This window comes from Catharus ustulatus, chromosome 10 (genome assembly GCF_009819885.2).
Source record: "Catharus ustulatus isolate bCatUst1 chromosome 10, bCatUst1.pri.v2, whole genome shotgun sequence".
NCBI classification, from domain to species: Eukaryota; Metazoa; Chordata; class Aves; order Passeriformes; family Turdidae; genus Catharus; species Catharus ustulatus.
In genome coordinates this window covers 8,909,513-9,197,870 of record NC_046230.1, presented here as the reverse complement: position 1 = coordinate 9,197,870, position 288,358 = coordinate 8,909,513, and the positions used below count along the sequence as shown (strand labels likewise).

The 288,358-nt window shown below is 44.0% G+C and overlaps 4 protein-coding genes and 2 long non-coding RNA genes across 9 annotated transcripts; 5 read left to right on the top strand and 1 right to left on the bottom strand.

Annotated features, from left to right (window-relative positions):
* Nucleotides 1-56,763: 56,763 nt before the first annotated feature.
* SERPINE2 (serpin family E member 2) lies at nt 56,764-80,158 on the top strand. Of its 2 annotated transcripts, XM_033069077.1 has the most exons (10): nt 56,764-56,813; nt 69,921-70,195; nt 71,401-71,520; nt 72,664-72,891; nt 73,946-74,143; nt 76,556-76,754; nt 76,894-76,994; nt 77,999-78,085; nt 78,637-78,720; nt 79,490-80,158. In XM_033069077.1, exons 2-10 carry the CDS (start codon nt 69,940-69,942, stop codon nt 79,525-79,527), a joined length of 1,311 nt encoding a protein of 436 aa, XP_032924968.1. In that variant the 5' UTR covers nt 56,764-56,813; nt 69,921-69,939; the 3' UTR covers nt 79,528-80,158. The 2 variants fall into 2 exon arrangements, with proteins under 2 accessions (XP_032924968.1, XP_032924969.1); XM_033069078.2 differs by lacking the exon at nt 71,401-71,520.
* Nucleotides 80,159-85,556: 5,398 nt separating this feature from the next.
* On the top strand, nt 85,557-110,550 carry WDFY1 (WD repeat and FYVE domain containing 1). 2 transcript variants are annotated; one of them, XM_033068716.1, is made up of 12 exons: nt 85,557-85,638; nt 93,395-93,462; nt 94,166-94,239; nt 95,441-95,495; nt 96,813-96,963; nt 99,394-99,506; nt 101,829-101,955; nt 103,476-103,581; nt 104,943-105,044; nt 105,786-105,916; nt 106,872-106,980; nt 107,682-110,550. In XM_033068716.1, the coding sequence occupies exons 2-12, from the start codon at nt 93,456-93,458 to the stop codon at nt 107,739-107,741; spliced, it is 1,035 nt and encodes a 344-aa protein (XP_032924607.1). In that variant the 5' UTR covers nt 85,557-85,638; nt 93,395-93,455; the 3' UTR covers nt 107,742-110,550. The 2 variants fall into 2 exon arrangements, with proteins under 2 accessions (XP_032924607.1, XP_032924606.1); XM_033068715.1 differs by lacking the exon at nt 85,557-85,638 and adding an exon at nt 87,235-87,458.
* A 6,468-nt stretch (nt 110,551-117,018) lies between these two features.
* On the top strand, nt 117,019-133,634 carry AP1S3 (adaptor related protein complex 1 subunit sigma 3). Its single transcript, XM_033068813.1, has 4 exons — nt 117,019-117,095; nt 131,079-131,187; nt 132,131-132,268; nt 133,185-133,634. The coding sequence occupies exons 1-4, from the start codon at nt 117,079-117,081 to the stop codon at nt 133,218-133,220; spliced, it is 300 nt and encodes a 99-aa protein (XP_032924704.1). The 5' UTR covers nt 117,019-117,078; the 3' UTR covers nt 133,221-133,634.
* Nucleotides 133,635-138,437: 4,803 nt separating this feature from the next.
* Nucleotides 138,438-157,452, top strand: LOC117001091. The gene is made up of 4 exons (XR_004418915.1): nt 138,438-138,578; nt 148,943-149,075; nt 149,485-149,591; nt 157,342-157,452. It is a non-coding gene; the product is annotated as an uncharacterized LOC117001091 (long non-coding RNA).
* A 10,175-nt stretch (nt 157,453-167,627) lies between these two features.
* On the top strand, nt 167,628-173,438 carry SCG2 (secretogranin II). Of its 2 annotated transcripts, none has more exons than XM_033068997.1 (2): nt 167,628-167,723; nt 171,090-173,438. In XM_033068997.1, exon 2 carries the CDS (start codon nt 171,104-171,106, stop codon nt 172,970-172,972), a length of 1,869 nt encoding a protein of 622 aa, XP_032924888.1. In that variant the 5' UTR covers nt 167,628-167,723; nt 171,090-171,103; the 3' UTR covers nt 172,973-173,438. The 2 variants fall into 2 exon arrangements, with proteins under 2 accessions (XP_032924888.1, XP_032924889.1); XM_033068998.2 differs by lacking the exon at nt 167,628-167,723 and adding an exon at nt 168,988-169,270.
* A 4,070-nt stretch (nt 173,439-177,508) lies between these two features.
* LOC117000875 lies at nt 177,509-185,777 on the bottom strand. Its single transcript, XR_004418864.1, has 3 exons — nt 185,656-185,777; nt 179,106-179,296; nt 177,509-178,519 (listed from the first exon to the last, which is right to left on the bottom strand). It is a non-coding gene; the product is annotated as an uncharacterized LOC117000875 (long non-coding RNA).
* Between the last annotated feature and the right edge of the window lie 102,581 nt (nt 185,778-288,358).

The following is a 288,358-nucleotide window of genomic DNA, read 5'->3' as shown; positions in this document are numbered from 1 at the left end:
TTCTTCCTTAATCCTTCTTTCATACACTTCAAAACTTTGCATTAACAGTTTGTTTTTGTTGGGCATGGCCTTGATAAGTGAGTTCTTTGAGCAATTGCCAATTCATGGGCCATTGTTCAGTGATAATGAGCTGGCTTAACATAAATTCAACAGCATGCCAAGACTCTACACCTGAACAGGCATCCAGAGGTTGGAACCCTGTCTGATATTTGAAAAAAAACAAACCCAAACCATTATTGTTTAGAAAGAAAGATGAGAACAAGTAGGAAGAGGATGAATGCAGAGGTATGGTGTACATGCAAGCTGCAGTGATCTCAGGTACTCAGGCTGGATTCTCTGCTTTCCTGCGCTGCACCATCACTCCCTGTTTCAGCCTTTAGAATTCCTCTTTGTCAGGCATGTGTTGAAACAATGACAGCGCCTTTATTTGGAGATGCTGGGGGCTGAGAACGGCTCTGTGGAGGCTGGTCAGTGGTGGGTGGAAGGGAGAGAAGCCTCAGCACCTGCAGGAGGAGGAGAAGGGGCTTTTGGATGGCAGTGGAGACATTGTTCTTGCTTGGAGCAATGATGAGATATTCACTGCATCTTTCTTCCATCTGAAGTAGGAGTTGAGAGGCCAGCTAGACTAAAGCTAATTGGTGAATCTGGGCACTCACAGACAACAGAGTATCTTGGAGGGATGTGCATAGTGGGAACAGAAATAACTAATGGCTGGTTTTATCTCCATTTTCCTTACATTAATTGAACTACTTCTGTCTTTTTTTTTTTTTTTTTTTTTTATTACCCTGTCTTTGGAGGTGCTTACTGCTACAGGCTGCTGGAAGATCTTGGGAAAAGGATGGTCCTACTGTTCCACCCTTCCCCTAGCCAAGAAGTGGCTGTTCCACTTGTGTACTGTGCAGTGCCTTGGATTCCAGACCCTGAGCTATCTTTGCTGTGCTCATCTCCTGTGGGTTTAGGTCAGCCTGCCTTTCAGAAGTCACACAGCTGCAGTAGGTTTGCCTCATCCTTCAGGTGCTCTGGTGCTGAGGAAGCCCCACATCCACCCAGGGGTTCCCTTCTCAGTGTGCAGGTGGGGAGGGCTCATTCCCAGGCTCCTGTCAGTGACAGAAAACAGATGCTGGTCCAGCAGCACTGGGTGTTGGAAACACTGAGGCTGGCCCTGCTCACATGCTGCCCTGCAGAGTTGGGTACTGCTGGTTCTGCAAAGCATGACTGGAACTGATTTTGTTTGTTGCTCACAGTAATTTTCTCCTGGGGTCATAGATTAGGCAGTTTTGGTTTGCTCTTTTCCCAGTTTGGTTTTAATTAGTATTTGACCTCCTCACTGCTGGTTCTCTTCTGCACTTGCTGCATTGTAGTCATTTTGCTCTGGGCTGTTTTCTGAGAAAAACTAGGACATACTCAGTGCCTTTGGTAGATGTTATGCCTGGAAGGTGGCCCAGTGCTGTAAGAAGTGCTCCTGACTGAGAAATGGGAGCCAAGAACTAAAGAGTTATGATAGTGTTCCAGTTAAAACATGGGAGTAGCTCGCAGCATTTCAAAGTGGCTTAGCCTGTGTCATCACGGTACCGACAGAAAGGTGAGTCCAGAGCACTGCTTGGGTACATGATCCCTCAGACTAGGAGCTGTCAGTGACAGCCTGAAGCCACCCTTTCTCTCTGCCCATACCCTCAGCTGGTCTGGCTGGCAGTCAGGCCAGCCCTGCTCTGCAGGATGGAGCAGAGGACATCTCTGCAGGCTCTGTGCTCAGGGACAAGGCAGTCCTGGGTTCTCCTAACGGGTGCAGGCTCAGCTCCGATGTTCTGCTCTGCTTGGTGTGTCCCTGTTGGTTCAAATCTCTTCCAAGAGTGTTTCCCATGGTGATAAGATCTCAGGGCACAATCTCAGCTGCAAGAAGTGAATTTATCCTGGCATCTTTGAGAAGCCTGTGGTGCCAGCAGCAGCCAGTGGCTCTCCTGGGAGGGCAGTGGGACCTGCCTGGAGTGGGCCATTCCTGCAGGCAGGAACTCCTAATGAGCATGGAAATGGGACAGGACACAGCATTTTAAATCCTCACCCGGGTTATGTAGAAGGTAAACAAATACTGTTTCTCTTAGCCCATGTTCAGAGGGTGTGAGCTCAGTCCCTCCAAATCAGATTTTATGGGATATCCAGCAGCTTAGGGCAAAGGCAATGGTGAAGAGAACCCTGGGTGGAGATACCTGCTTTTTTAAGTGGGATTTGGTACAGGTGATGTTTTTGCCTAAATCAGCCAAGTCCCCATGTGCTTTTGTCAGTGTGATTTCTCTTGGCAAGAGCTGGGTCCTCTGCTGTGTTTGTGAAGTTCTGCATTTAACGGGGCGGTGACTTGCTGGTGATACTGCTCTGTGATGGGTGAATACTGGAATTTTAGTGTCTAGTGCTGAACAGGCATAAACTTGCTATTTTGTCAGCATGACTTCCTTTTTATTGTATTTGTGCATTAAATCTAACAAACAATGGAGAGCCTCACACTGTGCTGTGGAAATGTTCTGTACTGTGGAAATGCTTCTATTCTCTGTCTTGTGCTTTCAGACATTTTTGAGATTGCTTTGTTACCTAGAAGCATCAAAGTTCCCCTATAAATTGATGCATATCCCAACTTTAGAACACTTGGATATGAATTAGCTTGTTATCTATCTTAAGAAAGGATTTCAGAACCACAAACATGGTCAGAATCATCCAGTTTAATCCAGAGTTTTGCTTGACCAAGCAGATGTTTTCTGTGTGTTCAGCAGAAGAGGGGTCAAACCCTGTATCTGAGCCTACTATTTCTGGCAAAAACACTGATGTTTTTAATCCTTTTTGAACAAGACTCTTCTGAGAACTTATTTTGATTTATTAACCTGGTTGTTTGAACACAGAGAAACAATCTGGAGCTGCGACCTTGATTCAGGAAAGTGTGTGCTCAAGTGTTTTTGCTCTGAATCCCTCCAGGCTCAGTCCAAAGGGTGTGAAGGAGCCTGATGAGCACAGCAAAGCTCTTCAGAGACACAGGTCAGCTTCTCCTCTGAGGGTTTGGGTATGGTTGGCTCTTCTGGGCTGTATGGGGTAGTGGGGCCTGCCCCATGCAGCTCCCCAAGGAGGTCTGCTGGAGGGCTCTGCTGGGATCCACAGACCCTGCATGGCTGAGCAATCCAGTGCCATGTGTGCTCCCAGCTCTGGAGCAGTGCTGACACAGGCTGAGCTGGCCTGCAGACCATGACAAGCCATGACGTCTGCAGTGCCCACTGGCAGGGTTCTCTTATTGACAACAGCTGGGCTTGGGGATGTCACCCATGCAGCTGCATTAAATAATCTCCTCTCTCTCAGGACAGGAAATCTCCTCTTCCCACGTGCTTTGGGAACGTGTGGTGACACAGCATGAGTGCAGCTCCTGCTCCCCGTTTGGATTCTGCCCATAGCAGAACTCATGGTGTCCCCAGCATGGGCACTGCCCAGACACGTCCCAGAGGGGGACACCCCAGCCTTGCAGGGAAATGTGCATCTCCAGTGAGTGGCAGGAGGAAAAATGCCTTTCCCGATTTCCATGGAGCCCCGCAGCCGGAGTGACGAGGCAGCACTCATCTGGCCCTGGGACCTCCCTTCCTGTTACTCACACAGCTCCTGACTAATTCACACATTTCTGGCCAACGATTTTCCAGCGTCACTGCCTCAAAGAAGGCACTCCTGACAAAAATGGCTGGGTTTCAAGGGGTGACAGGGAGCCCCTGCTGCCAGAGTCAAACATGCAATTGCCGGCCTACGTTTTCTTTATAATTGCAAACTCCATAAGCGTTTCGCTGTGATTGGAACTTTTTAATCCCATGAGCTGATCTGAGCGTGCTGCAAATAGGCTGGAGTGGGCCAGGATCAGCAGCAGAGGGTTCCCAGCCCGAGGTGGAGCTGTCCCTGCAGGGTGGATGGCAGTGCCACTGCTGCTGACAGAGCTGTGACGCACTGGGTGTCTGTGTGATTGCAGCTTCTCCTGCAACATGGGTGTTGGGAAAGGAAACCCATGGAAACAGCAAGGGCATCCAACAAACAGCCTTGCACACGACAAGCTTGTCCATTGTCCATTTAGTCAGAGATGGCAGCAGTTCAGGGCCAGGATCACCCCGCCCACCTCGCAGCGCTGCTCTCCGCTGATGATGACCAGATGTTCAGGCACATCTGACTAACCTCTGCTTCACCAGCTCAGGCTCTTCCTGTGCTGTGTGCCAAAGCCAGAGCTCACGCCTGAGATGGAGGGCCTCTGTGGGACACGGGGGCTTGGAGATGTTTTCAAAGCCCCAAGGTTGTTTGTATAAATATTGGAAAGCTGTTTCAAGCGACTTGCGCTGTGTTTTGAATGCTGTTCACTTCTGGGCTTTGAAAATGTGTCAGATGTAGGCATTGGTAAAAACCCAGCACTGTGAGTGACACTGGAGTGAAACCTGGGGATGGGGAAGGAGAGAATTAAAACAACTTAGCTCACACTACTTGTCTTACGTCTTGAATACATTTCTCTCCCTCTCTTTTGCAGAGAAATCTCAGTGGGCACCACTGTATCTCAGTCATTAGCCAATGATTTTGTGTGCTGACTTAAGGAAAATTAAATTTTCTTTCCCAAAACACACACTTTAACTGTATTTTTAATTTTGGGGTCATATACCATAGTTTTTAATGATCATTTTTGGCTTATCCTCATGTGGCTTTGTTAGCTCAAGAAAGCCTTTTTCTTCATGAAGCCTGTCTCCAAGACAAGTTCCAGGGTCTGTGGGTGAAGTCCTGAGAGGCAGCAGGTCTTGTGGACTGTTCTTTTCATTTCCAACTGAGAACAGCAGGACTGGCTGGTCAGTGCCACAGGGACAATTGGCACCCATGGCTCCCAGTGACAATGAGTTATTGCCCAGGTGAGTGTTTCTGGAAATTCTACCCAGGATTGCTCTGCCAGCTGAAGTGGCTCTGGAGGGGGATTCACACCCAGGCTTGGGTTCATCTCTGCTCCAGTCTGGTCTGTCTAGTGGGCAGGACTGAGAGAACTCAGCTGGATGGAGGCTCACAAGATCTGGGATGAGCACTGCATTTCACACCTTGGCTGCCCTGTAGTCAGCACACAGCAGCACAGCACCATTGGCTTGGGCACAGCGTTTGTCAGGGAAATTTCTCTTTCAATCCATAAATGGAGGGAATTTGTCAGATTAATTCTGTTTTCATGGATTCCATGGTGCCTACTGCAGCCTCTTTGAAGTGATAGTTTGTCTTGGTGTTCCTTTGACAATTGCTCAATGTGCAGGTGCCTCTTGGATATCTTCACTGAAAACCCAGGATGTTTTAGTACAAAATTCCAATGCCTAAATTCCCCCTGAAGTCCCTAAATCACATACTCATCTGGAAAATCCTCATATATTTCAACTTTATTCTACTTTCTCCCCTGGCCACTCCATTTTATTCTTTTGTCCCTGTCACAACAATGCTCACAGGAGGTAGGGAAGGCTTGTCTGTAAGTGTGCCTGAAAACTCAGATACTGCACAGGCACTCCATAACAGCACCAGAAATTACTTCCCTTCCTATTAAGTGCTAATAGAGACAATTTTGGGGTGTTTTTTGAACCTCCACCTGTTTTCTAGACTTGCAGCCTGCATAGCTACGGCTCATTTCCAGCATGGGAGAGCCACATCCAGGAGCTCAGACTATGATGAGCAGAACCCTCTGCTGCTCCAGCTGATTCTCTTGGGAGATGAAGATCAGCACAATGAAGCTGGCTGGTGTCTCCAGGTCAGCCAAGGAAAAGGATTCAGCAGGTCAGTAAGTAGCTGTCTGTTAGACAAACCTGGGGTGGAGATCTTCGTGGTGAAGGATGAATCATGAACTTGTGGACTACCTGGTGTTCTTGTTTAAGAAAACAAACAATTTGTGCCCAATCTGGACAGTGACTTTTTGATCAGGGCTTGTTCTAAGCCAGTGATGACAGCATGTGTCATCTGGGTTGTTATAAAAGATTCTACATTCAGTTGATCTCTGTTAATAGTCTGCCTACTCATCTGCTAGAACAGACACGATAGTAAACGCCTTGTGCCATTTCCCTGGAATTTCACACAGCAGTGCCTGCACTGGTGGCTTGCACAGTGTGTCCCAAATCCAACCATAGAAGCCATGTGCTGCTGCTGACAGATGCCAGCAGGATTGCAGGGCAGGCTGCTGCTCTCCTGGCAAGCTCTTTTGGGCTCCTTGGTCTCTGCACAGCCCCACCCCAACAGGCCAGGGGATGCTGCTCGGGTACAAAGTGCTGTACAGGACAGGGGGACCCAAGGGGGACCAGAACTGTGGCCTCTGCCACCTTCCTTAGCAACACCCAGCCTGTGCCCTGAGCCATGCAGGGCAGAGCAAAGCCAGCCTCCTGTTCTCAGGCAGTGATTTTGTGTGGCCCAAAACACCCACATTGTGCAATGCCAAAGCCTGCAGACAGCACAAGGAAAGGGAATTTCCATACACTTTTTCTGCAGACTGATCCCTGTTCCTTTGGGATGGATAAAGCTGTTGTAGGTGTCCCCAGCCTTGTACCTGCTCTAGCAGAGGGGAATGGAGCCATCAGTACCTGTTTGGTTTCCACTGACTCCTGAATTTATCTGTGCCCTGTGGAGAAGGAGTCCTTTGTGCATCTCCAGAGCTGATCATGGTAGGATGAGGAATTAGCTTTGCTCTTTACTCCCAGGCAGTTTCTGCATGTGGGCAGAGGGAAGGCAGGTTTGGGGAGTGCTCATCCCTCCTCAGGCTTGTGCTGGATGCTGCTGCAGCCCTGTCACAGGGTGGTGTCACACACAGCCCTCCATCTCTGCCTGCCTGTCTATCCTAAGAAGATTCCCTTAGTACTGACTGTAAAAACCAGGAAGCACTGGGGTTTTATAGCTTGGCAGACATGGAAGCTGGGGTTTGACTGCTGTGCCATGAGGGGACAGCATGTCCTCCCTTTCACTGCCTAAAATAGGTGGATTTGAGCACTATAATGGATTAGGCACTGTGGGTGTTTAAACTTTCAGGATGATTGATCACCTCTCACAGAGAGGCAGATGGTATGGTGATGAGTTCCAGATCCTTTCAACTGAGCATCTCTGAGGAAAGTGTTGTGGACCAGGCTGGGGGGAGGCTGCTCTCAATTTAATTTAAACAAAAAAAACCCAACAACGTAGGATTTCAAATCGAATCCTCTTAGCTCATAAACGATAACTCTAAAAATTGACCAGGTTTACAATTAACTGCCTGAGCCCCTCTAGTATGTGAGCCAGGTGAAAGGGCCTTGGTTCACAGCCCCACAAAGGCTTGGGTGGGGTGGACTTTGCTGTGGTCTCAGCCCAGTGCTGCTGCATGGCCCCTGAAGGGAGCCCAGCTCTCCTCCCAGCCTCAGGGCCCTGCTCCTGGGCTCTGCCAACAGCTCCTGCATTAAATGCACTGTTTGGATCACCCTACTTGGAGACTTTTGATCCCTGGAGTAGAAATGTGCTTTCCAACCCACCTAAAATACTCAGTGGCTGTACTGGAACCATCAGTAGCCCCATAGCAGGGCTGATGCCCAGTGAGCCACCATGGGTCTTTATCAGTGCAACTACGGAGCAAAGCTCAGCAGCTTCCCCAGCATGCCCAGTTCTCTGCTAACCTCAGCTCTCAGGGGAGGACTGGTTAGGAAGAGTCATTTGCCTTCTTGCTTCCTGGCATAATTTTACCACTTCTCAGCATGTGTGCTGTGGGCCAGAGGAACCCCTTCCTCTGAAAGGTGGTTCCCCCCAAGCATTCCCTGGGGCTCAGTGCAGAAACATCTGTCTCTGTGTCAGGGGCTGCATCTCCACGCTCCTCTTGGTCCCCACCATTTGTTGGGGAGGCTGGGAAATCACACATTGGCTTCAGTTCACAAACCATGAACTGTATGGGCATTTGAGGAGCCAGTTAGTTTTTCGAAGGCAGTTTCTGGGCTTTAGGGTGATGTAAATTTTCTCTGTAAGCCAGTTGGCAGCAGTGCCTGGGTAAAAGCCCATGCTGTGTCACTCTTCCTTGAAGTGCTCTCCCAGCTCTGTGCCTGTTTGGGCTGTCTGGCTTGACTTCTGCAATTAGTGAAAGGTTATTGTAGGTTTAAAATGTTGCCTGCTTTGGCAGTATCTGCAGTCCCTTAAGGCAAGGATGCCTGTTTATTGTTATAACACTGCCTAAGCACAACACAGAGAAGTCCCTGTAGGAAAGAGTATTTCAGTGAAGTAGATTTTTTTTTGTAAAAAAACCCGAAGTTTTGGCTGGCCTCTCAAACCTAAATGCCATTGGAAACTAATACTAAGTTTATTTTTTCCTACATAAATCACGTCTCAGGGCTTTTGTTATTCTGCTCTCATCCTGCCGTATCTTCCCAGCGCTGATAAGGAGCACTTAGCTGCTGTCCCAGATGCCCAGGGGTGAGCAGAGCTCCTGGGGCTGCTGGCAGGATTCCCAGGGCCTGGGTGAGCTCCTGCTGCTGGGTGATCCACGGCCACCCCTGCCGTGCCAGCAGCCCGGGGTGCAGGGCTGCTTTGCCAGCGCTGGTGGCTCCACTCTGCCAGCACCTTCTGCACTGTGCTGCCCAGGCCTGTCTGCAAACGGTGTGCCAGCACCCTGTGGGGCTGGGGAAAGGCAGGGCAAGTCACCAAATGGCTTTCCAGCAGCCCCTGTGGCCTGCCACCCAGCCTGCTCACAGCACCTGGGTGCCTGCCTCTGCTGGTGGTCTGCTGGGAGCCACTGCATCCCAGACTTGGGAACAGCTCCTCTGGGACGCAGTCCTTTTAAGACTAAACACCCAGCCACCAGATAAGCATCTCCAAAAGGAAGAATTTCCATTGTGGGATGGGCTTTCATATGAATTAAAATAAGCAAATGCCTTGAAATCTATTTTGGGCTGTTGTTCAGAGGAACTGGAATATCCAGTTCAGTATGACAATCACTGCATCCCTCAGCACAAAGCTAGGGATAGTTGGGAAGCAAGAGCCTGTCAGGCTGTTTCAAGGGTTCGAATACTTATGATTTTTATAAGACAGAACAACATCATATATATATATATATATATATATATGTATAAAATATATCGGTTGTTTGTGTTTTTCCCTCCAGCACACATCCTTGAAGCTTTCCTGGCACTGCGCTATGGCTGTGCAGAGGAGGAGCCAGCCCAGCCTTCCTGTGTGCCCTCCTTCACACACTTTGATGTGAAGATGCTAAATGACAGGAGAAGTCAGTCCTCCTCCCACTGTGCCCAGCTGGGTGCAGGCAGCAATCCTGCTGCTCGCAGGGAGGACTCCTGCTCTGCTGGGCTCCAAAGCGTTCGCTCGTTCCTGATTAAGCCAGGCAGTTCTGGATCACTGTGATAATGTGGGATTAATTCAGAGGACTTTCTCCAGCTCACTATAGAAGACACTGGAGCATGGTTCTGATCCATCCCTACTGTTCCCCAGCAGGGCACTCGCAGGTGAAAGGGAAATTTCTGTGATGGGAATGCCTGCCTGCACAGCCTGCACTGCCTGCTGCCAGCAGCTACTGAGCTTTCCCAGGGATCTGGCACACGATGAACTGGAAAAATTTCTGCTTTCACTCCTGAACCCCCCAACCCCCTCCCTGCCCAATCCAGCATGCATAATTTAGCAGGAATAATGAGCCAGCTCATCACATTGCTGTGATACCCCAGCTGATGAAGTGGCCCATGGTCCGTGCAGCTAACGGCGCATCCTGTGCCAGCTGCAGGCTCAATGTCTTGGCTTTTACCGAGAGCTCAGAAACTTCCAGGGGTATTTATTTCAGTTTTCTCTTTGCATTGTTGTGAATTTCACCTCTCTTGATGTTCCTGTCAATATTCCAATTTTCACTTTTTTGTCAGTAAGGAGCAAATCAGGTCCCTAAAACTTCACAGGAGTTATGGTTTCAAAGCAATTGTTTGTTAGACTATGAACAGAATACTCATGGTACAGGTTTATCTTGCAGAAGGAAAAGAATCAGGCTTAAGTATCTCTGTGTGCTTTATCTGCTGTACTTTCCCTTTTGTGCTTTGTAACTACTATATGAGATTCTAATATTATATAAAATTCATCTTTTTCAGAGGAAAAGATGAAATAGCTGTGTAAATTCTGAACTCTACTGGTTTCTTTTTCCTGCCTTGTTAAATGGCAACTGTGGGAATGATCCTTATTGAGGATGAGGCTTTAATAGGAGTATTTATTGCACCAATATTTTTCTAAATGCATGAAGTGGAACTTACACTTAAATTATCATTTGATTAAAAGTGGGATTATGTGAGCTCACAGTTATGACCTTTCTGTGAGGATAATTTCTTTCTCAGGTCTCTGAAGGGAAGCTGGGAGGAACCCTCCTGTAGTTAGCAGGGTCACAGTGTTATTGTAAACCTCCTATCATTTTGAAACGGTCTTGGGACAATAGTTATTGGAAATACAGTGCTGATACATGCCTGTAAAGTTGCCCACCCTTATGCTGGGCTGCAAAAATCCGTTGTTTTTTTTTTTTTTTGGTAAAGGTGAATCTGAATATTGTGAGTTTTAAACACTTTTTATAGGAGTCTTAAGAAAGAATTTTAAACCTCTCCACCAGCACTCTGCTGGGCAGGAGTTTCCTGTAGTCCTCTTGACAAAGCCCTACCCCTGCACTGCTTCTCCTGTGCTGTTTTAGGAACCTCCCCACATTGTGCTGTTTTAGGAACCTGCCCACCTTTTGCCCCTTTGGGCATGTTGTTTACTAATGCTGTGCTGAGTGGATGCTGTGAAGCCTGTTGAGCCACTAGAACAAGGAACAGCTGCTCTGCATTCTTTGGCCTCTCTGCTCTCAGAGGTGTTGTTTGTCTCCAGGCTCTGTTTAGATGCCATCTTCAGAGCTTCTTCTCTGCCTGAGAAGACCCTGTAGATAGATCCCTGGATCTCTGGATTTGCCCACTCAGCAGTACAGGTGCCTTGTGTGCCCCAGGTCACCAAAGAGAGCTTCACTGCTTTGTGCTGGGAATTGAGGGGTCCTTCACCACTGTGCTCACTGTGCCTGCAACCCCAGCAGGTCCCTGTGTCCTGCAATGGTTCATCACCCACAGGACCAGCTGGCACTCGCAGGCAGCTGGCAGTGTGTACCCTTGCACCTTTCATCCACAGCTCACTGTCTAGGGATGGAGCTCATGGCAAGCACAAAAGCTCCCTGGGAAGATTTTGGCAGGTTACATCCTTTGGGAATTATGATTATGCCATGGGCTTTGAAATAAGTCAATTTTGATACAAATATTAAGTCTGATTGGAGAACTAAACAAAATATTTTTGGAGTAGTTATGTCAGTATTAAGCTGCTTTCCCACGTTAATACCTCCTAAACGCCCCCAACAACATATCCTTTGTCCAGAACCATCCACAGGCTGTTGCACAACATCCTTGCTCGCTGCAGATGAGCTGTATTTTCTATGGGTTTTTACTCTCTGTGGCTGCAGGGTGAGCATGCAGGAGCTGGGGCTGAGCAGAAGCCAGCCTGGCAGGGGGCTGGGACAGCAGCAGGGTGGCCGTGGTGGCCAGGGAGGGGTGTGCTGGCTCTGCCTGTGCTCACTGCTCTGGGCACACAGCAGGAGCTGTGCCTGGCAAAGGTGCTCCTGCACACTCACAGCAGCTGCTGGTTGCAGTGGCAATCACTGGCAGGGACATGGTTTGCAATGTCAAAATGACAGCTGGTGGCTGAGGCTGGGCATCAGGGAGAGCCCAGCAGGGAGAGGATGTCTCCGTGCCCTTCCAGCTGACCACCAGCTCTTTGCAATGTCCCTTGCTGTGTCCTGGGGCTCTCAGGGTTGGCTGGCAGGAGCTGCAGTTCTCTCCCTGCTGCAGTAGTTGTTCTGGGGGGTTTGCTGTGCCATGCTTTCCCCTTCCTCCTCCCTGTGGGACACAGTCCAGCACCACAGCCCCCCTCCAGTCCTAGCAGCAGCAGCCAGGAAATGAGAGGCTGGCAAGCTGCCATCCTGCAGGGTTGTGATGCTGATGAACCTAATTGTCCTGATGCTTCGGGGCCAGTGATTTCCAGATTTAGACTGTGATATCTGCTGCATTCAATCCTGTTCATAGAGGTGCTTTTGCAGGCAGGCAGCAGGCTGTGCTTGGAGTAAGCCTGTGTGGAGCTGTCTGTTCTTGAAATTATTTCCACACAGCACAAAAGCACTGGAGCGCTGGGAGCACACTGGGGCACCAGAGGCAGCCCTAGGACGTCATGCAGGCTGTGACCTCGGATGCCACTGGCACTTTTGTTCTCCTGCCAATGCCATAAAGAGTGAGGGCCATGGGCAAGGTGCAGGAGGGATCCAAGATGCCCTGCCATCACCTTCATGGTGAAGCCTGGCACAGGCAGCAGGGCCTTGTGTGCTTGCAGGAGAACACAGCCATGCCAGAGGGCTGGCCCCTCCTCTGCTCGCTGCTGGGCTGCTTGCCTGCAGGTTTGGAACATCCTTCAAGCTGGACAAAGCTCCCGGCTTGCCTCTGCTGCTGCTGGCGATGCCAAGCACGGGCAGAGCTCAGGCAGTGCAGATGGAAAGTCCAAAGGGAGTGAGCACGTGCTCTGTGCTTCCCTTCCATCCCTTCCCTTCCATCCCAGCCGCTGTGCTGCAGCTGCCAGCGCGGACAGGAGCCAGGGAGAGCCTGTGGCCCGGGAGAGGCTGAGCCGAGTTTCCACAGCCGGCTCCAGCAGGCTCTCCTCCAGCTCCAGGCTCCACTGAGGCTCCTCAGCTCTCACTTCGTTCCCAGGGTGTTGCTCAGGCACAGCCTCAGCCCCACAGGCAGAAATGCAGTTCATATGCTCTGTGTGTCCTGTTTCCTCCCCCATCCTTCTGGGGGCTGGAATCCCCGGCAGCAGAAGGCTCCAGTGTTTGTCCTGCAGGGACGGGGGTGTGCTCCTCCCTGGGTGCCATGGGCAGCTGCACTTCCACAACTCTCTGTCTTTGGGGAGATCTGCAGTGGGGATGGCTCCTCTCAACCCCCTCATCCCAGCTGTTATCCCTGTGCTGTGCTGCTCTCCTCTGCATCCCTAACTTCTCCTCAAGCCCATCTCTCCCCATGTCTGCCATGGCACAGAACATGCTCCAATTGCAGCAGATAGACACTGCAGGCTGCTGAGACCACCCTTCCATCATGTCTAAGCATTGCTCCACATCTGGATACATTTCTGCCAGCTTTTTTCACTGAGCCAAAATGAGGATTTTTCCTTTTCCTTCCTATTCCTGATGCAAACATTTCCATTAAAATCTTCTTGAAAAACTCAGGGAAACATCTAGCTTGGGGGAGAAAAAAAAATCTCAAGGTGATTGATTCCAGTTGTGCAGCTTCTACAGGCACCTGGAAAGGGGAGGTTTGGAGGCAGAGAGCAGGAGGCAGCTGTGTCTGAAGCTACCTGGGAGGGCTGAGAGCAGGGAGGGAGCAGCTGGCCAGGCACAGGGCCACCAACCAGAGCTGCCTGCATGCCAGCTGGGCTGCAACTTCAGCAGCAATTGAAGCACAGTGCTGTTGGGCTTCCCTTTCTGACCCCTGCTTTTCAGGGGGCACTCACAAGTTTAGCTGTTAGTGACAGGCAAGGCTTTGTAGAGGGAAGTCTTGTACCATAGCCCTGGCCTAAGGAGGAGGGAGCTGTGGGAGAGTGACTCAGCTGGGACAGGGGTAGAGAGATGTGAGAGACATGAGAGATGTGAGGGATGTGCTGTGTGCCTGCTGCATGCCCACATCATTCCACATCGTGGTGTAGGGTGGTTGGTTGGCTTGGGCTTGTGCCTAAAGCCATGTGAACTGATAACCAGCTGACTGCTGGAAAAGGCTGGGTGTTGGCACTGCAGAGCACCCCTCCGCACCTGCCTGGGGTCCCTGTGTCGCTCATTATCACGACATTACCATCTAGCACAGAGCTTCTCCTGCCTTCTGAACGATTCCTTTAATACCAGGCCTGATGTGAAGTAGGTCAACTGAAAAATGAGTAAATTACACTTGCAAAAATGCATTAGGAGCTGCGGTGTGCATAAATCTCACTGCCATTGAGCAGGGGTCGTAACAAATTAGAAATTAAAGTCTTAGAGAAGTTTTCCAGGCTGTGGTTGGTGAAGCAGCCTCTGGGCTCTTTGCCTGCCCCAGTGTTGCTCCTCCAGCTCACTTGGACAGCTCCAAGAGCAGCTCCCAACAAAGCTTTGTGTGTCAGACCTCCCGTCCTTTCTGCTCTTCAGGTGAGATTATTCCATAAAACCTCACTGCTTGGTGCACTCCCTATAGGAAGGATTAGTGGAGCTACCTCTAGCAGAGGGACAAGGACAGCAGACACTCCTGAAAGCCAGAACCTGCAGCTAATGTCACTGTGGTATTTGGGCACTGCTGTGGAATTGAAGTTGGGAGCCTTTGGAATCCTTTCAGCCTTGGTTACTGAAAAGCCAAACTCTCAAACTTTCAAATCTTGCTCTTTTTCTTTATAATGGGAGTGGGAAGATATTCAGAGGAAATACAGTTTCAGCAATGAAACTGTAAGCTATTTTTTACTTTATTTTTAGAGGAAAAAAGGCAAAACACCCCAAGACCCCAACCTTTCAAAGTTATAATCTGAACATACCCAGCCAGAAATGCCAGCAAATCTGTTTCCTTAAGGGTATTCTTTAGTCACCAATTAACATTTTAAAGACCAAGTCTCCAAGAAAAAAAAAAAGCAGTTTAATATAAATATGTTGGGTGAGTTCAAATGACAAATACTTTGAAATATGCATTTTAAAAAAATAATTAGTGTTTTCTTGTTCTCAGGCTTGTAGTTTCTGGGCCAAGCACCTTCAGACTGCAGAAAATCAATTCTTTTCTCTCTTCTCCACCCACTTAATTTGAACATTATTCTCTTTCCCCAGTGTGGCTCTTGTTCTGCTGTCTGCCAGGCATGCCTCCTCCTCCAAACACAGACAAAACCTGCAATGTATTTAAAAATAAATGCTTGTTATGCCCTGGCACCCATGCACATCCTGCTCTTGGGTTCCTCTGGAGGGCAAGAAGCACTTGATTTTCTTTATAACATAGTCAAGAAAATGCCTTTAAAAAGTTCCTGCCTCTGAGCTCTTTTCCAGGTGCTGCTTTTCCTGACAAAGTGCACTCTGGGCTGCCCAGGCAGGGATGGTCCTGCAGCCTGTGCTGCTGACACCAGTGAGATAAGCAAGTTTAATCACAGCGTGTCAGGGCTTGTCTGTGTTGTGCATGTGCCACTAAGGGAGGTCCTGGGTATGGCCAAGGGCACTTGGGAAGGAAGGTTTTTATTGCTGCCCAAGCCCATGTTATATTGCTTTCACCAGAGGTAATGGCATGTAGGCCTGGAAGACTTCTGTTTTACACTGCTGCTGCTGAAGCTTCTTCAAGTTTCATGGTGAGAAAATTCACCCTGGTACCCCAGCAGGGAGTGTGAAACTCCCACCTTGCTTTATTACACCCTCTGGTACAGCAGAACCAAGCTTTGAAATGGTGAGAAGCTTCTTAGCTGTCTGCATCTCCCCCTCCCTTCCCCCAGCTGCTCTGTGGTGAGTTTGCCATCCTCCTCCTCGCTGCATCAGTTTGTAACACAGGGGTGATGTGGAGTGATGCCACCACTAAATTCCTCTTTCTGACTCAGGGGGCATCCTGCACAATTGCATGGTACTGACCTATATCTTTAATTCTCCACAAAATCATTAAAAAGAAAGCTATAATAATTCTGCTTCAGGTTAAATTTTAAATGCAGGGAGGGAATTAGAGTTGTAGACAGCTATAAATTTAATTTGAAATCTTTTCTTAAATAGTTTTTTGATATCTGCCCTTGTTCTTATGCCAAAAGATGTATTTTGGGGCATAATTGTATAAACTACTGCGGGAAAGAAGGAAGGGGTAAGGCTGTCATGAGGCAGAAGTACCTCTGCATCCTCAGTGACTCAAGTAGAAGCCAAGGCCTGGCTGGCACTCCATCTCTGAGCAAACCCCACAAATCTCCAATGGGACCAGAACAGAGGCCACAAAGATGGGCATGATCCTAGGGCTGCATTCCAAATCATGTGCTGCTGCTGAGTTTTCATCCTTGTTTGCTTTGGGGGTTTTCAACCTTTTAATGGAAAGAGCACTGAGGGTTATGGGTGTGCAGGATCCTGGGAAGAAATAATCCTCCTGCCCAGGAGCTCTGCTGAGGCCTGAGCTGCAGGAGGTGCCTTTGGCCAATTGATGGAGAGGGGAAAATGAATGGGAATATTCTGTGACTTGCCAAGGCTTTGCCACAGGAATCCTTCATGGGTCTGGAGCTCCTTGGCAGAGCACAGAGCCCTCAATGCATGCACACATCACAGCAGATGGTGTGTCTGTGCATTGGAGGCATCTCCCAGAATCACTGCTGTGAGCTGACTTCAGACTGATGCTTTCCATGCTCCCCTGCTTTGGCACGGTGGGTCCTGTGCAACAGAAGAGGATTGTCCTGGGAAAGAGTGACATAATGGGGAATGGAGAAGTAACTTTGAGCAGAGCAGAATACCTGTGTGTAAAGATAAGAGATTCTGCTGCAATCAGCATGGTCAGGTGTGTGTACCACGGTCAAGTACAGGACAGCACTCTTCTGGTTTAATTTTGATTTTAGCATTTCAGACCCTGTCCCCTGCCTCACTGCCCAGCCCTGCTCTGGGCAGCATGGATAAATGAAAATAATGAATATTGGGAAAATGAAATTGGGAAAATAATGAACCTCTCCTCTAAACAGGGAGAAGGCAGGGTGGTGCAGTGCTGGTCACAGTTTGGATAAGTACTAATCTCTGTTTGCCCATTTTTCTTAGCAACCACCACTTGAAACTCATTCACCACTTCAAAGAGAGAGCAGAGACAGGCATGAAACCCTTGGGAGCACCTTTCTTTTTTGCTGTGTGCAAATTGCTGATTGCTATTATATGTTTAGTCACTTGGATTGTGCATAATGAGAAATCAGAGTAACACAAAATCAGGTACATTAATAAATACATTATTACTAGCAAAATGCATCCAGTATTTGGGTATGTGTTCTTTGGGTAAGTGTTCTTGCTTTTGCACTGGTATTTCAACAGCAATTTGTCCTCTTCAATTACTCATCATAACTGCAGTAACAGAGGATGCAGTAATGGTTGTTAATAATGGGTAAATCACTGAACAAGCTGGTGAATCCCATGTGGTTTTGTTACCTATTAGAGGTCCTCCACAAAGGACTGAGAGAGACCTGGTTCTTCTGATCCAGGTCACCAACCATCTTGTGCCTGAGCAGAGTCAGCTCTCCTTAAAATCTGACTTCTTCCATATGTCACTTCCAGCTGATCCAGAGAGAAATGCTTACAGATGCCTGAGCCGAGGAGAGCAGCAAGGGAAAGGGCATTACATGAGTCCCTCTGTCAGGAGGGTTTGTCACACTGCCAAACCCCCAGAACACTGGAGTGCACAAACCCAGTTTCTCTCTAAATCAGCTCAGTGTGCCGTGCAGAAAAGCATCTGAGAGGAAGTGTCCTTGACAGAGCAAGTACAGCTCGCTTATTTTTAATTGAAAATAACAAACCAAATGTTCTGCATGCGAGAGGAAACTCAAAATGCTGCTGCTGCAACGGGGCCAGACCTGCCTCTGGTGGAGTGGGAGCTGGTGTTGCTTTGGACTTTTGTTTTTGCCCTGTTCTGCCCTGGAGCTCCTTGCTGTGCCCCTCCCTGCACGCTGTCCTTGGTCTGGGCATTGGTGTTCCAAGGCCTTCCCCACCCCTCCTGCACTGCTTTTCTGCTCACCCTAATCCCAGCACCTTGGTGGGCAGCTCCTTCTGCCCCCTTCCCTCTCCCTGCCTGGCCTCAGATGTGCTTCACTGGCACATTTTGGTTTATGTGCCTCTTTGGAGGCAGAAGAAGAGTAAGCAGAAAAGTAGCTGTGTAAGAAGTTACCTGACTTGTCCTTTTCTGTGTGGCTTGGCTGCAGTCCCAGCTCACCAGAGCAGGCTCAGCAGTGCCTGAGCCTCCCAGGCTCTGGCATCTGCTTGGAGAGAGGTTTGCCTGTGGTAATGTGCTCAATGGCTCTCAGTCTAAGGACTGAAAAATGCAAAACACTGGAAAATCTGCAGGCCTTGGGTACTTAACTCTTTGGTGATCATGGAACAAGCAGCTAATAACTGTGAAAATATAACTGTTTCCTTTTTTATTGCTGACTTGAGAGAAGTCAAATCTGACTTCCCAGCCTCATTTTGAAAATCTGTGTAGATGACTTTTCTTGTCTGCATAAGATACTGCCATTTACTTCCCTCTTTTTCTCTATTTCAGGTTAAATATCCTGGAATTTATAGACTTCAGATTTGCTACATTAGAGAATTATCAGTTTTCATGTCCTAGCAGGGATTAATCTGTGGACACTGTCCCATGGACATACTTTCAGGGAGAATTGCTGCAGAATCATGTTGTATGTAAGTATCATTTGCAGTGAGATTTATCTCAGGTGACAGTATCTCCTGCCTGCAATATGAAAGACATCCACAGGCTTGTGTCACCAAGTAAAGGTGACAGAAAAACTAGAAAGTGCCCTCTCTACTGCCGATGTCTGGCAATGGGCATGGGGATGGCTGGGGGGAATGGGCTGTCCAGGCTTTCCTGGAGGCAGCATTTCTTCCCTGTGCATCCCTGGGCAGAGGTGGTGAGGGCATGGGGGTTGTGTCAGAACTACACACCTTGTGAGGACTTCCAGGTCTGATCAGCAATATGAATTCTGGTAGGTAATTTTTATGCCCAAAAGATACAATAATATATGTTAGAGAAGCACATTAGAGTTCCAACCCACGTACAGGTGTGCATCCCATGAACACCTTAGCTGTACTCTGTGGGAAAAGGCACAAGCTCCTCTCTGAACTCAGCTGATCTTTGCTCCTTCCTCTAGCAATCAAGTACATTGTTTAATTTTTTTGGACAGTACCCACATCACTTATGGGCACTTCATAAACACAGCTAAATCCATCCTGGCAGGCTTCATCTCTAATTTTACAATGTGGTTTTCTGTGTCAGATGACTACATTTTATCCTAACTGTTTTAACAGCAGCACCCAGCATGATTCAGGTTTATTCTCCCATCAATCAAACATGCTGTGCATTCAAAATAACCAACTCTGCTGTCTGGAGGGCTGTGCAGTGCTCCTGAAGCAGCAGGTGAGGTGCTTTAATCCGAGATTCCCATTATGAAGATGGTGCAATCAATCCATCTGACTTCTTTATACCTCTGTGTGGGTTTTTTTTCTCCTCTGTGACTAGGAGTGACTCATTGCAACTTCCCTGAACTGCTCTGGAGAAGCAGCCTGCTTATCTGTGATGCTTGTCCTGCTTCTGCTCCTCTCAGAGGGTGAGTGATGGGCAGTACCTGCCTGGCTTATCCTGAGCCTGGCTGCAGGGACAGCAGTGGTATGGAGCTGCTGGGCCCTCCCAGGAGATTGGCCTGGGCCAGCCCTGGCACTGAGGAGCTGTTGGGAGAGATGCTGCAGTTGTGGTTGGTCTCTTGGTGCTCAGAGAGCCAAAGGTTTTACTGGGATTTTTTACTGTTCTTTGCTCCCTGTGAATGCTCTCCTTTGGCAAGCAGCAATGTTCAGAAAAAACATCTGGAGCTGCTGGGTGAGAAGAAAACCGTATCAGCAATTGATTTGAATGGGAATAACAGTTGTTGATGGGAGGTCAAGGCTGTGGTACGTCATGTCTAATAGTTGTTTATCTTCCACAGTTTTTTCAGAATGTGTCCTCACTATTTTTTTAATGGAAAATCTGGGGGTGGTTCTTTCCTTTCTGCTTGTAATCTCTCAGTTTAGTTAAACCCACAAAAATGCTGAGAGAAATTGCTTAATCCCACAGAAGTCTGTCATCATCTCTCAGCTTGATACAAATTTTTGTTTGATTTTTGAGGAAACTGTTGTTTAAAGTGTTTTTTAGGCCGTGACAGAAGATGGTATCTCTGTGTGTTACGGAAATTTAATAAGTACAACTGACATGTTGCAAAACTGATGTTCTGCATGTTCAGCTTTTAGGCACAGGTCAAGGAAATGTCCTGGAGTCTGGCTCAGCAGCTCCATGTGCTGTGCCTGGGCCAGCACAGGTTTCAGCACACATCAGTCCCAGGAGTACAGGTCTGTGAGGCTCTTGCTCTCTGCTCTGTCATGCCTTTATAAACCAAAGCTCCTGCTCTCAGTGCAAGGATCAGCTTCCAGCCTTCATGGCATCAGTGCTGCCTGCTCCAAAGGAGACATTACTATGTTCTCCCTTGTTACTTCTCCTAAATTCACCTTTTTTCAAAGCTCTGTTGTGTTCTGAGTGGTTGCAGGTTTGGCAATGACCTGTCCATGCACTTGGCAGGACAATACCTGTAGCAGAACACAACAGGTTTATAGATGTATAGAGGCCCTGGCTTCCCAGAGGAGCTGTTGGTAAGAATGGGGTTTTTTTGACTAAATGTTCATGATTCAGCATCCATGACTGATCTCTGGAAGTCACCATCCTACCTGTCAAACAGTCAAGGTTTTTCCAACTCACAAGCAAAGGTTTTTTCCCAAAGTTTTTTTTTTTCCCCCATTCATTTTTTTTCCTAAAATGCTGTTGTGAACAGAGCCTTTTCATTAGATCAAGTCTGTTAATTTATTAAAAGGACAGTCTGTACTAAGTGCATAAGCACCATATCCCTTTGCTTTAGCCTTCCATTCTTCCAAAAGATCTGCTTTTTACCATGGCAGGTATTTGAATTCAAATCTAGAAATATGAGGTGATCTTGTCCTTAGCACTTACATCCTTCTGCCTGTACTTCAGACTCACAGCTGACACTGAACTGGACTTGCTATTGAGTTCCCTAGCAGCCTGAAAACATCTGGTCTCTTGTGACTAAACTCAGTAAGAAACAAAACTCACAGTTTTTTGGGGTTTTTTGGTTGGTTGGGGTTTGTTGGAGTTTTGTTTTGTTTTGTTTTTAACAAGTTTTCATACAAATTCTGAGAAAGTTCTGTACCTTTCATGTTGTGAATGTGGTCATGGACTTTCCTTGGTATAGCAGAATACCCATGTGCTTGTGTGAGAGGTTTCCCATGCTTTTCCCAGCTGCAGCTCTGATGACAGCGTGGTGTGGTGTACCAGGCTGGAAAGACACCTCCTGACTGGAAATCCTGTGTCTCTTGGTGGCAGAGGCTGTACAGAACACTGAGCTGGCTGGGAGGTTGCCCTCACTATCCTTCACTATTTCCTGAGACAAATATGTGGTTTTTGTAAAACACAGTGTTTCTTTTAAGAAAGAAAAATCCAGCACTTTATTTGGAGGAGCAGGGGAATTCGACTGTCTATCAAGGAAATCAGGAGGAGACATTTCCTCTGGGAAATGTTGCTGAGAGGCTGATCCTTGTCTGGTTTTGCAGCAGTGGCTCTGTGGCTCAGCCCAGTGGCTGAGCAGTGTCCTGTGAGTGCTCCAGAGCCCTGGCAGGTGCTGTGCCAGCAGCAGGGGCCTCTGAGCCCGTTCCACTGCTGCTCATCTCAGCAGGTACATGGGGCTGCTTCCCACAAGGAGAGTGTAAGCCCAGAATGTTCTGAGCTCCCACACTTGAAGGGAGATTGCAAAATCATGATGTTTTATGTTCTGCTTTAGAGCAAAGCCAAACAGAGTTTTCACAAATGGGAAAACCCAGGGATTCCTGAACCATCACCCGTGGCCCACCTTAAGGTGTTGTACGTCAGGCTTCATAACACAGATACACAGCGGCCCTAGAGACAGCCAAAATATTTTCCAAGGGTTGCAACAGAAATGGCCAGGGCAGATTGTTCTCCTCCTGTCATCAGCCCTGCCTCAAAGGAAGCATCAAATGAAGATAAAGCACATGGGTTTGGAGGAGAACACTTCAATATGTTGGCTAAAGAGAGCAGCACAGCTCTGCCTTCTCCTCTGCAGACTATTCCCACCTTGCAGGGCATTACAGCAATTCTCTGTATTTAATCACCACCTCTGCCCCCACGACATGGCCTTGCCTGGCACTCCCAGCTGGCTGCAGTCCCTGCCATCCTCCTGCATGGCTGGGCATGGGGGCCTGGGGCAAGTGAGGAGCAAGTGCTAAACCCTGGGTTGGAAGAGTGCAGGAACCAGAATATCACTGACTGCTTGGAAAGGTGTGGGATCAAGCAACGGCACACCTCCCTGCTCTCTGTGTGACAGGGCAGCAGGTAACAACTGAGCTTTTCTGCCCAGTGCTAAAGCAGGACATGACTCTTCACTCTTCCCTGCAGTTCTTCTGGGCTGCTGTTGTGTTGCTGAGGGTTGTGAGGTTTCACTGGAGGCTTTGCAGCACTGATGTATTCCAAACCAACCCCAAAGGTGTTTGTTACAGCTCAGAGGAGCTGGGTTACAGGATACATTTGGATTATTTTGCTTTTGTAGTAATCCTACAGCTGGGTCATAAAAGATAACAAACTTGATCCAGTGGGTGAAAAGAAGACCCCAGCATCACCCCACTCATATTCCACTTGGAGGGATGAGTAGAAATTAATCTTTGCACAGCAAATGAATTAAGCTCTCATGTGGAGCGTTAACATTAAGTTGAAGCCTTGATTTCTCTTGAAAATTCCTTAGGAAGACCAGTTGCAGACAGCTCTTAAAACTAACTTCACTTACAGCATCTTATAAAGCCATGAGATAATGAGAAACATGTCCCTTTTTCTGTATCATTCTGCCCTACTTCAGCTCCTCTCTCTTGCAAGGTCTGTCTTTTGCAGTATTTCTTAGTTTTATCTAAGGGTTTCTCCTCAAATCTGCATTGTTTCCACCCTAGTTATGTGTGGAGAAAATCTTATTCAACACAGCCTGAAAAATGAGAATAAAAAAGACTCATCTGAAGGATTTCTGACCATTTGGGTTTTAGTTTGGGTTTGGGTTTCTTGAATTGAGTTAAAGTAGTCCCAGCTTGTGCAAACTCTTGTGAAAAAAGTGCAGCCAGCATTAAATTTCACAGTCAGCAAATATCCCCTAAAAGGCTGATGGTGGGGATGGTAAAATCCTGGCAGAAGCCAACAGCAGCTCTCTATTGGTGTTTGTCCAGGGGTGCTGCTCCCTGCCCTGGGCAGTAAGAATTGGCTCCCCTCTGTCTTCCCAGTGGTGTCAGGTAAAGCCTGTGGGGCGAAAACTGAGGCAAAAGGTTCTTCTGGGGGCTCTGGTGTCAGGGGCTGAGAGGCTGAAGTGAAACACAAGATGAATCCACTGAATCATCTGCCCTGGGAACTGCCTGTACACTCACTGGCTTCTGGAAATTGTTACAGCTCTTAATTTCCCAGGACAATCCCTCCAAGCAGTTCCTGTGCCATGACAGGGAGAATTTGCTGTTAGTTTAGGCAGGAGATTAATTGCCTGTGTTTCTAATTAGCAGGGCCAGAGGTGTGACCAGGATGACCAGCCCTGGGCACCAGGGTCAGGGCACAGCAGGGATGGAGGTCATTGCTGGTGGACATCGGTCCTTGTGGCACCTTCCTGGCAAACTGCATTTACCTGGTGTTGAGAAGGGAGCAGTTCTACCCCATACCCCCCTCCTGACACCAGCTAAGGAACTGAAACTTCTGGTATCAGTTTTGGGGGGCTGCAGCTGCACCTCTGGGGGTGAGTGTTTGTTTTCAGGGCCCAAGCAATGGACTGGGCTCACCCAAAGCTGTGCATGGACAAACTCCACGGCTTTGTGCACCAAGGAGGTCATTAGCAGGAAGGAAATGAAGGGAAAATAAAACTCATGTTTTCAGAACAGATGAGAAATCCCTCTGTGATCCCTGGACCCAGGGTTGGCTGTACCCTCATGCTGAATAGGAGGAAGAAGGAATAATTTCCTTAGGTCTCTTTCTGTGCCTGTTAAATAATTAATATCTCTTTAGCTAAAGTTTGAGCACTGGAAAAACCTGGGTTGCATTTAGGCCAAACAAAACATATTTTTGCTATTAAAACACACTCTCATTTTATCTCGTCAGCCTGTGAATTTCTTGCAGACCACGCTAACATTTGCAAAAGGGAGTTTCTCTCTTTTCCATGCATGCAACTATTTATTTAGTCAAAGATAAGGGAAAGTTTCTGGACAGCACCTGACCTCACTGGAGAGTAATGTCCCATTGTGGGTATGGAGTGTAAAAACCTCTTTTAGCTTACTGCAGCTTGTGGCCCCTCGGGAACAGCAGCACCCTGAGACAGGGAGGAGGGAGCAGCTGGGGGCTGCACACCCCTGGCTGCACACCCCTGGCTGCACATCACACTGCCTGGGGACAGCTGGGGCTGGTGCTGGGCATCCCCAGCAAGAGCTGGAGCTGCCAGCAGGCAAGCCAGATGCCATGGTGGGGAGCAGAGAACCACCCTGTTTTGAGGGGCAGGAAGGAAATCTACAGCTACAGCCCATAACACCAGGGCAGCAATAAGGAAATCACTTGGACAATAACTGAGGTGCTCAGAATTAGATAAATAGTGCAGCAACTTGATTTCCAGATGTTCTGGAGTGGGTAAGAGCCCTGGTTCTCATTAGTTTTTCTGTGTGAGACTGGCACTTGCTGTCCAAATCTGAAAGCTGTGGCTGGAGACTGGCCAGAGCAGGGGTGAGGCAGGGGGAGGCTGAGCCAGCCCAGCAGCCAGGCAGGGAAGGGCAGGAAGGGCTTCCATAGAAGAAGCCTCTCCATAGGGAGCAGCCTGTGCACAGGAGTGATGCTGCCCCTCCAAGAGACCTTGGGAGATGGACGTGGCAGGGAGTGAGGGGTTGGAGCCAATGCACTGCAGAGGGGATTGGGCTATGGAAACAATCTGTTAGCATTAGATTTTATTTGGTTTGACGAAAATATTCCCATTCCACCTACCTTCCTGGTAACAGCTGGATCACCTGCAGGTTCTACAGCAGGTTGTGTTTACCAGCATCCTCCTGGCACTGTCTACTCTCACCTGTGTTCATGGCAGAAGAAGAGAGCAATGCTAAGGAGAGACCCAACCTTTAAAAGATGTGTCTCCAGGTCTCTTACTCCCAAGTCTCTGGTGGGAATATTTTCTAAGTTTTTCAGGTGTACAGCTGTTGCAGATAGCCCTTGATACCCTAGCTGCTAATTATTTAGCAAGCAAATATAGAGCTGCTCACTCCCCTCAGCCCTGGGGAAGTTGGCACAGAAGGTTCTCAGCACAGTGCAGGTAAGAATCTATCCTTCTTTTGAGTGTTGTTTTCTCCTGCAGTATTTCAGCTGGGTGCAGCCTTGACCTGCTATCCTAAACAAAGAGGTCCTGTGGTTTTCCAGCACCACTGATGAAAAGCAAAATCTGCATGGCATCCCTAGGGGGCTGGGGGAGCTGCAGCACAGTCAGAGCAGGTAAACCCAGGTTTTCCCTCTTACAGAGCACAGAGCTAATTACAGGGCAGGAGTGGGGAGCCTGCTGTGCTGCTGCAGCCCAGTGAGACCAGCAGGGCTCCCCAGGCAGGAGCTCGGGGCCATCTCGGCTCTGCTCCCCCTGGGACCCTCCCAGCTCACTGGGGACCAGCTGGGACAGGCTCAGGGCCACTGCTGTGGGCAGAGCCCGTGTGGCACAGGGTTGCTGCAGGGCTGAGGAGAGCTCTCCGTGGCTTGTGCTGCCTGCTGCTCTCAGGGAGGAACAAAGAGGGATGGTTCTTGCCCCCCCAGAGAGCCAACCTTTATCATTTTAGGGGGTTTTACTTGACTAATGGAGCTGTTCCTACCTTTATTCTTACAAGGTCAAACCATTTGTTTTCATGAGGTATGCTAATGTAATCTATTTTTCCTTCTTCCTCAGCCATCTCTTTAAAAAAAATTCTTAGATGTTTGGGGAAGTGTTGTTAGATGTATTTTTATGTGACATATTTACGCACACTGTTGCTGATCTGAATTCAGATACTGCACTACAGCAATAACTGATAGGTTGTAATGTTTATAAACGTTGCTTTGAGATTTAAATTTAAGAGACAAGCATAGGAAATAGATCTTATCACAATACACTGTAACCAAACAGAGTCCCAATAAAGAGGAATAAAGAAAACAAATTTTATATCTGGGCATTTGCATTCTCCCAGATGCTGGGTACCATCTGCCAGGATGTTTTAGCTCTAAAGTAAGCTGCAGTTTATGGCACCTATAAACCCAGTGATTTCTTCCCCTCTTCTCCTCTGCCCACGCTTTTGCAAGGGAAGGATACACACGGTAGTAACTTGGGTGAAAATTTTCTGGGAAGGACTTTGGTGGGAGAGGAGGTTTGTGTCTTCCAGAGCATTCATACTTTGGATGGAGCAAAGCTGCAAACTGTGGTTATTGTTGTGAAGAGATCCATATATATGTGACATGTATTCATGTGCAGTTCACAGGTACCAATTGCTCAGTGTTTCAATTCCAACCTTATTGCTCCATGCTTGCCACATCAAAAGGATGTATAGATTTCCTAGAATTTGAGATTTTACTGGAAAAAAGGGATGGTATTTCTTGAAATATTGAGAGGTCTTATCTAGTTTTGGTTTTGTCATGAATCCCAGGGATTCTGCACAAAGATGAGATTTATTAGAGGCTTAAGTGCACAGTTGTGTGCATTATTTCCATTGGATTGGGAGCAGATTCAAAACTGGAGAACTGGACATTCACATGGTCCAAGAACTGAAAAGCACAACTAGCACTGGGTTATTTTTTTCCCCTCTGAGTTATGCTGACAGCAGCCATTACATTAAGGCTGAAAAGATTATTTACTATATAAAGGCCATATTTTCCCTTCTTATACCAGCTTTTCTTGGCTTTCATTGCTTGGCAGTATCCCCTTAACCACTAACACCCAGAGGCGTGGAATTAAACTGGGATGAGAAATGAACATGCAGGAGAATATTGGAGATTTAAGTGGGTATGGTTCTGAGAAAACCAGTGGAAAATATGTTTACTCCAAGCATCTGTAGCACCTAATTGAAGCAGTGATATTTTCTGTAAGAACACAGGGAATAGTTTTCTGCTCTCTCTTTGGCTTTGAATTTCACTTTGAATTGATGTGACATAATCCATGGAATTATTTTCTCACAGCTGCAATGGAAACTTTCTGCCAATAGACGAGGATGTGTTAATCGGGGTGAAAAAGCTTACATTCAGTTCATCTTTGGTGCTTTCTGGAGTCTTTGTTTAGGAACTGTTGCTTCCTCCTAATTTATTGAAACCCAGTACACAGTAAAACTATTACTTTTGGACTATTAATGTTGCTATAAATTTGAATGGTAGGAAAGGGTGGCAGACTGTGATCAAAAGGAAGGTGATCTACAGCTGTGTGTGAAATAATTGCAGATACTAAATGTGGCAGAGACTGAAACCCATATTAGTGTGCCCATAAAGGATGATGTAGTGCTCCTGAGCCTGCAGTATTGGCATTGCCAAATGAATTCCCATGAATCTAATTTAGGAGAACATAAAAGAGCCTGTATCACCTTTAGGGCATCTGCAAGTGCTGCTGTTGGTACTTTGTTGTTCGTTCACACTGCTTTTCTCAGGCAGCTCTAATTGGAAGGCTGAGTCCCCCAGCAGTGAGGTGAGGGAGGGCAGCCCTGCCAGGATGGGACCAGCACTGATGTCAGCAGTGGTTCCTGGCCGGGGGAAGGCTCCTGGCACGGTGGTGTCACCCTGGGAGAGGCTGTGGAGTGTGGGAAGGCTGTGAGAGCACAGCACAGCCCTCCCTGAGCACACCTCCCTGGCCCTGTGCAGCTGCTGGGGTTGTGATTAAACACAGCTACACAGCAGTCTCAGCTCACCAGGGTCTGTCATGGTCTCGTGGTCCTCCAGTGCCATTCCAGAATAAAGAAAAGGCACTGTGTGTGTGTTTGACAGGAACACATGGGCAGCAATGTGTTCTTCTCTGTATCCTGCTTTTTTGAGGCAGTGGGGTTCTACAGCAACCATCTGTTCTAAAAGCTACAGATTTAAACAACTGAATCCTTTAGACTGTATCAATCTGTATTTGTATTGGTCATTAATCTCCCAGGCACACATCACAAAAGGCAGGTAAGCATCAGGAAGCTGCTCTGTGCCCCCATGTGCCCCTCTGTGCCTCTCTGTGCCACCATGTGCCTCTCTCTGTGCCACCCTGGTGTTCTGCAGGAGTCTCACAGCCTGTAACTCGATTCTATCCTGTCTCTTCCCACATCCTTGGACAGTTGCCCATGGCCACCAGTGACTGCCCCACCATGGGCCAAAGGAGGGAAAATAGGCTCCCACACCTCACTCATCTCTCCAGCCCTCTGTTTCCTTGCCTTTTATCACATATGCTGAAACAGGAGCTGTTTCAAAAATGTAATTACTAATTTTTTTTCCAAAATACAGATTAACATTTCTCGGGGACCTTTGAAGATGTAAATTCAACCAGATATATTTTAAAGCTCTTTGTAATCAGCATCAGAGCCCTCATGTGAGCCATATGGAGGAGCTAAGGAAGTGGGACAGGGTGGGTGACACACCAACCAGCCTCACCAGCAAGTCACACTGGAGCAGGTAAGGCAAATGGGGAGACTTGCTGGGCACTGCAGTGCACATGGTCATGGCCAGCACCACAGAGCATGACAGTGGCTGGAAAAAATAGATTTTCTCATTTAACCAACTGTATCGTTTTGCAGTCATGTTTTGGAGGTTAACAATGAACAGAGGAGGCTACTGATGCAAGTGCTTCAGAGACAGGGAGTTCATCCTGCAAAAGGGTTATTGAGAGCCCTGACTGAAAACAGCAGGGCAGTGTTTGGGCTGCACAAGCAGGGCCAGCAGTGGGCTTGGAGCAGAGGTAGATTCATGAATGTATCTGTGGGGAAAAGGGCCAGAGCAGAAATGGCCCCAGCTGCTGCAGGCAGCGCAGTGCCAGGCAGTGCCTGGCTTTCACAAGCCTCTGCAGAGCAGCAGAGAGGTAATTAATACCCCTCATTATGGGGACCACTGCCCAAACATTTCCTCTGGGAACAGTTGAAAGGGAAGCCAATGTCCCTTCCTGGACAAAGCTTAGCTCCTCGTGGCCAGCTGCCAGCCTGGCTGTGGACATGATTTTGGGAGTGAGTTCCATGGCCAGGAGCAGGTTGGTCCATCAAAGGCTCACAGCCCTTCCCACAGCAGGAGGAGCTTGGGGTCTGCTCAGTCTGGCAGAGCTGCACCTGTAGGAGAGGGGGTGGGCTGGCTCCCCTCATTCTCCCTCCCTGCCAGTGTCACCCACAGCATTTTGTGGTGGGGAAGCTTTTGGCCAAATGAGAGCAGTATGGGGCTGCTGTGAGGGTGCAGCCCACAGTAGGGTGGGAGCAGGACCCCCTGCCCATCTGAACACTTCTCTTTATTCCAGGATTAGTCCCAGCATGGCTCCTGAGGGCACTGGGAGCAGCACAGAGCTGAACTGAGCTCAGTGGGGTCTGCACTGGTGTGCACAAAGAGCAGGCTGGGGGAAGAGCTGGCACCTGACAAACACAAAGCCAGGGCTGAAAAGGAATTCAGACCTTACCTCCAGCCTCCCATGCATTCAAAACTGGCTTGGATTCCCTTCTCCATCTTAAAAGCTCCTCTAGCCCTACCTGACTCCAAGTGCAGAAAGAGCCCTGATTTCAGCACTCTTTTCCACCTCTCAGCCCTGTTGGTTGTTTTGCTCAGCAAGATTATTCTGAGTGCAAATGCTGGGCTGAGCAGGGCAGAGCTCTTGCAGCTCCCAGGTACCCTGTGGGACCTGTGCCTCCCACTCAGGTCACCACAAGGTTTGGATGCTGGGAAGGTCCTGCTGGGTCACAGCTCTTTTGGGGACAGGCTGCCCTTCCACAGCTCCACAAATACCCAAAAACTGGCGGGCATTGCTCAAAATGTGTTTTTACTGTTGCAAGTGCTGTCAGCCTTCACTGGTACCTTTTGCCTGGGCTGTGAGGGAAGTGCACAGTGTTGGGCACTAAAATAGAAAATATTTATTTAAAGAAATCAAATGTTCTAATTTCTTCTCTCTTCTGGTGGCTGTAAATTAATGGCAGTTCAGCGCTCTGCTGAAATAAGTGGAGGGGGATTGTGGGAGAGCTCTTTTTAGACAGAAATATAAATATACAGCACTTTAATTGTCACCCACTCATTTGCTTTTTAATGTGAACAAGGCTTCAGCAGGCTCCAAAGAGCATTGATACCTTCTCACTCTGCCCTGGAGCAGCCCAGGCTGGGGGCCTCAGCTTGTCCACAGGGAGGTTTTGGAGCAACTACAGGATCACTGCTCAAGGAGTCAAACAGCTCCTCCTGTGTCTGTGACTATAGCCTGGAAAAAAGGCTCACACTTGCAAAAGGGGCAAATTAGCACAGGAAATATAGGAGCCCCCTGCTCTGCTCATTTCCCAGCAGATATTACTGAGTGCTAACAACCTCCCCAGCTCCTGCACAGCAACAACCATCACATGCTGTAAGCAAAGTGGCCAGGCTTTGGGCTCTTCCCCACATCCATGGCTGGTTGTTTTTGGAAGGGGAAGAAGGGCTGCCCTGTATTTGAAGGTTTTTCAGAATCCTCTGACCTTGTCCTGCTGCCACTGATAAGTGATTGGGAGGTGTCTGGCTGATGCTGATGATTTCTGGAAGTCAGGTCCAAATATCCAAGTGCTACCCTGTATTGGAAAGGGAGCAGGACACCCCAGCAGTGCTGCTGCTGGGCTCCCCAGAGCTACTAGGCCACATTGCTCTGCTTATTTATTTACTTTGCATTAAACCCAGATTTACCTTGAGTTTTTTGTAATTTATTGTCAGGAAAATAGAAGAGTACTTCCTTCCTTTGTATTTCAGTGCAATCACCATCCTTAGCCACGTGCAGAGAGCAGAATCCTGGAGCTGTAATTGCACTGGGGACACACCATAATGCAGAATAATAACTCCATGCTGATGAGCTCCATGCCATCCTCCTTCCCAATGAAATTACTGCTGGCCTGCTCATGCTGCTTTTCCAAGTGTATGCTAAGGTTTGCAATCAATTTGAGCAACTCTCAGTTTTGATTCAAGTTGTCCTCTGAGTTATCCTACAATGAAAGGCAAAGCCAGCACAGCAAAGCAAGCATGAATCTGCAGGGCTCTCTTTAATTTTCAGTTTATCTGCAATTTAAGGGAGTAAATACAGCCATGCTGAAGATGCCTAAATACAGCTTGGAGAGCCATTGAAATCTAGGTCAGGGTTTCAGCTCTGCCTGAGGATTTCATTACATGACTTGAAGACTCTGTGCTGCTCCAGGGGCCAGGTGGAAGACACTTCTGAGCAGCGTAATGAAAGCAGGTGAGCTCCTGCATAATCAACAGCAGCTCCACTGCAGACTGCTAAACAGGTCACACAGGCCATGGCTGGGCTGGAATTGCTAAATTAGTACTGGATCTCACTGGTCAGTCCTGGTAAAGGCCTTTGGCTCTCCGGTGGCTTCAGTTTTTAACTGTGCTCCAAGGAGCACTTCCAGCATTTGCCAGCAGTAACCAAATTGCCTTCCAGGTGCTTGGAGGGAGAGATAGAGCTGTCTATCTGATAGTTGCTAACAAAATACATGATTTTGGGAGGGGAGGGAAGGACTTGCATTGACACACGTTCATTTGCTTTGCTATCCAAGTATATGACTGCTGCAGAACGTTAATCTATTCCAAAATTGAGACCCAGTCTGTGTTTGTGTTTTAAGTTAGCTTTCCAAGCAAAACATGTGAAAGGAGAACATTTAAACAGGAAGGGTTCATGGATTTTTTTTTTCCCTCATAAATTTCTGTAGGTCTTGTTGCTGCTAATTACTGGAGATCTCAGCACAAGAGCTTTTCTTTCTAGCAAACCAGCTTCTCATGTTTCCTGCCCTTCAGTTAATCAGTTATAATCTCCTCTCTGTTTGTTTATCTAACTTCCACAAAGCTAATTGACTGTTTGTGAGACATGAGTCTGCCTGAGACTGGGAGAGCAGAGTCAGTCTGTGGCACCCACAGCTCTGGCAGTGCCCACCACGCAGGGCAGCCTCTGGATGCTCCAGGAGCTGGGACTGGCCTGTGCCTCCCAGGGAGGGGGCTGGGGGGCTGGCCAGCAGCCAGCAGGGTGGGCACAGGCAGCTGCCAGGGCTGGTGACCTGCAGCTGTGCCCAAGCAAGGCAGAACCCCAGCTGGGTTAGCATCAAGTAAGGCAGGGATGTGGATGGGACCCCCTGTGATCCTCTGGTTCCTCTGGTGGCATGGGAAAAACAGATTAGAAAATGAAACATTGGGGATCTCTGTAGAAGCCTTTGTGTCTCTGTTAACTGGAGGAAGATGTTTGTGGTGAGAGCCATGAGCTTGTGTCCTGTCCAGCTCTGCTGTCCCTGTCCCCTCCCTGGCACAGCCATGCCCTTTGGAAAGCCAGGAGCAGCACAGGAGAGAGCTGCACCACAGCCCCTCACACCCTGCAGTCACCCTGCCCAGCACCCAGACCAGCTCTCCTGGGTGCCAGCAGCTCTCTGCACTGAGTGCTGCTCTCCTCACCACCGCTGCTGTGCTTCCCACCCGAGTTCCAGCTGTGTGCCCTGACAGCAGTGCCTCTGCACTCAGCCTGCTGGGGGGCTTGGTGCTCCCCGTGCTCTGTTGGATCCTCTGAGCAAGAGTTGGAGAAGGCTCTTCCCAAAATCTGTCTTTAGTTGACTGTGAGGTTCTTTTGACTGTGCGTTTTCTGCCTTCACCATGCAAGGGTAACTAAGCAGTGCTGATTTTAACGAGCTTTTTTCTTTTCTTGCTTTAAAATGGGTCCCTAAACCAATCAGACTCTGGTCCCCTTATACATTTCTGTGATGTCACATGGCTACAGGCTCGAGTGGAGAAGTCCTCCTGCCTAAGGGGAAGTCCCGAAAGGGTGGTGTCTAAAAGGTGTCTTGGTCATGCTCAAGTATGCACATTATCACTACAACAGAGACTTGGTGTTTCGGCACCTGTGCTGCCGGGAATGTGTTCTGGCATGGGAGGAACAGGCTGTAGTGCAAAGACTTAGCAGGTGCCACAATAGTTCCTGGTATGACAAACCTACCCTTTAACCTCAAGCCATGAGGCAGGTGGCACTCTGTTTCTAAAATGACTTGAGGTGTTATGCACAGTCCTATAAAAATGCAAAATGGGGCTGCTGTGTTACCTCCTGTAGTTCAAGAGGTTTGGAGCAATTGCTTCATCATTTGCTACCAAAAAAGCACTTCCCTGAAGCTGTGGCTGCCACATCTTCTTTTGCAGCAGGCTCTTTATTTTTGTGCCTATAACATTGCAGTTTATTTCCGTGGCAACGACTATAATGTGATCATTTGCATCCGTAATAACTTCACTGTTACTAGAAAAGGTAAAACTGTGATGATCTTTTGGAAAAAGTGATCTGGACCCAACTGAAATTGCAAAAAACAATACAAAAAATACAAAAAAAAAAAGGTTGATTTCTAGGGCATTAAATAATTGAGCTGAGCACATGATTTTTCTTGTGTCAGTGCTGTAGAGAGGGGAGAGCCTGCGTAAGCCGGCTGGAGAGCTCAGACTGCAGATGAGGGAACACAAACACTCTCATTTATGTTTTACTTAAGCTTTGACAACGTTGTTCTCTGTTTTCCCTTCCTCGAGGACTGCAATCACTCTTGTACTGTTTTCCTTCGCTCTGCTAAGTGATGCACAAATTGTTTCTGCGTTCCAGGTTGGTTTGTGACATCCCTGCCTGTGTTTGCACGCGGATAATGGAGATGCTGCCCTGCTCATCAGGAAAAGAGCAGCTGTCTGCTCCAGCCAGAGGGGGTGGAATGGCTATGGCTCAGCACCAGCCCCAAAACAGGGTTTGCCCCAGCACTGCCAGTCATTCAGTGGTTTTGCACATGTTTTATCTTTCACCTGTGTCCCAAATCTCAGTGCTGCCCTTCACTGAGAAGCTTAGGATGAAACATGGACTTTTCTGGGATGAGCACATTGATGAAGTAAGGTCAAAAAGCATTTCTCTTGGTTCAGATCCTAAACCAGCCACAGGGTGTCTTTCCTAGTTCTGTCTCCTCTGGGTTTTGGTTGCTTTAAATTTGTTTATATCACAGCAATTTTTTTTTTATTTTCTTGCACATACCCTTACACACACTCATGTTTAAATAAAAGAGAATCCTGCTTGTATGATGAGACACACCAACTGTCCTGATTCAAACAATCCTGTTTTGATGAGTTGATTAATTTCTATTTTAGCTACACACTTAGCAGAATTCAGGCTACTGGTAGTATAAAGCGAGCCAAGAAATGTACTCTCCATATGCTTTGAGCAACCTGGTCTCGTGAAAAGTGTCCCTGCCCAGGGCAGGGGGGTTGGAACTCAGATAGTCTTTAGGGTCCCTTCCAAGCCAGGCCACTCTGGGTGGAAGGGACCATAATTCCAGGCTTTCCTGAAAAGCTGTCCTCCATATATTAGAAGTAATCAAGCTGACACTAATAAAGCAGAGCAGGCTGTCAGAGACCTCAGTTTGGCTGCTGTAGAAATGCCAGCTAATACAGTTTTCCATGAATTAATGACTGAGAAGTTAAACTTCTCTGAGAAAGGTAAGGTCCATGAGAGCCATTTGAGCCCACACATGGTCATGAGCACTTCATCCTTGCTTGAAGCAGCTTGGTGAGCAAGTAACTCTTCTTTGTTGTGTGTGATGTGGGTTGAGATAGAATTACAAAACTAATCCTCCTTGCCTGCTGCTTTGTCTCATCATGTTTTCATAGGCCAAGAAGAACAAAAACCCCACATCCAATAATGCAAATGTGGGCTTGCCTCAGCCCTGTGTTCCCTTGCCAAAGGGGGGTGAGAGGGCTCCTTCCAGCCCCTGAATGCTCCTAGGACATCCATGATCTACACAGCAGCTGGCCTGGGTCTGCCTCTTCTCCCTGTGCCTTGCTCCTGCCCATGGTGCTCACCAACACCAGAACAAGGATTTGGCAAGTAAAGCTTATGGCTGTGTATAGATGATCTGCAATCTGATAATGAATGCACTAATTAGAACACAGTTCTGAAGGATTGTCTCTCTTTTTAAATGTCCTGTTTTTCCTGTTGCATGATATTGCAGTTCCTTAACAGCTATTGAAGTCACCACGTGACATGTGCTCCTTGTTGCTGTGTTTATTTTTTGCTTCACATTCAGAGTATTATCAATATTGATTCTCAAGAAGGTTGGTTTGCTGTTTCTAGAGAGACATGCAGATTGAGCCACTTTCCATTTAATATTAACTGAAACTCACTGGAATATTATCACCTGCATGCCAAGCAGACGCCCATCTGTGCCTAACATTGGTGGTTCAAAGTGAAAGAGTGTGCTTTTGGCAGGAGAGATACACACTGTGCAATCCTTATCAGGTCTGAATGAGAGCTGGGTGGGAAAAACCACCCTCTCTGTAACACCAGGTGCCAGTCACATCCCATTTCAGCTGTGAGTAATGGACAGCAGTGATTCACCCCACAGCTAGCCCATAAAGTCCACTCCTTACTCCCAGGGAGAAATGGGAGTGATATTTTAATAGACAAGTGTTGCTGTTGGTAAGCCCTTTCTAGGTGAGTTTAAACCCCCCTGGCTGACTCCCAGCTTTGTGCAAGCTGGCAGAGCCACTGGAGTGGTGATTTGGGGGGGACATGCTGGACAAACCACACTGACAGAATTGGGAACTGGCTACAAAACTGCACCTAAGCCAAATCCCAAAATCCAGGAGTGCTGAACTCTGCTCTCTGAGGGAAAAGGAAGAGTGACAAATGATTGTCAGGGAAGAGGAAGCCTGGTCATCTGATGCTTTTTTGATGAGAGATGGTATCAGTGCAAGCTCTCTGTTTGGGGTTTTGCTCCCCTCAATGTAAGGGTGCTCCTCTGCTTACAGGAAAGCAGCAGAGTGTTAATTTCACTGTGTCTTAATTATTCCTCTTCTGTTTTTCTACATATATGGCTGCTTTAGTGCTTTAATGCAGTATTTTCCATTAGGCAGTTCTATGCAGTACAACAAAAATAAACACACAGCAACGTGCGTAAGATTAAACTACTAAACTCACTCAAAGTACACAGTTCATAAATTAAAAGTGCTTATGCTCATACTTTATTATTGATTGCTGAGTTGATACAAGAAGAAGAACTTGCCCTTAGGAAACAAAACTCATGGTTCCTTAAGCTTTTCTTTGTCAGGAAGCCAAAAAGACAACATTAAATGGAAATGTCACCATTTGTTCTTGTCAAATGTAGTTTATTCAATTAGATCTTTTATAACTCTACTGAGTTATACAAAGGAGGTTAATATTTTTTATTGTTTTTCTTCATGCTGTGCCTCTAATACACACAGAGATAAGTTAGCCTAGTAAAATATACAGTGTAATTTGGTAATGTGTTTATTGGATTCCAGTAAATGACTATGAGAAATTATCCAAGATTTTTGCTTCTTCAACTGAAATTTTCTTTCTTCTCTCTCTCTCTTGTTTTTTCCTTTTTCTTTTTGTCTGTTTTTCATTGTTTGGGGAGGGGGTAATTATCTTGCAAATTTTCATTTCCTGAAAATGCTTCAAAAAAGAAATTCCTAGCAGCAGATTTGGGATTTTCCCCCCTGAGTTAAGAAAGAAGGAAGCAGATTTGGATTTTTTCTTTTTTTTTCCCCTGAGTTAAGAAAGAAAGACTTCCTGGAGAGCAAGGTCTTTAGGTACAGTCATGTTTTCAAAAATTTGTCTGTGGTTGTGAAACATATCTGACATCTTGCAGAATGATAAATACAAGAGCAGCCTAAGTTTACAGTAAGTAAGTAAGCCTAAGTTTACAGTTTGAAACTGTCTTATAGGGGGCTCAGATCAGTTCTGGTTTTATGGATATGGTTTAAACCAGCAAAAACATATTCCTTTTTCCAACTGGTGGCTGGAGCTCTGCTCAGCCCCAGAGGTCAGATAAATATCACCACTGATGTAAGGAAAAGAGATGGGAGCATGCAGCCAGTGCAAGGGCCAGGAGAGGAGCACAGTGGCATCACTTGTAGGTTCACTTAGCCAGTGACAGAGTTGCAGCCAAAGCAGCTGGGTTAAGCTCTGGGCACACTCACAAGCTGTGCTGAACAGGGACAACCATGTGCTGAACAGTGCTACCATGCCTTGCCACAGATGTAAAGAAGAGGAGAAGCAAGGCTGGTCAGCAGACTTGGGGCTCAGAACCACGTGTGGCCCATGGCTGCTTCCTAAAAGTACCTGTGTGCGCTTTCACTGTGAATCTACAGGAGATGACTGATTTCTTAAAGAACCAACACCCTTCCTGGAACAATTGCAACAGTTCAGAAAAGGTGAAAGTTGAGCACTGCCACCCTCTCCCTCTTGTGTAATTTGATTAGCTCATCCTCTGAGGCAGCAGGAGCTGCCATCCCCACCGTGCCAGGTTTAGGGTTTTTTCTAAGTCTTGTGTTGTATTGGGAACTGCTGTCATGTTTGAACTCAAATGAGGACATGAAACCAACTGCAGTTTGGCAAGCACACAGACTGGAGATTAATTTTTGTTCTCTGTTAATTTACCTGCCTGTGGCTTTTTGTGCTGCCCAGGATATAATCACAGCTTGCTCTGGAGATGCTAAAGATGTTTGTCTGGAGCTGGGCTGATGCTGACCGCTGGGCAGCAGCAGCAGTGCCATCTGGCTGGTCACTCCTGCCCACAGCAGGCTGGGCTGTGACGGGGACAGACCCCAGGGCCAAGGCTGCCCTTGGCTCTGCATCCCTCAGTCTGAGAGGAGCATTGGAGGAGTCTCCACAGCAGCCCTGGCTGTAAGGAACCAGTGGGGCTGACGTGCAGGAACCCTCCCATCAGCTCCCAGGCCAGCAAGGGAGCAGAAGTGCTGGAAGTGAAGGTGTGTGTGGCTCACGCCTGTGGAGCAGCCTCTGGGAGGGACGCTGCAAACTGCGGTGACTAAGGGTGGCCTGGAAGATAAATCCCGTGTAACTGAGGGTGTAGATTCATGAAACTTAATCCCATTTAAATGCCAGGCCTCCTCACATCCCACATGTGCATTCCCACCCTGTCCCCTCTCCTGCCCCAGGTGTCCCCAAGCTGTAGGTGACTCAGACCATGTTGTTCACCCAGTTCCAAGCAGATGACGTTCACTGTAGGCTCAGTTTGTGTCAGGCCATAACTATGCATGCAAGAATCTGACCTAGGAGGCTCCATCTGCCAGGGCTGCAGGAGAAATGCTGCTCTGTTTGGTCTTCACTAAGCCTTCACTTAGACTGGAATGCGTAAGAAGAAACTGGACAGCACAGAAGTGAAAAATGCTCAGGTTTGAACTGGATCCAGCAGCTCAGAAAACCACTGAGAGCTCCCCTTAGCTACTTCATGTAGGAAGCACACACAAAACCTGGAGCCCTGCACCAAGGTCCAGGAGGCAGGACTGCAAAACAAGGAGCCTTCTTTTGGAAATATCACTTGGAAGACACCAGCCAAGGATGGTTTGATGGGACTTGCTGATACATTTATACAGGTGAACAGTCTGGAGGCCAGGAAGGAGCTCTGGTTTCCAGATAAATGCCCTCTCTCACATTCACTTTATTACTGAGCACAGCTCAGTTGCATTTCCTTTACTGCTCCTTGCTCCTGTTTCAGGACAGGGATGGGAAAGGTTGGAGCGGGGCTGGGGCTCAGAGCTCGCCCAGCGCTGTGAGGGAGCATAGCCCAAAATAAACACTCTTCCACCTCTGCTCTTCTCATGCCTTCATTTTAAACAGCTTTTCCATTCCAGGTGTATCACTTCCCAGGTTTATCACCTCTCATTTCTGGAAATGAACATTCATTTTGGGAAACAAGTGGAAGAGCAGCACTCTGCCAGGGTAAGTTCCCAGTTCCCAGCAATCTGTTGCACGGGGCCTTGCTTCAGAGCACAAGATTGCTTCTCTGTGATGATTGCTTCTTCCACTCTTGTCTGATGAGCATGCTTGCAGAGTGGTAACAAAAGGTGTTACAAAACTTCTGGGACAAGCAGCAGATCAGGGAAATTTTGGGAAGACATAGGTGGGAACTGGAAATGAGAGACAGGAGAAGACTTCTGGGTTTTAATCTGTAATGCAAAAACCAAGCCAAACTAAAAAAAAAAAAAAATCCCTGCAAAACCTCAGAGAACTCAGGCCATAAAAGTATGGATAAAAGCCAAAAAACCATGGGAGTTCTTTTTCAGGCTCTCCTCCCCTGTGCTGCCCACTCTGCTCTCGCAGTGCTCACTGTGCTGCTGCTCTGCTCCCCCTGCAGTGCTGCTGAGTCCCAGTGCTGCTCCTCACCCGTGTGCAGGGGTGCTCTGTGACACACAGCCAAACGCTGCCCAGCTGGGCAATGCCCCTTCATTTCCACGTGTCCTGTCCTGCCTGCCAGCCCAGCAGAGGCACCCACACAGGATTGTGCGGGGCACCCCCCGCCAGGATGCTGGGGTGAAACCCAGATGATGCAGAGAGGCTTGGGGCTGTCAGTGCCCAGCTAACACCTCCCCACGAAAGCCTGTGGGCTCTGCAAGAGCTGCCCCTGTGCGAGGCACAGCTCCATCCCAGGCTGCAAACCAGGCAGTTCCCAGGGGACAGGGAGGGAACAAGTCACTGGCACAGACCACAGGTCCTGGCAGACCTGGAGAGAGCTGAACAGGTACTGAGCAGTGCTGGGCTCCAGACTGCACATTGATAACAGCAAAAGCCATTATCACACTAAAAAATGCATTACTTTAGGTGGCTTTACATAACAATGTCCTGACCATTGCTGAAGTCTTTAGTGAGTTCCTTCATCAGTAAACTCTGATCTTTTTTTATTATTTTTAATTCTGTACCATTTCAGAAATGTCACCCTATTTCCTGCTGTCATACAAAGTGCCTGAGGCTGTGATTGAAAAATCTTATGAAAAGACTCATATTCTGTTTCTAATCAGATGTGTTTCTGTCTTTAGAGTGCCTGCCTGTTTCTTTTTGCCTGCATGACATTTCTATTTTGATGTAACCTCTTCTTTCTCTCCCCCTGTTGCAGTGCCTCTGCCTCCATGGCCCATTTCTCCTTCACAAGTTGTTAATGTGAAAAAATTACACTGCCCCATACCTGGGCAGGTCAGCTTCAAGCACTCTGAATCACAGCTTCAGCCCATGTTTACAGCGGCTAACAAGAAAAAGTGTTTTTAAAACTGAGGATAATGGTGTATTTGCACTGTAAGAAAACCTTAGATGTAAAAATCATTATTTATTTAATAGGTACATCAAAGGATACCACTGGAGAGGGGAATTTCAAAGTTCCCCAGAATAATCAGTTTTCTGCTATTATGTGAGGGTTTTTTTTTCTCCTGACTCGATAATAATGACTAATAAAAGTGTAGTTCTCAGAAATCAATTAAAGCATTACTAGACTGAGGAAAAAAAAAAAAGGAATTGTTTCCTTAGAAGCTAGAAATCTAAGAAATCTAGTAAGCAACAGGACTGCACAGCTAATGAGAGAAAGAAAGGTCTGACTTGGAGCAGACTGCAACACTTCTGTAACCTGAGAAAGCTTTTCTCCTAGGAAGGAGGAGAAGTACCATTGGGAAAGCTCATGGCTTAATTTCCTACAGTAGTTTCCTTAATGAAATGCATAGTTAAATAAGCAGGAGCTCAGCAGTGGAAGTATCCTATAGCATCATTGTGCATTGTGCTCCACGGTACAGAAGCAGCTCTGAGGGCAGCCCTGTCCCCAGCATTGCATATTCTAGGTAGAGAGTGGCACAGAAAAGACATCCTTTGTGGATCTGCCCTTACAGATCTGTCTGAACGACTCTCTGAAGCCTCTGATGCCTGACTGTGAAACAAGGCCCCAGTTGATTAAGGAATGGCTTGGCGGAAGAATGAGGTCCTCAGTTTAAATTCAGGCTGGTTTCCGTTTTCTTAGCCCTTTCCACGGCTCACAGAGAAATCCCTCATGGTTTTTTAACCCTTTGCTCAGCCTGGCTGAGCCCTGGCAGGATGTGTGTCCCCATGGCTCTCTCTGCTGATGTTTTCCCCCAGGGTGGCAGGAGGTGTCACCAGGCAGGGCTCAGCTGGGTCCCCTCGAGCAGAGGGAGGAACCAAGGGAAAAGGCATCCAGCAGTGAAGGAAGGCTCACACAAGATGTGCTTTTTTCCATTTTCCTCATAGTACTTTCAAGTACTATCAAACACAAAGGTATATTTTCCTTTGTCCCAAATACTGTATTTTTTTAAAAATCTGTTTCAAGTGGTCCAAAGTATATGACTGAAAGCTTTTCAGAGATAATAATCTGCAGGTGTGTTCCAGCCCTGGACAGTGATGGATCTGCTGCAGAGAGTCCTTCCAAAAAAGAAAGGGGCTCCTTCTTGTGGGATGTGCGACACAGCAGGAATGAAAAGCTCAAAAGAATATTTATCGATGTACAGGTGACAAAGATAGTGTCAGTTTAATTTTAAAATCAATACAGGCATGTGATGATTTCTAATAGCAGAAAGCAAGACACATATCCCATTAGGGCTGGTGAGGTCAGGACAGGGAATGTAAGTGGGAGATTAGTTCAGGACAGGAGAAAAAGGCCAGTTTCAGAGTACAGATCCCAGCAGATGGATTTTCAGTGTGTCAGGAGGTGTAAAAAGGAGGCTTATCCTCAATGCAGTACAGTACTTTTGAGAGAATAACTCTAACAACAATAGCATATAGAGCTGTCATAAGGAATTTTTTTCTGGGCCAGCTCCAAGAAACAAGGTCTGGGCCAAAAAAAAAAAAGCCCTCCAATAACGTGTGTGATAAATACAATACTTTCTTGAACCTAGAAAGAGAAGTAGAAAGGCTGGAAAAAGCAGTATTGTGCATGATTTTTGTGGTATTTTTGTGGAAAACTGACTAACAAGCACATGATGTGCAGCTTGGTAGAGTGGGGGGAAAGTGCTAGGACAGAAACCTGAGTTTTCTGAGAAATTATTCTCACTGGCATTAAAACAAACTCAGTTTTGCAGGAGAAAAACTCAGCTGCCAGATTTCTAATGAAGAGGTAGCCATGATCAAGCCACAAAAAGCAAAGAGGCATGGCAAAGGTTTTTAAAAATGGCAACATACTGAAGAAAGTCTATATGGAATATGTTGGCTCCAACTGCAATATTGAAACAGCTGCTGAATTTCAGGCTGAAAAAGCATAAAATATTGGCAACTGGTAACATAAGCCCCAGTTCTGAAATACTTACGTGACAAGCAGAAGAGAAACTCATTAGGCAGCTGAAAATGTCACAGAACTAATTGTTTCATTTTGCTAGCTACCCTCTGTTGCATGCACATCAAAAACCACTCATAAAGATGAGGAATATTCAATTTTTTTTGTAGCAGTAGTAGACTCTGTGACATCTGAGCATCTCCATGCTCCAAATTCCTACTGTCTGGCACCACAGTAAAGAAATGTCGCTGTTCCCATTCTACAGACAGGGAGATAGATGAAAGCAAATCAAGTGATTTCCCAAAGGTTGCACTGAGAGTTTGTTCACAGGTCAGGGACTGAAACCCAAGTCCCCAAAGAACTAGCCAAATCTTTGGCCACTGGAGGGTTTTTTTTTTTCTGAGTTGTGAAATGGGTCATTGTTAATAATCCAGAATTGTTATTCTTTTACCCTTTGACAGATTTAAGGGTTTTCAGTGCCACCTCCTCGTTCTCTCGTATTTTATATAGAGCATGCTCTGCATATTTGGTTGAAAGCCAAGCGTGCCTCAGTTCCCCATCTGCTCTTTTTATGTTGCAACTTATCTCCCATCCCACCTCTGCATTGTCTCTTATGAGTGTATCTCTAATCTCAAGCAGTGTTTAGCAAACCCAGATACCAGGGTCACAGGGGTGACTGCAACAGCAGGGCCCTCATGGTGTCCACTGTGCCTCTGTGGAAAACTTGAGCAGCCCTAGGAACAGATCCCTGGGTGTTTGAGATTATTTTCAAGAACCTTCACTAAGCATTCACCAGGAATAGGGAGACAGCTGTTAACACTCCAGAAATACCAAGTGAAAGTTTGAATGCCAATCCAGAAAAGGAGTTGAAAATAAAGTAGATGATTTATCAAGGGCATATTGGAGAAGTGTGAATAGAGATGTTGTCATGATGTATCTTAAAGTGCCTGATATTCGAATGACTGCTTAGAGATTTCCAGTCAGACACAGCAAAATCCATGATAATTGCCAGTATTAAGGGAGTCTACATTAAATGGGCACCAAAAAGCAAAATGTGAACAGCATGAGGACAAGGAGATTTGTTGAGGACAATGGAATTTGACTGATTTGGTTAGGTTTGTGAATTTTTTTTTTGCTTGGTATTGGCTTTTTTTGTTTGGGGTTGTTTTTTTTTAGTTTTGATTTTGGATTTTTTTAGACATTCCAACAGAGATTTTTATACAGAATTAAGAAGATAATGGCATTTATCACCATCTCACTTGCTAGCAGTGGCAGTTCTCCCACTCTCTAGATCCAGAAAGGATGGAGCAGTGAGTGCAGGGCAGTGAGTGTGGTGGGGACTGAAGGAAGTCTCTGCTGCTCTTGTTTCCCCCACTTCATCTCTGTTGGTGTCAGAGGCAGCTGGGAGGCAGCCAGTCATACCAAGGGAATAACAACCCAAATAGCAGGAATTGGCAATAAAATATAAGAGATGCTTGGCAAGAGGGTTGTACAGAGAAGAAATGTTTTAGCCTGAGGTGTGAGGTGTGAGTTGCTGAACACAGGGTGTTTAGGAAAGATGGATGCAGAACCAAAGGAGCTGCTGGCACTGCTTGAGTGATCTGTGAGCTCGGTTTTGTCTTTGTTGCTTGGAATTGGCTTTTAGCTTCTGCTGCTCTAGTACTGCACTGTTTTGACAGCAAGGTAATAAAAGTAGGAGTCGATGCTCTGAGGGAGCTGTGTGTCCCACCAGGGAGGGCAGTCCAAGTCCATCTGGGAAGTAGCTGGCCCTGTGTGCACAGGTGCCACTTCAGTGTGCCTTGTGTGTGCCACACCAGTGCCCAGAGCTGTGGTGTGTGCCAGCAGGAAACTGGAACATGGAGTCTTGAAGGTATGAGGGTCATTACCAGAGATGTAATGTATGGTAATTTCATGATTACAAGCCGCACTGACTGTAAGCTGCATCTCCGGGTGTTGGCAAACATTTCGTTCTTTGTCCATACACAAGCCGCACCCGAGTATAAGCCGCTCTGTCCTTCGCAGCGAGGACTCGCGTGCAACAAAGTTGCCAATTAGTAACAGAATTGCGGCATGGCGGGGTTTACGGCTTGGCTCGGGCCATGAGAGCTCGGGATTGCTGACGGGGCCAGGTGGCCCAGCTCGGCGGGGCTGCTTGGGGCTGCTCGGGGCTGCTCGGTGCCGGCCGCCGCCACCGCTGGGCTCGCTCGCCCCGGCCCAGCCCAGCGCTGTGGTGGCAGGGGGGAACGGAGCCCACCGGCACCCGCGGCGGTGCTGGGAGGTGGGGATGGAGCCTGCTGGCACCCACGGCGGTGGCACGTGGGGACGGGAGCCCCCCGCCTCCCCCCAGGCCGCGGGGCCAGCAGGAGGGAGCTCCCCCGCCTCTCCCCCTCCCGTGCTGCCGGCATGGAGCCCGGCTCCACCCGCTGTGAAACAGAGTAACCAATTTGTAACAATCGCCTAAAGCTGGGTTTTACTGGCAGGTGCTCGGCACCTTGGTTTGCATTCCTGGGGTTGGAAATGTCAGAAAATTATTCGCATATTAGCCGCTCCTGAGTGTAAGCCACATTTCCGGGGTGGGAGCAAAATTTTAGTCAAAACGGTGCGGCTTGTAATCGTGAAATTACTGTACCTTGAATCTGCTTAATTACTAGCATCTCAGAATGAGTCAGTCCTAATGATCACAAAAAGAGACCAGCAAGGTTCTGTACACCTTGAATACAGTGGATGGATACTGGGCTCTGACTCTCTGTCTTTGATGCTTGGGTAATTATTTATTTCGATGCAAACTGGATTCCAAATGCTGCTGAACTGGATTTCAGTTGTCCCATGTTGCTCTGCAAGTGTGAACAGACTACTCCTGAGAGGTGAGGGAGATCTGTGGCGTTTGGTGGCTACCTGTGGGGTTCTAGGCACCAGTGTGTGAAAGGCTGGGGTCAGACCTGCTGTATTTGACTGAAACACTCAGGCTTAATAAAAATGACTCTGTTTTTCCTCTGAAAGAAAATAATATCCAGCAGGCAGTTCTCTGTTCTTGATGACAGTGAACACTCAGTACAAATGATGTAATAGTAGATTACTCAACACTTAACGTGGAGAAAAAGCTTATAAAAATTGGATATGTGAACATTTATTGAGAGAAACCACGGCAAGGTACCAGGAACTCTTCTGTGACAGAGACAGCCATCCTAAGAAAGCAAAGTCCAGAGCACCTCTGGGGTCTGTCCAGACATGATAGTGAGAAATGGTTTCTCTAGAAGCACAGGGAATCTGAAGTACTCTTGGCAGAAATGGTTGGATGTGAGATGCTGGTGCTCTGAGCTCTCTCAAAGCTACATTAGGCCTAATACCCAGCCTTTCTTTTACAAGTTACTAAAACCAGTGCTTTGATATGTTCCGTTTATTTAACACAAATGATTGTTCAACCTGAACAAATACCCAGTCTCAAGGAGCAGGCAAAAAGGCACCAGGTAGGAGCACTACCTTTGGTCTAGTGTATGAAGTAAGAAAAGCTGAATTTGCTTTATGCAGCTCTTTGCCATCTGGATTACCTTCCTGGACCTTCCTGGTAATATGACTGCCAAAAATAGCTTCCTCTGATGCCACGGGGCATGAGAATGATATCATAAGGCCAGTGCAACATAAGGTGTCTGACTCCTGTTGCTTCACACACCATGTGTGTCTTACCCTCCAGGCACAGTTAGAAGAATCCTCTGTGAGGGAACTTATCTGCAGTTATTTGAACCTGGGCAGATGTTTTACATGGCCCTCCATGACCTCTGAACCACAGAGTGCACCAAATGGACTGTAGATATTGTAGGCACTGTTACTGGAGGGAGGCACAGCCACATTCTACTGCAGAAATACAGCTCTCAATTAACCAGGAACTCATGAAGGTATACACCCTAATCCATGTATTTATGATCTTTGAGTAAGTGACTCTGGAGATAAGGTGAAACAAGCCATCACTTCTGGAGTGATCCTTTCTCCTCGAGCACTGACAGCTTTCCTGAGTGCTATCATCCCAAGGGAGGGCATTGGGGTACCACTTCAATCATTTCTGAAGCATTGTCAAGCCTGATGGGGCAAGAGCAAGCCTGAGCCAAGGATGCTGCTGCCTGTGTGGGAGCTTTCAGCTTATCCACTGAGCCCAAATGGTGCAACTGGAAAACAAAGCAGCAAAATCCTAGCTGACAAAAGTGGATGGAGGACTAGAACAAAACAAAAGCTGCATATGAAAATATAGACCATCTCAGCCCAGTTAAAAAAAAAAAAAAAAGATTTGTATGTGACAAGGCTAGTCCATACAGTGGTGGGCACAAAGAAGGCTTGGAAATTTGGATCTTGATTTATGTCCCCTCTAATAACACTGAAACACAGTGGGGAAGGCAGAGCTATCAGTCCAGCACAACAAAACCAGAAAAAGTCATGTTTGTTTTTCTTTTAGAAGGAGATGTGGAGGCAGCCTCTGGTTCACTGTGTCCTGTCTTGGTTAAGGGCTATCTTTAATCTTTGGTCTGCTGGGTTATGTGAGTTGAGATGAAAAGGTGCTGACCCAGGGAGGACCCTGAGAGAGACTTTGGTGCAGAGCTGAGGTTTTCTGAGACTGGTCCATGAGCCCACCAACTTACATGTGGTTTCAGAATGCAGACAGCACACACAGCTTGGAGACTGGAACACACCCCTAGAACTGTTATGATAGCTGTGGAAATGACAGTCACTCTGCAGCCACAGCAAGATGGATCGCTGTGGCAACATCCTCTGTTCAGGAGGGGATACTCCTGGTCCTTGGGCACCAGCCAGAGGTTCAGACTTGGGAGGGAAATGTGCTCCACCAGAGCTGTTCAGCCCCACACGATGATTCAGTGTGCCTCATTCCTTCCAGGGGGAAGCACTGGCTGCTGCAACTGTGCAGCCACCCAACTTCTGGCATGGTGAAAGGTGACCAGCCTGGGCAGGCTCAGCACCTTCCCTTGTTTTTCTTGTGGTGCTGGGATTCATGGATGGGTGCATCTGCTGAAGCCTGAGAAAGAGAAGAGTTTGTGCTGGTGCAGCAGGGAAGGGATTGGCAGAGACAATCCCGTGTGTGGCAGGGGCTGGCCTTGGCCATCTGGACAGAGTTTGAGCTGGCACTGCCACCAAAAGGGACAGAAATAAATGAAGTGGGTGGGAAGTTGTGGAGGATAACCACAGGGCAAGAGCATGGGCTGCATGTGTCCACAACACCCACACACCATGGGAATGGCACTGCTGAGGCCTGGGAACACTGCAGCATCCTGTGTGTCCCCCGCTTCCTTTGTTTGTCCCTGGTGGTGTCATTCCCTGCGAGCACTGACCTGAGCAGATGTAACATATTTAAGCTTCAGTCCAGCTGTATGTATAAAGAAATGTCTTCTGTGGCTAAAGGTGCTCGTTCTGTTATTGGTATTGTATTGGTAAGTTCTGTTATTAGTTGTAAAAAAAAATTCTGAACCTTACTGTTTCTCTGTTTTTGAAGAGTCTCTGTCTCCCAGAGTGCTGCTGGGTTTTACCTTTTAATTACAAACAAATAAACAAACCAATCCCCAAACAATATTTATATTGTATGTTTTTATATATTTACCATGTATAGTAATACATTAAACCATTCTTATAGACTGACTGATAGTAGGTAGTTGGTCTTTTAGTCCTAAAGCACAGTAGAAACTAAACCAAATTAATTAGATTTGATGTCATCCTCTTTTTTTTTTTGGTTACATGCATACCACTCCTCTGAAGCAGACTGTTCTTGTACCTCAGAAAGCTGAGACATTAATTCTCAAATTAGTGTGGCATTATTATTAAAACAACCTCCACCATTTTCTGAAAGAATGAGTTCAAATTTTGAACCATTCAGACTACTTCTGCCTTCAGAAAATGAAATGTCACAAACTTCAGAAACTTAAGAAATTGTTAGCTTGAACTCCAGCTCCAAGAAGGAGACACAGGAAGGGACCTTTCCCATCATCTCTTAAATTAATTCTTTAAGCTGTGAACCAGTTAATCCTGTCTTTATTGTTGTAGCACAAACTGACTCAATGGGATGTCTGGACTGAACCATAGGCAAGAATCTCTCCTCCCAAGCAGAGAGGACTCCTGGGAGAAACTCATACTGGAATGCAGAAGGGAGTGGGCAAACCCAAGACACTGAGGCATCAAGTAAACCAGAGCTAGTGACTGGAGAAAGAAGCTGGTGAAAATAGAAAAAGAATGGTTCTCAATATGATGGTAAGTGCTTTTTACATATAAAACTTTCATATATATGTAAGAACCTCACCTTGCCCAGAGTTGAGTTTTTAACTGCAAAGCCCTAGAGATCTAGAGAGGTCAAAAAAAAACACAATAGAAGGCACAGAAGATGAAGATCATTAGCATGATTAGAGTTTAAGAGCAGGCAGGAAAATAAAGAGACCAGAAATATCTTGCTAAGAAGTAACAGGGTTTTCAAAGCAAGACTTGAAGTATGTTTATTAGTGAAAAGGCAAAAAACCTTTACTTTTAGACAAAGACTGCCTGATCTGCCATCTTACACATTTTAGCAATACTACCAGAGCAAGATTTCCTGTGTGTCACTTCAGCTTGCAAAGCCAGAAGCTGCCTTTGTTTAGGGAAGGGCAGGCTAACGTGAGCTGCTGGGCTTGGGCTGAGGTGTCAGATCTGGCAGCCCTGTGACGAGGGATGATCCTGCCAACAGAGAGCTGCAAGTGCCACATCTGGGGCAAGCCCTGGTGCACAAATGCAGCCAGGTTGGCTCATGCAGGAGCAAGGGACACGTGCATTGTGCCCTGGCTGCTGCTGGGTTTCCTTCCTGCCTGAGTGGCAGTGATTACAGGCTGCAGCTGCTAATTACTTCAGAGGGTGGTTGGAACCTTGGGGGAATCACAGCCACACCATCTCTCTTCTGGACTCTTTGTCCTTTTGGGGTTTACTGCTGGCTGAGCAGACTCGTGGCTTGCTTTCTCCAGCAGCAGCTGCCTGTTTCATCCAAGCAGGTTGAAATCAAAACCCTGAACACTGTTTGTCTCTACAGGCCTCTGAAAGAGAACAGTAATCAAAATCAATTTATATTCTTGGGCTGAATATCAGAACTTTTCCTCAGAGGGTACAATGTACTTGTTAGCCCCAAAAGCCACTTGAACGGGTGGATAAAACACAACAAAACAACTGCAAACAAAAAACCCACAAATTGTTAATCTGTAAATCTCTGGAGCTTTTTATTGTTTCCCTATCAATAAAATGCAGGAAATAGTCCTAAGTGCCTCACCTCTACAACTTCCCATTGTTTATCATATCAAATGTCCTTTCTTCCAGGCTTTTCAGTCTACTCCTGCAGATAGATTATGCAAACGTGTTCTACAGTTCAGCATATGGAACAGAACAGATCCAAACTCTGCTCAATCAAATGCAAAGTGCCTTCATGTGCTGCTGCTTCAGGGTGTGAGCTCTCAAAGAAGGCAATGCACTGAACTGTATTATGAACTGGCAGTATGAAAACACCCAGGTAGTCTTGGAAAAATGGTTAATCAGTAAGTATTCACTGGAATTGGCAGGCAAGCACATTTTGCAAATGCTTGTTTCATAAATATTTATTTTAAAAAATGGATTTTGGGACTTTTCAACAAAAGAGGCCATAAAACAGTGAAGAGAAACTTCAAGATTGAAATTCTTGTGTGTGTGTTGGTTTTGACTTTTTGCTTTATATTCCTTATAACCTCTTTTCTTCTTTTTCATTTTGAAAGAACTGAAGAAACTAAAATCTACAAAAACCAGTCTCAGGCAGAATGCAGAGCCAGCACCAGGTATTCAGAAGAATGAGTCAGTAATAAAGAAACCTACAGCTTGTAACCAAAGTGCCTCGAGCTGTTTGCATTGGGTTATCTTGAATAAACTACGTGTTGTGCATTTCCTGAAGAGCATGACCAAAAACTCACCGCGAGAGAATCTCCAAGTAGGTTATGGCTAAAAGCCTGACATGTTTTATGTGTCTTTATGTCTAATGTTTTATGTGTCTTTTTGGTTCATATCCAAAAGGACGTTTGTTTGTTTTTACTCATTTCTTACTCATGAAAAAAAACAAAAAACCAACAACCCAGTGACCTTAAGTGGAGTTTACAATAAAGGATTCATTTTTCATTTGTTAGAGAGCATTTCCTCTAGACTGCAGACAAATTGTTTCCTGGCACAGAAAAATCTGTATTGATGTGGTCAAGATTTAAAATTTAGTAATGTACTTCCTCTACTGGGGATGTTCTGAATTTCTTCAGTGCAGTGAATCATTCTGGTGGTGGAACCAAACTCAACTTACTTATGCTGAATGGCAAAAGAACAACAAAAACTTTCCTAAATTTGAAAATATCACTGAAAAAGAATAAAAGCACAATTGTCTTCAGCCATTATGGGCTGCCCTAATTTGAATCACATGGGAAAATGCTTTGTTAATGGCTTTCTTCTTTTACTCTTCATTTGCAACAAACCAAACCCTTTTCTTTGTTCTTTTCCTTTATGCATTGCTTTTCCATCTTTTAGAAGAAGCTGGTCCTATGGGTTAACAAAGATTTTGAAGTACTAGAGATCTGGGGTCATTTCTATAGATTTCCACAACAGCCATGGACTGACCACCTCCATTACTGTTCTGTAGAATGGGAATATTCCACTTGACCTCAGGAGGTTGTTGCTAGGAAATCTATTTATTGCTGTAAGATGTCCAGCTACCCCTGGGTTGTTCAAGGTATACATATAGTCTGTGTTTTTCCTTACAAGTCTCTGCTGCGTAGAGTTTAAGCTAATAAGTCCCGATGATGATTTATGATGAGGAATTCACTCTTAGGAGGAACAAATTTGAATAGATTTAAATACATACATGTAAAAGAAATTTGTGCAGCTTCCCAGAACTCTTTGAAATATAAATGTGAGAATTCCTTTAGGTATAGTGCTGGAAGCCTTCATGTCAGACCATATTGTCAGGTGCCAGGCAGAAGGAGCCAGCCAGCCAGACTGATTTATTCAGCTTTCTGCTGGAGGACCCCAAAGACTGCAAGCCTCTATCACTCCCAGCCATGGGACAGGAGGAGGGATGAGCTCCATTAATGCCTCCTTCAGCTTTTAAACCCTAGTAGAAGGTTTATTCCTGTGTGCTTTGGACCTACAGTCTTTTGTCTGCTTTTCTATACCAGCTTCTCCATGTTTGATATTCATTTTATTCCTCTCCTTAGAGTATTATTTACAACTGAAGAGCAGAATGTTATAGACTGCGCTGACAGGGCACTAAATATAGCAAGAGCAGGGCAGTTCCCCACTCTAATCATCTCCTTCTGCTTTTATGTAGATAGTAAATGATGGGCCACAGAGGGAATTACCATTTGTCTCTAGGAAATACATGTCAAAGGAGTTTAAGCGCTACATCCTGCCCACAGCCAGGGAAGTTAATTTAGGTTTGACGCAGCAGCGCTGGCTTTTCCTAGCACTGAGGAGCTGCAGATGAGATCTTCAGTCCTTCAGCTGAGTGCCACAGAGACCGTGCTTTTGAACAGGGTGTTTACAATGCCAAATGGCACAATTTCTAGCCTGAAGGAACAGGCAAATTTCAGCCAAAACCCGGTGCCACTCATTCACATCGTGCCCCTCGCCGACCCCGTTGCCGACACGCGTGTGTCCCGGCCTTGGGAGCAGCCCTGCCTTGGCCAGGGCTCGGCTCTGCCCCGCAGGACTGGGCCAGCCTCAAGGCTGCCATTCGCTTCCTTTGTGCCTTGGGCTCGCTCCTCTGACTTGCCTCCCTGAGCCAGCTGACTGGCCTGTGCTTTCTTCCCTCTGCCAAGTCTGCTTTGCTGCCTTCTTTCAGGTCTGGAGCTGTTCTGCTGCCTGCTCTTTTAACAGCTGTCCAAGCGCGCAGGAAGAGCTGAACCAACAGCCAAACCTCGCCAGCTCTGCTCACTTGGGTCCTAAAACTTAAATGCAGTGCGCAAAAGTTGAAGCAGCAGCGTCGTTGATGGGACTTAGCCCTAAATCCACACAAATCCAAGGTAATCTGGAAGCAGCTCACTGCTGCTTTAGTATCAGCGTGAGACGGCTTCAGCCGAGACGGGGGCTGAAGGAGCTGGGAGCTGTGTGCGTGCCTTGACAGAGAAAGTTTGTGATCTAAAGGCTTCAAAATCTGCATAATGAAAACTGCCAGAAAGTTTAGTGCAGCAGTTCTGCTTTTCCCCGTGCAGAGCTACAGGGCACAGGTTAAGGCTCAGCTCCAAGAAGAGTGAGGTATTGCAATGCAAACGAGCAGAGGAGCTGAGTGCAAGAATATCAGTTAAACTTGCTCACCAGCCTAAGGGTTCTTCATGTATTTTATCCACTGGCTGACTAATGTAAAATACAAAAGTATTCTGCCTGGCAAGCCAGGAGCAGAACTGCAGTCTCCACCCTCCCAGAGGATTATTTAAATATGAAGCTACAATGCCGTGTTCTTCCTTTCCTTCTGCCTGCTCAAATGCATCTTTAATTCTTTATTGCAAAGTAGGAAGGCAACAAAATCTCTTTTTCTTCAGAAAAGCCTGAGATAGGGTGGACAGAGACTTCTCCTGGGAACACCAGCAACTCTCCTCTTGCCTTCACTGGAATTAAAATCACATTCCCTGTGTTTTAAGTGACCACCTAACCCTGAGGCACAGGAAGAATGGGTGCTACCCTCCTCCCTAGCTGTGACTTGGAGCACAGCACCAGGTACTGTGGTATTTCTTACCTAGGCAGTCTGAGCAGTGACCAGAGTCACCCAGTGAGCCAAACCACCAGCCTGATTGTACAGGAGTGTGGGCAAGAGCAAAAGCTCAGGCTTAATCCCCCAAGGGATATGAGCTCCTCACGGTCCACTCTGGATTTAGACATTCTTTGTGAAGTCACCTTTCAGTGAGAATTCTCGTAAGCCCTCATGAATATACAAAATACAAGATGATGATAGTAGTCTATAAAACCCAAAAACTGGGCTCACTGTTTACTTCAGTAAAGGCAAAGCATTTCAGGGTTGCTCCTCCTGTGGTGCTAAAGTCACTGGCTTTGGTGATTCTGTTGTAAGCCTGCTGTGTCCCAAGGCACCAATACCTCCCAGCTAAAACACTGCAGATGAACACAATGAAAGCCAATAAAAAATGGAAGAACTGTTGATTGGATATGTTTCCTCATTTCTGACACCAGTGAAGTCAGCCTGCTTGTTTGCAGGTTGAAACAGAATGTAAACTTCTTAATCCTCAATCCCAAATTCACCTAAAATATTTAGGGCCAAATATTCCTCTTATTTACACCAGTGTAAATTTAGGGAAATTTCATCCAACTTAATGTACTGCCAGGTGGTGGATTTTGCCTCAGATCTCATTATTTTTGGGTTTTTATTTATATTCAGCCACTGTGTGTATACACAGATACAAAGCAGTAATTTTTGCCAGCAATAAGAGAGTGGAGTTTGCTATATAAATCGGTATTTCTCAGTCAATATGTTGCAACCCCTGAAGGGGTTATAAAAACCATCTGGGGGCTTGTAAAGAACTGAAAATTTTATAACAATCTAAAGCAAAGAAAATGTCATTTTTTCTACTCTCCATAGAGCAGCACCATTCTTTGGCAACCTGTCAAAACCATACATGAAACAATAAATTCTTTAGGCTTATCACTTTTACCGTATTTTTTTTTTTACTTTAGCTTTATAAAACATGGATGAATACTGGGAAGTTTCTTTTTTTTTCCCATTTTATGTAGGATTTCCTATCTGAACTGCTTGAGAGATGTTGCTTTCAAATTTTTGGCCTCAAAAGGCAGTAAATTTCTTCAAAGGCCTCCGCCTTGGTCTTCTCCTAACCTGCTTGTTAAAACTACAGGCTATTTTGTCAAGCTTAGGCTTGTTTGTGTTGGAGCCAGTTTTTCTATTTCACTGTGACTTTCTGCCTGTCAGTTTCCTCTCTCAGCCTAAATCATACAGGGAAACATCAACATTTCCCTTTGTGGGAAGAGATGTTTTGCATCAATGGAAAAATGGATGAGAGTTCCTGTATCCTCATTAGCAGTGTGGTGTACGGTTTGAAATCTGCCCTTTCTAAGGTGAGATACCATCTGAAGAACCTCTCTGCTTTTAAGTATAGCCTCACAGCACATACGGCTCGTCAGTGAATTCTGCTTTCATGTACGCATCTTTCATCTCTGTGCATAGGTACTTATCTATGAAATTAATTCTAGTAGCAACCAAGTGTGGCCCACCTAAAGGAATCAGAAAAAATTCAGAAAAAAAGGCTTATTGTTGTTTTTTTTACCCCTGACTCAGACAAGGACTGGGCAGGCAGCAGAGCTGATGAGGCTCTGAGACCTGAGTGGGGTAGGGGGAAAAGGAGGGGATGGAAGTGCTCCCCTTCTGGCAGCTGTTTGGTTGGGTGGGCAAATCTCAGGCAGCTTCACCTCAAACTCCTCTTGACTTCAGCTATTTTTGCCTGATTTCCACAAATTACTTCTTTGTTGATGCAAAGCACTTAGTAGGTGTGGTGCCTCACTCTTTCCAAAAAGCTGTTAACTGTTTAGCGGGCACAAATTTGATCACTTAAACCACTTGCTAAGGAGAAGGAACAGTGACTTCTTTGCCTGGGTGGGAGGTGGTTGCCCACAGCCAGGAACTGAATGAGCTGTGGGCGATGTGGCAACAGCTAAGGGGAGCAACTGCACTTTTGGCTTTGACTCTTCAGCTCCAGTTTCACTGGACTGGAATTGTGCTGTCCAAACTGGGTGGAATCAAAACTTGGACTATTTAATGTCATTTGCTCGGAACACAGCTTCCTTTTCCCTGTCCCATTTCTACTGAAGACAGACTACAAAGTCTGCACGGGCAGAGGCTGGGTTCAGATCCAAGCTGAGGGCAATTAGGGACTTGGGTGTTGGCTTAGGTCTTCAGGCTGTCAGACTAGAACCAGGATTCCTGCTCCAAGTTCTGAGTTCAGCTAGTCAGGGTCTAGCTCTTCTGCTACGTTTCCATAAACCAGATTGTTCCAAAATGCTCCTGAAATCATTCAGTGGTATTTTCCCATGTGGTTTTTATGATGCTGAGTAGTTGGGCAGGAGATCTAACATGGTCTGCCTTCATGCCTAAAAGAAAATGGATATCCAAGAGTTGTCTCTGCTAATATGAAAAATCATGCACAAGGTGGCTGTTGGGTATTTTTGTGGTTTTTTTGGTTTCTTAATTAATCTCTATTTTCAGTTCAGAAATGGATCTGTGTAGAAACGATGGTATAAAACATCCTGGGAAAATAAGCTAAATTTTAATTAAAACTAAAAAATCAAGCTAGCTAGTAAATAGCCTAACAAATGTCCACCTTAGCTGGTGCTGCCCATGAAGAAACCATTCCTGAACAGCCCAGCCTTCTAGCACCAGCACCTTATCTTGGCCTAATTCCCCACGCCCTGGCTGAGGCTGAGCTCCTCGCCTGTGTGCCCTGCCTTGCTGTGCCTCCTCTCTCATCCACCTTCCCATCATTTCGGTTTTGCCCAGGCACAGGGCTCCTGCACTGAGAGCCACCTTGACGGACACAAGGCTCTCCACAGAACAGACCAGCTGCCACCGCTGCTGCTCCGGCTCGTGCCAGGAGATGGGTTGTTTTGATTTTTTATCCTGAGAGGTCCAAACTCCTCAGGGAAGAAATGTGGTTTATTGCACACTCATCCTGTTTCTTCAAAGCTTAACTGTGCCATGCATGAAAAATTTTTTGGAAACCAGGAGCAGAAAAGATGACTTAACAAGGCAGTGCTGTCCACTGCCGCAACACACACTGAAGTTGTCAGCACTACTGTTTTTGTACAAAGAGTGGAAATCCCTTCTTGTGCTTCGTCAGCCGAGAAGTCCAGGGCTGTCAGTCAGTGTTAACATGTGCTTTTCCAATTTACACTTCTGTCCTGCCACACTGCTCTGTGCCTGGGCTGGAGCAGCATCTTCCCTCGGTCAGATCGCTCAGGTTCTTTGTGCAGATTAAAACCCCAGTGCCAGACAAGGGATGGAGGTCCTAGGCTGAGGCATTTCCTCATCCCTTGGCGAGGATGTGGTGCAGCGGGGAGCGCTCGGGGAGACCCGGCCGCTGGGGGTCCCTTGGCCAAAATCCGCCACCCTCCCCGCACACCACTGCCGGACAGGGCCGCATGGAGATGGCCTCGGTGGGGTCTGTCCCCTCACCACCCCTGGTGTCCTGCTCTCCTCGCCCCGTGGGCACCTCCACCGCCGCCTCGGCTTCTCCTTGTCCCCGACACGCCCTGCCAGCGGGGCTGGGGACGCTCCCAGGGCATGCCCGGGCAATGCTCCAGGGTCACACGGAGCCCGGCCCGGCCAGGTGGGCACACGGGACCCAGCCCGGCGGGCACACGGAGCCCAGCCCGGCGGGCACACGGACCCAGCCCGGCGGGCACACGGACCCAGCCCGGCGGGGCACACGGAGCCAGCCCGGGGGCACACGGAGCCCATCCCGGCGGGCACACGGAGCCCATCTAGGCGGCACACACAGCCCGGCCCGGCTCGCCCCCGCCCGCTCCGCTGCCGGCCGCGGGCAGCGCTGCCCTGGGCGGGCCCGCGGCGCGGGGCGAGGGGCGGGCGGGCGGGCGGGGCGGCCGCGGGCTCTATAAATGCCAGGCGGCGCCGCCTGCTCCGGCCGAGCGGCGCGGGGCGACGGGGCAGCGCGGCGGTGCAAGGCGGAGAGCGGCGGGGGAGGTGAGCGGGGCCGCCGGGCGGGACGGCCGCCGGGGGGACACGGCGGGGCCGCGCCCGGGAGGGGAGCGGGGCGCCGGGCGGAGCAGCCGGGGCGCCCGAAGTTTGGCTGCCGGCAGCCCGAGGCCGCGGGGGTCGCTCCGGCTCCTCGGTGTGCGTGCCCCTTACCTGCCCTCGCAAGTTTCCCAGCAGCGGTGCGTGGGCGCTGTGCCGGGAGCGGGCTCGCGGCGCGCTGAGTTTCTCGTGCGTGCCGGCTGTTGGGAAGCAGGGAGGGTTTTCCCCCGAGAGAAGCGGGGTTTGGGGCTGGCAGCCCCGGCAGCAGCATCGCCGGCGGGGGAGACGCTCCGCTCCCGGTGCGGGAGAGGCGGCACTTCCCGAGCACCGGCTGCGCTGCGAGCGCCTGCAAACTGCGAGCTGCTCCTTTGGTTCGTGCCGCTTGTCTGCTGTGAGAGAGCTTGCTGCTGTTGTGCTGGATAAAAGTAATAAATCATAACTCAGTTACTAACTGAAATTTTCTTGGCATTTCGAATGACAGGGTAACGGGGTGGAAACATTTACGGCCATTGCCCTTTGGGGAGGCAGGGGTGATACTCTGATGCTGTAACAGGATTTGGATAGGGCTGGTGGCATCACGCTGTGTGCTGAAGCGGAGAGCTGGTGAGCCAAAACTCACCTCGGCTCACTTTGGAGTGATATGGGAGCTGCTTCGTGTATCGTGTTCTGGGAGGGTTTGGAAATGCGGAGTCCTTTGTGTCCTGGTGAAAATGATGCTTGATATTTTGGCTCAGTGCTATGCAATGTTGGGAGGATCTTTACAGAAAAATACCTTTGGAGAAACTGTTGTAGTAACAAATAGGTGTTTGAATGTTGAATTTCCCATATAACTGGGGGATATCTGTTTACGGATTAGAGGCCTTAGTGTAATTTATTTCTCTCCCCCTTTCTCAGTATGCCTGTATGTGATTCTGAACATGGTTTGGTTTTTGTGGTTGTAATCGCATTCTTGGGCAACTTCCTGAAAGAGAAACCTGGTAGAATGACTTTTTTTTTCCCAATGCACTGAAAAAATACCTCTTCACTTTCTCTCTGGTGTGAACGTTTTAGTAATGTCTTGTCCCCAGCTTGCCACAGGAATTCATTAGAAACCTGACTTCGTAGGGACTGTGTACAAAATGTACGTAGGTGTAAGCAGCTGTGCTGCCGTGTATCTTTGGAGAAGCTGCAGACATCCTTGAGGAAGGTGAAAAGCAGCTGCGTGCCTGCTGAGTGCTCACACGAGTCTTTGGAGTGTGAGGTGAAGACCAATGCAAATAAAAAGCACAATTATTAAGCAGATTAATTCAACTGCTTATAAGATGTGCCAGGTTGGAGATCTAGCATTTTGTGGGGTGTGATTAAACTCATGAGAATAGCAGCTGTTTGGCACAGGAGCAAACTTTGAGTGATGAATGCTAGTCCACAGCTTTTTACAATTAAGTGCAAGTTGTATGTCAGGCAACCTATAAGAAAATTGTGTTAGTTGTGTCATCTTGAGATACTGGAAGGGCTTTGCTGTTTTATGCACTCCCCAGGTGTGAGGATGGTAGGAGAACTCCTCTTTGCTTTGATTGGTGATATGGCCATCACTATAGTCACACATGTATTTATATCTATCTATAGCTCTATGTACATCGTGTGGGAGGCAATAGAAACTCATGTCAGAACAAAAAAGAAAACAGAAACCTGCATGGGATTTTGTCTCAAGGTGTATACAGAAGTGTTAAAGCTTCTGTTTGGTGTTGTCATTGACAACCGGGAGAATAGCATGTGTTAGTGGCATGTGGAGACTTTTAGCCTGAGTGTCTAAATCACACAGGCAGAAACGTGTTCCCAACCTAGAGTTTCTTACCAGCATCTGTTAGGCAGAAAAATGTCAAGCAGGGAGCCCTGGTGGAGCAGTAACTTGCACCAGGTATTTTTAGACTAGATTGAAGTGATTGTGTCAGTATGAATACTGAAAAATAACCGCCTCACCTTACTGTTAGGAATTACGGTGGAGATGCATATAAATTGCATGTATCCACAGCAAGGGATGAGTTCAGAGGGAGCTCAGAGTAGAGATTTGTAGTGGTGGGCACAGCATCTACCTGGCTCATGCAGCTGGTTGTGGCTTTTGATCCTTGATAGGAACTACTGTGCTCATTCTTGAAAAAGCTGAGGCTAGGTGGAAGGTTTTTCTTGGAAGCTGGGGTCAGGGTTGTCTGGGCTGCTTGAATTGCTTAATCACAAGCATGCATGAAAGAGCATACTTTTGTAATACTAATTATGGGGAAATTAATTCTAATCATCAAAACATTTCCAGTCAACTTGGTTTGTTAACTGAATTCGGTGATTCTCTAGGGTTGAAGATTTTATACATGAGAAGACAAGGAAAAGATGGATAATCATGACTAATCTGTAAAGTGTTGCTAGATACAGTCATCTTTACGTGCCTCTGGGCATCTTCCTAGTCACCTGTGACATAGCTAACAAATTACGTTTTACAGCGAAGTGCTGGCTTGTAAGAACCGTGTAATTCAGTGCATCTATGCTAGCCATCTCTGCTACCAGCCACTCTTCTGAGTAAGTGTAGTGATATAAAGAATTGCCTCTTTTTGGCTTTGAAGAGCAGGTAGTGGTAGCATGGAGTAGTCAATCACCTACATATGAATTTAAAGGTTTAGGGTGAGTGTAAAGATTCAGTGTAAGTTAGGGAACTGTGAAAATAGAAGGTTTTATTATTTCTGAAGTGGGTAGCTTCTTCGTGTAAAAACTAGAAAGCTGAGTATGTGCAGCCATGTATGTTATGTGTTCAGGTGTGTCTCCTCTGTGATGATTCAAGTGGTGGGAGGAGAGCAAAAAGAGGTGGTAGCATTCTACAGCTGCAGCTACACAAATATCTAGACTGGTGTGCTATGGGGAAAAAAAGCTGTCCTGTGTTCTGCTCGATCCTGTCTGTTAAGGGACAGACTCCAGTTCATACTTCTGCAAGCAGAGCTGAGGTCTCTGCTGAAGTGAGAGCCAGTAATCATGGACTGGAAAAGTATGGGGTGGTTTTAGTGGCAGTGCTAGTATAAGCCATAGGTTCTTGAGCTGTTTATCATGGCCTTGAAATGCACTTAAATGCTAACTGAAATACTTTCTAAATCCATTAGCACCTCTCCTTGAGCAGAGTCTGTGGAAAAACATGCATTTTGGCAGCTGCTGTATCTTTTCTGTGGTTTGGTGTTCACCTTTAAAGGCCAGAAGGATGTTTTTTCCCTTCTTTTCAGGCTGAAATCAGAAGGTGCTTTATGCTGGGGTCTGATTATTATGCCACAAAGCAGTTTAAGTGAAAGCCTATTCATCTTGTGGAATTATCTCCCCGTGGTGAAAATGTCAGTTTTGCTGACCATGCTCAACCATGTGATGTAAAGTGTGGGCTTCAGGCGGTCTACTGTTGTCTTCCTGGGCTTTAGAAACAACAGCCTCAAATTCTCTTCAGTATTATGGGGCCATGAAAGCAGTTGTGGAAGGCATCAAGACTGATGGCCAGCGAGTGCTGAACTGAAGAAGCCTGTTCAAGGCTGTATATGTGTCATGGCCTTGGCATGCAGGTAGGTTGGTTTGTGAGAAATGTGTTACCAAGAGACTGTAAGCTACAGTAGTAAATCCCCCTAGAGTCTCCAGAAGCACTAGTGAGAAATGCTGGTATGTTCTAGCTCCCTTAGTTTGGCTGATGTACAGGGGATGTGAATTTATATCCATCAGCTATGTAACTTTGACCAAGCCTGCTTTTTTACTTAAATACTTTCTGTATTATTTAACAACTTGCTCTTTAAGCTTTTGTTCTTGCAGAAAGGGTGTTGAGGTATTTAGTGATGTTTCTCACTGCTGCTGAGATGGTTCTGTCATCTGGTGTGAGCTGTAAGCTTCTGCTGGCCCAGGGCTGAACAGAGATGGAGGTTTTTTGTTTGAATGGGAGAGGGGCAGTTTCCCGTTGGGTCTGACAGGTTACAGGTACAAATCCAAGAGAACTGAACATAACTAATTTTTCCTTTTGCATTCTGTTACCCTATAACTGTACATCCCTATGCGATCTAAGAAATGCTATGTAGAAGTTGGTGCACTGCTGTTAGCAGTGTGTCTCCATGTTGCTATACAGCCTCCTCTTCCAGAAGGAGTTGCTGGTGTGGCTTTCTCAGCAGTGAAACAAGCTGAGGCCTCCAGCTGCTCTGGCAGCTCAGTTGAAGAGGTTGCTTTCCCAGCTAATTGCCTGCTTCCTCTGCAGAGGTTCGTCATCTGCGTTACAGAAATAGTGATGGACTCTGTGGAGGCTCAGCCAACACAGCTCACAGCTCAGCCTACAAGCTCTCAAGCTGAACTGAATCAGACAGTTTAATATACCAGGTCACGACCTGCTCTTGGAGAATTCTTGTGCGTGGTTCGTACTCAGTTATCCCTTTTTTCACTATGGAAATTGAAGTCTTGCCTTCCCAGAAACCTGTAGTGAAGCCAGTGGGATCAGTCAGAAGTGACGTCAATTTAACAAGAAGAGTGTTTTCTCAAGTACAGCTGTAATAACTGGTAATTCTCTTATTAATTGGTTAATGTAAGTTTTCTTGCCGCTGACTGGGGAGGTCATACAGACAGCATTCCCAGCACAAAGCTTCATTTCTGCATCCTTATAGTGTCTGGGACTTCTGGTGCTTTTGTGGTTGGCTAGTTCTGCTTCTGAAGCTTTCTGGGGGGAAAAGATGAATATAAGTAAATGTCTGTGCTGTGAAGAGAAATGTGAATGTCCTTATCCTTTTTGGGGAACCCTCAAGCTAGGGCTGGAATGGCTGAGAAAAGGCCACTAAAAACTAGTATGTGACATTCCTGTGGGCCTAGGTCTGTTTCAGTGATGCTGTCCTGGATAGAGAAAATCTGTATACATATTTCATCTTAAATGTGAATAACTTGGCTACATTACACTTTAAGGGTTATATTTGTTATTTAGTGTTTTGGATAAGGTTTCTAAATTAACCTGCAAATAGGAAGTGGTTGATTGCTAATGTTGCACAGTGTGATTAATAAATAAATAAAAAGCTAGTCACTGTTAGTCTGCAGATCTCCAACCACGAGTGTAGTAAATGGTTAGAACAGTATTCCTGATCTCTCCAAGTATTTTGTCATTCAGCATCATTCCCTATGTACCAATGCTTAAGTATCAGGTTTTGGCTATCAATGGGTTTGTGTAAGTGCAAGGTTTATAAATGTCATTGTTATGAACAGAGAATACTGGAGTTACAATTCATTTTTATAGTGAAATAACTATTGACTGTATGTAACTTTAGAGATCTTCCAACATTGTTACTGCTGTAGTCTTTCCTCTTGAAGGAGGAGGGATAAGTAAAAACTTAAAATAATGCAAGTAATTCAATATTATTTGTGTTATTTTGAGTGAGGTTTCTGAAAGTCCTCTTGGGAGACTGTTTCCCCATCTTCTGTTACCAGCTGGGCATCCTTAACCCAACATGTTGGCTTTAGTTAGATGTTGTGTGGCTGATAGATCCTGCCACCTCTCTCAGCTTCCCAGGAGTAATAAAAATGTAAATAATGGAAAAATAGTATGGCTCCATGGAAAGCCTAATTTTCAGCTGTAAACCCTGACTGAACCATAGAGTGTGGAGTGATGGGAATTGGGCTTTGTAGCATTGTTTCTTAGGAAATATATGTACCTCTTTTGTAGAGTAACCTGAACCTAAAAGTTGGAGAATCTAAAGGCAAGCAATCATCTCTCCTCTACTCTGCAGCAACTTGCATGCCTTGTCAAAGCTCTGAAATATTAACCATTGGCTTGAGGACTCAATTCTGTACCTTTCATTTTCTTTATTTCCTATACAGTTGTTGTTTTTTTCTTTGCTTGACAGTTCTTTAAGTCCAAGTGTTGCAGATATTGGTGTCTTAACCCTTCTGAAGAAGACTGTATCCCAAAAGGTCTTGGCATTCAGTCTTCTCCAAGCACAGTCCCCAAGTGGCCATGGAGCCATCTCCACAAGTCTGTTTCTGCAGGATTAGAAAGATTAAAATTTACTTGGGAAAAGGAGAACCAGATTTGTTTGTGCTGCAGGACTGTAGTGGTGTGAGATTCTTGCTATCAGATGACGCCAAGATACCAGCAAAAAGTGAAAATGAATAAGGGTACTGGGTTTTCCTTTAATATTTTTTTAAGGAAAAAAATATGGCAAAATCCTAAAGCAGAGGTGGGATTTGGATGAAGGTGGTGGTGAGGTACCTGATAAGAGACCAGCCATTGTTAGTCCAGCAACCTGTGGACAATTTACTTCATAAATCTGTACTTAAACAGCCTGTTGCCAAAGAATTACTACCCTGTACCTTATTAATGGGAGCTTGCAGTGCTGTAGGCCTGCCTTTGGCTCCTACCGAGCCTGTGGTTGCATAGTGAGCATTGTTAATGTACAATAATGTGGGAACTGTGGTTCTATGAGGCCTTTCTTGCACCAAAAAAACCCATAAAAGTGGGAGCTTGAGTTGAGGCAAATGCTATGATTGTGGAACCCCTGTTCCCTCTACTGGGGTGAGTCTGGAGAAGAAGGTATAGCCTCCCCACCGTGTTGTGAAACACTGCTGTGCTCCCTCTTCTGGGGAAACTGGTTCTGCAGCATTAGTCTTGATGAGCTGACTGTCCCATGCTTGTTTCTTCATTATGTTAAAATACCCACGTAGCATTAAGGACTCCAGATCAACCAAACCACTTCTTTAATGAGGGGACACCAGTAAATTAAAAACCTAATTCTCTTTAATCTTTTTGATACCCTAAGACTTGATACTAGATCTTGGAGAATTCTGTGGAAACTATTTTAAATACAGGAATAAATAATACCTAGGAACCTTAGCGATTATAGTTGAGCCTACAGTGACAAGAGAACACATGAAATTTGAAAATGGTGGTAGAATTGTGCAGTACTATAATAGTCTCCATAAGCCCCCTGCCCTGTCAGCTGTATTTGCTTCATGAAGCAGAGCTGAATTTGGCTTTTTAGACCATGTATAAATGAGGGATCAAAGTAAAAGCAAATGATACTTAAATGCCTAGCTATGTTCTTGAAATTCTGAGTAGTGCCTCTGTAGTTGTTGTACAGTCACAACTCAGTGGTGAAGTAAACTCTGGTTTTTGCATGATGTGAAATGGATCTTTGCAATTAACTACCATGAGCCACCAGCAAATGCTGCAGAAGATATACTGGTGAGAAAAATTAGTCTGGCTTGTGAACTGGAGAACCTGGTCATGAGGCTATGGACAGTTTGAAATGAAGCTGGTCTCTCTGCACTTCAAGCTTAACATAAATTCCCAGAAAGTGGTCAGGACTCTTCATAAAGAAGCACTGAACTCTTAACTTCCTGCTCGTGTGGGAGCAGTGCTTGGACAAAGAGATGGTTCCTGTGTGGGACCAGCTGGTTTTGCAAGCTGGTGCTCTGCAGGGAAATTCCCACTTGGCAGGGGAGGCTGGTTGGACACAGCTGAACAGGCTTTCCAGAATGCACTAAAAACCTGAGAGAAATAGGAATAGCAGAAAAAGGATTACAGTTGGGAGAGGAAATCTTCAGAACCAATGCCATGCTTTTTGTATTTATGTGCAATGCTGGCTGCTGTGCCTGAAGTCAGACCAATGTCTTAAGATATAAGGTTATTTCTTTAAAAAACCCATCACTTCCAGCTTATCTCTGTGTACAGGTTATGTTTATATCTTGTTGACAGTAACTTACTCCTCTTCAGAGCAATGTGAGTACTGAGTTGTTTAAAACCTAGCACTCATCCTTTCTTGGAAACACTCTGCATATACTAAATTTTCCAGGTACTGAGTAATAATAGGAGTCGTGCGATGAAAAGGGAGAGCCAACATTCAGGATATACCAGAAAATGTGGAAGGAAGATGAAATATTTCCCAGGTCTGTTGTGTGGAAGAAGCCAGGACTTCAGCAGGCTGAACTCGGGTTCAGGATGAGGAGAGAATATTGAAGCTGAAGGCTTTGGTATGCAAGAGGCTCAGGTAAAAGGGGAGTCAGGAACACCTGTGAGGTGGGGGGAAGCCTATCAAGAGGCTGGAGAGTTTTACTGTGCTGCTAAGCAGGCATCAGCTGGAAAACAAGACCCTGCATGTGACCTTCCCACTGCAACCAGAGTGGTCTCCTTGCTTGGGAGAAACAACTGCTGTGTGTTCAGCCAGCTCCTTTAATTGGCCTGAAGTGAAGCTGCTTTCTTTCAGCTCATATGTCAATTGAAATAAGACTTTTAATAGTAGCCCAGATGACGGTGGCATGGAAACATCAACATCCCAAACTTGGAGAGGTCCCTGAATGTTTGTTCCAGGCTGACTTTCTCTGGTCACACAGGCTGCCCAGTGCCTGCCACATGGGCTCAGGGATCTGAGGTTTTTGGGTGTAATTCAGTGAGACCAGCAATGCTGTGAGGCTGCTCTTCAGTTTTAGTCCATTTAGCTGTGCTTGCTGCTGTTTGGTTACAGCTATTCACAGAAATACTGTGGGATATCTAAACTTCCTTATGCTTCATATGTCTTTAAAGAAGCTACAGAATCAATCTTGTAACTGCAAGAAGGAGATTTTTGGATTATACATTACTGCTGTTGGAGTCAGGCTTCAAAATAAAGACTTGTAGGTGTCTTATAGTGCAGTCATTACAGATATCTAAAAATCTGTGTATGGTTCATTATTTTTGTCCTCAATCCACTGCAAAATGTTCTTCAACCTCTCTGGAACAGGCCTTTTCTCCAGCTTATATTAAGTGCAAGTATTTTTTCAGATCATGTGTTTGCCTCTGATCTTGAACCAAACTAATTTCTCCCTCTTGGGAGGACTGCAGCAGCTTGAAGTTCTTCCTAAGTTAGTTTTTTGCTGTAGGATCTTCATTGTTAGCAGTATATTGTGCTTGGGGCTGAAGATGTAACTTTTTCCTGTTCCACCACATACTCTCCTAGACACAGATTAAACAGTGTGTATTAATGTAACTTTGCTTTTGTAACAAGCATTCTATAAATGCAGGCTGAAACAATCATTGTCTTTTTTGTTGATATAACTACTTCCATAATAATTTAATCCAAAAAATTTAAACTAGGTGGGTGATCTGAGTAGCTGAGCCTAGTGAGTGTTGAGTATCCTGTCCAGTATGTCAGAGTTAGTGTTTGCAGCACCAGCATGAGCTCATCCCAAGATTGGTACCTCGAAGACTTTTCGTTATCTGTCATGAAACAACACAACCACTGGTGTACATAGGGCATGCTGCTGTTTTCCTCTTCTACCTTCCCCAGAGCTCTGTGCCTCATGCAGAACTGTCTAAAAATTCTTTTGTGGCTTAGGCTAGGCTTTGCAGTTAGTTATAACTGGTAGTCCAGTGTGATGTGCAGGATTTGGGGTGGTGCTGTTCAGTGAGGCGGAGGAGGTGAGTTCTCAGTGTGCTTGCTGTGGAAATGGCATCTCTCATACAGATGATGTGACACTGATCTGTTTTGCTCAGAAACTCTAGCATTAGGGTTGAGAACTGGATTTGCCTAATAAGTTGCAATGTATGGTAACACTGGCAACGTTTCTTTGGGTTAGTGATAGTATTTCCATTGTGTCTTGAAGTTTCAAGCGTGGATGTTGTTCTTCCTGTAAGTGCTTAGTCTAAGTGGGCAACCTGCCCTAAAGAGGGACTTTTTTTGATCCAGCATCTTTCAAAAGCCCACATTTATGTAAATTAATTCGCCTATACACTTTCCTCCTTCTTAGTTAGCTGTAAAAAATATAAAGGTCATAGGCAAAGAAATGCCTAGCTTGTATTTTTGTTTGGTTTTCTGAAGCATTAGATTCAGATTTAACTATCACTAAGCTTTTAGCTTCAGTGTTATGAAAGCTTGTTGAAAGCTTGTTGATATTCTGTATAGCAGGTCAGCTGTTTTCCATCCTACACATCATACATCCTTTTGGATTTCTTCTCCCAGCGCTGTGCTTAAGCTGTTTCTTTCAGGATGGCAAATGCACTTCTTGATGCTGAACTGCATAGGAGTTGAATTTTCTGAAATTCACAATGGAAACTTTAATTACAGGGATGCCACTTCTCAAAGATGCAGTTATCTCCCCAGTCACCTGGTTAAGTTATGCATGGCCATAACAGGGCCAGGCCAAGAAGCAATTGCTCTGTAACTTGTGATGAGAAATAACTGTACTCTTTTTCTGTGCTCAGAGCACTGCATGGCTTTTTCACTTACTGAATAGGTATCTGCTAGAGAATGTGCTCCAAAACAGAGACCAGTGGTCTCAATGGTGCATCAGGAGGGAGAGGTTAGGCAAATATGGAGAAACCAGATGTGGGAGGTAATCTGTTGAAACAGAAAAAAACCAAAATTCTGCAGCAGTGGCCTTGGAAGCAGAGTTGGGTTGTTTTGACAATGCTTCACATGTCTTGGGGAAAATGCAAGGCTGTCACCCTGGGACTGTCACCAGTGAAGTAGAAACTTGGAAGACTTGCAATATATTCTGGGAAAGGCAGGAGGTTAAATGTCTGACTTCAGTTTGGCTTGTGCAGATGAAGTAGGTAAGCAACAATGAAACATTTTTATTTGATTTCAAGGTATCACTCATAGTATGCTTCTTGCCATATAATGTGTCGAGGGTAGATTGCCCTCAAAATAGCCCAGTTTTCTGTGGTTTGCTGTCAGGATCAGGTGAAGCTGCCTTGGTTTAAAACCTGGTTTTCAAATTGCAGCTCCAGCTGTGCTCTGGTTATCTGGTACTGTCCCTGTCCATCACTGTGGGACAGGCTATTGCACCAACATGAACTGTTGCTTGCTTCTAAGTGCGTCCAGTAAGACTTTGTAACAGGGCCGTGGAGTTTCTTTTTGCCAAGATACTAAGTCTGCTTAATACTGGGATTAAGAATTTGTTTAAACTACCCCTTGGGTTTCCGGGTTTGGGAGAATAGATGGTCAACCAAACCACCAAAGAAAACTTAAAAGCTAGCCCTAAACGTAACTTTTCTTGGAGTGCCTCTTCTATCAGTGTGAGAGGGAATCCTTGCCCTTAAAAACAAAACTAGAGGTCTCGAGTGGTTTGTGTTAGTATCAAAGAACACTGAAGAATATTCCTTAATGATTTTAATTATTTTTTGAAGCGTGCAAGTGTACGTCCCTGTCAGGCTGTTGGCTCTCCCCTATGACATTTTCTTGCTGTAGCTGGTGGTGAAGGGTACAACATAAACCTAGGAGTGACTCATGTAACTTGCATCAGGGGGTCACAAACCCAATCCGTGGTGCTTGGTTTTTTTTGGTTTTTTTTTCCTGTGAGTCTCATCTGCAGCTAGTCCAGTCTAAGTTCTGGACTGAGCTTGAGTAGTTGGAGTGGATGGCTGATATGAAGATCCTTTGGAAGGAATTGCACTGAAATGACTTCAGAACTGCCTGGGAGATTAGTAGGTTTAATGGAAAAGCCTTAATTATTGGGTGTGCTGTTGCCCCACTTTGTAGGACAACATTTTCACTTTTTCTTGCATAACTTAAATCAGTCCAGCAAGCTCCTTCTGGTCAGAAGCATACTTCAGTTGTGTTCAGTGGAGAAAGATGTCTAAACTTCTGCATTGTTGCATTTTCAGCATTTGACTTATTCTGCAGTGACAAACTCCAGCAAAGCCAACTTTACCCCTCAAATGGTGTAGAAGAAAGTGGAAATGCTGTATTTGTCGCTTTCAAGTGTTTTAGCACAGTTAAAGTACATGCTATTAAAAGATGATTAAACAAATCTGTACAAACACCAGCTGGTTTTCTGGTAGTCAAGTGCTCCAGCATGGTTTGAACTCGCAGCGTAGGTAGGCTGGCGATGGCACAGCTCCTTGGGCTGTGTGGGAGGAGGCTGGCAGTGACAAGGCTGTGGCTCTGCTGAGCCCCAGCACCCTGGGGCGCTGCCCCTAGAACAGTAAGTGTGCCACACTTGCTGCACAGGGGGCTCCAGGGCAGCAGAGGCCTGTTTTTGCATTTGTTATGCAAATAACACTTCATGCAGTTGTACACTTTCTGCAACCTTTCTTCTGAAGTCAGCTCAGTGAGGGAACAGGCTTCTGGCTGGTCTGGAAATGGAAGTCAGGGCTGTTAACTGTGCACATGAAACGTCTAAAATGTTGTGAGCAGGGAACATAATTTAAGGAAGTTAAAGATTATTGCATGTTTCTCTACGTATGTCTTTGCCCTAACAAAAGGTGTTGAATGCAGTTTCATGAGGAGCAAATAGAGTCCAGTAGTTACAGTGCTCAGTGTTTGACATTTGGGCTTGGCTCTCTTGGTAATCAGTTGCTGGTGGGTCCTGAACAAAATGTAGCTCCTGCTGCTGCTTGTGCTTCAGTTCTTTGTAGTTCATGGGTAATGATATTGAGCTCTGTCAGGTGTTAGACCTGCAGATGAAGATATGCCCATTTTGAATGTTAACTTCATTCTGTATCCACTAGGTGCTCTAATTTCTTAAATGGAAAAGTACAGGTTGAAATCCAAGTCCAACATTTGCATTTTAAAATCTAAAATTTTCCTCTATACTCCCGTTGTTGAGAATGGCAATTATGCAGCTAACTATTATTGTTCTAGGCAGGTGTAAATGCCCACAACAGAAGGTCCGTTTGCATATGTACATATGCTTCTGTTGATTATAGAAAATGATCTGAGATGTACTGTGCATCGCATACTAGTGGGTGAGGACCATACCACAGCACTTCTCAGCACTCGTTTACCATAAAGGGCAATCGAAATAGAATGCCAAGGCTCATTTAACTGAAACACAAAACTGTCTGAATTTGGGGGTGGTGAGAGGTAGTCTCCTAACCTGGTGGCTTTTGCCTTTTTATAAGCACTGATATCTAGCTATGTCGTGAATATCACTGCACCTAGAAACCTCTAGACCCAAAATCTTGGTAGTAGTAAGTAAACACAGGTGAGTTCCATTGCCAGAGTTTTTTGAATGGTGTGTGACACGTGTGTAAGTCTTGCCTGCTATTTAGGTAAATAAGAATTTATGTTTAAAGTGCTGTACTTGTGAAAGCTGACTTAATTTTCTCCTCTTGTTTTCTTACAGGTATCTCCAATCAGGAATCATGAACTGGCACTTTTCACTCCTCTTTGTTCTTGGGACTTTAATGTCTGTATGTTCCCAGTTCAGTTTTTATCCTCTGGAGGAGCTTAGCTCTGATGTTGGAATCCAGGTCTTCAATCAAATAGTGAAAGCTAAGCCTCAGGACAATGTTGTTGTTTCTCCTCATGGGATTGCATCAGTCCTGGGGGTGTTGCAGCTGGGAGCTGATGGCAAGACAAAGAAGCAGCTGACAACCATGATGAGATACAGTGTCAATGGTCAGTGATCCTAAGGTGGTTTTGGGTGTGTTTTGTCAGACTCTTCATGATGTATGTGATGGCTTTCAAAGTGTGGTAGATTGTATCATGCACCAATTAACTCTGCTTACCAAAGTACAAAATGGACATGCTTGAAGTTAATTGGCAATTTGAGCATGGGCATTTACATATACCCAAACTGGCTTATAAGCAACTTGGTTAATGGCTTCAAGGCCCTGGCTAGAACTCTAGAACTGTTTTTGTCCTTGTCAAATTGGTGTTCCAGAACAGGGTGGATGGTGGTCTGGTGCTAGTTCTGAGCAGGAAGGTGGCAGTGCTCTGTTTCAGGCTGTACTGAACAACCTTTGATGTGGCACTCCATAGATAACAGGGCAAGAGGCTATTTCTTGGCACCTCACTGAAAGCAGTGCAAACTAACCATATGATGGATACGTTCACTTTGCTCTTCAGTTTTGTGTGTTTCTGCTGTCAGAATCCCTGTATGTGTAGTTCTTGTAGTGCCCTCTTCTTGAAACAGCCATTTCTGCTTGCCTGTGCCTGACACTGCATGCATCTGTGTTCATATTCCTCTGCCAATGTCTGCCCCTCCAGAGGGAGTAGGCTGAAGATTCTTACAGCTTTAATTTGCATGCTATTTTTGTGAGTGTTTGCCAGCAAGACTTAACATCTTAGTGCCAGCATTCTGCCTTGCTTCCAAGAATAGAAAACCCTCCAGGAGGTAAGTGCACATTTAAATCATGAGCAGTATTGTCATTTAACATGTTGTCCTGTCTTCATTTGCTTTGCTGTTTTGGTCCTGGATTTCGAGTACAACAAAATGATTTGACACCTTAATGTCTAAATGATGTAGATTGAAATCTCTTCATGGGATAATCAGCTCTCAAGATACCTCAAATGATAATCTCATTTGAATGCTCAAAATCTAAGTACTTGCAAAAATGTTAAAGCATTTTATCAACTGTTTTTATTTGGTCTTCAGACTTCCTAATCCTGGGAGACACAGAGGTTCTCAAACACCTTAGAAGGTAGCCACTACCTGGTTAGAGACTTCTTATGGGATGTTGCCTATGTTCTTGCACAGGTTTCCCCTGCTCTTATTCGTGGCTACATTAAAGTCCTTTGGCAACTGTAGCAACTGCTTCTTTGGAAGGGTAATAGTTGAAAAGTATTTAATTTGTCTTTAGCTGTCTTTTAATGCAATTTAGCAGCTGGAAGCAAAGAGGAGAGCCAGCATCATGAGACCAGCCAGCTCTCCCCGGACCAGCAGCAAGTGCTCCGTGGACCACCAGTGGTTCACAGAATACAGTTTGAGAACCTCTGTTATGGTATGTTCTCCAAAAGAATTTACCCATAATGGAGTGAACATGTAGAAATTCATACCAGTAGTGCTGTTAAAGCATTTGTGATATATGAAACAGCAAAGCCATCTGAGGCTTTTTCTTACGTGCAGCTAAGAGAATAACTCTGAACTAATTTATTCCTTCCGTATGTCTTGTTTGTCTACGTAAGAAAGTAGGAGATATTTCTGCCCAAATTGTATTGGGAAACAGAGGAAGCCCATTAATACCAGCCACCCAAGGATGCTGTTTGATGCAATGGTTGAACATCAAGTTGCCTGCCTGGCAGTAGCTTCCCTGTGTAGACAAGCGCTTATTGATAAGGCGTAACACGGGAGAACTGGGTATAGTGAACATAGCAGTTCTTCTGTGCTGCCATATGCTTTCCCTCACACCGTGGAGGAGCTAACAAGCACTTCATACAATCTGCTTTCAGGTCCTAAGGATCTTGACTAAGCCCTGGAACCTACTACTTTCCCTTTTCCTTTTTTAGAGGCAAACTCGTGTGTTAAGCGATTAACTCCTGCTTGTAGCTGATTTAGGCCAGGAATTAGTCTTTAAGGAAACTAAGACTCAACTTGGAAGTTGATTATAAAAACCTTGAGAGCTTCCTTTATTCTCCAGTAAATGAAAAGGAAGTAAAGAAAACAATTTTTGCTTTACATTCTGAGTCTCAAGACCATTTGTAATGCAAATTCTGCGGAGCTCTCAGAGTGAGCTGCCTGACCCTTTGGCTTTTTGTCATTGTCGCAGAGCTGACAAGTAACCTGCCTTATATGATATGAAATATTTTTGGAACAGTTTCTTTCAAAGAAGAGCATGATTTGTAGCTCTACACTAATATTTGAACCTCAGTGTAATCCCAAGCACTGTCTAACAGTGTGAGCAGACAGCTAGAGGTGCAGCAAGCATCATAGAGGAGGTTCATGTTTTTGCTGAGAGACAGCAGTGTTACACAGATGAGACATCAGAAATGGGTATTTTGGAAGTCCTTTCAGATTGCTTGCTTTGGTCTTCTATTTCTAGTCGAGCACTTACTGTCTGACTTTTCATGTCATTAATAGTTGCATATAAAGTAACTGTTGGTTTATCGTGTTATTCTAAATTAAACTTGCTGTTTTTTCCAACTAGGAGTTGGTAAAGCCTTAAAGAAGATAAACAGGCTGATAGTCTCAAAAAAGAATAAAGACATTGTAACAATTGCTAATGCAGTGTTTGCAAAGAGTGGCTTTAAAATGGAAGTGCCTTTTGTTACAAGGAACAAAGAGGTGTTTCAGTGCAGTGTCAAGAGTGTGGACTTCGAGGACCCAAATGCAGCAAGTGATTCCATCAACCAGTGGGTGAAAAATGAAACAAGGGGTGAGTATTGATGAGTGCCCTTGTCCATGGCAGGGTGGTGTCTGAGACCTCCAATTCAGATGGAAATACTGAAGAAAGATAGGGAGTAGAGAAAGCTCCGTTCTGCAGCTCAAAACTCTTTTAGCTGGCACTAGTGTGATGTTTTAGAGCTGGTGGGTCAGGAAACAGCAGTCTTGTTACCCCAGCTGATGTGCCTGTGTGGTGGCCTGGAGGGATGTGTTTGGGGTGTGCCCATCTGTCCATGGGATCAGAGCAGCTTTACTCTTTGCATTCGTGTAACTGATGAGAAATCCAGGCACAAGTTGTCTTGGGGCCATGCTTTCTCAAACATAGGTGCTTTCAGGCAACTCAGATGTTTACTCAGTAAATCAGACTTATGGGAAGCTATAGGGCAGTTCAGCTTTTGCTCTGACTGCCCTAAATTGTCCTAAGATATGACCCTGTTCTTAAGACTCACATTTAGTGGAGGTTTCTTAACCCTGACCTTGACAGAACTCCTCATGCTTCAAGCCTCTTGAACCAATTGTCAAGCCTACATATGCTAAAGCCAGAGATCACATTTTGCAGAGTGTTCCCAGTCTAGGTGAACTATGTGTTTGGTACATTTTGGAGCTAAAACAAGTCCTTCTTGGTTGTGAGGAGTGTGTTAATGATGTTGGATGTGGTATTTGTGAAATGAGGCTGTCAAATTCTTTCTCGACCACATCACCAGTTTTGCATAGCAATGTTGCAAGCAGAGTGTGAATGGGGAGGTGTTCCAGCTATGAAACTATTCCATGTAGTCTTAGATCTGCTTTCATGCTGGAAAGGGTAGAGCCTTGTTAGTTGTTAAAACATCAGGCAGTTAGCAAGATATGTTTAAACTTTTGGGATAACTAGAAATACTTTTTGACAAAGAATACTGTTGACTTTATGAATTTTAAATATATTTTCCCATGAGGAGCTGGCACACTTACAGGTCAAGGGGTGTAAAGTAATACATGTGTCAGGTTCTTAAAAAAAAATGTCCAGTGTTATGACAACAAGCACTCAAGAATTCCATTATTTCTTCTAGGTATGATTGATCAAGTGGTAGCTCCAGATGATATTGAAAGCAGTTTGACCAGATTGGTTTTGGTGAATGCTGTGTATTTCAAGGGCTTATGGAAATCACGATTTCGACCTGAAAATACGAAGAAGCGCCCATTTTATGGAGCTGATGGGAAGACCTACCAGGTTCCTATGCTGTCCCAGCTGTCCATCTTCCGCTGTGGTAAGCTCAGTGACTCCCACTACCACCGACTATGGGTGTAGAATTTGCTCTTTCCTTTCAAACTGAAACGAGAGCTTCTTGTAGCTGAGATAGATGGATTGTGTTGCAGAAGTGTCTCCTGCTGCTGAGGCATGGGCAAGGTACTTAACAGTTGCCTTAAGGTTGGATGCTCTGTCAAGTATTGCCTTATCTTCTGACTTCAAAAGCGGAAGTCTGGAGTACCCAAATTGAGAAATTTACATGATAGTTAAGCTTTGCTGTAAGAAAGAAAAACACATTTATAAGGGCTGAGAATAAAGGAAGGCTGCCAACAGGCAGAGTGCTAGATGTTTACCTGATGGTGAGCTGTATTTGAGAGAGATTGGAGTAGAATCAGTTTATATTTTACTGCAGATAGAGAAATGGGACTTGCAGAATCTCCAGTCCTGTGGGAGCCAGAGGAGCTGGGTTAGTGTTGGCTCTATCTCCTGAGGTGTGAAACTGCTCTTCAGATTGAGTAACAAGTGAAAAGAAGTTCAGCAGGTTCTGCCAGACTTCCATCAGAGACTCTCAGAGCTGACACCAGCAGCTTGATGTGACTGACAATGTACTTCAGAGCTCCAGTTTGCAGCCTTATGGGGATTTTAGTGGTCAAAGATGGATGGTCCGATTAAAATCTTGTGTTGCATCCTTCTAAGAAGTGCTGCCTGGAACTTACTTCCTTCCATGTGTGCTAAATACAGTCTGAGAAATAGGCCTGAGAATGCAGCTTGCTATAAATCTAAAAGCAAGCCATGCCTAGTTTTACTGTTGGTAGTGCTCAACTATTAGTAGACTTATGTTAAAGTAAACAGCTGTGACTGTCCCAAACCTGTATATTAGACCAGATGTAATGTAATACTTTAACTGCTGAAAGTGTGAGCTGGGGGAGGTAGGAAAGCCTACTGCAGTATATACTAATTTTGAGTTTCAAAAGTTTGTAACTTAAGGTGGGTTTAGCAAGACTATTATCTTGAGGGCTTTTGTCTTCTGATGGTGGTTATAATATCCATTATGTTGTTCTGTGTTTAAGCTAGAGAAACTATTAAGGCTAGAAAGGAACAAAAGAAATACTGCTGAGTTACTCATTTGCTGAGGACTCATTGAAGTTTTTGTATCTCTGTATTTCCTAACACAGAAGGCTTCTCTTTTACCTATGCTTGCAATGAGATCTTTGAAAGTTTAAATATCTTAAGTACCTTCAGTCCCATAAACTGTCTGACTCTGAGCTCCCCTTGTGTTCAGTTTGCCTCAGTAATGATAACAGCATGTAGGAAATGAGGAAAGCAGCACTTACCTGTTGGACAGTTTGCCTTGTGTGACTGTCCTGCAGCTGACTTCTGCAACCAATATTAGATCAGTAGGCTCCAGCCTGAGAACTACTGCCATAATAAAAAGGAATAGTGAAATTGCCAACTTTGACATGATTCCTGCAAAACAGAGGTGTAATACTGCTGTTTTCGTAGCAATATGATTTTAGGGCAGATTTCATGGCCCTAGCAACAAGATTAAATTTGTACTGAAGCTGTTGATTTTCAGCTTGGGCTGACAAGTACGGATTTAGATGAAGAAAAAGGAAAGATAATAAGATCTTGCTGCTATCCTAAAAGCTTGCCTGAAAATACTGTCTGTAGGTAAACTGACAAATTTCAACATGAAACCACTATAAAAAGCATTTGCTTCCCAGCCACATGCCAGAAATCTCACAGTAAGCAAAGGGAGCTTGGAAGGGGAGAGGGTGTCTCAAAGCCAGTCTCACTGTAACTTGGATGTGTTGCTATCTCCCTCCATCTCATCTAATTGGCCTCTTGCACTTTCTCCAAGTGGCTGCTTCCCACTATTTGAAGTCAAATTGCTTCCTAATCAGATCCTTATTAAGCAAGAAAATTAAGCAAATGCAGCAGACTCCTTCAGACAGGAACCAGGAGATTTTGCAATAACTCTTGGAGGAACAAGCTTCTCTGTGAAATTGCTTCAGTTTGGAAAGAATCTGCTGCCATTCCTTGCCTTTTTTTTATTCTCAGTTCACAGTTGGTTCTGGTACAGCTGAGATCTGAAGCAGAGATCCAGCTAATTCACAGACCTAGTCACTTCTAACATAGCTGGCTTGCTGCACTGGGCTGGTGAAATCTGTCTGGGAAACAGCATGTATGTTAAATGAGTATTTGCTCTGTGGTGTCATCCTGTCTGTTTTATGTCATACTAGTATCTGTACAGAGCCCATGCCTTTTGAAGGGTTGCCCAGCAGGAAGTCTGGGACTTTAGAGTTGGTTTTGAGGTGTGGGCGCAGCTTTGCTGACAGACTCTTCTAGCAGTAGTTGTGTTAAGGTCGTGAGTTAAGGTTGTAATGGCTATGGCTCACTAGTTTATTTGGGTTTGTTTCTATTTTTCTAGGCACTACAAGTACCCCAAATGAGCTGTGGTACAACATCATTGAGCTGCCATACCACGGGGAAATGATCAGCATGCTGATTGCTCTGCCCACCGAAAGCACAACGCCGCTCTCTGCTATCATCCCCCACATCAGCACAAAAACAATAGGAAGCTGGATGACAACCATGGTAGCGAAAAGAGTGCAGGTTATTTTACCAAAGTAAGTACTTATATAATCCATTCATTCTTCAGGGAGTGTTTGGGGGTTATTTATATGTACCTCATATGATCCAGGAGAAGGAATACTTCAGGTGAATTTCCTGCATAATACTGATGTGTCCTTTTTTTGTTCCAACCAGATTTACAGCAGAAGCAGAAACAGACTTAAAGGAACCTCTGCAAGCACTTGGTATTACAGATATGTTTGACCAGTCAAAGGCAAACTTTGCAAAAATAACAAGTAAGGTTTTTTTGTTTTAATTCATGGTGGTCCTTCATAGTTTCTAGCTCTGAATAAAGTGCTGCTTTACCAGTGCAGTTGTCTGCTTTCTCTTGGCTAAGTGTTGCCATGACATTTGAACTGGTTTTATGTTGTAACCAGCCAGGCATAACTGCTTGCTTCTGTTCAGCATTGCAGTGGCTTTTTTTCCTCCCTTATCTTACATTACAGCAGTAAATCATGTTGGTCAGCTTCTTAAGGCTTTCTTTTTTTAGTATTGCAACCTGAGGGTCTTGAGCATTGTCTGAAATCTTTGGCAGGACTTAATACCATACCTTAGTCTGTAGCAAATACTGCAACTACAGTATGTAACCTTCCCTGAAGTATGTGCTTAGTGACTTTCTTGAGCTGTAAGAAAGCATGCATGAAAAATATTCACACTTCAAGGGACTGAACCAACTCAGAGCTGTAAATATTAGTATCAGAAAATGGGATGCAAACACTTTTGAACTCATGGCTGTGGAATGTGATCTTCTTTCTCATATTTGCTTTCGTTAAAATTGTGATTAGCTTTTATAGAACTGTCTAACAAAAAAGTTTACCTTGTGCTGGCTTAATTTGAAAACAAATCCTTGTGTTTTATTGAAAGCAAGGTATATTGCTAAGTGCTTTTTTTCCCTTGACATTGAGACACATGGAAGTGTAACTTAAATTCAGATACGAAATTTTTTCAGTTTCTTTAAAATTAAAATTAAAAAGGCATGTGAGCACTTCTAACTTATGCCATCAATAATAAAACTTAATAAATGGGGAGGAAGGAGGAGTAAAATAGGTTATTCCCTATTTTTGTAATGACTCACTTAGTGACTATATTCAAAGACATTGTTCTGCACTGCAGCTTTGGGATTCCAGCAGGATTGTAGCAGCTTTTAGTATTCTGAGCCATGCTGACAGAGCTGCTTAGCTACAAAGTACTTCAGGACTCAGAGTTTTACTGAAGGTGCTCTTCTCCTTGGTTGTTTCAGGAACAGAAGGTCTTCATGTATCTAATGTTCTGCAAAAGACAAAAATTGAAGTTAGTGAAGATGGAACCAAAGCCTCTGCAGCAACAAGTAAGTAATTGTACTGATAGCTGTCAGACTTGAAAAAATTTCATTAGAAGGTTATGGCACTAGGCAAAGAGAACCCACTTGGAGATCACTGTGGCAATGTGCTTGTACTCACATCAGTTAATGGTTTTATGTCATTTCTCAGTAAAATCTCAACTTGCCAGTGTTGATCACTGTAAGAAGTATTTACACGCTTACTTCTAGAGAAGTGTCTTCTCATGGCTTAGACTTTATATCAGGCCACTGATAGCATGTTTAGGCAATCCAGGTTACAAAGAGGAGTAAGCTACTACAGCCTTTGGGTGACAACCCAAGACTTCCAGCTCTCTATGGGTCTTATGTTTTTTTAAATGCTTCTTGTAAGAATATCGTGTGATGCATGTGGCTTTAAATGTCCAAGTTGGTAAGTTTTAGTCATTTGTCTGCACCTATTTAAGCCTATATAGATAGACAGACATGTGTATATATATATACAAGGAAACTTTGATAGAGTATATAATGCATTATGGTGCTTGATTTGTCTCAATCTGAGCCTTTTTTTTTTTTTTTGCCAGCTGCAATCTTAATAGCTAGGTCATCCCCTCCTTGGTTCATAGTAGACAGACCATTTGTATTTTTCATCCGGCACAATCCTACAGGTAAGTAGCATCTGTAAGTACTTTCTGGCTTAGAAATTGAGTAATCAACTATGTAATAGTGATGAAAGAAGTCTGGAGCTACTGAATAACTATTAAAAAAATCCTGCAAGTACCTTTTTATGCCTTTGGTTTTAGATTATTTTATTGGGAATTCAACTTGAACAGGGAAAAAAATACTTGTTGGCTATCAAGTTGACAGAAACAAGCATGGCAGGTTTGTGGGTATAAATGAAGAGTCTTTAACAGTCATAGATCCCTGAGTGTAGAGGAAACAGCTCTTTGTTGATAGTGAATTGGTGAATAGGACCCAGATTTCTGGACAGTCAAATAGTGGGGCAGAATAGGGGGTTGGGGATCCAGGGTGCTGCTCCAGCCTGCTATGAACATGAGTGTTCCCATGTAGTGCTCATGGCTTCTTTGCAGTATGGGCTGACTGCTGGAGCAGAATTGCCCTTCTTGGAGTGATGTGTGTGATCAATATGTCAATTAGCAGGGAACAAGGTGCTGCTGCCAGCACTGGGGGGAGAGCAGGCTGCTGGCAGCAGGCCCCAGCCCAAGGCTCCTCAGAGCATCAACAGGGCTGTGTGTCTCTAGAAATAGGAGCTGGTCACCTATCCAAACATGCACTTCCCTGGGCTCACAGACCTGAGTGAGGCTGGATAAGACTGATGAGGTGGCTTGTCTGTGCTCTGTGGATTTAATGCTTTCATGGAAAAATTTAACTCTATTTACAGATGATGGTAATCCTTGTTTTTGTTTCATCCCTCAGGTACAATCTTGTTTATGGGACAAATAAACAAACCTTGAATGTGGAAAAGACTTTCTTCAAGAAGTAAACAGGCACACCCCTGTTCTGTTAAATATTTTGTACACTACTCTTTGACTTCACTCAAGAACTAGTTTTAACCACTGACTAGGTTTTGAAACAGGAGTCGACATAGTTCTGCCTTTGTGTGGAAAATACAGATTGAAAACTACAGTATCTCTTCAAAATGTCTAAAAGATTCTCTAAACTACTGAATGGTTACCTATGCTAACAGCTTTTGAGCTTTTTCTGTATCTACTAAGAATTTTATGTATGGCTTTTTGTGAGAGGATTTTAACAAAGAATGATAAATGTTTCTATTAATGTTGGTTTCTTCTTGTGTGTGGAAAAGGTCTAATTTTGTAGATACCACCTATCAAGATTACTTTTGGTTCTTGAGTATCTTGATACCTGGATATTCTTGGTAGAAATAGAATAAAAGTTCTAGCAGTTTTTATATAGTGCATGTATCACTGAGAGTTTTAAAACTAATGTGGTGTTCAATACACATCGCATTGTCCTGTCTCATTGTAATGTAAACTTGTCATTGCTAGTATACACTTTCTATTGGATTTAAATTTTATATTTGTTTTTGTACAAAGGAAAGAAATAAAACTGCATTATGAACAGTCAGTGTTGTGGATTGTGGATGTGCTGATGGATATTGGGGTCCAGAGCACTGTGTAATTTGAGATGTACTTTTAAGATGGGTGAAAGGATGGAGATCTTTTTGTGAGACCTTTTTGTTGTGTATAGGGAGGTGTTGGTTGATGTTTTTTTGTGGTGGGGTTTGTTTGGTTGTTTGGATTTTGCTTGTTTGTTTTAGTCCTTCCTTCTGATGATGTTTTTTGAAATCATTCTGCTGTGGATGAATTTATCCATAGGTTTGGTATCTGAAGAGAAGTCTGTTTTGCTATGCCCAAGTTACTGCTGAAAAAACTGCCCCATGAGGACCATCTCAGGGCACCTTTGGGGCCTTTCCTCCTGTTTCCTGTAGTGTAGTTTGTATGGCACATGGGCATCTTTTCAAAACTCTTCCCAAAAATAAGCAGTAAATCCCTTTGGCTTGTCACAGATGGTTCTTTGTTGTACTGCTTCTGTGGCAACCAAAGGATTTGGGTGGGTGAGGTAAATCTTTGGCAGCTGTGAAGGGCACACTCACAGGGAGAAGAGGCTGCTGGTCTCAGGGGAGAAATTCCTGTAGACTCGGCTCTGGTGGAAGTAGGTGACTGTAGCGTGTATCCATAAAGTGGAGGGTGAATGAGTGTAGAGCCTCTTGGTCAGGTAAGGAACCAAGATGAAGAGAAAATGCTTCCAGCTGAAAATACCTGAATGTGTTGTGCAGGGCCAGTCCAAACCCCAGGCCAAGAGCTCATAACAGGCTGTGAGATACCGAGCCAGTCTGCTTGCCTCTCTTTTCCTGCTTGAGTTGAACACTGCAATCATCAAGGAGAATAAATCTTATAGTGTTTTAGGGGATTTATTAGCTGCCTACCACCCAATCCATGTAAGCTGGGAAAGGGGTGCTCCTGCTGCATGCTGGGGGCTAGTTCTTCTGTAATGGGTGCAGAATCTAGCATGGCCTCATTGTCTTCCTGTCTTGATGAAAAGTGAACCCTGCAGGGTGAGGAAGAAAAAAAAAAAAAGACAAAAGCAGCAACCAAAAATAACTAATTATGAGGATCATGCAACTTAAGATTCTGGTACTGAGTCGGAGAGCTCTCCTGGCTAACCCAGCCACACCTGGCTACAGTTCCTTGCATCTTGCAGACATAAGGAGCACAAGTAACAGAATAGTTATTGGGTTGTAAACAACTACAGTGACATTTGCATTGGTTTATCTTGCATCTGTCTTGGGTACGGTTTGTCCTGCGAGAATAGAGAAATGTTGCTTCACAGAAACTACAGAGCCAGGACCTGAGCTGCACTTAATTCACGCACACATTGTATTTTTTTGATTAGTGGGGTGCAAGACGTCATCTTTGGGCTCTGGAGCAGTCTGGGGCTGTATTTCAGAATAACAGCTGCTGTTTCAATATCAAAATAAAATTGCAGTATGAGAATTTTCCGGTTGCTTCTATTTAATGTTTGTGTTAAGAATTCAAATATTACAGGGTTGGCATTGAAGCTGAACTCCCACAGGACTTACACACAGCAGCACTGTCTGCTCTGGGCAGCAAGCAGGTTTGGGCCAGAAAAAAACTGCAGTGACATAAGCTTTCAGGTTTGCCTTAGCATAGTTTCTGTGTAAACAACTGTCACTCCCTTCTGTTAGTCCTGAAATAATTTGCAAAATAAGATAATTGCTTTAGAGCATGAACAGTGAGTAACTGGGTCTATTTGTATATTATTTTTCCCAAAAGTGGACAGTGAAGAGGGTGTTTTGGCTTAGGTGAACAGGATTATTTAGTCTGCTGGAGCCAGGACTACCTGGCCCAGCTGAGCTCTGAGCAAAGTGAGGGGGAATGCCACACATAGCAGATATTCCTGGTGAGCTTCAATCTTCTGCAGTACAAGGGTGAAGTATGTCGCCACTCACTAAACGGGGAGTTTAGCTGCCACTAGGCAGCACTTTTCTTTTTTTTCAGTGCTGGAAAAGAAAGGTTAAAATGCAGGCTTGAACTAAGATGCTGGTGATATTTGCCTATAAACTGGGTAAGGAACTCGGTGTGAAAGGAAATGAGTTAAGCCTTGGAACGTGAGGGTCAGGCTAGCTGCTGAAAACTTCCTCTTTAGTAGTGCTGTAAAAGCACTGTGCTCTTCCATCCTGGGAGCCGATTAATATCGAATGAGTTCAGTGTCATGTGTTAGCATTAAGGCAGTGTTTACTGTAGTTAACCTGTAGTGTGGTGGTCTGTTAGCTGCTCTTGAAAGGCTTTGGGGAGTCTGATTGCAGTCAGTGGCTGTTACATGTTAAGTTTTTTCAGAGTCATCTTGGTTTCTAGGACTGTCGAGGTAAATGCTCATGCTGCTTGGTTCAGCCTATTCTTCCTTTACTCCCAGCTGCTTCACAGTCAAACTTTGTCTTCCTGGCAAAGCTGAGATTGTTTTGGGCCCCTGAGCCCTTTGATGATTCAGGGTAGGAGGGCTGGGAAGGGACCATCTTTAAGGAGGAACAAAGACCATGAATGTACAAAGCTTAACTTACTGTAATAATGGATGGTTAACTTCAAGCAGGAGATGCAGAATTGAAGCTCTGATGGTCTCATTGTCTGTTCTTCCTGCCTGTTCTCTACAAATGCGTGTTTCTCAGTCTTTAAAAGCACAGGTAACGAATCCTTTGTAAACTTTTCTGAGGTGGAAAGCCCTGAGAGACTGGATTGCTCTTCAGCCCAGTGAGACTGGGCAGGGAATGACTGTGGAAAATGCTTGTGATTACATTTGCTTTAGCCTAGAGACTAAATAGAGAGAAAGAGTTTGGTAAACCTTGCCATACATTTCCTGAGCCAGGTATGTAATAAAGAAAGTAGTTAGTCATGAAGCAATTAACAGGTAAAATAGCAGGCTATTAATCTGCCAAACCATTTCTTAATTTTGTTTTTCTAACTTCAGAGAGCTCTAAAAAGGCTGGTTTTCTTTTACAACTTCCACATTTAATCAACACTGTTGATTTCAAATCCTATTTGCTGGACAGAGTGGAGGGAAGGGCCAGTTCCTCAGCCCGTGTAAAGGGATAACTGCTGTTCACCCTTTGGCATCACAGCACATTCCCTGCTGGCAGCCTTCTTCCGACAGCAATCTCTCTCTTAAAAACATGGCTGCATTGCCTCCCAGCAGCAACGTGGCTTAATAAAGATGAAAAAGAGCAAGAAGTTCAAATACCTCTTTTGTAAGCAACATTTTAAAACTCTCCCTTGTGCTTCAAAGAAACTAAAAGCCCTTTAGCTTAGCCCCACCAGTTTAAACCGTGTGCATTTATTAGTAATAATACCAATACCTCCTGTGGTTGAAACTTAATAATTTCCATTATTGCTGTGGTGCCAAGAAGCTGTGATGGTCTTGTAGTGGATGTGACACCTGGGAGGAGATCAGTCCCTGTCAAAGACTGTAGGGGAACCTAAAGGTAGAAGCTGTACTTGCCCTCCTCCCCGAGAGGGTGGTGCTGGTGACAAAGTGCATTACTCTCCTTGCTCTTGTTTCTGAGCTTGCTGCTATGGCCAGGTGGGCACTGTTCACTTAGTAGATGACACTTCTGTGCTGCTGCTGGAGTACTGACGGGTGTGTGTTGCCAGCTTACAGCAAGATGGCCAGCTCAGGGCTGTGCTGTCCTCTCTTTTCTTCAGATAGTGCTCAAGTTCCCAGGGATGGCAAGTTCTGCTTTCAAGGCCATGGTGAGGATAACTCGTACAGAATGGAAGAAAGATTAGACCCTGTCTGGGATGCATGTGCCATGCATTGTGCATTAATACAGTGTCATTTTCATTCCAGCAATGCTTCCAATGCACAATCAACCCTGATCCAAGGATTATCTTCCCCAAGCCTTTCTGGGTTGCTAAATCCATGGCATCTCCCTTGAACGTTGGATCTGGGTTCCTCATGCACCATGTTCCCTGTAATTAAATGTGTGAGCTCCTGAAAGGCGTTTGTGCAATACAGGGAGTGAATCAGATGATTTTTCTTTGGGGTACTGAGCACCTGGAGCCTGTGGCCATCAGTTAATTACACTGGCTGTGAGCCACCCTCTCCTAGACAGAAGGGCTGGGTTTGTCTCCTTGGATCACAGGCAGCATTTGTTTCACTCCCAGACTAATGCGTGCAGGCTGGTTTGGGACCAGAACACGTGGTGGAGAAGAGGGAAGGCAGGACTGTATCTGACCAACCTGGGCTCTTCTCCTTTCCTGAAATGGTTGAGGTAAGGACACTGCAATTGGCCTGGTGAAGGTTTTGCTGGCAGCTGTGTGCCCATGGGAAGCACTGCCCTGTGTCACCCCTGGCCCTTGTCCTGGACCGGGCTGGCTGCCAGCTGTCCCCAGCAGCAATGGGGCTTTGGGGGGATGGAGCACTATCGCTCCTTCTGAGAAGTGGTGCCACCCTCAATGCTCCACCTTGGGCTTAAAACAGCCCCCAAACCAAAACAACAACCTAAAAACCAAAGAAAAGTACCCCAAGCCCCTCTAAATCTATTCTGAAGCAAAATAATGGCATTTGAACAGTTTTGTTCTGGTTTTTGGTTTTTGTTTTTCCTGTTGGTAGCTCTTAAAGCGTCCTCTAAGCAGCAGGCTCAAGCAGAGGGGCTGAACCAGGTGGCTTTCCTGCCTGGCCAGCCTCTGCATCAGGCAGTGATCCAGCAGGAGGTTCCTCGTGTCCTCCTGTCCCCATATCCCCCTGTTCCATATCCTACTTCCCCGTGTTCCCCTCTCTGCCTGTTCCCATATCCTCCTGCCTCCCTGTACCCCTCTCCCCATATCCCATCACCATATCCTGCTGTCCCTGTACCCCTGTCCCCATTACCCCGTATCTTCTTGTCCCTCTTTCCCCCTCTCCCTCTTCTTGTCTCTGTGTCCATATCCTGCTGTCTCCCTGTCCCCATGTCCCCTTCTCCCCACATCTACGGTCCCCGTCACCCTCTTCCCATTTCCTGCTGGCCCCATCTCCCCGTCCCCAACTTCCCATATGTCTATATCCTGCTGTCCCCGTCCCCTTCTCCCTGTGTCTTCTTGTTCCTCTCTCCCCATATCTTCTTGTCCTCATCCCCATTTCCCCTGTTCATCTCCCTCTGTCCCCGTCTCTCCATACACCCACATCCCCGGTCCCCCTGTCCCTCTGTCCCAATATCTCTGTCCCTATATCCCCATATCCCACTATTCCCACATTCCCCGTGTCCCGGCGGATCCGTCCCTCAGCCGCGGGCCCGGCGCGGCCGCAGCGCCCCCTGGCGGCCCTGCGCGCACGGCGCGGGCCGGGGCCGCTCCCTCAGCCGGGGCCGGGGGCCGGGGCCGCTCCCTCAGCCGGGGCGCGGCGGGGCCCTGGCGTACCAAGCAGAAAACACCGGGGATCTGCACATCCCTCGCTCCTGCGGGACCTCCGGGGGGGGCCCAGCCAGGAGACGGAAGAGCGGGTAGAAGGATGGATGTACCTCCGAGCCGAAATACCGCCACGCGTCCTTAGCCAAGGTCAGCAGGATGATGAGTAGCAGATGATGAGGTCAGAGGGAATGTCTCATGTGATAAGAAAGGGAGGTTAAAAAGAGCTAGTAACCACTAGTCATCAAATAAAGGGTTTTAATAGTAGTTCTTGAAAGCATTTCCCTGTGGATATGCTGTCCTAGAGCTGCACGTTTGTTCAGAATTGCTGCTGTGAAGCCTCTGTATGTGGAGAGCACTGTCCTCCCCTCCTCGGGCAGAGAGCCGAACTCACTTCTGACAACCCGCAGGAGCTAAGCAGGTCAGGCTTAAAAAGCAGAGGAATAGGTGTGTACAAGTCTGACTAATAACCAGAGCATGGGGCACCAAGGTGGCTTTTGGTGTCTGCTTGGATCACAGATTATCATTCTGACTACAGGTACGCCCACTGGGCCGAGCACTGCACTGCTATGCAAAAGCACAGGGAAACCTTGCACAGCAAACGTGGTCCAGAACTGAAATACTGTTTGGAGGATTTTAGATCCAGCTATGCCAGGTGTTTTGCTTAAGTGGTCATTGCCTGTTGTCCTGACTAGGATGATTTGTTAGGCCAGCCCTGGAGTGGGCTTGTCCTCAGTGATCAAGTCAGACTGGAAATACAGAGGAAAAATAAGGAAGTGGGGAAAAACTGAGGCAAAACAGAGTGTTGATTTCACCAGATGTATCTTAAAAGCTTCAAGCTGGACCCATTCCTCCTGTGTCTGTTTCCTTTGCTGTATAGCCAATCTCCCTTACTGGCTTTCTCAGCTACAAAATTCCTCTCTTGGGGCAGGTCAGGGGAAAGATAATTGCTGTCTGCTGCCTTCCCCCAGGATTCTGGGGAAGCCTCATTCATCCTTGCTGACTGCAGGTGTGGGACATGGTCTGTGACAGCTTATCAAATAGTAAAATCCCCAGCACCCTGCTCCAGGAGGTTTGTCTGCACCTCATCTTGGAGCTCATCTCTTTGGGCTCAGGTCTGTCTGGGACATCCAGAGCACAAATAGCTTCACCCAGCTCCCAGTGAGGGTTCTCAGCTAAGCCCAGTGTGTGCTGGCTATATCCAAACGCTGCTGTTCAGATATACACCAAAAACCAAGCACCGAGGGGAAGAATTCTGCGTTGGTTACCCAGCTACGTGGCCAACATTCCCATGCAGTGAACACGGAGAAAATAACAGCACAATCCAGCTGCTTAAGAACTTATAGGATGAAGGATTACAGCTGCTTTAACAGACAGAAAGGAGCTAATGTATTTCCTGTGACTACACATCCTGCCTCAGCCCATATCCCTCCGTTAATTACTCCAGGGGGAACAGCTTTTCCTTTGCTGCCTTGCCGTGGCCCCATGCCAGCGGGGATGGGCAGCGACTGGGCTCCTTGAGCCGGGGTCACGGCGACGGCTTTTCCTGGACAGAGCCCACGGGAGAGCACAGCCAGCCCCGCGGCCCAGGCCACAGAAACCCGTGTGTGAGCGAGGGGACACGTCCCATCCCGGACAGGCGGCCGGAGCTCCCACAGCCAGATTTCCATCTCAGCTCTTCTATGACATACGGCCCCCGCCCTTCTGTTCCAGTGAATACGGCGGCGGCCCGCCCCGCCCGTGACGCCATCGGCGCGCGTGGGGCTGCGCCGCTACTCGGGACACCTCGGCCGGCGGGGCGGGGCGGCGCCGCTACACGCAGCGCTACGGGCCATGGCTGCCGAGATCCACTCGCGGCCGCAGAGCCGCCGGCCCGTGCTGCTCAGCAAGGTCGAGGGGCACCAGGACGCCGTGAGCGCCGCGCTCCTCATCCCCAAGGAGGACGGCGTCATCACGGCCGGCGAGGACAGGTGACGCGGGGCCCGCTCCCCGCCGGGCAGGGCCGGGCCGTGGGCTGGGGTGGGAGCCGGGGCAGCGGGGGCTGCTGAGGGGAATCCGTGTGTGCGCTGTGCCTTTGCCGGGGGGCGCGCAGGGACGCCGTGCCTGCAGCCGTAAGGAAATCGCGGAAGGAGCCGCCGTCCCAGGGAGGAAGGTGCCGTCAGCTGTGAGGGAGGATTGGCTCGGGCCGCCCGTGCGGGACGCGGGGCTGACTCTGTCCCGCCGGCAGAAGAAGCTGCTGTGCTCCGTGCGCGCTGCCCTGGCCCTGCCCAGCAGCTGGAAGGGCACAGCTCGCACTGTGGGTGAATGGGTCCTGCAGAGGCTGTGAGCAGAACCGGGAGTGAGGGAATATGCTTCCCTCGGCCTTCCGCTCTGCTGGCTGCAACACTTGCAGTGTGTCACTGCTTCCCCTGCCTGTCGGCAGAGTTGGAGCTGCCCGAGCTGCTCCGGTCGGAACGAGCCCGTTCTGCTCGGTGTGCAGGTCCCAGACCTGCTTCCCTCTGGCTGAGCCGCTCGGGGAGTGAGTTGGCAGATCTGAGGGGAGAGGGGTGATGAGCTGCTGAGCTCGGGTGCTTTCTGCTTGGAAGGGAAGGTGTCTTCAGAGTCTAACCCTGGTTCTCGGCGCTGGCTCGCATAGCATGTGAAAGCTCAGCCACAGAAGCTGGTAACATCATTAAGCAGTTTCTCAGATGGAAGCAAAGTGGAAATGAGGAAGTAGGTAGTACACAGGGTTGTGGCCAGCAGAGTGTGGTGAGGGGTCTGCAGTGTATAGCGAGAGATGGAATTTCACCCGTGCTATGTGGAAAGTGACTCCTAAATCTGAAAAGGGATGGGAGATGCTTCTTAAGAAACTATGGCTCCGTTTGAAAGAACGATGTTAAAAGTACAAAAGTGCATTCTTTGAGGTGTAGCCTGGTGCAGGGATAATTTTACTGTTATGCTATAAAGCTTTAGAAACTAAATTTGCATTAATATTTGCATGAATTTTTGTTTGAAAAGCTTGACCTTGTGAGAAATAGGAGGGTATGAGTGCTAAAAATCAGCAGAGCAACGGTGATCTGAACTGTGTCTTCAAGCATTTATTTTTAGGTCAAAAAGTGCAAACAGATCAGCTGTCTAGTTGGTTCATGTCATCCCTTCCTGTGAAGATGGCTTTGTGCAGTACATGTTGGATAACTGCTTTTGGACGGCAATGGGCAGCTTCCTTTCCTTCCAGTCACTTAGATGTGATTGTTTGTGTTTGTGTTCGGTTTGTTTTGATGGGCTTCCTGAAGCAGAGAAGAGGAAATAGTGATTTTTAAGACTCCATATCGGAGCTCAGCCTTCACAGAGTTTCTTGGTACAGGCTTGCAGAGGCTTGCCTGTGGCAGACAGTGCCAGCTTTTAAACTCAAGGACTAGTGCCGAAGGTTAAGCAGTCTGCATGCTTACACTGCTGATAAGAGCCAAGGATGGAGCTGCATCTTTACCTGGGCAGGTTTTGATGTCAGATACAGACCTGTTCAAGGAGAGCAGAAGCCACTGCCCATCTTTGGTGTGTGTGATTTCCAGGTGAATCTGTGGGCTTGTGGCTGAATTTGTGTCACCTGTCTCACTGTGAGAAATTACTTAAATCTTTAAACTTTCAGAAGCCATTGCACTGTATTAGCTCTAATCTGGGATACCTCCTACAGTACATCAGAGCTTTCACCTGCAGTTCGACATGTTGTCAAACAGTGCTCCCCTGTTTGCTCACTACAGGTGGGGTGTAGGTGTCAATACTGCGTAACTGATTATGCTACTGGCAGCAAAGTGCAGAGTACAAGGAGCAAAAGAGTTGCTGTGTGTGCTAAGAACAGGGCTGAAGTATTTTTTATTACATCTTAATGCAGCTAAGGCTGTCAAGTATTTCATAATAGCCAGTCAGAGGAATGTGTTTACAAGTTGGGTAGTGAGGAAAACATTGGTGCACAAACATTCTCTGGGAATGTTGTAGACTATTCTCTGATTAGAACTATGCATTGTAGTTCTTTCTGTTTTAAATTATGTTTCCTAGAATGAGAAGTAATGGTTTCATTTTTTCAGAGGATACAACAAATTTTGTAGTAGATCTGTGAATGCCAACAAAACTCTATGATTTTAAAAATAAGTTTTAAAGATGAAAAAGGAAACAAAAGTGCCTGCAGGAGACAAAGAGCTAATTTTCCAAATTGGATTTTTCAGCAGGACACTTGCCATCTGTGAAGCTTTCTCAGAACTTATCTAGAAAGGATGATTAACTCTGTGTCCCTGTTGGCATCTTGTCTGACCCTGGCTGCAAGACAATGTTGGGAATTGTTGCTGTGTGTCCGTCAGCAGACAAATAGCTGAGGCAGGAGGAGTGTTTCCAGCTGCAGCTGGGAATGCTGAGGGATGATAAGCTGTGTGCAAGACCCTAAATGCAAGATTAAATTAATGCATTTACTACAGGCTAACAGGAGCTCTGCAGTCACTGACACATTTCAAGGCTGGTGTTTGGTGACCATCAGTAGCTACTTAAAGTACAGTATTAGCTCTTGTTGGTTTTTTGCTTATGTAACTTAAATATTGGTCAAAACATGTTTTAGTTTTAGCAGAATTTTGATAAAAACTATCAGCTGTGTCTTTGAGCTTCCGTTGCACTGTGATTAAACCAGATTCCTCATGCTGTTTTGGCAACAAGGTTGATAATAGTGTGAATATTTTTGGTTTAGTTAAACTACCAGAAAGAGGCAGTATTCTGTTCTTGCTTGGAAAACAACTGTCAGTGGCTGATTCTGGGTAGGAATGCAGTTGTTGTTTTGAAGGAGTTAGGAAGATGCAGTGCTGGGAACAGGGCTGGTGTAGCTGTGAAGCAACCTGCAGCAGTGCTGGTATTGGAACAGGTTTGGATTTGACCGTTGGTCTTTCATCACTTCGTGTAGCAGGAGCACAAACACTGCTGGAACACAGCATTGTGGCTGCTCTCAAACCCCAAGGTTTTTCTCCAGCACTGTTGGGTGCTTACTCAGTCTGTAAATGAAACAGTGATTGAGAACAATAAAAACTCTTAGAAATTGGTAAGGTCACAGTCAGTGTTGCTTGAAGATGGCTTTTGAGTGTCTGTATTATATTTAAAAATCCTACGTCAAAACCCCTTGAATTGTGCTTCTATAAAGGTTCATGCTGGCCAGCTGAAAGCAGCTTCTGGTTCAATACTGAATGTTGGGGAAGTTTGGAGGTAATTTATAATCTTTTCTTTAAAAGTTTTGCTTCCTCCTGCCACTCTCAGAGACCCGAGTCTACAGTTTAAAAAAAGTCTGTATCTATCTCTGGGTACTCCTTAATGAGTTTCAGCATTTTTGCATCCTTACTGAGACTGCTGTCAAACAACCCTGTGTCTTTCTAGACCCCTAGTAAGAAATGTTTAAGGAGAAGTGACTGGTAGCCAGCTCTTCTCAGGTACTGAGCACAGGATTCTCCATTAAAGACCTAGTTTTGAAGAAGGTGCTAAAGACTCTAAAGCAGTTGTCATAACAAAGCAATTGAGTGACTGAAAGAGATTGTGGGAGCAGCATTACTGGAGGACTTCTCTAGTCCTTTAAGAACTAGTATTTCACGAATTAATTTGTCCTAACATAAGGAGATGCATCAGAAAACCAGATCTGTAGGAGGGAATCAGGGAGAAGAGGCGTTTTGGCACAGGTCACTTGCTGACTGCTATAAAACAGTATCTTCAAATTTTGCTCAGTCAGAGCTTTATATAATTAGATATAAAGCTGACAGCTTATCTTTGCAAGCATGGGGCAAGTGGAGTCTAAATCTTACTTAAACTAAAATAAGAAGCTTTCAGAAGTTAATTTTGCTAACTTGCAGCTGTTTGCTTAGGCTTGCGACTTCACTGGGGGACTGGTTTGTTGATGATCAACACAGAATTTATACTTGCATTAAATAACTTCTTAGAAAAACAAATCTTTGATTCCTTTAGTTTAGTGCAGTTAACCACAGTACTGAGAGGAAACTAAGTCTGCTTTTTAAAAATCAGCAATACATGATTTTGATCACCATGATAACTTATCATGTAATTTTTTAAAATAAAAAATACTTGCACGACTTTGCCTAGAAGTGAAAGAGTTGAATTAGTAAGGGTGAAAGCCACCATCTGAGATGTCAGAACACTTTGAGTATGATGAACCTGCTTTACAAAGCAAGGTAAAAAGCTGATAAAGGTGCATATGTGCTAACCTCTGCTATTAGGTTGACATCATTAGAATGACTTGAAAACATAGTTTTCCCCATATTTTGTGTTACCAAGAAATAGCAACTGCTTTTCTGAAGAGGTGACTTAAGTCAGGCTGTTGATTATTGTCAAGAGGAAGCTGTTAAGAGACAATCTTAATGCAAAATATTTAGTGGACTGGACTAATGTATGTATGCCCCTAAACTAGTAAAAAGGTAACTTGATATAAAAGCAGTGTATGGGGCAGTGTATGCTCAGCTGTATTGCTTTCAAGCTTTCAAAAAGTAGTACATTAAAGGGCATTATCTGCTTTACTTTTGAGTGGTCTTTTAAAGAAAAGCCTTTAAATGGATTGCAAAATTAGAATGCTGCTGTTGTATCTTGAGCAGTAAAAATTCTGAAAAGTTCTGATTGTGGTGCAAGACACTGGTCCCATCCTATGCTCTTTTCATTAAAATTCTTTACTGTTGATCCTGCATGATCTCTAATAATCAGTCCCCTAGTATTTTTCTAGAGAATTCTAAATACCAGAACTTTTATTAGCTAACAGCAAATAGAACAGCTCATCTCTGAAGCCTCTTGACAGTGTTTCCAGGTGCATATATTTACAGATCATTTAGGAATGAGGAAGTGTGATTTAAACAGTAACAAAAAGGCAAACAATGGTTTGGAGAGGAAATGTTAAGAGGACTTAATTTAACCTTAACGCTGTCTACATGTGTGCTCTTAACTTCTTGATGGTCTCTTCAGTGTGTCTGCTGTAAGAATGTTTTTAATTGACAGTAGCTTTCCACTTCCTTGCTGATAGTCTTACATCCCTCCCCCCAGGATTTGACAGTCATCAGAGTAGTATAATGCTAAATGTTCTCAAGACCACTTATAATTTTCTTCCAAGAGATGATTCTGGAAGTTTGCAAACTAAAACCAATTTTATAAAGAAGCTTAGCATGCTGTCCAAGTGGTCAGCTTTTCAGTTTGTGTTTCACTGGCTCATCAGTCCTGATCATACTTAGGGCAGAGAAGCAGTGCAAACCAACAACAACTAACATTGCTTGTCCTTTGCCTTCCTACATGAAGGATTAGAGGCATGGCTTAGAGGAAGTAATACTGAGTTAGATATGCTGTCCTCTTAATTTCTTAATATTTGGGGATGGTGATGTCTGTGATGTGCTGGTCTAGAAGATGAGGTGCTTCTGTTATTAATAGTATCTGGCTTGCTGAAGGGTGAGTTACATAGAGATGCTGTAAACATTAAAAAGTTTGGATTTCTGTAATGAAATTATTTGTGATTCTTTTTTTTTATGTATCAGACACTTAGATAGAAAGATAGAAAGTTTCTGCAATTTGAATTTGACTTATATTAACCAGAGCCAAGAAGGAGGTAAAGGGATGCAATTTGTAGCAATTTCTGAGGTGAGCTGAAGTAGCATTTCCATTTCATACTTACTGAAACTTCATGTATAAATAGTTTTGAAGAAAATTTTTCCAAATCCAAGGGTGCTTATTCTTAGTGCTAATATTCTTGTTAGAGCAGTATTTGAGTACTGTTATTTCTGTTAGCCTTGTTCCTCTGTTATATTTGAGTAGCACAAAAGCTAAGGGGAGTGGAGCTGATGCATAAGTAATGAGGTGGTTCAGATGCAAGGGGTGATGCACTTACAGCTGCCTTCTCCCTGCTCTTCCCATGACACAGGACAATCCGAGTATGGCTGAAGAGAGACAGTGGCCAGTACTGGCCCAGCATCTATCACACCATGGCTTGTAAGTACAACATGGATGTGGTGAGTGGTGGCCTGGCACAGTATAGGTTTTGTGTGTAGGAATACTTCCTTCTCATTTCCCCAAGGGCTGGATTCCCTCGATGATATTGATTTTGGGAGCTTTGTGGCAAATCTAGATAAGACTTTGGTTTGAAACTAGCTGCATGGTAAGTGAGATCTGTGGCAGTGTTCTGTCAACCACATCCTTCACCAGGTAAATCATTGTGGATCTGCAGCTGGAAGTCCCTTAAATGATGGCAAATAACTTGTCTGCCAATTAAGTGAGCTTTTCTAACTGCTAGCTGAAAGTTGAGACATAACAATACTCCCAGCTTTCCAAGGTGTACATTCTTCTCTTTCAGGGCTGCATTTGAGATAATTTTAGTGAGCTCAAGTTCTTAAGTGTAACCAGCTGTTGCTGTTAGCTCAGCTTTCAGCCTGTGTAAAATTCCTCTTGCACCTTGTGGCAGGAAATCCTGTTTGCATATGGTTCCCGTTGGTATGTCTGAGTTACAGTAGTCATGTTCCTCAGCTTCACACATGGGAATTGAACTGTCTTTCCAAGGGATCTAAGCTATGCAGACAAGTTTCTATCAAACTACTTAAATAGCTTTGTCCTGAGTGAAAGAATTGACTTTTATTAAACCCATGTGTATGCTAATACCTCTATTTAAGTACTGTAATGTGCTTTCTTTTTTTCACAGCACCATGTTCTGCCATGGCTTATCATCATGACAGCAGACGGATATTTGTTGGCCAGGATAATGGAGCAATCATGGTAAGTTGTGACTTTTCTTCTGAATGTAGGTTAGAATTGCTCAAATTGTCCATTTGTTGCTGGCAGCTGATAGTCTGTTTTCTTTCCATTCATTTTGGAATGCAGCTACTGCTAAATGGCTGAGCTTCTTGACAGTTCAGCTGAGATGTATGTGGGAGGACTGCAAAGCAAAGGTGCTTCTGGCTAGATGTGAGCCCTTGAGCCAGTAGTGCAGCAGTGGACCCAAACAATGACACTTTGCCAAGGAGTGGTTTTGAGGGGAGTACAGTAAGCTGGCCAGGGTACCCTGGTGGTGCTCTAACAGGGGTTGTGAACTGCAGTTAGTGTACCCCTGGCTAGGAGTGTGAATCTGCCTGTATGCTGTCATGCACACATCTCTAGATTTGCTTGTTTCAGATCTTTTTATGATGTAGAAATCAACACTAGCTCTAAAATTGTAAGAGGCTGGGTTCATCTATTTTCTTGCTGGGAATTCTTTCTTCTCTCTTCCTATACTCTTACTGTAATTGCTGTCCCTGTCTTGGAGAGCATACACTTGACAGAAAAGAAACTGGGTTTTATTCTTCCCCTCTTGGTAAAGGAGGGGAATCTTGTGACTCTCAGATGCTTTAATGGTTTCCTTTCTCTATGAAAATAAGGTCAAAATAATAACTGCCCCATAAGGAGCCAGGGTACTGCATGAGTGTCATAAAGAGTGATTCTACAGATAAATGCTATGAATAGCCTACAAAGAACTGCATAGAATTCTAGTGATAACTACTGGAAATTTCAAGCTGAGGCTTGAAATTAACTTAAAATTTCATTAGTCTAATGAAATTTCATAAGTCTAATGGATCAAATAGGGAACACTGTCACTCAAACCTGTCCATTGTAAAGTCAAAAACATGCAAATCCTAAGTTCTACAAGATACAGTTTTGTTTGCCTCTGCTGGGGACAAATGAGATCTTACCTCTTCCTGTAATCTCATTTCAGCAAACTCAGTTCTGAAAGGATGTTCCCTGTTGAAAATTCTGTTCACTTAAAACCTTAATTTACAGTTGGTATTTCAGTGTGCTTTGCTCTAACCCCAGAAGCTGCCCATTTTTTGTGGGATATACTGCTGCTATGCAAATTTTGGTCTGTGAGGTTGCTGCTTCTTTTTGGGTATCAATGTTGCTTACGTCACTGTGGTATCTTCTAACAATTTCACTTTGCTTTTAGGAGTTTCATATTTCTGAGGACTTTAATAAGATGAACTTTGTGAAGACCTATCCAGGTAAACTGTTAACCACTATCTACACTAACATTTGTGTAAAGGGAAGGTATCTACAATGCTTGGGAAACTGGACCCCGTCACAGATTAATCAAATCCACATATGCCTTAACTCTGACTGACCTTATAGTTGTCACTTAGTTGGGCCATAACTGCCATAAGAAAAACGTTCTGTCAGACAACTGAGACCAAGTTGTAGTCATTGTCATTAAGTCCACTACATCATTAACCTGCAAGTGTAATGAGCCAGAAGTAGTGAGCTCAGATTTTGCTCTTCTGGTGAAGTAGTTGTACACTGTGAGTTTTGGTGTAAGAGCTTTCTAAAGGTGCATTTTGGTATTTGCAATTTCTCTCCTGACTTCTTGTAATCAAGGGGCTTGGTTACTCCCAGCTCAATGTAAGAGTCCATAGCTTCTCTGTCATCCTAGGAGAACCACTGGGATGAAAAAGAGCTTATTCTTCCAATATGTGGGAAACAGGGTTTATGGGATTGTTCTGATATTTATAGAGATACTAATTTCATCATTTGTCTACACATCCTTTAGAGAAATACAAAACTCAATTGTTGATTAAAATTGGAATGTTTTAGGCCAGAAGGAAGCTCCTAAAGACTGCAGATTATGTAGCAAGACAACGTGCAGTTTGTCTTGTGACTCCCTGACACCGATAGAAGCAATGTTCGTGCTTGGGAGAAAAAGACCTTGTTCTTAAAGCAACAAAACCTCCCTTTGTCCTAAGGGAGATGATTTGACTTGCATCTTGGGGGGCAGGGGAGGCTTCTTTCTAAAGCATGCATAACTTCTTGTTTAGTGGCATTCTCAACAAAGCTGGGTAGGATTTGGTTGCTGTCACAGGAAGCAGTTTGAATGCCATGGGCTAGATATCCTTTCAGGTACTTAGAATTATGAATGTGAGCACAGCTCTCTGAGGTTAGGAAAAGATGAATTTAGTAAAGCAATTAGTTTTTACATGTGTTGCATTACTCCCAGAAGTCCTGAGCTAACTAGAGGAAGCTGAAGGTTTGCCTGTTCCTTAAACTTGGATATTTGGGCTGAACTCAGCTCCTCTGTCTCTGGGAGAAAGGCTTACATCAGCTGAGTGATGGGTTTGGTTCACTTGAGCTATTCAGAAGGCAAATGCTGAACAGAATGATAGGAACCTTTTCATTCAGCCTAGATGCAAGTATAATATAATGTTAAAAGGTCTCCTTGGGGCATTGCCTAGGTATTGTCTTTAACCTCTGTTTGTCTAAATTAGAATGGAAGTACACAGCACTTTGAGTTTTGGGGGAAAATAGCTGGAATCTCTTTCTTCTCACAGCTCACCAGAATCGAGTGTCTGCTATTACTTTCTGCCTGGCATCAGAGTGGCTTATCAGCACAGGTCATGACAAGTGTATCAGCTGGATGTGCACCAGGAGTGGGAGCATGCTGGGGAGACATTACTTCACCTCTTGGGCTTCATGTCTACAGTATCCTTTAAAAAATGATTGCTGCCCTGAAGTTGGAAGAGTATTTTGTTCTTTTACCTCAAATTGTTCCCAGCTTTTCATGTATAAAACGTAGAGGGATATCTCTTGCAAGTCTGCTAACCCTTATTCTCATTAGAAGTTTAATACCTTTATTTCTGTTAGTGCTTACTAGATAGCAGAAGAGACCTTGAGCTGCAGAAATCCCAGTCTGTACTAGTTCCTGATTTTGAGGTGTCTGTAGCATCTCGTGGCTGTAACTATCTATAGCTTGTAGACTTCCTGGGCAAGTCACTTTGGTCAACAGATGCCAGTGTGCTTTTGAGTCCTCCTAGAGCATAAAACATGAAAACCCTTTGGACTGCTTCAATTTTTTTGTCTTTGCTCAAGTTAATATTTTCTATCTTTAAGCTATCAGGTACATTGAAACTTTATTCACCAGTAGTGATTTGTGTACAGTTTGCTTTCTGTAGACTACATTTAACTGCAGCATTTGCAGTTTAGACACTCTGGTTGTCTATTCAGCTCTAAGTACTTCAGGGCATTCTTTACCCTATGTAAAATACTTACAAACCCAGTAGCATGAAAGGTAGTTCACATATCAAAGCTTTTGAAAGCAAGTTAAATACTGGAAATTCTAAAATTATTTTTAGCACTTGTTAATGGTGGCAGTTTAGATGTGGCTGGACAGTAATTGAAGGTATTGGTTGCTGTATGAGGTTTAATGGCAATAATATTTTAGAAGTAGCAAGATTCAAAAACTGAAACATTGGTCAGCAACCTCTCTTGAAAACATGAAGCCCTCTCTAGAGTGGCTGCATACCTGTATCCTGATAAGAAGCTGGGAGGAAAACTCAGTTGCCAGCTGCATGTCTGGGCTTCTGAGGTTTCCCACCTGTGCAGAAGATGGCTGATGTGACTGAAGAACTGTCAGGTTTGTACTGTTGTACTGCTGCTCTTTTTTAGAGTCTGGGGGAGTTGTGTGCCACGAAACTTTCCAGGTGCAGCTCACCTCAGCTGAGTGCAGCACAGAATAGGTTAAAGTTGATGTGTGTATTGGAGACCAACTCACAGTAGTCTGGTGAACAGACTGAGCCTCACTGAATTCTGTGGCTTCTATAGCTAATGCTATTGCAAATAATGACACAGTTTATTATTAAAATGGAGAAAATATTATGACCTTTTATATCAATATAAAAATAAATTTCCACTGAAGACTGTGACATTTGAAAATCCATTGAAATTGATCTGCCTGTGGATTTGTGTTTGGAAGAACCAGCTTGCTGGTGTGCGTACTAGGTGCTTGGCCTCCCTTTTCAGGAGGTTCCTTAGAAGTTGTTTGTTAATGATCCTATGTGTAAGCTTCTGAAAAACACAGCAGAGTGCCTATTCTTTACTGGATTAGTGGGGATAAGGCAAGCCTGAACTTCCAAGATGAAGAAAAGGTCACATGTTCGGGGAGTTAGAGGATTTGTTGAAAGCAAATTGTTTATCTCAAGATCCTGAAGGCTTAAGAGATTTTGGAATGTCATCAGATGGCAAGGTCTCTGCATTTTCACTTAGAGTGGTAGGCTTTTTGTTAGACTGTCTTTTTAAAGTTAGCCTTTTCTGTTGGATACTAGAGGCTACTTTTCTAGCTCCTGCTTGGTTTTGTGTGGTTCAAGGAGGACACCTAAGTTTATACACAGCTCTTGGGTTATGTGGTGTCAACTGCATAGGTCTTTCACAACTCTTGATTATATTCTGAATAACAAAAGTCTTCCAAAAACAGAAAATTATCTAGTTCCATTGGCTTGCCAAGCTTTGCTTTCTGGAGTTCATAGTTGCATCGTGGCAAAAACCAAGTGTTATGAGGTGTAATGCTTTTGCCCAATGTGCCACCTTGTTAATGGATCCTATGTCAGGACTTGGTGAGGCTTGTATTTCAGTGTTAGCTGACAGAATCCTTTCTGAAATTAGTTCAGTTTTCAATACCACACTCAAGGACCTGCATTGGTAAAGTGGAAAGTCCAGATAACAGGACAAGAAATTAGACAGTCTCACCTTGGCAATAGGTAGAACATTGGGAGTGCACTTCCACTGTAAGGTTAACTCACTGTGGAGGGTCAGCATCCCTGTGTCTTGGTTTTCCTCTCTTGAGGCTATAAACTACTACCATGCTGGAAAACAAAGGGTTTATTGGAGAAGGTACTAGGTAAGACTGAATGCTGCCCAATGTCCAGTGTGGTGCTCCTAATGGTTACAGAGAGCTCTGCATTGTTGAGTTTTGGCAGCTTGTAGACAAGCATGAGTATGTTCTTTAGAAGTGGTCATGCAAATATTTATCTGGTGTATTAAAGTGTTATTTTCCAATTTTTTTAGACTCTATAGCCGACTGTTTCAGTCATGTAAAATCCTCTGAACAAATGAAGCTTCTCCTTGACTGGTGTTCAGATATGATCATGAAACTCAGCATGCGTTTGTTGGTGATTATTCTGGACAGATCACTCTTCTGAAGCTTGAGCAGAATACCTGCTCAGTTATCACAACCCTCAAAGGGCATGAAGGTAAACTAACTCTTTGTCTAAAAGCCACTTGTCCTAGATACGCTACCTCTTGGTAAGTTGGGGTGAGATGTTCAGTTGCATATCTGCCTGTTAAGGGTGCATACTGGATGAGAAGCCAGTCCAGGATAGTTATCATAAGCTGTTGAAAGCTGTACTTGACTTCCTGTTAAAGAACAAACACATTCCTGCTGAAGGGAAATCTTAGCCTTATAGATACCTACAGATATTTTTATTATAGATGGAAAATAAAAGTAAACATGTGCTATGTTAAACACAAGTTATCCACTAGATGGCCACCTTTAAAAGCTTTAGTCCCCTTAACATTGGAGAACGTGCCTAGTCTAAGGCAAATGTCTCATCCTCTATAGCACAGCTGAAATCTTTTTATCAAATGAAGAATCAAGTGGCCCATAACACGATACAGAGCCACCATCTGCTGCAATGAGTAAGGCAAGATGCAAATCACAGAATAATGTGTAACTTAATACAATGCTGAGAAAAATAAACAAGACAATGCCTTTTCCCATGTGGTACTGGCAACTTCAAAATCAGCTGACCGTTTCCATGTGGGTAGGGATGAACTACTGGGTCATGAGTCTCTGACCTACTGGAAAAGGCTGCCTTGTTTAACAACTGGAAGTATAGAGTAGGCTTTGTTAAAGCTGGGTAGATTCCTGATCTACAGATGACTGTAAAATGATACAGCTGGTTTTGAATGCACAAGCCAAGTTGAGATTTTCAAGTGATAAATGTCTCCTGCTTTCAAGGAGAATTTCAGATTGTTTCTGTTTAGAGTAAAGTAATTATCTTGGCCCTAGAGACTCCTTTGCTTCTCTGTGCTTTTGCACTGGTCTGTGTTCAAATGCAACTTCTTGGTAGATGTTACAGTTAGTCTGAAAGCAGTCAGTCTGTGTGGCACTTTCTTGGAGTGTGTGTTCTGTCTCTTGAGTTGTGGTGGGCTTCCAAGCACCAACTTCAGCAGTGCTGTCTACACAGCAGCCAACTTTGGCTCATATATTTCCACATGGGAACTGTGATATTTAAAACAAGAATTGAGACCAGCATAAAAGATGATTTCAGGGACAGAAACAGATTTTTCTTCAACTGGTATAGTACTAGTTATTTAATCTTTTTTCCTTTTTAAATTTTTTTAAAGCAAATCTAACCTTTTTTTCCTCCACCATATTTGTGTAATATTGTCAAGATCTAGTAACTAAACTTAAATAGCATCTAATTCTTCTTTGAGTGCAGTTGTGTTTGACAGACTTCAAGTGTGATTTTATCTTGTTTGCTTTCTAGCTCTTGCTAAGTGTGACTGCATAAGCAAGCAGTGTTTGCTTTGCAATTTAAATAATTTCAGAGTTTGTTCTCAGCTTCCAGAATTCACCATGTATATCAGCCTCCTCTGTGTAACGCTGAGATAATACTCCAAGTTAGTGCCTTTTTGGTGCACATGCTGTTCCCAAATGGGTCAGTCTGAAAGCAGCATAGCCCTAAAGAAGGCAAAAAAACCCCAAAAACACCCAAAACAACTCTTGCTTCAGAGCATTGGGAAGAACTGATTTAGGCTCTAATTACTATTCATTGTCTTGGTTTTGGACTAAGAAGGCTTTTGATGACAACTGAGCAATGGAAGGATTCTTTGAAAGGAAGGATCTCTGAAAGGGAATAAAATGTCTCAACTTCACAACTATAGGTGGCATGAGTAACAAAATTATTCCTCTAGTCTCCTGGCTACCCTAGCATTGTGGGTATGGGTTTTGTACAAGGCTGCTACTTTCAGATGACTCATTTCTTTCTATCCCTGACTAATTCACAGTTACACTGGGCCTTCTGAAATCTAGTTTTGTAATTTAGTGAGTAGTGGCAGATTTGCTAACAGCAGTGAAGTTGTCATTTCGTTTCTTAGTCCATTTAAGGTTGTAAATGGCTGTTAGGGAGTTGCTTTACCTGAGAACACTGCGTACTGTGCTGCAAGCACTGACCAATCACCTCACTGGTTTCTGCTTGGCAAGTGTTAATACTTCCATCTTCCAAAGCTCACATAGCCTGGCAGCTCTTAAAATCACCTACTAAATCCAAGGGTCAGAGCTCAGACTTTCTGGCTTATGCTGTATCTTAGGGACATCTGTTGTATTGTGCAGTACTCCTTGCCTCTCTGTCAGGACTGCACTTTGCTGTTGGATGCTTCCTTTGCCTTAAGGCTTTCATTAAGTTACTGGAGTAAGGCAGTACCTCGTGTTTCACATTAGTGCTCCAGGAGGCCATCACTGTGTTGGGGAGCCAGTCCCTTCCATCTAACTGCAGAATGTTCTTTCCTAGGAAGCATCACTTCCCTGTGGTGGGATCCTGTCCAACGGCTGCTCTTCTCAGGTGCCTCTGACCACAGCATTATCATGTGGGATATTGGTGGAAGGAAGGGGCGAACGCTGCTGCTCCAGGGACACCAGTATGTAATGGAGCCTTATTTTTCCTACATGTCCTGTAATGAACATACAGTCCCAGGAAGACTAAATAGCGTAGCAAGATATTTGAGTCATTGTGAATAATGGTGAAAATTACTCTGCAGAACCCTGAGTACTTTGAAGGGGAAGAAGGATAATCAGTACTAGGAAAGCTTTACTGATGAATATTTTTTCTTGTTCATATTGAATATGTTCTTATTACCATGGTTTAGAAGTAACACAGAAGTAGTTTATAGAAAGAGGTAGGTAAAAAGCCTAAATCATCTGGTTTGGCCTTTATGTAAAAATTGCATGTGTCTGTATTGTAAATACTGCACTGAGTTACCTGTGAGAGCAGGGCTAGAACCTTTATGTATATGAACATATGTATATGTTCATTTTCACATACAAAATAAGCTTCAGTAGGTTCCTGTTCTCTGTCTTTCTCTCACTGAGGTGATAACTGATTGGCTGAATTACAGGAGTAGTTCTTCAACTTGAGAAAGTGTCATGTCTCCCCTCTCCTGAAGTTGAGGTAGTTGTCTGTAACAATCAACTCTTAATTTTTAGAGACCCCACACTAGCTGCTATTTTTAAATGTAGGACTCTAATTCAGTTTAACAGGCAGTTCTACTTAAAAATGCACTGGTAGTAGAGATCTTGTTTACATTTAAAGATATTTGTGTAGTGTTGTTCACCTCTTGACTAATTCCATAGATGTCTCCATCCACCTTTGATCTGATAGTCTTAGCCCTAGAACTCTTGTTAAATCTTGAGGATTTAGTCTTTAATTTTAAAGAATTAATAATAGAGTCTTGGTTACAAAAAGGTAACTGAAATCAGTAACTGGAGGATTTTATGTGTCCTGGTGAAGACTTGTAACAGGTTCTCTTCATACTGAATGGGAAAGAAAGTTCTTCTGAGAAGCAGAATGACTTTTGAATTCAGTTTAGATGTTGCAAAGCAATTTGATGCAACTCAGATTGTTTGTTTAATTTCTTAAGGCAGACTTTTGTTTTGCCATTACTTTCTTTAGGATTCAATTGTCTTATTGGTGAATGCATACTTTGCAGCTACAGCCTGACTTACTGTGATTTCTTAGAAAAAGTGGAACCTCTGCTGCTTAGTTGCATCTTGAAACAAATATTTCTCTTTATTTGTCTCTGTTTTGACAAGTGGCTCTCCTTGCCAACACAGAAGAATATTTGCACATGCACTCTGAGCCAATTGACACTCAGTTCACCATCAGGGCTTACTGCCAGCAAATGTAAATGTGGGACTGTACCTCTGGTGTTCTGGTCAGGCCTGTAAGAACACTCTCAACAACATCCTGAGATGGTAGGGTAGTGCTCAGGTGACAGCATCTGTTCACTCATCCTCAGAGCTCTACTTAGTGGACTTAGCAAACTGGAAATCAGTTTTGGGCTTCCTCAGCATCTTTATTTACAGGTATAAATCAGGGTTTACTGGGAAACCAAGGTTTGTTTAAATACCTGTGGGTAAATAGTGTGTGCTTTGTTTGCAGTGACAAGGTGCAGGCTATCTGCTACATCCAGCTGACACGGCAGCTGGTGTCTTGTTCAGCTGATGGGGGAATTGCTGTTTGGAACATGGATATCAGCCGAGAAGAGGTAAGTTCATGTCATAGGTCAAAGATTTTTTTTTCTCTTTTTCAGAGACTAATGTGGGTTTCCTTAGTCAGTTCTGCAGGCTGCTTTCCTCATGTTGTCTGACACTTTAAAGCTGAATGATATTATTGGAACCTGTTCTGTTCTAGTGCCTATCCATGCTGTCCAAGTGGGTGCCAAGGACAGGAAAAGTGCAGGAGATGCTTGGGACTGCTTAGAGTTTTATCTCAAAGAGACAACAGGTTCACTGGAAAGCCTGTGGCCTTTGCTTCTGGAACAATCTAAAGCAGTCAAACTCTTGCAGTAAAGAAACCAATGGATTGTGCTTCAATAGTCTTGAAATAAGTTCTCAACTTGTGTCAAAGCAGGTAAAGAAGTGAGAGGCAGATTTTGAAGTGCAGTTCAGAAGCAGAGGTTCAGTCCTCAGACAACATTTTTTTTAAAAGATCTCAGTACACACCAATTGACCTGGCCACATTTTCGTTCTGCATCAGTTCATATCCATGGTGGTGCAACTGAGAATGCTCTTACTTTCTTACTGTCAGCAATATAAGTGAATTGAAAAGGAAAAAATGCTGTGTTGTTCCAGCTTTCCTCGTGTCAAGTCTCAGGGAGACTTCCTCATGAGATGTATGAAGCTGTATAGAATATACATGTTCAAATTCAAATCTGTGTACTAAAAATATTGTGCCTCTCTTTCTATCTCTTACAGGGATGTTCAGTTAAAGTATCTGAGAGAGCTGAAATGTGTAAAAGCTCTATTTTCATTTGGCCTAGTCCATTTATGGGCAGAAAAGTGTGTGGGTGGGAGAAGGGATGCTTAACGAAGATGTGGGCAGGATGGAAAATGCAGATGAGTTCCTAATTATTTCAAACTGCAATCCCATGAAAGTAGAAAATATAATTCCTCATAGAATTTACTTCTGGACACCCCCTTTCTTAGAGGGGATTACTGCCTCACAACTTCTATAGTTTGGACTACACTGGTCCTTAAAAGTCATTCAGACAACCAGAGCAGCAGCCTTTGAATGCCTGCAGAGTGTTAATAAGTACTTAGTCGCGTCTAGCTAGTAACTTAGATGTTTGAATGAGTTTTGTTACTAAGGCAGTAACATAACATATTCCTGTAGGCTTAAAAAGTGTAGGAGGTGTGTAGGTAACCAATAATTGTATTCTTGAGCTTGGGGCTTTTGTGCTAAACTTTATTTGTACTATGCTTTAGGCAATTTATTGTTGTAATATCCAGAACTGAACCAGGGCATCTTTTCAAGTATGACTTGACTTGGGGTTCTTAAAACAAGCTTCCTTGACTGTTGTATGAGGGAAAACAATTCTGATTGCTTACATCTTCTGCTCTTTTCTAGGCTCCTCAATGGCTAGAAAGTGATTCCTGTCAGAAGTGTGAACAGCCTTTCTTCTGGAATATAAAGCAAATGTGGGACACAAAGACGATAGGGTTGAGACAGGTGAGATGTCTGGTTTCAGTGCTTAGCTGTACTTCAGCACTTGAACAAAATGTAAACAGGAGACCACTAAGGCTGGTAGATCTTTTCAACTCTTGGTATTTTTGCTGCTTTGATGTGAGGTATATTGAGAAGCTACAGCTTCCAGGCACTGCTAAGACATTTCCAAATTCTGCAAAAGTGTTGCATCAAACTTCTGTCACAGGTCAAACCAGGCTGTGCTAGGAGCACTCTGTTGGATTTCTCTGAATGTTCCCATTTGGAACTTGGACAGCTAATCCTCAAGTGTTGTGTAAAATGACACACAGTGCCCCTTAACTAAGCATGTAGATCTCACTCCAGGGAACCGCTAATGGCCCTGTTCTCGCTGCACCAGAATGTGAAAGCTTTCCAGGTAGTTTTCTTTAAGAAGGGACTGGACAGGCCCAAGACATTCACCTGTTTGTGGCTTCCTTAGACTGTTTTTAACTGGGTTGCTTGTTCAACCCTCTTTTTCCCCTTCTCCCAGAAGGAGCTTGCAGGAGAAGAGAGTATGGAGATAAATCCATTAATATTCCAAACAACTGTTCAGAACTCCAGAGATGTTGGTCTCTGATTGAAGAAACAGGGCATTTCCTAACAGGTTGCCTTCTAACAGGTCACAAACAGAAGCTTTGTTGATTTTGTTATTCAGTGGACACTTGGTATGGTGGTCAGGTGACATAGTATAGTGACTTGTTTTTCTTTTCTTCTTCCTCCATGAAGCATCATTGCAGAAAATGTGGGCAAGCAGTGTGTGGCAAGTGCAGCACCAAACGGTCGAGCTACCCAATCATGGGATTTGAGTTCCAGGTCCGTGTCTGTGATTCCTGTTTTGAGTCCATCAAGGATGAAGAGTGAGTATTAGGGAGTAATAAACTGTAGAACACTGCTGGTGTGCAGAAACCCTTGGGCTTGCTCCACATCCACACACAGTGCTACAGAACACACTGAGCTGACTCTCTGCTGTTAGGCCTTGGATGCTGAAAGCGCTGCGGTGGCAGAGATTCCCCCATCTGCCTCTGCAAGCACATTTGGATCAGATGTGGAATTACAGCATTTTTATCCTTGTTAGTTCTTCTTTTCCAGGAGTCCAGTTCTAAACTTGAGATATATTTGTCTCAACGTTTCAGTTTAGTTAAAAGCTATTGATTGCACTTAACATTGCTAAGTGGGTGTCAGACAATGCACTACAGCATATGCATTAGTTCATGTACACTTTCTAAAAAATTTGGGATTATTCTTCAGAGCTCGACATTATTTTCCCCATGCAAGCAAATCAGGTTAAACATAACTTGCTGTCTCATTAAACTTGTCATAGAAATGAAGGAACCCCTTTTCTTGATATGAACAGAGTAATCAGATGTGAAAATTTTGGGAGCGTTTGGGGTTTTTGTTGTATTGTTGGGTTTTTCATTTGTTGTGAGTTTTTGTTTGCTTGGAGTTGGGTTTTTTAGAAAAGTGGGATGCTGTGCCCTAGTTAGCTTTTGTAGCCAGCAGGGGAAAATTGTAGCTGAGTTTGACTTTATCCAGGAGTGGAAATATTTGCTAATTCAGTGTCCCACTTCTGCTCCAGCATTATTAACAGTCATGCTGCAGAAGGCCAGGAAATGTCACACCTGTACAACTCCACAAGCAGTGCCTTAGCGTGACTTGCTAATTTAATTCTGTCCCCTTTAATATGGCACTGCAGCTCTTGGAATAGATTTATTAGTACTTGAGCAACTTAATTTTCTTTTATTTTGCACTGCTATAATGTTGCCATGAAACTTCATCTGATGGCTGGCTTTCATTTCAATTGTTCCTGTGCAGCCGTACTTCCTTGGCAACCTTTCATGAAGGAAAACACAACATTTCACACATGTCCATGGACATCTCCAGGGGGCTCATGGTGACTTGTGGGAGCGACCGGATTGTGAAGGTACCACTGCATCTCTTTACTGCATTTCTAAGAGATATTTAATGGAGAGTCATTTTTGTATATTCTTTCTTTCTGACCACTGTTGCTACAAGCTATCTATTGTAGGAAGAAGGAATTGTATTTGCTAGGCTGTTCTTCCACAGCTGAATGAGGAAATGACTCAGAACTCCACTGTGGAGTGCAGCTGTTGGGTCTGTTACTGTTGTGTGTCTGAACAAACACAGCAGACATGGGCAGCAGGAGAATCTGCCAGCCGCCTTAAAGACACAGATCTGAGGAAATGTGCAGGTTCCTTTGCTCTGAGCTCCATGGCTTGGAGCATGGCCCCTGAAAGCTCTTGTTAGGAGACAGTGACAGGGAGCTCAGAATGATACAGAATCTCACTGTGCCCGAGCTCTACATTCACCATGTGTGTCAGAACTGAGACTGTGCCGTCCTGCCCTTGTTTTGCTCTAAGCATGTTTGTGACAAACTGCATAGCACTTCTTAAAACAGACGTACAGAAGGGCAAGAAAACTCTTGAACCCCAAATTTGGCTTTTGGTTTGTAAGGCTGGTGTAACTCTGAGATTTTCTTCAAACACAGGTTAGAAAGGAGTTGTTACCTTAGGTCCAGGGATGTCTTTGCTTCTATGCCTCTTCAGAAAGACCTACGAGTCTGGTACTAATGCTGTGTAATTATTCTGCACAATTGTCTTGCAGATCTGGGACATGACGCCAGTAGTTGGTTGCAGCCTTGCCACTGGCTTCTCTTCCCGCTGATCTCCTCTGTGGCAGGTTTATGCACCTTATGTACAGCAATATTCACCCAATGAATGGAATCCTCCTCAAGAATATTACTGCAGACACTGGTTGCTTGATTCTCCTCCTGCTGCTGTTCCAGGATGGACAGTCACCCTTGTAGAGCACAGCTTTTCTGTTGGGCTCCCCGGGAATCACCGTGGTGCTGAAGTGCGGTTCCGCAGCCTCTCGGACTGACAAAAAACGTTTATCTGCAATATGACACCTGGATGGAAGGACCTCTTGTCTCTCAGTTTACATATGTAGTGTTAACAATGTGCTATCTCTGCTGATATATCTTGTACAGTTACCTTGTAGCTAAAACATCACCAGAGTAAAATGAGTGTAGTAAATTCAATTTGTGCAAATAGTAAAATAACTTATTCTCTCTTCCAAAAAGCCGTTCTGTTGAAATGTTTTCGAGAAGTCACTGTCTAAATTGCCTCCAAAAGGTATGTTGGTTATTCCTATGGAAGGAGGAGATAGTTTAAAAGGGAAGGTCACTTCTTTCAGATGAGATAGTAAGAGAACTTTTGATCACACAAGATCCTTTATTGGCTTTCTTGTAGTGTTTGTCTTCAAGTTCAGTTGTTAGTGAAATCACTTTTGTGGAACAGCTGTTCTCTGTAGGTAGCTGGTGAGTCTGCAAGCAATTCTGGGCTTTTTATGTCGTGTTTTAGCATAGCTGATAAGCTACTGTAGTTATGAAAACGTGCAGTCCACCTACTCTAAAGACTGGCCACAGGTATGAGCCATGTACTTTGACAACTATAATGTTGTTAGAATGGAAACCTAAACAAATCTGCCTTGTTACAAGGAACGGTTAAGAAAAAATGGCCAGCTAAATTTTAGACATGTTTTTTCTGTGGAAAGGCTGATGTTCTTTAATGTTAGGGAACCTGTCTCTGCTAAAGTACAGCATAAATTCAAATACTGTCTTGATGTTGCTTAAAACAGATAAATACTGAGCAATAATTACTGAGGTACAGAACAGCTGCTTTTTTCCCTGCACCTAGGAGTTTTAATCCTGAGATACCTATATTGATCCTTTCCTCTTTCAAAGCTGAGAAGTCTGAAGAAGAGCTGTGAGGCTTTTATGACTGTGCAGTTGGCACATAAAGTAAATAACTAGTGAGAGATACTGTCAGTAAGCTGGTTTGTCAGTTGAGTGAATCTCCTGCATTTGAATACCGTAAAGGAGAATTTATTTTGTAACTTTGGAAGCTAAGGTGATATGTCACAGAGTTTAAGCTTGGAGCTGTTAAGATTGATCAGAAAACAGATGCAATATGTATGAGGACAAAAAAGGATAGGTCAGCTGGTGTGGCGTGGTGTTACACAATTATCAAAGGAAATATTCTCTTTCTGGCAGAAGAGTTGAGGGTTAGACTGTCTTTACTTACAGCAACAATCAAGTGGTGCTATGAGTATTAGTGAATTCAAGTCCTAGGTGACTTGACACTAATAATCTGCATTGGACCATGCTGTAGGCTGAAAAATATTAAGATCATTAATACATCATAATTCCACTTGCATTTTAAGCCAAAAATCTGATAGTCTCCAAAGGGCATTAGAATACAGCATATGATAGTTACTGTTACTTTGTCTGCTTTCCCATGGAAAACTTCTATGGAAGTTCTGTGTGAAGAGTTTTTAGTTTGCTAGCCTTACTGGGGCACTGAAGAATAAACAAAACCATCTTATGTGGGGATCCCAAAACTTATCTTGCCTTCAATCTAGGATTTAGCACTTGTCACACTGCTTTGATTCAACTCTGGCTACATGCTGTATAGCTTAGGTTTTTTGGGAAGGCTTATTTTTAAGCTGTTGAGAGAAAATGAGCTTGTACTGGAAGAGCAGTTGCAGCTTTATGCTCTGAAGGCCATCACCCTTCTGAACTAAAAAGGGAAGTGTTGCAGGGGTGAATAAGCTCTGATAATTCTCTGCATTCACTTTCAGACTTTGTCCTGTCTGGTTCTGGAAGAGAACAGAAGCCTTCTTTCTCGCAGCATGTAAGGCAGAACATGAATTACAGTGCTAGAATTGTTTAATATCCCACTGTAATAGGTTAGGAGTATCTAGGGCATGAGTTAAGCTGGGAGATAGATGTAGATGTGCAATGAGTACCATATTTTTCAACCCAGATATTGTGAAACCTATACCATGATGCTGAGGTGTGACTCCTTTGCAGTTAGCACTCCAGAACTCAGCTTTTTTAGTTCTGATTACTCAATGTGCCCCTGCTCAGCACACAGCTCCCCCCTCCCTTCCCTGTGAATACTTCCTCTGCTTCTTTACATTATGTTTTTGCCATGAGATAATATATTCTCTACCGCCTAAGGAATCTATTTTCTATAATTGATATACTTAAAGATAGTGTTGGTTCAGATATAATGACAGTTATGGCCACTAAATCATTAGTATTTTAAGTATACTCTTGGTGTTGAATGAGTAATGCTCACAAACCACTAGAGAGAGAGTAGTTTTGTTTATAAACAACTGTTCTGAAGGCACACACTCTCTCATGAAACTGAACATACTTCAACTATGTCAGCTCAAGTGTGCAATTACTGAGAAGCCTTGATTTGAAGCATTACAGATCTCGCTTGTGTAACCTCTTCCATTGGGGCAGGGAAGGGGAGCAAAGGGTACTAATATGTGCTAATTCTTTCCTAGTTGTATTTCTGTACCCTGCATAGTTAAGAGAATCTAGATAAATCTGTCCTTTGCTCCGCCTTGTCTGTTTTTTAAACTTTGATTACATGTACAATAAAATATTTCTTGATATTCACTTAGTCTATTTGGATGATCCATTTTTTTTTTCTATCCTGTGAAAGCACAATCTGCCTTTTGTGTTCTGGCTCTTCCTTTACATGCCCCATGTACAAATTGTAGGTTCCTGGGAGAACTTGTTGGCTGTGTTGTATTGGAACTGAATGAACTGCAGCAGGTCAAAGGCCCAAAATGAACCCCTGAGCTGAGAGGTGAGCAACTGCTGTGTGATCCCAGTTAGGGATGTGTAACCCTATCCTGTGTTCTGCTTGCCAGCTCATACAGACGTCTTCTCTGGTTCATCTGGCTCCCCTTCAGGGCTCTACAAAGGTTCTTACCTACAGAGTACCACAGGATCCTTTCCTGAGATGCCTTGGACCTGTCTGAGGTGCCAAAGAAATACTAATTTTGCTGGATGGGTGAGCACAGCCACACAAGGTGGTTGCACTTGTTTCATGATACTTTCTCACAGAGAAAGGATGGAGATAAACTGGAAAGCATCCTTTCCCTCACAGTTGCTCACAGCCTTCACAGGCTCAAATACAGCACTGGCTGGCTTTGTAACACTTGGAATGTCTGAATGTTGATTGGTAAGTGTGTTGTGTGGCTCACTGCTTCCTTGGGGTATTTGGGAGCCAGAGAGGGAATCTGGAAGAGTTTGTCAAACTGGCCACCTTTGAATGAGGACTGAAGAGCCTATGTGGTATATAATTATTTTTGGGGGCTTTTTTTAAACATTATATGTGTCATTTTTTAACAGCTTAAACTTCTCACCTTTCCCAAGGCAAATTCCTGTGTTTTCTAGTTCCAGCAAAAACTGACTGGAAAAAAATGAAGCTGTTGCTGATCTATAGTCAGAAAAGACTATTTAGATGTCTGTGTCATCTTATATTTTGAGTAAGGCACATGAATTCTAGTTAAAATTGAAGATGCTGGAGAATTGCAAATGGTGTCCTTGTAGTGAAAGCACAAAACTACATGTATTGGTTTTCTAACTGAAAATGCACAGTTGATCACCTTCTCAAATTCCTGTTACTGAAAACTTCATTTAAATTTCAGATAGCTGTGCCAGGTGTGAGTACCTGTAGTATTGACTTCACTCATTAAGGAGTTAAGAATACACTAGATGCAGGAACAGGCACAGATTTTTATGTTGATCAGATTCACTACTACAGAGTTCAGAGGGAAAGCTCTCTAAGGCTTTTCATCTCTGTTGACTAAGTCCTTAGTGCTGAATGACCTGATTAACTGTGAAATGCTATAATCAAATGCTACAGAAAAGGATGAATTTCTGCCAGCCTAACATTTAAAAACTGATTTTGTCATCAGCTAGCCATCTTATAGGGAGTTTCAGTGTGGCCTTTGAAGGCTTTCTCTGCCTCTCATTTACAAAAGACAAGGATCAAGAATCTCTTAAGTGACTGCTATCAATTGATCCTATAAAGCTTTTTGTCCCTTTGGAAGGTGTAAGGGCATGGGCTCTAGGTAGCTATGTAGTCTGCTCAACTTTTAATATGCAAAAGCTAATTGTTGAACAGATTCAAAGACTGTTACTTGCTTTATTACTCTGGCAATGGAAGTATCTATATCAGTAATAAAATCTATAGTACTTTTAAAATAAAATTAAGTATCAAATAAACTGAAATATATGGGGTCATTAGAAGTTTTGCTTTCTGCTTCTATGCATGACCCTTTTCCCCTCAACATATCAGCAGCTCTGAGTTGCTTTAACTACCTGCTGTCTGACTCACATTTGTACCCAGGGTCTCTGAGAAGTTCTAGTGTATAATCCGCTCACACAAAGAAGCAGAAGCATATTATTTGATTGACTCTTGATGTATTATGTTAATTTTGGTGGGATTGACTGGCTTGTCTGCAGCAAATTGGTTTTTATCACAAAGAAATTATGGGTTGTGAAGGTACATGTTTTTCTCCTCTTTACCTTGTTTATAAAGAAGCACACATTAGGGTTTAACTTGCTCCTGGCTTTGCTACTCTAGCTGTCTTTCAAGTAAAGAAGATACTATGCCTCACACTAGCTATGCTGAGTCTTCTTTCTGAAGCCTGTTTTCAGCTGCTCTCAAAATCCACATCTGTCAAAATGAAGTTTTCATGAGCTCAAGTGCACCTGTGCAGCTGATCAAGCGTGGGCACTGCTTGCCTGTACTCCTTGATGGCATTGCTGCTAAGGCATGGCTGGTTGTCAGTTCTGTTGCTGTCCTTTGTCTTTTCTCTGTTCTCATTCATTTCTCTTTCTTTCTTCCATAGTACACGGCTCCTTCTCCAGGTTTCCTCCAGAGCAGCACATCCATATTGGAGTCTGGCTCCCCGAGACAGGCACTAGCAGCCCTTGAAGCACAACTGCCCTGCTCACCTGAGCCTCCTGATCTCTCCTGCAGCAGCTGAATGAAGGATGGCCGAGGCAGCAGACATGGAAGGTGAGTGTGGTTTAGGCCAGAACCCACTTGCTTATCCTCAACTACAAGGCTCCATCCCATTAGGCACCATTAGCAGTGCAGCCATGGTGATTGGCAGGGAAGGTGTGGAATAAACAGAACTGTCAATAGTCAGATTTTGGAGAATGTCAGAGTGATTACTGCAAGGGTGTCTAAATGGTGTTTGTAGGACACTCAATTTAAAACTTGAACTCACAGGCATTAACTAAAAGGGAGAAACAAGGCTGTAAATTGTGTTCATTACAGTCCTTTTATGAAAAGGAAATGCTGGGAATATCAGCATACTCACAGGCAATGAGGGGTGCTTTAGTCCTCCCACTCCAAAGCAGCAGTTCCCTATTTTATGGTATGTCTATACCAACTGAGCCCTCTGCTGTTTCAGGAGCATGGGTAGCCCAGGAGCACAGGAACCTGAATGGGTTTCAGTTTTACAACCAGGATGGAAAGAGGAAAACCATGAAAGAAACTGAGTGAAGGTGTACAGGACAAAGAACTGAGTGGCAGTGTGGTTAAGGCATGCAGAGCTGTGATTTTGGGGAGGTAAGGAAGGATGCTGTGTATGTAATAGCTGTTAATACAACTGAACACAAGAGGGCTACAAGAACGCGTTTTCTCTGGATTGAAAAAGTTCTCGACAGAGCTTTGGTAATGCCTGTCTACCTTTTGGCCTGCTTTTAATTTTATACAGCTGGGAAATCAAATAAAATGCTACTTGACACCCTTTAAGTGCTTGTGTACACCTATCACTTTAGTACAGGCTATAATGATTTGGATTGCTATTTTTAACACTAACTACTTCAATTTACTGAACATGTTGCTGCTGATAAGGTATCAACATTTGTGGCACAGATACATAATTTGGTATGTGAACTAGTGATATGAATGCTTTGTTCTGCACTTAAATTGTGGAGAATCCAGACTGTGTGAGCAAATAAGGAAAAGGGAATATAGGAAAAGCAGTCTGGAAAAGTACAAGCCCTGCCTAGTAACCAAGTGCAAGTGTTAGGTTCCTTCTCTATTGATCCAAAGTGCAATTAAAAGCTACCTCCTGCAGCTCAATTTAAATTGGGCTTTTAAAGTTTTTTTCTTTCCCCTACAGACATAGTATCAAGTGGTAAAAAAACTGCACAGCAGGTCTCCTATAAAATCACCAAGTGGCGTGTTCATCAGTCTCAACTCCTTGGTTTGCACAGGGCAACTTACCTGAAGTACTCTAAGCTCAGTTCAAATGCTGGAAAACAACACCAAAGCATCTTCTGGCTAGAATCAGAATAAGGGTTCGCTCTTCTGTCTCATTTGTTGTGTTACTCAGTGTCACTGAAAAGGCTTCTTTCTACAATAAAAGGTGGTTTGGGATTTTTTCAGAAGGAAAGCTTGTGCAGTTTTGTTTAGAAGGAAGTGAGAATGTTAAATTTTGTTCATTCCCTACTGTTCTTTAGACAGTAGTTTGTGTCTCTTAATTGAAGCTGACAGGATTTGTTTCTCTTAAAATGCACAGGAAAATAACTTCCCAATTAATTGTAAATCACTGCTGAATATATAGCTTTACTTACATGGTTCAGGATTAGCTTCTGAATGCACAAAGCTTGCAGAGATAGGAGGACTCAAGACAAAGCCTGTTGCAGGCTTAGGCATCTGACATTTTAGCAATGACTTCTTTTCACAAAAATAATGCCCAGACCCACCAAAACTGGTACTTAGGAGCTAGGGAAGTTTTTTCTTCAGTAGGCACACAAGGCTCACTGAATCCACTGTAACTCTTGGTATGAATGTTTTCTGCTTCTGAACATGACAGCCTGCTAGGAGAGTGGAATATAAGCAAAGAGGATGAAATATGCCACAACAGTAAAAAGCTCCTTGCCTCTCTTAAAAGCCTGTTTCAAAGAACCCTTAAGAAAGAAAATGTTCATACTCCTTCCTTGCGGAAAAGGAAGCCAAAAAAAGGGTCTCTAAACTGCCTTTTGCTGCAGTTTTGAGTTAGAGAAATAAGTATGCGTTACTTTGCAAACATTCATGTTCAAGTTAATTAACTAGGCCTGAGGGAAGCAGTGGAAGGAGTTCATGTAATGGCATTTAACTGACATAAGTTCACCCCATTGGTTCACCTGGCACAACTGTGTGCCCCAGCTGCCTCCCCCTGCTCCCACTGCTGAGTGACACTAATAGCTCAAACTTCCCAGCTAGGAACTACTGATGGTTATCTTCTTTATCAGAAAATTATGCAGCTACACAGTGCTAGTGGCAGAGAAGCAGGGAGGGGAGAATTCCAAGTCCTTACCATGGCTAGTTAGGCAGTCATTAAGTGCAGCCTGGCTTTCTGAGCTGGAAAGCATCTAATTTAGGCATGATCCTGTATCTGCAGGCTTGTTTCTATAGGGCTTCCCTCTGCCAACTTCCAAGATTGCCCATAATGGGCTGACTTTGGCCACTGCTCTTAATTTTCACACTATGCATGTTGTATTTGCTTCTGCTGCCACTTTTTTTTCTGATTACTTGCAAAAACACACAAGCAGCAGGTTGGTTCTCTTGAGTTTATGGCCTAATTAGGTAAGGTCTTTGCATAGAAAAGTGAAATTACTGGGAAACAGTGGTTAAACAAAAAAATATTATTGTCCATCACCTGAATAAATAACATAGGTAGGGAGTGAGGGATATGTTCATCCCTTAATTTTAAATTCCTTTTGGGGTTTAAGTGCAGAGTCAGCCCTCTGTTGTTCTGCACAGACCACAGCAGCAGAGCTGGGGGGTGCAAGGGACAGGGTAAGAACGTGGTTGTGGGGAAGGCAGGTGTTTGTCTCCTGGGAGAGGCAGTGCGGGTACTGTGGCACTTTGTGTGGGTCTTTCAGAGAATCTGGTAAAAGGTTTTGGTCTGCTTTAACAGATTGTGATTGCACTAAGTATGTATTTGGCAGGCTCACTGAAGGTAAGATGGAGCCCCAGTACAACCAGTGAGGCCAGAGCTGTCTGGCACAGTGTGTGCTGCACCCACAGCACAAGGGTGAGGTGTTCTGCCCTCTGGAGATAGTGCTGCTCTGTGTGCGCTCGGGAGGGCAGCAGATGAAGTGTCACTGATGTGGGGAGCAGCTGGGCCTTGTACTCTGCGTGTGGTGCACTCCAGAAGTGAAAGCAGAGCACTGGGCTGCCAGCAGCACCACAGCACAGTGTGAGATGTGCTGCTTGGTGGGCTGGGACGTGCAGAAACCAGAACTGAGCAAGCAGCAGTGAAGGGCTCCAGGAACAGTGTGTCTGTATAGACCAAACCAAAACTTAGGGAGGGCTGAGGGGACTAGGGTCATGCACAGCTAGGGAAATGTGGAAGATACCTCCACAGTGTTGAATAAGGAGCACACATCTGCATTTGCACTCTGCTCTTGCAAATTTGCATTTCCAACTGGGAGCAGATTTCCACCCAGCTACCTTCTCAGCTGTACATGCACAATTGCTTTTGGCCAGGAATCTCCCTTCTCTGAAGCCAGTGGCTGCACAGGGGTTGTCACTGACACCACGGGGATCCCTGAAGTCCCCAAGCCCCTTTGAATTTCTTTCCCATCCTCACTGATGGCTCTCATGCACCACTGCACCCAGGAGCAGGGCACAGCTCTTCCCTGCCTGAGCAGTTGGGATCCAGATCCTGAACCGAGGCATGCTGTGCTCTGGGAATTGCCTCTCTTTACATTACAGACATGGGACTTAAGCACGATAAGTCTTCTCGCTTTATGCTCGGGTGGTACTTTGCAACTGGATCAGGCTCCTCATACAACTTTGAGAAGCCTTAGGCCTGGATTTAGATCTTTTGATTCAAGTGCTGAGTCTGTGGATGTTGCACATTCTTTTGGCACCAGCTGCTTATCAGCAAATCCCTGCCACAGGTTACAGGGATTTGCTGATGTCTTGCCCTCTCATCCAGCTGCATCACAAAGCACCGGTGAGCCAAGCCCAGCCACTGAAGGTATTTGAACTATCAGAGTTCCATTCTGATGGAGATGGGCAGCAGAGCAATCATGCCTGTCGATCTACCCGTGTCTTCAGGGCATGAATGGTTGACAGGGGAGTAGCCCGAGCCAGTGGATGACACGAAATGCGTTTTATTAATGTCGGGAATGCCGAGGTGAGAAAGGCGCCCTTGGAGCGCTCACGCACGTCCAGCGCAGCAGGTGCGGGCTCGGCGGAGCCGGCGGGGCAGCACCCGGGCAGGCGGGGAGCGCAGCCCTGCCCCGCCGCCCCCGGGCCCGGCCGTGCCCCGGGGCGCTCCCGGCAGGCGGGAGGAGGCGCCGGGAGTGCCTTTCGGGGCATTGTGGGAAGGCGCGATGCGGCCCGGCCTCACCTGAGCGGGGCGGGCGGGACGGAGGCGGCCGGGCCGGGCTGGGCCGGCTCCCAGCCAGCCGCCGCACCATGGTGAGTGAGCGGGGCCGAGCGGAGCGCGGCCGGGCCGGCGGGAGCAGCCGCCCGTGCCCCGCCGGGCCCTCGACGGGCGCGTTGTGAGGGCGCGGAGCGAGGCCGGGCGAGCGGGGCTGCCCGCGCCCCTCGGCACCGGCTGCGCCCTGAGCCATTGCCGGGCGGGTTCCAGCGAGGTTTGCACCCTTTGGGGGAAATGAAAGTTCTGCTCTTCTTCGTTTTGCTTTCCCACCCTCGCGATGAGCTCGGGTCACGCCGAGAGCCTCTCGTAGACAACCAGGAACACCAGGCTGTTACAGAGAGGTTTTGTAAAGCCTTCCTGTAACTCGAGGAGCTGAGGTGCGAGTGGGTTCCAGAGCCTGGAGAAGGACGGAGTTAGGTTTCGTATGGATCGGTCTGGCTCTGGGCGGACTGGTGGCAGGGCGGGTCAGTGTTGGGCAGTGGGTTTTCTTGTGACGGGATCGTTGGGAAGAGCTTTTCCCCGGCTGTATTCCCAGGTGCCAGGTAAGTGGAGGGCTTGGACAGCAGCATTACCTGCAGCCCGGGTGCTTCTGCACCGCTGCCGGCTCTGATGGGGCTTGTTGGGATGTGGCTGCACCTTTCCATCAGGTGCTGCACCAGCGAGAGAGCGTTTGGGTCTGGTTCTGTTCTTGTCGGTCGGTCACCAGCTGTGCGAGCCGGCTCCAGGCTGGCAGTGCCTCGTTTGGGCTTGGAAGGGGCAGCAGCCCTTCAGGTTAAAGGGCAGGATCCGGGAGCGGAGACCCTTTGCCTCTCCAGTGCAGCGCTTGGTGTTGGTTTGCTGAGGTCAGAAAAGGTTGCTGTGGATGCTCTCTTTTGTTAAGAATGATGGCCAACATCATGAGAACAATGGCTAGATTCTCCCCGGGGGGTACTGCAGGCTCCCAAGTAGTGAGATGGTCAATGATGGCTCTTAATAGAGAAACCATCTCACTACTTGATAATTCAGGCTTGAGGCAGGTTCTTCGGGCATGCCCCGAGCTGCTGTCTTGCACAATTTGCCCATTGTGTGCACCTGTAATACCAGTTACTGACCGTGCAGCTGAACAGAAGCCTCTCAACTCCTTCAGTGAGGCCAAGTGCTGTTTGTCTCTATCCTCAAAGGCACTGCTGTGTTGTTTCTCTTCAGTGGTTTAGCCAGAATGCTAAATATGTGTTAGTGTCCTGTATTTAGAAAGGTGTAGCTGTCATTATATTTGCAAATAGAATATGCACAGTAATGAGTTTACAGATGGCAATGCAATCTCCACACCTTAAGTCCCTGTAGAGGTGTAACTTCTCTGGTTACACCCCGAGACAACCCTACATACCCACTTCCCTCTGGTAAGCTTATGTAAACAACTGGAGTTCCTATTTTGCCCTTGAAGGTCAGTAAATATGGGAGCTGATTTCAGGGAATCTGATCTCAGAACTCTCCTTGATGCATGTACTTCACAACTGCCAGTTTTCAAAGCACTCATGATAGTCCCAGGGGAGCACTGCTTACAGTAGTGCTGCTTGTTGATGATCTGGAGTCTGACTACTCTATTGATGGTTAGAATTTTACAAGGTGAGTGTGCATTCTTACAAGAAAGAATTTTGGTTTTCCATTTTTTGAGGCCATAGTACAGCACTTGCTGGTGTTACTATGTTATATTACTGCTGTCAGCCTTAGCCAGTTCTTCTCTTGAGGATCTGGTGCTGATGGAACAGTGCTTTTGTCAGGGAACTCGAGTTTTAAATTTCTCTGTCATCCAGTCTCTGGAAAAGGGTCGTTAACACTCTGGCTATGAGTCGAGAAAAAAGAGTTTGCTGGGTTACAACCAAGAATAAGCCTTATCTAGACTCAATGCTGATGAACTTTCAACAGGTCATTTAAGCTTTTCGTAGACTGCTTCCCCCGTTTTGGAATGACAGAATTGTGCTTGCCACCCTTTTCTGTCTTTTGAGATGGAATTAAAGATGTTTGTGCAAATGGTACCATGTCTTAGCCAGAGGGCTGCTCCAATTGTTTACTCTCTTGCAGATTTCCAGGCAAGTTTTCAGGGAAGAGTCTGTTTAGCAAAGCTGACTTCATATCCAGCTGAGAAACAGTTTTTATGCCCATCTTGTGCTTTGTGACATGTTTTTTTTTTAAATGCCTTTTTAAAAAGACTCAGTTCTGCTTCCCGACATATGTGGGTGCAGCAGAGATACAACTCATGAAGGATTGCTGTCTCAACAAAGTCAAAGAGTGGGGAGAGAGCACAGAGGAGGAAAAGATAAGTCTCCCCAAGGACGTGTGTTGCTGTAGTCTCTTGTGCCTGTAAGCGTTGCAACACCTCGATCCTATTGCTGCCTCAGTGTTATCAGGATTACTTTTGTGAATAAATGCACGGCTCTGCTTGTGTAGCTCTGCATGCAGAATTGGTGCCTGTATAGTAAAGGATCTGATTCCCTCCTACCTGTGCTACTCATCACTACAGGGAGACAAATTAGTACTTGTGGGTTTGATCTGAAACCCTGGAGAAAGATCAAAATAATCCCATTGAGCACAGTGGCTCTAAAAATGCACTTGGCCTGAATAGAAAAGGAGTTGGCAAGCACTGTTTCCACTTAGCAAGACATTTGATAACCAGTCACTGATCTAGAAGCTGGGCTGGAAATATTAGTTGCTGTGACTGCAGCTGCTGACACCTGCCTAGTGTTTGGAGATGAACTCTCAGCTCTCCTGAGCATTGATCTCATCAACACTCTCAATGCCCTTAATGTAGATCTGCAAAAGATGTTTTCAATGCTGCACAGAATTTACTGTTTACAGTTCTAAGAATGACTGCTTGTTTTCCACTCATGATACAGCTGTGTATTGGCCTCACAAAGACAATGAACTTTACCTCTAGGCATTTAGCTCTGAAAGACAAGGGCAACAGATTAGAACAGATGAGAGGAGAGAAAATGACAAATAGATTAGTCTGTTGTTCAAGGCAGCAGTTCTTATGCTACATGACAATAAAAGTTCATGTGGTATTTCTTTGTTAATTTGTCTCATAGTGAACTTTTACTATGGTAGTGCACAATGGCACTGGAATGGCATCCTGTTTAGGAGATCCTGAGTTGATAGATTTTCTGCTTGCAAAGGGGTTACTGCAGGGGAAGTGACAGAAACACATGAAATCATGAACACTGTAAAGATTGCTTGCTACACAAAGAATTAGGGTACATCCTGTGAAATTTTTAGACATTAAATGTATAAAATATAAATGGGAGTACTTTTCCCCACAGGTTAGATGACTCTTTTCAATCCACTGTCGAATGTGCTGTGGGTGTCCCAGTAGTTAAGCAGCTCATATAGGGTGGGGCCACAGGTGGGTTGTCTGGATGCAGTTTCTGGCCCATAATTCTTAAGCCTGTAAGATTAAACTTGCAAGATTTATGCTTTGGCATCCACATCAGGCATTTCTGTGAGCCAGTTGTGGTCTTGCTAGTGATGCCTAAATTAAAACTATACTGCTTGTGTGAAGAGAATTCTGTCTGTATCGCATGTGCCCAGTTGCTGATTTCCATCCCTGCCTATTCATTTCCCTGCTGTCCTATTCCTGCAGGCTGTCATCTGCATTTTCTTGGCTGCATTGGCTCTGTGGTTCCTTGAGTAGCCACCCCTGGGCCTTTGCATTTCTGCAGATGTTGCAATGTAGAGAGGGTGTTGGAAGATCCAGTCCTGCAAGCATGGCACTTCATTTGGGAGTAGGAATTCAGCGTGCAGAGGCATTGGGGTGGGATGGGAAGGTGCAATTTACATTTGTGTGTTTGAAGGCAGGCTTGGCGTGCCTTTCTGGCCAGACTGCCTGTATGGCCTGGGATGTCCTGGTGTGTGTTTCTCAGTATTACAGACATAACCCCAAGTACTCTGTGCACCAGTGTTTTTTTCTTCTCTAGCTTGCTGAGTTTATGTAGGACATCCATCTGCTCTCATTTGTTAGGGAGGGCATTACAATCACTCTTCACTAACCAGTAAATGCCTGTTGTTGCCTTACTGCTTGCCTTTGGAGCTTGGAGATAGCTTTGCTCAGACACTTGTAGTTCTCAGTGGCTTGTTAGCCAGCACAGCAGCTCTGTGGTCACCATCCTCTTCTTAGTTCCCTGTGGGAAGTGATGGGCACAAGCTACAAGGGAATGAGAAACAGGCTCATTGTTGTTTCGGTAAAATGCAGAAATGTACCATGTTGTGCCTTTGTTGTGCAAGGCTGTGTGCTGGGGGGAGAGCAGGGGAAGTGTTGTGTGAGTGCCTGTGTGCTGTGAGCTCTAAGAAGCTGTGGGAAGTGCTGCATGAAATTCTCAACAGCCTCTGGCCTCAGGAGATGGCATGGGAAAGAGGCAGTATCTCAGGCATTTCCTTTCTTTCAGGTCTCATGACAGGCCTTGAATAAATAACAGAATGAGTTTGTGATCCTTTCTCATTCTACAGGCTAAATACTGGGCCAACATATTCCAAAGCATTTTGGAAGATTCTCTTCTCTGGCCCTTCCTTCTGTAAACAGTGGTTGCTTCCTTTATGCTTAATGCTTAGGTTAAATCCATGTTGGTTTGTTACCTTAATGAAAAAAATGCCAGTTTAAAGGGGAAAATTGAGAATTTCTCAATTGTAAATCCCTAAATTAAATGCTTCAATGTTCTCAAAAGATTATTCTATGCTCTTTCAGAGTTACATGTGAGTTCAGGTCATGTTTATATCTTTGGTCCTTTTGGAGCTCAGGTTTTCTGTGAACATCTTTGTTGGGAGCTGGAGGAATGGGTGTGAGGCTGCTGCCAATCTGCAGTGTTTTTGTTCCACCAGACATGGGAATCCCCAGGCTGGAGCAGTGTCTGTCAGCTGCCTGAGGAGCCAGGTTAGCTTGTCATCATCTAGGTATGCCTGCCCTGTCCCAGAGCAAAGGTTTTTAACTGTGCTCCTGCAGAGGTCAGAGGCAAGGGAAGGGCACTGCGGTGCCTTCATGTAGCAGGGTTTTGCAAATAACTGATAAGGCAAAGTGGAAATGAAACTAAAAGAGCTACACCTTTTGCTGGAATCCACTGGGTGAGATTTTAGCTCTGTTTCTTCACTTGGAGTTCAAGGAACGGGCTAGAAAAATAGCTTCTTGTTCCTGTAAAGTGCACTGGGCTGTAATGAATTAGGGGTAGCTTTTGTCAGTTTGTTCAGCCTCTCCTCTGAGGGAGGGGAGGTCCTCTGCCTCCCAAAAACATGTAAGTAAATAAAAACACCTCTAAGAGCCCAGCCTAGGAGGCAGAAGGGATGTGATAGCCTGGTTAATAATTGTTTCAAATCTCTTCAAACTGCTGCTTTCTGTGAGCTCAGGCAGCTCGTATCCCTGCTGTGTCTGTCCCATGCTGGCGCTGAAGGGAACACTGAAGGGACAGTGGTATGGCTGCTTCCCTGACCTGCTCTTCTGTGGCAGAGCCTTTTATGCAAACTCTAGCCTGGGTCTGTGCTTGCTTATCTCTTTTTTTTACCTGAAAACTGGAGTAATTCCACTCTCAGGAAGAAAAATTTAAGAAAATTACCAGTATTTATCCTCTGTAAAAACTGGATGCCGTTGTCTGAATGTGCCCCTTTGGAGCTGTTTTGGAAAGCTGTGCCACCTCTGCTCTCCAGAGCAGTGCAGGAACTCATCCTGTTGGTGGGACAGCCCATCCTATGAGGAGGAGGTACAGGCATACCTGTGCTGTAGGGAGGACACTGGTGAAGGAATGTCACCAGTTGATGAGGAATGAGCTAAGGTCGGGAGGACTCCACCTGCTGCATGTAGAGATAAGTGGGAGCAGAGCTAGAGGGAGCTTGGGCACTTATGGGGCACTTAGAAATCTCCTTGAGCTTTGTTTTCTGGCCCTTAGTTAGGGATCAGGAGGGAGCAGCTTGAGCTCAGCTATACTGTGTTGATTATAGTTTTATTTAACTCAAGTGAGGCTATCAAGAAGGTTGTTGCTGTCTGATCGATACCATATATTATAAATATCTTTAAAATGCTGGTGTGCTCGTCCATTTAAAATCTTTGGTAATAAGATAAGGGTGACTTCTGCATCATGAAAAGCATAAAATCAATGTGTAACTATGGTCACGTGTGCCTGTAATGATCTGGCACAGCTTTTATTGCATGGACTTTGGATGTATTGTTTGGAGGAAATTGCTCAGAAATATTCCTAATGGAGATTAAGTGAGGAAGAATCCTGTGCCAGGTAGGCAGCAATACAGTGCTTCAGGATTTCTGTGTTGCTGGGCTTGTGTGTATTTTCCTTTTTCTTACTTGCTTACATCATACAGACTAAGTACGTGTTTGAAATTTTAAAGCTGAGAGCCAACAGTATTTAATAAACATCTGTCAGCTCCTGTGCTGCTGTGAATAAATGTTTTAGTGACAGAGTAAACAAGTAAGGAAATTAATATTTTTAATTAAGTAGTCTGTTTTGAATTTTACATATTTGCTTTAGAAGTGCTCTGAAACTCCAGCATGTGTATTAAAGGTCAGTAGCCAGATGGGATTTCATGTAACAGCAGAATACCAAAATACCTGTACTTGAGTGTGCTAGTATTCTGTCTTGTCCTGATGTGGGTAGAATGTTAATAGGTCAATAGGTCTGTTCTGCACATCTTTCTCATTTCAACCTAAACACCTGACATTCCAAACCAACTGTGTGTTCACAATTTAAAAAAAATTTAAAAATCAGTGTTTACTTTCCTCCCCCCTCCAAAACAAAAAAATCCCTCCCTAAACAAAGCAAAAATGAGAAGGAATTTTTTAGTCTTGAAATGTTTTGGAGATTAGGAAAAAAGCTAATGGCTGGAATAATGTGAATGTTCATATTTTTTAAAAGAGAAAATTTAATTAAAGTAGGTTTTTTTTATTTTCAGTTGTGATGTAAAAATAAATACTGATAAAAACATCTGGAAAGCTGTCTATATTGGAAAACATGTTGTTTCTTATCAGAGGAAAGAATGAAAAAAGTAAAAGAGAAGCAGAATATGAACTCTGTTAGACTGTAACAGTGGCAGCAGATCAAGCAGACTTCAGGGGAATCAGAGTAAGTTAAAAAAAGAAAGAACTTTATCATAGCAAGTCACTTCCTCTCCACCAGGTACAGCCAGTCAGTCTGGTTTTCCCCAGGCTTCTGTTGGCAGCTGAAGGTCTGGATTTTCATCCCACTTCCCATTTTATGCGGTCTGGGAATTTTCATTGCTTAGCACGTCCTGTGTTGTCTGCTGCCCTACAGAAAGTTTTTGAGGAAAGCTGAAAGTTTGCTCACTCTGCCAAGATGTCTGCTTAAGGATAGCAGTTCCTAATTTGCAAATTTTATTTACATGTGAATATCAGGTGTCTGTTTTATAAAGGTGGCTTTGATTTTGGAGAGCTCTTAACCGAATTTGGATAGGTTACAGCTCAAGCAGAGTGAAAGCCCAGAGCTGCTGGAGTGGCTGAGCTACCTCAAGCAAATCCTTGCCCAACCACACACCCAGACAGGAAAGAGGATTCTTGCTCTTTTTTTCTGCAGTCTTCCTCTTCTGCCTTCCCTCTCCTGAGGCTCCTTGATGAGTTCCCATCTCTATCTTCCTCTCCTCCCCCAGGGACCTGGAGAAGCCAGATGCCACGGAACAGGTTTGGAACCAGTCAGCAAATGTTGTGCAGGTTGAATTACAGGAGGAGGAGAAGCAGTTCTAGTGCACATTCTTCTTTCTCACAGTATGGTGAATTAGAGCCTCTTGCACACCCCTGGAGATCACCCTGCTGGAAGAAACAGGGCATCTTTTACATGTTTGTGTTACTAAACTGTAAACTGCAGAAATTACTCTAGAAAAGAAAAGCCAGGAAAGCCCCTTTCCTGTGTATTCATTTTTATCTTCTCTCCCTGCAGGTGGTTTGTCGTGTATGTAATGGAATACAGCCCTTTAGACAGTTGTACTAATTGTTGCAGATTAGGTTAAATTTTAAACCCTCCATAAAGGCAAAAATGATCCAAGTTTGAAACTACTGAGCCAGTTGTAATGTGTTTGATCAGTCTGAAGTGTATAATGGCCAAATAGTAGGGAACACTGTACCAAAGGGGACCTGCAGTCCTGGCAGGGAACAGTCCAGAAGACAAGCTTGGGTGAGCTGCTTATCAGATTATTACAGTCCATTAGTTAAGAAGGGAGAGATCTCCCAAGGAAGCTGGAATGTAATCAGTGTTAGTTTCTTCTGTCTCTCTTGTATTTGCTGTTTGTGAATATGCAAACCTTCTGTAGTTTGCATTTTTGTTGTCTATTCTATTTGTTGGTAGATTATTTCATGTTAAAGTCTAGCATTAGAATTTTTTTTTGTGGCCCTGAAACTAAGGGTGTTGTTTTTTATCCTGGTACAGTTTTGTAGATCTTGATGGAGCAGAAGGCCCTGTAACTTTCCAGTCTGGTAAGTTACTGCTGCAGTTGATTCACAGATGCATGAGAAGGGGTTTGAGTTCCAGTTTAGAAACCTGGTTTAAATGTTTGATCTAAAAAATACTCCAACAAACTATTTTTCCAATAGCCTACAAATAGAAAATGGAAGTAATTTGGATTCCTTACTGACGTTTATGGAGGTAATTTTGCACAGTGCTGTGGGTGATTTGGTTTGATTCAGTAAAACAAGCTAATAAAATTACTCTCAGCTCCCAGACCAAAACTTGTCTCCACAGACTCCACATGTGAAGGAAGCCAGTGCTCTCTTAGAAACTGTACTCTTCATCCTGACCCACTCAGTCTCAGACGTAAAAATTCCCGCTGGCCTCGGCCCTGGGTCTGGTGATTGTTAGCCACAGCCAGCATGCCCTGGGATGGTAGAAAGCACCCTGCTTTCTAAGGTGTTCTCCTTGTAGCAAGTAATTTGCCTTTGTTTTCCTCTGGAATTAGAACTTTTAAAGATGGTAAAGCATTGCAGGATAATCTACCACTATTTGCAGTTTGGCTGCTGAAAAGCAACCGAAAATTTCTTAATCAACATTCATCTTGTCATCAGCACTATAAGAAAGCAAATATGTTTTCATAGTCGAGGAGCAAGGAACAGATGAGCTGTTAGATTTGTGCTTGTGCAGTACTTCAACATTACCAGGTTTATTGATGCATCAGTCTTTCCAGTGGGATGTAAAGAGCAGAGCCATCAGAGTGAGGAATGTGTTGTGTTGTGACAGTGGGGCTGGGCAGAGCAGAGCTGAAAACTGAATGCAGCAGCATTGGATGTTGAAATTGAACATGCTGAAAGCCATTTAACCTTTTAAGAATGTATTACTTACCTCCTACAGAATTCCCCAGATTGAAAGGGCTTCAGAAATTAGAAAAAGGAAGAAGAACCAAAAGAGGAGAAACCCCACACTCAATACTTTTGCTTCTAAGTACCTGCAGCTTTCTAATATGTTATTTTGTTACAGTAGTTATTAGCTGGCCAGTGATATGTACCTAGGCTTGAGGGTGTACTATATTGCTGCAGACTGTAAAATTTAGAATTGTGCTACAGTAAAGGCTCTCTTTTTTACCTGTATATATTACTGTAATAATAAAATTGCTAAGTGAGGCAATTATTTATTAAAGTGTACATATGAAATAGTGTGAGATAGGAGACCCAAACAATGAGATTTTTGGAGCTTGTGTATGAATGTTTATGCATTCAGGAGCATTAATGGATATTTTCTGATTGTAGAGAGCATTGCCTCAGCTCATAAAAGTGGTGGTGAGACATCACCTGCATGTGTAGAAGAAACAGTGGAGTTCTCTAAGCAGTTTTAAGTGGAGAGCAGCTCATTTTGCCATGGGTGAAGCATAACATCCTGAAGTAACTAATGGGCAGAAAGTGGTAATATTCACAGTGATTCCCTGGTTTGTTGGTATTTAACCTTTTAGAGGCACAAAGTTGCACTTCTGCAGATAAGAGTATTACATGCAGGCACTCAGGTTTAAGGTCTCTTGGGTCCAACAGCTGAGCCTAAACCAGAATGCCTTTTCATTTTATTTTCCTATTGAAACACTGCAGGCAAACACTGCCACAAAATTTAGTCTTACGCTGAACATGCTGTCAGCTTTTGATAGAGATTAATTGACTCATTCCCTGCATTTTCAGTCAAATCTGATCATCCTCTCCTATCTGATGATTCACCATATTTTTAGAAATCTGTTTGTCAAATAGCTGCTACCTGTACCCAATGGCTTTTAGATGGACTCCTGCTGACCTGCTGCTCTTATCTGTGGAACCTATGCTCTGCTTTTCAAAACACCCTCAACTTTACAAGGGCTTTGGAGTTAATGTGCTGTGAAGCAAGCAAAATAGCCTTTCATTCAGCCAGCTCCTCTCAGTGGGCAGGTGTATGGACAGTGAGTGTGTCCCTACATTGCCTGGGAAGGGGTAACTCTGGCAGCTGGACAATTCCTGTGTCAAAACCCAGCTGGTAGTATGAACAGAGAAAGGCAAAACCATGGTGCTTTGCTCTTCACTGTAATCAGGCCATGTGTCCTGCCAGCAGAATACTTGTTTTTATTTAGCAGGCTTGTCTGGAGAGTATTATAGGACTCAACAGAAGGCAGCTACAAAATCCTTGCAATTTTATCAAGCACATTAGACTAATGGTGGCAAGAACCCTGTTTCCAGCAGTAGATCCTGCCCCAGACACACAACTAAAACTTCCTCCTTTCCCGAAAATGATTCTACATTTGAAGTCTTTCTCAGTATAGTCAGAACTCTCATTTCCAGATTACTCAACAACTGTGCAACTCAATAGCTAGAGAGTGGTTCTGAATTATGAATGAATGTTTTGTTCAAAATCCAGTAGCTTTTCCTTTTTTTCTTTTGTGTAGAAACTTCTCTGACTTATCAGACTTTACCAGAGTGTGGAATGATTGTATTTTCACAGAAATCTGCATTGTAATCTTGATTGTGATTGTGAACATGAACTGTATAATCCTCACTTGGAAATGTAGAGGTGCAGCAATAAACTGGAAGAGGAAACAAGGAGCAGAAGGGTTTAGGGTGTAAATTGAAAAACACTAGGGAAGGAGAAGGTTAAGCTAATGCTGAGGGATGTGCTAAGAGATCTGCTGAATCAGGGCTTTGCAAGGATTTGGGAGCAGGTGAGGAAAGTGAGGCTCCTGTGCTTCTCCCTGGTCCCCCAGGATGAGGGGAAGCCACCAGTCACTGTTGGACAGCTGGCAGTGTACCTGTCATACACATGGATGGAAATAGCTACAGTTACCCTCCCTGCAAATCCCTGGGTCCTGGTGACAGCAGCAGGCAGGGTGCCTGGCTAGAACAGGGCAGTTCAGATGTCTTCAACCATCTCCTCCTTGTCCCCCAGGTGGGTTTGTAGAGGTTTATTTCATTTAGCAGAAGATGTCCTGTGGGGGAAGGATGTTGTCCTCAAATTGATGTCCTGCATTCTTAAAGCCATTTTCATGATCTGGGTGAATGGTTACTATACTGCTAATATACACTATGGCCAGTTATTTTACCCTGCTAATAATATTATCTATATAAATGTGAACTGATACTTTTCTCCCAAAGCCCCACTGGCATTTAAAAGCTGTCTCTTATGTATTTCAGGAATACTGCTTATGCTAAGCATAAAAAATCATAGGTCACACCTTGTAAAGTTATGACTAGCTTTAAAATTGAAGTTTTTGAACAGTATAGATACTGTCCTTTAATACAGTATCATTTACTGACGTCATTATAATTGTCTGACTTTCATAATATTCTACTTTCTTCAGTAAAACCAGTCAAGCATCCTTTCCAAAGTAGGTTTCTTTTGCCCCTTATTGGCTCTTCTAGGAACCTGCTGTTTTGTGATCTGAAATAGTGCAATATCAGAGTTGTTAGTGATTATGATTGTTATCTCAGTCTTCATATTTCTTGTCTTCTGCCACACTGATCCTGATTTCCCTACTCCTGTTGTGGATAAGTCTTTATTCCCTTTGCTGAGGTGTGTGATTTTGCTGGAGGAGGGGATGGTGCCCTCTTCTCACCACTCTTCTCAAAAGTGGTGATGCTCCTCCTGTTCCCCAGGGCAGGGGCAGAAAAGGAAGCGAAGCTGCTGTTTGCACAAGGTAAGAGGATGGGTAGGAGAGAAGTAAAGGGTTTACCTAGGGAGGATGTGCCACAGGGAGGGGAGAGCTGCCTGGGAAAGAAATAGGAGAGAGAAGGGATCTTCCCCATGCCGAGCCTCCCCAGACCTCACTGACACCACTCCAGCCATCATGCCAGGTTTGGAGGTGTTGGCCAGGACTGGGATTTCTGGTGCCAGGCAGAGGAATGCCCTTCCCTGGCCGTGGCCCTGGTGTTAACCATGTTGCTTTGTTTACTCTAGATACACTTTATACTGCTGTTCAGTCGGCAGGGGAAGTTAAGGCTTCAGAAATGGTACACGACGCTACCTGATAAAGAGAAGAAAAAGATCATTCGAGAAATTGTTCAGATTATTTTGTCTCGCAATCAAAAAACAAGTAGTTTTGTTGACTGGAAAGACCTCAAGCTTGTTTACAAAAGGTGTGAGTAGTTTTGTAAGAACGTATAATCACTATTCATATGAGTAACACATGCTAGGAGAGGAAAAATAAAGGCTCACTTAAGAAAAAGCAGCAAACAACACTTGTGGTGCTGGGCTGAGTTAGGAGCCTGCCATTGGCAATCTGTGTATGACAAGGCAGTGTCCCTGGATAAACCAGCAGGGTAATTGTGGGGTGCAAAATACTTGTATGGTCTGTCAAATGAGAAAAACAGGAGTAACCTAATAGGTATTGGTGTTTAGAAGGTGTTAGACCTCACTGCCCCTTCAAATTCCCCAGGGTAGCCTGACTGAGATGTGTGTGCTGGGTTTTATCAGTTGTGGAGACTGCAGAAACTGTTCCAAGGCACTTACATAATTTTGTCAAATTTTGTTTTTGAAATATTTGTTGCTCTGAAAAGTATCAATTCCCATTTCCTTTTGCAAAGAAATCCCTGCTCCCCAGTTACATGATGCCTAATCCTAACAGTCTGTTTGTTCTCCTAAAGTTGTAGCAAACAAATGTAGCCTTAATGTGTACTACACTGGGTGAATTAAACATCTCCCATTTATCAAAATCTGAGTTCCATGCTGTGAAGGGAGGGATATAAACATCTAACCAGAACCTGTGTGACAAGTTGGCCTCCAGCCCCAGTATCAGCAAGCTGAATAGATCTTGGGTTGGTTTAACCAAAAAGTTTTGGTGCAAGTTAGTTACAAAGCTTGTTTGAGCCGAGCAGCTTCATGCATTCTGGCCCTCTGTAAAACACTGTCATTTGATAGTCAGCAGGCTTGCTGAGATGTAACTCATTTCACCTTTGCCTTATTTTTATTTTTTAATTAGAAGAGGTAGCTTGTCCTATAGATTAATTAACCCCACTTACTGTAATGCTATTGCAAGCAGGTGGAGGAGACCTGAGAGCACTATTTACTGATGATTTATTGTCTGTTTTATTATGTCCAGTGTTACAGGTGTCCCACTTTATCAAGGGTGGTTCTTCTAAGTGAAATAATAATTAGTTTAAATCATCTGATGTTTTAAAGTGTTCTCTGGGACACTATAAGAATGAAAGAAAATGTTTATTTTAGAGTCTAGAGAGGAATTAACTGTCATATGAATGACCTCTGAGAGATGAGCAGAGCACTGAGGTCCCAGCTGTTCACTGCCATGTTTTTTCCTGTGTTTCCCCAGGTATGCTAGTTTGTATTTCTGCTGTGCAATAGAAGACCAGGATAATGAGCTCCTGACACTAGAGGTCGTTCATCGATATGTGGAGCTCCTGGACAGATACTTTGGAAACGTAGGTTTCACTTTCTCCCATGAACTCATTCCTGTCTGTGAAACAAAATTATGTGCAGCTGATTTGCTTTGTATTCCATCTGCTGCACTTGCCCTGCAGGTGCTCTCAATCCAAAATGAAATTAATTATTTGAGTGTTTTATAAAATAGTGCTGAAATGATCATAAGATTGTTTTTCCATCCTTTTTCCACTTGCCCAGAATTAATCTTGATGCTTTGTATGTCTGTCTTGGGATAGAATTTGAAGGGAATGCTTCAGGAAAAATTATTTTAAAAACTCAAAACAGGTTAAAGTACTTCAATTATTTCTCCTGACATCTTCAGATAGACTGGTTTTGTTTGTGTCGTAATACTGTATATCAATTAAGGACATAGAGGCAAAAGATAAAATCCCTGGGTTTTAAAAGAAAATACTTAAAGAAGGTCCAAATAAGTCTTTCAGTAAGTCTTTAGAGACTACAAGAGACCCATATTTTCCATTAATATTTTTGAAATTATCCTGCCTACCTCAATTCATATCTTAGTTAAATCACTGTGCTATGACTCATGTCTGTACTGCCTCAAAACTCAAAAGCAGTTGGTGGCTGTTGCTGGGCAGGAAATGATCTTGCCCTGGGAAATGGTGAATGTAGGTAGCCCATAGCACAAGGGCTTTGTAGGACCTGTGATAAGGTTAGGGGGCCAGGAAGTCACTTTGATCTCTGACAACCAGCATGAGCTTAATAAATTAAGTAGAATATCTTTGCTGTAAGTCTTTATATGTGGAGACAATATGTGCAGAAACTTCAATATTGCATAACATGCAGCTTGTTTCTTTGCCCTGCTACCTGCCACAGGGGTGCATATGCTGAGGGTATTTGATCATCACAACAACTTTTGGCCTAATAGTGCTTGTAATACTGTAAAAGTGATTGAAACGTGCTTGTGGCCTCTTGTTCTGGCAGGTGTGCGAACTGGATATTATCTTTAATTTTGAAAAAGCTTATTTTATTCTTGATGAGTTTATAATTGGTGGAGAAGTACAAGAGACTTCAAAGAAGACTGCAGTGAAAGCCATAGAAGAGTCTGACATGCTGCAGGAGGTAAGGCAGAGGAGGACAAAAGGCAAACACCTCATCTTCCTACATCTTCCTTGTTTGACAGGAGATGATAACACAGCTAAGCACTTCTGGTACTTAATTATCCAAGTGTGTCTTATATTCAGTTTCAACAGGTACAACAGTGCAGTTACAAAAACTTTCAGTTCAACCCTCTTGGTATCATCTGGAGGCTCTTTTTACAAAGCTGTTGCTCTCTTGCAGCTTAACTGCTAGAGTTTATTAAGAACTAGTTTAAGATGTATGTAAGATACTTCTTTAATATAAGAACATAAGCTAAGGTTATATTTAAATACAGAAAAATCTATTTCACTAATACATTGGAAACGTCACCTACTGTTAACATTTAAAATTTGAAAGACTTTGTGCTGGCAAACTCTGTTTTCATTCAGAAGCAACTGTGTAGTGTTTCTGCAGGGCACAGATATGTAACCCTTACTCAGAACCCTGCAGGAATTCTCTTATAACTTGGAACATGACAGGTACCATTGAGCCAGGAATGGCAAAAACAGTTGAATGTGATGGCTTTCATTCATTTCTTCCTCCATCACAATCCTGAAGGGAGCAGCACAGTGGTAGAACTGGCTTGGGATGTGCTGTGGGAGTTGAACAGGTTTCCACAGTGCCCTGCCCTGTGCACGTGAAACTCAGGCTCTGTGTGCAAAGGCCACTGGTGTGATGAGTTGAGCCACAACTGTGTTATGGCATGATTTAAAGGTCAGATTTTAAACCACTCTGTTGCATGTTTTAAAGCAGAATTATTTCTGTATTTTAATCAGTCTTATCTAATTGCCTGCAAAACTACAGCTGTCCTCAAAGGGGACAAGAGGGTTTCTATGAATATTACTGTACCACTCTATAATGCATCAGCTGTTTCTTTTATTTTTGTTTTGTTTCCTAGACAGTGGAAGAATACATGAACAAGCCTGCATTTTGATGCTTAACTACCTGCAGAGAAAACTGCTGTATGCACCCCTAAAGTGCACTTCCTGAAATTGCTTCCCAATGTGCCAGATCCTCAGAGAAATACCAAAAACCAATAACTGAAGGGGTTTGTTTGTATAATGGTGAAGATGAAGGTCAGCTAATGTAGCAAAGGGTTTAACAATTCTGTTTAACAATTCCTTGCATTACTCTGTATGTGAGTTTCTCAGAGTTGTTACTACCCCCATCTAGTTTCTCCTCTCCTTGCTGGACTCAGCTCTCGTTTTGCACCAAGTCTTTTAGCTACGGGTTTTGTCATCACAAAGTGCTCCTCTGACAATACTTTGAAGAGGTGTTTTTACTAGTTTTGTTCACTGCTGACTGTATGACTCTACTTTTGTACAAATGTCCATTATTTTGAATGTAATGGTTATTCTGCTGTAATAATAATTTTTTTCTAAAAGCCAAATTGTTGTGGGCCCTGATTTCACAAACTTGTGACAAGATTAACCCTTGAAGTATACAAGGAAATGTGTGTCTCTTTGGGCAACCCCTTTCTTTCACTTCCCTTTTCTGCTCTAGTCTGCTAACAAGACTGCTCCTAGAGTGCACTCCATGCCTCCATTTAATCTGGAAGACTGTTTGGAGGTAGGCTTCTCCTAAATTTAATGAATTCTTTTTTAGCTGCTGCATGCAAATAGCCTGTTTCTGTCTTCTCGTTTTCCTGTCCTCTTCCTAGATCCTTTTGACCTCTGCAAAGGCTCCAAACTTTGAAATTGTGCAACAGGAGAAAACCTGAAGAGAAAAAATAAGCCTTTGGAAGAAAATCTCATCTCTTTTGGTATCCCAAGCCCTTATTTCTCAGCAGAGTTTTCCAGTTTGAAATTCATGTGCCTGTTGGGATGATCAGCTTTCTAGTAGTTGAAGATGCCCTGTTTTTGTGAAGGCTGAGTAATTTAATCAGCTTTTTATAACTTTGCAAGCTGTGAAAAGGATAAAATGGTAGGAGTCAGCTGGGCTGTTTGCTCTCCTGTGTGTCACAAACCATTGCAGTGGAGTGTGTGTGGAGCCAGGTGTGTTAACTCACCTTTCAGTGCAGTTTATAAACTGATTGAACTGGCTTCCTTAGAGAGGTTGTCCTCCTTTAACAGAATCTGAGTCTCATAGAAATTCTGTTTATCTGAACCCATAACTCTCAGCTAGATGTTTTGTTTCTGTCAAAACCATGAAATTATTCTATACAAAAATTAGGGAAGTTATCAGACAAATGTGCCAGAATGGTCCAAGCATTATCACATTTCCCTTCATTATAAGTATTTCCCTTGATTTCTGGCGTGTACAGTCAATATTTTCTTTCAGAGGTCTTTCTAATCCTTAAGTGTCCTGCATGCTTACTCTGATTTTGTCATTGCTCCTTCCTTCCTCCTGAGTTTGTATCTTCCAACAGGAGGGACACTGGGGGTTGTTTGGAGGGTGGGGGCACTTGGACACAACACAGCTTTGCTGATTGTCACTCACTATTCTGCCTGTGCTTTCCAGTCTGTTAGTCAAACTGTGACAAACTGGTTCATAGCATCATGTTGCTCTTTTTTATAATTACTTTATCCATCTGTTTTCTCTGTATCAAAGGCATATTTTCAGCCTGGAAAAGACAGTAAAAATTGCTGAAGGGCTTTTAATAGCTCTGAAGACATCCAATTTAATAGCAAATTAATGAAATTGTGTAATTGGTATATTATTTTCTCATGGTTTGGAATTAAGTTTTTTAAAGTACAGTGTTTAATTGATTAAGAAATCCTTAAGAAATCACTTCAGAATGTGCAAAGAGGCTCCTTCCACTCTGCTTTTGTAAGTGACTTCTACTAACTGAAATCATAAGTGGTTTGATTTTATTCCCTTTTGGAGCCGTGCTGTGATTCTCTGACTCTTAAAATTAGTTGAATTCTGAATTAGATTAAAGTACCAAAAAGATTTCTTGGTACAAATAAGGGTATCATAGGCCTGTCTTTTCAATCATTTTAAGAACAGCCAGAAGGCTTCTTTCTGCATCGTTTCAAGTTGAAGAGAATTCCTGATGGAAGAAGATAGTGGACTGGGTAGAGGTTCTTATACCAGCCATATATATAAGTATAGCATCTGAAATAAATAGCATTGCCAAACTGGTGTAACCACTGTCAACTTGAGAAGTGTGAAGGAGTTGTCTGGTAAGTGTGAAGGAGTTAGTCTGGTTCATTGGAATATGGTGTGCCTGTTGTGCCACCTACCTCTGTGCTACAGAGATGAATGGAAAGCATGTTAAATACTCTAAAAGGACTGCTGAATTATGTTAATGCTTCAAGAAACAAACTCCTGATGCTTTTGTAGGAGAGCTGTAGCAGAGCTCCACAAAGCAGGCCAGTGAGCCTTAGTTCATGTGACACTTGCCAGCCTGCATACTTAAAAACAGATGGGTTTGAAACATAAAACTTGTATTTAAACTTTTTGTAACCTTCAGTGAGAAAGGGCTCACTCAGGTGAGTAGTGTTGTAATGGAATTCAGTTCAACTCAGGCCTTTCTCCAAAGGGAAGAACCCAAATGAAACCCATTTATTTTTGGGTCACCTTTAGGTCACTGTCAGACTGCACGTGTTCCCATCTTTGTGAGCTTCATTGCCAGTAACAAAACCCTACATAGATTAGTGCACTGCAGTGCATAGCTCATCAGAAGATTTATGTCTCCTGATGTCTTGGTTCCTTGATTTTTCTTGGAGCAGGAGGTATGTGTATCTTTTTGTACATTTTCACTGATCAGTGAAGCATTGCCATTAATATTTGCCATTGATGTTTCTCTTTCCAACTTGCCTGACTATCCTAGGCAATGCTCAGTGTAAAGTTTTTTGTGAAACTTTATGAAATTATTATCCAAAAAAGTATTAGCAGACTTAAGTTTTCAATCTCATCTCACCTTTTGCCATTACCTAAACTCTCACCTTGCTGACAAGCTTCCAGCACATGTCCTAGTTTGCAAAATTGCGTTTGCTAATATAACCATTAATCATGGTCATGTTGCTAGCCTAGATTCCCTTCCCTGCTCTTACCAGCTGCATGTAACAAAAAGCTGCCTGATTTTCACGTGAGCATCTCTGACTGGAGGGTTCTTAGTGTGATCTTGCTGCTCAGTGGTTGGGACAGAGCTGCTTCTCTGTCGTGAAACTCTTTGCAACACATGAGTTGAGACACCTCTGACCATACCGTGTCAGAAGAGAAAACATTGGACTGAGATAAAAATAAGTGTAATCATGTCAAAAGTAATAGAAATGTTCAAATCATCGTGAGTGAGAGGCAAGAGCAGCAGAATTGCACAGGATTCATGAATTTTTTTAACTTTTGTTTTTTCATTGTGAATTTCTGAGTGTTTATTAAAAGGTGTCAATTCTTACAAATAATTTAAGAAAACTGACATTTAGGTTGACTCTTAACAGTTTTTGTTTTACCAAGAGCCACTGAAAGTCTTCAACATCTTCCCCAGCTGTTCCTGCAACCCACCTGTGCTTTCAGAAACCCCACTGGGAAAATCACAATAAAGTTTAGGTTTGATTCTGTATCTGAATTTTCCTTGGATAGAATAATGTTGTACTTGTAAAAAATAGGAATTCTTTATTTTATTTTATTTCACAGTCCTTTCAGTAGAGTGCTTTGCTTGGCACTGTGCTGCATTGGAGTAATGGAGCATGCAGAACCAATACATGTGTTGTTGGGAGGGGCTGGCTTTTAAGGGAAGATGGGAGTGTGAGTGGGGCTTTCAGAGATTTCAGAAATGTTCAGTCCAGAGTCCCCTCAAAATAACAAAGCAGTTCTCAGAGAGAGAGAGAGCTCTCATCCCTGCCTGTCCATGACGTTCTGTTCCACTGAAAGTGCGTCCAAAAGTATTTCTGTCAGCACAGCTCCTGTGTGAGGGGGATGCTGCTCTCACCCTGCCTGAGATGACTAAACCCAAAGGTCTCAGTTGTGCAGCTGATCCCTATGGTGGGCTTTTCATTAACTTTATCCAGTGTCTTTGCGAGCATGGAGTCTGCATCATCATCCTGCATCACTATTTCTGGTTTAGAGAGCTGGCAGAACTGGTGAGCTCAGAGCAGGTACCAGTGTCCTTCTGGGGGAGTGACGACATTGCTGCTGAGTTCAGTGCTGTGTGTTCTGTAGCAGGATCACAGTACAAATGAAATAGAGCTGTTGATTTAAATGACTGTTAGCATATTTCAGGGGTCTTTTTTCATGAAGCTAGCTGGGCTGGGTTAGAGTACAGTAGTGAAAGCTTTGTGTTTGTAGCAGAAATAACAGGCTGTGCTGCAAGAGAGTTAATGTTTGCTGTCATGGAAACCTGTTGCCTTGGAACATGATTAATGAGACAGGCTAAGGGAAAGGAAGAAGCTATTCTTGAAATTAGTGTTCAGTAAACCCTAAGCAAGACAAGCAGTATACAATACCATGAATTTTAGTTATTTCAAATTCTAGTTGTCTAGTTCACTTAACCTTGTCATTTTATTTACTTATTGAGCAGCTTTTATAACCACATGTTTTTGTGCAAAGAAAATAGTTCAAAGCTAATCCTTTGGCTGTCTAGAAATAAATAGCATGTTACTTGCACTCCCAGTACACTACAAAATTTGTTCAACTTTTGTGGAAAGCACACACTGAAGACAAACTTGTGGCTGGTCTGCAATGCCCCAATAGGCCAGGAGGCAGAAGCAGTTTAGCTGAGGATTTTTGCCTTTTGGCTGTAGTTGTAGGTTTCAGAGAGTCCAGGAATATGAGAAAGGGAACATTTCTATGGACTTAACCATTTGGAGAAATCTGGTTACTCCTGATTGGTGTGGTAAGATTGCTGTTCCCTAATGCTGAAAGGAAGCAGTGAGGGGAACATACAAAAGGTGTTTTAAAGTTGATGTCACCCTTCTGCCATCGCCTTTTGGAATTCCAACTGAGACTTTCTTCCAGAGTTCCTGCTCCAAACCCAAAACGTGTCATTACACACTGGATTTTGCAATGGGGAATAGAATGTTTTTCTCCTGCAGAGGTGAATTTGTGTGTCTTGTAAAAAACAGTGCTGAATGTAGAATCCCTAGTTTACTCAGAATGACAAATTCATTACAGCTTGCTGTGAATTCCAGCTGCCCTCTGGACCAGGATCTTGCATGAATAAATTACCAGCAGCTCTAAGTCTCCCTGCCTTGTGGAGCTCACGCTTCAGGGCCCTCCTCCAAGCTCACAGTGGAGAGTCAGCCTTAGCTGGGCTGAGCCAACAATGACAAGTCACAGGGGAACATCCTCACAGAAGTTTCAGGTGAAAGGATCTTTTTATTTTTCCAGAGGGCTTGGAGTGAGGTTCTAGGTGAGTATTATGCTGGATAAAAGCTCTGAAGACACAATCTCACAATGTAATAAAAGGAGATATTCTGGGAAAATGAACAAGGAGCTGGCTGGGTTTGTAAGCTGACAGCTGCACTGGGGCAAAGGAGGGTTTTTTCTGGTGTCTGTTGTCAAGGACAAGGTGGTCCTTGCTTTTCTCAGAGGGAAAACTGGCTTGGATAATGAGTTCTTGCTTGGCAAAGGCTGACACAGTGCTGTGTTGGTAATGACAAGCATGTTCTGCTGGCAAAAAGGTACCACAGAGAGCAATGAAATATCATAAGTCATTTTAAAATCCAGCAGTAAAACATTGATTCATTCTGCTTGGGTTAATATGAGAAAATATGAACATTTAGCATGACAGTTCTGTCTGAATGATGATGAAAACAATTAATTGTCAAAAAGGTTATGTCATAATGTATATTCCAATATTTATGTCTAGCACGAGAGTGGAAAGCTTAAGATCTCAAGAAATCTTGTTCATCCTTCACAGGCAGGATCAGCTGCACTTAAATTCTGAGTGATGTTTTTGTAACTTCTTCAAATCAGCCTGTGGTGGACATTTCAAAACATTCCTGAAGAATTTGTCCTGAAGAATTTGTCTCCCCCTCTGAGATGAAATGCTTTTCCTAATGCCAGATCCTTTACTGCAGTAAGCCCAGTACTACTTGTGATACCAAGCACAGATAAAGAAACACCTCTATTTCATTTTCTGGCAGCAGCCCTTTCAGCGGTTCTCTGTTTTGCTGTCCAGCTCCCAGGTAATGCTCAGGAGCAGTGAAGCACAAGGCTGGCTGTGCCTTCAGTCTGGGCTATTGAGTGGTTTTAACCTTGATTCTCTTGAACTGTATTCAGTTGTGGTGATGAGTAGCAGGTCAGAAAATGTAAATAACAGCTAAACCGATGAAAAGCAGGAGCACAATTGCTTTCTTCTGGTTTTTTATACTCTGTAACTGCTCAAAACAGCTGAGCATGAGGCCTGGATTCAGCAAATACTTTCTACCCCATTACAAACATGGTAGAAAGCTCAGACTGGTTTTAAGGGGTAGCTGCATTTTTGAGTTTAAATTGCCCCCTGCCTGGCTGGCTCAGCACTGAGGAAAGAGCTGTTTCTTTCCAGGTGTAGGATAAGGGGAGTTCTTTTTGCTGTTATTACTCTGGAGTCATGTTTTAAGGCAAAATTAATGAGAAATGAAGCTTGTTTAAATTATGACAGGTTGTGGGTGTGGGAATTCTAACGGGTTGTGGCCCTGGGTGCAAGGTTCCCATATGTAATTTTCCAGCTGGGAAGCAGCAAAAGAGCTCACCCCTAACAGACAGGGCTGGAAACATAAAATACGAAATGGGGGATGGTTTGGAGGCAGACAGTGAAGGAAGAAATTTCAAAAGGGATGATTTCTGGCTGTCTGGCTTCTCCTGCGGGGTGCTGGAGCACAGCTGGGCACAGCTGCAGCCTGGTGCCTGTGGAGGGGATGGCTCAGAGCACACATGGACAGCTGGTCTCTGACACAGGCTGAACAGGAGGTAAGTGCCCAAACAGTGTCCCAAGAAGTGTTGGCTTGGAGAGGAGAAATCCTTTGGGACAGCAGAAGGAATTGAGGGGCTGGCAGTGAGACACAAGGGTTTGCTGTTGTTTGGCTTGTCCTGCCATGCATTAACAGGCAGAGAAGCCTGTGTGTCATGTGCAAAGAATAATATCCTAATAGCCACAGTGGAGCATCTAGTTCTCTTCCAGAGGAGAAAAATCTAGGACCCTAAATATTTGCAGATTGATTTGGTAAAAGGAAAAACTAACAGAAAAGCAAATGGATTCTTGGAGAGAGAGAACCTCCATTTTCCTTCTGTTCCTTAATGAAAATACAAAATTTATTTATAAACATATTGAGGGTTGTTGAGGGGTTTCTGCCATTTCTTCTAGAAAAGACTTTGTATAGCTGCTGAAGCCAAGCAGTGACAGTGTGGCACAAGTCAACAGGAGTGAAATTGCTTACTGCTCCGCTTCTGCTCCAAGGTGATCCTGGCCAGGAGCAGGAGGGAAGTCCTCTGGGTCTCTGGCACGCAGCTTCTCCTTGGCACAGGTTGGGAGCAGGAAATCTCCCAGTCAGGGATGGCAGCCAAGAGCATTAGGGAGGTGTCCAGTCCTAGCTGGGGGTCAGGGCACACTGCCCTGCTTCCAGCACCCCTGCAGGGGCAGGGCATGGAGGGTCAGCCAGCCCACGGGAAGGAGGAGAGGCTTTTCAAGGGGGGAAGGTTGGCAAGGGGGCCCTCAGCTGCAGTTTCCACCCTGTTTGGAGGGGAATGCTTTCGGTGTTATCCACAGCTTTCACTCACCCTGCTCTCTGTGCATTGCTGCTGCCCCCATTCTCTTTACCACCTTTTTCTTTGTAAACCTGCCCTGTTTTCTCCAGACTGGTTTTCCTTCCTTTCCTTTTCCTGATGTCTAGTCTTGCATAAACTCTCCTTCACCTCCTGTCTCTTCTTTCTCTACTCATTCTGAACAGACTCCACAGAGGGAAGGCAGGGCTCTGTCTCTCCAGGGACAGCAGAGCAGTGGAGCCCAGGAGCCGTGTTCTGCTCAGCCCTCAGCTCCTACTGATGGCACTTCCACAACCTTTCTCTCTTGCCTCCTTTCTGTGTGTGCTTCTGCCAAGAGTGCATGGTCTGTGGGGGGCCTTGTTTGAGGACTGACCACATTTCTGGTGTTGTATTTCCTGTTTCTCCTCCCTGAGTAACTGCAGAGCTCAGTCTAGCTCAGTTTGCAGTTTGTGATGCTTTGCATAGGGAGTTTCTGCTACTAGATCAGATGGCAGCTTGATGCTCTTCCAAAGTAGGATGTTATTTAGGGTCCAAATATGAGATTAAGAGCCATATGGAAAACTGTTAAGACTTCATTGCTAATCAGTTCTAGAAAGATGAGCAAGAGGAGTATTTTCACTCATATTTTGTCATGTTTGTTGTCCAGAGTTAACTCAGACACCCAGAGGGCATTTTTGCTGTAAACTTTCTATCTCTGCTGCAGATCTATTTGAAAAAACTGGTTTGGAATGCGCATAAACAGAGACCCCACAGAAAAGCAAGCAGTTAAACTGAGCCAAGGCTAAGAATGCTAACAGAGCCAAAAGGTCAGACAGGAAACCCATTTCACACCAAAATGACAGAAGGATGGTCTTGATTTTTAAATAGAAAAGTATGTTGGGCAGAGGCTGGTGTCATGGCAACCCTTGGCCTTCTGCACCTTTTCTGTTACATGTATTTGGTCTATCGTTTCAGTCATCCTTGCCTTTCATACTGTGGCTGTACCCTGAGCAGGCCTGGGGAAGGAGCTTGGCTGAGAGCACAGCCATACTCCAGCAGCATTTTCCATGTCTGGCACAAACTCTGTGTGTGGGATGACCCCACATTGCCCCATGCACTTTCCAAACCTCCACTTTGCTCCCTAATTGACGACTTTGGTGAAGAGATGGAGCTAACAGCAGTATTTCTGCTTCCAACGCCGTGCTGGGGAGGTCAGGATTCGGGAGCTGGAAGTGATGCTGCCCTCCAGGCAGCAGGATCTGAGCTAAATATATTCCCTGCCACTGTCCCTGCCATTCCCAGCTGAGGAGTGAGAGCTGCTGCCTGGGCTCAGAGGAGAGTGGGGCTTGGCTGTGCTGCCTAAAGCTAGCAGAGAAAATGTATATCACACATGTTAGTAATTAATCCCACATAAGAGCTAAATCTCAAGTTACCCACCTTGTTCCCCTCTCCATCACTTTGCAGGTTCTCTGGGTAAAATGCTGCAGTCCATCCAACAGGACTTGCAGTCTCAAGTAAAAATCTGAGTTTTCACTACATAGAAGTGGCCCCTTTCTAGGTTACTTCTTCTGCTTTTGACTTTTATGGCTCTCAGTCCTCGTTTGTTTCACTAATTCAGGGCTGTGTTAATGTACGCTTTTTTCATGTCCTCACATTTCACATGACCTTAGCAAGGCACAGAGGACAGAGGGTCTGGAGTTTGGTAGCACCAGACTTGTTGATGCTTCTCTTCCTGTCTGTTTGGGACCCTTATCAGGTGTTACTGGGCAGCATCATTTGGGCATTTCAAGGATGGTGTGCAGCTCCTTTGGGTTGTGCCAGCATCTCTGGAAGCGCTCCCACCTTGCTGTGAGCGTGGGGAGGGCCAGGACAGGGCGTGCACTCAGTGCCCTGCTGGGCAGGGACATTCCTGTGGGTGCACCAGCAGGGCTCACCAGAAGGCCTAAGGCTGGGAGGTTTGTTTCCATTTCTCAGTCACTATCTGATAAGTCAGTGTGCCTGAAGAAGTATGTTTATGGTCTTGGTACTCAGCAGAGAAGTTTACCCTTCCAAGGTGCTCTGGGTGCATAGGCAGGGTGTAGCTCTCAGGCAGCAGCAGAGATGACCCCTGGCCAAACCCTTGTGTTTGGGAGGAAGTTCAGGCTGTTATGTTGATACCTTTTTTTATCTTTTTAATGAAACCTCCTTCCTGCCATTTCAGAGGAGAGGAGGCTTTGACGTCATGTGCTGATGAGTCACTGCTGTTAACAGGCCAGCAAGCAGGGATTGAGAGTGCTGTCTGGAGCAGCTGCTCTGTTAATCATTCACAAAAAGCCCAGAGAAAGCTCGAGGGGAATGCTTGTGAATAATTAAATTTCTGTTTTCATTATGAAGACGCAGTTGATTTACCTGGATCTGCTAGAATCCAGGTATTGGGAAGTGAGGGAAGAGGACAATGATCTCACTGATTTTTTGATACTACTGTAAATAGCTTTTGGATAGTCATTGGTGTCAGTCAAGCATAGGCATGACTTAACAATTTCATGTAAAGCTTATATAATATAGTTCTGACCATCATCTACATCTCAGTTGCTGCAAACACTTCAACCACATTTATGTTTTCTAGAAGAGAGCTCTTGGGGAAGCAAGTGCCCTTGATAGGGCAAGGCATGGATTTTAGTGGAAGGCTGGGTTTCTGTATGTATCTCATTGCCTAAAGTTGTGTATTCTCAAAGAAAGCAGAGTTATCCAGGTTTGTTCACTGATAGTTCTTTTGTTCATAAACATCTTCTGGGGGTGACTGGATCATTTGACCTGCTGCTAAATCAGTGTCATGACAAGAGATGTTGCACTCATTCTGAAAAGCTTTAAACTTCAGCTCCAACATGCCATGATCAAAGAATTAATTAGATTCTGTTTTGGGTGAGTAGGACTTTTATTTCAGACAAGGTCAAAACTGGATAAATTCCTAAATAGTGAATTATTCCCTGCTGAACTCTTCCTCTCTGGTTTTAAATGTCTTGGACAAGAGCTGCTGCCTTCTACCCAGAGGAAGAATAAAATGGGCAGTTTTACTCCCAAAGCAATCCCATCCCCTAAGTGGTCAGTTGAAGCTGCCTTTGGACAGAAGGATGATGCTTGGTCTTGACAAAATATTAAGTTTAGCTTTGCCTACACAGTTGGAGTGCTGGGACCATGGGGGACATAGGATTGCTTACAAGCACTGACTTTAATTACCTGTACAATGAGAAAGTTGTTGCTCTGCCTGTCAGATAAATAACGAGAAATAAAGCCCACACAACAAAACCATTTGAGTCTGACAAGCCTTTCTGTCTGTGGGCATTGTTTTCATGGACCTGTGAAAGCCCAAGGATATGTAGGCAGAACCTAATTAACTACAGCTGTTGAAAGAGAAACTTTGAAATGATTTGTTGAAAACTATGCTTTTCATCATTCAGCACTGTGGCCAATTTACTGTGGGCTTGCTTTCTTGAACTGATTCCTACAAAGTCTAACTGATCCTATCAGCTCCTCCATACCCACTTAGCCCCAAATTCTACAGCTCCCTATCACGTGCTTATTTGACGAGCTGAGTTATTCCTGACAGATAAAAAAACTCCTGGCAGATGAAACCAGATAACATCACTGTGGAAGAGAGTTGTCCTGGAACTGCAATAGCTGATGATTTGCCATTTCTGTAATGAGATGATTTCCAGAGCCCACTGTCAGTCTGCTGATGAGGGTGGCCAGTCTGGACCCTTTCAGAAGAACTGGCCTCGCTCCTTGCTGAGGTGGGACAGTGGGTGCTATTTAGGGATTTAGGGGTAACAGCAAAGGCCAGCAGAGATGGCACATGAAACCTTGTGAAGGGGAGCAGGGGGTTCATTGGAATGGTGAAATCTGGCATGGGATTCCAGCAACAGGCTGACTGTGCTGGGTGGGGAAACCAGAGCCAGCAGGATGGGGAGAGCAGCTCTGGTTGTGAGGGCTGTAGCTTCCCCCATCACTGCCATCCTGTACTGACTGGGGAGCACTGCCAAACCCATGGAGGAGGGTTTGGTCAGGAGGAAAGGAGGTTTGCACTGATTCTGGCTGTGGTAGAGCTCAGTTCACAGATGCCAGCAGTGAGAGGTTCTGTACATACCCTGCCACAAGCAAGCAGAGATCATGAACCAAGTGGCTCTGTGTGTTCCTCACAGAATCACAGCCTGAGAAAAGGGGTGTCTGAGGATGGAGGATTTGTAACTTTGGTCCTGGGGCACATCCCTTCTGGAACTTTTCATGTTTGCCTTCTGAGCCTTTGAGATTCTGGAGTTCAAATTCCTGGAGAGACTTAGGTATTGAAAGATGTGATTCTAATAAATAGGTAAATGACATTATAAATATACCTGGCTTTACTACTAACTCTTGATATTGTGAGATTTGGATTCTTCAGCATCACAAGCCACTGATCCTGGGATGTGGGATAGAGCCCAGTTTGGATATCAGAGCTTAGGGTGGTTATTTATACAGCAGGAGAAAAGGTCAGCAAAGCAAATTGTGTTGCAGATGGAGCATACGTTGTATGACATGCAGTAATGAAGGTCTCAGAGCAGAGATACCAGCAAAAATTGAGGAATATTGAAAATAGGGGAAATCAAACAGGAACTTCGGAAGTGTGGGAATAAAACAAAATCAAAAGGAGGAAACAAGTTAAAATCTAAACTGAACACAGTTTCTGAGAATCAATATTTTTCATCTCAAATGTTGGTTCTACAGAAGATGCTATCTTTAGTTGCTCATTAAAAAGGGTCCTCCTGAAGAGCTATTGTTCTCTGGGAAATCAGATGCACTGTGCAGTCAAATATCATATTAAAAATAGAGAAGGATTTCTGGAAAGATGTGGATGCAGGAAAGCAATACATTCTGAAGAGGCTGTTAAAAGCCACCCGGAGAAAATGGCCATGTGGGGTGTATTACAACACTGAGAAGCCGTCATCAACCAGAAATCCTCTGGGACACCAAAGCCTGGGTCTGCACTAACCCTGAGCACCTGGGAGCCTCTGAGCTCCCTCCCCTGGAGTCCTTGCCTTGTGCATGAGGACAGCTGATGGCCTTTGCTCTGACATTTCTATTACTGGAAGCATTCTCTGTGGGAAGGACTAGAAGGTTTAAAAACAAGTATGAAAATTTTCCCTATTCTCCAGACACGTTTTTCCCCTTAATTGCAAAGCAAGTATAGGCTTTTTTGGGGTTTTTTTTGTAATGACTGATTCAGCCAGCCATTTAATCTTTTGCTCTCTGTACTCAGCAAAAATGTTAGTTTGTCTGGAAAAATAATAATTGGAGAAAGATTAACGCAAAGGACCAAAACAAACTTGGATTAAAGGATGAGTTCAGGAATATTTCCTCATCCCAGGTCAACAGTACCAGAAATTATCCAGTAGATTTTGGCTTAAATCGTGATCTTGGGTCAGTGTCCAAGCCTGAGCCCCATGGCATTGGGGTGGGTGTTCCCTCCCTCAGCCCTCCCCTCTGAGCCTGGCTGCTCAAGTTATCACAGTGTTGTGTAGGAAAAGGCACTGCTGTTGCTGGTCAAATCCCCAGATTTCTTCACTCACTTTGCCCCTCCCAGTTAGTGCTTGGGAGAGCCCATCGAGGCTCCTTGGAGCTGCCAGCCCCCCAGGGCTGCAGTCAATGCCTTACACAGCAAAGCTTTAGGGAGCTCTTGTCATGGCAGAGCTCGTTAGCTGTGTCATCGTTAATTATTGACAGAGCACTCGGAGATGGGATTCTGATAGTTCTCTTCTTTGTTTCTATTATAAGAAAAAGAATGGTTGCAAAAGTTAAATTTTAAAAGTTTAAAACTTTACTGAGGTGCCATGCCTGAGGGGAGGCGTTTCTTTTCTTCTAAGGTCAGAAATAAATTTCTCTTTCATCTTCCATCCTTGCTGAAGCGCTGTGGGATTTCCAGAGGGCTCTGTTCCCGTGTGAGCTGGCACATCAGCTGAGCCCAGTGCATCAGCTCAGCTGCCCTCACAGGTACCAGGCAGGCATGGCTCAGACCCTGCTGCAGTGAGTATCTGATCCCTGCTTCTCAGGAGAATCCTCAGCACCCGTCCTGCCCTCAGACCATGCTCATGAACATGGAAATACCTGTTCCACCCCCTCCTCTAGCAGCCTGATCTTGCCCATCACATCCTTCCAGGCTTTGTGGCAGGATTCTGAGTGTCCCTGTGAAGCTGCTCTGGATTTTGAGAGCGTGGCACCTTGCCTCCTCAGAGAGACAAAGATGTGCCCTTCTTTTACATCCAGCCTGCTGGAAAACAAGGTCAACCTGATTGTTTTGGAACAGATGGCTTCCTTCCATGTTGTGGCATTTCCCTGGCTAAATGGAGCCTGACTAGACATAAATATTAAATGTAGCTATATGTGGATCTATAAGTATAGCAATGAATGGTAAGGTTACGAGAATTTAGGGCTGCTGAAGAAATTATTACATTTTTCCCAAAAAAATCAGTCAGCACTTATAATAAGTAACTGTAATTTTCTTTATCTTCGATAGTCATCCTTTAAAGTAAGCTGGCAGGTGACAGGTTAGCCCAGTTCCCCCCTGGGGAAGGTTTTCAGTGAGAGATGGCTGGGAGCAACTGCACAGGAAGAGTTTGATATATTCTGAGCTGTCTGCCCCAGCGGAGCAAGGGCTTGTTGAGTTCTGTGGAAATGTGAGCTAAACCAGATCTGATCTCAATACTAAACCAGGAGATTGATGGGGAAGCGTGGGCTGTGAGGTTAGAGAAAGTACAGGTGAATTAATGGCACACAGAAACACTATCTTGCTGTTTCCAAGTAATGCATGCTGCTGTCAGTTTTGCTTGTTTTTTTTCAAAATATAGGGAATGATTGTGCCCCAGATTCTTGTCTGACTGTATTACAGCATGCCTGTGGGGGTTAGGGGGAGTGTATGTCTTATTCATGCATTCGAGCATTACTTGAATTTTCCTGTTTTTCAGGGTGTCTGTATGCATTTCCTGGTCCTAGAGAAGTAATGTAAATAATATTAATTAATTGTTTCTAACACTATTGTGCAGGAGGGAGCCTTAGAGGCCCATTCCAGCTCTGTCTTCACATTGTTAAAAAAGCAGGCAGCCCCAGCAGTGAAGGTCCCTGCTGCAGGGTGTTTTACTCCTGTGTGAGAGTGGCCTTGGTGGTGTGTAAGGAGCTCTGCCTTTCCAAGAAGGGCATTCAGATCTCTCCAGCTTTATCTCATTAGCTCTTTTCAGAAAAAGCAGCAGAAATCTAATGTAATCACTTTGTTCAGGGCCCTGGCTCAGCTAAGACACTGGCTCAGTAAGGGGAAACCTGCTTCATGACTCACTTCTCTTCACTGAGTCACTGTCCATCCCTGCTGCTGGGACTACCTGAGAGTCTGACTGCATTCCTGGGCACTTGGAGTCTTACCTAACTTCAGTGAACTGCAGGGAGTTCACTCAAAGACATGGCAGCTTGTTGTCTCCTCTGAAACACCCTGAACTGGAGAGATTTAACAAGTGTGTTTGAAAGCCTAAAAGTGTACAGGTTTCCTTTGGCTGGTAGGTCATTGCTGGAAAAGGACTGAAACAGCCACGAGGACTTCAAAGGAGTTCACATCTGAGCTAGAGGTGAATTTCTCTTTCACAGCTTGGGCAAGGTTCCAGGGCAGAAACAAACTCGGACATGGACTTTAAATATCGTCAGCCTTGCAAGTCAAGCACCAAGTTCAAGTGTACAGTGAGGGAAGGACCTTGACAGAGTGCCCAGCCTTTATTTGTGTGCCCAGCCATTGTTTGTGTGCCCAGCCATTGTTTGTGTGCCCAGCCATTATTTGTGTGCCCAGCCTTTATTTGTGTGCCCAGCCATTATTTGTGTGCCTTTGAGCTCCTGTGTCTGAGCAGGAGGGGAATAACCCCCAGGAACACCTCCACCCTGCCTCTTTGGGACCCCTCAGCTTTCCTCTTCCCAGGTTTCCTTCTGGCTCTTCGTGCTCTTTTTTCATCTGCTGGTTCTGTTTCCAGCAATGCTGCCAGCTCCACACACATTTGTGTTTTCTGCCAGGTTTCCCAGTGCCCGTGGTGACTGCATCCCACAATCTCCCTGGTCCAGCTGCAGGTCCAGAAGCTGATGTGGTCTAAGGTGTGAGCCTACTCAGCCTCTCCTCACATCCATCCACACATGGCAGGAGATCAAGGTATTTTAAAAGCAAACCCTGTTCATTACAAAATAGAGAATTTCCTGAAACAATTTTTTGTGTGTGTTTAAAGGATTTTTTTGTCTTTCTTCACTCAAAGGTTTTTTTGTTCTCCAACAATGTTGAAGTCATCCTGTTTTAAGAAATTTAGATGAAAACTAACTTAACACACTATTCTTATAAAAAATGCTCACTTGTTTCAACGTCTTTACAAAATGTAGGGAATAAATATCAGCATCAGCATTGAGACTGAAATAAAGCTAGATAGATCATTTATTTCTCACTGAAGTTAGGCTACCCAGCTCCCCAAATCCATAGGTTTTTATTCTTATGATTTGTTTGCTTAAGGCACTAATTGCATAGCAAGGCAATGTAATGTAACATTCCTTCACACAGAGCTTGTCTTTAGTTTCAGTATTTCCAAAGGAGACCTCCCAGCCTGCTTGGAGCCACCTTCCTGAAGGCAAAGCCATTACTCAGAGACCTGCTTTCCATGGACAGCTTTTCTGCTCCCAGGTAAGTGCTCCTGGTCATGAGAGTTGACCCTCTCCAGATACTTTCATTTATCAACCCAACTGTTAGTCCAGAGCAGTTTGAGGTTTTCTGCTTTGCTGAGATCTAGTGATCGGTGAAGTGACCAAAGGAGGGTGAGAGCAGAGCTGCTGGCTGCCTTCCCAGCTCCTGCCAGACCCAGAGGCAGCAGCCAGGACCTTGGGCTGAGACCTTCCTTGCCCCAGTGAGTTGATGCATCCCCATAACAAACAGGCCAGGATATTACTGCAAACAGGTCTGACTGGGTTATACCAGGCAGCGAGGAAATTAGCAGGAAACAAAGCAAAACCTGGCTCCATTAAATCTGATTAGTAGTTTTTGCTAGTGAGTGCTGGCAGCACAGAGATTTGTGTTGTTTCACAGAGGTTGGCTGGTAGTAAGTGACTGAGGCTGAGCAAAGGTGCTTGATTTACATGTGCTGTGCCCAAAACAACCTTGGTGTTCCTGTGCGAATTTAAATGTACCCCAAGTCTGTGCAGAAGTGAGTCCCTGAAAATTAACTTTCAAAGGCTGGGAATGTATTTCCCAGGTCCCTGGATTTTTGGCCTTGCACATTGTAGGATGCATCCTCCCCTCTGATTAAGGTGTTTATGAGTTGTGCATTGCCAGATAAACACAAATAAATGAGACTGATTTATGAGTTACCAGCCCTCAGTAATTCTTGATGATTGATAGTCTTGGTGTGGTTTGGGTTGCAGCTCCAGTGCAGCTGCTTGTAGCTCTCTCTTTCCTCCTTGTAGTTTCCCTTTTCCCTTTGGGAGGGGGAGGAGACCATTCCTGAAGTGTGAACCTGGCTTCTGAATTTCTGCAGTCTTTCAAGTTTGCAAATTTGTTATATTTGACATGTCTCATGAAGTGACTTACTAGTGGGATATTGGATCTTGCTGAATATTAGGGATTCTTTGTTCTTAGTTCTACAGCCCCACTTTAGTTAGACCTCTTTTTCATTTAACTCATATTAAATTACAATGTATGCTTTAGAACAGAAAATTAAATGCTATAAATCAATCTGAAAAGTAATAGCTACCAGAAGCTAAATTTAAGTCTGTGAGCAGCCCAGGGGTTTGCTGTTTGGGCAGGCAAGTTTTTGGCCAACTCTCTGGATAAGATGCAGAGGGGTTGCATCATTGCAAGGCTCTGGCTGGCAAAACATGCCATGAGAGCAGAGCAGTGTTGCTTAGCGACTCGTGAAGGATGATTAACCCTTTCCCAGAACCCCCAATGAAGCTGTGGAAGCCCTCCTGAGCCACCATTCTGCACAATAATTGAATCTGAAGAAACTACTCTAATATCTTTAGCTATTAGACGTATTGATGTATTAATCATTAATGTTTAATGAAGGACTGTCTTAATGTTACCATTAGTTACTGAAGGAGATCACTAAATCAAAAGCCATTTGTCCATGGTATGACGTGTAATTATTGCAAAGGAAAGCTCATATAATTACAGTAAAGGTGGAGTAAGAAGTGATTAAAACTATTTTGGGACTGGTGGTCAATGCCACTGCTGCTATTTCTTCATATGAGCTCAGGTACTTCTAAAATTTCAGCAGAATTGAAAAGACTGAGCCCATGCATTGGCATTACTCTTGGGGTACCTTGAAGCAGGGTTCAGTACCAACAGCAGTTAGGGAAGTTCCTCACCTCCCATCCCTTTCCAGCAACAGAGACATTATAAAGGACAGTTCAATCTGAAAACAGCCATTTTAATTAAAAATATAATTAATCTTTTGTGTTGATGGGCGGAAAAAGTTCTGTTGTATTGTCTGAAGGGTGCCTGAAATTCAGCATGAGCTGATGAACAGGAATGTGTGGGTGTGGTGGGCGGGTTGGGTTTTACCTGGTGTCACCTTCTGCAGAAATGTTCCACACGGTGTCACTCATGTGTTCCAGCATGTGGGCTGATTTTTTTCAAAATGCGATCACTTTGAGTGGTGTTCGCCTTACGCAGGTTGAGCTCTCTGAATGTGAAGTGTGGAGTCAGTCTAGCTGTGGACAGGCAGAGCAAGATGAGCAATCCCTGCCTCTCTCAGGCTGGGCTGGGCTGGGCTGGGATGGGATGGGATGGGATGGGATGGGATGGGCTGGGATGGCATGGGACGGGATGGGACGGGATGGGATGGGATGGGATGGGATGGGATGGGATGGGATGGGCTGGGCTGCCAGGTTTGCCCTCTTTGGAGCAGCCTGGAAAGGCCATTGACTGCAGCCCACAGACAGTGCTGGGTGACAGAGCCCAGCCCTCAGGCTGGAGGGGTGTCCTGACGGTGTTATCTTCACAAGGATGGTTCAGTGTGAGCTGAACAGCAGCAGCAGAGCAGCGTGGTGTTCCATTGCAGCACTGGAAAAATCCTCCATGGAACAGAGGTTAAAGCATAGATGGAGGATTTTAAATTGCAATGGTCACTCTCTGTGATTTCAGTTGGTAATAAAGGCAAGAATTGCCCTGGAGCAAGAAACACTCTTGGTTTCACCTCTCCCCCTGGAGGAGCTCCAAGGAGTTTTTGCAGCTATTGACCCTCAGATCTGATAACTGGGGAGAAGATGGGGCTGAGAGCAGTTCCATGGACATGGGTCTGTGTGCACCCCCAGCACCTGTGTGACTGCTTCATCAACAGGGAAACCCACCTGAGCTAGAAACATTTTGTACCTGGTAATGTTGAGACTGTGTTCTCTTCTTGTTTGCAGATGGGTAACTCTGTGACTTTAGCAGAGACTTACAGGGCCCTAGAATCAATCCAGGTGACAAGTTGGCACAAAGATAACCTTCGCTGTGACATATCCAAATGCAGACCTCGTGTTTCTTAATTTGTCCTTATTCTGTGTGCAGCTATCAGGCAGATGCAGGGGCTGCTGGTGATTTTCTTTCCCAAATGTCTTATCCTGATGCATTTCAGACTTTCAGCTCCAGAGAGCAGCCCGTGTGACAAACAAGCTGACTGTGTGCCATGTGGGGTTTTGCACTACTGCTTTTTGAGTGAGTCCATGCCACCGAGAGATCTCCAGGGAGATCAGTGCTGTAACAGAGGCACAAAACAATGCAGATATTTCTGAATTGTTAGGCAGATTATTTACTGTTGTTTTGAACACGCTTTCTTAACTTGCCAACAGCAAAAAGAAACGTGTGTGACTGATATCTGAGCTGTTTTCTTTTGCTGTTGTCAGTAAGGAGATGGAGCTTCCAAGCTGGGATGTGTCGGTGTTTTGCTGGAGTGGATGGGTTTGACTTGTCTGAAATACGATTTCTGCTGGCGCCTGTCAGAGGCAGCAGCCATTTGTCTTGTGCTGTGCTGGCTGGCGTGTCACACAGTGGGGACAGCATCTATTATTACCCTGCTCTGTCCCTCCACAGCCTTAATCATGCCAGCTGTGGTGGTTTGGTTCTGAGCAAGTGATCCTGCACTGGGGCTTCCAGCCTGGGAAACCTTAGCGTCAGTGCTGTGCAGAGAGGAGTCCAGCAGCCAGCTGTGTGCCCCAGAGCAGGAGCCAGCACAGCAGGGCTCTCCTGGGCCGAGCCTGAGAGAGGCAGTGCTGCTCCCTGCTCTGTCTCCAGTGACACTGCCCAGTGCAGGAGTGCTCACACCATGGGCTCTGCCCTGGCTGCCCCCTGAGTGTCTCTGTGCTCTCATTGCTGCTTCTGGGGGCGCTCACAGCGCTGATAATTTCATAATACGCTTCTGGGAGGAACAAGCTTTAGCTGGGATTTGTGTGGGCAGTAGGGACACAGCAAAGCACTATGTGTGGATGAATCTGGCTGTCATTGGGGAATTCTTGGCATTTCTTGTACCTTCTCTGATGCAGGTTTGGTGTGGTTTGGGGGCACTGTGTGGTTTTGTCTCTGTAGCCTGGTCTGTGGAAAGGCTGGCTGTGCTTTGATAGTGAAATGGGACTGCACATGGGTGTGCTGGGGCTGTGTGGGGTTCAGGGTGCTGCAGGGGCTCAGATATTTCCGTGGGCTTGGGCAGCCTTGAATGGGCTCTGGGTCCCCCTCAGTGTGTGAGCACACTGGGCACTGGGGCTTAGGCTGGCAGTGAAGCCATGGCTGTTTGTAAAGCCCTGTCTGTCCCCTCCCTCCCTTCTGTGCTGCACCAGGAAAGGAGCACTGTGGCACAGAGAAAGCCCAAACACCCTGGGAGGGAGGGAGGGAGGGAGGGAGGGAGGGAGGGAGGGATGGGGACACTGACACCTGAGCACACGCTGGGACCTGCCCCTGCCTGCCTGTGCACCCTGCTGGGGTGAACCCAGGTCAGCCCTGCCCCAGCACCCCCAGAGCTGTGTTAGCAAATCCATCCTGGAACTGTCAGCAAATACACATGGACCTGCCCACAGGGATCCGGGGCTCCATTGCCCATAAATTCTAAATTCTTTCGTTTAGGGGGAAAATTTGAATGTGTGGTTATTCATTAGTTCCAGGGGTGATTCAGCCATGTGAATTGTAAATAAGAAAATGGTATATGAAATTCTAGTCATTAGAATGGGCAAATAAAAGGCAACTAATCTAGAAATTATTGATTTTCTTTTTCCAGTTGTTCATGGTTAATATTTAGCCACCCCTAGCGTTGCTTGAACACACCTGTGAACACAAAATATGAGACAGGCAATAAAAAGTGGCTGATTTCATTTTAACATCCTTTAATTAGTGCAGAAAATAGCCTGTCACCCATATCTGAATTGGAAGGGCTGCACTCTGGAGCATTCCCTGTGATAAAATAATGTGTGATTCCAGGTGAGGCTCTTTCCTTCAGTGCTGTCAACAGCGAGCCCTGGGGAGTTTGTTCTTTCCAGCTGGATGATAGCAAGTGACAGATTTCTTAATACTTGTTACAGTGTTGATGCCTTTCACTGCATGGCACATCAGGAGAAAAAAGATTCACTGCTCTGAATAGCTGAACCTGGCCTTTTTGCTCTCACCACTAGATTTTAGTGGTATAGCTTAAAATGTAAAGCCTGTGATATGAGATTATTAACATTTCTTTAGGTAGGCTGTAAACAATTATATTTTAAATTTTATTAAATTCACTGTGCTTCAGAGCTAGAGCCCACTATAATGCCACAATGCTACAGAACACAGAAATTTTTGCAGGTAACTTCTGCACAAAGCCATAGACAGCTGATTTCAGTCACAATACAAGGGGCTATTATGTCACATTTTTCTTGTGGTTTATTTTGAGCAGTTTTCTATCCTGTGAGTTGTTTGCCTTCATATCCCCTTAAAACCTGCTGAAAATTTTATGCCTTTTGTAATAGTAAAGGGGCCTCTCAGTCTTGATTGCTTAATGTTCAGGCTGTGATGGGCAGGGAAAGCTAAAGGAAAGCTAAAGCAGAGAAACTGGGAGCAGGGAGGCGAAGGAGCTGATGGGGTCCCTGCAGTAAGACATGGCTCCACAGCCTGCAGAAGGAACCACAGAACCACAGCCCTGAGTCCCATCACAGCCTCACCTGGAGCCCTCACTGTGGCTGCAAACTCTGCCAGCTGCTTTATTTTCAGTGTCTGGGAAAACACATTGCCTAGTTGGTGTCACCAATGGGAACCTGCTTTCTCTCTCAGCCCTTCCTGCTGCAGGCTGCCCAGGGTTAGTGCAGACAGAGCAAAAGCCAAAGCAGCAGCTTCCAGTGAGATGGAGATAACTGGGGAAGGATGGCTGTGGTATTTGAGACAAACCCTGCCCACAGACACCGAGAACAGGCAGAAAGGCCCTAATCACCTCCATCCAGTGCCAGCCCCTTGGCTGGGGTGTGGGTGAGTGCTGATGCACAACAGCTCTGATTTACCTTCCAGAGAGCTAATGGTCCTAGCAAGTGTTTCAAGGCTTTCTAGCCCAATAAACTTGGATGAGATCACACTGCAATGGCTGAAGAAAGTGTTTTGCAACATTATTGGAGCTGAAATTTGGGAAACCTTTTGTGGATGCTGAAGCCAGCTCCGTTAAAGTGGCTTCCCTCTCTTTTTCCAAAAAGTTCCTGGTGACAGAGGTAATGATTGGATGTTTTGATTCTGTGTAAAAACTAATTTCCATTGTATCAAGAGGGGGAAAAGTGCTACAGAATCACATAGTTTCAAGAAATTGCATATGTAACAAATGCTATATTATTAGAAGGAGGCTCTATTTCAGATAAAAGATACAACTGTTATTGAGTAAGATCAGAAGACACCCACAAAATATATAACTGAAAGTGTATTTGATAGTAGACAAAAATCATCATCAAACCTAAAAGTGTCCCAGTTACAAACATTCAATTACAGTCATTAATTTCTCGTGGTCTAGATCACCCAATTCTGTCTGGTAAACACCACCTTTATTTTGGGAGTGCTTTTTCCCCCTGACCCATGTGAAAAATTTGATCTTCCTGGCCCATGTGTAGCATCCTGTAACAGTCAGGTGTGTGTCTTCAGGTGTCACACAGGGTTTGGTGCCCGAGATCCTGGGCACAGCTCATACCTTGGAGCATTGACTGTCTCTAGTAATGAGGCAGTGTCACATCAGATACAACTGGATGAGTTATTTGTAGCAAACAACTGATTTCATTTCTTTCCCTTGGTGCCTGAATGATCTGCTGTGAGGTTTTGACTGCCAGAGATCTGCGTGTGTGAAATGACAATGACTGTTTTATGCAAATGGTTCCATGCTCTGGATTGCCCATCAGCTATTCAGAGAAGACATTATTTCTCATTATTTGCTGTTTCAGCTGAATGACAGTCCTTGCAAGTCACGGGGCACTGAGGCTGAGCCCTGAATGAGCAGCTTCCAGGCTCACATGGAGCTTCCAGGATGATCTTTCAGCAGTGCCATGCACAAACCCTGGTGCAGACAGGTTTCTGTGCTCTCCCCCTGCTCCTGTGCTGTGGTTATTGCCAGCAGGGGATGGGAGCTGTGCCTGGTGCGTGGGGCAGTCCTGTGCCTCTCTTTGTACCGAGCCTTGTGAGCAGGTTTTGGCAGCATCTCCTTGGTTATCAACTGTGGCACACGGTGCAGGGAGGTGGGGTGCACTGGCAGTGGGCAGGGGATGGTCTGGTTTGGGTTGAGTTGGCCGCAGGACTCCGCACTATCCCTGCTCCCGTTTTTCTGCCCAGGGAGCAGCGACGTTTGCTGTGCTCCTCGTGCAGTTTTTTAGCAAGAGGTTGTACATGAGAGAGCGGCATCATTTGTGACAGTTGTAGCTCTAAATAGGAAATGATTAATATTTCATGGTTATTTTTCTGTAAGACATGATTCTTGGGAGAATGCATCAGTCTGGCTTGCTGGAGAGAATAAGCCTGCCTTGCTCAGCTTCAAATGAAAATGTAGTCAGGCACTGCATGCTAATATTCCTGCTTTAGATGGAAGCTCTCTGCCTGACTAATGCTCTACTGCCAGTACGTCAGTGCAGAAGCGTGCACTGCAGTTTTGGAAACTTCTCTGTCCCTCATCAGTCGTGCAAGCTATCTGCCACTCTGCCTTTGCACCTCCAGCCTGGGTTTTAAATAGTACAAGAGGTCACAAATGTCAGCCGACTGCATCAGCTGCAAAATCTCTGATTCTGATCTTTCCCTTTTTATTTACTTATTTTTTTCTTTTCTTGAGTCATAAGCAAACCACTTCAAAATATTTCAGGGTTGCACCAGAGAATAGCAAACAATTGGTCAAGGAAACATTCTTGTCTTTGTGATATGACTTCCTGTAAAGGTGGCTGTTCAAAATGCCTCTAGATAACAAATACTGGCAAATATCTTACAGATCTTTTGTTCATATGACATGAATGGAATGGTCACAGAGTTAGTGTTACTCAGCAGCGAGGCCAGCAAGGTGTTGACTGCCCTGGATTGCTACAGGAAAGTCTACAGGAAGATTATGGAAAGTTTGGTAAGAAAAGTGCAGTGGAAGCTGCTTTTTTTAATTGCTCTGCCAGTTGTTCTGTAGGAGGAGTTACAGTCTACTGTATGTAGTAGGATGCTGTTAAATACTGCAAACCAGGATGAAAGAAACAGAGGGACAGATCCCTACTTACATATAAAGGTTTCTTAAGCTGAACTCAGACCAGAAGAAAATGCTTGTATGTTCCCCCAGACTGGCATAATGAGGTTCAATCCCTGCACAAACAGCTGTACTGGAATACAAACTATTCATGGCAGATTCTGCTGTCCCAGCCAGGGTTTCATTGGGTTAGACACAGCAGAGAATGCTCAGAAATGTGATGAATGAGAGGCAAGATTGCAGAAAAAGAACCATGTTAGAATGTGCCAGCATTGAAGCGGTCTGTGAAAGGTTAATTTAACCATCCTCCACTCCTGTCCCCTGCAAGTGCTATACTTGCTCTTAATTACAGTCATGTCTGCCTTCTTTGTCTGTGCAAGAGAGTGGATGTACTCGATGTCACCACGCAAAACAAGCACTCCTGGTTCTTTCTAGGATGCTATTTTGCAGCTGGGATTGTTTCTATATCACAGCTGCTCCAGATTATTTTAAAGTACCTTGGTAGTCTCTAAATGAAGCAGAAAGAAATGTATAGGAGTGGCAACTACTTTGCAAGACCTCTATAGTCACAAAGCAATTGAAAGTAAGGTTTGGAGAGGAATGATTTACAGCACCTGAAGTACTCAGAGACCTCATTAAGGCACAGGGTCATCTCAGAACTTTTGTCTGTGCTATGTAAGGATTTAGGGACTTAGAAAACTGCTTAGCCTGAATTGCTTTGCTTGCATTGCTTTTCTGGCTAAAAAAATCTGATCAAACCACCTATTCAGGGTGTGTACAATTTTCTGCCCATGTGGTTATATACTGTGGTATTTGGTGATCCATCTTTTTTAAGCCAATGCAGCTGATATGTCAGGCAAGACTTGCTCAGCATTATTAAAATTCATGTTGCTTTATGAATTTAAGACTTACTTCAGCACAATACAAAGTATGAATTCAGTAGCTACTCTGTAGGTCAGAATAGTCTTAAGCTAATAGGCAATATAGCCATGGGAAGATACCACAGTTATCAGTGGATTGTGGGCAGCTTTGTAGGTATTGTTTTCAATGATCAAGAGAGCAATCAAATTTGCAGGCTTCATTTATACTCTGTCCGCCTGAAATTTTTTCACTTGCTTGCTTGGTGTTTTTTTGGATCTCTTCTCCTGAAGTGTCATTGTTTTGTAAAAGGACTGGTTGGACTTGGTTATAATAATTATGAAAATAGGTTTGGTTTGCTTTGCTTTGCTTTGCTTTGCTTTGCTTTGCTTTGCTTTGTCTGGTGCCAGTGGCACAGAGAAGCCTCTGCAGTTGTGTTTGGTTTCCAGGTTGATGCTGTCTGGGTGTTGCTGTCGATAGATGGTCTCTGAGCCCTGGCTGTCTATGCAGCTGTGAGAAGTAACAACATAAACTTAGTATTAAGGTTTTTGTCAATACTAATTAAAAATCATGGTTAAGGGCTCTCATTCAGCAAACACTGTTGCTCAAAGCACTTAGATATGTATTTAATTTTGTGCATATTCCAAATATATCTGGTCTCATTACAACTGAAGCATATATTTTGAATCCTATGGGTTTACTGCTTTTTAAAAGCAAATAAGTCGCTAGAATTCATATATGTGCTTGGTGGGTAAAAATCAGGAAACATACTGGAGTTTTTATATGGATGTACTTTTGGGAGCAGGTTCTGTATTTCTGCTTCCCTGCAGGTTAATTGAGCTGGGATTTACTCTGTTATGCTTCTCTCTTCAACTAATTTTTCCTAAGAATTCTCTTACATTGTAAGCCTCATTTCATACATTTAATGTCACTGTTCATCAGCCTAATTACCCTTTGGTCCCACCTCCTTGGCACAGACCCTCCAGGAGAGACTCAGTATTCCTGCCTCAGCTCCTGCACCATCTGTTCTTCCCAGTTAGGAGCCTGTGTCCGTGGTTTCCAGAGGAGGTTTGGTCTCTGTGCTCTGCTGGCTCAGGCACTGCAGCTGCATCCCTGGCAGCTGGCTGCTCTCTTCACTTACCAACTCCTGCTGTGTCTCCTCACGTTACAGTCCTTCCTTCCTTCCCATTTCTTCCTGTCCCAACAAAATACCTTTGTTCTTCAAAAAATATAGTGAGATGGGATTGATGTCCTTCCCAGGAGCTCAGGGGCTCTGCTTCGGCACAGGACCAAGTCTGTACTGCCAGGCACTGCCAGGTCCTTGCAGAAGAGAGGATGAGGAGTGAGAAAGGGACCTTTGTGCATCAGGGTGAGAATCAGCCAGCAGGGGCTTCACAAAGTTCCTGCAGCCATGGTCAGAGAGGCACAGCGTGACACCATGGGGACACACCTGCCTCAACAGGCACCAGCACACTGGGGGAAACCAGGGAGAACCCACCTCAGCAAACAGATTGGTCAAAAGCAAGCATCAGCAACCCAGAATGGCTGGGTTTGGGTTTGTTAGTGTGTTTTTCATACAATAGCATCATGAAATGGTCATGTACAGTTGAGAACCTCATCGATATTACATCTGCAACAGGTGGTGGAAACCTCCTGGCATGGACAGGTAATCCATTCTGTTCTTCAGTCATGATCTCCAGTGCCAGGCAGAGCACCTGGCCTTTTGGTCCATCTTTGAGGTACACTAGTGGGAACCCACAGCTGGCCAAAGAGCTCCCTGTGACCCACATCCACACAGGAGCACTGTGAGCCATGCTCAGGATGATGCTGACAGCAGCTCCTTGAGGGCTTTGTGACCTGAGTTTAAACAGCTGCAATGAATTGCTTTTGTCTTGAATTTCAGACCATTTATTTTGGGAGAGCAGAACACCTCTATGAGATGCAGCATCATGCTGAATGCAGTAGGAACAGATGACAGGATACCTGGTGTGTTTTTGGAAGATGGCCACTGAGTCCTTGAGGATGCAGGTTGCATCTGTGAGCAGCTCCAGGGCTGTGCTTTTTGGGTTTTGCAGTCCTGATGCTGGCAGGATGGACCCGGGGTGATGTTTTGCAGCACAGTGGCAGCAGCAGAACTGCTTCAAAATAAAGGCACCAGCTACAAGTTTGGTGAAAAATGTGCCCTCCCGAGCAGGAGCCTCAGGGCTGGGAAGGACACTCAGCCATCCATCTCAGGCACTTACCGATAAGCTATGTAAGACAGAAAGTATTTACCTTAGGGGAAAATCACAGCATTTCACCTGATTATATGGATTTTACTTGCCAGTCAAGGCTCTTAGAGCTGAGAGAGATGTGAGACTGCTATCTAAAACAGTTTGGACATCCAAACAAATGTTCTTCCCAGCTTGCAGAAATGTCACTAGTTGTCCTGTAGACTGGAGCCTGTTTGGAGAAACAGTGTCACCACTTTTATTTTGACTTTTGCCAGAGAAGGGAGCAGCCTATCAGTTTTTTTCCTGCCCCAAGAGACCTTTTCATGGCTGAGTGATAAGAAAAAGCAAATTAGAGATGTTGACAGCTGTCAATATTTGCAGAGCATGGATGCTGTGTTGTATCCAGCTGTTCCCACCCTGTGGCTCCCACCCCATCCCATGCTGGATGGAGCACGGTGGCTTTCCAAGTACACTTGCCCATTGTGGAATTGTGCAGCTCACAGATCACACTGTTGGATTTCTGTGTCTCCTGCTGTCCAGAGTCTGCCTCCTGCTCGTCTGTTTGATGGCATTAAGCCCTCACCACCCAGCAGTGGGTGTCAGTAGGTCAGTGGGCCCTGCTGGTTCTGTGCTCACTCCTGAGCACAGCCTGCAGCACTGGGGGGTAGATGATTAACCTGCATCTCTTCTGCTTTTTGCACTGAGGCTCTGCACTTGCCTTCACAGCCACTCAACTAGGGAAGCTGCCATTGAAGCCAGCCAGCTCTCCCTGGGTCTGTATCCTGAAATTCAAAGTCAGTACAGCTGAATCCTAAAACAACAAGATTTCTGCTTTGATGCTGATGTTACAAATGCTAATAGCCATAACCACGTGGGAAGACATTATTTTTTTGCTCTCTTTCTGATGCAATCACTCATAATTATGTTGACTAAACTTTTAATTTAGTATATGTTTTTTAAGAAGGGCATGGCATGAAGTGGTTTTGCTTTTGCCTTGTCCACATGAGCTAACAAATAAAATTGTTTGCTCTTTTCTTGTAGAAGGGCGAAATTCTATAACCCTGTCTCTGTGCTGTGCCTTGTACTGAGTCTCTTTTGCCTATTTTTGTCACATTCTTGACCAAATACTAGATGTGATTTTGACCCAGATCTGTATAAATTGCTCTGGCAATAGGGTTGGAATTCATGCACACATGTACTGAGCAAAGGACAAACCTATAGCCACAAAAAGGGCTGCAATGAAACCAGTGAAACAAATGACCCTGGCAAGGACAATGCACGAGAAAATTGTGATAATGTTTTATGGCATGGAGCAGAGATGGCTTTTTGCCCTCCTAGCTTTAGCACATAAATCCTCACATGCTCCACTGCTAAAGCACCTGTTGCCCTAATGGCTCGGGGATGGAAGAACCTTTGCCCACGTGCAATAATGCCAGCATGTTGGCTTGTGCTTTGGGAATGGTTGGACTCTCAAAAAAAAAAAAAAGAAGAAGCACAGAAGTGTTAATTTGGAGTGGCAATTTTGCTCTGAACCCCATCCTCTGTTGTCAGACAATGGCAGCAGATAACAAATAGACACTTTTCTGCCAGAGACATGGAGATCCAAAATTGCAGAGCTTCTTCATGTTTATGCGTGATTAATGTAAAAATTAATGAGGCTTTAATGTAAGTAAGGAATAGAAATTACTTAGCCCCAAGATCATGACGTTTCTACAGAGCAGAATTGCTGAATGATTTAGCAGAGGACTAAATAATGAACCTAATCTTATGCACAGCTGTGAAAGCACTTCTCTCTATTTAAAATGAAAACTCACATAAATGTGTGTACAGATCACTGTTGTACAAACATTTTCTCTCCTGTGTAAAACTTGTGTGTTCTCTCCTGAGGAAACATCACTGAAGGGCAATCCTGGCTCACCATACACCCCAAGGTGGCCAGTACCCAGGCTGGCACTGACACCAGCTGAGGACCTTGACGTGAGCAGGTGCCATGCACTGGGAAAGCACAGGCAAACCGGTTTTGCTGGCTGCTCCTGCTTGTTGTCACAGCTGCTCTGAAGGGTTTCATTCTGCAATGATTTGGGGTGAACCTGTGCAGATTCTCCGGTTGCCAAGACATGGTTGCTTTGTCTCCTGTCCCCATGAGCCAGCAGTGGGGAGTGGCACAGCTCCCCAAACAAACCCCACCTGGCTACAAGCAGACTGTTTTGACTCAGCTAGCAAAGGAGAGTTGGCTGGGGCTGGAGTAAAGGCTGCCTCTTCCACATCTGAATGATGCTGGCAGCTGCTGGTCGTGCAGCATCCCGTGGATGATGAGTTGTTAGAGCAGGCTGTGAGCATCAGCTGAGCACAACCAGCCCTGCAGCCGAGCCCCTCGGGGTGTCAAGGCAAAGGGGAGCCTGCCCCGCGCTAATTAAAACTCTTTTCTCAACTTCTCCTTGGCAAAGTGCAAAGAAATCCTCTTTTCATGCCCGAGGACTAAAAATAAATCCTATTTTGGGTTTCAGAAGCAACCGCATGACTAAATGAGCCCTTCAGTTTCATTCATGTTTGCTGTCTATTAATCTGTTCTCCTCACCCTCAGCAGGGTATGACTCAGGGCTTCACATTGTCTTCCTCCCTGAACTATCTGTGTTTTGACTTTAAATTCTGCTGTGTGACGCAAAGCAGTGCTGAAATCATGACAGTTTGATCCAGCCAGCTCCCAGGAGACTCTTGATCTTTACTGGCTGGTAAATGTAGCACTCAGAACAGCTATGCAGAGCAGATATCGATATTTTTACACCAAATGTTGGTAAGCAGATGTCACGGGCTTGTGAAAAGCCCTGAAACTCCACAGGAGAAAATATGTGAGTATGTGTGTGGGAGGCCTGGAGATAAAAATAATTTGGTGGTTCTATGAGAAGGCATATATTCCTTAATCCGTTGGTGTTTTGCTATTCCTGTGCAGGGTACTCAAAGTGGAGGCTGCTGTACTGGAACAAGTAAACTCTTTCCTTGTTGATTCATCTGCTGCTTTTGCAGCTCCTTCCAGCCTGGGCTTCTCTGCCCCTCTGGCCCTGTCTGAGCTGACAGATCCCATTCCCTGCCCTGAGCAGGGGCTGTCTCCCATGGGATTATCCCAAGCTTCAGGCCCCCCAGAGTGAGTGCAGGTCACTGGGCAGGGAGCAGCAGGGAGGCAGCAGGGCTGGGCTCCCCCAGCAGTCCCTGGAGAGGCTCTGGAGGGGTGACAGAGCCCCAGGGAAGGACTGCAAGCAGCTGTGGCACCCTGAGCCTGAGGTGAGCCTGGTGCAGAGCTGCAGCTGAAGTGATGGTTCCCATGGCCAGCACCACTCCCCAGCGCTGGGCACACCCCGTGCAGCCAAGCCTTGCCTGAGGCCCCCCGGCAGAGAGGTGTTTTAGAAGCAGGCAGCCTGAAATCCTGAACTAGCAAATATTGGATAAAAGTCCTGATTTGTTTTTTTTTCTTTTTTCCTTGGCTTTTCCTGTTCTTGAAATGTCCCCTCAGCGAGGTGTGTAGGGCAGGCTGGTGCTAAACCTGCTTAATCTCGTTGCAGTGTTGAATAGAGCCCCGCTTTATTCAGCAGTGATCTACAGCCAGTGGACACTTGCCTTGACATCCCTGCTTTCAAAGGACTGTGCTTAAAAACTGCAAAACCCTTCTTTTTCCTTACAATGCTGTATTTATCCCTCCCCTTATGGCTTTGGAAATGAAATTTGAGCCATTTATTCTGCACTAAATTTAGAGAGACCAAAAATATTTGCATACAAATATGATTGATCTTTCAAGCATGCAAAATGAGCAGAAAATGACAAGTCTGATGTTGGACACAAGCAGAGCTCAAGTATTTTAAAATTAAAATAATGTAATATAATCTGTATCTGTGATGGCATATGAGCTTTTTCTGAGGAAAGAAAACCTCCTCTTTCTCATTATATACAGAGTAAATGAAGATATTCAAGTCAGATATGGACTGAATTTTAAATGTGACAATGGCATTTATTCTGCAGGAGATGTCATGTCTGTAATGAATTGTAAATTATTTTTAGTTGCTGCTAGAAACAGAAGAAGGGAGGGAAATAATCAATATTGACACAACCCTTTATTTTTAAGCAGTGCTGATCTTGGTGGCACCAATTAGAGGAGGAGGAAGCTAGAGCTGCAGAAGTGCAAACCATTCTGGTGTTCAGAAAAGGGCCCAGCAGCCAGACAAATGTGCTGCTCCTTGTTTCTGCTGGGATGGTCGTGGGAGGCCACAGTCCATGAACAGCTGTGGCTCTGGCCAGCATCACCCCACTGGTGCTGGTGTGACCCAAGGCCCTTTGCCAGACAAGTTTCCTGACTTTTCTTTTCCACTGACACTGTGGGGATTATGATATTCCAGTAGGGTATGACAAAACAGAGTGGGCTGGAACCCTCTGGCCTCTGCTGCAGTGAGGTTCCCCTCCCAACTCCATGCCCTCCTTCTTGCATGGAATGAAATAAAAGCCTTTTGCTGCAAGGTGCAGGGTTGATTGATTAACTTTTATCTTCTCATGATGCATGACTAGGTAAGCTAGAGCATGTGACAAGGCAAGCTGTTCAGAGAAATCACTGCGGATAGAGCTGGGCTGCTCCCAGCATCCACAAAAGGACGCAGCATGGTCAAAATTCACTCAGAAAAACAAGATTACCCAGCTCCTTTGCTTAAGCAGATGATATTGAGCTAATTCTAATGCAATTTCCTAAAATTCAGAGATGCTGTGATGCGATCTTACTCTTGGATAAAATGCCATGGAACTTCTGATGACAGAAGAGATCCAATTTTCTGTTGCATGACTCATTCTGAGGAAAAGAATGCTGTACATTCAATACAACCAAAAAAAGTACATTCAGTAAGGCCCTCCTTATAGGGCTGTGTGGATGCAATCAATCGTAAGCACAAAGTCCAGGCAACGCTTTTTGATATGGAGTAAAATTGACAGATGAATTGTAGAGAGCCTTTGGAAAATTTTATCCACTGAACCCAGAATAGCCACAGCAGAGACCTAAGCCAAGTGTCTGCCTGACTTTATATGCTGTAAATCTGAGGTGAGTGGTTAAGGAGGATGGAATCTAGCTCATGTGCCAAATAATTTGGGTTGTCTGAAAAGCGCTCCAGTGCGGAAGATCAGGGATAGATGGATGAGTTTCAACAGGATGATTTAATGGGAAAGAATTTTCTCCCAAAGTATTAGTCATTTGGTGATAGAATGCAAAGGAGCCTGTTGGAAATACCTGCAGAAGCACAAGAAAATTCCTGAAAGTCTGAACTGAGAAATTTTCTTTGGGTGTTTTTGTTGTTATTTTGTTTGCTGGTTGTGATTACATTGAGTATTCTGTCCGTGGACAGAGGTGTAGGAGTGACAGCAGTGTCTGCAGAGCTGTGTTTTGTGGGCATTCAGAGCCCTGCTGAAGGGGATGTGGTGTTCAGCAATACAGCTCCCAGCTGCTCAGAGGGCACTTGGACCTTGCCCTCTGCTTATGCAGCAATGCCTTTCTGTTCCCCTTCCTCGGGGCTGCTACCGCGGGCCCTAATGCAATATCTTTTGGCTCTTTTCTTCCTGGGTCTGGTAATGAAAGTGAGTGTGTTGGATGGAATCTGGGGCCAGAATAAAGCTGTTGCTGAAGAGTTCAACACAAAAACTGATACTGTATTTTACTCATAAAACTACATGAGGTGAAATAAGATCTCTATTTCCAGATCTCCATGTCAACTGCAGCAAATGCAAGCAGGATTATCTTGTTGTCTGTTCATGGCTACAATTATTTCTAGCTTACTGTTCTTACAATAATTTAATTTTATAATGTTTATTGGCTTGGAAGGTACATTCATCCTAGGTTTTTTTGCATTTTGTGCTGTAAAAGGTCAAAATTGTCAGGAAAGATTTATTTTTAGGGAAAGGAATCCTTATTTAAAAGCCAAAGTAAAACAACCTTTCTGTAGTGGAAAGGAAGCAGAGGGAAGAAGCTAAAAGTCTGAGCATCAGCTGAAGCCATGTGTTACATCATGTATTTTGTGATTTATGGCATGGTGGTATTTACTCACCCCACTGATGCAGCCGTGCAAGCATTGCTCTTTTAGAGCCCTGCGAATGGAGGTGAAAGCGTGAGGGCCTTTCCAGCAGTGCTGGCAGTGGTGCCAGGGATGGGCAGTGCCTCTCTCCTCCATCCCCATCCAGAGGAGTGCCAGCCTGGCCCTGTCCCATGCCACAGGCACGGGCAGAGCCCGAGCACACAGGCTGGGATGGGGGCTGCTGGGGCAGGAGGAGCCTTCTGCCTTATCTTTCCCCAACATGCCTCAGATTTTCCATCTACCTCAGATGAACAGTGGAGGGGTGTCCTTCTCCCTCAGCCCCCTCCCTCTGGAGCACCCATCCCTCCATGGTCCGGAGCTCCAGGGCCTCCTACACTTGATGACAAGGCCACAGGTGCCATGAACTATCCCTGCCCTGTGACAAAGCCAGAAATGTGCCACAATAGCTCAGCCAGTGAGCTAAAGAGGAAAAATTGAGAAGCCCTGCTGGCCATAGCTGTTGAAAGGCTGTCTGCTGCCAAGGCAAGGCACAGCCGGGCACACTCACACTGACCCTGGGGTGCGGGGTCACAGCTGGGCTCACACCCCCTCCAGCCCCCGTGTGCCCAGCTTTGCTCCTGCCCCACAGCCCTGCCTGTGAGGTGTGCGTCGGGTGTACCAGCCCTTCCTCCCAGCCTGTGGGAGCTGCGAAGCAGAAGGCTGTATCAGGTCTGCCTCTTCTTTCCTTTTTTTTTTCTTCTTTTTTTTTTCTATTTCTTTTTAAACCTTTTTTCCCTTTCCCCCTTCTTCCTCTCCTCGCCTTGCTTTTCTCCTTTCTCCCCTGTCACTTTTGTCCCGCTGTTTCTCGCGCTGCCGGTGTCGGTGCCGGTGCCGGTTCCGGGCGCGGCGGCTCCGCCCGCGGCTCCGGGCGGGCAGTGCGGGCTGTGCGGGCGGGGCCGCCCGTGACGCGCTCCGGGGCCGTATAAGCGGCGCTGTCCCGGTGCTGAAGGCGGCGGAGCGGAGAGCGGCGGCAGCGCAGGTAGGGCCGGCGGGCTGGCCCGGGGATGCAGGGATGGAGAGCTACAGGGATGGAGAGCTGCAGGGATGCACGGATGCAGGGATGTAAGGGACGCACGGATGTAGGGATGTAAGGATGCAGGGATGTAAGAGATGTAAGAGATGTAAAGGTTGTAAGGATACAGGGATGCAGGATGTAAGAGATGTAAGGGATGCAGGGATGCCGGCGCCGTGGAGCCCCAAGGCTGCGCAGGGGGATCCGGCACCGAGAGAGCGGGGAAGTCGCACCAAGAGCCGGCTGTGTCTTGCGAGGGAACGCACCCCTATAGAGCGTGCCCCCATGGCTGTATATATCGCATGGTATTGTATCGCTGTGTCTGTGCTGCCAGCACCGCCCGGGCTCGGGAAGCTCCCGGCAGCGATGGCACTCGGTCATGCCGGGTCCCGACACTACAGCGGATGGGCAGGGGGTTCCCTCGGATCCAAACCCCCTCCGACTCACTTCCCAGATGTGTCCGCATGCAAACACTCGTTATGTTCACTAGAACTGCTCTGGGTTTGGGCTTTTACCTTTTGTTGCTGTTTTGTTTGTGTTTTCAGCTCCTTCCACAGGGTAAAGGGTCAGAGATGCTTTTAAACAAGGCAAGTTCACTGCAGTCGTGTTATTTATTGCAAAAGAGAAATGGGAGGAAGAGTGCGTGATGCATTCATTTTCCCTGTGGAAAACTGCTGTCAGGTTGCACCTAAGACTCTCAGGGCAGGGGCACATCTATAGGAAAAACCTGTGAGTTTTCATAGATAAATTTCACTGGAAGCATTAGAGTCACATCAGAAACAACTCCTAGGAGAATGAGAGAGAAAAATTATTGCTGCCATGGAAACATCCCAGGAAGGAGAGATTCTCTGTGTCTGTTTTTTAGGGAACTTTTTTCAGTCTGTATTGCCTTTGTATGTGTTAAATTTTGATCATGATTGCCTCATTTTGTAAAGAGAAGCTTCTTCATCTTCATTTGTTGGCTAAAAGGTGATTTTCCTGTTTGTTAGGTGCTAATAGAGGAGAAAATATGCTCTCCATCTAGACTGGCTTCACAGTTATCGACCTGGAAACTGAAGAGCTGTTTTAGAGTACTGTCCTTTGAGAGGCACAGGAGAGAATGTTTACAATATTTCCTAAAGACAGGCTAAATGTCCCAATTTAAAAGCAAATGTGGAATTAAAATCTGAAGGACTGAGAGGAATCCTCTTACCTTGGATAGCGCACTATATTTAATGACAAGATTTACGACCCGAACTCGCAGCTTTTAAAAGAAACCAAATCTGTTTGACAAGGCTTTCAAATATCATCTACCAATAAATTAGAAGTAAAAGTTGACCTAGAGGCAAATGCACACAAAATATGTAGAGAGGAGCCAATGATCTGCTATTCCTGCACAGGAAACACCCAATCGAGCAGCATCCTTGTGGAACACTAAACTAAACTTTGCCTGGCTGCACATATTTTGATTTTAGTGGGATGCTGTCAACTCTTGCAAAGGCTGTAACAATCCAAATTGTGTGCAGCGAGGGAGGGTGAGTTCCTGGTCTTTGTGAGTGGGAGGTGCTTGGCAGACAATTATAGAATGACTGTCTCTTCCCCCACCCCTTGGAAAGGACAGTTTCTCATGTGCTAATCAAATGAACTCTGTTAATAACCGGTATTTGCTGAAAAAGAAAGTGTTAATTTCACTTACTTGTTACAGAAATAGAAAATTAGGTGATGTTTGGGTGGGGTTAGTTTTTTGTTTATTTGTTTTTTTTAAATGGAGAGATACATTTATATACAGGGCTAATGCCTTTTCTGTGACAGAAAATGAAGCAGTGTGTTGGCTTTGTCTCAGGGCAAATGGAGAGTGGGATCGTCTAATCAGCTCTTGAACTAATCATTTGTGAAATCAATGCTCAAATGTATCCAGGCTTGAAGTCGGAAATGTTTGGGGAAATTGTTTGCTATTATGCCTGTTAGCCTGCTCATGCATACTGAAGGAGGGAAAACAAGCAGCTCTCTGAACTGATAGTGCTTTAATTATTTAGTTAAGTCACATTACGTTAAGGACAAAAACTGAGTGGAAAAATCTACAAGTGAGCTGTAATGAACATGTTCATGCTCACTTTCTACTCCAGCAGAGGGTAAACACGGGTGTACACAGCTCGTTCTGGCTGTCACGAACCACCAGTGTCTCAACAGGATGGCTGAGACAAGCCAAAAACCAAAGGAGCCAAAATAGGTCAATTAATGAAAGCAGTTTCTATCTTTATCATTCATTTCTCATTATTGTACTCTATTTATTAATGTAACTGGACCAGAAAAGAGTCTGATCTGTCCCATGGCCCCAGTGTACCAGTGCCTGAGCGTGTCCCAGGGCATGACTGAAGGCAATTTTCCCCTGTGCTGTGTGGAGGGTGCCCAGCTCCCTGCAAGGCTGGGCTTTTGCAGCTGTATCCTCACGCACAGTGATGCTGTAATCATCTTAATTCTGTCAGAGGCATATTTTTCCCAGTTCTGTTTCAGAGTTTATTTTTGTCTGGTGTAAGCTGGGCAGACATGGGCTTCTACTGATCTATTCTAACCAAATTTGCCAGTGGTCATGTTTCTGCCTGTCCTGGGACCTGATTCAATTTCTGCTGAAGTGAATGAATAAGCAAATGAATGAAATCACCGCACAGAACCTACCTACTCAAGCTCATTTTCAAGATTTGCTTTAAAGGATTCAGTAAAACTATTTTATATCTTGAGCATAAATTACAGTTTTCCTCTCATATAAGAGATCATTGCCCTAGGAAGATGACTCATAGAGTCATTAACTGATATTCACTTGTAATACAAATACTTTTTTTAATGAAATAGCAAAATAAAGGAAGTAATACCTTCCGTACTATCAGTACTGACAGAAATAAACTTGCAAGTAATTTTATATGCCATGTTTTCCACTTCATCACATTAATTTTATTGTAGTTTAGCACCATTCAGCAGTATTTTCCTGGCATGAAATTAGATGCCTTATGGAGCAATCTCACAAAATATTTCTGTCTGTAGTTTTAATATTAGTATTTTTGTTAATATATAATATATATTAATATTAGCATTTAAATGTATGCACACAACAATTTTGTCATTTTGTCATTTATGTGGTTTGTTCTCATGATCAAAATGATATCTAGGTATGTATAAGAGCATTTAATGAGTTATATAGGATTGGTATTTTGTACTTTGGGGTGCTACCATTGGACAGTTAGTGTTCATAAAGTACATGGAGCATAGAGAGAAGAAATTTATTGCATAGCTTTGTTTCCTAAGCCTGTCTCCATGTGTTAACAGCTTCTTTTTTTTCTTCTTCTTCTCTATTTAAAGGAAATATTTTAGACATGGCAGAAACTAAAACCTTCCAGCCGGGAACAGCCTGTGCTCTCACCTTTTTCTTTGTCCTAATCTGTTGGGTTGATGCAGCCTCCTTCCAGCAGCACCAGCTGCTTCAGAAAGATCCAGACTATGCAATGAAAAACTTACAAAGGCTCCCAAACCCCGACATGATCAAAGCACTGGAATACATCGAAGACCTTCGCAAGCAAACCAACAAGGGGGAAAGCAGCCCCGATTACAGCTCTTATCAAAGTGTCCCCTACCTCCTCCCACAGAGAGACAGCAAGGACCAGCTTCACCTCCCGGACAGTGTACGGGATTCTTTGACTGAAGATGAGTCCCAGTGGGTCAAGGTAATGCTGGAAGCCTTGAGGCAAGCTGAGAAGGAGTCCAAAGCTGGCCCAAAGGAGAATAAACCTTTCGGTCTGAGCTCAGACAACAACTTTCCAGCTGGAGTTGCTGATGATTACGAGGCTTACAAGTGGCCTGAGAGGTGGCAAAAGTACCTCAAGATGCCACTTGGGCGCTATGAAGACAGTTCAAGAGACAGTCCCTTCAAGCGTACCAACGAAATCGTGGAGGAGCAGTACACCCCCCAGAGCCTGGCCACGCTGGAGTCGGTGTTCCAGGAGCTGGGCAAGATGGCAGCACCCAACCACAAGAAAGAAAGGCTGGATGAGGACCAGAAATTGTACACAGATGATGAAGATGATGTGTATAAAGTGAATAACATCGCCTATGAAGATGTGGTTGGAGGAGAAGATTGGAATCCCGTAGAGGAAAAAGTGGAAAGCCAAACCCAGGAAGAGATAAAAGATAGCAAAGAGGAAATTGATAAACACGAAGAGGAGATTGACGACGAAATGAAAAGATCAGGAAAACTCAGCTTCCTCGAGGATGAAATAAGAAGAGAAAATAAAGATCAAGTGTCAGAGGATGTTTCAAAACTAATGAATTACTACCTGAAGAGGCTGATGGGTAGTGCTGGGAATAGGAAATTAAGGACTGGAGGAGAACTTGAGGAAAAAAGAGCATCCATGTATTTGGATAAACAACTTGATCCTCAGGCTATAGCTCAACTGATAGAAATCTCAAGGAATTTGCAAATTCCTCCTGAGGATTTAATAGACATGTTGAAAGCTGGAGAAAAAAAGCAGCTTCAGAGCGAAAGGGTGGAAGCTGAGCAGGAAATGGAATTCCCAGAAGACCTTGACGAGATAACTGAAACCAATCTAGGACAGAGCGATATATTTAAAAATAGTATAAACTCTAAAAACGGGTACATGAAGCAGCCTCTTATTCCAGAAAATCTACCTGAAGACCTCAATATTGAAGATATTGTCAGCCTTCTGGGAAATGACAATTTAGCTAATCAGAATCCCTCCTACTTACTAAATCGTCTTAATCAAGAAAATGATTTGCCAAGACTGTCTTACATTCCCAGAAGATTGAAAGGACACCTGTTCCCCAAAGCTGCCTGGATGAACGATTTGGAAAGGCGACAGACGGAGTATGAGAAACTGAATGAGAAGGACGAAGAACTGGCCGACTACTTGGCAAAGGTGCTGGCAAAGTACCCGGAGGTGATCAATACGAACCAGATGAAGCGAGCTGCAGCCTCTGAGGGCAGCCTGCAGGACGAGGAGCACCTGGAGCAGGCCATCCGAGAGCACCTAAACCAGCTGGCTCCACAGGAGGCTGCCAAGCTGGCCTCGCTCAGCAAAAGGCTCTCCATGGCCGGGGAAGCTGATGACACACAAAGCAGGCAGTACCTGGATGAGGATATGCTGGCAAAGGTGCTGGAGTACCTCAAACAGGAGAAATCAGAGCTTGAAAGAGATCACATTACCAAGCGAGCAATGGAAAACATGTGATTGTTCCCCAAGTACTATTTCTCTTCAATGTGTTGACTTCTATCCCAATTCAGTTGTGATTTATTCCTGCTCTCCCACTAAACAACCTATGGTAGACTATTTACCATTGAACAGTCTGCATATCTTTCTCAGAGCTGTTATATTGTTTATTGATATATGTTATAAATTATGGGGCAAACAACAAATTGCTTCAAGTGTTTTAAGAAAAAATTTAATGATATCAAGTAAAAGTATAATATGTAAACAAATGACCTTTGCATTGTTAATAAAACACGATAAATGAAGAGTGACAACTATAATTTGAAATTTTTAAGATTAATTGGATTATTTTGTTACTGTCTGTAGTGGTTTTTGTGCAGTATCAAATAAAGAAAATAAAGCATTATATATATATATAGTTTTATTTACAAGGCTTTTTCTATTCAGTGTTTTATTGTTGATGAATAAATTATTTCTGGACAATCGACTGTGTTTCTTTGTGACAGTTGATAAAGTCATACTAATTGGAAACATATTTTTACTTCTACAGACGACTCTTCTGAAATATATTATTTTTCCTACAAATTAAGTTTTAAGCATAAACTTGTGGTTTTCTGGGCCATGAGAACATCAACTGGTATCACCCTGAAGGGCAGGGGGTACCTAAAGAGCTTGCTGAAGTCAGTGTAATAGCTGCTTTACCTACAACTGAAAATTGGGCCTCAGATTATTATGAGTACCCTATTCATTATTAATGAGGTGTATATATATATCCCTTATTATACCTTATTATACCTTATACTATTATTAATTAAGTACCTCTTGGCAGCAGGAGGAACATAAATGATCTGTCCAGCTGGGACAGACTTGATGATGAAGCTCTGAAAAAATACAAAATGGAACCTTCATAGGTGAGCTCTGGAAGCTCTGCTGGAGTAGCTGGGGAGCTCTGCAGACAAATCCCCTCCACCTCTCACGGTGACAACCAAAGAAATAACCAGAGGGGAACAGCACATAAAAAGATTATTTCCTTTTTCATGAAATGACCAATACATGTCACATAAATACACAGAAAACCTTTACTGTTGAGCACACTCTCTGGACACTTGAAATGTCTCTTGAGCTCCTGTTATCACCTGCAGTAGATGGTCTGGAAAGGTTCTGGCCCTTTCACAGAAGGAAATGTGCTTGCATAACTCTCTGAGTCAGAGGTGATTTTCACTAGGACAGCTCATTTCCAGGATTATAGTTTAAAAGTGGTTTTCCCTGTGGTATTCTGCAGCAGCTCATCTGGGCTAAGTGGGGTGGGGATGATTTTTGGCAAGGCAATGTGTAATGAAGTACAAAGGCTGCAGAAATAAAACTTCATCTTCAGTGTCACCATTACCCTGAGCAATCACTGCCAACAGGAGCTCGGCCCCATTCCAGCCACTATTCCTTGATACATTCCAGACAATAAAATATCTGATTTTCCAGGTGTGTGCAGGACCTGGTTGAGATGTCACACATGACAGGTGGGAGTTCCTTCACCTGCAGCACTCCCTGGATTACCCAGGCTCCTGAGCTGGCCAAAGCCCTAGGGAACTGTTTGACTGCCTCCAGGCTGTCAGGGAGAGCTCAATGAAAATTTTGGATACCAGAATGATTTTGGATCCAAGAAACCAGTAGTACAAACCTGTGTGTGAAAGGACAGATGCTGTCAGACACTGTGTAGGAGAGAAAATAAACTTTGGAGAATCCTAATGTTGGCATGACTAACGACATCACTTTTTAGAAGACCACCTCACTCACAGCATGTGCAAGCCATTAGGGACCTTGTGGTTCATCTTCACAGCCAAGAAAAGGGTGCCATATTTGAAATAACAGAATTATTCTCTGTCTAACACAACTATATGGAAGTGTCAAGCTGATTTCAAGCTAAGAAGCTACGTCAGTACTTTTTCCTCTTCAAGCCACAGAAAACAGACAGACAACTATTCTCCCTCTGAAGTGCTTTATTTCTAACAAACTCATCTCCAGCTCCATACTGGAATTAAATGAAATGAGAAAATATTAAATAGGCAGCACTCTCTTGGTAGCTATAGCTGCCTCTTGCTCTGCAACCAAGGCTCCCACAGAAGAGTGATAGTTATACCTGAATATGCAAGACAGCATTATCCAAATGTACATCCCATCATGAGACCTGCTCCATTAAACCACTCCAGAGCCTCCCCCTGCCGAGAGGCTGTGTAGTGCTTAATTGTTCTTAATAGCCATGGCTGCTTCTGCTTTCATTTGTCTGTGGTTTGTGTTTTCCTTATGGGTGCAGTGGGACAAACAGTCATGTTGTTAATAATGCACACAGAATGCATAATCCATAACAGATACACTATCAAGCTTATTATTATAATTATGTACACAATAGTGACCACCCTGCAATTTTTACTCAGGCAAAGTGAGGAGCAGATTTTTAATTTCCCTTTTGTGTTACAATTTGACAGCATCCCAGATGCAGCTGGTTTATACTCTTGTGTCAGTGGCTTTTGTCCAGCAAAGATAATGTTTCTGCTCAAATCTTCCTCCTAAATTTCATTGTGTCCTCATATTTAAGGTCCTTCCTAACACTCAGATTGAACAGAAATCTGTATCTGGTCGGAATACACCGAGCTACTGAGCACCTTCCTCAGGATCTGAGGTAATTTTTCTTCGTACATACACTAGAATTCATTTATTAGTACCCATAAGAGTAAATGCTGTTTTGTTTTTTCATTAATTCATATGCTACTGCAAGTGCTTTGTTTACATCTGCCTCTTGATGGTTCCATTATTTTGTCAGCTGGAGCTCTTAAATGAGAACACTTGTTGATTCAAAAATTAATGTAACCAAATTACCTCGACTGGAGAAATGAGATTGCAGCAATTATTTCCTTCTAAAAGGGTATTTCCACAGAGCAGTGGAAGGGGGTGGGTTGCAGCAGTGTGACAGTTGTAGCTGTTTCCCAAAGCACTTTACAAGACATGGCTTTGCAGGAGAAGCGACACAAGCCATGATTTTATTAACACGACAAAGGGGAGCCAGGGCTGGAGCACAGCAGCCTGAGCTGTGCTTTGTCTCACAGCTTCATTCTGCCATTCCTGCTGTTACTAATGAGAGCACTGGTGATTCCAACCTGCATCTCCAGACACACCTGACCCACCCCACCTTCCAGGAGTTAGGTCACGGATGGCATCACCGGGGCAGAGGAGTTCTGTGGCCAAGGGATGTGCAGGGGTGACTGCAGTGTGGGAGCAGCATTGCCTGGAGCATCCCAGACCTTCCCCAGGCTCCCCAGCACCGAGCAGTGGCTATTTACTAGGTGATGCATAAATCCACACAGGCACAGCTGGATGGCAGCTGCACTTTGCGTTGTTCAGCTGCCCAGGTGCCTCCAGAGAGGTTAATGTGACTCCAGGAGCTCCAGTGAGCAGCAGCTGCAGAGCCTCCAGTGCATAAAGTGGAAAGGAGAAGCCCTGAATCAGAGCTGATTAGCTGAAGAGCCACCTTATTCCTGACTTTTGGATCATTCAAAAACATTTGAGATCGTTAATAATTCATTTGCAGATGTAGCAGAGCTCTAAATGTGGCTGATTAAATGCATTTGACGTTTCTCTTGAGAGAGGCTGTTATTCCAGGAAACCACTTGGTATCTGCAAATGTCTTGTAGTTAGTGTACTCAAAATTACAGGTTTGCTCACAATGTTTTCCCTTGTAAAGAAAGGAAAGTGACCTCTGATTCCAAATGTAATGTACCCTGGTGAATAACTACTGCACAATTACTTTAAAAGTTCCCCACAGCCACTCAGCAGACCTGCTGTGTAATGACAGGGTCCAACATGCAGAGCTCTGCCTTCCTCTGCTAAAACTAAAACCTGCAGCCCATGAGCAAGGCAGGTCCTGGGGAGGGAGATCTTGGAAAGGGGTTGTTTGGCAGCTGCCCAGCTCCTACAAGTGCTGCTCAGTGGTTTGCTTCCCAAAACTCTTCCTGGCACCAGCCTTGAAGTAGAGCCCCATGCCTGACCCTGGCACAGAAGCCAGGCTCCCATGGAATGCCTTGGTGGGAGTGCCACAAAACCTCCAGGACCTCTGGCCTGGATGAGCAGGATCTAAGACAGGATCAAAAGGAAATAATGAGCTTTGTACCACCTTTGTGTCTTCTTGATTGTGTCAGCAAATCTGGGTCCACTGGGTTTGTTTGGCTTCGTGCTCAAGTTGGAGTAAATCTCTTCTGGTGCAGCTGTGGGGTGCATTTTGTGCCACTGCATTTAAGCATTTAATGAGAACCAAGTCTTTATGCAAATCTGAGCACACATTTTTCAAGGAGGTCACCCACATCAGGACAGTTTTCTACTGTCTATTGGGACACCTCATTATTGGAGACAGCAGGATCCTTCCCTGACAGAACTTTGCTCAGGGTCACCTTGAGAAAGCCTTTTTGGTTTATTTTCCTCTTGCTCTAAGCTCATGCCAATATACAGAAAGGAGAGGCACAGCATCTGTCTGTTGAGATCTCCAGGTGAAACATATGGTCATTCTTTATTGTCTATTAAAACTCTTTCCAAAAGCACACATCCTTTAAGTGGATCTTTTACCCTAGCTCAAATTTTAGATATCATTTCGTTTCACATTGCACATATCTTGAGCCTGAATGCAAAAAGAAACCTCCCATCCCCACTTTTCTCTCTCCTCTTTGACCTAAGAGAAGGTATGAGACTGCTTGGATAAGAGGTAACATATAATTTCTGCAAAGGAACACATTTTTACCATGGCTACAGGTTTTGCCTGCTAATAAATGTCACAGCAGCACAGAAAACCACTTAGATCTACCAGCTCTTGTACTCCCCTACTGAATGTGTAAGAACCAGGCCAGGAACAGCATACACACACTCACAAAAAAAGGTAAAAACAAAGATAAATCATTAAATGGGGAAAACCCCAACATTCCTTGCTTGTTATTCGTGCAGCATGACAACAGGAGATGTGTTAAATCCCTGTAGTAAGTTTTGGGATGGAAATATAATCTATAAAGAAAACTGTTTTCTGAAAGGGTAAATTTACTCAGATCCAGCACACTATCAATTGATTTTTTTCTTACAAAACATGAATGCAGCAAGGTAGGAACTTTTTGATAGTGACTAGCACACCGAAAGAGGCTAAGAAGAAAAAACCTAGATTGGAAAATTTTATTCTGTATGTAAGTCTGCAACTACCACAATTTTCTACTGGGTAATTTAGACAAGACAAATGTTACTGTGCAAACTCATGAGCTTTTGGTCTCACCTGCAGCCTCATACTTTGCTTTCTTAGAAGCAGTAGTCAGGCTGAACTTCATTTAAATGTATTTTTTACTTTCTAATTTCTATTTTTAAAATGCCAGCCCCTGGCCCTCTCCTCACTCAGAGTGTATGGTCTGAAGCTGGTGCACCCACTGGCACAAACTTTTACGAATGGTTGGGGCACAGTGGCTGCTCTAATGCCAAGATGTTCTGTCCTCTGCACTCCTGAGCATCCTGCTTGTGACAAAGGAGCTCTTTCATCCATTGGATCTTTATCTGCAAGGAAAAGTTTATGGGTATTTATATTCTAGAAGAAAAATTACTGTTGAGAAAACTGAGAAAAATTACTGTAAAAAATTTAGAAAGAAAAAGGAAAGTTGCCAAATCCTCAAACTTAATTACTTGTTACTTTTTTCTTTATTACAAAAACACTGAATTTGTTTTTTTTATGCTGTTCCTCCTTTGGTCCTTTTAGAGTCAGCACACTGCACTTTTCTGATGCTGCACAAGAGCTCAAAGCTACAGCCTGCTTCCCCTTTTGGCAACACCTTTTTCATCAGTGTTATTTATATCTGACCCAGGGCAGGTGGATCTAACAGCTTCACACAACTCTGTGCTGCCTGCTGCTATTTGTTTCCGTGCCAGAAATGCTGTGATGTCCCACGTGAAGCTCATTCCCAGTGCAGAGAAGGTGTGAGCAGGAACCAGCATCCCCCACCACGGACAGAGCAGGGCTGACACTGCCTGGGCAGCCCCAGTGCCCCTCCCCAGGCTGGGACAGGCAGGGACACCAGTGCAAACACCTGGAGACACAGTGACAAATGTACAGCTCAAACGTATGGTTGCTGGGTGTTAAACAAACCTCTCTGCAGTTTTTCTGGTTTTCTTCAGTGCTGCTGTGCTGTGAAGCTCCTTTCAGGTTAGAGCAAGACTCCTCTGTGGAGCTGATCTCTGCCTTGTGCACACAGAGCCACATCAGACTCCCCATCCCTTGGCTCCAAACTAGGGTGCTGCTTACAGAGCCCTCCTTCCAAACAGGCTGGAGCATCAACTCTGAAAAACAGGAAAACTGTCTGGGCACAGATATGAGAACAAAAGGGATGGTAAGTAATTTGGATATTAAAAAATACGCTAAGATAAATTGTGCCAGGCAGGTCAAATTCCTGAGGAACAATATTTTGACAACAACCTTCCAAGAACATTTCAGTAAAATCAATACTTTCTCAAACACCTTTTCCCATCCATCTGATTCACAAGTAGGCAGCCAGAAAATGTGATTAGCTTTATTTCATTTACCCTGCTAAAGGCAACATTTACATTTTTAACTTAATACTGGATGCTCGCTGAAGTGCTCTCCAAGGCCAGGTGATGAATGAGGCTGCAGAGGCTCCCATCCCTGTCACTGGCTACCACCATGGGCCACAGAGCAGATAAATGATAATTGGGAGCCCGCCCATGCTGCAGAATAATGGAATCATCTGGGGAAAATGGGACTGGAGCCTGCCTGAAGATGAGCATTCCCCTGGGCTACCTCAGGCTTTGGGAGCCTTCTGTCTTTGAGCTGACACCTCAGTGGTTACTTCCTTGGCTAACTCATTTGTTAGTCAGGTTGTATAATTTCCTTTTCTTCCATTTACCATCCTCCTGACTTAGCTCAGTGCATGAGTCAGTAAGCCTGGCTTAATCATCTTCTTTACAAATTCTGAATCTATTTTATTGTAGATAAAGTTCTTGCTGACCAGCTCCTACAGCTTAAATATCCAGAATGGAAAAAAACAGTGGGACTTCACCTTTGGCTTGGGTATTTTTAAGATTTAACTCCTGCCCTATAGCACCTCTCCAAAGAAGCAGCCAAAAGCAGCAGCATATTATATCTATAAATATAAAAAGGAAGTGACCTTTTAAAAATACATACTTTACATATCAAACTGGAGACATAAAGTAGAATATAGTTATCCTATGCCAAGACCATTGAGACACTGCCTTTTTCCTAAGGAAATGACTTTGCCTCACAGCTCACCCTTTTATAGTGCACATTATTCTGCCTGTGAAATTCAGTTCTTGATCTCCTCAGTAGCCTAGTGCTGATGTCTTTAGGAAATAATTTTTTTAATAGCCTTCTTGATGAACACGTGTTTTGTGGCACCTGAAAATAGATGTACAGCAATTCTTGGCTAGCTGCACACTTTACCTATTGAGCTGCACATTTCAATAGCTGTGACTTTCTATGTGTGGAGATGGAAATAATTTAAAGAGTCATTTGCCTGACAAGATACGATTATTTGTCCTCCTACATATCCTATGAGTACAAAGTTGGATTTATAGCTTGACCTTTTTACTTTACATCTTTCAAGAGCCAAAGAAGGAGTGCAGTACTTTACAAAGCCTTGCTGGGTGAGCACAGGCCCTGCAGTGATACACCCCCCTTGTAACAAAACCTATTGAGATGTACAAAGCAGCAGGTGCTTTAGTGCAGCCTTTGCTGTAGACAGGAAAAAATACAGAAGGAGAGTAGCAAGACCCTGCTGGACATTCATGGGCTAGGAATGAGGTGTGAGGGACCAATTCTGCCTCCAGATGTGATTTGGGCAGCAGGAGACAAGTCTTCAGCTTGACTTCCTCACAAGGAAGGCATCAGCCTTGGCTCATCAGTGCTTCTGTTACTTACCCATTTTCTGGCCAAAGAAACAAAAGCCAGGGATGCTGTTCCCCTAAAAATATTATGACTTTTGGAACTATGAAACAATTTGGCTGCCTAACACTGGACACCTACAATAAAACAGCTCATCTTTCCAAGCTGTTGTGCCTTGGCAAAGCTAAGAAAACATTGGGGTTGCTTTTCCTTATAAATAGCCACATTGTGTACTGGGGTAACTTATTGCAGCTTTGCTGATTTGATTGAGTTCAAAGGTTTGGCCTCTAGATCAACAATTACATGGAGACAAATGATCTGCCCTGTCTATGTGAGTGTGGCAGCTCCATGTGCTGCCAGGATCTCTGGAGAGCTCTGGTCCCTGCCCAGCAGAGCCTCTCCCCTGCCCTGTGCCCCAGAGAGCAGTGCAGGACTGGCAGGGTGAGAGAGCACAGCTGTGCCTCCTTCCCCAGCCCAATGAGTGGAGAGCCAAAGGACAAAATAAATGCCCAAGGTCTCTGAAGGCACAGTGCTGTTCCCCACTGGAACAGGCTCATGTGCCTCTTTGAAACCCACCCACTGAGCACTTACAGCCTTCTGTAAATGGGCAGGGCACAGCTGTCCAGTGTCCTGCAGGCCCTGTGCCATCCCTGCAGCCCCAGGAGATGGGACAAGCCTGGACCTTGGCTGGGGAGCCTCCCCTGGCTGGGTGCAGGGGGAGCCCTCCCAGGGACAGAGCCGCTCCAGCCGTGCTGGGCAGAGCTCCCCTGCCCTCCCCTGCCACAGCCCACTGTCTTTGGGCAGCCTCTGGGAGGTTTTTTCCTCATCAGCCTGATCCTCAAGCCTGGGGAACACAGGGGTAGTGGCTGAGGCCATGTAAGGACAGGCATGTTTATAGTCTATCCATGCTACATTTTCTCCAAAACTTACATGAATCCAAACATTATCAAACCCCAAACACTTCATTTCACACAACACAAATTTTTATACAGCTCTTGAAGTTGCTTTAAAAGCTCTTCTATAAAAATGAAGCAAAAACTGAAGGTGACAATGATCTGTACATAAAATGAAGTATATACTTTTCTGAAAATTCCCTTTCTGTTTAGCTTCTAAGGGTTTTTACCTGTTCAGGAATCTGCAGACTGCTTTACTCGAAGGGGATTATAGTTTTTCAGGATAAAAAAATCTTATTTCAAGAAAAGAAAATATCATTCTCCTCTCTTAAGCTAGAAAGCAGAAAATAGGATCATCTTTCCAGCATTTCTGTGGCCAATAGCATCTGTAAGAGGCTTTCTGCATTCCTTCCGCCAAAAGAATTAGTGGAAAATTAAATATCATATAAATGTTTTGAGACACAACTACAGCCTGATGCAAAGTATCCTGTCAAGAATAAGGTATCCTCCCATCCATGGAAGCATTGTATTCCAGAGAGGTCTGTCAGGGACCATTACTGATAATGGCATATAAAAGCCATAGTTCTGTTCCTCAGAACTAGCCAGTTTGCTTTCTTCACATGTAATTTAGAATTTGATGTAATTTTCAACTCTGCAGTGCTGGTAGAGCAGTTCAACTGACTTCTAAAGTTAATTTCAAGAATCCAGTTCAATTTAGCAAGTAATTTGCAGAGACCAGCCTTCTTATTGCAGCATGGTTTTCTGCCCATTGTAGAAAGCTCAAAGGAGAAGGAAGGCAGTGTCATTAGCTACCCCACATAATACTCTCCAACACAAAATGCAATTGTAAGTGCATATATTAAAGTGTTGAGATGCCAATTAGCTACTTCCATGTAAATTATTCTTTTACTTACAGGGTAATTCTTCCTTAAACCTGAAATTGCTGCAGCTCTGATGCTAACACCGAGTCATGAGATAAATGAATCACAGAGTCAGGTTACTGCATCTGCAAAAAATGTTCTTCAGTCTTACCTGATGGTACAGCACTTGCAGGAGCTCTGTGTGTGTGCATGTATCTGTCAGATGAAGCAATTCCCAAGGGATTTTCTGCTGAAACATCTCCCACATGCTCACAGGGCTGGAGGAGCAACCAGCTGGTGTTTTGGGTCCACCAAAGGGGAGCACATCCCTCCCCTTCTCCTCTGCTCTGCACAGCCCCTTCAGGTGAGTTCACTCCTATAGGTGAGTTCACCCTTTCCTGGGCACTTCAGGGCACCCAGCAGTTTGGTGGCAAGTGTGCCAGGGCTACCAGAGGGACCCTGACCTGGCTTTTACATCTGTTCCTGCTCTGTCAGACCGGTCCAGTTACTGGTCCCCATGTTCCTCACCTGCCTTTAGAGTGCCAAGTTTGCAGTGAAGCAAACACGAGCCAGAAAAGAGGACACAGGCTATTTCCTCAGTTAACTTTAAAGACAGATAGCTGGAGGATTTCCAGAAATATCTGGAGGTTTTTCCACTGCTGATTTCTTTGCTACACCCAAGATGAAACCAAACCCAGGGGGTGAGCTTTCTGCACTGCCATGCCAGCTTTCCCAGCCATGCTCCCCCATAGCCCCCAGGAGCAAAAGCTCTTCTCACCCAAGCCTGGGACCCCCAGTGCTGCTCCCCAATTCATGTGGGCTCCCTGCATCCCACCTGCACCAGCACACACCTGTCTGCCTGTCCTGGCAATTGGGAAATGGCATCTGGGAGCCTGGGGGCTGCTGCAAAGGTCCCACAGCAGCCCAGGAGGAACCCAGGGCTGGTGCTGGTCTACCTGAACACGGTGCTGCAGCCCACACCGACCCCAGGAAATGTCTGAGAGGGGCAGGCTGAGTGAGAGACGATGCTCTGCAACACACACACAGTCAGGAATTGGCTGATAAGCTCTTGCCTGAGGTCATGTAACACAGTAAATACAGAAATGGGATTATAATTGCATCAGCCTTGGCCTTTTCAGTTCAATTTCTAGCAGAGGAAATGCTAAAAGTATCCACAAGTACTCTGGCCAATTAGTTACCAAATGTTTCTGTAATATCTATAGCACCTTCACAATTCAGAGTATTTGCTGTTACTGAGAAATATTAAATTTTACTACACTCTGGTTTCACCCTTTGCAGAGCTGTAGCACAGTCCATTATTACATTGCTGGCTGTGCTCTGTTAATGCCTACAGAGAAGTTAATGGCAAAAATCTGATTGCTCTGAGCTCAGTGGGAGTCCACCACTGCCATCAGTATCTCCCAGACTTTGTACAGCTCTTTAGAGACCATGTCTGTGAAATATGTCCCATCCCTAAGGCAAAGCTCTAAAGCTCTCTCCTTTTTCTAATCCTGTTTCTGAGCTTTTAAATCTTGTGGTAAAATCTGCCCTAACTGGGCATTAAGTTCCAAACCCTTTCCACAGACCTAGAAGGGATTTTGTTATGTTCCCATATTTAAAATAGAAACATTGCTCAAGTTTTCAGTAAAAACAAGGTCCTGTTGCAGGACCTAGAGCTGGCCAGTGGGAGTTGAACAGATGCCACAGACAGTCCCAGGACTGGCTCCACATGCAGCTAGGGAGGTACAGCCTAAAGGAGGCTCACTGGAAAGCAACAGAACTGAAAGGAGCCAGCCCCTGTGACCCCTTCAGAGACTCCCAGCAGCCATCCCCATCTCCTGCTGCTTTCCAGCATGTGCAGAGTCAGCCGGTGCCGCATCGCTCCTGATGAGATGTTGGCTCTCGCTGGCAGCAGCAGCTGCCTCTGCAACATTAGTCACACATGCAAAACAACTCAGCCAACTTAGGAAAGACAGCAGCATAAACTGTTCTTCAATTTCCTATTTTGTTATCTCTGTACATCTGGCTTGCTTGTTTGTCTCGTGTCTCCCAGGCTTGGTCTCAAGAATGATTTTTCTGCTGGGGTGATTTATTTCTGCAGGAGTATCTGCCTTTGCCAGGCTGATTGTGCAAGTGGAAATGAACTTCCATTGAAACAGATTAATTAAAAGAAGATTAGTAAGATTAGCTGAACTATAACTGGTTTGTGCCTTCCCTGTTGAATGAAGAGCATTGTGTTCCAAACAACATAGCCAAGGGCCAGCCCTTCTCTGTAAGTATCCAACGTTGCTCCGTGGATTCTGGCTTTGTCAGCAGCCACTTGCTGGCAAATGGATGATAGCTGCTGTAAGGTTCTGGTGCTGTACACTCACAAGCACACAGAAATAAAAGGACAAGGGAAAATTTCCAATCATTCACAGTGCAGCACTGCTTTGTTTCAGGAAGGTGGGCTCAGGGTCAGAGCTCTCCCCAGCACAGCACACCAGCCAAAGGGAGCTGCACTTGTGATGCACCCGAGCTGTGCAACCACCAGTGACTGCTTCATGGTGTTAATGGAAAGACAGAGGTATTTCTTGCTTCTCTCAGATTTTTAGAGCTGTTTTTCAAGACCACTCTGAATTGCTTGGGTGATAGCTTTCCCACCCTGGAGCTCTCTGGGAGCCTTTGGGTCTGTCTGTGCTACTCAGCCAGGCAAGATTGCTGGGACCTGTGTCTTCTGCTCCACACACCAACCCCTTTGCAGGAGCACTGGCCAACACAGCAGGAACCAAGCATTTTCCCTGGCACCAGAGCTGGAGAACACCACCATAGCTCTGGGCTGGGCAGAGGCAGTGCTCTGTGTGGTGGTCATTTGGAAGAAACAGGGCTTATCACATCCCTACTGCCTCCACATCCCTGCCTCTCCAGCACATCTCATGGGCTGGCACCCAGCCAGCCCCACTGCCACAGTGCTTTCTGTCACCTTCTTGTCAGACCAGAAGCAATGGATCTCTCAGGAAAAAACCCTCCCAACTGAATTGTGTTTACCTCAATTTCACAGGAAACCACTCTGTGGATGATGCTAGACAGGCTTTAGCTCTTCTTGTAAACAGCACTGATCTTCCCCTTCTCGCTTTTTCTGCTGCCTGCTTTTTTTCTAGCTCAGGAACTTGAGGGAAAAAAAAAGAAGGAAGACAAACAACAGAAGAGAAAGAACAAACTTGAAGCACAGCAGGTCAGGAAGAACAGAGAGAAGGCAGATCTGGAGCTCCTGTCCTTCCCATCTCAGAGCATATGAGCAATCAATGCATGAAAAACAGCAAACACTGAGCTGATGGAAGGAAAAGCTGTTTCACCTAGCATAAAATCAGACCAGAGAACTCAGTGCTCTGAAAGGACATCCAGGGAAGGACATAGTGAAATTTGAACTTGGGTAACGAGAATAACAGCTTCAGCAGTTAACAACCTCATGTGTGTGAGGAGATGATGTAGCTTGGCATATTCCCAATTGAAGCCAGTCAGGATCAGGAGAAACCCAGTTAGAAATGCAGTCTGCCCATAACAGCTGAAAGCAAGGCTGCTGGGAGGTGCCTGGAGTGCCCTATTAGCTGTAGACCCGTCCAGCAGATGGACAGTGGCCTTGCCTTGCTGTGGCAAGGCTGACTGAGCCCTTTTCCCTGTGCCACTGCTGCTGTGGCCATGAGCACACCAGGGGCCAGGAGCCCATCCCACTGCAGCTCTCCTGCCTGCACCCACACCAGTGCCTCTGGCTGCCACCTGTGCCCTGGTGCACTCACCGTGGGGATGGAGAACAAATCAAGGCTAAAACACCTAGGAGAGTGTTCAGGAAGGAGATTTTATATACAAACTCCATTTGCAGCTTGAGCACACCAGACTATTTATGAGAGGAGTTTTGCTGCTGGAGATAATGAGCCAGTTTTCAGCAAAGTGTAAATCTGCTGCTGCTTGTAGGGGCTCCCAGGCTGTCAGAGCACAGATCATCACTGCTGAGTGCTCTGCTAATACTGTAAACAGTGATGACATTTAGAGAATTGTTTAACTGAGGGAGGAGGTTTAAGTCACTTCTGCAGTAATATCTAATGGGGGTAAACCTCTGCAGATTATACATCAAAGCTCTGGCAGCAGTCTATAATGTCTTTAAGCTACATCTTTAAATGATGAATAAAGTCTATTAAAAAATCATAACTCTTATTTGTGGTAAGCATGTCTGGGTAAGATGCTGTCAGAAAGATTAGAGCCCAGATCACAGATGCAGTATCTGTCCTCATCCCAGGAACAGTCTGCAGGATTGGCACACCACTACAGTGGTTTACTGCACCTCTTAAAACCAACACACTGTAAAGTGCTTCCCACCAACAATCTTTCCACTTGGATTGGAGTTAAGCCCATCCAAGTCTGAGCATCCAAGTGCAGGAGAAATCAGTAGGATGTGCATTTTAAGGAAGTAGTTTGTAACTTCAAGAAAATTATCGTCTCTACAAAGATTTATTTATCTTGTAGCAAGGTAACTTTGAGGCAATGCAAGATGAGCATGACATATCTTTCCTGTCCCACAGCAAGGAGGAAGCTCTTGGTCTGTGTCCCTGAGGCCCTGCTCATGTCTGTGTGGTTATTTCTGCAGCGGTGCAAGAGGTGTGTGAAATAACACACTCTGAGCACTAGCAGGGTATGTAAAAATGTACCTAATGTCAGTTAAGCTTTGAATGCATTTAGCTTTCAAGTTAAAGGGCAAACAACCCTTACACTGATAAAGCCAGCATTAAGGTCAGAGCACATACGTCCCTAAATTTCAGTAAGAGCAGAAGCAGGTGGCTCCTTTTGCCCAGGTCAGTGCTGGTGCAGCCCCTGTACCCTGTGAGGTCAGGGGGATGGAGCTCCCTGGCAGAGACACCTCCAGCCTGCTGCTCCCCAGCACAGCAATGTGAGGGTGGGCTGGGTTACAGGATGGTGCTCAGACCACCGGGCTGAGGCACCAGAGGGACCCAAGGCTTCCAAACCCCAGTGTGCAATCCGGCACTACGGGGCAGGGACAGCAGCGCAGCGCAGCAGGGCAGGGGCTCACCTACAGGGACATTTCTGATCACAGAGAATCTGTGGGACCTGCAGGCTCTGGGGGTGGGTGGGAAAACCACAGTGGCTCTGCCTGCCCCTGCCTTCCTCCATCCTCCAGCTGGGGAGGGGGGAGGACAGGTACAGTGACCAAGCTGGTATTTCTCTCATCACACAGACCAAAAATAGCAGCTGGCCTTAATACAGGCTTTTTCTCTAACCACTTGCTTCTAATCAACAGCATAAAGGCCAACCACCACAGAGCTAGACAGAAATCCTGAGCAGAACTTCCAGGTCCCTCAAGAGCTGAATCTTCTTGCACTCCCTCCATGACCAAGCACCGGGACAGCCTCTGGCCAGGTTAGTATGATAACTGAATTAGCAGCACCATCCATAGGCTTGAAGAAGGAAAGAAAATCAGAGCAGTACCACACAGAAGGGAAGGAACTCCTGGCAGCTTACCCCAAGCTTTCTGGAAGGGCAGGCAGGCAATCAAAGCAGCCACAGGACATAGCTGATACCATTTTATGATGCGTTTTTCCCCTCAGCAAACATAAAGCTTGTTAAAAGTGGGACACCAACAGCACTGAGAAATAGCTGAAGAAGGAAAACTGGTTTCAGTAGCACGAGATTACACATACCTTCTGCCAAGAAGCAATCCTCAATCTCAGAAGTCTCACTTCAGTGAGACACTGTAAGGGATGGTCCATTTACACAGGGTTAACTACAGCCTGCCAGGGCCATCCAGCTGGATGAAACCCCATTTCTGAGCCCAGATCTGCTCATTTCCCATACATAAAACGATTAACAGACATTCTGCTGCTCTCAATCCAGCACTCTGACACTGTTGGGGCTCACCATGCTCTCTGGGGCTGATCTCTTGCAGCTCTGGCTGTAGTTCTGGAGGATCCCTCCTGCACCAAGCCTGGTCTCCTGCTGTCCCAGGCATCCAATTCACATGATCCAGCTGCCAGTCAGCCACCGTGTCCTTGCACTGAGTTACAACTGAAGCAGACAGGTCCACCCCAGATGAACCAAACCCCTGGTGAATGATGCCCACCACGGAGAAGAACAAGTGTCCTTTTGTTCTCTGCAGCCTCATCCCAGTGTCCTGTCTCTACTGACAGGGCACAGTCCCACATGCAGGAGCTCTGTGCCTCCCAGATTGCCTCCAGCTGGCACTGGGGTGAAAATCCTCTCCTGAGAAGAGATACTGTGAGTTCAAACCTGTGCAGGCATGGGAGAGTCAGTCTCCCAGAGTGCTCCAAACACCCAGAGACATCACTGATGGCACCACTGATGGTACCCCAGAGGACAAGGGATGAGACAAAAGCCTTCTGCAGCACCCACAGAAAAGGGACCAGCACCACTCTGAGACTATTCCAGGCTGCTGAGGAAGGTGCTCTGAGGCATTGGCAAGCCTCAGGGATGCCAATACTTTTTGATGTCTTGTGTGTAGTCAGAGTTCCACTTTGACTGGAGTGTTTTTACTCAGGGGATTCAAGTCCTGTTTGCCTCCCCAGTCTCTGCTCCAGCTGATGGGGACACATCTACAGGACAGCAAGAGTTTTTAAAGTTGCACCTCATCATCCTACAAGAGCAGTCCTGTAATGAAAATATCTCAGAACCAACATTTCATTTAGCAGTTTGCATTTACCACAAACTACCAACATTAGAACGATACAAACTGACAAACACACCAGCTGCACCTCCTACTCTGCACAGCATCTGAGACTGCCCCTCTTCCTTTCCAGCAGATTATTTCCCCTGGAGGAGCCACCTGCTGATAATACCAAGATCATCTGTTTTGAACATTAACTCTCTCTAATTCTCACTTTCTTGGTGGGCCTTTGCCATAGAAACCTTCCTTAGCAACAGGGAGGCAGAGCAGCAGCAGCTCCAGCCAGACATTCCTGAGGCAGCCCTGGACCCTCCCTCTGCCACCTCAGGCCCTGCCTGCCCAGCTCAGCTTTGCAGCAGAATCAGGGGATGTGTCAGGAGGCAAAGGACTGCATTGGGAAACTCTTTGAGACCACTCCAAAATCACCTTCTGATTAAGTTCCCATGGCATGGTTTATGAACCCAGCTCACCCAAGGCAAAGTCTGCACTGACTGAGCACTGGAGGGACAAGGATGATTTCTGATGTTTGTGGCAATGGCTACAGGGGTGACAAGAGGAACCTAGAGGAAAGTGGGGAGGGGAAGAGCTGGAGCATCTCAATATCAGCTCAGGACTCACTCTGCTGAAGAGGAACAAGCAGAATGGCTCAGGGCACTGAAAACAGCCCTGAGAACTCCATGGAAAAAGAAAATCCTGAGCACAATCCCATCCTGCACAATCACTTGTGACCCTCACTGGCCAGCAGACAATGGTCTCCAGTGTATCTGAGCCTATGGGGAGTACTGGTACCTGCCACATGTTTCTGCTGCATCTTGACTTGGCTGCTATTTCTTTTAGTAGCTAGAAAAATCAGTATTTGCCTCTCTTATGCGAGGCATGCTGTAAAGAGAAAATCAGGAGCTGCATGAGACAAGGAGCAATGCCTCAGTCCTGTAGCACCACAAGAGAGATGGCAAAGAGAAACGCAGGCAAGAAAAGCTGGCACTTCAAATTCCTAATCAATCAGCATCCAGGCTGCAAGAGAAGTGGTGAAGGATCAGAGACAGCATTGTTATTGCTTCTGTATCATCCTTCCTCCAGGCCTGTGCCTTTCTGTTCCCAATAGCTTTATTTTGGCAGGCAGATAAAGGGGTATGCATGTTGCTGTGAATTTTCCACTTGGCTCTGCAGACAGGAGCAAGTCAGCTCTCCCTGTGCTGCAAAGCAAGTCTGAAGTGGAAACATCTCACAAGGGAAAACCTCAGCCCAGGTGCAGGGTGAGCTGCAGCCAGTGGTGCAGTTCCACTGTGGAGTCTAGTTGTGCCCAGCCACCCTGGAGCCAAGTGTCCTACCCAAAGCTCCCCCAGCTGCCTCCTCTCTGGAGAGCCAGCAAAGGACTTGTCTCGAGTGCTGAGCAGCACTAACCACAACTTCCAGGCTCAGGAAGCTGTACTTTTATCCTTCCATTCTCTGACTCATGCTGGCAAGCACCCTGCTGCTGCCAGCATCACACCATGACTCACTGGTAAACCTGCACTGCTCTCACTTCCAGCCCTCCCTGCCAGGCTTTTCATTATCTGCTCTGCTGCCTGTGGGACAATCCTCTGGGGAGAGCCCAGGAGGTCTGCACCTCCAAACCCCTTTTTCTGTCACCACTCACACAGGACACAATTAACTGCAGGCAGCTGACCTGAATTCACAAGCCCAGCTCGTAGGGAATAGGGAACAGCCAATTTGTCCTGCTTGTCCAATGCAGTGAGAGCAAATGCTTTTATCTTCATGGGTTGCAGAATCCGCAAAACTCTCATTACATATACAGGAAAACATGTTTCTGTTTTGATTTGCCAGTTTGGTTTCACATTTTAATATTTTCTAACTTTTATCCAGTGACAAACATTTCTGCTCTTAGATGAAGAAGCATTTGTTTATGCCTCTGACCAAAACTCTGGCCCTGAGAGGGCTTGGATTCAGCACATTCATTCAACAGAGGCTTGACTTACATCATTTATTTGATATGTTTGATCTTGAAGACATATGAAAACTTGATTATATCAAAGGCTGCTATTTATGAAGTCTGTTTCTCAAATATAGAGACAAAAAATCTTAATTCTTAGATGAATGCCTGTTGAATTAAATAAAGGAACCAAATGGCTTTCATTACACATGCAAGTGTTCTCACATATTGCTCTGACTAATAACACATAAAAAGGTCATGGAAAAAATCAAACTTGCTAAAGGCTAACTATAATGTATCCTTCACCTCAAAGAGAGAAAGTTTCAAGACTTAGAACATCTTAAACAAAAAGTCAACAGTGAACACTGTTCCTAAGAAACAGACACCACCTAAACAATAAGGGTAAGGTGCCAAGGCTGGGCAGTGCCTAATTCCCAGGAACTGGCACATGCTCAGGTAGCTCCATTCAGGACAAGTAATTCAAGAAACTGGAGCTGCCTTCAAGCCTGGCTTGCCCTCTGGATCTCCTCTGTGGAGGAGGGAGCCCCAGCAGCCCTTTGTTTCTGGAGAGGGAAGGAGCCCTGCAGAGCCACGAGTGCCAGGGCAGGGGACCAGGCAAAGGCAGCACAGGGCAAAGGCAGCACAGAGCTTGGTCTTCTGCAGGCAGGAAAACTCCAAATACCTGGCTTATCTACAGAATGAAAAAACCTGGAAATGTGATCCAGCATAAAGCCTACCCTTAGTGCCTTATTCTGATCACAGCCTCCCAAAAATGTTTTGCTTTCTTTTTCTTCCAAGAAACATAAATAAAATAAATAAACAAACAAATAAAAGTGTCATTCTTTATAAGCGCATTTGGAAATATTTCCTATTCTGATAAAAGAAAAACACATTACAACTTTGTTCCTCATATTTTTGGCTCAAATAAGGAATAATTCCTGCTTTACACGTAAATTTTCAGGAAAAAAATATTTTTTCCTTCTATGAGTTCTAGCTTTTCCTTTTCTATTGTTTTTCCTTTTCTCTGAGTTTACAGGCACGAGGGTATCAGCAGTGCTCCAGTATGCAGCTGTAAGGAGCTGTGTCTTTGCAGGGGAAGGGGAACAAGGTGAGTTTTCCTCCATTCCCATTCATCTTGCCCGTGCCCTGTTGCAGCACTGCAGAGGACAAACTCTCACAAGCAGATGGCTGAAAGTTGCCATGCAAGACAGGAGAGATCCCCCACTGCCTCTTCAGACCTCAAACACTTTTTAATCATGAGGCAAAATGACCTTGGCTCTCTTAACACATTATTTTCTGCCAAAATTATGAAACCAAATTAACTTTCACAACTGGTTCAAGCACTGAATTTCCATCAGCAGTGTGAGGAAAAATTCACAGCAACCTACAGCTTCCATGCCTGTGGTTCACACTTTCTCCACAGCCTGAGTACTAAATAAACAATTTAACTGGGATTCCAGGGGAAACCTGAGTAGCAGAAAGGAATCAGGAAGCAAACACCATGGATGTAGCTAAGGAAGAGCAGATCCCCCCCTCACACACCTGCCAGGCCTTAACCAGGCAGCTCTGAGAGAGAAAATCTTCCTTGCTAGGTGAATCTTCCTGGAAGGTGAAAGTAAAACCTAAAGAGCACTTCAAAACTGAGCCTGACTTCAAAGAGCCCTGCTGGGGGACTTGCACCTGAAGCTTTTCATATTTTCTTGACATGTTTGACTGTTTACAATTCAGCTATTCATTCAGCCAGATCAGCACAACAAACCCTTTAATGGATCTTAGGCTGAAAATAATTCAGCCTGCAAACATAGAACGTAAAAGCATAATTTTCCATGAAGAAATCTTTGATCTATCCTAAAATACTGCTTTGTTTTCAGGGGTATATATACATTCAACCTTTTGTTTTCCTTCCTCTGGGCTTTTCAAGCTCAATAACTCTCTGAGCCTTTATTGACCAGGCACAGCAGGGGAATGTGTTTGAGCATCTCACTGGAATCCAGGATGAGGAGACTGGCTCTGAAATCCTCCCACTGCTGGTGCCCCATGCACATCACACAGGAAAACTCTTCTTCTCATGTCCATGAAGCTCTAATCAGAGAAACAGCTACGAAGTTTTCAACCAGGTTGGTTCTCAATGAATCAGTGAAACTTCTGATTTTTACCATCAAGGACCTGGTTCCATCTCGTCAGATTCCAAAAATTAAACTGAACCATGCAAAAAGCTTTCTTGCTGTCTGCCCATCCTTGTTACAGAGCCCCCATTACCACAGTACTGTAGTGCTTCATGACTTTTAACATCTATGCTCACAGCACCCTACTCCAATGGAGAAATTTCTTCCTCTTGTAGGCTGGAAATTGAGACAGAGAGACGAAAGAGTCTGATCCAAGAATCACAGGACCTGTAAGGACGAGACTCTAATCCTGAGTCCCTCACCTCTAAGTGTTCCTCAAAATCCACCAAGTCCTTAGACTCAAGTCTGTCTCAAGTGCTTGGCATCGGCATCATCATCATCATCACTTTTTTCATATGAGAATGCTGGAAAAACCACTCATCAGAAAGTCAGTGCTCAGGATAGAAAAGAAATCAGATGCTCTGAAATGACAAAAGCAAGAAGATGAGAAGTCTGGTTAGGGCAGTGAGGCACATCCAGATTATTTATCCTAATAATATACTAATATCATAATCTCTGGACCACACAAAACACCCAGACTTTCTTCTGGCATCAGCAGCACCCAGGCCAGCACGGAATATTTTGAACTTGCCTTACTTTCTCAGACACTTAGCAGAAAAAGCAGCAGAAAGTTATGATGAAAGGGATATTATGTGGCTGTGTGACTGTCACATAATGGAACACTCTCTCTGAGTAATTGCGTAAAGAGCAATTTTGTGGGTTTTATTGAATAACTCAAGATAATTTAAACCTCCATAAAAGGATTGTGAAAATAAAAAATAACTCTCTTACAGGAAGACACGTCCTCACATAAAGAATTCTAGAGGTGCAACACTTAGGAATATGTTTGAATTTTAACTTTTTCAGAAGACATTGCAACATTTTAAAGGGAGTAGTTTTTGTTCAGACAGTCCAATAATTTAGTTCATAGCATACAAGTTCTGAATGTTGTGCACATTTGATATGTACTGCATTCAGTATATAAGTGCTATACAAAACAAAATGGAAAGGAAAGGTCCTGTTTAGAAAATCATTCCCAGTCACATAAACCAGGTAGATAAGGGAAAGGAAAAATTTCTTCGCACATCAAATACATCTCCTGCAACTGTGCCTACAGCTACTTCACCTACCTCCACTTATACCCTTAGCAATTTAAAAATCAGATAGATTTTTTCCCAAGATATTCCTGCTAGAGGGTTGCTGCAGACCCATACCAGGGTCTCATCAATACCATCTAAAGAGCCAAAAGAGAAAAATTACATACAGTTCTTAGGGTTGTTGTTTTGGTTTCGTTCGCTTTCTTTAAGGGAAACATCAGCATCAAAAGATTTATACCCCCATTTACCCCCATCTACCCAGAATTTCTGGTGGCAGATCTGGAGAGCTGATCTTGGACCTTGTGCCTCCCAGCACTCTGTTCAGCCAAATGCTAACAGAAGTTATTAGACATGTCACTGAAGACAAAACCACTGAAAACAGCCCCTGAGACACTGTGTCCAAATTTAGGATTGTTTGGTTCTCTAATTTATTTTAGTTCCTTTGTTTTCCCTTTTAAAGGGAACATCAACACCACATCTTTCTCAAGGTGAGGATTTTCTGAGCAGTGCTACCGTTAGTCTCGCTGGGGAAAAAACACCCAAGCAAACAATGACAAGCATAATTCAGTGCTCACAAAAACCCATATACAGTGGCAGGTAGCCAGTTTGTGATCTCATTTACACTGGGGCAAAGCCATGGCAACAGCAGAGCCGAGGAGCTGGAGCTGCTCCTGCTGCTCAGGAGATGGGCACAAGTTTGCAGCACGATGCAGACAGCCTCTGCCAGCAGTGGGAAACATCTAGAGCAGCAACGTTTACCCATCACAGAAAGATCTTCCTGTCTCATCTGAGCATTTTGCTGTTAAGCTTCTCAAGTAAATTCTAGACAACCCAGGCTTCAGGCAGATGTCAGCAAGACTCCCCCAAGCGCTGGGCTGCTTGGTCAGGGTCATCCTCAGTGCCCTGGCTCCCTGGCACAGCTGCTTGGCCAAGCCACCACGCTGAGCCCTCAGGGTGCCCTGCAGCCCAGCAGGGCTCTTCCTCCTGGGCAGGGCTGCTGTGAGCCCGGAGATGTTCTGGGGAGCGTGGTGTGCTCGGTGCTGAGTCAGACCGAGGGGGAATGACTCACCCAGAAACGTCAATGAAAGACAATATTTCTTCTCTCCAGGCTGCCCTTGTGCCTTGTGTTGCCTCGTGCTTTTCATCCTAAAGGACAGGGTCCCTTTGCACCTTCAGCTGAGCAGTTTTTAGCAACACAGACTTTCAAAATGCTGTTCTTTCTCGATGTTTCTCTGACAGCAGATGCTTTGTCCTGTGCCTGATACAAGACACTGTGTGCCATTGCAGCGGCAGCAAGAGCAGCAGGAGCCACAAAGAGGGTTGGATGTAACAGAGACAGGCTTGTCTGGTCCAGCAGACAGACCCAGGACAGCCTGAGTCCCACTTTGGTTGCACATCTGTCCTCCTCCACCCCTCCCCAAGCACTGGGACCTGCTGTTTGCTCTAGGCATGACGTGGGAAGAGACATCAGGTCATTAGGGACACGTAACCATGGCGTGCCCGTGTTTAACAGAAACAGTTGTAATTTTTTGTACTTTGTGCATTCAAGAGTTTCAAGAAGAAAAGGCAAAGGCTCTCCAGAGACACAGATACTGCCATTGCAGTTCCCAGGGGCCTCTCTGTAGGCAGTGATGGGCTTACCTTCAGGCTCTTTACTCCTGACACCTTGTATGTACTTCTCGTTTTGAAAGTTGGAGCTCACAGGCATCTGGGTCCATCATCTCAATCCAAATCATCTTCCAGGCTTGTGAAGATGATACCTTTATTTTGAACAGCCTCATTACATCACTGCATAGCAGTTGTGCATGTATGTTTCCATCTTCTCAAACAAGGGATACCATCTGCAGGCATAGTATCAAGAAGAGAACTAGATAAGAAATGGAAAAAACAGATCTGAAGGGGATGTCTGCATCGCAAACAGGGCTGTAAATCAAGGCTTCAGTCATAAGCTTATCAAAATATTCTCATAGGCCCATATGAAGTTATTTATCTGTTTCATGACCCATTCTACCTGACAGGTCTGCAGGAAAATTTGTGGTCTTTAACAGCCAAGTGTCAGTCAAGGACTGAAGAGCAGGAGAATACAAGTTGACTCTAATTGAGGACCTAACACCATTTAGGTTAGAAATACCAAATATTATGCCTTATTTGAGACAATCCTAAGAACTGGGATCACATCCTACCTTTCTGATACTGCTAGGAAGTTATTTTGCACCAGACTTCAGAGGTGGTGCAAAGAGCAAGCAATTTGCTTCATGATTTCTTCCAAAACAGAGGAAAGCACAAACCCCAGTATTTCCATGGCCCTAATATGTACACATGCTCTGTAGCACAAGAGACCTGTAACCTTTCCATGGCAGGACATGACTGGGCATTTAGGGAATGTTCTCTTGGTCTTGAGAATTTATTGAAGCCTGGCCAGTCAGGGGAGGGAGAAGAGGATGAGCCTTGCTTCTTGCATCATCTTTGCTTTAGTTTGTTCTCCTTAATTTAGACAGGCTGCAAGTGTTCACTCACTGTGGGTCACACCTACCCACCAGCACATCGCTGGGATCCAAAGAAGTGTTAGTGAGTGTGTGTATTACAGCAATTTTCTTACAGAAGACATGAATAGTTGGCATTTTAATGGTATAATTAGCACCCATAAAAACTCATATTTCTAAGAATAGTCACAAGAAACGGAAATATGGAGTGGGAGCTTATAAAATGTTATCAGTTTTGTCGTCTCTGTTGAGGAAAGCCTGCCAACTGGCCTCAATTCATCCTTCAAGGGCATAGTAAATGCTGGAAAGTAGATTTTCAGCACAGTTTTACTCCAGCCTTCTAAAAATCTGAACGGTTTTCTGCTGCTCCTTCCTTGAAGAGTAAAGCTAAAGCATGTCACCGGGTGAAAAAATTCTCTGGTTAATTAATGAATTAGTTAATTGTAGTTGGCCGCCATACTGAAGTACAAAGCAGCAGTATTCAGCTACAAGTAGAACTGACCAGGGTACAGCATGTGTACATTTGTATAGAGGATCCAAGAAGCTGATGAAACAGCAATTGGTACTGGAATTTGCACAGGTTCATTAAATACAAAAATTTCTGCAGATGTGGGGTAGAAATTAGGGGAAAAGACCAAGCAAGAGTCAAAATTAAAATCCAAACTTACTTGGCCCCAAAGCAGTGTCCTTTTGCTGCCATTGCTTGGTTGCTTGTCACAGAGCTGCTCTGCTGCCTCTCAGGCTAACTGATGATGGCAGGCAGGCTGTGCTCCAGCCCCAGGTGAGGCAGCTGCTCCAGGTGAGCATCCCAGCACAGTGGGATCAGCCTGTGCCCTCTGCCTCAGCAGTGCCTGCACAGGTCAGTCCAGCCTGCCTCTTTTCCTGGGTAACCTGAAACTCAGCTACTCCATTTCCATTATTGCAGCACATACCCTTAGGTCCATAATCTTAATCACCCTTCTAATATTGTGCTGTTGATGTGGGATTTCGGCTCCTTTATCACCTTTGTTCTTATCTCTGCTGTTCAGAGTGTGTAAACACTGCTGGATTGGTCCAAGTCACTGCTCTTTTTCTTCACAACCTGACACCCATCTTCATTCTTTGCACCTCCCTCCAGAGAGGATTATAAGGTAGATTTGCCTGGCTTTTGCACAGCAGTTAGGTAAACAGAGAGAAGATAAAAGAGTTATTCAGCTGAAACGACTTCTCCCTTCTTCCCAGTTTCCAGCCCCTGGCCCTGGCCTGTGCTGAAAATCAGGTGTGGCCGAAGGCAACATGAGCTTCTCTGGACCCACACATCTGCTCATTCTTCCCAGCTGCAGATGTGCACAACCAGGGGATAAACAATAGGTCCACCCTGCTTGCCATTTGCATCTGAAAATTAAGCAACAGAGATCACCTTGGAAAAAAATCTACAAATAAAATGGCAAAGAAATTAATAAATAAATCAGTTCCACTTTTGGTGGCATTGAATTCCCAGTAAGGGAAGGAAGTTTTTTGGAAACAATTTTGATAGGAAAAAGTTGCAGATTCTGCTGGAAAGCCTCAAAGATCAGCTGCAAATTCCAGTTAAAGATACTGTAATGAAGATGAGCTTGTATTCAGCAAGGTGTGAGGATATGTTGGCAAAGCAGTAGATTGTGTTTTCAGCAGAGTGCAAGGGACATTTGTGGGAATGTGTGAGATTCAGGAGATTAGAGGATGCAATTCAAAGCATTGGAGAAAGAGCAATAGGGAAACAACAGTAGTTATTTTTAACTCTTTGATGTGTTTATGAGTTTTTAAGAGCTTTATAGACAGTACTTTAAAAAAAGCTTGAAAAGCTGCTTTGATTGCTGGAGTGGGAAAGATCACCTTAATTATGATCTCATCTCCAGCTAAAGCTTAGACACTGTTTCAGGGGAAAGGAAGTGCTCAACCTATTTTGAGATAAAATATCTCACCAAATCACCCAAAGTGGGACCATTTCAAGTTATAAATTCTTGCAAAGATTTCCCAAGACTAAGAACTTACTCAGTGATAAGAAAAACACCATGAATTTGCCCTCCTCTGAGACACAGGACAGCTCTGCAAAAGGCTTTGATGAGCCTTTTAAAGCCTTCCCTAGGATGGGATTCTTAGAAAATATATTGAGTATTGAACACAGCCCCTTCATGGAGGGTTGATGACAAACTGCATGCTCACCACAATATCCGTCTTTGGATAGCAAAATTTGCTCCTACACTGGAGTGAATCCAGCCAGGAAATTAAGAATTTAGTTGCTACCAGTAGAAGTACATTATTATTAAATTTTCTTTGAAAACCATCTATCATTCTTGTAAATAATTCTGCAGTTTGAAAGAAGTCCAAATATAGTTGAGGCAGTTAATTATCCACAAAAAGTGAGGGAACACAGTGCTCCTATGTAGTTTCCCATAAATCTGAGGTGCTCAATAACAACTGGAATGGGAACTCATTTTTAGATTTCTTTAAAAAATCCCAGACCCTTCAGATGAGAGAAAAAGGTCTGAGAGGAAAAACAAAATACAGGTAAACAATGGAAGAGCACTCTACTGAAATTCAAATATCACACATGGTTTGTGATTCTGCTTGAAGACAGTCATGTTTAACACATAGCTCATCAAGCAGAATTGTCTCATTCTCTTCTGAGCACTGTGCTTTCCTCCTTCCTTCTGGCAATGTGGGTTTCTTCCTTTACTGATCCCTGCATTGCAAGATAGTCCTTGTTCCTCTGTTTCATCTTAAGCAACAAAACCAAAAAACCCTCTTGTTTCCTTTAGGCAGCTATTTTGTCATGCTGATTTTGAGGCAAATCAAAACGTGCAAACTTGCTCTAATTTAATGTAATTTGGAAGATTAGCAATAGCTGTTCCTGCAAATATGTAGGGGAGAAATAAATTGCAGCTTTTCCACACATGAGAATCTATGGAAAGGCAAGCTCAAACTGAATGTCCTTGGGCAGTTCCAGATGTGAATGTGTTTGGATTTCCAACAGTTTTACAAGTGGGCTTCTTGGCTAAGCTTACTAGAAATACAAGAGCAAGGCATGAAGGTCCAAAGGAGAGGCAAACATTTATAATTTTTCTAGCCAGGAAATCGCTGAATCATAGAAATATGGAATGATTTGGGTTGGAAGGGACCTTTGAAATCATCTTCTTCCAACCTCCCTGCCACGGACAGGAAAAGGTATCAAAGTCATCAACATCTTATCAAGCAGGGCAAAGATTTCATCCAACAAATCGGAACTTTATGTGGCATGCTTCTGTTTTGTCTAGCTCTCAGATTTTGTCTGTATCTTCCCAAGTAACCAGCAGATACCTTCTGCTCTGATGTGCCAAATCCCCATCAGTGTAAAAGCTCTAAACTCCACACCACCGCAGCTGTGGCCAACAGAATTCGTAATAGGAAACAGAACATAAATTGTAGGTGGCTTTTAGGCTTTCCTCAGATCCAGCATGGATCCATTGCATTCATTTTAACAGGAATAGTATGACTTTTTCTTTCAGAGACATGACTGCTTTGTTTTGGTTTTTTTTTTAATATTACTACATAACAGCATTGATATTTGCCCAGGTCTTAAGCTTCAAGGCAAGTTATCTTCAGAGATATAAGGTATTAGTTCAGGAAAGACAGAGATTTTGAATTTAAAATTACTTTTTTTCTCTATCCCTTTCTTTCCAGTACAGTATTTGTCTGCAAAAGCACACTTCCCAAGGGGTCACACTAATAGTAGGACAGCACCTAAACTGGCAAACATGAGTTAATTTCTATACATACATACCACTCCAGCTGGAAAACCTGTCCATAATGCCTCTATCCAACTGGTTAAAGCACTGTTTGACTGCATTCCTCCCTATTACTAGAAATCTTGCAGCTCTGTAGGAAAGACAGTAAACATCACAGGGTTATTAAATTTCTGCCTCAAGGTACAGCTGTGAAGAATGGGTACTTAGCAACCAGAAACAGAGGAGCACAACATGTTCCATCCTGATGGCGCATTTCAGAAGGAAATACAAAAGCTCATATCAGCCTGTAACATCTAGGCCAACACAAATGATCTCCACAAACAGCTCCAAACTTGGAGTTGGCAGGAAATGAGCAGATTTCAAAGACTAGAATGTCTGGCAAATATAACTCAGCCCTCCGACTTCCTTGACATTTTTGTCCTTACCATCACCATGTTTTCCAATTGGATTTAAATGAGTAATCTCAGCTTTAAAAGGTTGGTTCAATATTTACATTGGTTATTAAGGTCGAGGAGTCAAGAAATGAGAACGTTAATTTCTGCGAGCAGATTGCCTGACATTTGAACAAGATTGAAAATTCCATCAATATAGCATATTTTTCTTCATAAAAAAGTTCATGTAATTTCTTAGGCATTAGTCAGCAGAAGTCAATCCTGAGTGACAAAGAAACAACAGCCTGGATCCTCTGGGCCATGGCATCCAGTCTCATTGAATGTCCATGCAAAGGGGAGTACAGGTTACACAGCAGAAAGTGAATCCAACACAGCCTGTAGAAGCCACCACATAGGTGTAGGAGGAGCAGCAAGTGGCTTGGGCCCCAGGAGCTGGCTGTAAAAAGCTGTATCCATGATCTCACTGAGGCAAATGAGCTAAGGAAAAGGAGGGACTATTCTGGTCCCCAGGTTTGTGCCTGGGCACAAGGATTGGTCGAGGCATTGGGATGTGAGAGGGCTGGAAGAACATCAGTACTCTTTTAGCTGCAGCTTTTCCAAGCTCTGCTGAGCTCTCAGAACACCCACCCTCTCTTCCTTCGCTGACAGCCAGTGGGAACTCCACCTTCTTTTATCCCATTTCAACCTCCAGCCACATCAAATTAAGGCATGTTTAGAATCTCTTTGGCTTGGCAGCATAGGGGGAAATACTCCCCCAAGTGTACATCATTCAAATGCTTATTTAATGAGCCTGCTGACTTGTGTGGAAGCTGCAGCCAGAGGAAATAAAGGCTTTTAAGGCATCTTCCTGTTCAATAAATAGACCCACAGCAGCGAGAGGGTTCCTTCTTTACAGGACGTTAGAGGAACGTCATCATGCTGGGAATCACCCAAGAGCCAGCCAGCTCCTCAGCTGCACTGCAAACGGGAGTGCCATGGAGGGAAGCACATCAGACTCACAGATGGGAATAATCTCAGGGTGAAGCCCATTAGAAACTTTTAGAGACTTAAGTAAAAAAAAAAAAAAGCCTTTGAAAATGCTCCAGAGCTTCATGCATACATGAAATGTTGAGGATTACTGCACTCGTTTCCTTCAAGTGTTTTTCCTTTCTAAGATCCCCCAAGAAATGTATGTGGTGTTGGAGAAACATTCCTTTAACTTGCTCATGAAAAATAAACAAGGGAGGAAAATAATCCCCACAAACACCAAAAAATCCTCCCAAGTTTTAAATTGTAATTACAAGAAATTATTCCCTTCAGCATGCCAGCTGCACAGTCTGTCTCTGCTATTTGGAAAGTTTTGTGCATGGTTTTGGTTGGTTGGGTTTTTTTCCCAATTTCTTATGAGGTGATCACAATTTAGAGAATATATGGAGGTTTGGAGTTCCTTTGAGTGATGTAACATGGGATACAAGCTGTGTCACTGCTGTGTCCTGCCTTCCACGTCACTCAGACCCGAGGCCAGGCTGTCATCTCCCGGTGGGCAGCTCCTGCTGGCTGGGGATAAAATCCCTCTGCTGTCCATCAATGAGTGGGGTTTGCTGGTGAGAGCCTTTTCCTCCTGTGCTCTCCAGGCACTTGTTTTGCAATGCATTACAGGAGACAAAGACCGGGATCCTTGGAGTTTTGTCTTTTCTCTGGAGCTCCGCATGAGCAAAAAGGAACGGAATAACCTTGCACACAGCTCCCTCACCTATGTGTATGTCCACTTACAGGGAAAGGAAGGTTACATGCATTTGCTAAGTGAGACAGAGCACTGTTATTGGCCATGTCTGACGTTTCAGTTTTCTACATGATGTTTTTTTCTTGCCTAAGAGCAGGATTTGGTTGAATCTTAACCAAAATACAATAAAGAGAATGATCACAGATGAAGCCTGAGTACGGTTGCCTCGACAGCTAAATCTGCTGACACCTTCCAAAAACTTCAGGAAAAACAAACTCGATAAAGGACAAAGCAAACTGATTTGAATCAAGAAACACTAATAAGTTTCTAATAAGTGTATTTGAAACACTTAGGTCAGTCATTTCCACAGATCCCTGCGGCATTCCCAGGATTTGGGAGCTCCCTCTCGTGGCCGCGTTATCAATCCTGCCTTTTATCAGCCCGGATTAATGCCGCACGAAAGGGCAGCTTGTCATCTCCGGAGCAGGAATTGATTTTCATCTCCTCGGTCGCTACATGAGTCACCCGAGCTGCTGCTGAATCACCCCCACAAGCGGTGGAGATGGATTCTGGAGGATGCCTGCATCTCCAGTTGGGGTGGCAGGGATGCTTTGGGCACCAGGGCAGCCCGAGAGCGGGACCCCCGCCAAAAACCACGAGCAAAATTGTAATTTCCAGGCTCCTCCAGCAAAGATGTGCAGCCCATCAGCGGGGAAGGGAGGAGGAGGTGCAGGGAAGCTGCTGACCCCAGCAGGCAGGAGAGCTTGGGAGGGTGGCCTGGCTTCCAGGGGCCAGTTAATGAGGAGGAAAAGAAACATCCAGCTACCACACTGCTCTGTTAAACCAGCTACAGGGAAGCACTGGGTCGAGAGAGCATCACAGAGTTCTGCAAAACAAATCTTACACAGTCCTGAAACCAGAAGCTCCAGGGTTTGGAGGCTGAGCTGAAAATTATCTTTTTAAAAATAAAAGGTCATATTGTGCATGTCTATAATAGGAGTTCTGGCCTGCTTTTTAAAGTGGCAGAATGCTATTCACAAATTTATGGTATCAATTTGCAGACTGTCATTAAAGGCATGACTGAGATTTCCATTTCTATTTTTAAGACAAGTAAAAAAGGAAAAAAAAAAAAAAGGCAGCTACTTCTTTCACCCTAGATTCAATTCCCCCTCAAACCAAATACATTGTCTCCAAAGACTGATTGTCACCATTAAAAGCTGGACTGTAGGTTCAGTAACTTAACCCTAGACAGATTAGAGTGGTGCACATGACAATCAAAGAGTTACAGCCATTCAAACCCTGCACAACTGCTAATTTTGGAATACAATTATTGAGGTACATTGCAGGCAGTGTGCCATGAGAGTAAACATACAGTCCTGCAATCATTACATAGGTCCCCTATAAGTACTTAGCACAGAAGTTTACTGAAAACAAAGTTAATTTATTAAAAATAATTAATTAAAATTCATCAACATCATTAACATTTCTTGTAGATCAGTATTACCTACTAGATCAAGGTTACCTACCTAGTAAGTGCTATCAATAGCTGGTGCAGCTCTGGGCCTTATGTACCAGAAAAAAACCACACATTTAGCTTGTGAAAAAATATGCAAATTTAATTTCAGATCATTTGTGTATGCTCAATTACCACGGTGCCATGGGCAAATAAGATGCTGGAAAGTACACACAGCTACAACTCTTGCTCGAACCAGCAATTATCTCATTGTAATGCACCATTGCTTTTCTTAACTTGATCATCTGATCATGACAATAGGGATTGTAATAATTAAACCTTGGGTTTCTTAATTTAAAAAATTATACCCCCAAAATCTGCTCCCCTCTCAGTGCTGTCTGCTGCCCCCCACCTCTCTAGCTCTCCCCAGGACTGTGAAGGATTTCTCTCACTGCATTTGTCAGACTTTGGATCCAGGTTCCAAGAGACAAACCTTTAGTCTCAAGGCTTGGTATCAAGATGCTGCAGTACCACACAGCTGGGGAAGTTAAATGCTTCACTCGGAGACAGAATAGCAGCAATGCTGTCTCAAAAGGCCCTACACCAGAATCTGTGATACACACCACAGTACAAGCTCAGTTCCTCCTGCAATTACTTCCCACGGAACAGCATTTTCCTCTTTCAGACGTCTCAATGCAAGAAGCAACAAAAACCCCAAAAGGTAACAAACCCCCATAACCCAGAAGAAAATTCAGGCCTCTGAAAGGTGGATTTAGACAGAAGCCCTGGGAGCTGCAGTACCTAAGGAAGGAGGTGCTGCCTGCAGAAAGGACCTCAGCACCTCACAGTGCCCATTTTCTGGCAGCTGACCCTTGCATTTCACCATGGCTCCTCGTGGGACCAGTGCAGGAGCACAGGATGCAGTGTCCAGGGAAGCTGCTTCAGGCTGTCCTCCCCAGAGCAGGGGCAGAGGGATACACAGGGATAGGGCTTGTCCTTCCCCAGGGTGACCTGTGCTCATACCCAGTGTGCCCAGCCCCACCTGGGCTCCTGCAGAGGCAGCAGTGGGAGCTCAGCATCACTGCAGGCACCACGGAACCCTTGTAAAAAGCTTCCCACAGCTGCATTATTCCTGGCTGGGAAACATCCCTTGGTGCAAACAGAAACTGAAGGTTTCTCTCTTCACTCCCCCACCTTCCCCTTCCTGTATACAGCTGCTTGAAGGGAAAAACAGATTTTGGAGATTGCTCCCACAACCAGATCCTAACACAGATAATTCTGTTCGGTAAATTTTGAGCTGAAAGCTCACACAGCAGCGCAGGGTTTAATCTCAAGATAATTTTAAGGGAAAAGCAGATCCAAAGGGAATCTCAAAAGTACCCATTTCAGCAGACTGCTTGTCTAACTCTGTCCTTGCTGAGAACAGCATGCAGAACAGGCTTGGAGCAATGTGATGGCAGTGACAGCTAGCACCGAGCAGAGAATTACAAAGTGCAGATGCAAAGTTTGGCTAAGATGTTCAATGCTAAAAGGCCACAGCTGGAATTTGGTTTTTGGAACTATCCAGGTTGTGAGTTCTTTGAAATGTAACCATTTTTGCACATTTATACACTGCAAATGTAGAGTAAGTATTATTTTCCCAATTCTCTCTCAGGCAGAAAGAAATTAGGCAGACTAATAACATACCCATTTTATGATGATGACTTTGGGGAAAAAAAATAATACCCTATAGCTAATTTACTAAGGGAGATAAGTGATACTCATCTCTTTTACTAGCTAGCATGATATTTAAAGATGCTTCAAAAAGCTAATTACCTTATTTCTGTGAAGCAGATATAAGACTAAAACCTGTGTAATAGTTAAGCCTGTTGCTATAACAACCACACTTCAAGGACACAGATACACAAAACATGCAACAACATCTGCATTAACAAAATGTCTCACTGCAATTGAACTCTACCTGGCAAAAGAACCAATTAAATGTGAAAACCTCTTTGTTCAAGAAGGGAAAAAACCAAAAAATACATTCTTTTGTTACTGTCTACAGAATTCCATCTTGAAACACCAATAGCCTCTCCACAGGAGATTTACTATTTAATTCATCTGGTTTTGGATTCCTCCCCAAATGTTTCCCCTCCAAGGACAAGAAGGGAATTTCAGTGTTCCCACCTCAGTCAAGCAGACATTTAAGTATCTTGCTGTTTCAAATAAGTGGTGGGAATATTGCTTTGGCTGTGAACTGCACCATGTTCAGAGATAAAACTTCTTTCAGCCTTTGCCCATGAAATAAAAAAAAAAGAATGAACCACAGAAAAAAAAATCTTCACTGTAATGTAACATAACAGGCCAGGTAAGGAATCAACAGATTTTTGCTTTTTTGTTTGGAGTAGTTTGACAAATTAAGTAGTCATTTGGAGCAACTTTTTCCCTTATTAGATCATTATTTAACTGGGATAGAAAAAAGACTATGGAATAATACCTTTTTATTATTTTTTATAAAGGAAGATAGGCTGAGTCAAGCTGAGGCTGACAGAGATGTGTTCAGTGATGTTCAAGATCAGTATGTGGATTTTGCTGCTCTGAATACATATGAAAAATTTTTATGGGCTAGGGAACTCTCCTTGTGTGTAATTATGCAGAAAGGACAGTTACACACAAAACATACTAATAGCCATTGATTAGCATTAGCATGCCAAGATTGTTACTTCAAAAAGAAAAGAGAATGTAAATTTATTGAACAATAATTTAAACTACTCTAAAGCCAGCCAAATGGTGTCATCATAAAGGAGTGTAGCTCTAACTTACACTGTGGTTGTTTCCATAGTTTGAGGAGATTTCAGTTCACTCATAAAATATCTCACAGCTAGAAAGACCAAAAGTGATTGTGATTTAATTTAGGAAATCATTATTTTCAGCATAAAAAGTATTCATCATGCAAATTTCAAATACATAATAACACTGCATGGGGGGTTGATAATCATATTAATGTTTGTAAAGGGATGAGTGCTGCTTCCTCCTGGTTAAATCAGTGCTTTGCAGTACCAGTCATGAAGCAGAGCAATGGGGAGGTAAGAGGCAGTAGCAGTACTTGTACACCTCTGATGTACAAATTCCTTGACATTTCTCTAGCCTGTTTCTCTGATCAGAGCATCTCAAACACTATAATTCCAACAATATACACAAATTAATCTGATTATGCTCCATTTCCCCCTTTTTCAATTTCCTGATTTCACATAACTACATATCCGAGGAAGACAGCTTCAGAAGCAACACGAAATTCAGCACAAGTTTCACAAAGTACTTTCCAGTACTTTGTTAATAATAAACACAAAATGCAGGTTTCTCTACACATACACATACTTTCAGCTTTCTCTTGCAAATAGCAGCTGTGGCTCTGAAAGAACATTGTTTTCATTTGAATGCACACCTGTTAAAGAAGCAATAAAAGCACTGGAAGCAGAAGTCAACAAATGTGTTACAGTGTTCAAGGTTTCTGGTTTCAACCCAAATTGCATACTAGAAGGCAGCCTGCCAAAATCAGACCACAGAAATAAAAATCACTTTTCCTTCTTAAATGTAAACACAAACTCTGACATTTATTAGAGCAAAACTCTTTACAGCAGAAGGCAACAAGAACATCACATCATTGATGATGGAACAACACAAGTTGCAAGCCTCCTATTTAAACAAAATCAGCTTTTCACCTGGATGAATTTGCCATCACCTTCTTGTATTTGTTTTTTAAATTCTCTTTTAACAATTGAGTACTTTTAAGAGCCTGCTTATCAATTAACAAACATATTTGAGTCTTCCATTCAGAGGTCTAATGGCAGGAGCTGGGAAGGTTAATGTATCATAGAGTGTTTTACAGCAGCTGTTACAGATCCAATCATCTCATGCAGAAGGGACTCTTACCATTGTTTAAGAGTTGGGATTTCGCCTGCTGAGCTGAAGTCTTGAATCATAAGGCGAAAGCAGAAGACACTGCTGTGATGCTCACTACCATAAACAGAAGCCCAAAACTAGCAGCTCTTTGCTCGAGAATGGGTTAGGTGAGATTAAGATCAGAAAAACTAAATGTAGGTTATTAATTTGCAAATAAGATCCAATATGAGCAAATAATGCTCATGGAAAATGTTTGATTCCTATCATCTCAAGATGATGAGCACCCAAACTACACATAGAAAGCAAGTTACAAAATAGCTTCTAATTGCAGGAAAAGGCTGACAAGAAGAGAGGACATAGCCTCATCACTTCATTGACATTAATTTGTGTCACACTCATCTCCTTATCCAAGCAGTCATGAACTTCTACACCTCACTCTTTTCTTTTTAGGTGTGAGAAGAGGTAATCTTTTGTTTAAGACAAGTGGTATAACTGGAAAGAATACAAGTTATCAGACATACAATCTCTAGTTCAGCTGTTTTGCAGCTGTAAGCATGTGGAGGCCAGTGAAGAGCTACCCTCTCTGCAAAAGAGCCAAGGTGCTGGCACTGCAGTTTCTCTGCAAGAGAGATGTGTGTGAGGAATGCTCCAGAGCACAGCAGCCCTGCTGCACCCTGCACAAGCAGTGGCAGGCTCCCAGCTGGAGCACAAGCTCTGAAGCTTCCTCAGGGCTATTGCAATGAGCCAGACACATTATTCTGTTTGCTTCCATTTCAGAGAGTTATATTGTTTCCCTGGTACTCACTTTCCTATTGTTAATCTCCTCTAGCCCCCAGCATCATTTTCAAATTATAAACAATGATAAGAACAATGTGCATGAAGCGACTGGTGTTAAACATTGTCATCTGTCTTCACTAAAACCTCTCAGTTATTCAGCATAACAGCTGGCAAGAAAACAGATTACTTTCTTTATACACTTCAGCAAATTTCATCTATTATCAATTATTTATGCCCACTTTTGGTTAGAGATGTAAGAGACAGCCCATTTCTCATTTTCCATACTGAGGCTCTCAGGGCTGGATTCAATTACAGCTAAATTATGAGATAAGGTTTGGGATAAACGTTGCCACCCTCTGACAGTCTTCACAGACTCTAGTGAGGCTGAATGTCTGCTTTGTGACACAGAAACAGGGCCAACCTTCAGCTTCAGCCTGGCAATGTCATGACGAGGGCTCCCTTGGGGCCACCACCGTTAGAATAGCTGTCACACCCACACAGGATCACGAGTGATCCCTTGGTTCTGCCTGTACTGTCTGCAACACCAGCAAGCACTCCAGGCTCCTCCTGAAGAGGGAAAATGCTCCAGAAAGAGCTGCTTCACAGAAGCATGGGAGATGGTCACAAATTTTATGCTCTCTCAATAAAAATTTCAAGGCCTTGTCTGAAAGATAAGTGCACATCTGAAATATGCATGGCAAATTGTCACATCCCGATTCTAATGCAGTGGCTGGGGAGAGCTCACTCAGGCACTGCTCTCCTGCTCTCCTCCCCGAGCAGCCTGACCCGAGATGCTCCCAGGGTACAAGTCTGCTCCTCATGAATGTGAAAGGGCCCGAGCACATCCTGGGTAGCACGAAAGAAGTTCCTGAAGGGTAAGGAGATGCAGACACGGATTAGGGCTTTTTAACAGGGCTTTTGCAGCACATTGCCCTAGAGCAGACAGCTGCAACATCGTGTACGGAAAATAAACACACTCTGGGGAAAAGTCCCCATGAGCCATCAACAGATTAAACGCAGAATGTGAGTTTATGCCCGGGTGTTACAAGAAGAAATAAGCGTGGCTTTGGGCTCGCTGTCGCTGGGGATGAGCGGGGCAGAGCCCGCGGGCTGCACCCGCCCCAAGGTGCCCGCGACAGCCACTAGAGGTCAACACGGCCCCGCGGTTCGGAGCGCCCCAGGCCAGCCGGACACCGCCCTGGGCCCGCCGGACAGGTCAGAGCCGGGCTTGTGCCGGGGCTCCGGCATGGGAGAGGCCCTGCTGAGCTCCGGCAGCGCTCAGGCTCCGCACGGAAAGCTGTGGGCACCTCCACAGGGCTGTGCTGCTCCAGCTGGACCTGCTGCACAGCCCTCCGGGATGCACAGGGATGTACAGGGGATGTACTGGGGATGCACAGGGATGTACACGGGATGCACAGGGATGCACAGGGGATGCACAGGGATATGCAGGGGATGTACTGGGGATGCGCACAGGATGTACAGGGGATGCACAGGGATGTACACGGGATGCACAGGGGATGCACAGGGGATGCACAGGGGATGCACAGGGGATGCACACGGGATGTACACGGGATGCACAGGGGATGCACAGGGGATGCACAGGGGATGCACACGGGATGTACACGGGATGTACACGGGATGCACAGGGGATGCACAGGGGATGCACAGGGGATGCACAGGGGACGCACAGGGGACGCACAGGGGATGGGCAGATGATGCACAGGGGATGCACAGGGATATGCAGGGGATGCACACAGGATGTACAGTGGATGTACAGATGATGCACAGGGATGTACATGGGATGCACAGGGATACACCAGGGGATGCACAGAGTATGCACACGTACACTGAATTCTCCCATTCCAGTTAATTGTCACAGTCTTATATAGTTCTTAGCAATGTTCAGACTCATTTTACCTTTCTCAAATTGTTGGCTCTGTGAGAGGAATACTCTCAGTTTATCACTGTATCCGGGGAGGGAAGCAAACATCTGGTATGTTTTAGCAATAGACAAATATTACAAAGTTTACCCATACATTTATATTCTATGCACCTCCAAAAAAGAACAATTCTTCAACAGATTTTTCTCAAATAAGCTGGTTTTATGGTTCAGGCAACAGCAGATTCGAATTACTGCTGACTTCTGGAAGTTTCCATATTAAGGGAAAAATACTTATATGAGCCTTTTAATATTTTCTCCTTATTGACATGCCAGCATTGTAGATGAACTCCCATCTGAATTGTGGCTTATTGTAGAATGTAGATTAAGGCCTATGGTTATACTAATAGATTTTCAAGGTCCTTTTATTACAGTATTCAATTTTCCTGGGTAATTACATATATCTATTAAACCTTGCAAAGTGCTGTATAGCTTTAGTATCTTGCAACTCACTGTATCTTCAAAAATCAGAATCCATACATAATTTTTAAGTCTGGAAATGTAGGCCAGTTAATCATTAGGAATTTCCTTAGGAGCCTTGATATTCTGTACCAATTTGCCATTACAAATATTAATTTTATTCATTTACAAAACATATCCTTTTGGTTTTGTTTTGTTTGTTATACCATTTTGCAAGGTCCTTGGGGCAGCAGGAGGAGTGTTGGGCTCCCTGACTCATCACTACACTCCTTGGCACTTTCAGAAAGCTGGATCTAGGAAGGAATCCTGAGCTGTAAACCTGGGGTCTAGGGAATTGTGAAGAGGGCAATTCCTTAGGAGTGTGTTCCTATCCACCCAGTATCCTCCTGTTGTGGTGTGCAGCCCTGTGCTGGGCACGCCAGCACTGGGAAAGACAGAAAATAATGAATGTAATTTTAGCAAGAAGAGTCACAGGGTGTGGAACAAGGTTTTTAGATGAGTCCAGGGCTCACATGGACTTCAGGCATGGCTTCAGCTACTATAAAGAGTTGGAAAAGTCCTCTCAGAGCTCATGAATCATTCTCAGCTAATGAGAGCACACTGTAGTTCAGCTACCAAATAAACATGTGTTATCTGCTCTCAGCCCTGGCGGACGTGACTGAACGAGCCAGCAGAGCTCCAGCTGCTTGGACATGCAGGTAGGGATTAGGTTTCACTTCACTGTTTTGCTGCTGTGTGCACTGATTTATTTGGTAACCAAAAGACCTCAGGGAAGACAGTGCCAAAAGCACTGCTGAGTTCCTGTAAGGTTAAATTCATTCTTTTGCCAGTAAGATTTAAGTACTTTATAAAAAGCAAACAGAGGCCTTGCAAACCTCTCCAGGTTTCCCCCTGCTCTAGGTTTTTATCCATTAGGTCCTCCAGGGAGGAGAAACCAGAACCCATTTTATCAGATTTGGGAAAAAAAAGTGAAAAGAACCACCAAAACCCCACACTGGTGAAGTTCTTTCTTTCTCTCTCCTTTTTTTTCCTCCTCCACTCCCCTGCCAGTTCATTTCTCTCTACACACAGCTACAGGCTAGGAGAATGACATTTCAGGAAGTCATGGCTATGAAAGACAGCAGCCAGTGTATCAGAATCCTAGCACAGTCCTGGTAAGCTGTAGCATTCAAAAATGGGATGAAGAGCTTCTGCAAAGATCCTCTAAACCCGACAAAATTCCCTCTGACGCCACGAAGACGGCTGCTTAGATAAAAGCTGATGTCTCACTCACTGGAAGGGAAAGCACATTGGTGAGCAAATTTCAGCCCCTCAGAAACACAACTTCAGTCGTGATACTTGGAAATATTAGATGTGAGGCTTTTGTGTTTAATTTCAGCCAGTCTTCTCATTTTGTATCTTCACACTAAACAGGAGATCTTACGCAGAACTTCTCAGCTCATGTAAACTTGGAGCAGGGCGGACACTCTCCTAAATCAATAAATATTTTCCAACATTTCCGTATTCACATAACATAAAATAAATCAACATGTATAATCTAAATGCAACTATCCTGGCCTGTAGATGTGGGCAGGCAAAATCAGCCAGCCCAATGATTTGCTTGGGAAAGCCAAAGACATTAGTATGGTGTACATTCTAATACATCAAATGTTACACAGAAAAGGTTGTCCTCTCTTCTAAAATGTAAATACGACTTCTGATGCGCAGGACTGTAACTAAGCAACACTTGATAGCTCATTATCAAGTCCTAAAAACATCTTGAAGAGACTACCTTCCACTTTTAATTCATCTACAGAGAAACAAGTGACCCTAGAGACTGGAGGTTGATTTGTGATAGCATGTAGCATTTGTTATCTTTGTGAAGTGTGGGATTTAGATGTCTTGCATTCCATCACCACCAAACCCTGCAGGATCCGAGGCTCTGTCCTGGATCAGCCTTTCTGCTCAGACTGTGCTTGCAGTTTCATGGGCAGCAGTGCCTGGTCACTGCTGAGACAGAAGTCTGTCCCTTTTCTCTGCATTTCTCCTGCTCCTGCTCACAGCTGTACAGCCCACCCCCTTGCTGAGGTCTGCCAGGTGCCAGCTCCAGCAGCCGACTGAATTTCTCACAGCACAAAACCAGTGAGGCTCTTAGATCACTCATTAAGCCTGTTTCTGTGTGGGTCCAGTGAGCACCACAGGAGCCTGAGGCAAAGCAGTGGAGCAGGTGGAGATGGGAGAGAGGGTGAGAGACACAAACACCTTCACACAGGATCTTCAGTGACCTGTGGAGCCACGCCTTTTGTCACCCCTGCTCTTCTATGGTCTTCTGCCCTGCTGAGCCACCTGGCAGTACCAGCACCTCCCTGCCAGCCTAAAGGGAAACAACAGACACAGAGGAAACTCTTTTCTCTGGGGTGGAGGGCCAGAAAAGACACAGGGCTGGAAGCTGAAGTATATTTAGAAGCTACTTATGGCTCTATTATAATATTCCCAAATACTTTATCCAGTAGTTTAGGCTCAAAATTTTGGTATTCAAGAGCAGGACAAAAGCAGAAAATGTCTTCATGTTGTTTCAGTCAGTATGTATCTGCCTGTGAGCACACCAACCAATTTCACTTTAAGTAAAATTAAAACTTCTCATAGCCTCTCTAACAAATGGCACAAAATGGCTCAGGAGCTGCTCTACTACAACAAATGCTTTTTACACAACCACAGCTCACTCACGTGGTGCTCAGCTCATCCTGGCCAGCTGTTTCCTACAGCCTTTGGAGACTGCACCTGAAGCAACCATCATCTTCCACTATGCATCTGTTTGTAGGGCTCAGGCTGGGCTATCATCATGATAAAAACACTTAATAACAACTATCCATAGGAAAATGTGCAGCTAATTGCTCTCAGACTGCAGACCATTGCAATAACCAAACACAGAAAAGGGTAACTTTGGGTACACGGTCATTTTGGGGTAGTAAGGATGAAACAACCAGTGTTTCCATTTTTAATTCTTAATTAACACTGACAGCCGTTCTCCCAGCCATGTTTACAAGTTAAACAAGCCAGACAAGGGGTGCCACTGGAGAGGTTTGCTTACTGATTGATAGTACTGGTGCAATGAACCCCAAGGAAGTGCCCAGGGAAACAAATCAGGCTGCTGGTGGATCTCTAACACTTGAGAGCCTTGTACTAGTTTGAAAGTCAACCAGTGGGAGATCGCAAGTCAGAACTACAATTTAAGAGGAAAATTAAGAAAAAGGCAGTAATACAAAAACACTGGCTTAAACTGACAGAATACAGCCTGACCCCCCGTTGGTCAGGTAGCAGTCCCATTGAATGGTGGCTGCAGTCCTGTCAGAGTGATGGATGTGATTCTGTCAAAGCACTGATCCTGTAGTAAAGTCTGGTCCTTTTCTGGAGGTCCAGTGGTGACTGTGGAGCTCTTCTCCCCTGGGACTTCAGTGGCTAGTGCCCTCCTGGGGTTCCAAATCTCAGATTAGATCCAGGTAGGAATGCTCGGTTCCTCCCCCTGGGTGGAGCATCTCACAATGGGCTGATGTAATTCTTTAAGTCATGCAGTGAGACTTGAGGGCCCATTAGTGCAGCTAGCCCCCCACAGGGAGTCATCAGGGATGAGTCATGGAGGAGATTAACACTGCCCCACCTCATTTTAACCGCTTATGAAGATGGTAATAGAATAAATGCTTCTGTTTACACCTTGCATTGTAACCTAAGACAAGCCTGCAGCAGTTGCACTCTCTCCTACCTGGCAGGTTGCATTCTACATGCAACCGATGGATCACGCAGCTTGCAGGCCACTTGTTTACAAAAACACCATTAAAATCTCACAATCCTGTACCTGCATCTCTGACCTCATACTTCGACCTCAGAAATTGCTGTCTGTCAAGCCCTGAACATTCAGGTTAAAACATTGGGCTAAGATGTTTAATGCTTCATGTGCTTTCAGCAGGGTGATGTGTATATATAGCTTTAGCAAGAACATCCCTGGATGATGAAGCAAACTAAAAGGTTCACATTAAAAAATAACAAAGGGAAGCTATTCTTGGAGCCATTTGGGCCACCAGATTCTTCCTAAATATCAATATTGAGGAAGAAACATGAACTTTGAATAATTAATACCTGGAGTGGTTGATTCTCACTGAGGAAAAGGAAGCAGTTTAGCTGGTCCTCCAGTGGTCATTCCCACTAGAGGTGAGAATCAACTTGTGCAGTGCCTTTCACTGGGATTCCTCAGCCTTGCACACAGCAGCAGTAACAGCACACTGCCCACCTTGGAACTTTGGGTGAGAACTAGAATTCAACTTAATGTTTCAAACCTGTATCTCCATTCAAGACCTTCTTCCTCACAAAATTTGAGAAAGGATTTCAAAATCCAAGAAGCAATTTCCAGCTAAGCCTGAAAGTACAAAGGCATTGCAGTAACAGCTCAGCAGAGCTCTGAAGTCAAATGTTGGATACAGACACACAACTCATTCACACAGTGGAAACAAACTGTGATAAAGCCTCAACACTCTGCAGCTGCACAGCAAAGTTTGAGGACTTGAAGCAAGTGATTCCTAAAATCCCTTACACATTATAAAGACACATAGGATGGCAAAAAAATGGACATAAAATGGAGGGAGAGGGACTCTTCATAAGGGCAGATTGTGACAGCACAAGAGGCAAAGGTTTGAAAGCAGAAGAGGACAAGTTAGGAAGAATTTCTTTACTGTGAGGGTGTTGAGGCACTGGAACAGGTTGTCCAGAGAATTTTGGATGCCTCATGCCTGGAAATGTTCTAAGGGAGGTCAAATGGGCTCTGATCAACCTGAGCTAGGGAATGGCATCCTGCCCATGGCACAGGGTGTGGAACTAGATGATTTTTAATTTCCCATTCTACCCAACCCATTCTGTGCTTCGGTGATTCTACAAATTGAGGTTTATGGTCCAGTCTAGGCAAAAGGGGGTAAGTTTGGTGAATGTTCTCACCTGAAGGGAGATTCCCTTAAGGTACCTCAAGGATATCTCAGAAGAATTTGCAGTTCTTGTCAGCAAAGCAGGTCTGTGTGAGCCCTGTCAGCCCCCTCCTCATGTCCTCACTGCTCCAGCACTTTTAGACCAAGCAGAATCTTGTTCCACAGGATTTCAGATAGTTGTTAATGTGCAGCTACTTACGGGCTTGGCAGTAGCTGAGATTCCTCATGAGCCAGGAAATCCTGAGAGAGTACAAGTTTTCTATCTCAGTAGGATGAAAAGGCAAAACCTATTTTGGTTGAGGAATAAAGTATATAGATTCAGAGATTTTATATATTCCTTATCTCTTTGGGGAGACAAAAGCTTCTCAAATCCTCAAGGCTTTGTTTTCTCAAACACAAACACAATCTCATGCAACTTTGGGTGCAGGTCAGGACACGAACTCCAGCTCAGCTAAGTGTTTTCAGCTCACAGGATAGTTCAAATAGCAGGACACATGTCCTGGAAAGAACAGGGCTGGAACCAGGAAAATAACTTCACTGATGACTAAAGCCTGCAGGCAAAACAAATGACCTTTGTCCTTTGGAACCCATACAAAAAATAGATCTCGCTCCACATTAGTGACATACAACAAATAAACTAAAAAATACTAACGAGCCTCTGTAATATTTTGCATTTTTTTTTCAGAATATTATTTCCGGCATACCTCTGAACAACAAAAATAGTGGTTGGAAACTGAGGGCTGAACAGAGAATGAAACACTTTCCTCCTCTGCTCCTTTTGAAACTAATTTAGGTCTCTTTTATACAGCTGAGACTTACTAGAGCTGTAATCAAGAGCAAGTGTAAGAAATGAGTCATATCAAAATTCCCAAACTGATTGACTGTGAGTAGTTCACTTACTCGACCAGCTTAACACATTATTATTTTTAACGGGGCCGACAGGGACAAGTGCAGGACTCTGCTAGGATTTGCCATGTTTATGTTGATGAAACCCCTCCAGCTAAGTCTAAGACTAGGAATGCCTTGGTTGTTGCCAGCAGCACTGTCAGCCCAAGCTTGCCTGGACCCCAGCTTAGACAGCAGCCATAAACAGAGCCCTGGAGTGATGTGAGGTGTCAGGAGGCAGCCAGGGAGCAGGGCTCTGCTCGCTCTAAATACACCACCTCAAGCTCATCTCAATCTACATGGGAAACCACAAAGCTTCCAGACTAATGGGTATAACAGAGGCATCTGGTCTCACTGTCTTCCACACTACCTGCCCCAAAAGTGCTCCCCTGCCAGCTGGGGTTGGTGACAAGGACACGCGTGATGGCCCACACCATTACCCACTGAGCAGGGCTGAAGGGAGCACAGCACAGCTCAGTAACACCACTTATCCTGGCCTCAGCATCCAAGGAGCAAGGCAGATGAGACACCACACACTCTGACACCACACCCTTCACCTGGAGCCGTGAGGCCCAGAGGAAGCACAGGGGTTTGGCACTCTAACAAGGTGTGCTACCAGAGCAAGGTCATCAGAGATGTTAGAACACCTGCAATAGCCAGAACACACCTGTGTGTCTTGCCACCCCCACGGTTTTAAGCCCTCACAATTTCAAGGCAACATGACAAACCTGCACTTATGAGCCCTTCTTTAAAGTTTTCAAACCATGGCACAGGGAAAATGGTGAACGGGTGGTCACGTCACACAGGATGGATGGACTTGCCCATGACACAGTCAGACTGAATTAGGCTACTGCACTGTGCTGGTGCTTGACAAGAAGCAAATAAAATTGTTCAGGCAGTCCCAATAGGAACTCAATTAATTATTAATAGGGACTTGTTAGAGCTGACATCTACTACATTAGAGGAAATCCCAGTGGTTTAGTGTGTGGGTGAGATACTCACTTCTGGTTAAATGAGCCAATTTGGCCAATAAACTTTGGCAACTTTTCTTAGTTGGCCATAAGAAGGGAGAAAATTGAGAATCAGATGTCAAGAGAAAAATTAGGCTGTTTGAACTACTGACCCTATGACAAAAAGTCTAGACTTTTATTTTCTCCAATGCTTAAAGTTTACTAAACCAATAAATGTAACCTGATATCTGAAAAGGCAACAATCCTTGATTGCTTCTGAAAGAGTTCTAAGTGAGTGTCTCCTTTTCCTTTTTTTTCTTTCTCCTACTTTAGGATTTTGAAAGAGGGAGGTTGACTTTCTTGCTAGAATATATATTTTTCTCTGGCTTTTCCTCCATTGCCATGAACCTATTTAGAACCTGGCTAAAGATGAGCATCCTTTCTGGCAAGGTAACAGTTGCCAGTCACAAATATTCAGATAGCTTGTTTTTATGGAAACCTCTACAGATTCAAAAATTTTCATGCATTGTAACCTGGGAAACTATTTGGAGAAAATTTGCAGCTAGAAGTCACAGTAAGTTTTTCTCCTCTATACAGACTTTCGATGACTCCCATGAGAAGTGGAAGCAATAACTCAGGGAACAAGAAGTGAGAGACCACCACGGGGAATTCACAGTTACTTCTCAGTCAAAGCAGGAAAACACACCCACAAAGCCTTTGGGCAGCAAAGGTACAGAGACACCCAGCAAACAAGGGGATGAGATCAGGCAAAGTGTGCTAAATGGAAACAGAGCTAAAAGATACCGAGTTCATAACCAGTGACTGAACAAGCTGCACCTGCTCCTGGACAAGGTGCCACTGCACAGGCAGATGTTTGCAGACAGGCAACCAAATTTTCAAGTGTTCTACCCCGTTAAAGGGCTCCAAGCTCTGTTCTGCAGTCAGTGTCTCACAACTGGAGCCAAGAATATAAAACAGACCATGCCTGGAGAGAACAGAGTGCTGCTTTAGGATGACTTTACACAGAGAGTCCTTGCTACTCAAAACCCTCTGTGTAACAAACCTAACTGAGGGCATAGCTAGCTGGGAATGTTGTGGCAAACATTCTCCATCAGCTGCTCTTGTGAATGCTTACTCCTCTGAAGGGATGAGCTGCTCACTTTTACAAAAAGCCACATTCAGCTTCCCCAGTCAAATTTTAAGTCTTTGCTACAACCTGTGAACTGGGCACAGTTCCTGTACCTGCAATCAGTCAAGGCAGCCTTGGCCTGGAGAAATGTGCAGGGCTGTGCTCTCTGCCATGCTGTCTTTTCCAAGTACCACCATTGAGCCTTTCCTCAAGGCTAGGATAACCACACTTCTGCAGTTTCTTAAAGCTGAGGCTAGCCTGGGGCAGCTGACAGGCCTAACAGTCACCTTTGTTGGATAGATCTGTGACCCTTAAGGATTTACTTTAATTACAAATATAAGCCCGTAGCATTGCATATGCAAATAGTTCAGCTTCCCAGAATCAAGAAGTCTAGAGGAAGGAAACTCCAAAAGCACGTTTTCTTTGCAGACATAGTTGGAAATATCTCTGAAAAATAATCAGGTTTTTCCTCAAATACTGGAGCTCTGAAAGATATCCGAATGCTACAAATATTGGCATGCTGCCTACTGCTTCCTATTAGCTCCTAATTATGCAATGTAATGTATGGAATATAAGCAAGAGGCAAATTTTTCCATTAATATGAATGTGATGAGACCACAGAGAATGTATCTGTATGAGCTACTGAACTGACTTGAGAGTGATTGATTGTCTTCATTTCAGTTTTATTCCCAGTTTACAGTGTTGCTTGGTTTGGGGCTGGGAATTTAATAAGATTTGCATCTAGAATATTAGAGCTGAAAGCTTTCATCTCATCTGGATTTCCTGGGATTAAGAATTTTAAATAAAATACGAGAGAAAGGAAGCCAGGGAAGACCCCAAACATTCAATGCTAGAGTTGGGCTGTTTTGAAGGATTCTGAGAAAGATGTGTGGAAGTTCACTGTGCAGAACGATACAGTGCTTACTAGAAAAAATATACCTTGTCCAAGCTCATGGATCCTTCTAAGGGTGAGAATGCAAGAACAAAATGAAGGAGTTAACTACATATTTTTAAGCAGAAAGAAATCTTTGGGAGGAATAACAGACAAGTAGCCTTCCACTGCCATTATTTTAGTTTCCTATGGAAATCAAGGAAATAGAAGATGCAATCCAGGGGCTGAGTCACAAGATCAAGTCTCTGTATTTTAACCAGTTATCATGTTCAGTGGTATCAGGATCCTATGGCTGCTTATTCCTAGTTCTAGGTCATTGAGCACAGAGGGAACAGCAGAAATGCCATGAGTCCCTGTGTGAGGAGTGATGGTGATACCTGGAAAGGCTGACCTGGAACAGAGAGTAGACAGAGCAAAAGGAATAAAATAGGTATTTATTGAAAGTATACTCTGGGCAGTGCAAGAGCCTGGCTGGGGCTACACCCAAATCAAATCCAAGATGGATCCCAGTCACGAGTCTTTACACTTTTATAAGTTTTGTCTCCATATTGGGGTCAATTGTCCAACCACAACCCCAGGCCATGAAGTCCCAGCCCCTTGGCTTGCCCCCTTTCATTCCCATTATTTATGTTCTTTTGGGTACCCATTGTCCTTGATTCTCCAGCTGGGAAGGGACTGTTTTGTCTAACTACCCTATGAAGAGACCTTACTAACACCTAATGTGACATTTCAGAGGTACACACTAAGCAGCAGAGAATCTAAAAAAATATAAAAGCTAAACCACAAGGCATAATTTCCCCCGTTTAGAGCCTGGGAGAAGCAAGGTAGGGATATTTCTGTACAATTCCCCTTGTACTGCAGGCACTGGCTCAGGGGCAGCTCCCTGGCCCTGCACAACACAGCTGAACTCTCCAGAAACCCGTCTGCAGGCGGCAGAGGTGAAGAAAAAATGAAGTGGCTTTGTAGAAGTCACTGCAGAGGATCAGTCTGAAAATGATTCTGTGTGTTCAAACCCTTCATCTATAGACACAGCAATCAAGTACTTAGGAGATTATGAATGGAAGGTGAGAAGGTGACATTTTTCTTTTAGAAAGAAAAACATATTTTTCCTTAGCCATGCTGCCCTTCATAAAGGTATACTGAGAAAGATCAATTCACCGAATTTCTCCCGCTGCTTTCTTTGAAAAAATTTCGAAGGCACAGAGATGTCTGGGGTTCCCCCTCGAACCCTTCACTAAATACTATTGAGTCTATTGAAAAGACTGAAGTCTTTGTCAATACACTCCAGGTTCAGACAGTAACAGATTTTATTTGGAATTAACTACTACCATTTTCACTTGAGCTTGGGGTGCTTGAGGGGAATTTACCTACCCTTGTCTGCAGAGACCCAGTTTATGTATTCTAACTTTTATATTTCTTGCAGCCGTGCATTTAGATTCCTCTTGCTTGAGTTTATCTTCCTACATTTTTCTCTCTCCTCTCAAGCAAAGCAAATACTTTCAAAGCAGCACCTCGTACAGCCTGTGTTCCTGTGGCAGCAGGCAAGGTGAGGAAGTTTTGCTTTGGTTTTGTGTCATTCACAGGTCACCACTGACATGCTCTGCAATTTATTATGACTGTAACCCACCCACTGCAAGTCATGCTGTGACTGCAGTCAGGTCATGTCCCTGCAGGTCATTTACCTCCAGTACCAATATCAAAAGGTGCTCTGGGAAATCTTTCCCCTAAGTGCTTTTCCTTGGCTGCTGCTATTGCCCTGGCACAGATGAGTGACGTGACATTGCCATCTGAGCTCCCTGTGCCCTCTCTCACCCTCTCATCCCCAGTAACGTTGGTTCTGATAGACACTGACATGAAAAAGGGACTGTGCTCAGGAGTTACAGAATGTGAGTGCCTTGCTTTCAGAAGAGGGCAGACATTCAGGGGAAGGAGAGAGCAATTCCTCTGCAAGGGCTGAGCACCGGGGAGGTGGAGGCACACGGACCCTTCTGGCAATCCTGGGCAGCTCTGTCAGCCCAGCTTACACAGCTGGGCCCCCTTTGCAGCTATGAAAGGCCTTTTTTTCCCCTTGGCTGGTTGTTTTACTTTCAGATCACTTAAACAGGAAATGAAGAGGACATCAAACAAAAGGGCAAACAGAGCTGCACACATTTCACCGCTCAGCTGGGAAACTGGGAGTGAGTCTTACTGAGGGCTGGGACTTCCAGGGCTTGAGCATCCCTAGCTGTGACCCATTTCTTCTCAGCCCTTCTCTTTTATACTCTGACTGTGAAAGGACTTTGTATTTAACCAGCATGGGGAATCCTTTGTTTCAGCTGCCCAAAAGCCAGAAGACTACTTAATTCAAAACATAAATGGAAAGAAAAGAAAGCAAAAGAGAGTTAATGAGAGATACAACCTTCACTGCCTCTGTGGACCATGACAACAGGTAATTTTCAGAATAGGTCTACCACTGCAATAAACTGAGATTTGCAGGAGCCCAGAACAACTGAAGATTTTCTGCAATTTAGGATGGAGATCAGATTTAAGGATGTGTGTTCATCTTGGGTTACTTTTGCAAGGATATTTCTCAAACAAGCACCAGCAATCCACACAAGCCCCTCATGTTTCCTCTGTGCCTCTCTCACTAGCCCACCTTTCTAGCAGTGCAGTTCAGCCAGACTTTGAAACCACCAAAGAGGAAAAGACAGTGCTCACACAAACACCAGGCCAGTCTGAAGTGAGATGGGTCATAAACACCAGGAAAAATCTGTTCCCAGGAGATCTCAGCAGTCCCACAATTTCATGTTGCTCCTTACATTTCAGACACACAGGATGGAATATGCAATAATGCTGATGAAAGGAGCTGGTACAAGCCCTCCCTGCCTGTGGTGCCTCGAGCAGGCAGGCATGTCCCTGTGTGCTAACACTGGCAGTCCATGCTAGGAAATTGCTTTTCTCTCTCCAGTTCTGTTTTCCTATTCTGACACCAATGTAAGGTCACAAGCACATTTGTTAATGTAGGGAAAAGCAGAGTGCATAGAAACATATTCTTACTTTCAGACTGGTTGCCACATCTTTTGAAGTAGCTTTAAACTTCTAGTTAAGGCTAGCAATTAAATAAGCCAGTCCTATTACAGAAACACCATATTGGTCTATCAAATTAATAAATCTATACTTAACACTGTTGCTTAATCATAAATACATACATGTATTTGTATTTTAAAGACATGAAGTATAATTCACCATGGCAGGAATGACTTACTGCTCATCACCATCAGAGTGAAAGGCAGAGCAGGGTGTGATGCCAGGCTTTAGTCTCCTACCTGAACCTGCACTGCAAGTGTGGAGCCAGGACTTGTGACAAGCTTTTCTAAACCTCTGAGCAGTAACAGCATCTCACTGAAGAGAGCTGAGAACAGGGGGAAAACATGAGCCCAGAGAAAATGCAGCACAACTTCACAGCAGGCAACAGAGAGTATCCACAGCCTTACCTGTGCTTATTGCAACACCAGAAAACTTCAAGGGTGCTTTTAGAAGGCCTGGTGCACCCCAGGCTGCAAAGCTGGTGCTTCCTGGGGTGCTCAGCCCTCACTGCTCTGAACACATGCTGGCTTTACAACCAGCTTCATGTGAGGGTGGCCAAGGCACCTGGGTGTGAGCAAAAGCAGGCTTTGCCTCACTGGGTAAGTTGTATAGCCTCTGTAGCACAAGAACACGACAAAGATTTCTGAAAAGGCTTTGTTATGCTGCTCCATCCTCATGGCAACCTGTCTGGAGCCATACCTAGGCAGACAGCCTTTCCTTACAGCCCATTATGAGCTCCAGGCTCATTACCAAGGTCAGAGCTCCCTTGCATTTGTGACAGAGGGATCATGCACCTCTCAGACTAGTAATGAGGGGAACTGGGAACAGAAAAATGATAAATCTGAGAAATAGATCCCCAGTTAATGTTTGTTCTAGGCTTGAGGAGCCATAAGACATGCCACAGAAAGCCCTAGAGATCAGCTAGAGATCACAGCGCTGACTTCCCCAGTAAATTACATGTAATATTTGATAATTAATAATCTAAGCTTACAGATCTATATCCTCATGAATTATTTCTTACAGGGTTTTGATTAAACATCCAGATCTGTCATCAGCATATGTGATGGACAAAATCACATTATACCACAGCATTCCTGCATGTGAATGGCATTTGCCTTCAATGTGGCCAAGCCTGAACCCAAACTCTGATTTCTCTCTCTAGTAGTGCAGATTTAGGTTTGAATCTGATGAAGATTTCTTCAAATGAGTAACCCTCTTACAATCAATGGAGTTACTTAACTCAGTAAAGAAGGGTGATTAATTTAGTGAAACAACATGATGGCAGGGCTGTGGGACACCCTCTGGGAATGTCCCCATCTCCCCTGTTTTCCATTCACAGGTTCAATGTCAAGTGGAACAATTAAGAGAATCTAAAGGAAAACAAGGCCAACCCTCCAGCATGAGCCCTTGCTGGTATAAGTAAACTAATTAGGTACAACTGACATTTCTTTGGCAGACAAAGCCCAAGAGTACAGAATTTCAAAGTCCTTTTGCTGGTCTGGCTTATTTCACTCAACAGAACTGGTGAACTTTAATAGCAAATGCACTTTTCCTTCAGTAAAGGATGGGTCTACACAAGGACTGCTTTGTTAGCCAGCTATGCTGGCAAATCCCTTCAGCACAGACTGATCTCAGCAGCGCTGTAGACGAAGGGCAGAGTTCAGATTCATAAAGCAGAAGCCACTGGGTACCAGCTGAGACCTAGTAGCTGCCTCTCAGCATGCTTTTGACCTAAGCCAACAGTTTTAACATCTTTTACTGTAGCTTAAATTGACTTGTATTTCTGTGAACTAAGTAAATGTTCCCAGCTAACCTACTGCATTGTAACTGGTTGAACCAGAGTGAAGATGCCCAAGCACCTGTGGAGCACTCAGGGGAAGGGAATCTGATCTTCCTCTTCCCAAACCTGACACAGAAACAAAAATACTCCACACTACTATGTTCTGACACTGGCTGAAGCACAAGTTCCATTTTCCATCACCCCCGTGTCCATCACTCACTAAATCTTCAGACCAAGAGCGTTTCACTTTTTGTTGGGGCTTTTAAGCCAAAGCTCTTGGGGCCTACATTTTGGTCTGATTTATTCTGCCAGATCTGATTGTAACTCTCAAATGACAGAGTCTTCCCCAATGTTTATATTTTACCAAGCAGACTGAAGACAATCAATAAAGCAGAGATCATCTCAATAAAAATTTGTATACATTTCATTAAGTCATTTAAGTGCATGTGTAAGTAACTGCATGAACAGTTTCCAAGTGGAGCACTGTGAAGCTCCATAGCAACACTAGTGACATCAGGGAAAAGAATGAGCCTTTGAAAAAATAGAGAGCTGGGGAGGTCATGGCTTTCAGCCACACTTGATCCCACAACATTCAGCATAAAACATACTGTTCATTCCCCCAGCTGGTGAAGAACTGAATGCAGGAGACAGGGGTGATGCTCTCCTCCACACTGCTGCCATTTTTAAACACACAATTGCTTGGGCTCTTCACCTGTGGTAACTCTTGGAAAAATCCTGGGCAAGGCCTTGGCTGGCTGCTCTTAGGACAGCCAGTAACAATGGTTAAAGAAAATGCAGTATGTGACATTGGAAGCAAATTCCTATTCCAGAGAATCCCTCTGTGCAAAAGCCCTTTTCATACAACAGCACCAATTATTTCAGAGTACAGAGCCACAGCTTTGAACTGTAGTGGGAATAAAAAAAACAACCCAAACATCTCTATTCTGTTCTGGCTCTTGCCAACTTCCCATCTGTAGCACAAGCACCTTCTGCCCTTTATGGTCAGGAATGACCCCTGAGCTGTGTGCAAGCTCTGGTTGGGCCCAGATGTGAAGAGCAATGGAGAGGACGTGGATCCACAGGTTGAAGTGGCAGCCCAAGGCTGATTGCTCTGGTGTGGACACTGAGGAGGAAGGATTTGCATAACCCAGCTTTCCCTGCTCAGCCTGAGCTGCAGGTGTGCCTGAAGGCCCATGGGTGGCTGGTGTGCAGGGAGGATGCAGCACCCTTCCCTGCAACACCCAGGGAAGCACAGAGCATGGAAGTGTCACTGCTGTGGGCTCGGGGTGACAAACCCAAAGTGCTCACAGCACAGCTGCCTGGAAGGGATGGAGTCTGCACAACAGGGGCTGTGCTCCAGCCAGCTCAGGAAAAGAAAGAATAACTCAGCCAGGAAAGCACTCTGAAAAATCCTTCAGACATTTGAAACGGTGCTCATTATTTTTAATATCCGCATTTCAGATTTTCCTGGGGTTATTGTTATTGTTATTCCTATCCTTTAACAAGTAGAAAGAGACATGGAAGAGCTAAGATATTTCCTGATCTGTTTTGTTTGCCTTTAGATAAATAAACCTACAAATGTTTCAAAAGATGCTCTGAGTTTTGTTTCCAATACACATGACCCACGTCATTTCCTCTCAGAAATGTTTGTGGGAATGCTCCACCAGTTCTCGTGTTGATATCCATAACAGTCAACTTCTGATTTCAAATTAAAGCAGTCAACCACCAGCACTTCTGCACATGGCTGTGCCTCACAGGCATGTGGGGGATATTCTGTCAGTGCTCTAAATTCACACACTTCTCTTCTGTGGCTGTGATACCTTTCCTGCACTACTGGTGCCCCTTACAGACATTGTTATGCCCTGATTGCAGAACTTTGTCAGTAAAATCCCAGAGTACAGACTGAGTTGTATTGGCAAGAGTTTTTCTGGTGGCTCGTTTTGCCTCAGAGCAAACAAGCAGTAGCACAAGTGATTGTGATCCTTGGGACTGATTTCACTCTAATGGAGTAAATACAACAGCAGCAGCAAACACAAATAGCTCTTTTAACCACTTGCCATCTGAATGCAAAGATTCAATTCCAGCGTTTTCTGCATTGCAACACTTTCCAAGTGGCCTTCCCAAGATCCCCACAGACACCAGCCAGTGCAATCCTCAGCCCAGCATTAGAGCTGATGTTGCTCATCAGAGCCATCACCCAGAGACCATGGAACTTGAGGCATCAGCACAGCCTACTGCTGAAACACCCACCCCTCCCTTGCCCTCTGTTGATGTTAAAAAAGCACTCATCACCTTGAAACGTGAGCACCAGAAAGCGGGCAGCATGCAGGATTTGAAGTGTGTGTCCTGCAGGCTGAAAGGCTGTTGTTAAATTTCTTTGTTATTCCATGGCATGTCAAAGGAGGGGATGCAAGGTCGTTAGTCCATAATGTTTTGGCTGCTGACAGCTTGACTGAAGAAACCAGGCTCTATTGGTATGCTACCTGCTTATGTTCAGTAGGATAGCAGGTTTGATATATATTGGGATCATTTTCCTTATAAGAGAAGGATTCCTTCATGAAGGAAAAAAACAAACCCAAAACCCTCACTTCAAATCTGAAGTTCCTGAGTGTTTTAGGGTTTTTTCAAAGCCTTTTTAAAAACAAAAGCTGGGGAGGAAAGGTCTCTAGTGCTCATAAGACGTGAAGGTAACCTTCAAAATGTGAGTCAAATATAACCTATGCTGTAATGCCTACTCAAGTTGCAAAGAGCTCGAAGCAACAACATATTAACTGTCCAGTTCTGCTTTTATAACAATTATCCACACCCACTATTTCAGTGCTTAGCAAAGACCAGTGAAAGGAACATGAACATGGTCATTACTCCAGGGATCTGTAAAATACTGTGTTGTCAACCTCAAATACTGAAAACTGTCCCACATCAACTCCCCTTTCCCAAAAAGACAAAGGACTAGGTAAAAGAGTTGAAATTAAATGCTTGTGGGTATTGCTTTCTGCCTTTGTAATTTCATATCTCTTGTGTGCACTGAAGCCAAAGTTTCAGGCTTTTATCCACATTCAGAAATGCAAGGAAAAAAAATAAAGTCAATGTAGCCATTTGGCTTTTAAGGGCAGAGAGAAATACATTATTCTTAAGCTCACATTTAACTCGTGAGAGAGCTGACAAGGTCAGCAGCCACATTTGACCAATATCTCTTTTCTGATGCTGAAGACAGAAGATTCTGACAGATTACCATTACATCAGCATATGCTAAACTGGTCCTGAAAGGTTAAAGCCTGCTGAAGAAAGGTGAGCATGTTTCCATTGCACAAATGCTCCATTTATACATCACATTTATTCACTTACTCTGGTAAAGTCTCACCCCTTTAGCCCAGTCTGTTAAAGATGAAATCATTACTCTAAGTCATCACCTCCTTCTTCACATCGAAGGACCTCATTCTTGTCACCATATATTTATGTTGCTGAAAACCAATGACAAATGTGTGCTGTGTGAATAAATCCAAAATGCAGTCCTGACAACCAGTGTAGGAAGAAATGCAATCACCACAACACGAAAGAGAACCACCCCACTAGTCCATAAGACAATGCAATGAAGAAGCCCATTTCCAAGCTTATTTCAGTGAGAAATAAAAACCAAGTCTGTCAAAACACAGATTGTACCCTCAGCCTTTCAGCCCAAGGGAATGAATGCCAGAAATAAAGAGCAAAAGTAGAAATGTCAGCAACCAGAGCCATATTGCAGTCTGCTTTTAAGGGCAAGCTTTGATCCTGTGATGGGTGTGGGGAGATGAGAGGATGGGGTGGGTTCCCATTTCTGAAGCACAACATGGTGCAAGCTTCCTTTGCTCTAAGCAAGCTCTAGATTTGTGTGCAGCACAGCCCACTGCATTGCTCAGGACAAGGAACAGAGCTGTACAAGTTTCCTCCAATTCTTGACCAAAGTACTTAGAGAGACCCTTGAATCCACAAACACAAGTAAGGGCAAGGCAGTCTTTTTGGTTCCTCTGCAAGGTTTCCTCCAAGTCAGAGCCTGTTTTAATTTCCTTCACAATAAAACAATACATGTCTCTGTCCCTGGTTACTATGGAGTTTAGGGAGAGGCAGAAGTGCTGGTCTTCTTTACAAGCAATGCTCTGAGCAATGTTCCTCAGTGCCCTTCTGTGACATCAGACATTCATTAAAAAAAGTCTTGGCTCTGCTCTCTTCATTGTTAATAAAGCTGTGTGGAGCTGTGGAGTCCTGCTCCAGGCACAACCCCAACTACAGCTACTCTTTATTGAATTCAGTTCCACTGTACTTATATTTTCTTTGCACAAGGACTTCTGCAATTTCAAACCCAACACTTGTAGCATTTGTAGCATTGTGGGTCTCTTTTTCCTTTCCTGAGTTATCCAAGTTCATGCTGGACAGACTTGAGACACAATCTATCTGGTTGCAAATCACCATGTGTTCTCCACTGGAACAGATCCCAGTGGAAAAATTTTAGCTGGGATTCAGCAGCCTGTTGCAATTTTCCCTTGATTTCATGGCCAAAAATATGAAGGAACCAAGCTCTTCTATTTTTCCACAAAGACTTCTTACCACAGGGACTGTGCTCATCATTACAGCAACAGCAGTGTAGTAAAAACCTTTGAGGCTTACAAAAAGCCATTTTAGACTAACCAGAAGACTGATGCTCAAAGCTGCCACCACTGGCTTCCTGTCCCTGTGCACTCCTTCTGCCATTTTCCTTTGCATAATGCCTGGAGGAGCAGGGAGCAAAGGGCAGGCTGGTCACCATCCTGACAGAGCTTTCCTGCCCACCCTGTCCCCCAGCAGCCTCAGAGCAGCGCGGGAGCTGTTGGCTTCTTGTCAGACCCCTGACACCAGGGCTCTGCTCACAGCAAGAGCTGGCTTTTGCCTCAAGCACCAGCTCTAACTAAAAAGGAAAGTAAAGAGCACATTACCCTGCTGTTTCACAGAGAACCAAGGTTAGCACAATTTATCATCTCTAGATGAAATGTTTGCAACCAGCAGGTCCATCCATCTTCTCTGGGTGCAGTCATTTTTGCCAGTCTTACTTTGCTGCCCCTTTTTACCAACACAAGAGTCTTTTATCTGAAAGCATGTTTCCCTGGAGATCAAAAGTATATTCTTCAGTTTTCAAATCTTCCCTCTTTATCCTCACAGTTCCCATATACGGGAAAAAAATGGCAAAATGTTAGTGAGAGTATATATAAATCACACCAAGCCCTGATCCTCTTATCCAGTAACCATAACACATCATACATTGAAAGTCTTTCTCTGAAAGAGTGGAATAAATTATATTTTGCTTGCCAGCATACTGAACCTTATGTTGGTTATTGTAAATTACTGAAAGCACAAAGGTATAGTCTTTGTGTGCTCTTCTTGGAATATGGAATATGAACATCAAAGGCAGCAGTTATCAGAAACTGCTCTTTCTCTGCCTCTGCTTTTGACAATGGGCTGAGCTTCTCCCAGCCATTACCAAGTTAAAAGAATCAGAACTAGACAGACCGTTATAAAAAGCAATTGTTACCAAAGATAATAATTATCTGGGCTATAATATCACCATAACCAAATAGTTGGCTTTCAAATAATTAATTATAGGATAAAAGCATAAATAGACTAACAAAAAAAAATGAGATAAAAAGATACATTCTTTATAACCTTTATCAGCATTCAAGTTTTTTAAAATGCTATCACATCTACAGCTGTTGAAAGGAATCATTACTATCATCAAAGTTTCATTTTTAAACAGTAGAAGATCATCCTTTTGTATGTGAGAACATTAGCCAATGATAAATCATCCTACCTTAATACAATTTTTTTGCCAGTCTGTTTTCAGAGTCAAGGTGAGCTTGGCTCTTACTCTGGACACAGCAAGACACAGTTTATGTCTTGCATTCTAGATCAAAACAGCACTTTTTTGCATTCTTCACCACAAATAAGTTAAGAATTTGTCTCTTTCTTAATCAGAAAAATATCACAAGCATCGCCACCACATGCATTTATCCCATTCAAACTCACAAATCTATTTTAATTCTGGGGGTATCACAAAGCTGCTCACAGCTATGGCCCACCCAGGATGGTCTCAGAAATTATGCTGCTGCCTTGTTCAACTTAGGCTCTGATAAGAAAACAAAGCAACCTGAAGTTACTTCATGAATTAACTTCTATGGATTGCTTTCTGTCACAGAACAGAGGAGCTTGCAGGTTCTAACAGTGTTTCCTGAGCAGCTGTACTTTTACTTGCAGGTCTCAATCTTTTCCCAACCGATTAATTAGAGTCAGTGACAGCTGAGACTCTCCACCATGCTAAAACCTTACCTTCTTTCAAACAACATGTACGACTCACCAGCTCAATAATTACAACAAGCAAACCAAATGTCCCATCTGCCTCACTCCAGGCAGAGCCCACTGAACCTCAGTGCCTGCTTTGAACATGCTGCAGAGATTGGAGGGACGAGGGGCCACAACCACCCTGACCTTGTGGCACAGAGCAGGACTGGCCCCTTCTCTCCCTGTGCACTCAGAGAGAGAACACATAGGAAAGTCGGTCAAATGGGAAGAAAATGGGAAGAGAATGTCTCTTCTCCTTGTCAAGGAGGCATTTTAATTATGCTTCTCAGTTTTAAAATGCACCATGATGACTTTGTTTTATAAACACTATGGAGCCTGAGGCACACATTTGTATTACAGTTGAGTGCTTTTATTGCATATTATATTTTTAATTGTTCCTTAGAAGATCAAGGATTTTTCCACTGAGAAATCTAATACATTATTATTATTTCTGATTCCTCAATTATTTGGATCACTGTGGTGCATGTCAGCCACATGACTCGTGTGTATCTTTCTTTTTCTTCCTCTCTCAAAGGATTCAGTTGTTTGGATTATGCAATCATTTTGTTAATACCAGGACAGATGGCCACAATGAAAACACACAGGGTACTCTCTCTGATAGATACTTGCCAACATCAACAGGAAAGAACAGAATTAAATTCATGAACTTCAGAGAGAAAGCACAAGCTTGTTCTTCAGCAGTGAATGGCATACTGCTTTAATGTACAGAGAAACAACCAGTGACAATCCATGGGTATGCAGGTTGAGAGACCTGAATAATTCAAAACAGGGTCTGAAGTCACCTGTAGAGGTCATATCACAGACAGCTGCAAATGCCCTCTTTGTCACAAATGGCACAATTCAGGTGTGGAGAGGATGCAGGATAAGAATCTGGTGCTTTGCCACCCAAAAGGTTTCCTAACATCAAAGTTAAATTGCCACCTTCCTGCTGCAATTGAAGCCCACATCTCTCACTCTGCCCACTGTTTATTCACCTCATTCTTCAGTCTGGAAAACTCTTCCTTTATCTGCCTGCTGCCACCTCTAAAGCAGAGCAAACCAAGACCTGTGGTTTAACCTCAAGCCCCCCAGCAGCACCATCAGCAGCATTCAGTGACTCTGGCCCTGAGCCCATGACTCCTGGGGGGCACACACAGCTCAACCACACATCTCACCATGTGCTGAGAGTGGGAAAGCTTTCCTACCCAGTGCACAGAGAATACATATTTCAGCTTGAAAACTTGCAGATTTGGCTGCTAGACTCACCAGACCCCAGTTGCCAAAAGGAAGTCTAAGGCATCTGGAAAGTTTCCATCCTCCTGATACTGCCTGTTCCCATGACATCGCTGCTAGCTCTCAACCAAGAGAGACTCTTAGATGCCACTCAGTAACACCAGGAAATCCATCTCCCTCCACACAGAAAGAGCTTGTGGCACAGAAGGTCACAAAGGAGCAAGGAGATGTAACAAGAGAACCCCCACAACCAATGATTTTTTTTTAAGATTAAAAAAAGAGTAAACATTTGATCTGACATTTCTTTTACCAGCAAAATTATGATGTTAAATGGGATACTGCTGACATGAGAAAGCTGGATGAAGGAAAAAGACAGTCTTTGCTTTCTTAAACATGTGGTCTTCTGACATCTGGCAAAATTTTGTCTGGTAAATCCAGAAGTCTCAAAATAATTAATTGGAGCAAAGTATGAGAAGAGAATTGGGCATCATTGCTAGAGAACCCTGTATTTCTTTAAAGCAAGTGACAAAGACCAGATCCTGCTCAGGCCAATATTCCTTGTCTTTACAATTAAAATGCAGACTCATACACTAAGCAGACACTCTACCAAAGCTTACACCTCTATATTCTTTAGATATGTATTCTGTATTCTGAGCCTAAAGCTCAAGATGAGACGTGCCACTTCCAATACCTCTGAAATCTCAATTTAGATGTCTCTGGTTTTCAGCCTAGCACTCACATGCCCTTGCAAGAGCACTAGGATACAGTATTTGCTCATAGGACTGCATTGCTCTCAGTCAGAAATGGGAAATACATATTTGGCCTAATGGAAGTAAATCAACATGATATAAATTATCTGCTACAGGTCACTCAGGGAACTGTCTTTGCACCCAAACACAGATCTTCAAAGTTTTTCCTTGTACTCATTAGCTGTTAAAGTGGAAGCATAAACAGGAAATGCTACCTCAGTTTATCAACTGGATCAAGGTGCACATATATTCTTCTGCAACCATATTTCAAGGAAAAGATCTTCAGCTGTAAATGGCAAGAGGTAATTTGGGTGTGAGTGAGATGGTGGATACAAAACAAACATGGCTGTACTGCCCTGCATACATACTCAAGACCTACAGTAAAAACTGGTTTCATTCCTCAACCTAAAGTAAGGGAGCACGTCTGTGTTCATTGAACTGAAGCACATTAACAAATGTCAGCTGTTCATGAACTTGACCTTCTACTGGAGAAATTTAAACACTGGCTTTTGCTATCCTGAAATAGGTAGACTTTGGAGAACAAGTGAAACCAACTTCTGGAAAGATACAGGCAAACATCAGGGTTGATCAAAACCTTGCCTCTGAGAAAATGGGAACAATGAAGGCAGTGTCCATCTCAGCAGACATCTTTCAGAACAGAATTACAGATAATGCTGTAGTAAATTGATACAGAGAAAGGCAAAGTCCTGAATTTACACACCATGTTCTCAGAAGTGCTCAGGAAACTTCCCAACAGATCTGAAGTACTTGTGCTGTGCTGATTTATTTCCAAACAAGAATACTTTTTCCCATATTGGCATTTTGAAACAGTTTTTTAATACTAATTTCCATGCCATTACAAAGAAAATGTCACAAACTAAAACTTAAGAAGTAACCCTGAGAAAGAATCATTCTGATTCCTCCTTTCAGTCCTTGTATTCCCTCACTCACTTATTCTAGCTGTCATCCCATTGTTTGGTTCATTTTTCATTAAAAATGGTTTTGACAAATGCACATTTTATAGTGAAAACAGTTGCAAAAAAGAACACAGCAGTATTTTTATACATAATGGTTCTGAAGACTATTGAGTAAAACAGAAGTACGACATGCTGAGTTTATTTTCTCTGACTTAAAAGTTTTATCTCAGAGTTATTTAATGGAAGCACATGAAAAATTAAGACAATGGATATGAGTACTAGTGATACTTTCCCTAAATGGAGCACTTCATCACAGCTGTTGAGCACTGGCAGAATCCCACTCATTTCACTTTCACAAGCAGCTCCAAACACTTCCATCATACACAAGAAAACCACCATAAGGATTTATCACACACCCACGACACCACTGCTGGCAGTAGAAGTGCAATTTCCTACTGATCACACAATGTTTTCTCCCCCAAATCTATCAAGTGAAGCCTCCCATAAAAGCACTCTCAAACACTGGGTCTCATCTGCCTTCAGCAAGTTATAAGCAGGGCAAAATGAAGATGTATTTCCCACGTAAATTAAAATTGTTCTTATGATTGTAATATTTGTGTCCCCAAGAGAAGAAGAGTGTTTGAGGTGGGTGGATAAACAAATATTCTAATCACATTCTTTTGAATGCTGCAATTTGATTTCAACATCAGTTAAGTTTTTTCTTTTTAATTTCTCCTCTTAGCTCAGTGGGAACTATAAAAAACCAACAAAAACATGTCCTTGTAGCTTACTCCTTTTCGATCTGTTATGATTTATTTGCATGTTTATTTGCCTTGTTGTAATGATTGGCTTAATGTATTTTCCTTTTTTTATTCCTGTTTTCACAGTGCATTTCAGGGATCAGCTCCACTTGATTTCTAGCTGCTGAGTGATTAACCCAGGGGGAGTCCATCTGCAAACCCCAGGAGCCAGCTGGGTTCCATCCCCTCGTGCTTCCAGCTCCACTGGCTGTGTTTTTACCAGGGTGGGTTCCAGCTGCTCCTCCCAGAACTCTGGTGGTGAGGAAGATGGGTTCAGGTTCACGTGCCTCTGTGCTGGCCATACTGACAGAGCACTGACCACATCTCCCTGGGAAGCTGCCACTGTGTCACCTCCCTGCAGCCAGTGAAGTCAGGAAAGTCAGCTTTCCAGAAGATACCCACACCTGGGCTGTGGGAAAGGAGGCAGGCTGCCTGTGGGCTGTGCCACGCAGCCTCTAATCCACCTCATCAGCTGAAAAGGTCTCCAGGGTGCTGCAGCAAACTTGTCCTGCTCTTCTGGTTTACCAAACCGGCTTAGGCATCCTCATTGATTCCAGGGGACTAAATGCAAAGGGATTTAGGGAAGAAACCTCTAGGAAAATTAAAGAAAAAGTCTCAAAGCTGTGTCAATATGCACACTACACTTACACGAGGGAAGTGCTTAGGGGTTAATTTGTGAATGGTAAAGTCATTAAAACAGCAGCTCTGGAATTAGCTTCCCATGTAATGTAGTACTTTAAATATTCCTTTTGCATGGGCAGATTGTCACTTCCTGCAGTAACATCTTAACAACTTTTAGTGGCAGCAGAGGCAATTCTCTGAAGTCCTTTAACTAACAGGACCCTATTAATTTGTTGGATTTATGGCCTAACCATGCAATTACTTCACATTCTACAAAAAGACATTACATTTTGCATCAATGCAACCCACGAGTGTCTGATGTCTTTGTAGTGCTTCTCTCTATCACTCAGTGATAGAAAATACACAAGAGAATTTGAGCAGAGCTGGGTCCTGGGTTGGAGCTGGACAGAAGGTAGCCAAGGGAGAGAAGTAAAGGAGCAGTGGGACATGGGGGGACTGTGTGACACTGCTGGCTCTATTTCTCTAGTCTGAGCACAGGTGCCTGCCTGTCTGATCAGCAGCACCTACAGCTGAGAGAAGAGGAGAGCCCAGGGTGACTAAATATCATGGTTGGTGAGGTTAGGTGAGAGATGCAGAGCCACACGAGTGCCCTGAGAGCAGCACAGCCTTCCCTTGACTCCAAAGGACACACACACTGTACCACCCTGCTCTGAGCCTCTCAGGAAAAGCTTCAATTTAAATGGCAACTACGTGTTTGCAAATCTTTTAGATTTGCTGCAGTTACTGGGAGCAGCATCAAGCAGAACTGCAAGGTTTACAAGGTTTGGAAGTGAAGAAATCCTGAGAAAACTATTATGGGGAACATGAGAATGCCAATAAGAGCAGCAGGGCAAGGAGAGCAAGACCAAGGCTACAGAAATGAACTGAGACAAAGGCACTCAAATCATCAAGGCAAATGCACAGTAAGTACTAAGTGAGTAATGCTAGGGTGACAGTTCACTCTGCATATTTATATTTCTCTTCACTTGGTACTCACAGAGCTCTTTGAAATGCAGGAGTAAGTTTCTGGGAGGCTTAAAGGATTTAGCCATCTAGCTAAAATAAACAAAACACTCCTGTCTGCTGGAGGAGCAGCAGATAAGCCTAGTTAGAAGAAATGCTTAAACTAGTTGTTACAAAAAGAAAAACAAACTAATAGAAACAAACAAAAAAAACCCCCAAACCCAGTAAAACAAACAAAGAGCAACAACAAGAAAACCCTCACCCAAACCCAAACATTCATTTGTGTCTCCCTTGTTAATTTTTTGTATGTGAGCATTGCTGCCACTCCACCTGTTCTGTGGGGCTTGGTGTCCCAACAGGAGAAAAGAAACACTGGAAAGATGGAAACACAAGAAGGACTTGGGAGAAACCATTCAAAAGGGCATTTCTGATTATGGAAGCTGTCCCTTCCAGTCACTTTCTTTGTGCTCTTGCTTTTGGGGATGATTAGCTGCAGCTTTGAAACACACAGGAGTGCTCAACATCAAACAACCAGACCATGTGGACATGTCCCAGATATTACCACCTCAATACATTTTACAAAAAGTAGAAAAAGTTTATTGCCCCTCCTCACTTAGACCATTATCTCTGCCCTCCATGTTTCCAAAAAAGGGTTGGTGGAAAAGATTAGCAGTGCCAAAAACATTCCTCATCCAGAAAATGCAGAAGAGAGCTTGAACTCAGACAATCCCTACTTGATATTTTTGCTTGCTATGAGCTGGCAAGTACCTGAAATTCTAGACAGTAAAAACCCAAGAGATATTCAGAAATTAATCAATACAATGAATTCTTGTCATGAGAAGGTTGAAGGGTGGGGGAGAAATAGATGCTATATAAGCAGAACCAAGAGAACAATGACCTGGATGCAGGTAAAAGTCTCTCCTGTGAACAGATTGTTTGCTGCTCTATTAACTGGTCTTTAAGAGAAGGAACACATCCATTTTTCAAAACTGTGCTGAGGAGTATGAAGAAAAAACATAATGGGCAACAATATGACACTGATGGGAGCTTTCCATTCTGAAGTGTGGAGAAGCTCCAAGGGCACAGCATAGAGCCAGATTTCATTTCACCTGCCATATCTGAGGTGTGCCTAGCTCTCTTTCATGTAAAAGAACAAAAAAAATCCATTTGAAATACACTTATATTGAAGACATTGTTTCTGCAAAGTTTAGGGACACACAGAATGGAACCTGGATGCAAGCCTGTTTATCAGTGGTAAAATTATTTGCAAGGAAGTGGCCATTCCTCACCTGAGCATTGCCTGAGCTGCTCACCCCTGCTCTGACCTGTGGGCAGCCTCACAGTCCTTGTGCAGCTGCTCTGCTTCCTCAGCACGTCTGAAAGCTCCAGCTGGTAAAACACCTTTGGCATCTTTCACACATTCTTTTTTTGAGGCAGTGGAAGGACAATTTACTTTCAAGACACATAGTTATCCACCTTCCCCCTGGCCACTCTCCCAGAGGTCACCTAACAATTCCATTTCATCACAATGCATGTTGCTTTTATCTGATAGTTCTCCCTGTGTGTTTTAAAGACTTGATTTCTGTGGTTACTCAAAATTGGCAAGAGTCACAGGAGTGACTGAAGAAAGCAAGCAGTGCACAAAGCCAAGGCAGAGTGCCATTCAGACTGGTTGTGTACTCTGTTTTTTGGTAGACACCCTAAATGCACACCCCTGTCAATTATTTACTAATCTCATCTCCATTAGGATCTGTTTACAAAGCTCTAAACATAAAGAAATACACTAAGTTCCAATTTCCCAAGTAGAGGATAAGAATGTGTGGTGTTTCCTCCTTGAAATGGAAACACTAGAAATGAATGTTACAGCCTTCAAAATGTTTTTGACAAAATATTTTTCCCTAAATAAAATGTTATTTAATGACGTATGGAGTTAAGTTTGTGTAGGTATCTGGGATCTCAAGTGAAGTCACAAAGATCTCAAATTTTTAAAAAAATTCTGACTTGGAAATCTGAAAATGGATGTTTCAACAGCTCTGCTTCACAGACAGTATAAGGTTTGATCTCGTTCCAGTGGGGAATTTCAAAACCTTAGAGGCTGTTGCAAGACAGAATTTCTTGTTCCTCAGCCAGCTCTTGTTAGCCTAGTCATAATAACCATAATCAGAGATTTATGTAGTCTTTTATCCCCATAGAACTTAAAGGAGTTTACAAGTGACTGTGATCATAAAAAGCATGTATGAAACAGCCACACTCATACTCCCCACTAAGTTAAAGAGGTTGGTCTGCACTGAAGTATGACAGCTGTTGAAGAAAGTGCAGAGTTATGGTTTAAGAACAAGTGTGAGGTAAATACAGCAACTAATTGAACAGCAAAAAGGATTTAAGTAGGCAACTTATAATTATTCTAACTGAATTTAGCTGTTAGATGAAAGCAAGCAGGCAGGTTTTACTGAGAGGATCTGCAAAACGTGCATCATCTGCTGTCTCAAGAAAGGCTCCTCCCATCTGCACTTGCCCCTGAAAGCCCAGTTTTAGTCCCTAAGCTGAGTGCCATGTGCCTGCTTTCACCTGAAGCAGCAAAACCCGAGTCAGACAGGTTTGTGCATAAGGTTTGCCAGTGTCTGGAGAAGTCACTACATCACTGCAGACAGCTTGTCCAAGACCACCAAACCAGAAGTGGAATGTCATGGGAAATCATTTACATGCTATTGGATTAAAAAAAAAAAAAGTAAATTGCAATCTGTGCAGTTCCACACACAAAATTTGAGCACACTTATCACATCTGTAAGTCAAGCAGAGAAGATGAAGAGAAGACAGTTGACATGATTCCAAATAGGCCAAAAAGGCATTTCCCATTCACACACTTTTAGAAGCTGCACATGCCAATCTCATACCACTTGGGGCTTAAATTCATGAAATACTCCTGTGAGATGCTTTAAAGATTATTGTGTCAAAGAGCAAAGCAGAAAGCCCTGACAGGGCAGAGATTTCCAGGAGCTTCCTGAGACAAGCTGAGCAGAACACACAGCTGCTGAAGTAGGGTTTCTGCTGAGGGAAAAACAGCTACCTCTGTTAAATGCAAAGACACAAAACCCATGCAGTTCTGCACAGGAGAAATTCTCACCCAAGTGGCAAAGAGCTGCAAAGAACACTGACAGGAACTTTGCCATTATCATGGCTGTGGGATGTCATTGTCAGTGCAGTGAATGCTTGCGCACTGAGGGCAAAAGAGACCAAAAAAAGTAGTGTAAATATTGTAGGATTGTTGAATGAGATGCTGTTCTTCTGAATGTATTTGAATTTACCAGAAATAAAACAATTTTTTCTTTTAGAAAAATGGTTGATGGAATCTTCTCACATCAGGTTTAATTCCAATTATGAAGTCATATGTAAGCAAACAAATAAAAGCTACTAAAAAGACCTATTACACTGATGTTTTAGCCTTTTTTGTTATACATATTTGTTACAACCTTTTTTTGTTATACCAGAATAAAGGGGACAAATCAGTTAGATTTGACCATCTCCTCAGAGTCCTAAACCAAGTGGAATTTTTAAGAGATTTAAAAGCTTATCAAATAATGGAATAAGGTGGGGTCATTACAGAGACACAAAGCCCCTCTTGCCCCCTGGCTGAGGCTGTAAGGTATTTCTTGGCTGGCCTGAAGCCCAGTGTGGGGCTGTTCTGCTGTGTCTGGATACAAAGGTAAGTCAGTTTGTCATGGTTTCCTTACTGCCTTTGCTCCAACCTAACCAGTGAGCTGTGCTTGGACTCACTCCAAATCATCACACCTGAAATGGAGCAAGAAAGAAACAGTTTGAGCAAAACTGAGTCCTGATAGAACTGGCAATGTGTGAACCCAAGCAGGTTCTGGAGAAGGGTTCCTAGGCAAAAAAGGAGGACAGAGTATAGCAGAGGAGCTTAAAAGTTCTTGATGAAACTCAAAGGAAAGGGGAAATGGAGAGAAGGCCCTGAACAAAATTTAAAATGTTTATTTTTTCAATTAAAGGCTGCTGCGTATAGGTAAAGCCTTATAAACTAAGAGCCTTGTTGGCCTTGTAAAATCCTGGCTCAGGCCTGCTATTTCAGCTAAGGACAGCTAACAGCTAGCCTGCTAAGCTGCTGTGAGAAGGGAATTTGCACCTGTGTCAAGAAAGACTTCTATTTGTGTGAAACATCTATCCAGGAGACAAGAACAAACATCATTAGAGAGGAAAGTCTTTGACGAACACTTACACTAGCAACTACTAACCAATGAACTGAGTTGCAGTGAGTTACTGACCAATTAGAATTAAACACAATGCTTTCAGAAAACCATAGAAATATGAGATGTGAAGAACAAAGATTGGCTATTGTGCATGAAGAAATAAATCCATCTGTACAGTGACAAAAAGCCTCTCAGAGAAAGGAGCACAAGCATGTCTCTGCTCATAAAATGACACTGCACCCTCTCTCACTGTGGTCTCTCCCATAAGAAGTTGGGAAGATCCCAATAGCAATCGTGGAGGCTGCCTAGTGTTTCTCATTAGGCTTTTAAGAAGTCCTTGCTAGTGAAATTCCCAAGGGAAATGAATAAGGCTGGGTTTGGGCACACAGAAAAACTGAATTCTGAACAGATATTTCTGTGGGGTGTGCTTGACTGCAGTGAAGTTCTGTTCATTGTACACACTGCAGGCTATACCAAACCCTTCCCATACATCTTAGCAAAGACTGGCTAGCAAAAAAGGACATTGTGTCACTGGGGAGCTGAAGACTGCTGGACTCCTATGAAAGCAAGGTGACAGAACTGGACTTAATGCTGCCAGGTTTAAGTTTGGACTTAACACTGATAATGATTTTCTGTTGCTTTGTCTTCTAAAGCATAGTATTGTCTGCTCACATCTGGGGAAAAGTCTCTCCTCTGTGTTATTTCTGCAACTCCTGTGGCATTGCTTTCCCACAGCCTTGTCCACAAAAGCAGAGGGATTTCTCTGCCAGACAAAATAACATCTTGTAGGTCCCACAGGCCAGGTCAAACCCTGTTCCACTGGCCTTCCATGGACACACAGCAATGCCAGTTAGCACACAGAGTCCCATGGAATGTCGGCTTCACAGTTTTGGGGGCTTGACTTTTAAACCTGACAAAGTTAAGAGAGCACTTAAAAGGACTAGAGAATTTGTTCAAGTTTCATGAACACTTCAGTTTATCTGAATTAACTTCTACTGTATATTTTGACCACAGAAAAACATGTAATCCAGGCACTGTTAAAGCTCCACCAAAAGCACTTCTGATATCATTTATTATTCTCTTTCAACTAATGGGTATTAAAGCTACATAGTAAATTTTGAGAACAGTAGAAACTTACCCCTTTGCCTGAGGAATGGGCACCAAAACAAGCTCACTTCCTTTCCCTCATCTACAGACAACGTGCACCCAATTTCAAATCCCTTCTGAGCCAGGTAGAAGCCTGAGCTTCAAGTGTGGAAAGAAAAGAAAACAAGAACACTCCCTTAAAGGAAGACTTCAGGGGAAACCTGTGCTGTGATTAAATTTTTGTTTTAAGAATATGAAAGAGGAAAGCACTACCAAACTCCAGACCCTCCTGCAGGGGTTTGGAAGAGTTTAAAGTCCTTGAATGGCACTAAAACTGAATGAAACTAAAGGAGAGAAGCAGAGGAAGAAAAATGGTGTACAAGACAAATAAAAAGTACACTTTTCAAGGTATAGAAGCATTTCATATGGAAAAAAACTTTTAGGAGATGATGGCAACTCTGAATTGCTTGGCAGAAAATGAAAAGCGACACAAGGAAAATGGCATAAGGTTGAGCAACAGGAGGAGGTGAGAGATGAGGTATCCAGGCTACGGATTATGTGCTTGCTGTTACCCTCCCCAGCCAAAGCTGCTACTGCTGAAAATTCCAGGCACACAAGGAATACCTCAAAATCTTTTAACATGCAAGCAGGGACTGGATATCCTTAATGGGAGCACTTAGGGGTTTCAGGTTTCTCAAACTGCACCCCATTTTTTCTGTGTCTTTAAAACAGGAACAAGTTTCTAGAGGTCAGTGGAAAGTTTAACATCTTCAGGAATCCAGAGCTTCCCCTTCACACACAGCCCTGGGTCACTGAGGGCTGGCTCCAGGGCTCTGCTTCCCTTGTGGCACAGACCCAGCTCCTGCTCCAGGTCCCTCAGGTGTCAGCAAGTCTGCAAACCCAAAGGTAATTGGCCTTGAGGCAAAAATGGGACACGAGAGAGTCACCTACAGAGCATACCTGGGCTGCCACAGTGATAGTTCTGACTTTACAGATACTTGTTCTCAGATCAGGTTTTCTTCTTAATGTGGAGTCAGTGTGGGTTTGGCTTTACTTCATTTGAGATTTTGCTCTTCTATCAAAAGAATAAAAAATGCAGTAAAAAGTAGTAACACCCCCCAGTCTAATTTTGATTTCCAGACTGCCGTCAGACGTTTTTTACATAAGCTCCATGAGGCAGCATTAGGTTTGTTTGGACAAGATTCCTATCCTTGTGGCAATAAAGAACTTTGCAATAGACCCCAAGTGCTCTTCCCTGTGGAAATGTTAACACCCAAGCAGTTTTCGCCTTGATAATTTAGATTTTTCTTTCTATTTTCCAATGTACCAGCACACAGTTGATAGCACACAGGAATTTGCCTCCTTGCCAGGAGCTAAGTGAATTATAATCACCCTCAACAAATACAGCAGCCTAAATGTAGGTGGGTAAACACAAACTTGCAGTGAAGTAATTGACTTGCAAGCTACACAGCATTAAACAATAAACAGAAGAGAATGCACAGTTATGATAATGATTCTTTAAAAGCTTAAAAAGGATTTGAGCTGAGTTGGAAACAGTGACTCTCATGTGAAAATTCTATTTATTTTGCAAAAGTGCCCTTATTTCTATTTGCTATATCCCAAGAACTTCTCTTTGTGATTTTTTTTCTTTTTTTTTTAAACTAGAAACAATTAAGTGGTAATTTTTTACAATAGTGTGGAAGATTTAGATGACTGTTCTATAACTGCACTCTCTTTGGCTGGATAAGTAGTTTTCCATCTCTGGATTTTTTTTCCCTGCTTACAAAAAGAATTCTTCACAGTTGAAACTAATGTCAAATATAATACAAGACAATATAACATAAGGCAAATACAGTAAATCTCCTGCAAAGCTACATATTTCAAAATTTTTTTTAGGTTGCCTATTTTGATAAAAATGTGTCAGAATTATGAACCTATTCCCCTAGAGAAGAAAGTCAGGTATCACTGAACAAAATATACGTATATGCAAGGCTTCTTCATTGCTTTTCCATGGTAACTAGATTTAAAACAGATTAAAGTCTTAAACCTAAAATGAGGCAATTATGAGAGTCCAGGTGAATCATAGCTGATCTTTAATTTGAAGGCTCAGGTGAGTCACTACTTTTTATAAATTTCCTGATTACTAAGCCCCCCAACATACAGATCAGGATTATTTATGAATAACAACAGAAGCACAGGAGAAATACCACCCACTTGTGTCTGAGCTGAGGATAAAAAATAAAGTTCCTGCCAAAAATCACTCCCAACCCAATACAGAATGCCTGGTGGTTCTTCAAGAACATTATTGGATGTTATTTGAGTTCAGATGAAGGCAGGCAAGGAAAAAAAAAAAATCAGAATATTAAATAGAAAACACTTTTCTTTACAGATTTATTTCATGTTGTGTGTGTATATGGCTTTTTCCCTGGCAGTTTTTTAACACCATCCTGTTCTTCACGCTGTCTGCTCAGAATTGCATTCAAAAGGCTTTAAATCAAACAGTGCCTATGAACCAAAATTATTAAAACTTTTCTTCTGTTGCTGCTTATACTACATATGAGTATCCTATGTCTGCTAAAGGAATAAAAATGTCTTTTCTTTGCATACAGCAAGTTCTTTATTCAACCTCGCATCTCCATGACTCAGGGTCTGGGTTGTCCAAACAATGACAAGTCCTGGATTTCATGTCGCTGCTACACTTCAGCTGATACAGGCTGTATCACTGTGTCGGATCTGCAGCTCATTCATGGGAATTCCAGGGAGCCAAACCACTACAGAAGCTGCCAGTCTTGGTCTGGGCTATTTTTCCCTTCACATTAGTACTACAGTGTGGAAACATGACATGCTTACCTACCAGAGCAGTGGTGCTGAATTATATCCTTTTCTGCTTCATTCTGCATAGCAAGGGACTGGTCTTTCATTGCAACATTTACCACAATACCACACAAAGAGGATGTGCAAAGCTCAAAGACTCAGCTTGCTGGTGCTTTAACCTAGCATGGCACTGAGGAGAAGCAATACTCTTCAAAGATCTTGTGCTAATAAACAATTGAACCAAAAAACGCTGAAGGAAAGCCCATACCTGGCCTGGCCAAAACAAGGCAAAGGAGCACCCTGCACCAAGCAGCCTAAGAAATGTAAATATTTCATGTAGCAAAGCCCTGCCCTCTGGCTCTGCTGCAGGATGAGAGCTTCCCACCGAGTGCCTCTGTCAGAATCCTGGCTCTCCTTAGACACTGGGCAGGGGCTGCAGGCTGGGTCACACCTGGGGTCACATGTGGGACCTGTGAATTCCTGCTCCAAGGTTCAGCACCTCCTCTGAGCCAGCCGAGGCAGCTCTCCTGCCCCATGGCAGACTCTGAAATGATCTTGTTCAGAGCCAGCTCCACTGCAGCTCTCCTGGTGCTGAGCTCTGACCCAGCAGACCCCAAAGGTATCAGAGAAACCAAAAGATGAGATTTTTAACCCTTTCAACTTCTCTGCCCTGGAACCACGTACACTCTGCAGAGAGCAGCGCTGGGGAGCAGAACCATCATCAGCTATCCATGAGCACAGATCCCCTGCCCTGAGCACCAGGTGAGCATGCAGAGCCCTGTGCAACAGAGCACCCACAGCACAGGGCTGCAGTACTGACACCCTCCTCTGCTTCCCAAAGGAAATTACACATGGGGGTGCAGAGGGTACAGAGAATTTGATTAGCCTTGATAAGATCCCTCCCTAAATATATTAAACCATTTTCTGTTCTTAGAGAAAGCAGCTTTGAGTTTCTAAGCCAGCTGCTGTATGTACTCCAGGGAGTACTGTCACACATACATTTGCAGCAACTGATTCTCAGCACAGTATTTTTCTGTCTGGGGAGACTCACCAGTTAAAATCCAAATGCAGTGTAGGAAGGAGCACTTGTTACCTGGCAGGTGTCCTCCTGCAAGACATCTGATGGTACCAAGCAGTGTTCTCTGCATTAGCACATTAGGATAATGGACATGGAACACTGAGGAGGGAAAGAGAAGCTGCAGCTTGTGATCAGGTCTTTGTAAATCACTGCTTCACACTGAGAAAATAACTGCATGGATTATAACATGCCAATATTTTGTTGTAGGGGATCAGACTAGCATAGTATCAGAGCTCTACAGCAAAGACTTGGTCCTGTTTCTCTGAAATGCCTGTGCTTTCCTTCCTCTTCTCATTCCTTCTGATGCTCTTTCCAGTGCATGCAAAAAAACAGAGGCATCCACAGAGAGCCTGCTTATCTCAAAGCCTGACTATTTTCTGCCCACAATGATACCAGAGTCCTACAGAAATCTCTGTGGCAGCTGTGGTACACAACATTTAAAGGTGTCAGCAGAAGGAGGTGAACTGAGGTTGTATAGACCTGGTTGTAAGAAATTAAAGTATTCCAAAATCATTGATAATATTCAAGAATTGAGGGCCAATATTTAAAAATAAAACTCTTGCCTTTCACTCTATTTCTGACTTGCAAACTTGCCACACTCTTCTGAGAAGGTAAATAGCATTATTTCATTTTATTGATGGGAATGGAGAAACAAAGCAAGAGAAAGATTTGTCCATAATAATCCAAAAGACCCATGGCAGAGCTGGACATCATTCTCAATCCAACCTGACCTTTGGACATGGGATCTAGACAGGGCACCCCAGCAATGCTCAGTCTCTGGTGCTGAGTCCTGGCTCTGTATCAGTGCCAGAGCCCCTGCCCACAGCAGCCACCCTGCAGGATTCCCACTGCCCTGGGGAAGGATCAGTGCAGCCTCTCAGAAGCTGCAGGGCACCTGTGTGGTGAAGATCTTCAACCACACACCACCAAGCAAGCAAACATTGTCAATAATATAAAGAGAAGAAAGTTATAAAACAGGGAAAAAAAGGCATATTTTCCTCCACTTGTTGCCAGCCAAGTGCTGCTGTTCACCCAGGTAAAAATATTACTTGTGTCTACAGGATGGTAGAAATATACTTTATTATTAGCAGTTGCTGAGAGGCAGCTGTGTAAACTTTCTCCTGATTCCCGATGGTGGGTTGAGCAACAGTTTGATTTGCCACATACAAATTTCCTTTTGGTTGTTCAGTCCATTACATATACACATCAGAGGACACCACAGAACATTTCTGGCCCATCTTCAGTTTAAACTGTTAATGTAATACTTTGACTCATGTATCTCTCACACTATAAATGTTTTGTTAATATGATACAGTATTCAAGATGAGGATAAATCATGGCTGTAAAAAGAATTTGCTTTCCGCTTCCAGAACCACCCTTTGAGTGCCCACATAGAATATTGACCTATGACACAATGAAAGCCTGGTAAAAACTAATTTAATAAATGCAAATCTATTAATAAACCCAGCCAAAACATGGAATGAGGATGTTCACCTTCTCCTTAGTTTTTTCATTGTGCCAGGGACAGAACAGGGGATTAATGCTATGATTACTTTTCTGCTGGTTTCTATACCAGTTAATTTCACAAATGGGACACTGGGACTTTAAACACTCTTGGAATAATAATTATCAACTGATCATTAGTGATTTAAGTGAAAAATCAAAGCAGTAGCAAACCACTGAAAATCTCAAACTGCTATTCAAAGCTCAGTCTGTGCCCATCCTGATCTGAACCAAAAAAGACAGCTGGTTCTGGCACCAATTCAAGATAGTTTGGCCTAAAATGGTGCTGGAAGCAGGAGCTGGCTTGCAAACAAAGCATTTTTTTTCACAGAAAGAATAAATTGTAGAAAATTTTCCAAAACTTCTGCATGCATTGCTAGAATAGCTGAATTGCTTTAAACCATTTCTACTATTAACAAACTTTCATTAGTTTCAGAAAACAACATACTTTCCAAAGTATTTAACCACCATATGTATATATGAAAGAGAGAAAAATATTTGTCCCTCCCTAGATACTTACTATCCAATCATAAGCTAAATTTTCCTCCCTGAGTTCCCTTCCTGAGCAGTATAATTTTTCTGCAAGAAAGGAAAATTCTGGTGCCTGGTCACAACCTGGGATCTTGATAACAGCAGAAAGTCAACATTAAATCATCTGAAAGCAGCTCAAGTGACCCAGGTTCAACATATTCATTAAAGATTTATACAAAGCCATTTGCATTAAAACCCTGTGCCAAAGGTTCCATTAAACTGGAAAAAAAACCAAAACGTAACTTTCATCAAAGTTACTGCAGAAAAGCAATTTCAGTGATTGCTTTGGAACAGTGAATGTGGGTCCTTTCAGACTCCAGGTAACACCCTGAGCTAGGAATGCCTGCAGTATTTCCAGCCTAGAATAAATAAAAAGGACCTGTGTGGACTACAATTTAGGCACCTTGGATTAATTTTAAGAACATCTATATTTATACAAAATGATGACAACATCCATTTGTTAACAAAAGTATTTACATATATAATTTTGCCTATATAATATGTTGATTCCTTAAGAAGTCTGAAATGTTTTTAGCTTTTTGGGAAAAATCAGCAGTGAACTTCTAGCTGAAGTTTCAACTCATGCTCTCAGCCACTATAGGCTAATAAAGCATGTCCTGCAAATTACCAGCCCACAGTGCACATGCTGAATCAGTGCTTTACAAACCATCAGAGTCTTCACAGGAAAGCCTTGGTCCCAAACTGATCCCCCCCACATCAGAGGTTTGGAGAGAACTTTGCACCCCATAGATCAGTTCAAATTGTGCTTTCAACCAGAAAAAAAATTAATAAGCCCCTTTTTAGTCTAAGTAGGAGAAAAGTAAACTCAGTCCTACTCCTGGAAATTTTTCCATTAATACTGAGTTGCTTCTGCTCCCTAAAAGGCAACAGAATTAATCTGTGTTTACAGAATGCAGAGTACAGAATTTTTGAGCAGCCTCTTGAGGCAGGTGCACTTTCACACTAAATATGTGATCTAGCCAGAGAAACCCCATCCTCTTGTGGCCCCGTGTCACTGCCATGGCTTAGTGCAGCTAAACCTGCTCCTGTAGGAGGGAGTTTAACTTTAGGCTTGACTGTCACCATAACAAGTAACCATAACTCATAGCAAGTTGTCTTCCTAAGCAAGATCTAAAGAACACACCCAACAGTCACACGTTCAACTCAGTGATCTTTTGAGCTCAGCTAAAGCTGAGTCAACTTCTTTGATGAACTCCATGCTACAAATGCCAGGTCTCTTAGGAAATGGAGTTTTGGCCCTGAAAGTTCTTTAAATTATGTTCTGTGTGACTTCTACATAGGGAAAAAGCCAGGTTTAGCTCCCTCAGCATAAGGTCTTCTTAGTAGATGAGTCTCCAATTAGAGAAAGACAGAAATCATTAATTCTGAATCTAAACATGTTTGGGCTTTGGATCACACTGATTGGAAATTAGTGCCTCAGATTTATTTCTAGTTAAAGCAGGCTAAATAAAATCCACAAGTCATTATGTTTATTCTTTCCAGATCTACACACAGTCAGCAAACAGCTACTTAAAAACTTCCAAGTAGCTCTGCTGTATTTGTGATTGCCTTCTGCAGCTCAGAACCATAAAAGGTATAATACACAAATTTTTCCTCTTCCCAGTTTTCTTTGTTTTTCTCTCTCTTTTTGGTAGATGTCAAATAAAGGGATTTTATCTTTCTGTTGGTATTGCTCATTTTTCAGCTGCATCTCTGATCTCATCACAATTAACTAGAGTTTTACTCCGCCTCCACACAGCATAAACAACAGACCCTACAGGAGGGATACAGAGGAGCCAAACAGCATTAAGCAACAAGCTATTTTAAATGTGTGAAGAGATAAGGTCTTACCTGCTACAGAATTCTCATCTCAAGGGACTGCTGGTTAGAAGGGGGTTGAAATCCTGCACAAGTTCACTCAGCAGCCTCAGCCAGCCATTGGAACACACGATTTGTGAGTGGCAGAGCCTGGGTAGTCAGGGATCAGCTCACCCCAGTCCCAGCCCACCTGCAATTCCATACTCACAAACCATGCCTCCTGCAGGGACATCTCCATTGTAGGGGCAGCTTGGGGATCTTTTTTTTCACAGGAGGATCTCTTTTCACAGGACAACACAACTATAAAGTTGCATTGCCTTCTTTGCCTAAGAACGGCAGAAGCAAAAACTGGTCCCTGAATTGCAACTTAAGTGATGAGTTTTTCCCTCCTTCAGTTTTTTCATTTATGGTTTTATTCAGAGGGACTCTTCAGAGATGAGGTTGTGCACGGAGCTCATCCTCCAACTTCAGCTGCTTAAAAAGGGATGCCAAAGGTCACTGAATCACCCTTAACTTCCACCTCACCTTAAGGCAAAAGGATTATCTATGGCTTAGCTGAACTCTAGGTAGGGAGCTGGCACAGACTGCAAAAGATCCCGAGCAAATCCTGTAGGGACAGGTGGGTTCAGAGGCATTAAACTGTTAATCCAATAAAAAGGAAGGGACTACATTCATTACACATGCCATCAAACAATATAATTAAGCTCATTTTAAGAGAATGACTAATTTGTGAAAGAAAGGATGACAAATGTACAGTTGTCTTCCCACAATTATAAGTCTGAACTAATGCCTTCACACCTACTGTGTTATAGAGGACAAGAGAGACGAGTTCTATTTATTGCTGCTCACACCCACACCAATTTATGGCCACAGTTCTTTTCCAACAGCATGAGCTATGTTTTGGTCCAGGATAGATAGCCAGAAGAAACATGAAGTCAAAATCAACCAGAGCTGAATATAAACTTGTGTTCACAAGTGTCTGATCAAATTTATGATTTTTAATAATATGTGCCTAGATTAAAGTCTGTTTTATGAGGAGAATGCAAAGTAAATACTGAATTGTTTAAACTATTTTTATTTTCCATGACCTTTAATATTGCTGAACTGCAAAATAAGGTCTCATCATTCCTGATTTCACCACACAGGAATCTGAAAGATTTTTACCTCCTTTCCAGGTCCTATATTTAAATGTCTATACACTTCATATCTTTCCAGTGGCAAAAATATTTATCCTCACTATAAATACCTTTACCTGTGATATTTGTAACTGTGTTATTATTTTGTTGTAACACAGAGAAACCAAGGAAGAGTAAAATTGCTTATAAGTACAGCTGTAGAGAATAAATCCTGTTCTGGAGGGATTTTGCAATGTGTTGGATCTTGGTTTTGTTCTGACTGGAAATTCTCCAAAGGAATGTTTTTCCATAGGAAAATGCTGATTCATCAAAAGCATTTAGCAGTAGAAAAGGCCAACGACAGTGGAAATCTGTCTTCCAGTGGAAATATGCCCAGGCTTCTGCCAGCTTGCCTGAGGCACTGTGCTGCACAGATGGGAAACCAAAGCATCCCAAAACTAAAAATAAGAGGTTTGACATGGAGATAGGATCATGGAAGGCTCATTAGCTCCTCTTGCCAGTGTCCTACATTTCCAAGGTTTCTATTTCTCATTCTAAGACAATTGCTGGAGGATTGCTGGGCTGGCAGAGAAGGATTCAGGGTCCTGAAAAGGTAGCTGCCTATCATCTCCAGGGCCAGGATGTCCCACTGCTCCTGCCTGCTCTTCCCCCATTTGCCAGCCAGGATGACAGAACTTTGTTTTATGAGAACACTTTAAAACCCACAAAGCTCATGTGAGGCACAAAACATGTAATTATACTTCTTCTGACAAAAAAAAAAAAATCTAAACTTTCTTTTGTCCTGAAAACCACTTCAAGCTCTGTAAATGGAATTATAATGTCTTCTACAATACTCCTATTAAGACATTCTGAGCCATTCCCTTTACTATTAAATGCATAAAAGGGCAAGAGAAGCATCTTCTCCCCAAGCTGAAGAATATTTGGTATTTTTGTCAAGTGAGGAAATTTTATTAAATATTAAATTAAAGAGTCATTAAAATACATTGAATTACCAGCATAGGCCAAGTTACCCCAAATATTATAACCAAAATATTCCAGAATGTATCTGGGAGCTGCAGGTGCTAAGACACTGAAATGAGCCATGAACTTGCCATTCACAGCTGATGCTGATGCTCAACATAAACAAGCCAGAGAATGCAAACTCCTTCAGCAGCAGGATTGCTGTTATGGGCACTGGAGTTCTTAAATCAGGGGCAACTTCAGGTATCTCTGTCAGAGAGGTGCTCAGTGCAGCTTTTGGGAAGGGGAGTGACTGCTTGCTGCATCCTGTGAGTCACCTTGCAGGCAGCATGTGACCCTGCTGCCCCGAATTCAAACCAGCTGCCCACTAACCCTGGGGAGCTACAGGATAAGCCTAAACTTTCAAAATTAAACTTAAATTCAAATACCAATGAAGGAAGGCATGGTATTTACTTCAATAACAGACATTTACTACAAAAATTGCTGTTTCTGCCTTTGTTTTGTGATTAGATCGTGTTTTATCATTTGTATACACTAAAAGATGGCAATGGCAATTAGTCTAATGGAGTTGCATGTAGTTAATAATTCACTAGCCTGTATTTGGGAAAGCACCCCACAAATGCACAGCTGAGTGTATAGCTGAGATGTCAGCTAGAAAACCAGGAAGTTCATTATATATCTGAGAGTTGCTACAAGCAGTATCAAACTTACTCCAGGATCTACAGCTTCTAATGTGGCACCCAGAACACATGGGCTTAATCAATGTCTCCTTTTTTCTTTGCACCTCTTTCTAATGGCAGGCCTTTCTGCTTGCCTTTTCCAGTATTCTATCCTTGTCTTTCCTCCCAGACCTCAAAGACATTCTCTTAAGGCTACCTCAGAAGGGCTAGAGCTGGGTTCTTTGGAGCTTTTAAGACACAGGAAATTCAGACCCACAGGATGGCCATTATACGAAGAATCACAATCTGACTGTAACAAAAATTTACTGCTGCAAGGGCATGAATGCTTTCAAATCAAATCACACTCCCTCTATAGCCACAAGGGATTTCTCCAGGAAAGCCTCCTTCTCTAGAGTCTTCACCATACTGTCCAGAGAATGAGGGAACCCTTCTATTTGCTCAGCTGTAGTTATTCTCTGAGAAACTCCTCAGAGGAAGCCAAAGGATAATGGGGATTACAGAGAAAAGGAGCAGTTCAAAGATTCAGGCAGTCTTAGCGTAATTTTGTGCAGCCAGAACTGTGCAGTGAAAGCAGATCTCTGCTTTCAGAAATCTATAGGACCCTTCATGAGAGTCACTTGCTGCTGATCTCTACTGAAAACACTGCTGAGCACAGAATTCTGGGAGATGAAAGGGACAAGAGTCTAATAAAATAATTATGTAGGATTTCCACTGCTCTCTTCTAAACTGTTCTTATATCAGAAAGTTTGACCTTTGGGGAATTGCTTCTTGGAACAGCTCGTTCTGGAGCACACAGGGGAGAGGATGTTCTGACCCTTGTCCTGAAAACACTCGAGCCTGGTCTGGTGCAGCTCAAGAAGCAGCTCTAGTGACAGCTACCAGCACAGAATCCATGCACTATCCTTGAGGAACATGTATCTGGGGAGAGGGACAACATGTCAAAGGAATGCTCAATCCAGTAGAGTGACACTAAACTCTACAAAGAGGAATTTTTTCTAAACTCGACTTTGTTAAAGGCACCCTGAAATGAAAACACTCAAATTGAGGTACTTAGCAAAGATATTGCACTTGATTTGTTTGAATCAAAAATTTATCCTGAGAAAAGAGAAATCCAACCCATGCCCCTCAGTAACCTTAAGTAAACGAGGAACAAGAAACAAATCCACTGAAATGAAGGCCAAAGTATTCCACATGACTCACAGTCAGTGATCAAAGGACGTTACTATGATAAAATTAAAGAATGAAATTAAGTTCTCTCTATTCCCATAAAGTCACAAGTGCTGATATCTCCTCTGCTTGTTCTGCTGGGTTGTCCAGGATGTGGGAGAGCTTGGTTTAACCAGTTAGAGGGTGACACAGAAAAGAATGGCCTAGCAGGTACTTTAAAGCATGCATGAACTTAAAAACAACATAAAGATGAATTGGTTATCAGTAAGTTTATGAACCATACCTCAAGTGTACAATTTGAAAATACATAGTGCTGAGGAAAACAGTTTGTTTGCTAAAGACTGAAATTTTGTGCAAAAATAAAGGACAAGAAAGGAAATTTCTCAGTAAATTAAGCTGTGTTACTGCTGTCTGTTAGAGGGTTCATTGTGTCTTCCTTTGGAGACACTGAGATGGCCCTACCCTCTGAGACAGGGAGCCCAGGTGGGGCTACAACCACATGTGCACAGATGTGCACCTAGCACAGTACTTCTAAGCACAACAGAAGGAAAAAAGCCACATTATCTTCAAATCCATGCAGGATGTTATGGGACATAGCTCCAGGTTTCTCAAGGCTCTGAGTGCCTCTGCTGAGTACAAGGTACACTGATGTCTTGAGATATCTTCCTAATTGCCTTCCTCCATATTCTTTTTCTACAACTTCTTCCCTTCTTTAAAGGGAAAAGGATGCCCACATCCAAAGGCTGCTCTAATAGAACAGCTATATAACCTTGATTTAATTTCCATAAAAACAGGGTAGGATTTGTGCTGTCCCATCTGGACTTTCCACTTGGACACCCTCTGCCCATTGGACTGGGAGATATATTTGATTTTTCTCTGAAGTTGTGATAGGCTCACTGCACTTGGCTTTACACCTGGCTGAACTTTCACTTTGCCTTGACTTCTTCACTTCACCTTGGACCTGTCCTGTGCCCAGACTGTCTGGTGATCACTGGACTCTTCTCTGGACCTGGGTATTTTCACTGGACCTGCTGCACCCTTGCCCAGGTGCTGTGGGACTGTCAGAGAGGTCCTGTCACTCTGCCACCCCCAGGCCCTGACACACATGGCATTTCACCACGGGCATCCCAAGCACCTGCTGAGCAGTACCTGTGTACCAGCTCCTGGGAACAGCCCAGCACTGAGCAGCTGTTAGATCAGTATTTTAAATTAGCTGCTCAAAGTATCAGTGCTGCTGTTGCTTCATCTTGGGAAAACTAGGGAGAGCTGGTCTGATGTTCGTGTTGTGATGGAAAGTTTTTTTGGCTGACTTTGTGGGGGGTGGTTTCCATCCCTTTGTGGAGCCATGGTTTATTTTGTTTCTTGTTTTGTTTTTTGATAGTTTGCCAGCATTCTCTGGGATAGATTATTCCTCAGCATTTTCTGAATCTCTGTCAGTACAGTCCAATGTTTCCTCCTCCCAGCTCTCATACATGCAATGACTCAGCCCTGGCTCTCACTTTCCCTTTGTTGAACTTTGTGACAATTTTTTCAGCTGCATTTCTGTGTGGCCAGAAGAAATATGTATACAGTGTGCCAGAAAGGATTTTCAAACAACAGAAAGAAAAAGCAAGAAAGCTATTTGTTTCTCTTGCATTAGAATATATCTGCATTTTGTATCTCAAATCTGAGGGACACTCACATTTATCTGCGCAGGATGGGAAAGACACATAAGAGGCTCAGCATTTCCTAAACCTGCAGAAATTTTTAACTCAGAAAAGTCTGGAATAACAATTTCTTGTTTCATGGGCCTCATAACACATCATCAGAGGGCACTGACAAGACACATTTGAGATCTGAAAACAGTAAGTGATGAAATGAGCTGCAGTGATGGAGTTGTGGACATGCAAAGTAGGTTAAGACACAAAGTTTCTTTGAATTGCAAGCACAGAATGGGTTGCAAACAAATAACCCATTATTGTTTGCTAAATTCAAGGATGACAGGAATAATGTCTACAACTCCATAGAGAAATACCACAAGGAGCCAGTGATGCTCCCAGTCAAAAGGACAGGACAACACAGCTGGAGAAGGTGTGAGCCACTCTAAGGTAGATTTCAATTTGCCTTTGAATGGACAGAAGCAGATAAGAATGTTCTTGATTCTATTTTTCCCAATTCTATTCTAGTTAAAACATTCAAGGAAGGAAAACTCTTAATGAACAGGGCACTGTGAGGGTCAGGGAAGGCAATACAGGCACAGCATAAATGAAATCCTCAATTCCTGACATTACCCAATCCCCAGTGAAAATCCACATTTAAAAACCTCTGTACTGCACCATGTCACTGTATAGTTATTGAAAGCTTGATGCACCAGTGTTTCCAGATTTATGGAACAATTAATTCTTCAGTGAAAGGGACCTGGAACACAATTAAATTCCAAACCGAAGTCTTGATTCAGGCTTACTAGAGTAGCCTGAACTTTTTCTAAGTTTCAAAATTTAGTGAGAAACTTATCAATTAAGTAGAAGAACTTGATAAGCTGTGCACATATTTCTCCACTCTCTCAGACTAGTTTTGTTCCAGTTGAGCTCTGCTACAATATTTTATCCAGTTGCTGAATAACAATAACTTCTATTGATCTCCCAGGCAGAGCTCTGTCTCTTTTGATTTCATGTGAACACTCAAACACACAGATCAAGCCTTTGCCTCAGTATAAGAGCTGGAGGGTTTTTGTCTGAGAATTGTTTGTCCCATTGCTGCTGGCCAAGGGATCCACCTCTGCTGGATTCTTTCAGACTTGGTTCTCTTGTGCAACTTCACCAGAGTTCAGGTTCCTAATTCCATGAAGACTTGTTATAAACAACTCCTTCTCTCACCATTTTTTCTAGGTCACCTTTCGTGGGAGGGATGTGCTGTTGCCATGGCCTTTCCTTAGGATATCAGTTATGTAACAGTGCAATCTGAGGTGACACAAACATCCTGCACTCACAGTGTGTGAAACCTGCATCCTCCAGGAAATAATGGTTCCATTACAGCAGTGCTCCACTTGGCATCTCAAGCTGGAGATGGGACTGAGCTAAAACTGCAGCCAGATGTATGTTGGCTCTGAAGATCATGCCTCTTAGTATGTACATAAACAACTGCCAGGGTTACCACAATGTTTTTCTTCTACCTCCAAAACTGTCTGCCCCAGTTTGACAGAATCCATTTCTGTGCCATGCTCTAGGCTGCTCAGCCTTAGAAATGAGAACTTTTCCATTAGTACAAATTGATCTGTCCCTCAGGTTAGCTGTAGGGAAGGGTGGGAAATGTCGAGGTGGGAGAGTCTTTCATTCACTATTTTACTGTCAAATAGTTTATAAACCAACAAACACAGATTCTGTTCCTGCCTGCTAACATTCAGAGAAGTTAAACTACTTAAGGTAAACAAACAAGGAGAAAAGCAGAGGCAATTCCCTCCCATTCTGGCAGCCAGTGAACAAACAAGCTCACACTGTCCTTGTTGTGACTAAATGGTTTGGTTTCTGTCTCCTTCCTATCTACATTCAGTCTCGAGTGGAACAAAAAAGGAGCTTCAAGAAATGAAGATGTTTATACAAAAATGCCTTGCTCTTGGTAAAGCATGTTGATTTTGATAAACAGAATCATTTCAATAAACTTCAACATTATATAGAAGCTTTCTGATTTTCTTAAATTATGATTTACAGCACTCTATACAGTCACAGCACTGCAAACTATGGTTTAATATGGTTTAAGAAAGATGGGTTTGTGTTTGGTAAGCTAGGAATGAGCTCATTCACACTAGACAGGATTCTCTAAACCTTGCTTGAATTTAGGAGTTTAATAATATTTGAGACTCCTGAAATCCCAAGTACCCTGTGCACAAAGGAAGCAGGTAAGAGGTTGGCCAAGAGAAGAGCAGAGGAGCCAGATGAGCTGGCAAAGCCAGTTCTGCCTCATTGCCAACCCCAGCTAAGGGAGGAGCAGGGGGGGAGGAGGAAGATGACAGTGACTAAAGGAATGTGTTAATTATATAGAGTGCCCAAAAAGAAGAGATGTTTGTGGTGTGACATCAGAGGTGCTGAAAGGACATTTAACACTCAGTGTGGGAACTCGACTTCACATAAAGAATTAGCTCTGACTCCCAGGTCACCCTTTAGGAGCATTTTGGGAATACTATTAGCTGTAGTTTGAAGGGACTTGGTTTCTCTGTTTTTAAAAAACTGTGATGCATCTTTACAATTTCTATTCAGTGATATGAAATAGATACATATTAGACTATGTGTACAAAATTGTGCTGTACCAGCTAAATTATTTTCAGTTTTTCTAGTGGAATAAGTTACTGCCATTTAACATGAAGCTAATTTTCTCCCAGTTCTGCATAAAAGATCTGAACTAGCTTAGGTGACTGTTCCAGGGCAGATTGACATAATTTTCAGGCACAAAAGAAGGAAAGAGAATTATATTTTATTCAGCCATGAAAAAGTTAGAAAATGAAATACACAAAAAATTTACAATTTGCTGTATAAGGTGAATAAATCACCAAGTAAAACAACACTAACTCAAATCTATCCTCTAAAATTGAACCAACTTGACATTTTTACTGAGGAAAAGGGAAGTTTCTACAAAGAGTGATGATTTCTATTCTACTCCACAGATTTCTGTAAGGAATCAGAAAGTGCAAGAGGTTTTCTCCAGTACAGTGGGTAGCAGAACCTGTTCTGATGGCTTTTGCTATTTGGATCATTAGCTTTATAGTATTCTGTTTCAGAAGTGACTAACAGCCTTTAAGACTTTCACACAGGTAAAACACCATTGGTACATCATTCTACTTTGCAAGGGGACAGCTCAATTTTTCACATATGTTTTAAATGTAATTCTTATCACATAGAAGCTAGGAGACCCTTTCAGTGGTCTGTGTTACAGAACCTCAAAGAACTGTTGAAAATCTGAATTGCAGACTTTCTTTTCTGGTTCTGAAAGTGAGTTTTTAAAACTTGGCAGTAAAGAGGACATTCAAGTGGCTGGTTTTCTCAGCCTTACCAGATCACAGAGTGTGATGCATCAAAGAGAGCCTTTCTCAGACTCCTGCAGGAATATAAAGGCATATTGACTTCAGGAAATCCAGAGAGGCATCTTCCCATGTAATGTTTGTTATAACTAATGGGAAGGATTGCATGGCTACTGAAACAACCAAAGGCATTTTGCATTTATTTGCAAACACTCCCTCAAGACAGACATTTATCTGATCTTAAGTTCCTCTCTCATTATCTCTCCAAGATCACAGAACTCCCCAGTAGTAAACAATTGTTCTGAGGATGGGAATCCTCCATCAGCTTGCCTATGTTGAGCGACTGCTGACTGAAAAAGCCAGGAAAATTGGAATAAATCCCTGTGACGACTTGCCATCCCGTTTTTGTGACAAAGAACAGCAAATTGCACTTTGCTATGTGGCTAACATGAGACCTGGCAGTTGAGTTGGAGTGGCCCTTGGAAACCCTCTGCAGACACACTGGGCCCCACTGCCATGGGCATGGCCAGCAGGGAAGGCTGTGGAAACCACAAGGAGGAACTCTTCTGGAAATTTTCAAATGTGGGAGCCCCAGGAACTCTTACTGCATTGCCAAAGCTGTAATTTAATGTTCAGACTGAATTCATTGCACTGTGCATTGGGGAGACAATGTGGTCTGGAGGTTACAGAGGAGGGCTGGGAACCACAAGTATCCTCTTGGGATTCCATCCAAAATGAGCTGCTCACTGCGTGACTTGAAGGAAGTCATTTAATCTGATTTCTGTATGCCTTAGTCAATTTAGATATAAAACTGGATAGAAAGCAGAACAAAGCTAAAATTTCCTCTTACTGCAGTTAGACCTTATCTGTGCAGAATAAATAAGTCCTTTTGACATAATTCATTATGGAAAGGAATATCAGAGAAGAAAGGTGACCCAGAAACAGTCTTGTTTGCTAACAAGAAGCACAACCAGGCACAAAGAGAAGCAGCATTGTCAAATATTGAAGAAGTGTATAAAAACAGTAAAACAAACACTGTATTGCTCACAGTTCCTGTAGAGAGTGGCTTTTGGTTAGGAAAGAAGTCTGAGAAGTCTCAGTGGCATTTTTTCACCCATTCATGAAAAAGCTGCTACCTGAGCAATCAGATTGGCTTTGTTGGTGCTGAGATGAGGGTGCTCATTTGGAGTAATTTGATCAACAATTTGCAGTATCCACTTGTGAGAAAGAAGCAGAGAATAACAAAGCTGTAAGTAGCTGTATTGCTGTGCTGGTGATCTGTGGAAGAGGACTGAGTAATCCTACAGGGTCTCGTGCCAACACAGTGTCCAAAAGCATTCACAGCTAAGCAAAGTGGATCTCTGCATTCACTTCTGCCAGTTTGAGAGTCCATGATTTTCTTTCTGTAACTGCAATCAGAGTATTGGTGGCTTGGCTTTGTCACACTCAGAGATTTCTAGGAGCTGTTAATCTGTTTCAGCTCTGAACATAAATGACCATGAAAGAGAAGTGAACTCCCCCCAGATGGAGAGTTAGATAACTGTAAGATTTTAAGGCAAACAAACAAAGCAGCCAAACCTGGCTACCCACAAAGTGGCTGACATACTGAATCCTGGATCCATAGCTCAAAACAGTTAAAAGTTTAAAGGGTTTTGCATGGAAAACTACTGAAAGAGAGGTGTGGAGCCATCATTCCAAATACAAATTCAAAAGCAAAGACAAGCAGAGGAATTTTGTGCAGATCCCTGTTTGATACAGGAAGGGTTCTGAACCCATCAAAGTATAGAATCATCAGATGGAGATTATAACCCTAAATTTCATATATGCAATTATATTTGATATATATGTATTTTTAGCCCCATTTTCTTTCCCAGGTATACAGGCTCCTCATTAGAGTAACATGGGCCTGCCTGTGAATAGAGAGCATAACAGTAAAGCTGTGGTGGCTGGCAGGGAGTTGTTCCATTTGGAAAGCCTACAGGAGCCCAGCCATCATCCAAGGAAATTTTACTCAAATAAAGAATTCTGGACAGAGCTTGAAGCATACTAAATCATTCAGTTCATTTAATCCAATATTCTCCAAAAGTTGTACCAGGATCCAACCAAGTTAATGACTATACACTGAGCCAAAAAAAAAAAAAAAAAAAAAAGTCTTAGCTACAGCAAGATTTTCCCCTCTCAGTTTAATATGCAACATACTGTCAACTAATATCAAAAACTGTATGATATATTTGAATTGCATTGTTTCTATTTCTACATTAATTGCTTTAAAGCACACTCTTTAATATTGCCTTTAAAAGTCATGTCAAATGAATACGATGGGAAAACATTCTGCAATGAGCATGCATTCTCCCTCTGCTCACAAATGGCTTATAAAATTCAACAGTAACATTTTGGCAATCAGAACTATTTACATAGGAGACAGATGACTAGGCATGGGAAAGCAGCTTTTGTTCACATCAAAGGACCACATACAAATTCTCACATGGTACTCTCATTTTTTAAAATCTTCATTTTTATTTACAGAGAGAAGAGATTGAGCAACTTGATAAAAACATGAATGGTGAGAAGTACAGTATGTTGAAAGAGGGAGAATGCTGCATTACTAGTGTAGCATAAGGAAAAGTTGTCTTATTGCATCATATAGGAAAGTGTCTCAGAGTTCAGCCTGGGGACACAAAAGCTCCTGCACCATGTGCACTCTGTAAATGTCCAGCAGCATAAAGGACATTTCTTCCTTTGACTACCTCTTATAACTGCTGCCTCACATCAATACCCTCTCTTATTACAAAAAACATCCCAGTTTATATAAAGAACTAAATTGGGCATACTTTTAAATGTTTGGGGGAAGGTATCCCGACAGGGTATATTGTACTTAAAAATTCATTCTGCAGCAGCACTGAGCACAAGCAGCTCTCAGCTCTTCTCATCATGGCTCCTCAGCTTGACTGAAGAGTTTTTAGGAGCCTGGTTTCAATTACATGTTGTAACACACAAGTGCTTTTGGTGCTGAATAAAAGAACCTATATCATAGTACCTGCCCATACAAATACTGCACATGATACAAAATTTTGCTACGTTTTTCCGCCCCTCACTCAAGGGTTGCTGTTGTTTTTTGAGTGAATTTGGTCCTTCCAACTTCAACCTATTCTATTCAATCTACATCAATTTCTATTTTCTAAATAATTTTTTCATGACAGCTGAATGCACAAATTATGAACCACTGAGGTGCACTGGCAATTAGTGAGCAATGACAGTTCAGAAACCTGTGGTATCTCAGCAGCATGCTGCTGTTTCTGCACATGCATGAACATATACATTACACAAACACAGGGTGTTTAACCCAGAAATGAGCACTGAAGGTCTTAGAGGCTCCATGCCTCCTTCAGACTGTCCACAGTGTACACCCAAAATGTGAAAGGCTATTTTCCTTGTGACTGTGGTCAACATATTCATTCCTTGGGCATAGTGGAGCTCTCTACAGTGAAGGCTAGAGTTTGTCTTCTCTGGATTAAGACATCTGTCAGAAAGAGTCAGAGACCATCTAAAAAATTCCCTCAGGAATGCAGGATCATGACAAGTCTCCTTCCCTCTTATTTTGACCACTTTTCTCACTATTCCTTTTTTACCACAGTTGCGTAGCAATGTGTGTTTAACAAGCACAAACACAACCACGACACTTCACATCAGACATTTCCCTTTAGGGAGAGGATGACAGATGACACTGTCACATGCCAGATGATAGTTATATTATTTAACATTCCACTGGAAGACACTGAGATATTCCTACATATGGTGGGAGAAGTTTGGAAGGGAAGAGTTCCTACCATGTGAAATGGAAGATGCAGACAGCATTACTGCCTACAAGACCACTCCTTTCTCCTTGCCTAGATCTGTGCAGTCCCATGTGCTCCTTACAGCCAACAAAGCAGAGCACATCAGTCCTGGAGAACTGACTTTAAGGCAGTGACAGCTCAGACTTCTTGCCCAGTGAATTGGCAAATTCCCCGTGGCTGTTGTTTGCCTGGTGTGGATCTTTTCCAGCTATTCAAGCACAGTCTGAGGCTGCAAAGCTCCAGCCAGGGCAGCTTTAACTACTGTCCACCTGCTGTACACAGCTACAGCTTACCCACTAACTCACTGCCAATTGCAATCTTTACCCACTGCTTTACCAACTGTAAAGCACCTCAAAATACGTTTAAAATTAACCTGTGGCTTTAAATTCTACACAGAGGATTGTTTCAGACAAGTTGACCTTCTCTGGTCAGGGATGATTGACTTGTGGATGGGAGGAGCATTTCTAATATTAAACATGTATTTAGGAGTAATTCAACCAAACTGTTTACCAACGGAAGAGATGTGTTTACAGTCAATACTACTTGATCTTAGAGAAGAACAGTGTGTAAGGAGGGAGATTAAATGACTCATTAAAAATTGTAATATGCATTTTTTTTCTATTCCCAGGGAATTAAAATTTCTCTTATGAGTGAAACACAAAGTTCTGGACATGCATACTTCTTTCTTTGGTGTTAAACCTTTTTCTTTTTTAGATGCAGGCTACTGATCTGGGAAATAAACTTTCTACCTTTATTGCATGTAAATATATGCAATATATAATATCTATAAGATATAGGCATCTGGAAACAGTCAAACAGTATCTCAATTCCTGATAAACTAAATCCTCAAAAGTAGAACTTTTTTCCAGGTATAATTGCAGTAACAAGGTACAACTACTGCTACAGAATCACTTTTATCAGATAGAAAATGCTGCTTTATATGCAGGTCACTTACTTGCACTTACTATCAGTTTTGACTAAAAAAATGTTTGGAGAAGATGGGATGCTAAACTTGCTTTTTCCTTTTTGGTGGTGGCTGGAAGTTCCAAGGATTAACTAGACCATTCCACCACCTTATAAGGGACCACATTTAACTTCTTCAGCAGACAGAGGGGATGTGAAATCCAAAAAAGCTTTCCCAAACACTTTAAAGTATTCCACAGCTTCCTCAGCCCTTCCCCTTCGAGCCATGTTACTTTATATAACTTACTGAGAAAAGCAAAGAGCTGAATGGTTAAGGAGGTGCAGTGCATAGTTTGAGCTCAATTCAGAAGAATTGCGAACTGAACTGAAAGGGTTGAATTAAAAAGGGAATAGCAGCTCCATTTAACATCTCCACAACCATCAAAGGAGAACAATTATCTTAATTTCATCCTTATTTCAGAAGTATTTTCATTTGAGACCTCAGGTCCAAAAGGAAACATTTATAATTTTAATTTTGGCAAATGAAAAGCAATGCATTTTAAATCTAATCTGATCTGTATAAGAAATCTTTCTAGTTGTTGAAGTTCAAAGACTGTTAGCACAAACCAGAATGCCCTTTACCTGTCTGAGACTGTGCTGCTACTGGTGCACATTAAACAAATTTCTCAACCCTCAGCACTTATTCATCACAAGGAAAGGATCCTTTCCTCTAGCTGCAACAGAAACCTGAGTTTGTTCCTCTCTTTGCCTGGCCAATACTGTTGCTTTACCAGACCAGCATTTGAGCAGCCTGGGCTCTTGCAAGTCAGGTTGAGAATTTTTAAGTCCAGACATAAAGTCTGATGTAATGTGAAACTCAGTACATTACTGAAGAGGAAAAAAAAAGAAAAAAAAGATTTGGCAATGCATCCAAATCCAGTGTTGAAGGATGAGTAGGTTCAAGATTCTTGTTTTCTCTAAAATGTCATCAGCCTCTCAAGTTTTGGCAATGCACCTTTCAGCAGTGCACGCTGCAGCCTGCTTTCACTGGGGCTCCACTGGCTTCCACACAGGTGGAATAAGGCTGGCATGGCAGCAAAGCATTTTCCTATATCAGGTTCATGACAAAGCAACCTGCTCTTTACCTTTTATTAAAGAGTTATGTCTAACAAATTACAACTCAAAGGTCTGCCTAAACAGAGAGAAAGTTTCAAATTTTTAGCATAGTAAATACCATTTGTTACTCTCTTGCTCAGTGAAAACATTTTATGCAAGAGCTAACCAAAATAAAAAACCTGCAGCCAGGAAAACAGGTGTTAAATCATGCTGACAGTCTCGTCAATTTTATGTATTTTCACTGAAAACAAAGGCACTAGCTACTTATTTAATTCTATCTTAAAATATGTTAGCATGCTAAATAACAAGTGCAGCCTAAGACAAATAAGATATAAATAGTTACTGGGATAGCCTAGCATCATTTATCATTTTTATTAATTTCTTTTTTTTCCTGCCAGCTACTTAGATCTGTTGTTTCTTCAACCACTTCTTTTCTCAACTTCTTAAGAAGAAACACTTTTTTCTTGGGTAATTGCAAGGAGGGATTTGAAGAAATTTGCAATCAGATACCTGTGAAAAATCTTTGCCTTAAATAATTAAAAATAGTGAAAAAAAAATATACGTACTTGATAAAAAAACAGAGAAGTCAAATTCTGCTATTGATTCTGAACAGGACAGTACTGTTGTGTTCTTGTCCCAACCTTTTTTAATAACATTTTTACCTACACCTTAAAGCCGATAATGTGAGTAAATAACAAGTTTCCATAGGGCTACCCCATGCAATCATTCCCCTCAGTTAAATTCTCTCACACACCCAGGCCCTTTCTCTGTTGCCAAAGAAAATATTCAGAAATCAGATGGGATCATTTCTTAATGAAGATAAAGTTTTCTTAACTGTTTGAGTCATGAAGTCTTGCTATTTTCTCCTTAATTTTTTTGATATTATCTTTATTATAGAGGAAAAAAATGGAAAAGGTTTTATCAACCCAGTTAGGCCCTTTGAATATACAATAAGCCACATAACTCATGTTAAATATTAGTTAAGACAAATTACAGGATTTAGTGGATTGAATTCAAGGTAAAAAAAGCGGATTTTTTACATTAGCAATTATTTCCTCAGCTAGTTTAGCAAAGACTTCTTTCCTTGTGTAACATGGATATACCTTTTTATTCAGACTCCACGTCAGCAAAGAATATACAAATTCATTCACTGTGGGTTTTTTTTTAAATGCTATTTTTTGGTTTATTGTTAATTAAGCTTGGAGTCTGGCCATAGACCATGACTCCAGGGAGGTTAGCCACCTCTGAAAAAATAAACTTATCCAAAGAGTTCCAAATCAATGAGCAAGTCCAGATCCAACAGCAGGGTCCAGAGAACCAAGCACAGAGCACCAACCAAACAGTTTGGGAAAAACACCCACAGGCAATCATTAGATCAGAAAACAGAAGGGAAGGTGTGTGCAGAACAAGTGGTTTCCAAGCCTACAGAACACATTGATTTCCTGCCATACAAAATGTGATGAGTAGTCTAATTCAAGGTAACAAAGACAATTCTGCTTTCCTGCAGAGGGGCTGACTAGTTGATGCCACTCCCACCTCTCCATTCCCAGGTGTGTGGGACTTGGGCTCACCACACTTCACAACCCAATTGTGTTGCTGCCTGCCAGGCCAAGAACAAATCTGGAAGGGATCCTGACCCCCAGGGAGCACCCAACACAGTGCCAGGGCAGTTAGCACAAATGCACTGACTACTCACAGCTCTCCTGAGTGGCAGTGGGGGTCTTGGGGTAACCAAGGTCCTGTGGCACTTGCTGCAGTGCACAGAAAACCCTCAGCTTGTTCCAGCTTCCCCTTGAGTATGTGAGTGACTTCAGTCATTCTAAACGTGGATTTGGCCATACTGCTGGTTTTGGTTCTGGAAAATACATCTCAGACTTTCCCTCCATAGATTGAGCTAAAAGAAGCTGTTCCTCACATGAAGAAGAGTTAAGAGAGGAACTCCACTGTGGGATATCATCAATGCTAGAAGTTTACAGATGTCTAAGGGAAAACTGCTTGTGTTCATGAGAGGCAGATTTATTGAATGTTACCAAATACATGGGAGTCTGTTGGCCCAGGAAATCTCCAAGCTGGAAATGGGAGCCTGTGAGAGCAGACACAGGGAAATTGTGCTCATTAATTCTGCTCCCACATTCTGCCCTAGACAGGCACCCATTTTCAGTCACCATCAGAGAAGAGGCTGGGCTGGGTAGGTCTTTGGAATGAAATGAAGGTTCTTATGTTATTGTCTCCTGTAGATTGGGATTTCTTCACTTAAACTATTGCTCACTGCTATTTCACTCTGTCTCAAGAGCTACTTTCCTCACAGAGGCTTTTGCATTGAACTGCTGGATATGAGATGACCATTCACTATGAGCAGCACATTATCAAACTGTTTTACAGACCTTCACACGAGCTCCAACCATGAAATAATGAAAAGCAGTACCAGCACAGCCTACTCCTGATCTCTGCTTCCAGCAGTTTGTGGAACACAAAATTATTCATGTGCTGTTCCAAGCCTGCAGAGAATTCAGGCTACCTAATAATGAACAATTGAGCTGCACAATGTCTACCATAACAGCTAGACATGTTGTTCTGCACAGTACTTTAGTTCATTATGCAATTTCCATTACTATCACTGTAATTCTGTCTAAGCTCAGTCTAGTTATCCCTTGGCAAAATACACTGTTCCATTCATTTCCCAACAACAATTGTTTATTTCTTCTTCCTAATAACATCAGCTGCTTTCAGCTCTGTTGAGTAATGTAAATTAGTTATTCTACACTAGAAAGTCAGTGAACAAATTGGCCTTGCTCACAATAGCCTCTCAAGCAGGAACCCTTTGCCAGAGATCACAAGATGAGCAGCTAATTGTGGCTTTCTAAAATTCCTTTCATATTCTCCACTGCACAAGTAGCATTTCTGCTTTATTTAGCTGACAAACACTAGCAGAACTGCCCCTGTGGAGGTGAGCTGGGCTTTAATGCAGTGATCTGAGCTTTCTCAAGAGCTCAGGTGTTTTGCAATCTTAGATTTTGTTTCTTTCCTTTGCTGACATTAAAGTCGGCTTCAAAACTTCAAACTTGATATGCAATATTTATCACATCTCAAGCCTAGCATCATGTTTCTGAGGCATTTTGGGATACTAGAATGTTAAGTGACATGTTTTCTAAGGATGACAGCAAGGTAGGGGAGGTCAGTGTTTTTAAACAGCTGCAGAAATCACAGAGACCAGATGTTTCCATCCATGCTGCATGGTCTCCCTTGTCTGAAGCACTTTTCCTTTACAGACTTTGCCTACAGCACCCACCTAAAGTAGAGGTCAAGCCCAGCCACGATGATAAAGTGGCCACACAATGTTGCTGAGGATTAAAGAGGCCACAAAGACTGCACAGATCAAGGAGCTTTGGCTACCTCTGTATTTACTGGATGAAACCCATGGTAGCATAATACAGAACTTTAAATATGCTTAGAAATAACCTCAGAAAACATAGGAAGTGTGATTCTCAGGCACAGGATACAGCCCAAGCTGGATCACTGAAAAACTGCTCTTTGATGACCATGTTATTGTCAATTCTAATAACATTACTAGAGAGAAAACACGTCAGAATTCCACCACAAGAATATTAAATTTTCTAAAAGAAATTACAGAAAAAATTGATAATCTTAGTTAAAAGAAAATTTAAAACAGAAGCTACAAGAGCAGGGCAATTGCATGCAGCAGGGAAGCAATTCAAAACATTACATAAAGACCCAGTTCACAGCCATCTGAGAGAAAAAGACCAAAAGTACAATAAGAACAACAGCATGGTTATACTTCTGAGAAAGGACAGAACATAAGAAGATATATTTTTAAAAAAAATAGAAAAGTGGAAGATATGGCTAGATGGAGAACATAGGAAAAGAAATTAATTCTGTCAAATTGAAGGTAAAAGCACATTTTAAAAATCTTTTCATTGTTGGCATAAAGTACAACTTGCTATAGGTATAAAGACTACTAATAAAAAAAACTTTTTCAAAAGTGCTGGAAGCCAGGAGCCTGCCAGAAAGTTTCAGAAACCAGCAGATCATGAAGACAAACACTTAAGCAGATAAGCCCATTTCAGAAGCACCAAATTCTTTCCATTTGTGTGCAGCACAGGGAGGTCAGGCAGGTTCACCTGCTAAGCCAGTCTGCCCAAGAAATCAGCCTGAGCTGCCTCAAGCCAAAGTGTTAAAGAGGCAGCTTTTTCCAGCTCTGTGATATAAACTGCATAAACTGCCACGACTAGGGAGTGCTCACCCAGGACACTCAGTAAAAAGGGACCTCAGTATAAAATTTTTCCAGGCTGTTACAGTGCACAGCTTGTCATGTAAATCTTCCTCACTTGCAGAGGGGCGTGGTGGGCAGACACCTCCCAGACCTGCAAAATCAACATCAGACTAAAGAATTCAACTGGGTTATGTCAGCCAGTAGAACATGTATGTCAGAATCAATAGATACTTGGATAAATATGATTTAATAGGGAAGAGCCAATGAGCCTTTCAGGCACAGTGCTGCCTAGGAAAGCTATCAGAATGCTCTGAGTATTGATCAGTGTGTTAATAAATGACTCAGTGTGCTGGGGTTGCCCCCAGAGATAGTGACACAGGTTTCTGAATGGCCTTGACAGCCACTACTCCTCCGTGGACCCTCTGACTTTGCTCCAGGATAAAGCAGTCTCTTTAAAGAATTACTGAGTTCAAATGACAGAAAAGGGTCTAATTTTCAGGTTGAAATACATTTGAAGAGGGGTACTCCAAGAACTTATACTGGGACCTGTGCTACTCAACATTCTCATAATCTGAAAAGGTCAAACAGGGCCTGAAATAGAGCAAGAGAGTTTGCCAGTCATAAAAACAGGGGGGAAACAAAAACTAAATCCCCATTCTTAAGTTAAAGCTTAAGCCAAATAATGAAGGATCAGAAGCTTCCCAGTATTTGATAATCAGCTCATTAAATGAAAATAGAATTTATTGTCAATAAAAAGAGAGAAAAATGGACATGGGGAAAAGCAGTCTTAACTGTTCCTGTGTGGTCTTGCCATTAGTATTCACATCTATTATCCAAATTTTGCTGCAGGTAACAACTAAAATAGCAGATAAATTGGCAGAAATTAGCTAAAAATACCCAATCTAATGATAGGAATTATTTTGACATGAAGAGGTAAGAAAATGTGTTCTAGTCAAAACCCATTGTTCACATGTAACACAATATGTTTAATTCAATATTTTCTTTTACTGCTATCTCAAAAAGACAACAGAAGAATTAGAAAAGGAATTGGAGATAATTTTGAGGAAAGGATCACCTAATAAATGACAGGGGGTTGTCGTTTTGGTTTTTAAAAAAAATTGTTGTAGGTGTTGTTTTGGTGGGTTTTTTTTGCTTCCACAATCCAAGGACATCAGGAAGGGAAAGTGGTTCTAGCAGTTCTTAAGCCAGGCCTTCAGTTTTCTGGATCATGCACACAGGTATGGCCAGGTCCACACTCCTGGGTTTGGCCAAATACTCTTCTGGAGGAGTTGGGAGATGTCAAGAAAGGAATTCCTCCTTTTCCCTTTTGTTAATACAATTTTGTTATTTATCAGATTGTCTGAGCAAACCAAAATAAGAGTTTCAGTCCAAGGCCTCTCTGATCCAATGCACTTTCAAACAAATAAATATCTCAGCTACTAAGAGATGAATAGACTCCAGTGGCATTGCTTTTAAGTAGGTACTTACTGCTCTTTCACACAATCCAGGAGTTTCATTATTTGAAAAGAAATTTATATATAAGTTTGTACCAGCTACTCATGGCTAGAGCAGACAGCCAGAACCTTTAGACTTGTGAAAACATCTCTTAACATCTCTCTGTGGTGGCTGCACTGTTGACATCACCAGGACTCAGAGATTTTTTTTTTTTTTTTCCATAAGGGAGGTAAGGGAATGGATGCCTTTATTTGTACTAAAAAAGACTTTTCTGAGAGGTTCTCAGTAATATCAAAAGCAGTGCATTTAATCAGAGGTCTCCACCTTTTATGCAGAAATTGCACCTCACAGAGCACAGTGCCAAAAGCAGCACCATCTCTGTAGTAGCAATTGCCACCATAAACAAACCAACTCCTAGAACATTTTGGAGCAAATAAACAAAGCAGTGCATGATACCAGGCAAAACAAAAACAAAAAAAACCCCAAACCAAAACAAAGAAACATAACCCCCCCAGAAAAATCTTAGAACTCATGAGGGCACAGCCCACAAAAGCTCTAATTTCCTGAAAGAGCTCAGTATTTCTAATTTATAAGCATCTTTGGACAAGAAACAAACAAGAAAATACTAAGTAGGGGAAAGGGAACACAGCCTTAATTTTGGAAAAACACAGTAGAAAGCTTGCACTTTCCTCAAATAACTTGGCAATAGCTTTCTAGCTGTCCACAATCTGTGCCCTGAGCCACATCACAGCCCAGGCTCACCAAATCCCACTCAGAACACCAATCCCTGCCATTCTTCCCAGCCCCAAGACAGCCATCTGATCACCACCAAGCTTAGCTGAGAAAAATCAGATTTATTATGGTCCCCAGAGACTTTTACAGCTTCATCCCCACCCTGTGAGCTCTCTCAGAAAGTGCTCAGAAATTTGAGCAAAATCTCAGGCGCTTGCAGCCGACTCTTTTCCTCTCCCAAGGCTCTCAGCAAACCCTCATCCCACCCAAGTCCAACCAGGTACAGCAAATTCCTGAGTGACAGGCAGTCCCTCTTCAAAGGAGTTTCTGTAAAGCATCACTTTTCCACAAACAGAGCAAGTCAAGATGCACCAGAGCTTCCCAAGTGGATCCTTGTGTTGGGTTATGTTTTGATCTAATCTGTGAATACCAACAGAAGAGGCCCTTTGCAGCTCTTTGGCACAAGTTTGTCCTCTGTCCAGCCCTGATCACAGCCAGCTCTCATTCAGCACCGTGCTCGCTACTGGCAAAGTGGGATCACACACCAGTCACCACTCACACCCTCTGCAGAAGGTGTGTGCTGTGCCTTTCACTCAGCCAAAAGCAGGGGGAATCCCATGAAGCAGCAGCAATGCACAATACATTCTCTAGAATTTGGGACAAATATAAAATAAAAAACAAAGGACAAACCTGTATTTTCCCTTTACCTTCAACATGCAGTGGGAAGATGGGCAGAAGGAAGAAGCTGTCTCTTCTTCCCCTCAAAGCACACTTTGTATGCAAACCATGAATCATGGAAGAAGTTTCATGCCTTGCTAAGGAAAACAACCTGCAATTTAGATGTTCTTTTAAAAAGCATCATTCTTTGTAAAACCCTGCCAAATAATTGAGAGGAAATCTCTCTTAGAGATGCTGCATAAGCAAAAACCACACAAAGTAGAAACTGTCAGAGTTTGTTTTGCTTCCAAAAGAAAACGGAGATATTTTTAATTTCGGCTAGAACTGCTAGCAGAGCCCTTCACTGCTAAGTCAGTGAATTTCTGTGCTGGTGGTGCAGCAGGCTCCCTTTGTGGGAAGATCAGCTGCTCCTGAAAGCTGCAATCCAAAGCCCAGCCACAAACTGAGCTAGTCCACACAGACAAAGGGATATTCCTTTTCCCAAGAATATTACCCAACAGGAATATGGGGTATTTGCCACGGGAACTTCATAAAGGACAGCAGTACTAGAGATTTCCTCAATCCAATTCCAATGAATGTATCAAAGGGCTCCTGGGAGAGCTGCCACCAGCCTGGAAAAGTGGCACAGCCAGCACACTCAAACCTGCTCATTGCTTTGCTGCTCCCATCAGCATCATGCTGAGCATTCAAAGTGCACAGAAAATTAAAACCATGGATTGAATTCTGTTCCCAAAGACAGCAGATCCAATTACTCATGTGTTTTTTACTTCCACAGCTGTTCACTAAGTGTCTAACCAGAGCACAGATGAATGTTAAGCTACCAACTTAAATATTTTCCATATGGTATCCAATTATGTGGCTTGGAATCTTTCAGTTTGAAGCTGGAATATTTGAATATTTTTAGGTCTTTTTAGGAATAGCATACAGGAAATAAAACCTAATTTCCTCAAAAGTCAGGATAAAAAGCAGTCTAAGAGTCACCTGCTTCAATGAATCTGCAGAGTTAATCATCACTACTGCATATGAAAACAGGAAAAGTAAAGGACTCTCAGAAGTCCCCTCTGTGTTTCCTGCTGCTATCAAATATATAAAGACACCATTATCATATGGAGATTGCAAAATCTGTGTTCACTCATGCTTAAGTCTGTCAATTTTCCATTTTTTTCTGAATTTTCCATTTTTAGATATCGAGGTGGGATTTTTTGTGAAAATTCTGAGAAAACTTCTTTCAGCTGTTTGATAAACATAGGAGTTAAAATCCAGTTTAAAAAAATAAAATCTGTAACAACCACCAAACAAACAGTCCCTCATCCACCAAAACAAACCCACCCTCAACCACACACAAAAATCTCCCTGTTAAATGAGTAGATAAAACAGCAGCAGCATCAACAACTGAAATATCGAATATACCTTCCAGTTATTAGTTTATTTTTATGGTAAACTTTTGGCAAGTTTGTTGTGCTGGGCCTCACACATAGGATGTGAGTCTCAGAGAATCTGCTGCTTGGGGATACAAAAATGGAAAATTCATGGAAAACACGCTGCAGGAGCAGGCTGGGAAGGAAACAGGTTGGCTGTGAAGCCACTGGACTAGCAGAAATCCCACCAAGATTAGTTTATTATCAAGAATTGATTCTTCTGTATTAAGAAACCAAGAGGTGAGATGAGTTGCCTTCTTCTGTCCTGGTGTGAGGACTGGCAGAGGACACTGAAAATGGCTTTTACTGGCTTGGCTTTGTGTCCATCTACAGGAGCCAGAGTTTCAGAGGGCAGAAAGCTGGAGGAGGACAGATGCTTCCTTGGAACAGAGCAGGGAGATTCCCCAGCACCAGCACACGTCCAGGGTCAGGTCAGAGCTCCCTCCAATCTGCTGCTCTTCCCCCGCAGCAGCTGGGATGCCTGCAGAAGGCAGCACAAGGGTACAAGGATATCTCCCAAGTGTATCCTCCCTGCTCTGAACTTCCTCAGCCAGAGACTGTATCTACTGCTCAGGAGCCTTCCGTGGAAATTTTTTCTTCCATTGATTTGTGTAATAATGGTTTGAAACATTTGGCCTTCAAAACATCCTGTGGTGAGGCATGCCATCATTTAATTATGTTTCTATGGAAAAAAAAAGTAAGGGGGGTTTTGTTTGCCTTAAACTTGTCAGTTGGTTATTTCATTATGTACTTATAGACCCCATGTCATGAGAAATTCTGAATAGTCACCTTTTCCATATCTCTGAGTTTATAAACTGCCATGGCCTGCCTTTCCCACCCTCTACCTCACATCATATCTCCCAAGTTTAAGGAATCTCACCATTTCCTACATCTTCAGAAATTTCTGAACACTATGAAAAGTGCAACGCTGCATAGACTAAATGAGAAAAGAACAAACTATGAAGATGCTTTCTCTTTTATTTTCCTAGTATTTTTCCTAATTTTATTTTTTGCCTTTTCTATTATTGCCAACCACTGTGGAAAGCTAGTGCTTTACTCCTAACTCAATCTCTGTGAGGAATTGTGAGTGTGTGTTTTGGGTATTTTTTGCTTGTTTTGGGTTTATTTTTTTTTGTTTGGTTAGGGTTTTTAAGAAGTTCTAGTACTCTAACATAAGCCAGATGGAGAATTAGCTCCTTAATTATTGAGACCTTACAAAATCATCATAGCTGTGAGGCATGGCTTCTTTGTGTGAATCTCTCCTCCTCAGCATATCTATGTGACTACTAATTCTATTGTTTATTATAATTGTTTAATAGTTTTCTCCTGTAGAAAGTCATCCTTACCCAGCTTAATCCTGCCAGATTCCCTTAAGAATCAGCATCAATTTGCCATCTGCTATTCCTTTGGCACCAAAGCTAATTTCTCTGAAATATTATGCACCACAGTTAGCAGCTCAGTAATTTCTGTTTGACTACCTTCAAAACACCCAGGTTACACTGCCCAGCTTTGACAATTTGTTGCTACTATTTTTTACAGATTTGTTCCAAAAACTTCTTCAGACACCACAATACCTCTCAGAAATGGTTCAAGGCAGTCAGACCAAGTCCCACCAGCACACACAGTGAGAGTGGAGATTGCCCCACAGAAAAGGATCCTCAGAAAGGTCTGGGTGCCACGGTGACGTATTATGCAATTAGAACAACATTTATCTTAGAAGTGTAAATGCCAGATTTGGAAAGAGTCAGAGACCTTTACCTTCACCCACACCAACATTAATGCTGACACCATTTATGACTTGCCACAGGAAATTTCCAAGCTGACTGGCAAAACTTGTTGCTAGCTCTGCGTGCTATAAAAGTCTGAAGAGCAAACATTACTTTTAGCTGTAAGCAATACCTCCTAGGATCACATTACTTGAGGCTAGGGAGAGGACAGAACGTCAAGACTGAATGAATACCTTCCAAAGTTAAGCAAACAAAGTGCTTTGTCCTCAGGGCCCTTTTTGTCTCCTGAAAGATTGCTAGCAAAGCCAAAAAAACACATGTCTTCAGGTTTAGGCTTATGTGTGTAAGTCTTACAATATGAAAACAAAGTTACTTGAGATTATGTAATGAAGGTTATTTGAGAAAAAGGAAAAAAATAATAAATTGGGCTGTTTCCACAGGCACCCCTCTTTTCCTTGGCTTCATTTATCCCACCTCCCCCTACTTCACACTCAAGTTCCTTCTGCTTAGAATCACATCCCGAGATTGTTTCTTTAGCTTAGTTGTAAGTTTTGGTTAGAAAGAACCAGCCCAAACAGAGCAACAATTGTACTCATTGCAGAGTCTTAATGAAATATTCCTGTTAGAGCTCCTGTTTTGCCAGAAGATCCTCCAGTTTCACACTCCAGCTTGGTGTTGCTGCTGCCATTTAGCTGATGTTTTAGACACTCTCTACTCTGGCAGCTGTCACACCTCTGCTGGACAGGCAGGGCCCTCAGCTCTGTCTTTGTGTGAGACTGTGACATGAACAGTAAGGACAGCCTAGCTAACACACCATACCTAATTATCTAGAAGCCAGAAGGACAAATGGGAGTCATCCCTTAGTCCACATATTTGTTCTCCTGGCATCATAGGATCCCTGCACAAAGCAAAACCCCTTTCAAGCCCTGTCCCTCTGCCTGACCCCATGGCCTGTGATGCCCAGTGTTTTGGAAGAAGGTGAAGGGAAGAATGAGTTGTCTGAATAATCTCTCATTAATATACCACCTTGAGGATCACAAGCAGAAAACCAAAACATAAACCCCCACACAAACAAATCCCAAAACTGTCTCCATATGTAGAAAACCACATAATTTCACTAAATCTAAAAGTCTGAACCCTGTTGAGAACAACTTTTCACTTGGGTGAAATGACATTTGTTTGCTCACAGGGGAGACTGGAAGAAAGGAGGATTTCACATCCTCTGACTTATTTTGTCAGGTTGAATTTGATCTTACCCACATCATCAGTTCAGACAGTGAACACCAAGAGCTCCAAGGGAAAGGAAACCAGACAGTGCATGAGAAGAAATAAGATCTTTTGAACATGAATATCACTGAATATCCCATCTATCAGGCATGTGCATGTGCTAAAGGTGTTTACCATCCTCAGCCTGATGCAGTTTCTATCTACATTGCTTCTGCTGAAGGAGCACCATTCCTACCTGAATTCATACACTACCACCGTCTTTCCCAGTGGGTTTCTAAAACCTGAATAAATTGCATTGTAGGAGGTTTCACAAAACCCAGAGCTAAAGGTACAGCAACCCAGCATTAGCCAACATCCCACCTGCAAGCCAGATCCCTCTGCTCCATCAGCAGGGCTGTGAAATACAGCAATGGGGAGTACACACTGCAACAACCCAGCCAGGCTTGGTCCTGCTCACATCCCAGAACTGGAGGTTCAAATTTGACCCTGAGCATCACAGCATGAAGAGCTGCCAGTTTACAGCTCTGCAGGGACCAGCTGGCACTGAACAGGTGACCAGGTCATTGTTTCAGTGATGTGCATTCCTATAACATGGACACATCCCTATCCCTGTCCCCTATTAGTGCTCAGGTCAGGAGCTGAGCAAGAAAGGGAAAACTTAAAATACTTTTCCATTCCTACCTGTAGATTAAAAAAAAAAAAACAAAAAAAAACCACCTCACATCACCCAGTTCTTTTCATTAGCACTAATACACAGTGCTACTAATATAATTCTCAGACCTTCAAATATGTTAGTGCTCAATTCCTGTAGAGTTCTTTACAGATAAGGCAATTAAATATCTACTGTCCAACCTTAATTGAATTAGGTGATCTATATGGTTTCTTTATATATTTAAACAAGTCCCTGAGTCATAATATAATAGAACAAAAAAAAGGAAAATACATTTTCAGATACATCTCAATGATAAGAGGTTGCAGGAATTAACAATCCTAAAAGCAGCATCCATGCCAATGAAATAAGATAGCACTGCCTCTGCACACACTTAACACTTTGTTCTTATCCACTCTGAAAGATAAAGCTACTGGGGTTTTTCAGTTGTTTTTGCTCAGACTTTCTTCTCAGCTAATAAAGCCACAAGAATCTTTAAATTCTAGCCATAAAATGCAGCAGGTGCAGTTTTGTGTCAGGACACACAAATTGGACCACACATAGGGTCTATATATACATAATCTACTCTGGGACTGCATGATTATGCCATGTGGATCATTATTAAAAATAAAATGAACTGAAGGATTTTGCACAGTCAGAGAAAAAGAAGAAATGGTAGAAGCCTTAAGTAGGTTTAACAGACTGGAATTCAAATTCAGAGCACTTTGGGATTAAACGGGAGTTTTAAGATTAGAAATCCATTGATGAGATGTGAAAGGACTGAAGAAAGTGCATGTTAGTGTTCCCTGGCACTGGAGAAGGCAAAGCACCAGGCAGCAAGAAGAGAGTCACTCTCCCAGCATTGTCCTTACATTTAACAGCTCTGGTCTCTCAATACCACTCATTTATAGAGAGCACTAGAGGCATCTTAAGAGCAGATGGGGCACCCACAGCAGCATCCCTGACAAGTCAGCAAGGTCCTGTCCCTGTGTGCGAGCCCCACGTGCTCCAGGGAGCCCTGGGTGTCTGAAGTGCCTGCCTGGCTCCTCACACAGCAAACCTGCCCCAAGAGCAGGCAGGCTTGGTCCTTGTCAGAGCCTGTGACCACTGCAGCCACTCTCAGCAGCCCCAGCAAATGGAATTCTTCAGCACTGCTGCACACGAGCACAGCAATTTCACACACACTGGCTTTGGGGCAAGTCTGCAAGTACTAAACCAGTGCAGCAGGGACCTACAGCATAAGCCTCAGGTTACTGTTAGCAAACACACCACTCTGAGGAGCCCTTCCCCAACTCTGCCTTGTGCTCACACAAGGCACAGTCAGTGCATTCTGCTTGTTTGGTACCATTTATACCCCCAGAACAATGAACTGTTGGAGTTATCTGGAGTTTGGAGAGGTCATGGACACCTAAATGCAGACCCCTGCTCACCTGAGAGCTATCTCAGAGGCTCACACAGAGCCTGCCTCAGCATGCCACGGTCTGCAGGGGTGCCAGGACACACCAAGCACTTGCAAACGGACCCAGACACATGCAAGGTGTGCCCAAGGGCAGACCTCTGCAGCACTCACTGCTATAGTGTATGAGAAAATCCAAACTTTCTAAAAATAACCTGAACAGCAATTTCAGAGCCTTTGCATAGTCAAAATTCTTTAAATTCTGTCCCTAAGTAGACCTGAAGGTTTTGACTGCAGTGACATAAATTTCCTTAATAGCAAAGATAGATACTCAAGCCCTTTATTTACCTACACAGGTGACACACAAACCCAAACAACCCTTCTTCACTTTTAAACAATTATTTCAGTCACACTGAGGGCAGTGGGTTTCAGCTACCCCTTATGCCTTGCATCTCTCAGAACTGACCCCTTTCCTAAACTGGCACATCACAGGGAACCACAATACTTTCTTGGAAGCATGTGGCTAGAAAGAAACTTAACAGTTTAGGTAACCTTCATAATATAGGCAAGCTAAATTCAGTTGCTAATTTGAAAAATACTCCTCCCATCCCTAAGGGTCTCTGTCTAAAAAGCCCTTACCCACAGACCTGCCAGTGGGATAAATTCCAGCAGTGTCACAAACTGCTTTCACTACGAGTGTGACCAGATTCTTTTCTCCCCATGACCTGTGACTGGTTGCCCCTGCCTTTCTGTACACCTGGGAAGGGCCAAGCTGTTTGGAAGTCATGGTTTACTCACACAATTATTCATCTGCAAAGCCAGTAACAGCTTGCAAGCCTCTAGCTGATCTGAGCAGTGTTGGCATAAACTGCTTTTTTCTCATGGAGAGACAGTTTTACTGCTTCACATCTGCTGAACCTGCAGCCTCTCAGAGTGACTCAAAATATTGTCATCCTGTGTTTCCATGCATATCAGCTCAAGGCTTTCATCTACCAAGTTCTGCTCACTTTTGCTGTACAACAGGAAGAATAAATATCTCTTCTTTTGCAGAATAAAAGGATACAAACTACATTAGCAGAGAATAATGCCTTTAAAGTCTAAGGGTGATTATCACACTGTGATTATCCAAGAAGTTTGAGCAGCTTACAACATCATAATGCAGTATCTTGTTACAATTTAAAAAATATTTTAAAAAGCTTTTTTATGTGTAAGTAGTTATTTTTCCCCTAGGTAAGGTATGTGTGTAAAGCTTAGGAGGATAATAATGGCTGTTACTTGATAGACCAGAAAAGCCATCTAGCACAGTATCTCCAAGAACTCCCCAGAATGGATGCATACAGAAAGGAATAAAATCAAGGGGGCACAGGATAATGCTTGCACAGAATAGTCTCTCAGCATGCTGACATAAATTGCTCAGCACCTTTTTCAGCAAGAAACCACACTGGTCAGTTTGATAATTTTAAACCCTAACAAAGCTGAGATTACAAGAATAAAAACAGGGAATGTGCCTCTAGGAAAGTGGGATTGCACCCAAAAATGAGGCAGAACCTGACAATGACATAAAACGATGAATATAAATCAAGTGGAGCCCCAAGAGGTACAAAGTCCTGATGGCAGATTCCACTTCAGGGAGGAAAACAAAATCCCAAGCAGGGCTGTGCTGCCATTTCACAGAAAGGTACAGGAACAGGGAGGTGACAAGAGCAGCAGACAATTTACAGCAGCATGTCTAGCACAGCCCACACCTGCAGGGAACAGCAGCTGCCCTGCCTGCAGGGACTCGAGGGGGTGGCACCCTGCTCTCAAGGGCACTGCAGAGTATTCCTTTTACCTCCACACACTGCTACAGTGCCATGGCAACATGAGCAACAAATGAAAAGCAAGATAATATGAACTTTATGAGCAGAATTTGCCATTTTCATAACTTCCGATTTTTAAAAACGGCTTTGAGAATTTTTTTGCAAATTTTCGCATTTTTTGAGCCTTTTCTGTCAGTTATTTATTGGATTCTGAGATCTGAGCTTGCTTTCACGTCACTTTTCACAGGCAGATCCCCAGGTAATAATTATGGTTTGGCAGGTTTTTTTCCAGGCAACTTTTCCCACACCTTTTCTAAAAGCAGTGCCCCAAGCCCAATCCACTGGTGATAACTCTTCTTTGCAATTTTTCTCTCAAATTCCAGGTGGCAGCTGCTGCTGTGAGACAGAAAGTCACACAAAAGCTTGGGAAGAAAGGCGACAGGAAGGACCCATTACTATACTCCATAGCTTCCAAGGAGCAGATATTTAAAAATAAAAACATGCATTTCTTTCCATGTCTCAGGGCTCTCTGCTCATTGTGCTCCAGAAGACTTTTGCCTCTAACACCTCCCAAATCCAGTAAGTAACAGGACTCAAGAAACTCGTGCTCTGGGACAGAGCCAGTGCTCTCACAGGTGTTGATGTTGTGAAGCATCAGAACAAAGCAGCACACTGAGGTTGCCACCCTGGCTCTCAGATCACCCTGTCTGCCCTTTGATGCTCTCAGAGGTTTTGTTCTTGCACCACAGGACCACACACACGTGGAGGGGTGAACATGGGTGTACAAACGGGTATATAAAGGATTTATCTGAAATCCAGCTGTTGTACCTTTCACTGAATCTTCTGCTTAGAAAATTTAATTGCTTTTTAAAGAGATTTGAACTATTTATCCACAAACCTTCTGCCTAGGTTTAATGATGATAGCAGGGACTGCCAGTGAAAGGGAACTCTTATCAGTGAGTTTGTACACCTCTCTGGCTTTGCAGGGAAAAAAAACCAGACATAAAAAAAGATCCAGCCAAACAACCAAATTCTCCACATGAAGGTTCATCTTCAGTTTGTGGAAGCTGGAACTGGCCCAGTGCAGCTGTGGCAGCAGGGTGATTGTGCCATGTACAGCTCTGCCTCCTGCTCCCTCTTTCAGTGCACTTCACGGAGCTGGAGCAAACCTCAGAGGTGTGAGCACACCATCACAGGAGCTCCCAGCCCAACCAAGGGCTGCAGCAGAGAGCCACACAGCCCCAGAGCCCGAGTCCTGGCTGCAGAAACACCAGGCTGTCACATCCTCTGTGAGCTGGCAGTGCTGGGGACACACACTGAACCCCCCGCACTGCTCCTGGGTCACCCAGCCCTACGTGGGACTGAAACAGTGCAGCATTCAAATGTGGTGACTCAGCCTTCAAACCCTGCCTTTGCAGCAGAAACAACTCAGTGCCATGCAGAGAAAGCGCCAGAAACTTCCCAGCCACCCCAGGCAAACCAGCACAATTGAAGTTCTGTGGCCACCTAGACTTGTCCCACCTTTAACAAGCTACCAGGGTGACCCCTTTCACCCTTTCTGAGCAACTCACAAAACAGAGGCACATTTTCCTGATGTGTAACAGGCATCTACAGACAAACCTCCCTAAAACTGAGCAGGACTGTGAATTGGAAAAGCTCTTGTCCCACAGAGATCAGTTATTACATGCTAAGGTACCACAATATATCTCACCACAATTACAAATTCCAGCACCAGAAGACAGCTTTCTTACTGCAAAAAATATTCCAGGTCATATAAAACAGAGTTATTCTTAAAATCACAAATGTGAACTAGAGGAAAGAATTAAAAACACACCTTCCAGTCCCAGAAGCAGTAGCTGAAGTAACATCTTCCTGCTTCCCACCTCCTGAGAGCAAAGAGAGCTGGAGGAAAGGAGCTCAAGCTCCTGGGGGCACTAACAAGCTTTATTACCCACACCTGCCTCCATGGCCAGGACCTCCTTTGCAGCCCAGCTTTGGTACACCAGTCCCAGAGCAAGGACAAGTCCCCCAGCAGTCCCAGGCTCCTGGAAGGACAAAAGCAGCTATAGCCCCTAGAGGGAAAAAGTAAAGGATGTCACCTTTTGATATTGTCTGTGAACCATGTGCTTCAGTTAAAACCCTCTGCTGAGATAAATCTCATTAAAATTCCCCTTTGACCATCTTGTTATTCTAGGCTTCTCTTGAATTAAAAAAGAATAAATACATTTTGTGCAGTCTTTGTGATGCAGCTGTAAATCAAAGCTGTTGTCCAACAGAGTTTGTACTTTTATTAAAGCAGGAATATTGGCCTCAGAATGCTAGCAGGTAAATGCATTTAGTGAACTTTGATACCCCTGCAGTGCCATGGGATTGGATACTGTCCATGGTTTGTCAGCTCATAAGGCAAATCCTGTCTCACTCAGTGAATTGATGAGAATTATATCCAGTGCAAGCTGCTGCACTGCTGCTTTTCTCTTGTTGATATTTGTTTAGAGGTAAATCCTGGAACTGCTGATTATGCTGGCTCCTGCACTCTCTGTCAAGCTGCAACCAAGGAAAGCTGTGCATACATTTACAGATTCAAAACCAGAATATTACACATTTCCCTTCAAATACCAGCACATCCTAATATACACAGGAATTGGAGCTCAATGGCTGGGCATTAACCTGCAACAAATCTGAGGCAGCAAACACCAAATACCAATTACTGTACAAAATTCAGGCACACAGGGAATGATTAGGCACCTGCCACTCCATTAAAGCTAAAACTGCATGGTACTTTCCTCAAAGACAGTCATATGCAGAACATCCAAACTGATGAGCTCTGGCCCATCTCAGTATCTCAGGGACCTGTTTGTCCCATGCAGTGTCCTGTTTGCTTCACCACCACACTCTGGGCTGTTCCCCCTGCCCAGTATGACACTGTGCAGCCAGACCCTACAGGAATATCCTATTCAAACATCCTTGTGAAGGTTCTCTCCAACACCTGCCATGGGGTGATTTTTCAGCTGTTTGCTGCATGGATCAGATTGGACGGGAGAAAAAGGTATCAACACTCTGAGATGTCACTACACCACTATTAGCTAACTGGGAAAAACTGCAGAGATGCATCTGAAATTCAAGCTTTCTTATAGGTTATGCCCAGTATTTTCATCCTTCCTGACTCTGAAAAGAATTTTATTTTTCCCACGGAGAACAGATGTATAAGGAAATGGGCAGAGATGTTGAGAGTCATCCTGAACTGATCCAAAAGCCTGTGCTTAGGGATTTGTGTTTTGTTAGGATTCCACCCCTTACATTCTGCCCACCACACCTTCCCCAGAACTAGCAGCTACTAAGAAAAAGACAGGACATATTCTCATCAAAATCTAAGGTCTGTTTCCAGTTAAGGGTGCAGTAAAATAATATGTCATTTATAAAATCAGATGGAAAAACCCAAAGAAGAATTTAAAGACAGGCTGGTTTCTTCTCAGAAAAATAAATGTCAGCCCAGCTCCACTTTTTCTTCTACGCTTAGGACAGACTGAGGAGAAGAGAGGTCAGATGGTGCTTTCTGTCTCAGGAGTGAATATTTCCCCTCTGCTCATGCTATGGAAGTCTGCTGTAGCTTGCAGCACCTTTAACAAGCACACTGAAGCAGTCAGTGAGATCCAATTATCACTTTCAGGCTGTTTTTAAATATTAACACAGTTGCCAAAGACCTACCTATTATCCATTGCCAGCCTGACTCATGACATCCCAACCACATCCCAGATCACTTGGTCTCAGCTCTCTGCTTCCTACATCTCCTCTCCCAGCCTGCAAGCTCTGGTGAATTGAGTTGATTGCTTTGCATCCCCTCCTTTACTAGCTGACAAATGGGGCCCCACTTTGACAGATTCAAGTGAGTAACTGCTTTTAGTCAAAAAGATGATGTACAAATTTAACTAAGTTGATGTTTCCTCACCAAAAACTAAATCAACATGGCTTTTACTTGAAACAGAGTTGTTTCAACAAAGCATTTGCTTCTGAAGCAGCAAAATAAATGATAGGATATTTAATTCCTTGGTTAAATCCAAGAATCAATGGATCCAGACTGATTTCTACCTATGCCCTGAGAGAATCCACATCTCTTATGGGAGCACTATGGCTGCCAGGCTATAGGATAAACAAATCTGAGTGTCTTGATGTTCTTGTACAATTTTATACCAGTTATAGTCAGAGTGGACTATATAGCACAAATTTGATATATTCTTGCCTCTGTGTATTCACTAGCCACCATACTAGGGAGTATTTGCAATTTCTTTCTCTCTGGCTCAGGAAATACATATTTTGTACTGCAGGGACACAAGTCCAGTGGGACACACTGTGGGTGTACTGCCCTTTCCTCCTAACATATTCAAAAGTGCTGGCAATTCAGTGGGAATGGGTTATCCAGCTCCACCCAAGCATGGACTGAGACTGTATGAGGGATTCCCAGTTTCTAGGCAAATGCATTAACCCCTGAGTTTAGTAAAAAGCAAAAATGAATCCACTCCCAGGGAAAAAAAAATAAAAATAAAAGAAATCCCAGGAGTAACTACTCAGAAAATTTGACCTGAATTCATAAATAGTTTTGGGATGACCTAAATACCATTTTCCCAACAAATTTACTATTCACCAGATTTTTTTCCTTCTGATTTTGCAGGCCAGTTGGCTCATTTGAGGTCCCCCACTTATAGGCATTAGACAGCAAACAAGATTTTCTTTGTATACAGTTTGGATAGACAGGAATTCCCTATGGGATTCCTTAGTCCACAGTTAAAAATCTGCAGTCTGGTTTTCTAGAGTGACCATCATCACAAAATTGTCACTGTGAGGAACACAGCAGACAAAATGGCCACAGTCCTCCTCAGGAATGACATTCTCCCAAGTTAAAGGTCACAAAATGCCTGACAGAATTGCCCTTTTCATAAGTCACTGGAAATATTAAAACTCCTGAGAAAAGCAGATGACACGGTATCAACCTCAGATACAAAGCAAAATGAAAGGGCAGCTAATTAGAGGTTTCACAAATATCAACAAGGCAAAGCTAGAGCAGCCCTTAGCCCGTGGGAGGAAATGCTTTCTGATTACCCTGTGATTGAGGCCACAGCTGTGGTCACCACCAGCAGCACCAAGGACTGACCATGTCCCCCTGGCCCCTCCATGGGCACAGCCACCAGGCAGCCCAGCCCCAGGAGCAGGGACAATCATTCTGTACCTTCACTAGGGAGCTCTGCAAAGCATGAGGAGATGTCAGAGCAGTCTGTGTTAAAGCTGAAGCAAAGATGAAGCCCTCATTGGGTGAGCCTGGCACGTTGTCACCAGCCTGCTCAGTGCTGGGACGTGGATGCTCTCAGCTAATGGGGCCTGACAGGCTGAGCAGCCAGAGACATTGCTCTGACTGCATGTGTAATTAAACCATGAAGTGTGTCCTGACACAGCCACTGGGGACTAATCACAGGCCTTGGGGATGAAGGAGCATGAGGATGTGAGCAGCAGCACCTGAGATGTGACTGAGGAGGAAATCACAGGGTTTGCTATTCCTCTGTCAGCTTATGGAGCAGGGCAGGGTCACCCTCTGTCCCTGCCCTTTGCCATCCCTGGGGCCAGCACTGCTCCCAGGCTGCCACATGGCAAACAGCCCTGGGGAGGCACAGGGCTTCTGTGGGACTCAAACAGCACAAGCTCAGGTGTAACTCACAGCAGTCTTTTGGAGATCCCCCTGGGGCTGCCGTGGAGCTACAAAAGCACCGGCTGGGGCTGTGCCCCACGACATCTCTGGGGGATCCCCATGGGGCTGGGAGCCTTCTGCAGCACTCACAGCCTTCACCAGCTGCACTTGCTGCCCTGGCTTGGAGGCAGGAATCCTCCTCATTTTAAGGCTTTTATCACCTGGCATTTCTTCTGAGAATCAATCGGTGTAATTAAGAGACTTTTCAATAACTTCCAGTTGCTCCATGCACATGAACTGAACAGCTGGAGGGCTGCACAAAGCACTGTGTGAAGGCAATTGTGTGGCCATGGCTCATCTCTGCCCCATCCCTGTGTTCTTCACCCCTGACAGACTCAACCCCCACAGCAGGTGGAAGGGGAATAGGGATACCCCAGGTCCCAGCTTGCCCCAAGGGGTCAGAGCTCTGTGTCAGGGCAGCCTGTTTCCTGTGCAGCTGATCCAGAGCACAGTGGGGAGAAAAATGCAAAACAAGCATCTGTGAATGACAGGTTAAAAGCAGGCTGCAGGTTAACCTGCCTTGGGGACATCTGTGGCTGAAGGTGAGAATTCAGAGTGAGGAGACCCTATTGACATACCTGAAAACCTAAAGATCCAGGGCCACTGGACCTCTTTTGAGCCCTTTTATTGGGGAACCCCACTGTTGTGAGGAGCCAAAAGCAAACCTGCACCCTTACTGGGTTGAGAAGAAATACAGAAAGCTAAAGAAACAGGTTTTATTTTAATGCTTTAGTTTTTCTTCTACTATGATATGCAGAAAGTGAGCCATGGTGCTGAGGAGGGCAGGGGAGCCCATGGAAACTGAAGGTGCTGGATCAAAGCTAATGGAGCAAATGACACCTGTGAGGATGAGCTGTCCTAACAAATCTGCAGAGGTTCTTTTTTAAACCTTTATCAAAGAAACCCATTCTCCAAGCCAGCTGTGTTTTTACAGCTCCAGCATTCCCTGTTCAGCTCTGTCTGGGCTTTAACCTGCAGATCCCATGGTAGCACGGGGAGAGAGGCAACTTCAGCCAATTCTCAGTAATCAGGGGAATGGTTGCAGTAACTGTCCATGCACTGCTATCAACACTTGGCATGCTTATGAAGCCATTATTGCCACACACAGAATATATCAGCACTGATGAATCCTGAGAAAAAGATCAAGGTAAAAAAGGCTGAGGGCTGTATCTGATGTTAGAGCAGGGTGCTGTTTTCACTGGTAACCTGCAGCCCAGTCTTTCCCTAGGGCTTGGTAGCACAGTCACTTTTATGGACCCATGCTTAAATGGAACAGTTTGGCCTTCAGATGCAACAATAGCTTACGTGCAGGACTCCCTAAAAGCACAGCTCCCTGGAGAGCAGCATGAGGATGCCTACAGGAATGAGCTGGCTGTGGCCCGAAGCTGCAGAGCAGATTTGTGTAATCCCTCATAGACCAAAGAGAGGAGTTAATAATTTTCCAGGCAGTGCTTCAAATTGGATCACAAGGGATATCTGTGAGGATTCCAGAAGAAATGTTCCTGATGGTCATTAGCGTGTTCCCAGTGACGTACAAGATACACACGCACACCAACAAGGCAGAAGTTGGCCTGGAAAAAACCCAGCTCATGTGAAAAGGTGCACTTACAGTAAATTTCATGGCAAGGGACTCATTCATTTCCAGCACAAATGACTCCCACTGCCCTTCCACGTGTGCTCCCAGCAAGGGGTGAGGGAGCAGGATGCAGGGCATGTGGACAGCCCAGCTTCCACCCTTGAAAACTCCAAGGGGCCACGCTCTGTTTCCATAACACTTTTTACATGCTTGCTTTTATGGGTCTCTTGATGACAATCTAAATCCTGCCTGTTCTTCAATAAGCCATTAATCTTCCAGATAGAGTTCAGGGAAGTTGCTGTGTAGCAATAAAATGCATGTTTCCAGAGCCCAGAGGGAACAAAAAGGAAAAAACACAAAGTGAAAGGGAGAGACATTGTTTCTGAAAGATGAATTCCTGGCTTGCAGGGGTTGGGGGGCATGTAGGGTTATCTCCCCAAATCCTGCCTGGAACCTGTCCCTCCCCTCACCGCCCTGATGTCACTTTGGGTGCAACATTTGTGAGAAGGTGCACCCTCCACCATCAGCATCAGCATAAGAACAGGGCTGGTGGCCCCTGTACCTCCCATCCTCATGGCCCAGAGCCTTTTGTGAATGGTGCCAGCTGGAGCTGTGCTTTGTGAGCAGACAGCAGCTGGGGAGTGTCAGTGATCATCAGTGGTGGGGGGCTCCACCATTCCCCTGCAGCCAGCAACTTCAGCAGCTACCTCACATCACCCAGTTTACAGACCTGCAGCTGCTTGTGCAGAATGAGCCATAAAATGTCTCCTCTTTACCTTCCATTCCAAAGCCATTTCCTTTGTGTGCTGAGGGAACCAGCCTCACAGAGCCGGTGGCACAAAAGCCATCGAGTCCCACACCAAGGTCGGCCACTCCTGCCCTGGGTTTGCATTTGAACTGGTGACCTGCAGTAGAAGTTACAAATCCTGTGCCCCACTTTACATCAGGATAAATGAACACAATCCTAGTGCTTCCAGGCCCCTATAAAATTGATGGTAACCATATGTCAGTGTGTGTAGCTGGTAGGGAAGCACGTACTGCACTACTCAAGAGATGGTAGCAGTCAGCATTAAAGACTGCCAAGGAAAAAAAAAAAATCAGTTCAACCTGACTTTAGTGCCTTAAGTTATGTCTTTTATGCAGTAAAGAAAAAGATGGCAAGGATAGGCGTGAAAAAATAATTTCCCCGGGCTACAGTCCTGTAGAAAAATGGTAGAAAAGGGAGAAAAGATAGGCACATCAAGAACACACATACAAATATAAGTGCAATTATTGGACTCTCCCAGTTCAAACTGACACAGCTCTCAACAGAAAAATGAGGGAAAATTCATTGTCTGTCTAGATATC

What these genes read in the sequence shown, in the direction of transcription:
- SERPINE2 (XM_033069077.1), top strand. Translation starts at nt 69,940, where the DNA reads ATGAACTGGCACTTTTCACTCCTCTTTGTTCTTGGGACTTTAATGTCT. An exon ending in GCTGTCCATCTTCCGCTGTG is followed by an intron (nt 74,144 to 76,555) that starts GTAAGCTCAGTG and finishes CTATTTTTCTAG; the next exon opens with GCACTACAAGTACCCCAAAT. An exon ending in GTGCAGGTTATTTTACCAAA is followed by an intron (nt 76,755 to 76,893) that starts GTAAGTACTTAT and finishes TGTTCCAACCAG; the next exon opens with ATTTACAGCAGAAGCAGAAA.
- WDFY1 (XM_033068715.1), top strand. Translation starts at nt 87,322, where the DNA reads ATGGCTGCCGAGATCCACTCGCGGCCGCAGAGCCGCCGGCCCGTGCTG. An exon ending in AGGATAATGGAGCAATCATG is followed by an intron (nt 94,240 to 95,440) that starts GTAAGTTGTGAC and finishes CTTTGCTTTTAG; the next exon opens with GAGTTTCATATTTCTGAGGA. An exon ending in CTTTGTGAAGACCTATCCAG is followed by an intron (nt 95,496 to 96,812) that starts GTAAACTGTTAA and finishes TTCTTCTCACAG; the next exon opens with CTCACCAGAATCGAGTGTCT.
- SCG2 (XM_033068997.1), top strand. Translation starts at nt 171,104, where the DNA reads ATGGCAGAAACTAAAACCTTCCAGCCGGGAACAGCCTGTGCTCTCACC.
- AP1S3 (XM_033068813.1), top strand. An exon ending in TGGACAGATACTTTGGAAAC is followed by an intron (nt 131,188 to 132,130) that starts GTAGGTTTCACT and finishes TTGTTCTGGCAG; the next exon opens with GTGTGCGAACTGGATATTAT. An exon ending in AGTCTGACATGCTGCAGGAG is followed by an intron (nt 132,269 to 133,184) that starts GTAAGGCAGAGG and finishes TTTGTTTCCTAG; the next exon opens with ACAGTGGAAGAATACATGAA.